A 288,358-nucleotide genomic window follows, 5' to 3' on the forward strand; every position below is an offset into this window, starting at 1 on the left:
GAGAGAGCGTTGGACTACTCTATAACAAGACAGCAAGACTATTCAACATCCAAAAAATTACTCCATTATTGTTAAACAAGATTCAGCCATCTTACTCCAGAAACATATTATGTAGAGAGAGCGTTGGACTACTCTATAACAAGACAGCAAGACTATTCAACATCCAAAACATTACTCCATTATTGTTAAACAAGATTCAGCCATCTTACTCCAGAAACATATTATGTAGAGAGAGCGTTGGACTACTCTATAACAAGACAGCAAGACTATTCAACATCCAAAACATTACTCCATTATTGTTAAACAAGATTCAGCCATCTTACTCCAGAAACATATTATGTAGAGAGAGCGTTGGACTACTCTATAACAAGACAGCAAGACTATTCAACATCCAAAACATTACTCCATTATTGTTAAACAAAATTCTGCCATCTTACTCCAGAAACATATTATGTAGAGAGAGCATTGGACTACTCTATAACAAGACAGCAAGACTATTCAACATCCAAAACATTACTCCATTATTGTTAAACAAGATTCAGCCATCTTACTCCAGAAACATATTATGTAGAGAGAGCGTTGGACTACTCTATAACAAGACAGTAAGACTATTCAACATCCAAAACATTACTCCATTATTGTTAAACAAGATTCTGCCATCTTACTCCAGAAACATATTATGTAGAGAGAGCATTGGACTACTCTATAACAAGACAGTAAGACTATTCAACATCCAAAACTTTACTCCATTATTGTTAAACAAGATTCAGCCATCTTACTCCAGAAACATATTATGTAGAGAGAGCGTTGGGCTACTCTATAACAAGACAGTAAGAATATTCAACATCTAAAACATTACTCCATTATTGTTAAATAAGATTCAGCCATCTTACTCCCACTGCCTCCACTTAAGAGCGCAAAATATGAAGATGTCATGGAACTAGCTTGCAAATGAGTTCCACGAAATGATACGCAGTTCTGCGATGGCCTGAAACGCGACGATGTAGCAAATGAGCCCGACGTTACAGAGGGAGAGTGTGATGATTAATGAGAATATAATTTTTTTTCTTTTAAAGCCAAGTTGTATGCATATTTTGTTAGTTTAATTTAAATAAAATAATATTATAGGAAACTGCATTTTTATTGTGAAATATTTTTCATGGAGTTTAGACAGACTATCTATTTCGTTGCAAGAAAGAGGTAGCTGCAACATTCCAACATGTGCTACGTTATCTGGAAAATAAATTTTTGAGGCAAGAACAATTTAGAAGATTGATCAAAAGAAAAATCTTCACACAATTTGGGATTTAGAATTTTCAAACGTTTTTTACGGCTTTCAACAAATTTGAATGATTGGAGCCACCTCATTTTTACAACAAACCCTTCAACTGAAGTCACAAAATCTCATACAAAATTGATATATTTAAGTAACTGCGTTTTTGAGTCATCGCGTTTACATGTTTCTGAAAGTACAGACCGACAGACGGTTAGCCCCTATCTGAATTTGCCTCAAAATTTGAAAGATGTCTAGACTATAGATATTATTTTTGTGTATCAAATTGTATCTGTCTAGCTCTTTTAGTTTTATAGCTATCTTGTTAAATTATACTTGAACACCCGGACAGACAAACTTCTGAGTGGATTTCGTACAAAATTTGGCAAAAAATCTACTAATTCGACATAAAGATCATATAAAAACTTTCATTCGTTTAGATCAAAGCATTTTTGAATTATCTTTGTCACACCCAGCAGACGGACATTTTCCAAAAATGTGTTTTTCGAACTCATAGAGTTTTAAACGTAGGGTTTAGTCAAAATCTCGAGTTCTAATTTTCTGATGATTGTTGTATTTTATACTATGTATGCGAGGAAGTAATAAATGTTTCTTACTCTTGTATCTTTACTTCAGCAAAAAAAGCGATTGTATTTTACTGATACTGATGTAGAGGAAATAAACGTTTCATAAAGTATTGTATTAAGCAAAAAATAATCTATCATCTAAGACAAAAAAAAAAAAATTCACCTATGTAATCTGGCTAATAAATCTATACCCGGATTTGATAAGTTAGCGAGAAGTAAATGCATAAAGAAAAAAGGAGAATTCCGAAATGGAGAGCGGATCATGAAGAGCGGAAAATCAATAGGATTTTAATTTATATGATTGGACTTCTCGAAGACAACTTTTTTCCTATTTATCTACAAACGTTGCTAGTAAACTTGGCGTTATTAAAGAAAGCAACGCATTTGGAATCGACAAACTTTGATTCACTTACGGCTTCTAACTTATTAAAATACACTGGTGTGCAAAACTTAAGAAACAGATACTTTTTCTGCCATAACTCCACGAGAAACCATTTGAGAAACATGAAATTCAGAAATAAGAGACAGCATTTTGTACTTAAACAAGGACGAAAGCATAGTTGCTTAAAAATGAATACAATACATATATTATGGAATAAAACAAAAAAAAGCTTTATTGAACTTATAGTATCGCTACACATGATTGTCTGGCCAAGAGAAAGCACAACAAACAAATGTTCCTTAATATAGGATATGCCCTCCCCTTACTGCAATAGTTGCTTCGCATCGTCTCTCCATACTCAGCATTATACTGTCCAATAGTTCTTGAGGTAAGAGTGCCCATTCCTTAATCAACATCTGTTTCAGTTGTTGGGTGTTCTCCAGAAAATGTAATCGTGCCGCAAGACATTTCTCCAAAGCATCACACATATGTTTTATGGGATTAAAATCAGGAGAGAATGCTTCCCAATTCATTTGAGTGATATCTTCACTTTCCAATAGCTGCTGAACATCAACAGTCCGGTGTGGCGTGCATTGTCATTCATAAAAAGGAAGTGTGGTCCAATAGCACCTCGGAACAGATGCACATGGGGAAGGATCACCTCCTTACAATAGCAATCTCCAGTTACAGAACATCTATCGATAACGTGGAGCTCAGTCCACCCGTTCAGCATAACGCCTCCCCGACGATAACTCCAGGACCACCGTTGCGGTCTCTTTCCGTGATGGATGAAACCGTGCCCCGACCTCTCTCTAAGTCAACTGGCGTGGAGAATCTCTTGTGGCACTGAAACAACTCTCATCTGTAAAGAGGATATGAATCCACTGAAGAGATGTCCAAGTTTTGTGCTCCTTGCACCAATCTAAACGATGTCACCGAAGTCCACCTTTCAAAGGGATGCTGCGTTCAGGACAAAGGGCGAATAGTCCACCTTTGTGAAGGCGTCTGGCCACAGTAAACTACTGAAAAAGAAAAACTCGAGTATGAATGGAGAAAGCAGCGGTGTTACACAACAATTTATCAAGGCGTCGAAAGAAAACTTCTTCCACTGATATGGCACACGACTTATGGGAAAGAAGCATGGAATATTTTGAAAGATAATTTTGAGCCTGTATCTGAAGCTCGATTAGTAGTTTTAATCGATGATTTTTTCGAACTAAGATGTAATCTAGAACAAGAACAGATCGGTATTTTTTGCAAGTATGTCAGTGAAAAGAAAAATCAAGTTAAGGAAGCGGACTTCGAACTTCTTGATCTTTTGGTTGCACTGCAGCTTATCAGAAGACTACCAGCTGAATATGATCATTTGGTTCAAATACTCTATAGAATGAAGGGTGCAGATTTTACACACTTGGAAGTTGAAAGACAACTAATAAATGAATCGGGGAGTACCCAATTAAAGCAAAAGGATTTGAACACTACGGAGAACGCATACAATGTCGGATCATCTCCTAGGAAAGGAATTAGCAAGAAACCTTTTGAACGAAGTGGAAACGTGTTGGCCCTTCAAGAAGTCCTGACCAATACAAGAAAAACGGTAACCCTAAAGGTATAGGACCGTGGTGTAAGTATTGTTCCCTGAAAGAACATACTGAGTCTGGGTGTTACAAGAAACCACAAAAAGAAAAGAATAAAGCTTTCAATGCAGAAAGTGCATTTTGTGTATATAATCAGTCAGCTGAAGTTTTTGCAATATCGACGGATTTGGAGCAGTTCCTGTTAGATTCAGCTGCTACTTCTCATTTTTGTTTTGAGCGAGATTGGTTCAAGAACTTCAGAGAACTTTCCTCCACCAAAACATTACTGGCTGATAAAAGACACACCTATGAAGTAAAAGGGGTAGGTGATATTGATTTTTTGTATTAAAAATATTAAAGATAATGTACATATAAATTTAAAAGATGTTTTGTATGCTCCCAACATGAGGAGAAATTTAATTAGTGGAGCAAAAAAATATCTTGCCGGTTTAAAAATTAATTAGTTATGCGTGTATATCATTTTAATAATGAATATTTCTTTTCAGTATTTCACCAAAAAATGTTGTATATAGTATATAGTTGTCCTTTGTTAGAAAATACAATGCATACTAGTGTAGATTTAAATGTAATACATAGAAGATTATGCCATGTTAATGTTCGTACGATTAAGGTTATGAGTAAAAATCATTCAGTTAAAGGGTAAGAGTATGTAAATGTTAAAACGGAATATTAGCTTTGCATTTCTTTAATCTAGACAAAGCAAATAGAACTTTTCTAAAGAATGTTGTTTATAAACAGGTAGCAAAATCTGTTTTGGAAAAGGTACATATGGACTTATGGGGATCAGTCCTGTAAATTCTTTGGGAAACAGTAAATGTTTTTTTTATCGATTATTAATGATTTCTCTAGGAAAGTAGGTGTATTTACTCTTAAGAATAAAAACGAAATATTTACAGTTTTTAGAGAATACTTATCTAGGGTAGAAAGAGAATTGTATTTAAAACTTAAAAATGTTAGAATAGATAACGGCATGGAGTTCTGCCATAAAGAATTTGAAAAATTCCTAAGAGAGCTTGACATTAAAAGAAAACTACCAACCATTTTTACACTGGAATTAAATGGTGTCTCGGAACGATTTAATAGATTTAGTATGGATGCAGTCAGAACTTTGCTACAGGATAGTGGATTACAACCAAGATTTTTGCACTCCTCCAAGATAGCACTCCAGAACTATATGTATACTAAGAACTGATGTATTCACAAATTAACAGATGTAAAAACTCCTATTGAAATATAGTCAGGACGTAAACTTTCCATTAAGCATTGTCGTATATTTGGTTCATTAGCATATGTGTATGTTCCAAAAATTTATAGGAATAAATTACAACCCAAAGCTTAGATTGGGATATTTATGGGTTATGCAGTAAGTAGAAGAGGATATAGGGTATGGCTACCAAAAGAAAGAAAAATTGAAGAAAGTATTCATGTTAAAATTGATGAAACAAAAAACGGAGTAAAAATTTTATTTGGTAAAATTAAAAGGTATGATTGTGATCGGTATCGATTGGATCAAACTTCGAAAGACGGAAGTTACAGGATGATAAAAATTATGTACCGGAAAATTTACCCTTGTTAGATATTTCAACTAGGGAAAGATTAGAAAAACCTAGAAAAAAAGCAAGAGACATAAAGCATATACTATTATCCACCTAGTAAAGAACGATTTAGATCATTAAGTGATGCTAAAAGATATTGTGAGAAAAATAACTTGGAATTGATGCAGATCAGTTTAATTTTAAACCAACAACAGTAAATACATGTTTTGAACAAAAATCGCATTGTGAGGGAAAAACTACTTCAGACTCTCTAGATGAAGGGAACTGTATAGATGATATTTTTCAACATGAGATATACATGTCAGAAATTCCAAAAACGTATGCAGAAACTCAAAATTCTTCATATAAAAGTAAATGGGATGAAGCTATGTCGGAGGAAATTGAAATGGTGCAAAGTAGAAAAGTCTGGGATCTAGTCGAATCAAATTCTAATTAAAAGTTTTAGGTTGTAGGTGGGTATATAATATTAAGCATAACGAGAAAAATGACATGAAGATATACAAATGGCGATTAGTCACATAAGGTTTTAAGCAAAGACCTGTGTTGATTTTACTGATGTTTTTATACCACTTGTAAATTTCGATGTAGTAAAATTTTTATTTGTTTTGTTAGTATGTATTTTAGGCTAGAACCACGCTCAAATAGATGTTAAAGCAGCCTATTTATATGGAAAACTTGATACTCCAATTTATATGCAGCAACCAGAAGGATTTGTTGTTAAAGGATGGGAAAATCATGTTTGCCGGCTGCATACGAGTATTTATGGTTTACATCAAAGTGGAAGACAGTGGAATATAGAGTTAAATAGAATTTTAATAAAACTTGGTTTTCAGCAAAATGAGCTGTGCAATGGTTTATATACTAAAATTGATTATATTCTATTAGTGTATGTAGATGATATAGTTGTTTACAGTAAATCATTAAGAGTTCTTGAAAATTTAATTTCAGATTTAAAAAGTAAATTAGAAATAACCGAATTAGGACAGTTAAATACATTCTGGGTGTAAATTTTGAGCAAATAGGGAATTGCGTGCATTTGCATCAAAATACATATATAAATAAACTTATGATTAAATTCAAAAATTTACATAAAAGGCGAGTTTCATTGCCTTTGAAAGTAGGTTGTATCTAAGGTAAAGTAGATTGTAGTAAAAGAAAATGAGATAGAGGCGACGGAACTCATGAGATAGTTTCCGTACCGAACTCTGATTGGATGCTTATACTTTATCGCGCATAGGTCCAGGCCGGACATTGAATTTGCTGCTAACACTATTTCACAATTTTTGAATTGATATATTAAATTATCGTAGCTGATGTATTAAATTATGTGTTTTAAACTAGACATTAAAAGATAAATTTGTCGGATAGTAGAAGTAATATGTTAACTATGTATTCAGATTCTAGTTGGGGATGTAAGTTAAATGAGAGACATCCAACTAGTGGCTATATAATGTATTTTTGGAAATGTACCCATTACTTGGAAATCTCAAAAACAAAAATGTATTGCTTTAAGCTGATTCGAAGCAGAATTTAGAGCTGTGACTGGGAGTGTAAAATGTATTATTTGGTATTCAAGAATTCTAAAGGAATTTAATTTAATTGATTTGGAGATTCCTGGTTTGTATTGCAACAACTAAGCTGCAATTCATTTTTCTAAAAATAATGTTGAGAATAATAAAACGAAACATATTGATATTAAATATAAATTTATTCGGAAATTATTATCAGAAAATGAATTTTACCTTAAATGTTTAAATTCTAAGAAAAATTTGGCTACTTTCTTAACAAAACCTCTTGTGAAAGAGAAACTTTATTCTGTAATAAAGCATATATATTTAAAATGGATTTTGTGACCGATAGGGCCGAATGTTGCATATTCAAATCAAGCAGAGGTCGATCACAGAGGAGTAATATTATTGGTTAAATCCTTTTGTAGCCGGAAGTACGTTGTATTTCTGAGTAAACTGTGGTTGAATGTTTGTGCTTTTAAATAAAAAGAACGGACACCTACTTGGTGTAAACCGTAACTATATACTCTGCAAGATGCAGACCTTTTTATTTGCTCATTAAAAAATTTTGTTTTTAATCTAATGCCTGGTTTTTTTTATACTCTGCTATTTTTGTTGTGAAAAACTCCAACAGCCAACACCAACCTTTCTAACAACTTTAGCTATTGTTTGGAAGGCTTTTCAAGCGCGCGAAACGACACTTTTGTTGATTCCGAACTCTTCAGCAACACTGGTCAAACTGCGCCCCACCTCCAACTTTCCGATCTTTCTTCCACGTGTGAAGTCGTCCAGGTGATTTCTTCTATCCATAATTCATGAAAGAACTTACTTGCACTTGCAGCTAATGTCTTTGAGTGCGCCTCCGTTCTTCCTTCTTTCCTTGTAGTCCTGAATGTTCGTGCCGTTTGTACGCGTTTTGCGTACACTCACGTCGCCTATGATGTTTTGTTCCTGACATTTGCATACGCATCACCTTTGTACTGAATTGCGTGCTTATTGTACTGATCGCAATAACCCCTATTATTCAATTTCATGGCTACCTGCTTAAAATTTACATTGTTGCTTAAGTTTTGCACACCAGTGTAGCTTTGGTGGAAATGCAATTCTTACGTCAAAAAATCGTCAGATCTAAATTATAAAAAGTTGTTACTGCTAATCTCTAGCATGAATATTAACATGTTGTTACTGCTAATCTCTAACATGAATATTAACATGTTGTTACTGCTAATCTCTAACATGAATATTAACATGTTGTTACTGCTAATCTCCAGCAATTAGTTTATATGATGAGAAATTAGCTCTGTTTACATATAGTCAATAGTTCAATGTACGTCAATTTACGTACATTTATTTTTATTACAAAGTTATATTTGCAAGAAGGGGGGGGGTATATGAACTTACAACAAAAATAGTAAACTTCAATATGGCAAATAGATTAATCACTTTTATTATGATTAATCATTAATTAATCGCATTAACAGTACCATATATACTCTCATTTCAAATTCAAATCAGAAATCAAAGACTTTATCAAGTGGAGAAATGAAAAAAAATATTTCTGCTTCTTTGTGATAGAATTAATCAAAAGTTTTAAATACCAAATTAAATTATTTTTAACGTTTTATTGGAAAAAATGGAAATGTAATATTTTTACTATCTGGTAATTTTATCTAATATAAAAACATTTAGATATGTAATAAAAATTTTTAAAAAAAGTAAAATATTACTTTTCTATTTAATGACGATAAATTTCCTTACCAGAAAAAAAACAATCACTTGCCAAGCTAAATCTCATACATCTGAGCAATTTTACGAATGAAGCCCGAAACGTTAACAAAAAATAGTAATATATAATTATTATTAAAATAATACGAAATTGTTTCCAAGAGGAAAATTAAAAAATGTACACGTAAACTTTATTTTTAGTCTTTGTACAGCATACGAGAATTTAAAATTTTATTTACAATTTTATATGCATATTTATTTAAACTGTTCTGAAAAATATTGCACACACTTTCAATTTCAATATTCATTTTGGTTACTTTTTTAAAACAGTTTTTTTAAAGACTGATTTAAGTTACGTCAGCTGCATTTTACAATAACAAAATATTTTCATTTTTAGACTGTCGATACACCAAGATGTATTTCCATACAAACTGATTCGATTGACACCTAGAACATTATAACTATTATCATATGGATTATGACGAACAGTTCCTTCAAATACTCCACCGCCAGGTTTTGTGATGAGTGTTATCATATAATCATCAATGGATGGAACTCCTTCTACCATCCAAAGAGTTCTATTTATAACGTCATTTTCCATTTTCCAGTACTTCAGCACCCTTTCATTAGCTTTGCCAACTCTGGCATCTGAAATTGTATCCACTTCCAAAATCTCACATTTTCCATCATAAAGTTGCAATTTAGAATTAATGTCGTCCACAATTGCCTGAGTTGCATTTATAACTTCAGCATTGTCTAAATCAACAATATCAAATTCTTGACACGGACACCAATGAGATTCTATATGAGCATCTGCACAGGTCCTGTATGGCGAAATTTCTTCAAAAAGACTTTTTCCTAGTGTGACCTTTGATCTATCTTCTTGACATTTGCCTAAATCTAACATATGTACCATTGTAGCATGTACATCGAATAGTGTCATCAGGCGATTCTGATTAATTTGCAGATTTTTGGCTATTTCTGGGTACTGATCTAAAAACCATTTAGGAGCATGAATATACATTAGTGGCAATCTTTCTTCAAATTTACCAACATACGTGCGACAAATGTTTCCGAAGCGCAATCCGTGATCACTGAATAAGACTAAAAGTGTATTGTTAAGTGCACCAGTGTTCAACAAACCCTCCAATAAACGCACCGTTGGTTCATCAGCCCAGCCAGCATAATTAAGATCGTCATGAGTTATAGCGGAAACCATAGTAAATCCGAAGTATGGCCTTGTTCCCATTGTTTTAGCAAATAACTTTAAATAGTCAAAAATAAAATCAAATTCTAATTGTGAATCCAAACAAAAATAATTCGTTTGTTTCAATGTAGATTTCCACATTTCCAAAGCTAGAGCCATTGGACGGAAATAATAATCAGTTGGAGGGTTGTAAAACCCTCGTTTAAAGAAATTAAATATGCCTATGTGAGGAGAATCTTCAGCAAAAAAAGTTCTATATCCTCTCTTTGCATATTCTTTCCAAATAAAACTAACGTTATCGAAGTACATTGTGTCCATTAATGTTTCATTCCACCAATGTTCAACAAATTGACCAGTCAATAATGGAACTATATTTGGAAATGTGTTATCTGCTACCTTAGTGTAGCCATTCATTTCAAAAGGCGTTAACTTTTCACTAAGAAATGCGTGAGTTTTTGGAAAATGCCTCAAAAAATTCAGTTTTGATACTGAATCAATTCCGATTAAAATGACATTCAGTGTGGGGTTTGGAGGAATTAAAGAATTTCTTTCTTCTTCCACGGCTTCCTTCAGCGGCACTAAAGTTATGTATTGCTCATATTTACTCCCTTTTATATTGCATGAAACATTAACAAAATCTTCTTTCATAGGAATCCCAAATTCTAACTTTACCCCGTCACCCAATATGTAAAAAACTTCTCTAAAAATTCCTTCTATGGCATGAACTCTGTTTATTGGTTGATAGTAGCAAATCAATTCTTCTGGTGTTATGTTATAATACATCTCCAAGATAGATTTGTTAATTGTTATTGTACCTCCAGGATTGGATTCCATGAATACTGGAAGGCCAGGACAGATATATGGGTCTTTAAATTCAATAAGATGTCTTACAGATGGATCCCAGGGATCTAGTTTGGGTATCTTACAGCCTGGAGTATCTATCAATAGAACATGATTCTCACTTGTACTTGCATTATTTGATTCCGTTGCTGAGTACATTTGCTTATTTAACGGGATATGCTTGTTTATACTTATATCTATTATGTCAGTTATGTTGCTTAACATCGAAAATGTCACATGTTCTGTTTTGACCCATTCGTTATCTAGATCTGGGGGTGGAAAACCTTCTTGTGGTTGCTGTATGGCAGATAATGACACTAGTTTATCATTATGTGGGATTGTGAGAGAAGTTTCTTCGAGATACACATACTTTGTATCTCCCACTGTATTGTTCTTTGATTGTGAGGATATTTCGTTTTCTAAATGTGGTTTTACTGGCTCTGTATATGCTTCCTCATCAATAATGGGGAAAAGAAATTTATCATCGATTTCTCCAATATCTTTCATTGTAAATTTCTCCATTTCTTCCATGGGAATAAAAGGTGTGAATTCATCAGCTTTGTATATATTTGACTCAACTTCATCCATTTTTGGAGAAAAAGGAGAAATTTCATCATATTTAGATAATTTTTGAAAGTTTGTGAGTTGTGTCTGTTCCTCCTCTATATTGTTAGTTATTTTTGTTGTATCAGAGAAATGCGGTTCATTTGAATCAAAATTTCGAATTTCTTCATTAAAAGTTTCCTTTATATATGGAACTGGTGTACTGTTTAATACAAAATTTTCTGTCCTCTGAAAGCGCCAACTATACATAATTAATATTACAATGCAGATGATAGCAATAATTATAAATCGTTGACGACGGATAATAGCTGCCATATATGTTGGTATTCGTCTTGGCTCCTGATACACGAATTTAGGAGAACCTAAAAATGAGATAACAATTTTTTTTTTAATATCTTCAACATTATTGGATTTTTTTTAATTTCACATAATGTAATAATGTATAGAATTTGAATCTACAATATTTTTTTCAATTTCATATAATGTGATCATGTATAGAATTTAAAACTACAATATATTTTATTAAATATACAATATAATTTATTAAATATACAATAAAATTTATTAAATCTACAATATAATTTGAGAATAAGCTAAAAATTCACAATATTAGTTTGAAACTTCTATTTTTGAAATAAAGCGATCAATACAAAATCTTACTGTCTTTCTCCTTCTTTCATTACGAAAAAAAAAAAAAAAAAAAAAGAGTAAATTAAATTTTTAATCTGTCTGAAATTCATGTTCATAACTAACACAGCTCCAGATTTGGTATTTTTTTAATCATCCATAATAATTTTATGTTAAAAATAAAGCTATTTTACAATTTTTGGAATATAAATGTGTATTTTCATGTAAATTAAAATAACACATATATTTCAACGAGAAAGACCCCATTTTTGTAACCTAAGGATATGTTGCTAAATATGAGTGGTTTAACCTAAGAATATGTTGCTTTAATGTGATTTCGCACTGCATTTTGTAACTATCCCTTCAAAAGTTTCTGAAATAGGGATGATTGGGCAATTCATAATTATGCAAAATTACTTTCCGACTACGACAATGTTTCCCAAAGTGTGGTACGCGTACCAGCAGGGGTACAATAAGAGTTTGATGGGGGTACAACTGAGGCGAAAGTCAACCCCTGGAAAATCACGTGACTCTGTCCAAAATGAAAGAAGGTCCAATCATCTGTGGTCCATTGTCCCTATTTGAACTTAGATATGAACTTCTCTGTTTTCTTAATGATAGATTTGAGTTGAGAAATTGTTTATATGACTGGAAATGGCTTTGTAAACTAGCATATTTAGCAATTATATTCTCTGTTTTAAATTGCCTCATCGTTACACGGCAAAGGAATTTCATTGTTTCACGTTCAAGATAAAATGAACGCTACCATCGCAAAACTAAATTTATGGCAAAAGAGAGTTGGTAGTGGAGAAGTAGACTCGTTTCCTTCTCTTTTTGAGTTTATAAGAAGTTCGACTACTAAAATTGATTATGATACTCTGAAATACATAACACAGCATTTGGAGAGTTTGCAAGTGGGCTTGAAAAACTATTTCCTTGATTTAAACAAAAATATGGAATGATTAAGAGATCCATTTAACACTGGCATAACATCCATGCCAGAAGATTTGACGCATGCAGAAGAAGAGCAATTGTTGGAATTGGCTTCAGACGGATTTTTGAAAATTAAACATAGGGAGAGTATCTTAATATCATTCTGGTTACAAATGCAACATGTGTATCCGGTCATAACAGAAAAAAATTCTGAAATACATCTTGCCTTTTCCACCTTCATATTTATGTGAATTTGTTTTTTCAGCATTTCTAGAGATTAAGTCGAAAAAAAGGAACAGACTATTGGACGTGGAACCGCAGCTGAGATTAAAATTAATAAACAGGGATCCTAATTATGACGACCTGTCATCTCAGCACAAACAATTTCATCCTTCTCATTGATCCAAATAAATGTTACTTACAATATAACTTTTATTTATATTTTATTATGAATAATTTTATTTCTCTTTTCTTATTATTTTGTGTATGTCACAAAAAAAAGAAATATATTTTTGATTGTTATTAAAATACATCCATTTCTTTTTGACGAGGGGTACTCAGCGTTACGAAAATTATAGAAGGGGTACACATATGTCAAACGTTTGGGAAACACTGGATTACAACGCTCTTCAAGTCATCAATTCTTGTTATCCGCTATCCGCGTAGCGTCATTCAAGTGATGCTGTTTCACCATCGTTCTAATCTAACCACATGGAGGGAAGATTCGAAACAGGGTATCAATCAAATGCCATACTCTTTTTTTTTTTTTTTTTTTTTTTTTTTAATCTAGGTATTTTGATATTTTTTCTGAAATCCGAAACACCGACACAGAATCCACCAACAAATCGGGTTTTTTTTTGTTTTTTTTTCATATCAGAATCATTTTAAATGACGGTATGTTAGAGTTCCATGCATATGGCTGCAATGTATCACAGTTTTCGTTATATATTTATTATTTTATATTATTTTCCGGCAGAGGATTCTTGCGAAAACCTTTTTCCTTTTGCATCTTTTAGACACCAAAGCATCATCTGATCATTAATTATTACCTTTACTGCTAAAATGCACATTTATCATATTAATTTTATTAACAAATTTATTAAGAACACAGTGATCTTGGTACTACCGCTCTTCTTTCAACTACTCATAACTGCCCTAACAAAATTATTAAGACTTAATTCATTCTTTTGTTTTCTTCATGAACTTTAATGTCCAACTCTGAATACTCTTATATGAATAGTTTTTTTTTCACTATCGTCATATTATATATATATATATATATATATATATATATATATATATATATATATATATATATATATATATATATATATATATATATATATATATATATATATATATATATATATGTAGTGACAGTCTCCAAACTTCTCACGAAAGGAAGGACACAGGCGGTGCCAAGGGGAAAAACTAAGAACTCTAATGAATATTCAATAGACTTGAGATCTGCTGCTGTACTGTGCGGCGTTGAACGGCGATGAGCCGTGGTACTGTGGTAGCACGAGAAGTTGCCCAAACTATTGTTTAACCTTAAAGCTGTAAATATGAATATATCTAACAATTAGACATCGTTTTGAAGTGAATTCATTCTTAGGATAGACACATTCCCTCTCATAACTTGGGGGTTCGGACAATTAGTGTCGCAGCTCGAAGAAAATCCTCTTCGAAAATTGGATTACCTCTTTAGAAGGATCGTGTTGGGGTCAAGCGAATAATACGAAGGTAGTGTGACGTCTCTTGAGAGTGTGGTGAATTGCATATAAGCCAGTAACAGCGCTTCTACCCGAACAGCTGTTTTGGCAGAATGGGATCGTTACTGGACTGCTAACCAAAAGGTCACAGATTCTATCCTCACTCGTCTCTCACTCTTCATTGGTGACCTCGGACGCTGAACCTTCAACCTTCATACAGCTGTTGTGGCGCCATCTACCCACAACTAAAGTCGCCAAACTCACTTGGCGCAGCAAAGTCGTCAGACTCACGTGACGCATCGGCGCCCACAAAACGCTCGCCATAACGCTTGGCGCTATTCAAACTGGGTACAGGCCCATTAAGACAACAGCTACTACTACTAAAATACTCAATATATATCACCACTCAACGCCATATCGTTCGTCTCACCTTCGACTCACTGGAGGGAGAGTACTGTGGTGAATTGCATATAAGACAGTAACAGCGCTTCTACCCGAACAGCTGTTTTGGCAGAATCGGATCGTTACTGGACTGCTAACCAAAAGGTCACAGGTTCTATCCTAACGCGTCACTTGCCTCTTCAAGAGCAATAATGGTCGACAACTTTTTAGTGCAATATTTTTTAATATTAAATTAATTGCACACAACACAAGTACACATATATAAAAATATAAAGTGGTTTCAGCATTTAAATGGGTCGTTTGTTAACAGGAGGCCATATTCCTCAAAACACATCACACACACCGTTTTACCATACAACACCTGTTTCACATTCCATCATGGTGTCTCTCGTTCTGGTCTTTTTCTAGAGTTCGTACATAGGGGGGCACTAGTCAGTAGAGTAGGAACTTTTCAATTCTAATCATGGTTAGTTTAAACAAAGCGATGAAAGAAGACTTTTTTAATTTAGCCCAAGAATTAAACGTTGAGGTGTCGGAATTTGTCATTATATCAACACTTAAAGAGGTAATAGAAAACTATGATATTTATAAAAAGGATTTCGAGTAAGTGAAAGATTTACTAAATATTGTAATCGAGGAGAAAAAAGAGAAAATTGACGAAGAAAGAAAGCGCAAAAGTAATCTGATTGAGTTAGAGAAGATTGAACTTAGTAGAATTCAAGTCGAATTGGAACTTCAAAACGCGCGAAATGCTTACACCAGTGATGGAAGTTGGGAGTCAGAGTCAAATGAGCTCCCAGACCTGGAAATCTTAATAAAATCAGTTAAAACTTTAGCACTAGAATTTCCTTCAATGCCAGAGAATGTTGCATTATTTTATAATAGCTCGAACGAGCATTTAAAACAAACAATGTGTCGGAAAATTTGAAATCCGAAAAATTGAATGCAATTCTTGAAGAAAAATCCAAACGCAAAACTTCACTTTATTGCTAAAATAAACAAGGTCATGTAGTTGTGGGATTTTATTTTTTTTAGAAATTTCCTTTTTCATTTTTCTTTATTGTTTTTACTTTCTCATATGAGAAAGTAAATCTTTCACTTACTCGAAATCTTTTTTATAAATGTCAGAGTTTTCTATTACCTCTTTAAGTGTTGATATAATGACAAATTCCGACACCTCAACGTTTAATTCTTGGGCTAAATTAAAAAAGTCTTCTTTCTTCGCTTTGTTTAAACTAACCATGATTAGAATTGAAAAGTTCCTACTCTACTGACTAGCGCCCCCTATGTACGAACTCTAGAAAAAGACCAGAACGAGGGACACCATGATGGAATGTGAAACTAGTGTTGTATGGTAAAACGGTGTGTGTGATGTGTTTTCAGGAATATGGCCTCCTGTTAACAAACGACCCATTTAAATGCTGAAACCACTTTATATTTTTATATATGTGTACTTGTGTTGTGTGCAATTAATTTCCTATTAAAAAATATTGCACTAAAAAGTTGTCGACCATTATCGCTCTTGAAGAGGCGAGTGACGCGTTAGGATAGAACCTGTGACCTTTTGGTTAGCAGTCCAGTAACGATCCGATTCTGCCAAAACAGCTGTTCGGGTAGAAGCGCTGTTACTGTCTTATATGCAATTCACCACAGTACTCTCTTTAAATCAAGGAAATTCGGGATGTAGTTCCGTTTGAAATTTCAGTTTCAATCTTATAGAAAAAAAATCCCAAGTACATAACCCCATGTTAGATTGAGTAAAAATATTAGTTTCGCACCAAAATTCTATAATTTATATCTATTTTTCTCCAATGAGTTTTAAGGCATTTGTGGTCTTGCGAGTTATTGAGAAAGCTCCAGGAAGAAGGGGGATAAGATATTTATTGAAGAGCATCCTAGAAAGTTTCAAGGAGACCATTGTAGAAGGTTTATAACTTAGAAGCAGAAAGATAAACTACAAGTAAAAAAAGGTTTTGAAATAATATTATGTTTTCTTACCAGTAAGCTGTATCGTTTTCATAGTTCAATCAGATTCCTTTAGACTTTCATTTAATTATGTGATAAAATCGTTCATTGTTCGAAATGTAAATATGACACTCGGAGCGCAATGGACAAAATTCAGTTTGTCATCTCATCCACTGACCAATAAAATCTATAAACACTTTAATCTTTCCTGCATCTGAAACAGAAGATTCGTATTATTAGATTTAATTGAAAGAATTAAAAAAGAACTATATTAGTTTTAAAAGCTATTTTGATGGACGAAATTTAGATAGTTTAACTTGAGATGGAATAAAATTTCGTACTCTTTAGACTTATTAACAAATACAAGAAAATGGCAGATATTGTACTGAACAAGATTAACAACAAATACTTAAAACAGATTAAAATACAAATTTTTTTGTAGATAATTATAAAAATTCCCTGTGTTTTAACAAAACACTATTACATTAAAAAAGAAGAAACAGAAGATGTATTCATAATGACAGATACAGTGGCTCCCAAAAGTGTTCGTACACCAACAAGAATCAATTAAAAACCTCATTATTTACTATTATATATTCTTATTTTTACATGGAAAATTTTTCATAGCATATTTTTACAGTTCTTAATAAAGCAGTGAAAAATAAATTTTAATTACGATGCAAATTATTTTTTTAAAAATGACAATAAATAAAATTGCACAAAAGTGATCATACACTTTAAAAAAACATCACTAAATATGAAATTTTCTAAATTTTTATAAATGTTTAGTATTTAGTAGGATATCCTTTATTCTTTATAACAGCTTTTAAACGTTTGGGCATAGATTTAACTAAACGGTCGGTTACTTCTGCACCGATCTTGTTCCATTCTTCGATCATTACTGCTTTCAGTTGAATTTTCGATTTAATGTCGTGACTTCTTATTCGCACCTCTAATTCTTTCCAAATATGTTCTATAGGGTTTAAATCCGGTGATTGAGCTGGTGTTTTAAGGGTTTGAGGGCAATGATGGAGGCAAAAAAGACGAACATTCATGACCGTGTGCTTAGATCGTTGTCTTGGTAATACACAAAGTTGTTTAACCACTTAACTGTTTTATTTTCTTTACTATCTAATAAGATAGCACCTTCTATTTTGGGAATATTTTCTTGTTTGGATTCAAATGGAAATCCATTGAATACTTGACTGATCTATGTATTCGAAGTAATTTTAATATTGAATTATAATCGTTATGAAGGGTTTATTTTTTGCCTACAACTATCAAAATTCGATAAATCGATGTACGTATGACACTCGGGCAAAACAGTTAAGCGGTTAAAATGCCCAATTTTTGTGCTGACACTTTTAAATTATTATTGAGAATATTTATATAAACTCTATGATCCATTATACCATCAATGAATACTAAATTGCCTACTCCAGCCGCTGACATACACCCCCAAACCATGACACCTCCACCCCCATGTTTTAGTGTTCTAACTAAATTCTTGGGATTAAGTTCTTCATTTTTTTTTTTTCTTCCATACAATGATTCTCCCATCCGACCCAAAGAGGTCAAACTTACTTTCATCTGCAAATAAGACACGATTCCAATAGCTCTCTGGCTGGTTTATCATAGATTTGGCAAATTTAAGCCTAGCAATTCTGTTCTTCTGACTTACAAAGAATTTTCTTTGTGCAGAGCGGCCATGTATACCAGCATTCCGAAGAATTCTACGAATAGTTTCACAGGAAATAGAAGTTCCATTTGATTCATTATATTGTGAAGTAAACTTTATTGCACTCAGACGTGGATTTTTTAGAAATTTACTCACAATATTTCTTTGACTTCTAGCTGACAGAATTCGAGGGCGACCATTACGAGGCTTGTTTGCAATCCTTTTTCCCTCTCTGTAACGTTTTATTATGCTTTGCACTGTTGAATGAGGTAGATTAGTTATAGTTGCAATGCCTCTAATTGATTTTCCAGCTTTAAAATGAAATATAATTAATTTTCGTACGTCTAAACTCGTTTCTTTACGAATGTGCGTCATATCTAAGAATAAAGTAAATAGAATAAATAATTGTGATATTAAATACTGAAATCAAACGATTTTAATGTATTTTTCAATTAGAAGAAAAATAAGCCGCAAAAGATATTTTTATGATGAATTTAAATAAATAATGTTTGGATGTACGAAGACTTTTGTGTTCTAATTTTGTAACATTTTTTATTTATTTATTTTTTAGAACAATACTACTTGATTTTTTTTATAAAAATATTTGTTCAGTTTTATTAAGAACTATTTAAGGATGCTAATTAAAAAAAAAACCAACTAATAAAATGCTTTATTAAGAAGTATAGAACACAATTTCTGCAAATTTCTTTAGTGTACGAACACTTTTGGGAGCCACTGTATATGCATTTTTCAATCAGATATAGCTCCACAGGTAGTTGGATTAAAGCATTTATCATTTTGCAGTATTCTATTCTAAAGGTTTGAATTTTTTATAAGCAGTCCCATTAATTCTATCTTGGAGATCAACAAAGTGCAATTTAAGAGTTTTAAGGTTAATTAAAGGTATTATTCCTTAGAGATTATTCTTTTCATACAGCTTATTTTTTCATACAATTTATTTTTTTCCTAGTCTTCTTTAATGTTTTGTTGTGCTACGATTCGACTCCTTTTCTGTGACAATACCTGAAACTATCGCATGCATTCTTATTTATTATCTAAAACTTGTTCTAACTTTTCATTTAAGTTATTAGGTACATTTCTGAATTAATGGAGAATAGTTTCATGTTTTTAAGTGATTAATGAATAAAAGCAATTATTTTCTTTCGTGAAAATGACAAGGAAAAAATTCATTAAAGGTATGAAATTTCATAGAGTCAATTTTTGCTCTGCTGCAGTTTGCAGTCTATATTTTCCTTTATTACTTGAAAGGTACACAAAAATATATAAACAAATCCCTTATTCTAAAAATAAATGTATTAAGCTTATTTTGCAAATGGACATTGGATAATATTTCTTAATTAGATTCAATTTAATGATTTAATGTTTTTTTAACTATTTGACTAGTTAGTTAATTTATAAATCTTACCTGTCAATACAGCAGGTTAACTCTTTAATTCAGTGATGGAAAAAACTAATTTGTTTTTCTTCAGCAATTAGCTTGACTTTTTTTGTTTAATACAACGATTAGTTTGATGAGATGACGGTATTATGATACAAAAGAAAACGCAATAGAAAATCCAGAAAGATCACAAAACCAACTTTTTGCGCAAACAACTCATAATATTCCCTTTTTTTATTCCCATGTGGCAGGTGCGTTTGGTCATCTGTTACAAAAGCAGCTGTTTGCAATTTTGGGCTATCAGCTTTTTTATTAATCGATGACATTTAATCTAGTAAATAATCAAACACCAAAAGTAAAAATAGGAAATAATGGCAATGGTTTAATCTCTTAGTTATATATCCCCTTGTGATATAATATGAAGTGCAAAGTAAATGAAGACTACATTTCGATTTTCAAATTATTAAACCAAAATAATGTATATTGCAGTTGAAAATTTTCGTTTGAAAGTCAGCATACATTAGACTTGGTATCGGAAACAAATATTTTATCTAACAGAAACAATGAAATTTAATTCAATTTATTTGGGAATAATAAAAGAATTATGCCTTGAAAAAGAAAACTATGACATTCTAAAGCTTTAAAAAAAACAATATATGTAAAAAGATTCGAATTATAAATATTATAACTGTAATTCTGAAATTAATTCAAAGCTTTTTACCCAGTAATATCCAAAAATTTAAACATATTTTCAATAGTACTGTTCGTGGGTAATCAAATAAAAGGGACCTGATCTGACTTTTTTCCATTTATTATACATAAAGCAGCTACTGACGAAGACAACTAAAGCACATTAACATAACATGACAAAAGCACGCGCACACACAGCAACAGGAAACACATCCGTTACATCTCTCATTAGGCATTACAAAATTCTGAATCATAAAGTAATAAAAAAGAAGCGTATCAAAGTTCAACAGAAACTGCGCATGCGCCGGTTTCCTGATGACTACAGCTGGAATAGGGGAAAGGCGTCTCTAAGGCGGAACATCCCGGCCCCCGTTGGACAGTTGTCCAACACCTTCTTCGAAAGGGAGTGGGCAGAGTCTGTTGATACTTCGCCGAAAAATTCCTTTAGGGGTTCTGATGTCTGCGACACGAACTAGTCCATCTGTTCCAGGATATGTCCTTTCAATTTGGGCCAAGTTCCATTCCATGGGGCTCTTGCTATTATCCTTCAGGAGTACCAGCTGTCCGGGTTTGATGTTCAGTTCAGGTAGTTTCCATTTAGCTCGAGACTGCAAGGAGTTGAGATATTCTTGACTCCATCTTTTCCAAAATTTGGATCTAAGAGACTGGATGAGAGACCATCTAGAAGATAAAGAAATGTTAGTCAAGGAATCACTGGGTTCTGGTATTGACAACAGTGGTGCTCCCACCAAAAAATGGCCAGGTGTCAAAGGTTGAATATCAGCTGGATCGGCAGAAAGAGGACACAGTGGTCTTGAATTCAAAACTGCTTCAATCTGTGTCACCAGCGTAGTAAGCTCTTCAAAAGTCAACACTGTTGATTTAGTCACCTTCAACAAGATCCGTTTCATAGCTCCAATATTTGCCTCCCATAATCCACCGAAGTGAGGAGATGCTGGAGGTATGAAGTTCCACACTATACCTTCCTTGGCACAAAATCTTTGCACGGAATCCGATTTGCATGCTTTTAGCAGAGAATCCAAAATATTTTTTGCGCCCTTAAAATTAGTGGCATTATCACTCCATATGATTGAGGGTTTTGACCGTCTAGCTATGAATCTCCTAAGACAAGCTAAAAAACTCTCAGTAGTCAAATCAGACACTACTTCAAAATGGGTAGCTCTTGTACTAAAACATATGAAAATTGCAATGTATGATTTTAAAGTCACCCTAGATCTTTTTAGATTAGGTTTAGTAATTATGGGACCAGCGAAATCGAGTCCCACCTTTTCAAATGGTCGAGATGGGATGACTCGATCTCTTGGTAAATCGCCCATCATCTGTTGAATAGTTTTATTTTTTACTCTAAAACAGGTTAAGCATCTTTTGATTACACTTTTTACTTTGGCTTGACCAGCTGGTATCCAGTATTGCTGTCTAATTAAATACAGAGTAGTTTGAACACCGGAGTGGAGTGCTTTTTTATGAAAGTATTCTATAAGTATATCTGTGAAATGGTGTTTCTTTGGTAAGAGTAGAGGAAATTTTTGTGAATCTGGAAGATCAGAAAATTTTAATCTTCCGCCTACTCTTAAAAGTTCATCATTATCTAAGAATACATTTAAGTTCAGAAGGGGATTATTCTTTGAAAGAACTTTATTCCTTTGTAGACAATTTATTTCAAATTCAAACTCTCTCATTTGTATAATTTTTATTAAAGATTTTGTAGCATTTTGTAATTCTGTTACATTTAAATGATCTTTCTTTCTGTTTTGCAGAGCTGATTTACAATTATGTAAGAATCTTAAACACCATGCAGTTACTCTTATTAATTTGCTGAAAGAAGAATATCTTTTAATCAAATCATCATTTAATGGATTTACTTTTGCTATTGTAGAACTTATTAGAACATTCTTTTTCAATTCTAAATTGTCTGCGTCTTCTTTGATATTTGTCTCATTATTTATTTTAGCTAATTTAGGCCATTTACATTCATTTTTTAACAACCAATTTGGCCCATGCCACCAGAAGTTAGAGTTTCTCAGTTCATGTACCGTTAACCCTCTTGATGTTAGATCAGCCGGATTATCAGTTCCAGGAGTGTGATTCCATTCAGTGGGATTGGTTATATTTTGGATTTCTTTAATTCTGTTTTTTACGAACACTTTAAATCTTTCAGGGTCACCCTTCATCCAATAGTAAACAATTGAAGAGTCAGTCCAGAAGAATCGTGTAACAGGAAAGTTAATGCACTTAACTATTTTACAGCTTAGTCTTGCTGCTAAAAGAGCACCCATTAGTTCTAATCTTGGGATCGAAAGTGTCTTTAGAGGGGCTACTCTACTTTTTGAAGCGACTAAATTTGATTTGATTTCCCCGTTTTTCAATAAGACTCTAATGTACACTACAGTTCCATATGCCCTCTTAGAGGCGTCGGAGAAACAATGTAGTTGAGCTTCAACTATTTCATTGGTTTTCGCTTCGGCGAAAAAATATCTAGGTATTTTAATAAGATGCAAATTTTTTATTTCTTCGCACCATTCATTTATTTTAGTGATCAGTGTTTTCGGGAGAGAGTCATCCCAGTCTAATCCCAAGCACCAAATGTCCTGTATTAGACATTTTATCTTGATGGTAAAAGGTCCTAAAAACCCTACTGGATCAAAAATGCGTCCAGCTACTTGAAGAACATATCGTTTGGAATTTATCTTTTTAGACAGGAATTTCTCTAAGCTTCGAGTGTCAAACTGGAATATATCTAAATCGGAATCCCAGGCCAATCCTAGCACTTTACAAGGAGTTAAAGCAGAGTTATCATTAATTGAATATTTTTCTTCATCTATTTCTAAACCCACCTCTCTCCATTTATCACGAAGCTCAACTGAGTTAGTTTTCCATTTCCTTAATTCCATGCTCGCTTCTTTAAAGATGTTATAACATTCTAGGCTTATTTTAAAAGCTGAATCAAAGTCTCTTTGGCTACAGATTAAATCGTCGACATACAATGATTTTCCTAGCATTTGACAGGTATTAGAAAATTGTTCTACATACCTCTTTAGATGGTATTGGATTGTAGCTGCAAGGAGGAAGGGGCTTGATTTGACACCGAAAAGAACTCGAGTCATCTTGAAAATTTCCTCTTCTTCCTTTTCCGGATCTTCCGTCCAGAAAAAACTAGTATAATTCTGATCTTCTTCGGCAATCTGTATTTGCAGAAAGGCCTTCTTTATGTCGGCAGTTATGGCAACAGCCTGTTCTCTAAAACCTATTAAAATCTCAAAAAGATCTGGAATGAGATTGATACCAGTATGTAAACAATCATTTAACGACAACTGTCCTTTCGCATGAGAACTCGCGTCAAATACCACTCTCAAACGAGTGGTAGTTTTATCTTCCCTTATTACCGCCCTGTGAGGCAAATAAAATGAAGGTTTTTCTTCTTCACATGTTATAACTTTCTTAATGATACCTTCTTTTAAATGATCTTCAATAACAGCTTTATAATCTAAATATAACGATTTATCTTTAATAAATTTTGATTTTAAATGCGAAAACCTCCTTTTAGCCACTTCAAAGTTATTAGCTAAATATTCTTTCATATTTGTTTTCCAAGGAAACTTTACAGTATATCTTTTATTTTGATAAACAATATTTTCTTCAAATTGTTTCATAATTTCTTTATCTACAGTATGTTTTTCGAAATCATCCTCTTCAACCCCTTCTACCCCTAAATTCTCAAGATCCCAAAATTGTTTAAGTTGGTCCGAAATATCCTTTTCATCTACTACAATCTTCATGGTCATTAAGTCATTTGATAAACCCACGTGACCTTGCAAGCACCATCCAAAAATTGTTTCAGTCGCTACCAGTTTGTTGTTTAATCTTTTTATTCTGCCTGAAACGATTTCATAATAATAATCTACACCAATTAATATTGAGATATTCTTGCCTCTATTATTAATATTATCAGCTAGCTGTAAATGCTTTAATTTATAGTACGTTTTAGTAATATTGTTGTTAGGTACAGGAAGAGTAGTGGCTGAAATGTTTTCTGTAACCAAAGCTTCTACTTCAATACGTAAAGAGGGATCCTCACGGTTTTTTAATTCTACTCTCACTATATTGTAAGAATGTTCCTTTGCTTGTTTAGCGCCAAAAGAGTATACCGATAAAGATTCTTTTCTTATTACTTTTAACTTTAATTTTTCTGAAACTTCACGTGTTATAAATGTTCTCATACTTCCATTATCTAACATTAGTCGTACTGTTTCAAATTCGTTTGTTTCATCATTGCGTACTAGGGCTGCACATGTTTGAAGAAATATATTACCGCGAGAAAAGTTTGTTTTGTTTTTATCGTAATGTGAAATTGCGGTAATTACGTTCTTATTATCTTTATTCAAATCGGGTGTATTAGATTCTGCTTGAGAGCAAATAGATTTATTATGCTTCTTTCCACATATTTCACATGTCAAATATCTTCTCTGGCGGCATTCATTAACTCGATGTTTTGGCTTCAAGCATAAAAAACATCTGCCATCTTGTTTTAAAACACCGAGTTTCGTTTCTAAGTCGGTTTGAGAACATAACTCCGATCGATGCTCGCCTTTAAAATATAAACAATTTTCGTTTAATGCTGACGCGGAAAAACATTGAAGATCTTTCGGTTTTGCGCTTGACCTTGGACTTCGCAATATATCATGCGAGCTAGCTGTGTTTCGACTGAAGTTGTTGAAAGGATTCTGTTTCGCTTTCGGGAGCGAATTTTCTTTGCGTTTATCGCTTTTTGCGGTATGCATAAACGCAGAGGATTCTCTACATTCAATTTCAATTCTTAAAAAATTTAGTAATTCAGTTACATTAAATTCGAACTTCACCGAATTATCAACTTTTTTTCTATTAAATTCAAGGACAAGATCTTCGGGAATCAATTTAATTAAAATGGGATAGAGTAAATGCCCATACATCTCTGAAGTAACTTTTAATGATTCTAAACTTCTTAAGTTTATCTCTACGGTATCATACAACTTCCTAAGACCATAAATATTATTTGAATCAGTTACTGGTACAAGATTTAGTAATTTTGACATGTGTGCGTTAATAACCAGTTCTTCTCTGCCAAATCTTTGTTTCAACAATTTTAAAGCCTGATCATAATTCTCGTCTGAGAGCGCAAAGCCATTAACCGCAATCGCGGCCGCACCCCCTAATAGTGACTTTAAATATGAGAATTTATCTATTTTTGACAGAGATTTGTTATTATCAATAGAATTTTGAAATTGATTCCAAAATTCTAACCAGCAACAGGGGTCTCCAAAATATTTTTCAATTGTAAGTTTAGGTAATTTTATGGTCTTAAAATTATATTCGTTTACAGGTACGATGGTTGAACTTTCCTGAGTGTTGTTTATTGCATCTAAATTAGGATTTCCTGTAGCGCCTAATAAAGAAACATTTGATGATATTGATTGGCGCTCTGATTCGTCTTGTAAACATTTTAATTGCGCTGATAACTTGGACAAACAAACTATGATTTTTTCATTGTATTCGAAAGCCGACTCAATTTCGGTTTCGAATTCCTTATCATCTTTGATTAAATTTTGTATAAATTTATCATAGTCTTTTAACTGTGTAGACGATATATTCAAATAATTTAAGGCCTCTTGCAAATCTTTGGTGGTAAGAGAATCTATTTTCTCTTCCAAATCGCTATTAATCTTGTTAATGTACTTTGTAACTGAAGATCTATGCAAACCTCTGGTTTTTCTCAATTTAGAAAGTTCATCCATCGTTCTTATATTTAATATTCAAAAACTCCAAAATTAAAATTGTATTTCTAATACATCAAATTTCAATATCAATTTTAGATTTATTCATACATTATCAATCAATATTTCAATAGTATTCTATCAGTAACCAATATCTGTAAAGCGAATATAGTATCAATATGTAACAAAAATTCAACTTCAAATAAAAATCAAATTTCACTATATTGTTACATTCATTCCTTTTAACTTCGTACATTCCAATCCATGAAATTAAATTATTTTAAATGTCCGAGTTTCTCTTAAATAAAGGAAAATATTCGCTCACCTTTCTGGTTACTGATTCCTTTCGATCTTTATAGCTGCTTTTCCATTAGATCGTGCCCCACGTTGGGCGCCAAAATGTTCGTGGGTAATCAAATAAAAGGGACCTGATCTGACTTTTTTCCATTTATTATACATAAAGCAGCTACTGACGAAGACAACTAAAGCACATTAACATAACATGACAAAAGCACGCGCACACACAGCAACAGGAAACACATCCGTTACATCTCTCATTAGGCATTACAAAATTCTGAATCATCTATATCTATCTATATCTATACTTATAATAAAGCTCAATGTGTGTGTGTGTGTGTGTGCTGGCGCTCTACAGGCCAGGTCATTTGACATACAGCTATCAAATTTGGTACATGTATACCTTAGAGGTCGGGAATGTGCACCTGGGGTCCCTTTTTTTGAAATTTTAATTAGAATTTTAATTATTAATTAAAAACTAACTTTCCCACCAAAAAAATCTTCCATTTTCCCCACCGCCAACTTTTCCGCCAAAAAAATCTTCCATTTTCGCCAATGCCAAATGAGTAAGGCTTCCGGGGTTTTTTTTCTCCCAACAGTAATGAGGCTAGGGTTAGTATTTTTCGGCGGATTATTTCAAACGATTCTGTTTATTTTCTTAATGTTTGATGCATTTAAAATTAAACATTGTTAATTAATCGATCCTTCAGATTCATTCTGAAGTACTTTTGAATTAAAATAAATCAGAATAAAGGAAATTAAAAATTTCTAATCCGCATAGCGTTACCCCAACTGGCGTAGAAAAAAAATCACGTATTTGCGTGACGTAACTGGCGTTGAAAATTCACGCATGCGCTTTGTGTTCAGAATTCCGCATTGTGTTGACGAATTATTATCAACGAATGCGGACTGGATTTAAATTTTTTTTAGGTTCGTTGCATGTTTTTGTAATTAAAATGTATTTATGTTAGTTATATATTTTTTGTATATGCTTATAGTTTTAAGTGCATCGTTTTTTAAGTAGTTTTTTTAAAACCTGTTTTAAACCGTCTATTTTAAACGATTCGTTTCATTTTCTTAGTGTTTGATGCATTTAAAAGTAAACATTGTTAATGAATCGATCTGCTCATGATGAATCTAAGAAAATTTTGTTGACAAATTCTTGAGATAATACGTAAATTAATAAAGATATTCTTTAGTGCCCATAAAGTTTAAACGCTGAGAGACTCTATTTTCATTAATCAGATTATAAAAAATTCTTTGTTTCAGTAAAAAATATTATTATATTAATTGCAGATTAATTCTTTCCACTTTAATTTAAAACATAAATTCTACAGGTGCTAACAGAAAATTAGAGAGATACATATTACGTTATGACTGAAGACCTTTATAATATTATGAGTGAATTATATGACTATCAAAATTTGAAGTTTTAAAATATTTTGATGAAGAAGCTATTAAAGTAGGAATTGCATAAAATATTTAAATATAAAAATTTTAACGAACATTAAGATTGGCGAACCGGTTGGTCGACAAATTCTTGAGATATTACATAAATTAAGAAAGATATTTTTTAGTTCCCATAAGGTTTAAATGCTCAGTGACTCTGTTTTCGTTAATCATGTTATTAAAAAAAAAATTAACATTTATTGACGAACACGAACACACTGATATTCACCGTTACTCTGATTAGATGTTATAAAATCTGAATAGATAAACATAAACGTGTAAACAGCTGTGCGCCGGTTTCTATGGCAACACAGCTGGAAAGGGAAAAGAAGTTTCCGAAGAAAATTCACGCATGCGCATTGTTCTGATTGTTGTCATGGCAACCACTTTCAACAGATGATTTAAATTATTTTTAGGTTAGTTACATGCTTTTGTAAGTAAATTGTATTTATGTTAGTTATATATTTTTTGTATATGCTTATAGTTTTAAGTACATCGTTTTTTAAGTAGTTTTTTTTAAACCTGTTTTCAATGATTTAAATTATTTTTAGGTTAGTTGCATGCTTTTGTAATTAAACTGTATTTATGTTAGTTATATATTTTTTTGTATATGCATATAGTTTTAAGTACATCGTTTTTTAAGTAGTTTTTTTAAACCTGTTTTAGACCGATTATTTTAAACGATTCATTTTATTTTCTTAGTGTTTAATGCATTTAAAATGAAACATTGTTCATTAATCGATCTGTTCATGATGAATCTGAGAAAACTTTGTTGACAAATTCTTGAGATATTACATAAATTAAGAAAGATATTCTTTAGTGCCCATAAAGTTTAAACGCTCAGTGACTCTATTATCAGTAATCATATTATTTAAAAAAATGCTTTGTTTCAGTAAAAAATATTATTATATTAATTGCAGATGAATCATTTACACTTTAATTTAAAGCATAAATTCTACGAGGGGTAACAGAAAATTAGAGAGATACATATCACGTTATGACTGAAGGCCTTTACAATATTATGAGTGAATTATATGACTATCAAAATTTGAAGTTTTAAAATATTTTGCTGAAGAATTTATAAAAGTTGGAATTGCATAAAATATTTAATTATTAAAATTTTAACGAACATTAAGATTGGCGAACCGGCTGGTCGCCAAAGGCGGCTAGTAAAGTAATAAAAAAGAAGCGTATCAAAGTTCAACAGAAACTGCGCATGCGCCGGTTTCCTGATGACTACAGCTGGAATAGGGGAAAGGCGTCTCTAAGGCGGAACAAGTACTAAGATAATTCGAAGTTATTTCAGAGGACAACAGTTCAAAAGAACACTCACTTTAATATCAATTTACTTTAGCGTCCGAGAACGTCTTTCTTTTCATCAAAACATTCTAATTTCAAATTAGTAACAGGAAACTCTACTGGTCTGAGTCATTGGCCGCTTTTCAATCAAAACTGATACATCCTTCTAACTAAAAGCAACACTGAAAGATAAGAGAAATAAAAATAAAATAAACTGTTTCCAAAGTCGTTTGCTAAATCTAAACTGTCATGGAAAAAAAAATAATAAAAGGAAAAAATGAGGAAAAATGTAAACACCACTTCTGTTGTTTGAACTCTTAATGGTTTTTTTTATAGTTGAAACTACATGTCCAATTACGGTGCAATGAATTAAAAAAACACAATGTTATTATCCACAGTTCTTGCCATTATTAATGTTAAAATTTTATGATTTCAAAACAATTATCTACTTTATCTATAGAAAACTCCAAACACGATTTTGGTTTGAACAGGTGATATATAAAAATATCACGTTTAAAGCAATAATTTATGATGCTTAAAAGAACTGTTTACTAAAGGTGATAAAAGTAAAAAAAAAAAAAAAAAACTTTAGAAAATATATTATTTTGGTGTGTAGCATTACTACATACAAAAATATTTCTACTCAATTCAATATTTTTTAAAAACCGAATCACGAAATATATTCGATAATAAGCCTTTATATGAATTAAATTTTTTAAAAAAAGTATCTCTCAGATATAAGAAAGCAAAACTATTATTCTTTCTTCAAATCGCTTAATAGAATACATTGTTTTACTTTCATGTATATAAAGTATAGAAGCAGTATTTTAATAGCACAAAAAAAATTCGAACTCAAGATTTTGACTAATTTCCACATTTCACGGTGTCCGAAAACCGCATTTTTGACATTATATCTGTCTGTCTGTGAAAATGATAACTAAAAAACTTCTTAAGTAGTCTGGTTAAGTTTGATAAATAAATTTGTAGATTTCTGTCAAATCTTAAAAGAGATCCATTTACAAGAAATCTGTCTAACTGCTCGAGTATAAACAAATTTGTCAAATAAACATAAAAGCAAAAACGCTAGGTAGATAAAATTTGATTTACAGATTTAGCATCTAAAACATAAATTCTAGTCAAATTTTAAACCAATTTGTCGAAGAACTGATCGCCTATGACTCTGCATTTCTACATGCATGCAAATACAATGATTTAAATCAATGAAATTCGGTATGTAGTCTTGTGATTACAATTGTAGTTCCATGATAAATTTTGGTTTCAATCTTGGTAAAAACATATTCAAAATACCCATTAGCACGATAGATTCAATAAAAATGCTGAGCTCATACCTAATATATATAATTCCTAGATCCCAATTTTATGCGGAGGAAAGGGAATAGACCTTTATTAGAGAGTGTGCAAGAAAGTTTCGGAGATTAAAAACAAAATCTGCAAGTTCATGAAAGCTTATCAAATATATTTACTGAAATGAAGGAAGCTTTCAATAGTTTCCTTAATTCACTGTCTTTTTACTTTCCAAATAACGAAGTAAATAGAGATGAATCGACAAAAAAATCGACCTCAAGTTGTTAATGAATTCTCACGCTCTGATTTTCTCTCAGTTCAAAAAAGTCCTATGTGATTGCTTGTCTATCTGTGCATTGTAAAAAATGGGAAATTGCTTGTGTATAATTCATGAATTGCATTTCTTCTATACAAAATAAAGAGAACTTCCATACAAAATGAATCAAATGAGTTTCCATAATTGTAAAAGAAGGATTAAAATGAAGAGCAATCAGTAAGCTTGATGACTTACAGACAAGTGAATGTTGCTCGATACTTAAAATAATCTTAAATGATAGCATCCAAGTTAAAGATCCATTTCAAAAGTAGAATTAGATCAACAGGGTACTCCTTATTATGATTCCATAATCCACCATATTTTTGCAATAAATATTTTTGTATTTTTATTTTCGATTTATAGTTATTTTTAATCACATTTTAAATTTTATAAATTCTTATTTATTTTAAATGTTTTAAAATAAAAATTGCATTTTTTTTGTCTTTAACCCTCTCGATTCCAGCGGGGTGGTTTGGGGCGGTTTGAGAATTTACCCTATAATATCCACGTGGGTCGGTTTGGGGCGGCTGCTAGCCGTTTTAGGGGAGATGGGTATTATAAGAGGCTGCTCTACTGAACACTCCAGGAGGTCCTCGTTATCTTCGACAATCGCGGCTTTTTCACAGTAGTTTCCCCTGTGCCTTAGGGCGGTAGGGGTTGAGGAGGGATTCAGTAAATAGGTTGTTGGCGTACATTTTGTATTTTGTATAGTTTCTATTTTCACGTGTTGTTAGCTCAAAATTGGAAAGATTTTATGGCCATTTATAAAAGAAATTTTCCACTGAAGCTCTCTGGTAACGATGAATAATATATAAGGATACCGGCACGTTGTTTATTTTTCGGACAAGCATCAGAAGCCCTTTTCAGTAAGTAGTAAGACTATTGTAATGATATAAAGACAAACCATTGCATTGACACAGCGGCCTATTCACATCGCAGTTTTCTCACAAAATGGGTAGCGACAGTTGTTACTATGGAAGGAAGTCGTTTTACACTCCAAGCATCTTATTCTTTCATCAAAGGACTGTCGGAAATTCTGAGGCCGTGTACAAGCTACCGCTTTTAAAATAGAATTAAATGACAAAAAAAAAAAAAAAAAAAAAATGGGAGTATTTTTTATCGCTTTCTTCAAAGAGTGAGATAAGTTATATAAATACTGAGTTCCTTTTTAGAATGCCATTCTGAAAATTTCTCTTCAGTTGTGAATTGCTACTCTTTATTTTATGTACTGTGAATCGGGTGTTTGGATTATCAGAGTAATTTTTCTATTGAAACGCTTATTATTTCTTCATTATGAGTAAAAGAAATCGTGAATACACTAATTTTATTTAATTCTGATGAAAGTGACAGTGATCTATCAGATGATGGTTGGCCAAAAAATGATATTTTAGCTGATCTCTCGTTTATTCTAAGCAAAGAAGCAGGAGATGAAACTAACGTCGGTCAGATGAACGAGAGAGAGAGAGATGAGGAGTCAAAAAATGTTGAAAAAAAATGAACTAATTGCATTGATATATATATAATGTATGTTTTACATTACTATGTAAAAAAATTTTACATGGTAATATATGACATATTATTTAATTTTGGCAACAAAAAAATGTAAAAGCCTATTGAGAATTAAATGAAACGTAAAAATGTTTTTGAAATTGCTAGTAAAGCAAGTTTTTATTTAAATAGTTTGTAAGCCTAACATAAAACTTACAAAAAAAAAAAACCCTATTTTCTAAATTATAGAATAAATTTCAAATTTTTTGTAAAAAAAAAATACCCCACAAAGATGATGAGCGAAACACTTCACACTAAAAAATATAAATACATTAGAATAAAACTCTTAAGCTGATGGAAAATGAATCTCGTTGTCGAAAACCGCAAGGCAATTATTCAAGGTAGAGCGTCGACAGTTTTATTACTTCAGAGTGCGGGGGGTAACTGTCCCTCAGCTAGGAAGAGTCCATGTCTTTCAGAGACACGCTGAAAAAGTCTGGATGTTAAAGGGAGTGCCACTTGAAAAGTGCTTGGATGTTAAAGAGTTAAAGAATTTAGTGTTTATAATATTTGATTCTGTCAGCATATGATGCCTGTAATAAATATCGAGTACCTGTAATAAATATTTTGTCTCAGTATTAAAAACCTCAAATACTGAAATTCCAGATTCATCAATGATAATCTTCAACTGCAACTTTCACTGTTTCCAACATTTTTCAATGAATGTCATGATTTCAAATGATTATTGCATTTCTAATATTCGAAGAGAAAAGAAATATTTCCATTGTTCACTTTTAGCTGCATTCGTGGAATTCCTATTTTATTCATTTATTTATTTATTTCTAAAGTTAGTACTTCCAAGGCATTTCCAATCCTACCGTGATTAATCATTCACTCTCTAGATGTAGGAGAACCTCTTTTTTCTCATTCTCCTAGGAAGAGACAGTGTCTCTTATTTCTTTACCCGGTCATAGAAGGGCTTCATTGTATGTAATGCGATCAAAAACATATGAACATTTCTTATTCATACATTTTCCCGAATTTCTTCTGAAAAGCTGGACGAATTATCTTTGAACTTCCAACATGCTAAAAGTATATTTGAACTCGCATTTTACATTGCTGATTCGGTCACGTGAGAATTTCGGGGACCAACAGAAACGGATGTAAAAGAAAAGTATTTGGTCTCATCTAGAGATGCATAATCCACAATTTTTTGAATAACAAATAATTTTGCTATTGTTATTTTTAAATATTTGTTCCAAATATCTGTTATTTCAATCATATTATTAATTAAAAATTATTACTTAATATTAAATATAAAATTTATTAATTGTATTAATACTTAATTTACTAATTTAAGTAACGTGCGATTGAATTAATTTATCTATTTCAGCTTACTTCTTAAATTTGATTTTTTTTCAAAACTATTTATTTAATTTCTTTATTGGAGTAAACCATTTTCTGAAAAATTTGAATTAAATATATATGTCATTTCTTTAAAATGTTTACTTTAGTTCTATATTCTACCAATAGATGGCACCAGCAGTAAACAGAATATATGTAAAGTCATGTCACAAGCAATTAAAAATGATTTGTATGGAATAGTGCATCATCAAATGCGAATATCGGAATGTCAAGAACACTCTCATGAAGTGGAGCGGCGACTTCACACTCTCCAGCGAAGTCACCGCTCCGATAAATTTCAGTGATATGCAATTCAATGATACGATAATTCCAAGAATAACCGGTCCGTTCACTTTTCAATCCGTTCACAGATTTCTCCTTTTCTGTTTCGTTGGAGAGCTTCCATTGGACAGATTGTATCGATTATTGCTTTCTATCGTGATCCAAAACCTGTAATCGAAATATCAGCAATAAGATCGTATCAAGAATTTCAATCACACCCCTCTTTGAAAAGTATTGATCACTAGTATTTGTGACTTTATGATACTGGTTACATAATAACCGCTCCTAAAATATTCGTCATCTCTAGTCTCATCTCGTTTTACAGAAGAGCAGATAAAAATTTCAAACTTTCGGTAACGGTTTTATTTGCTTTGGGTTATATTTAAATCCATTTTTGGAAAATTATCAACTAAATTCGGGAAACATAAAGGATTTTGAGAAAAGATCCCAATTTTATCGCCAGTTTTTTGTTTATGAAAGGAAGTCTTCTATAAAATTATACGGAATTGATACAGACATGACAAAATAATATGAAAACATTATATTATAATAAGAAACTAACTTCATTAATATTCCAGGAAATATAAGTATTTTTAGTAAAGAAAGTTTAACTGCGCATGAGCAAAATACAGTATATTTTCTTTCTATTGTTTCAAAGCCAAATACTCTGGGAAACTTATAGAAAATTCCCAAAATAAATACTGTAAAATTCAAAAGGATATTGACATTACAGTCAGCTTAGTTTCAATTGCTCTCAATGAGAAGTTAAACAACGAAGTGCTTTCCCCACATAGATACGCATTAAATTTGAATCGTGGAATAGTTATACTGAATTCTGTTAGAGATTAGAAGTATTCTAAACTTTCATATTTATAAATACATATAAAATGCATTAAAGTGCGTAGCGTTAATTTCAATAAATTTATTATCACAAATAAAAAAATATATTTATCAGTATTTACAGAACGTTAGACTTTTAATGTTATCTTATTTGATTTGCGGCCCTTTACTCTTTGTTTATCTTGCAAAAGTATCAGTTACTGCTATGAAGTAGTACCATCTTTTGCAACAGTGATCTTATTTCTGTGAAAAAGATGCCTACCAGTGTTTAAAAGGTTTCTGCGAGAATTCCACGCCATTAAAAAAAATTGAAATGCATCTTTACTTATATGGGGAATTAATTGTTGGTCTAATTCAAAATTTCAATTCATTTCTCAGGTATTAAGAAATTCATTTGACTTGCTTAGAGTCTCCAGATCTCAATCCGGATAAGAAAAAAATCCCAACATCAGTGAGTAACCTTTCTCATAATGTCATTTCATTTTACGATTGCTACATTATGAGATGTATAGCATTTTATGTTACACATTTAATTTATAAAAAGACTTAATGTACAGCAATTTAGGTTATACGTTTAATTTATGAAATTAAAAGCTATTTAGAATTATTCAAACTTTTTATAGAATTCATATACCTTTTTTATAATTCAAGTTAAATGAATATCTATGTGTAATAAACCCTTCATCTTTTAACTTCTCACTGTAATAACGATATCTTTCTGAATTTTAATAGTATTCAACTAAAATTTTTATATAAATAGTCCTACATATTTATCTTGGAAACTATAAATAGAAGAATAAATTATATTTTGTGTGCACGAAGATAAAAATTATTTATTAAAAATGTTAATATTTCTCTCAATATTTATAGAACTTTCTTCAATTTTCAATATAATATTTTAATATTGTTTTGCCCTATTTTCTGTAAATATAATAAAATTTGCTTTAAAATTTTGCATTTTATGAGGGAAAGTTTGGAAAACTTTAAATTTCTTTATAAAAAAAAAACTTTATAGTTTCTAGAATCTGTATGCTAGTTTTCTAAAAAATGCTTGTAGATTTAACATGATGCAAAAAAAAAAAAAAAAAAAACCATTCTGAAAGTTTGAAAACATTTTCGTTATTCTGTAAAATGGCGTGAAATGAAATCTTTTTTCCTTTTTATTAGTTTTTGATCGGATCCCTAAATATTCCCATGCACAATTCCTCACAATAAAATGTGAATTTAAGTATAGTTTTTTATATAGTTAAAATTCAAAGTTACTTCGTCCAGCCATTTTAAAAGTTGGAGAATAATCGATAAATAATGTTAAAACTCTTTAAAGACTTTTTTTTTTGAAAAGCGAATTAGAAACAGATGCTCCAGTTATCATTTATGGATTCCTATTATCAAAGGTACCGGATTCTTTTATTGATCGAATTTCTAGTTCAAGAATTATAATCGGAAAAATCAATTTCCATTTCATATAAATGATTGAATCAACTATTTGTCATCCCTATTTCCCAATGTCATCAAAAAATGGCTAAGACTTCGGAGGATTGATATGTTGCATTATATCCATAGCATCATAGAAGGATCATGGTTAGTGAATTCTGTTTCGTTGCTGAATGGAAAAATATTAAGAAATTGAACTATATTGAACAAGAAACTATATTGATCTTTAATAGATAATGGCTTTTATACATTAATAATAAAGTAAATAAAGTTCATTATAACTCATCTCTTATTTGAAATACGAATACTTTTTTTGGAATCCTCAGATTAATTATTAGTCTTAAGTGAATTTTTAATGCTGACCCAAGATCTGGAATAGTTGTGAAGAATTTTTGAGAAAGGTACTTTTCAACCATTTCGAACCCAGTTTAACGAAAATATTTGGTTTCTTTACTCTAATTTTCAATGATCTTTATAATAAATCTTTTATTTATTTATTTTTTAATAAAGCCATCATCAGCCGATTCAGAGAATTGTGTGACTGTCATTCGTTAAGGTCTTCATAGTCCCTTAATAATTTCCGTATTCATTACTAAAATATATTTTTTGGGATATTTTGGATAAAGATATTTCTAGTCAATTTGTTTAAAGAAATAAATCCTTTTGTTAAATGAAACTAGTATACATCATCATCGGCAACTGAAAATCATATGCTGTTTCAGGATAAGAACAGCTCACTTTTATTCATACACAGCATGACTTCGAATTTGGAGTTTGTTTTGGTTTGGACTTGGAAGATATTTTTATTGTAGAGAATGTCAGAATTAGAAATCTGTCGATTTGCTTTTGAAGGAAAATATGATAAGCTGAAAGAAAAAATTGATGATGACAAAGCTTATCTGACCAAAAAAGATGGGGTATTTCTTTTTTCCATTTTATATTGATAATTGTTTATTTCTTAAGTCCAGACCGTATATTCATTTCTTTGTTATAGTAGTTTATATATTTTATTGATGACACAATTAGTGTGTTGATCTGGAGAAAAGCATTACATTCTGCTTGAGTTTGTAGTTATCTTAAGAAAAATACTTTTTATTTATAAAAATAAATTGATTTAACTATTTTGCCGTAAAAGTTATTTTATTATTAACATTGACAATTTTCTTTTAGTCTGGGCGAATTGCATTGCATTGGGCTGCATCTGGAAGCCAAAAGAATATTGTGAACTTTTTGTTGCAACAAGGTTCACCTGTTGATGAATCTGATGATGTAAGTATATTTTGAATAAGTTTTTAATAAATGACTTAACAAAGAATGTCTGAAATCAGTGCTGTGTTATGACTTAATTGAATGTTATTTTTTAGAAATATTATATTAAATTAAGTATATCAATTTGATGTATGATGGGGAAAAAACAAGCATAGACAATTTATTTTTAAAATGTGAATGATTGAGTATTTCTTTAAATTTATGTATGTAAGAAGTTTTTGTATATTGAATAATTTAATGTAGTGATCAGCATACTCTTTTTTTCTTTTTTTTTTTTTTCACAAAGAAGCATTTTTAAGATTATATTTAACAAACTAATACTTTCAGATTTCTTAGTTTAAAGCTATAAATATACTTTTTCGAGATATAAAAGTTTTTTTTTTTTTTATTATTAAAGTAAGGTTGTGTTTACTATGTTGATATAAATTGCAATTTAACTGTTTTATGAATATGCAACAGTCGTATTAATATGTAATACAACTGTTCAAATATTGATAAAAATATAATTTAGTATAATTAGAAATATAAAAATTAAATGATTTAAAATTTTGTAAATTTTAATTTTCTTTTGTCAAACAGTGTGTTTCACTATCAAATATATAATAATCAAATTCATTTTTTTTAATAATTTTAGAATAATAAAATATTTACATCATGAAAAAATAATAACAAGTATATTTCTAATGTAATTTTTGTTAAATTACCTGAGAAAATTTCTCAAAATGAGATGCATTTAATGCTGTTTTTGTTTTTAAACATGATTGTTTTTCTGTTGATTTTAATAGAATACATTGAAAAAATTTCAAAAATATTTATTTAAAAAAAAATAAACACCTTACAAGTACAATATAACAAGTTAAACAAGTACAATATAGCAAGTATCAGAAACCATTTGATCATGCCACTTAAAATTGTCTATATTGCTTATAAAAAAAAAGATCTCCCTCTTTTTAAATATTGATAAAAGTATAATTTCGTATAATTATAAAATAAAATTATGGATATAAAATATTTTAAATTAAAAATATTCTAATTAACTTTTAAGATTTGCAAATTTTAAACTCTTCATTTCAAAAAATTTTTTTTAAAAAAATCTACTTTCCTAGTGAAATAAAACTGTTTAATAAATATTGTGTGATGAATCTAATTAAAGGTAAAATTTCCTGTGAATCTCGAGATTTAGAATGAGTATTCAGATTAAATGGTGATAGTTTTATCTCAACTACATATATGATACAATGCAAATCCATTCCTTTCTTTTCTCATTTCATACCAATTCAACATGAAAAGACTGTCTTTTTGATCATATATATATATATTTATATATATATATATATATACAAAAGTATTAAAATCAAGTTAATAGGAAAATAAAAATTAAACCAAAAAATATATAAGAAAAATCCGACCAGAAGACTTTTTCAAGGGTCACCCTCAGGCAGGGATTCAAAGAAAGGGATTTTTTCTGTGAGGGAAATGCAGACTTTAGTCTAATAATGATTCCTCATGACCCAAAAATCCCCTGAAATTAGGCCCAAGAAATATACCATTTTAACAGAAAGGAAAAAAAAAAGTCTTCAGGCCAGATTCTTTTTTATATATTTTTTTTGGTTTAATTTTTATTTGTTTTTTTTTTATTTTTTAATTTCTTATTAACATGATTTTAATACTTTTGTATCAATTCATCTGTGTTTTAGAAGTAGCTACAGTTGCACTCTCTAAATACTATGAAGTTTTTTTTTCTTTCCTTTTCCTTTTTTGGTTTTAGTTTGAATAGGTAATAATTTTAGTTGCGATTTTGAAACTGTTTTGTTTTGTTTTCATTTTAGTTTCGTTTTCAAACTATTTCTTACTTTAGATTGGTTACTTATACATATATATATTATTATTATTATAATAATATATATATATATATATATATATATATATATATATACTATTATGATCACTTATTTATCTTAATATTAGCCACCTTAGTGATTAGCTGGGTCACCAAACTTATTGTCGCTGAAATTTTAAATTAAATATTTTATGCAACTTGCTGTTAATAGATTCTTCAACAAAATATATTTTATCTTCAAATTTTGGTAGATATATAATTCATTCTGATTTAGAAGCTTTATATCATTTTGTTTAATTTATTATGCATTTCCCTAATTTTGTGTCAGTTCCCTTAAAATTCTTAAAAATTCACAACTTTGTCATTTCTAGTTTTTTTAACAATGCTATTTGATTTCTAATTGAAAACAATGTAAAATTTGGCATATTTCTTCTTAGCTATAGAATTTTAAATATATATTTAGATCTTTTACAGATATATATTACATAGCTTACTTTACTGAAATCTACTTTGAGAGTAATGATTTGCATTAAGGATAGGATAGTAATTTTGACTGTAAAACAAAAATGAAAAATATCTATACCTTTTGATGGTGATTTTTATCAATAACTTTTGTGTTCTTCCATAATTCTGTTTTTTTTTTTTTTTTTTTTGTACCATTGTGAACTGCATGTTTAATTTCACTCAGAATTCTTACATTTCTAGTTAGATAATAAGTGCATATTTTTTTTAATTTTTTAAATATAGAAAAAATATTTATATGTTAAAAAAATGGTATCATTGTGAAGATAATTTTTTGAGTTTAGAAACGATGTGAAAGTCATTTTTTTTTGTACTGTAATATTTTTTGGAAGTTATCATGAAAAAACAATGTAATTTGGCTTAATTTTTAATTAAAATTCTGTTCAAAATTTTAAATTATTAGTTCTGAAATCCACATTCTCACCTTCTAAAGCATATATGTGCCAAGTTTGGTAACTCTAAATGAAATGGTCTAGCTTGTAGAGTACAACTCACTTTCATCTTTATTTGAAGTAAAAATGATTAATTATGTATTGATTAAAGACAAACTGGACTCCTTTGATGATTGCAACTTCTGTGGGATGTACAGATATTGTTTCAACCTTGATTAGCAGAGGAGCAGATGTGAATGCCATCAATCAAACAGGACAAACTGCCTTGCATTATGCAGCATCCAAAAATAGAGATGAGGTATATGCTTGAAATAATTATTCTGTATATTTACTATAGTTATATAATTCCTTTGTGGTTTTCCAGTATAGAAATGCATGCTTTGTTTTTCAATTTAGCTATATCACTATAATTTAATTTAAAGTTATTGACTTAGACTAAAAAGCAGTTTCAGATGAAGAACTGCTTTTAATTTTTTATTTTATTTAAATCTAATTTATGTAGGATACAAAATCTGTTCTGACAAGAAATAAAGATAGTGAAGTTCATGTTTTTTTTAAAAAATAAAACATGATGAAATTAATGAAGTTAGTTGATTACTAAATGAAACAAGAACTTATATATTTTTGATAAAGTATGCTGCACTTTGTGTTGCATATTGGAGTGTACTTTTGGAACTTTTTCTAACAACAGAGGTCAGTTTTTATATAGCTCTGCTAATTTTGCAAATAATGTACGTATGTTTTTGGCAGCCGTATTCTAACAGTTTCCATATTTTATATTTTTTATGTCTAAGAAAACATTAAACATAAATGAATTATTTTTTTAATCAAGAAAGTTGTTTTGCCTTTGAAATTATTTATTACTGTTGGTTTTCTGCATTGGATGGATGACTAACAGGGAAATGCTAGGCAATCATGATATAATTTTTTTACAGATACAATCACCTGTAATTTGAAAGTTGCCAAACAAAGGATAAAATGACTCAGAAAACAAGACTAGCACAGATACAACATATCATATGCAAGATAGCAAATTAATAAAAATACAGTGGTGGCAGAGAATTCGGAATATATTCATTTTTTTCTAGTTTTACTTAATTTTTTGTTATGAAATTATTATATTATCCTAACTATTGTTATTGATTCTAATGCAGTTTTTTCATGCTGATTTTAAATATATTTGTTGAATTCATCCAAAGTAGTTCATTGGTATTTTAAAAAGGGGGAAAAAACCCCATGATAAGGCAAGCACAAGCTCACTGTAATGATGAATAATTGTTTTTGCATTTATTTTTGCAAAGCATTTCAAACCATTGAAATGCTGTGTTATTTCAATGAATTAGTGATAAAGAATTGAAAGCTTGGGTTCCGGCTATTTTAATATTTTGAAAGCAGGTGTGTGTTGAAATTTGAAGTATGTGCATAAAAAAGTATTGGTATTATGGCTAAATTTTCATTTCTGCACAATATAATACTTTTGAAGGAAGAACATCATTCCATGCACCAAATTGTTACTAAAGTACCATGTGTCCTTTCTATTGTCATGAAAATGCAGAAGGTATATTCTAAAACAAATATTATTACAGACAGTGATTGTTGTTTATTTATAATGCAGCAATTGCTAAGCTATCCTATTGTTTCAATCACAAATTTGCTATTATTAAAATATTCTGAAAGCTATTGTTTGTGTGGTAAAATCCAATGAATATAATGCAGCTGGATTTTAAAATTATATTCTAATATTTACAGATTCTTTGAGAAAATTTACAATTCATAAGTGTGTGGCTATAAAGTATACAAAAAATCATGAGACAATAAACATAAGTTGTGTGTTATATGAGTTCAACAATTAAACTCCAAAGAAGTTTAAAAACACCAAATGATATTCTCACGCTTCTTTATAGTATGAGATTAAATAATTAAAAGTAAGAAACCAAATAAAAAATTAATAGCACCATTCAAAAATCTTAATTAAATGTAAGAAGCCAAATGATTAACTAGTAGCATCATCTGAGGGTTTTATCATTTTATAGAATTAGTGAACAGAGAGGAATCGAGGGCGACCGAGAGAAATAACTTAAGATGAAAACAGGTATTGCACAGGATTTCATTTTCAGTCAGAAAGCTTAATTGATCATAATTTTTGAAACGATGGAATTTAATATCAAATGTGAATGCACATTCAAGAACAACGAGAGGAAGAACTGAAGCTTGAATTTAGATTACGAGGCTACAAAGCTTGCCCAAAACCATTATTGACCAGTTTCCAATAAAAGATGTAATTTGTGTGGGCAAGAGATCATTCAGTATGGACTTTTGAAGACTGGGAAAAGGTAGTATTTAGTAACAAAAGTCATTTTTATATTTCCAGTGAAAAGTAGTGCCTATGTAAGACAACATTCATGAGAAATTTGGCTATCCATGTTTGAACTACCTGATGATATGGGGCTGCATATCTTCTTCTGGTGTTAGAAGTCTTCATATCATGAGTAGAACAATAAAAGCCAGGAAGAACATTAAAATACTACAAAGCAAATTGCTACCATCAGGAAAATAATGCTCCCTCTCACTGTGCGAAATGGTTGGAAGACATTAATGTGAGTAGGATGAACGACAAAAGAGTCTCTGGATCTTAATCCAGTAGTGTTAAAATTGGTTACGATATTTCAAAGAAACAAAACCCCTAAAGCAAACATGAATTAATTTCAGGTTTAATTATTCCTTTAACTATATTGTCATGAAAGAATTTTCAAAGTTGGCTCATGCCAAAAAAAGACGTATAACCACAATTAAAGCAAACAATTGGTTCATAAAATATGGATGTTCGAAATAATTTTCAAAATGCATGTTAAATTTGCTATTTTTATGTTAATTTACTTGTACATTTGATTACTTTGTACTTTTCTTGTGTCCAACCATTATTATCAGACATTTAGAAAGTATTTCTGTACTCAAAAAATACTTCAGTACATAAATGGAATGGATTTTATAAAAAACAAACTAAATTTTAATGATTTAATTTTAAATCTTAGTATCACTTAAGTAATTGTTACAGAGATGTTTTCTGATCTTGCTTAGGATTATTTAATTTTTATTATTAAAATATTGAAGTTTAAATTCAAATGTACATTGAACTGCAATTTGGAATTAATCCAACATATTTTATCCCTATGACTTTTCATGAAAAATAATGGTGCTGTAAATATCTTAGTATGTATTTTCGATTAATTTCAGTTACTGTTTGGGTAATATTTGCTTTGATCGGGATATTTACATGGATATATATAAATTTATGGGATTAAACGTTCTTAAGGTAACCCATTGGTGCATTGCTTCCTGCATATATCATCAGGTGAAGCATCTGGCAGATATTATTTGGATTTGATTTGACATGGTTAAAGTTCAAACAATATACTGATCTGCATTAATTATGTTGGTTACATAAATAATAATTTTTAAAAAATTGCTATAAAATTTCTACAAATTATTTAAAATTATTTGTGGTAGAAAAAAAAATTCTATTTGAAAAAGGAATATATATAAGATTTCTTGTGAAAATCTGTCAATCATGCACCAACTTTGTTTAGATTTCTGTAATAAAGTACAGATAGCATTAATATTTGTCATCACTGCATATCTTAATATGCATTGCGTTTCACAGAGCAATAATTTTTATTAAATGTTTGTGTATATATATATATAATTTAAAATAATATTTGTTTATTTTACTTGTTATATAATCATTCTATACTCTATTTGAATTATCCACTTAATCAGTTTTGTTTTTGTTTCAGATTGTTCGTATTTTATTAGCAAATCATGCTAATATTAATGCAGCTGATAATATGGGAAGTACACCTTTACATAGAGCAGCTTCAAAAGGTAACATCAAAATTATGAAGATCTTTCTAGAAGAATATAGCAACCAATTGGATCTTAATCCTAGAGATTGTGTTGGTAATACTCCCCTGTAAGTGTTCATCATTTTTTGAAAATTCTTACTCTCATAATATGCTTGAAATGTTTGTATACATATATATAAAATTTTTTATTGTAAACTAGTTTGCTTTTGACAACAAGTTAGTGTACCAGATATATTGATTGCATTTCATTTCAACTTAATAACTTATACATAAACTAGAAATTTATAATTTTCTCAGTATGAATACTTTTAAATATTAAATTGTTAGAGAGATAAAGCTATGTTGTTTTTGCAGCATATGACCTTTTTTTTTTTTTTTTGTACCATTTGCTTTATGCAATTGAGTTGCCATCATCTAATCATATTGCCATCAAATCATACGGTCAAATGTGGCAACTTGATTAACTTATTTCTCATATAAATTGCACATTTGATTCCGAAATTAAAATAGCCATGCTTTTTTCTCAAATTATATAAATATACATGTAATATGTATTTATATAATATATTACATGATATATTTATATAATAGTTATAAAATGTTAATTATGTATATAATCACTATTATGTAACATAATATAGATTGTATTTTCTATAAAAAATTATCTTTAAATGTATTATGTTTATTAAATATTTTTAGTGATTTATTATAATACCACACAAAACATTTTGATGAAATAATATATAGTGAAAATTCAGTATGACATTGCCTAAGAGTTTTAAATAATGAACATAATTTTTTTTCTCCCTTAGTTTCTACAGTAAAAGAAAAACAAGTGATTAGATATTTGTAGAAACAATGTAAATGAATTAAATTTCATTGCAGTAATTAAAGATATTGTTGCTATCAATGCATAAGAATAGTATTTAAAAAAATCATTTAAGTCATTAAAAAGATATTTTTTTTTAAATTTTAAAGTATTGCAAAGTTAATTTTTGTCTGATTATATTTTTTGAGGTTATAGATGTAAAATTTAAAAAAAAAAAATGTGCTTAGTTTTTAATTAAATAAAATTGTAATTAAGATGTCAAAAAATTTATTCTGATATTCACATTTCCAAATTATATTAATGTTAAATTTAATACCTCTTAAGTCTATTAACTGCTCTGTAGAATGCCAACATATACAGACATATATTTGCTCTTATTTTTTCACAGATATGATAATAAGTATTTGGCAATTGAAAGTTGTCTGCAGTAATATATTTAAAAAATTCAGTAATTAATTAAAACCTTCAACCTGTATTTTATTGTAAGTTGAGTGTTTTCTTATCTGTAATTATGTAGTTATTTCTCATTTAAATGAAGTAAAAGTACTAAAAGATTTAAATCCTTTATTTGCAGTAATAATCATCTTAGGGATATATCCTAGAAAAGGAATGTATGTTATTACTTTCCAGTAAATTATATTTCTCTTGTAAGAATACAAGTATGGTTATTAATTTAACAATTGTTGAACTCTTAGCAAGTGCAATGAATTTGAATTTATTATTCCAATCTGCATATCTTCAGGTATCTTTCAAAATTAATCATTTGTAGAATCACTCTAGATTATTTATGAATTTTTAATTATACATGCATATTACACATTCAAGTCAGAATGCACAATTGGTCTTCTCAATATCTAATTCTGTTTCAACATAAATAAAGCTATGTTCTATAAATGCTTCAATAGGAGAACTTTAGTGTTCATATATATTTCTATTATTATTTTTTTTAAGCAATGCATGCACAGAGTTTTTATATATATATAAACATTTCTTTGCACAGACTTATTTTTTAATTTATGAATTTTGTTATTTTTATAAATAATATATGACTATTACTATCATTTTTTTTAGCAAAGCTGCCACGATGTTTTGCCTTGTATAAAAATTTATTTGCACATATTTATTTTTATGAATTTTATATAATTTTTATAAATAATGTATAAAAATTGCAGAGAAGACTTTATGATATTAACAGCAACAGTATTAATCCTTTTAGAAAATGTTTTGGATAGTGGAAATAATATATCTTTTGTTTTGTTAGAATTAATTTCAGCTTTGGTTTACAAACATTTTAGTGCCAAATTCAGATTAATTCTTATAAATAATTTTAATGGTGCAAGATGCAGCATGCACTAAATAAAATGCTGTTCCACATGAAAATAATTATATATATATATTAAAAATGTTTTTGTTCTGCTTATTTATTATTTCCTATGGAAATATTCTTGGTTTTGTGCAAGTTTTGTAACTTGCATTCTCACCCATGCTGCTTTAGGTCAGTAATATTCAAATTTTCCTTAGTTTTAAATCAAATATTCACATTCCAATATTTGAATTTTGAGACTTGATGTTATGACAGTGATGGTTAACAGAAAAAGTAAAAATGCCTTAAAGCAGGGACTGCAAAGTTAAATAGGGGGGGGGGGGAATTGTTGTTTGCTGAAGCAAGTAAAAAGTGTCTGTTTTCTTATTTAAAATAATAATAATAATACTGTGACTTTGAATTCAATGTTGTAAAATTTATAATAATTCAATAAATATAAGAAATTTGTGGAATGACATAAAATCTTACTTATTAAACTCAAGCTAAAATAAATGAATAAAATGCCAGATGAGACACTAAGATTTTCAAAGTAAGATTAAAATATATGATAAAATTAAGACAAAAAGAAAATGCATCTGGTTTAAGCAACATTCTTTCAAGATAAATTACTGCATTCATTTATTAAAGAATACTAAGAAATAAAAGTAGCATCTTACCTTTAACACTGCTAATAATGTGCACGTAAGATGTGTATTAAACAGTAAATTAGGTTAATATCTCAATGGAGGGGAATGTATTGCTATAAGTTCTGTTTAAATTAATTTTGGAAAAATAATTAAAATTAGAGAAGTTGTTGTACAGAAATAAGATTTGTTACTAATTTTGTAAATTTTAAAATAGCATATAAAAAATAATTTTGGAGCAGTAAGATATTTCAGAGTCATTATGCAAAGTTTAAATAATTTTACTCTTTGTTCCACCACCTATTTTTTCTTCCTCAATAACTCAATCCTTCATTTATCTTTATGATATGAAATAATCTGTACTGCATCTGTTGTTTCAGTATGAGAGAACACTATTATTGCCTGTTGATCAATGTGACTCATCATTGATTTAACTTACTGCTAATTTACTTACAGACATTTAGCATGTGAAGAAGAAAGACTGGAAGCTGCAAAATTACTGATTGAAGCTGGTGCTAATACTGATACATTAAATAAAGTAAGATATTTTAATGTTATTCTAAATTTAGTACTTTTAATATAATAAAGTATGCAATTTCTCTACTTGATACCAGAATGGAAATTAGTATTTTTTAACTGAACACTTTTATGACTAATATAAATATAAGTTCAGTTCATATGATATTTAATATTACCATCATTAAAATAATACATATTTAATGGTAAGTCTTTTAAACATTTATGGATTTAGAAATCTTTAGAAATCCATTACATTTTATGGATTTAGAAATCTTGAAATAGTAAGCACTTGATTGTTAAATAATCAAAATGTATGCAATATAATAAATAATTGTAATTTTTTATCTGTTTAGTGATAAGCTTAAATACAGTTATTACAATTTTAATTTAAGATGCTTAAAATAATTTTTCTTTGTCAAAATTGTACATAATGTTGAAATAAGATCTAATAAAGTTTTTCTTTATGAAATATATAAATCAAAATTATTTTGTAGAAGTTGAAATGAATAACTTCATAATGAAATCATAATTTATTAGATTACGTTGAATTTTACTTCTCTTAATTGTTCAGATTTTATTTATCTTGATAATTTTCCTGTACAAAAATATGTAAAATTACACTCATTTTGACTCAAGTTCTTTATTTTCAAATTGAAATAATGAATCTGGCCCTTGCTTTAAAATTTTGCTTAAAATTGTATCTTTAATATGCGAGGCGACATCTAAAACATAGATATGTCTAGATGGTCCATATTTTTGTTTCAGTCAATGTGTAATAAAAATAAACACTCTGCAAGAATCAAGAAGATCTTATGATGCTCATATGTTATCCTTAAGGTCATTATGTCTTAATCAGAATTTTCCTTGGGTTTTCTCAAAAATAATTAAATTTTTACTTTTATTAACTGGCAATTGCAAATGTTTTAATATGAAATATAATAAAATTCTACCATTTGGGAAAATTATGACATGTTCAGTCTTCTGCTTTCAATTTTTTTCAATAAACCATTTTAAAAATGGTTAGTGTAAAGACTTAATTTAAAATTTTATCTATTGATTATGCACACTAAAAACTTTATTTGAAAAGGGTGAGAATATTTGTTCCAGCTTTCAGAAATACTAAAACTTATTAACTTCTTATTTTTCTTTCATATCTTCCAAAAATGTTCTAAGAATTATTATTTAAGTCATGAGGCAAAAATGCTTGATTCAAGTTTAAATCTTGATAATAATAATAAAAAAAGAACTTTGTTGCAAAATATAAGTTAATGTAATTTGAAGTGCAATTCATAATATGTTTAAGTGTAAATTAATATTAATGTTCTAATATAGGAGAAAACTTAATTTGCAAAATTGTCTTCAAACATTTTATGAGGTTGTTTTGAAATTCTATCCAACTATATGTAATCTTGAATTTATATATTCATATTCTTCTCTATTTACAAATAATAAAGATGAATGTGTATGTGTCTGTATTAGCACTCTGTAAATCAGATCATTAGGCCTCCAACTACCAAATTTGATTAATATATATATCTTGAAGGGTTAGAATGTGTACCTTCGAGAAATGTTTTTAGAAATTTTAATTATGCTTTAAATAATTAAAAATTGATCTAAATGTAGCATTTTTTTTTTTTTTGCACAAAGTACCAAAAATATTATACAATTGTGTATGTCACAACATTGAAAAATTACTATAATTATACCAATTTTATATTTGTCAAATATTTCCTGAATATTAGCAACTTTTAAAAGTGAATATTTTGCCTAATTTCCAGCAGTATATTACACTGTTGCTGTGAAATTTCAACTGTTGTCATTGTTTGAACAAAAATTTGATTGCATAATTTTCTTCCATTGTTGAAAGTGAAAGGAGGATTCTGTTTGATATCTGTGTGGTTTACAAGATAAATAAATTAGCAAAGTTACAATTGAGCAAAATTCGAATGACAAATAGGCCACAGTGTCATAGGACTAGTCTTCATAAAAAGAAAGAATTAAAATTAGATGGCTTTAATGTCTGACAGTTTGGTAGAATATTGGACATAAAAGTTATGTCTAAGCAATTTAATTCAATTGAAATATAATCAATATCCCTCAGCTAAGCAACGACTAGCTCAGGGATACGATATGGCTTTTTATTTATTTAAAATAAAAAGCCATATCAAATATAATTTAAAAAAATAACATTGTGAATATTATATGCCAAAACAGCCGTAAAATCAACCATAAATTATATTTTTGTTTTAAAATTAATATCTGTACACTTAGGATTTTGAGGTTAATTTACAAAATAATATAAAAAAGGCATATGAGATTTTACTGACCTTTAAATTAATTTGCAACCTACATAAAAAGCCATGTTTCATTTTTTTCCCTTATAAGTTTTATGAGTATCCTATTTATAACCATTGGTTCCAAAATTTAGTTCAGACATGTTTCTTATTTAGGAAAAGAAAAGTCCATTTGAGATGGCACCACCCCAGATTCGTTCTACATTAAGAAGAATGGCTGATGCTGTTTTGTATCCATGAACAGTACCTCATCTCATATTTGTAAGATACATGCTTTTTTTAAAACTCTTTAACTGAAATGTAATTTAATTTATTCCCTCAAAATTCTTTTTCATTTACTTAAATCAGTTAAAGAGTTAATTTTTTTTTTTTTTTAACTATTTCAAGATGTATATTTAAAAGTTATATCCAAAACTTCTCATTGTAATGGAAATAAATATATTTTTGTGATAAAATAAGTATTACCAAAATTATTCTACATTCATTTTTCTATTATAGCAAAACAAATTATTCTAGCTAAATTATAAAATTTAGAGTTTCATTATTAAAACTGATCTTATAAATACTATACTGACCATTAATTTTTCAATAACAAATGAAAAGTTCAAAAATCTTAATATGTATTGCATCTTTTGAGGGAGGCAACACAAAAACTTAATGTTTGAAAAACATTTGCTTTTTAAGTTTGATTCGATGTATGTGTAGGTATTAAGAAAAACTTTTTAAAATAATATAATCTGGAGTAATTTAGATACATTTTAATTATCTCGATTTCTATATATGAAAATGAAAAAGGGTATTTTCTTAACATTAAGGAGAATTATTACATAATTTTGCAGAAGTAACTAAATGCATGGAGTGAATACTATGTCAAAATTTTATGTGTAAAATAATCAATAGATTAATCATCATTTCCTTGTAGAATTGACAATTAACAACATGGGAGCATAGTGTATCAGATTCATTTTATAATTACTAACCCCTAACTTGGTTATAGAGAAACTTAGATTTGTTTCACCGAGTAGGTTAGAAGTGCACTTTTTTAATGATATCGATTAAAATTAACAGGCACAACCGATGAAATCTGCTCTAAAGTAGGATATTCACCAACGGTATACTATGTATTTTGAATTCTTAATATTTACTTATGGATGAATTTGGTTGACTGTAAAGATGTTTGTGGACTAGCTTTATGATAATTAATCATTACTTGTTAAAAATCTGCCAGCATAAATGGACTGTGTGTCATTCTTTGAATTGTCTAATGATAAGGAATTATATTTCAGGGCACAACTATTCATTGCTTATAGTATAAAGACCACTTTCAGAAAAGAGGATTATTTAAATGGAAGAAGACAAAGTTGTGTTAGCTAATCTACCAGATATTTTACTGTAAGGTAAATCGGATTAAATTACAACTGATATTGATAAAAAATACTTCATTTATTCCTGTTTATTATATTTAAAATGAATATTGCTCTGCCCTTAAAATTCTTAAGTATTTTATCACAATAGTGATAATTTTTTCAAATTACCTGGACTATTTCACAGGTTTCATTTTGTTAATACACCACTTTGTATACCAATTATCAAACTTTCTTAATGTATTTTATTTATATATAAATGTAGTTAAGTTTTCTTGATAAATAAGCAAAATCTAGTTGTTATGAGCTCTTATACTGGGTAAAATATTTTATTTAGTAGTTCTAATTCATTAACTTTGTCAAGATTTTTTCCATAAAAAAAATGCGATTCTCTAAGCAGTTGAGAGTGATTGAGAAAAGGACATCATTGATGCAGTAATTATGATTGTAAGAGAGGGTGTTGCAGATTTTTATTTTATAAATGATGCACAAATAGCTGGTCATTCTTTAGATTTTAATATGAAATAATACAAAACTCTAGATTTCATAAGATGAGCTTTATTATTATAACTTTGTACTGATTATTATGTACATATTCTAAAATTATAATTTATAAAATATACACAACCAACAGTTTACTCTTTTAACAAATATAAAGGTCTCTTGATTGGACAGAACTTGTATTTGCTGAAATATATTTTATTGCTTTCAAAAAACTTTCTCACTGTACATTATACTACAATTTGTTAAGTTGGTAACAAGCATGATTGTAAGTATATTTTTGTAAATTATATTCAGAAAAAATTGCATTTATGCAGCAATGTGGAGAAAATAATATCAGTCTTGATTAAATGTAAGCTCTACTGCTAAAATAAATTTAGATATATTTTCCACTATTCTTATATTCAAATTTTTACTTTAAAATTCTAAATATTAGACATCTTGAGATATTTAGCTACAATTTTCAATGAATTCAAATAAGGCAATACATCTGTTATTGTCCCTAAATATTATAGCTGATGCCAGTCCATATATTTCAGTTTGCTTTTAATACAAAAATATAAAAACAGCAATTTAGAATACATCTAAAACTGTATGAAATATCTAAAAAATAAATGATATATCTGTGTGGACAAACACTTAACACTAACCCTGAGAATCTTCCAGCTATTAGCAGAAGTGTGAAACTATGCATAAAATATTTCTATTATTATCTATGTCTAGTTGTTTTAAAATACATTATTATAATCACAACATTTCACATAAACTTCTACAAACTTAAATTTGTACACAATGACTATTATTTACAAATGACAACAAGTCAAAAATATAAACTATGGTTTTGATTTTTAAAAAATCTGTTTCTTGAGGTGTAAGAATAGATGATTTAATACAATGCTTCTTTCACAGGCTAAAAAAAATTTACAAATCTGTTTTCTTTCTACTGTAGATATAACATACTAAACTAACTGCTTGGTAAGTCATCTACAGAAAAGCTTGACAGGATTTCTGAAATGAAATGCAAATTTTTAAAAATTTCTATTAGTACATTCATGTTGGAATTACAAAAATATCTCAATTTACAGCAAATTAATAATAATTATCTAATATCATATTAAAAATTACTTATCAAGTCTCCTCGAAACCAAATAGTAAAATGACATTTTCCCTAGGTGTGTCACTAATATAGCTACATTATGGAAAACAAAACCCATCTATCCTTTCTTTCAAATATGTTAAACTATCTAACATCATTTAATATTAAGATTTACATAACATTATGTATAAACTATTGCCCCTCCCCCTTTTTTTGCTTCCATTTATAATATCAAATGTATAGTACTTTTAAAAATTATGGGATGAATAGATCTTTAAAAATTAAATTTTTCATTCTAAATAATGAATGCCATTTTATTAAGAGCTATTTAATAAATAATGATACCACAGATTTTAGGTAGGGACGGGAATTACCTAATCCCCCTCCTCATTTGATAAAATATTTTCATTCCTATTTAAATCATCGAGATAAAAATATAAATTCACTCCTAACATGTAGAAACTTATTTTATGCATTATTTTTATCCACTTCATAATCAGTTGTGATTTATTATTATTATCATTCAATTTTCTTCTCTTTTTGTTATACCTATAGTTATAACACAAACATTTATTTTCATTTTAACTTAAAAAATACTGAAGAATGATCTTAAATGATTGTTTTTACCAACATGAAACACAATCACTTTTTTTTTTTTCCAAATGTACAAAATAGATATTTTAATAGAATATTGTTAGTAACATCTAATATAAGTAAAATTAAAACTGCTTTCATACCCACATAGGTTTTCTTTTGAAAACTTCATTCAAATTATGGACTCTTCTTGTTTCTGTATTTGCTCAGAAGACAAGCGAGCTTGTAACTGTTGATTTTTTGCCAGTAATTCCACTACCTGAAATTAAATAAACACATTACAGTTGAAATATGCTTTGATTTCCATTTAAATAGCAAGTAATGCAATGAAGAAAAAAGTGAAGTCCCACTGTAATTAATTTAATTTGTTCCCGAGTCTTACTTGTGAAATACTTAAGAAAAACAACTTTCTCCATAGGAACCATGTAAAATAGGACAACGCAATCCATTTCAAAATTGGGTGAAAATGGACACAACATTATCGTTAAATGAATTTGTACCATGCAATCTACTGTCTTGTTAGGATGATGTTTCTCAACATATATTTTTTCTATGCTTTCCAATTTTACTGGAAGATTTTAACTGGGGCTTATATTTTCCCTGTTCTGGCATGGTCTTCCATCAACTCATCAATTAAGATTCCATGAACACTATCAGGCCAAAGCTATTTCAATGCAGAAGTAAAGATTTTCTTCAATCAAACGTTCAACATAGACCTATATCTGAGTACAAACCAGTCCAGTATGCAGTATCACAATATCTTTTTGTCACTTGTTCAGCAAGTTTTTTTTCTTCTTTTTCTTAGTATGAAACTTACTAGCTAAAATTTGACTGTATAGGAAGAATTACATAAGAGGGTGGAAAATAAAGTAATTAAAACTTAGTTTTTTTTAAGTTTGTTCATAAATGAAATTAAAACAAGATATTTTGATGTAAAATTCCAAAAAAGAAGATAGTTTTAATTGTTCACATTCATATTTGCTACATTAGAAAATATATTAATTGAAATGTAAACTTGTAAATCATAAATTCTAGTGCTTAACTTTGTAATTAAACAAACCTGAGTTGTAGTTGATTTAAGTTGCTGATTCATGATTTCTAGCTTTTCTTGTAATGTAGCATTTTCTAAACATTTAGCTGAATATTTTTCTGTCATAGAAAGTATTTCATATTTTACAGCTGACAAATCTGACCTATAACAAAAGAGAAAAAAGATTAAAATGTTGTAGATTATTGCTTAAAAAAAAAGAAATTAAGATTAATTAATTAAACTTACTCATAACACTTCTTAAACGCTTGAGTTTCAAAGCGCTTGTTCATTTTAAGTACAAATTCATCTTTGAATTTCTGTATTTGTTTTTGTAATTCTTCTGAATGGGCTTTTCTTACAGCTTCCAGGGCTACAATTAAAAAGCATAAGTTACTTTTTAAAATGAGTACAAAATTTATTCATTTATAATTAAGAAAGCAATCTAAATGAATGTTGAATTAGAAAATGAAATAGACACATACATGCACAATAAATTACTTTAAAAATTTGATTTTTAATTCTAAATTCTCTAATGTACGAGAAAAAGCACATTGTGCATAATTTCATTTAAAATAAAGATAGTTATGAAAAAATTACATGAGAGAAAATATAGGATAGGATAAAATAAAATGTCATTTAAAAACACTTATTAAAGTGGTTAATATTTAGTATCCAAATGGCACAAATTTCTAAATGTTTCTTGTTCGTTCTTATTAAGTATTAAAAGGAAGAAAAATACAATTAAGGAAATGTGCAATTTGTTCATTTCAATTTTTAAATATGTCATACTTACTCATTATTGCTGGAAGAAAAAAAATTAAACAGTAAGAAATTTATACCATCAGAATCATGGTTAAAAAAGTGCAACTTAAAGCCTTCTTAACAGAATTGTGATATATATAATAGTAACACACTATACAAAACTTACGATTGTTATCTTGGATTAATAAAAAAAATATATAATCACCTATTGCGGTTGCATGAGCTTCTTCAGCCAGAGCTCTCTCTCTATCTGCCATAAGTTCTTCAAGTTCTTTCTGATGCCTCTGTTCAAGCTCAGATACAATTTTTTTATGAGAAGCATCCATAGCAGCCAAGCCTTTCTCACACAGGGACTACATTAAATAATATTATTTAAAACAAAACAAAGGAACAAATAGTATTTTTAAGGATAGATAAAATTACAGCCTATTCCAAAATGGGAGATATCAAACTATTGAACATCTATAGTCAGTTTTTAGAAAATAAAACACTATTAACTCAGAAAAATTGCAAATGAGTAATATAATTTTCAAAATAAATTGCTAATAATGAATAGTTAATTCCATATACTTATTTCATCTCAGAAATCAAATTTAATCTCTTATCAAATTTTGAGATAAATATTTAATAACATTAAGTATTATACTTCTAAAAACTGTCCCTGGGATTATTTTAAAGGCTTTTTTTTCGTAATTAAAAAAACAAGGCTATTTATCATGCATTGCAATTTTAATAGGCAACAAAATGGAGAATAATAATAAAAAAAAAGGTAGAAAACATAGATGGCCCTGTGGACCGATGCAAAACTTGCCTTTGTTCATTTCATTTTTTAAAAAAATAAATTATTATTTTTGGTTTTGCTTTTATTTTACTTTGAAGAAAACTTTATGCTTTTGTTAAAAGTCATTCATTAAAAAATAAAAAGATACAGTGATAATTTTTCTAAAAAAATGCAACTCAGATAATTACAATTAAAATTTTTGACTATTTGGGAGTATTTTTTATAAAAAAATCAATTGTTTGTTGCAAAATAAATTTATTATCATACAAAAAAAATAATTAATTTAGATCTAAATTTCTAATCTAACAGGTTGCCATTGAATATACTGCAAACATCATACTGTGTTTATCCATTGTTTTCAAAATTGGTAACATTTGCCTCTAGCAGCAAACACATCATTAAAAAAAAATGCAAGAATTTATGATTAAAAAGCTGAAACAAAAATAAATTTTGATCACAAAATGCTTTTACATGCTATACAAATGTATAATACTAATACTCACTTTTAGTTGCTCAATTTCTTCAGAATATCTTAGTTTGATATCTTCTCTTAGGTGTTCATTCTTTTGTTGAAGCTTTTGCTCATATAAGAGTTGAAGATTACGAATTTCTTCATCATAATGAAGCTGCAAGATAAAGGAATCCAGTAAGATATAAGTAAACAGTAATTAATAAATTAACAGACTTAATATACTGTAAACTTTAGCAAATACAAGTGCACATTTAATATTTATAATGATGACATTACCTCCATCTTCTTTAAATTGTTTTGAGCAGTATGTAGTTGCATTTCTAATTTTTGCTTCTCATCCAAAAATTGCTTTTCCTATTATAAAAATAAACACAATTAAAAGAAATAAATCCTTGCTGTCTTTAAAATATTAAACAAACATAGACTATGAAAAAAACAAAAAACAATCAAACATAAGGTTATAGGTTTTCACTATCACTAGATTTTCAATCACTATTTATATTTTTTAAAACAAATATTGTAATAAACATTTAATTATATCATATGAAATAACATTTATTTAAAAATAATAAATGGGTCACATTTGAAAAGGAAATTATCATGATCAATTTGAAATTTTATAAAATATACTAAAAAATATCAAAATAAGTTTCTACGTTCTCATTTTGAACCATTTATAATAAAATGGGGAAAGTGATCTGAAATAATTTGTCATCATTTTTTAAACTAATTTATTAAAATTTTTTTAAAAGAAAGTACTGTACCTTTTCTTGTACAACCTCTTCCAAATGCTCCTTCCATGCCAATTCTTGTTCTTCTAGTTTTTCAATGGATGCCAAATCATTTTCATGTTGTTCCATCAATCGTTGTATTTCTAGTCGCAAGTTGCGGCATTTTTCACATAAACTGCCACTACGAGCCAGAGATCTGCTTTCTTCCAACTCTGCTTGTAAATAACTAACTTCTTGTCGCAATTCTATACATGACTTGCAGCCTTCCTCTTCTCTCCTTCTCTGTTCTTCTTGCAGCTCAGCAATCCTTGCTGAAAGCTTTTCTAATTGCAATCGATGATCTTTGCGCTCATTCTCCATAGCTGCTTTCCATTTTTGTTTGAAACAAAGAAGACTAGATACACTGCGATGGGCTACATTAAGCTCATTGGGGTTGCACAGGTTGAAAAAAGCATTTGGAAATCTGTATGGAGGGAGATTAGCCATGATACTCATAGTCCTCCGCTGCAAGTTCTCATGGAATGTATTTAAGGCATCTTTGTCCATATTACAGAATATACCATTCTGTGGGGAGTTTTTTGACCTGTCATTGTCACTATAAATAGCATCTTTAATTAGTATGACAGTCCCATCCACAACAGTGATTATGGAAACAATCTGAGCAAGTTCCGATATTGAGCAGTGCATATACTCGATGAGAACACCACACTTGCTACTGGAAAAGAAATTGTTCTCTAAATGCTTGATGCAAATGCTTTTGATTTCAGATGACAAGAGGCTGAGTTCTTGTTGTAGTAATTTACAGATGTACTCAGTCCATTTTTCACTGTATTGAAAACTGGAACATAAGAAATAAACCTCATTTAATGACTTGGATATATGAGCAATGAATGACTGTGATACTTGTGATATGATATGACTAATATGTGACAAAAACTGTTTCTGGCCTAATGGTTTTAAGTCATTTTTCTGGTCAGGTGGTTTCTGTGGATGGATTTTCTCACACATAGAATCTTCAGAAAGTTCCAAAATTGTGGTACAAAATCTTTCAATAAATTTCTCTTTGAATTCTGACAAAATGGATGATATCTTTTTTCGCTCACAATCTACTTCTTCAAATAAGGCTTTGACATCCGATATTTCTGCAATTTCCTCTGTTGGACTTCGATAAAACAAAAGACAAGCAACAATATTGCACAAACTGGTTTTCTGCACATTGGTATAGGCAGGGTTTGATTTTTGCTGGATATATTGCTCAATACCTTTAATAGCTTGTTTGACTCGATTTAAATGCTGTACTAGCATTGCTGTTTTGTACTGTTCAAAATCACTCATTTTAAAAATTATATTAGTGATCTCTTGCAATAAAATAATATTATACAGCAACCTTCCGACTACATAAGTGATTCCTTGAGGCACCAGAGGTGATTCATCAACTTTATTAGTAACATGATCTAAAGTTCTGACTAATTTGCTTAATTCTTCACTAGCTTCACTGCTGATAAAATTGATTTTTGATGACTGGAAAGGGTTCATATGTCCTTGAGCATAAAGAAGTTGGAGGGATGTTTTCAACCAAGATATTAAAGAGGAGACTTTATGACTCAAGGTTTCTAAACAACCACTAAAAGATAATGACAAGGGATCTTCATCACATTCATCATCTTTGCTTGTTGCAGTGAGATCTGTCATACTTGCAGAGAGGGACAAGGAGTTCCAATCTTCCCCAGTGTCTTGTGAAGGTGTGTTTTCATTCATGTTCACTTGCAGGCGGATTTTTGGTTTTGGAATATTCTCTTGCAAGACTACTGTTTCATCAGAAGAAGCTGTGACCGTTTCTGTGACATCTTTCACCTTCTTATCAAGATTATGCAATCTCATTAGCAAACTTTGAGATTCTTTAGAGACTTCTTCTTTGCCATTGGCATCTGTTTGAGGGTTGTCAGGACTTTTCAGTACTCCTTCCACTGCACCAATCTTTTGCTCCAGTTCAGTAAGTTTAGCCTCATACTCTTTGGACAAACTCAGAGCTTCTTTGCCCTTCAGGGAACTTCTCCTTCTTTCTTGTCTCTGCTCCAGTTTCATTACACGCTGTCTTAGCTGCCTAACAGTCTTCTCTGAATTCAGTAATTTGTTAGTTAAATCATCTACTCTTGCAACCATGAGTTCCATATGAGATTTGTGAAGTTTTTCAGCTTGTTCACTGGCTTGTTTAAGTGACATGCAGTGAAGTTCAAACTCATCAGAAGAGGCCTGAGCAACTTTCACTTCTGCTTTTAACCTACGGTTTTCTTCTCGTGCTTTGTTCAGCTGTTGTGCAAGTAAAGCATTCTGTGATGATATACCACTTAACCGAGAGACTTCCTGTTTCAGAGAATGACAACCAAAAGCTTTGCCAATACTCAGATTTAAATCACTGTCTTTACTATTTAACAGCAATGTCACTTTGGCTTTTTCAAGTTCACTCTGAACTTTATGTAAGCGTTCCTCAACACGGCCCAAACTGGAGACGAGAGTACCCATCTCCTTTTTCTGTTCACTTGACAACTGATGCCCATTTTTAGGGTTCTTTTCTTCAATATCGTCCAATTTTGACTCCACTTCTTTGCAAAATTTTGATATATCTAGCCATATTGTCCAAGAAGAATCTTCAAGTTTATCTTTGATTTCAGTGACTTTCTTTCTGCCATCTTGGAATGTTACTGAGTCTATCTTAAAGCTTCTGCGCCTTTCTGGTCTGCTTTTTTCCTCTGGTACATATTTGGGAGAATTTTCCTACAACAGAAAACATGATGTTATTAGTGCTCACATAAGGTAAGCAAAAATAAATTTAACAAGCTCATTGATAGGGTGAAATTCTAGAACACATGCCATATAATAAGATAAAATAATGTTTTACAAACAATTGTTCTTATTTATAAATTCAGAAATTGAATAAAACCTTCATTTTACGGATAATTAGTTACGGATTGTTAATTACAAAATTATTAACCTCTAAACAGAATTATTTTGAGAGTGATGTTTTTCATTTTTAAGATATAAAGACCCTAATATGATACACAAGGAAAGAAAAAGTCATACTAATGGCTAATTTGAACATACCTCAGAAATTTGCATACAAATGCTACTGATTTAGAACAAATATTACAAGAAATTAAATTCTTTCTAGTAAATCAATACCTTTTAAATATATCCCCCGATTTAAATCTAGAGCACTTATTTTATGTATAACAACTTTAAAGGAATTTTAATAAACAGCAGGATATATAGCATGAAAAGTAATCTCTTCATATATCTGAATAAATATATCTGAAGTCAATCATAAGATTCTAGTATAGTGAGAACATAAATAAAATTCTGCTTTCAGGATTAAATCTTTTCCTCCACAGAGCAATAAGGTTTTGTATAAATAAGTAAAGTTAATTCAATATTGCAAATAATTAAAATTTAAATGGAAACAAATCAATGACTCATTTTCATTTGAAACATTCATTGCATTAAGCATTTATATACAGTATATATAATATTAAATTAACTGAATAGTTAAAATTACAAAAATGAAAAAATATGCATAGAAAATTTTTAGAAGTAGTAATGTTTAAAAAATATTTTTAAATATGATTCCATTATAAATTTCCCTGTTAAAATAATTATTTATAAGTAGAAAAGTGCAAATTTCGTTATATATATCAAAAACTTACTTTCACAGGTTTCTTCTCTTTTGGTGTTGAAGTATTTAGCAAACTTGAACTAGAGTGATCAGTTGTACCATCATCACTATCTCCTAAGTAACTAGGATCTGACTCGTGGATTTCTGTTGAGGAAAATCTGGAACCCCTTGTCCTTGAATTTGACCTAGTTTTTGCCCTTTCTTTAACCCTTGAAATAGCAGTTCGAGCAAGAGGAGGAGATGGTGGAAGAGCCACAGAATTATGTTTATCTTGCTCATCTTCTTCAACAATAGTCTTCGAGCTGGAGCTTGTAGCACTCTTCTCTGAATCCAAACTGGAAATTGAGCCTTCAGAATAATTTGTACTAGATGTTTTTTCCCGATTAGAATCTATTGATTTCTCAAGATCTGGTTTCTTCTTAGGAAAGCAATCATCTGTAGTAATAGTTTTTAGATTTGCTGCTTGAAGTACTGCTCGTATCCAGTTATTTCGGATCTTAGCAGTGACTGCTGATAGATATAGTTTGGAAAAATCTTTCATCTATGGGGGAGAAAAAATCATGACATTTTGTAAAATAAAAATTTTTTTAGCAAAAAAAAAAAAAAAAAAAAAAAAAGGAAGAGGGGGAAGTGGAACAGAGAGCATATTATTAAATTCTTGTTCAAGTAAAATTACTTCTTATGAACAATAAGAAGAAATATGAATATATATATTATTTACAAATATTCTATAAATATGTACCAATCCTTTAAATTAATAAAATTAATTTTTCAAATTATATATTTAACAGCTATTGTAAAAAATTATGCTTCACTTAAATTTAGACAAAGTCCTTTCTGAATTAAAATGTACAGTAGAATTTTAAAATAAATCTTGCCAATCTTATAGTGTATGTACATGCACATGAAAAATATATAATTTTGTTATTCAGAGAAAAATGCTTTTTATAGAACAAAAATTCAGAATTTTTAATAAAAATTCAGAAACAATTTGTTTTTATCCTCTAAATATTTTTCAAATTTAAGCTACTGAATATATAAAAGACTTCATTGATTTTTATACGGGTTGTATAAAAAAAAATATAAATTTTGTAGCTAAACAAAAACTTAATTTAAATCTGCAATGAATGTTGTAATAAAAGACTATAGTTAAAAATGATTAAAGATATATCTTTATAATTATGCTATCAATTTTTTTTTGATATCATATTTAAAATCTGGGTCAAAAAAGAAAACATCTTATGGGCAAAATAAAATTTTATAAATTTTATACAGTTACCTTATAAATTTTCTTTAATAACATTCAGTTTCATTTGCATTTGACATTTTAATGTTGTTAACATATATTACTTATTGATATAGTTTTTACCATGAAAGATTTGTAAAAGTTTAATACCATCTGATTATAGAAACCATCTAAAAGTTTATATTCATGTAACACTACATATATCTTACATGCTACTTAGAGGAATGAATTCAAATATAAAACATAAGAATGGAAATATTAGAAAAGTAACATGGTGGATATTACTATATTTGAGTATTAACTTCTACACCAAGTAAGATTTTAAATAGCCATAATTCATTTAAAATTATGGAATTTGCAAATTGATTATAAATAAATGCTCACCACAATACAGAAAGTGTATCCACTGCTACTTTCCACTTCAGATACACTTTTTACTTTCCTAAGATCAACAAACCCATCTAAAATTCCAGCATCCTCAGCAATGGGATCACTGAAGTATGTTAAAGCCGAATTGCGCAAGACAAACCAGTATTTATTCCATTTGCAATCATCTTGCTTCACAAGCCAGCCTTTCTTAAGGAAGACACTCTGTATTAAAAAAAAAAGGGTTAATAACATGGAGATCAATTATTTTGAATACAGTTACAAAAGAATAATTTATGGTATTCCAATTTCTCATATATACAAATGGAAAATCCTTTTTAATGTCATTTATACGAAGTATCAAAAGAGAAAAAAGCATTGTAATTGTCAAAAAATCTGAATATGAGATTTTAACAAATTTCTATGTTCTGGATAAACGTTTTTGAAATTAAAACTATCTCTCATTTTATCAGTCTGAGAACATGACAACTCAAAAATGCTTAGAGCTATATGGATGAAATTTGGTATGTGGTCTTAATTTGTAGATTTCTGCCAAATTTTGAAGGAAATCTATACTAAGTCTGACAAGAAATTGACCATCTGCCTGTCTACACTTTCATATGCATGTGAGCACAATAATGATGAAATGAATAATAATTTCATTTAGATAAATGAAATTTGATACACATATTTATCATGCAGTGTAGATTTTTATCAGATTTTAAATTAAATCTATGAAAGTACTGGACATCTATACATTCTTATGCCTGTAAATGTAATAATTCAAAAATGCAATAAATTAGATAAATGAAGTTTGGTACATGATCTTGCCACTAGAATCCTAGTTTCCTTCACTACATTATGCAGTATAAAGTAATGGTATGTGGAATTCAAAAAATAAAAATCCGAGCAGACATGGAAAGAAGAGAAATAACATTTTTATTAGATACTATGTGAGAAAGTTTTGATGAGACCACTTCTGCTGGTTTAAATAAATTTTAGTTTCATGAAAATAAAACAATTCTTAGAGTATTGTTGAAAGGCAGGAATATTTAAAATTCTTAAGACAATGCTTATTTCATTAGACTGAATAAAAATAATCAAAAATTAAGAAGTGATGCAATTGTAAGACAAATACTACATGATTACAACAGAAGATAATAAACAATTGAAGGATGATATAAGAAATTAAATCCTCATTCTATACAAATAGAAACATATACAATTTAATATTTATTTAAAACAGTAATTAGAGACAGAAAATTAAATTTAATAATAAAAAAAATTATATAATGATATATTTTTCTTTTCTCTTGTAGTACAACAATTGTATTTTTATTGTCAGATTTTATTTACCATATAAAATATTAAACAAATTTCTATTGAATTATGAACATACAATACATGTATTATGATTTTTAAAAATAATAAAATATATATATAATGGCATGGCAGATGTTAAAAATATAACAAAGAATATATAACCTCATTGCTCTGGTCATTTGAAAATTCTGCAGTGGATGCACAGTAAGATGAAGGCAAAGAATCTAAGTTGCAACCATCAGGATCTCCTCGGATCTTAAATAAATGAGCAAATAATTAACCTAATAATCATACATCAATATATATACACCTTATACGTCAATATATTTTAATTAAGTCATTAACCGATTGATATACTTTATTTCAGTTATGTGAACAAAAAGCATACAAATCAATTTTCAAATTCTTTTAACAAATTTTTGACATTATATGCCTGTTTTTCTTGAGGTTATTTCTGTGTTTTTATAAATATTAATTATTTACCATTTAATTTATAATTTTTAAACTATTGTGCTTTTACTATTACTTTCATACAATTAAATGTTTTAGATTTAGAAAACATTAAGAACAATTAATGCACGATGGCATTTAATTATCTGAAACTTATTGTTACATTAATGTCAATAAATGAGTTGCAACACAACTGATAAATATGAGATTTTTTTTTTAATATATATATTTTTAAATATTTGCATTTTTAATAAATGGGGAAAGCGAGAAAAATTTTACAATTCCAAAATGCAAAATAAAATATTACTATATAAAAAGTGCACCTACCGATATATTATATATGTAAAACAATCTTTGATTTAAAAAGAAACATATGTGGAGTTTAACAATTTTTAACATTAAGGAAATAGTCCATTTTTATCTATCATCGATTTCTTTGTAAAAGTTATGATTATACTAGAACAGTATACCAAATAGGAAGGCAGATAGCAAGAAATGTAAAAAGTATTTTGCACCTAAACAATTTTAGAAAGGAATTTTGTTCACTGTCAAAAAATAAAAGTCCACCCAATTCAAAACTTAAAGTAAAGTTAGAGCTCGAGTATTAGAAATAATTATTTTTAGAATGAAGATATTGAAAGTAAATATATTATACACTACTGCGAATATCATTTAAATATCTGCAAGTCATGCTAAGACTAAAGAGGAAATGTAATGCATTGATTACTTTTTATACATTCATTAGACATACAAACATAAATCCTAATGTTTAATCTTTTTTTTTTCTAAATTAATCAATAAATCTTGTTAAATGGCATTAATAAATCAAGACACTAGAAGCAATAAAATACTGAACTCTAACAAGACATTGTATATATATATATAAATGTATCTATGTTCTTAGATAGGAAGATGGCTATTGCAGAAATTCAACTCCATATGAAAGACTTTTAATGAAGTAACTTACTTGACTCAAATTAGACTTTATGTGAATTTTGTCTAGAGAATCTGTGGAATATTTGTCTTGAGATTTATTTAATCCATTCATGAGAATCTTATTGTCTTCCCTAAGAACTGCATTTGGTACTGAAGCAGATTTGTGGATGGTTCGACCCTTCACAACTCCATCATGATCTTCAGTCCAAGCAAGTATTTGTTTCTGTAAGTCACCTGTAAGAATTCAAGTTATTAGCGCTCTTAATTAAATCCACATTTTTGAATCATAACAAATTCAAGAATTATGATCAACAATTTCAATCATAGCATGTGTCTTGAAATTTGAATAAACAATGGTATTATAAGATGCTTAAGATTATGTTTTACTTAGAAAGTTAAAACAAATAATTATTTTAATTCTGAGTTTGGAAGAGGTTTTAATTTGCACAATATTACAGATAAAATTACACTCCCCCTAGTTTTTTTTTCTTTTTTTGAACAAAGGGATTTTGAAAGAAAATCAAGATTTTTTTTATCAGTTATTCCTTACATTGAAAAGAAAAAAGAAAAAAAAAAGACGGGAGATACCTGAAACTTTCTTATATCTAATAAATATATTTGTGTATCACTAGCCACATGCTATTGGCAATCAATAGTTATGAGTCTTATCAGCATGTGATCTCTGATGAATTGTTGGGATGCGGATTATACAAAATTACCAGAACATTAAATATGTATTTTAGACTCCTTTTTACCAATTGATTAAAACCTAAACTTGACATAAAATTATAATTGCAGTTACAAAATCATATAATAAATTTCATATATTTAAATTACTACATTTTTTTAATTATCACATTTACATGCCTGTAAAGTATAGACCAAAAAATGGCCAACCTATTAAGGCATTTAGCTCAAAATTTTATAGATATATACACTTTAGATGTTAAATTAATGTACTAAATTTTATTTGGCTTTTTGTTTTAACTAATATCTGGTCACTTGACATACAGATTTCCTCTGAATGGATATGGTATATACATAGGCCATGTACCACATTTTATCCTTCTAGATTAAAGCTTATTGATTTTCTTGTTCACAAATAAATATAATTCCAAAAATGTGTTTTCCGAAGGTTTTAAACTTGCATATTCGTGAAAATCTCGATTACAATGTTTTGTCAATTAAAATATTTTCCATTTGTGTTAAAAGAAAACAAAAGCTAAAAAGAGGCACATAAAACAAATATTTACTTTTCTTTCCAAAACTAGACTGACGCCTCAAGCATCTTGGTTTTTCTCGGCTGAAGAAATTTTCATAGGAATCAAGCTTCTTTCCAGGTGGAACATCAGACATCAAAAGATACACAGGGTTATGGATACTTTTCACAATGCATTCAGGAGATGTATTAAGCTCAAGTGGCATCTTTTTCCAGTCAGGTTTGATGCCGAATTTCTCCTCACAAACTGAAGGAATCATTTTGGACACATCTGAACGGCTGTGAAGTTTTCGTACATCACGATTATCTTGTTTTATGTAATTTTTGATTTCTTCATTTTTTATGTTTGTTTTATCCAAGGCATTATTTCTAAAAAATGAAATAAATTTATAAAAACTTTATAAATTTAATTAAAGTAAATAAATTAATAAATTATTACTATTAATTAAAGTAAATAAAGAAATTAATTAATTATTACTATTAATTAATTTAATAATTAAAGTAAAATATTACTGTTCTCATAATGCCATAAATGTGAAATGATAAATAATATAGGATCAGACTGTTTTTCTATGGTACTTTTTTTTCTATTTAAAATACTACTTTTCAAGAAAATATTATATCATTAAGAATAGAAAATCGAGTTTCCGCCAAATGTAAATGATGAACATTCAAGAAATGCAGAATTAGTCAAGGTTTAAAAAATTTGTAATAAAAAGAAAATTGTAATAAATTGCAAAATAGTATCAGGATAGAAAATATTTAGAATCTTGAAATAAAAATTTCAAAAAGGGACCAATAACAAAGAGTAAGTAATATTAATTGTTAGTGTAGAAATATATATTCTTGTTTATTAGTACTAAATTATCTCATGCCTTTAATTATATCAAAATTTTATAATTAAAACATCCTATTCTAAAAGCATTATAACTGACCATGAATAAATTATACCTTAAAATAAATGAAACAATGTTTTTCTGAAATGGTATTTTCAGTTCATTCAGAACAATGATTTTAAAAATAGACTACTTTATAAATCATATCTCTATATTGTATTTATCTTATTAAAACGAGGATCACTTAACAATATTTTCTAGAAAAAATAATAATTTTATTTCTTTTGCATTTAAATTTTTTAAATGAAAAATTAATGTCATGTATATTGCCAAGCTCACATTATGAATGATTTGATGCTAAATGTGTTCTTCTTTAAATTAACGTAAATATCAAAAGAATGTTTTTAAATAAAAAACAAAAAAAAACAAATTTATAAAATATAAAGTTACATAAATACAGATAAAAAAAATATTTTACATATTTTTTATTCATAATATCTAAAAACCTACCTAAGGCAATTATTCTCATTTTGTACAGGAAACGAATTCTCTAATTTTTTCTTTTCTGAAAAACATAACAAAAAAATATTAAAACCAAACTCTAAAAGTTTTTTAAAATTAATATTAGGTTTTAATTTTTATTGAAAAAATATTTGAAATTTTTATTTCAATGAAAATTTTATTCAAATTTGAAACACACAAAAATGCTTTTGTTAATATCAAAATCATTCTTACAGTATCTTTTTGCATAACATGAAGAACTCAAATTTTAATTGTATCCAACTAACTTATTCACAGTCTTGGTATCAAATTTTTGGACGATATAAAAAAAGTAATAAAACATGTTTATCAATACTAGTCATGTCAATACCTAATCTTAAGAAACTTCACCTATTAAAAATTGAATTTTGCATGTAGAAAATATCAATCAATATTAACTTCCACTTTTTTTTTTCAGTAGTACCTGAATGCTGGAATTGTTTTACAAAGTAAAATTAATATTTGTGCTCTTATAAATAATTTAATGTTGTTATTTCTATCATAAAATAAATCTCATTCAGATTGCACCAACGAAATTTTTTTATTGGTGCAGCTTCAACATTACAAAAATAAATGCATTGAAATTTTTTTCCCCTTAAAAGATATGCTCATGAAATAATATAAATGACATTAACTCTTTTAGATTTATTAAAAATTATTAAGAACAAGTCATTTCAGGTGATCAGTTAGTGCGCCAGGAGTATTAGTTACAGTTAAATTCAGATAAATTGATCGTTTGTAAATTTTATGCTCATGATTCCATCAAATTGTTTGGCATTAATTATCTGGCATGTTATTTTAAATGTCTAAATTAAACTTTCTTCATGTTTATTGTACACTAATAGTCTCTTTTTTTAGATATTCTTTCTAGAATAAATAGATATTCTCTAATAGAAACCAGCCTAATGATATCACACTGCTATTATAAATATAAATGTCTCATTCATCTACCTTCTTTCACAGTACCATAATTTTGTATTTTTATTCATCTTGTAAATTATACAGATATTAAACAGTATCCTTCTTTTTTAGTTTTCAATAATAGAAGAAGTATTTCATGAAACAATAAAAACAGCTAGAAAGTTAAGACAAAAATAAAATACATTGTTAAAAATTATGCATAAATAAATAAAAAAGCGCCAAACTTCAGCAAAAAATCTCAACTTGCATCATTAAAAAGATAGTTCTTGAATTGAAAATTTTGCAATGATGTAATTTTTTTGGTAATATTTTCGTAAAGTATCGCAGAAAAATGCCAAAATTCAGCTTAATTTTTAATTAACGTTTTAAAAAAATCACTCCAAGGTTCGCATTCCCGCATTTCAAGGTATAATGTTCTGCCAAATTTGGTTTCTGAAAACCAAATGATCTGGCCTGTAGAGCGCCAACATACACAATCATCCTTGTTCACAATAGATAGATTTTCTTCAAAATATATCAATTCTAATAACGGACTTAAATAAATACGGAAATTTTAACAACATTTAATCAGTACATCAGATCTTTTAGAAATGTATTTTCTGATGGTGCATAAAATATCATTTGAATAATGAGGTCAATTTAAAAAAAATTTAAAAAAACAAAAAACAAATTCATGTCTATAAAAGATTTTGTTACCTTCACAAACTAGAGATTTCTGTACAGTTTTTACAGCAGGTGAAGAGTTAGTGTCTTTTGTAGGATAAACATCATCATCTGGATCAAAAGCTACACCAGCACTTTTCTTATTTCTATTTAAACTATTTACATAACCATTTTGTTTAGTATAATTTGATATATCTACAGTATCTCTCCTGCTAGACAAATTTGAAACAGGCTGAAAAAAACAAAACAAAAAGATTGATATCAACAATATTATAATTTTAAATATGACTTTTCAAAATAAGAATTATATAAACAGCTATTTTACTCACAGAATCGATTTTGACCAAAGGCGCTGACTTTATGCATGGAAATGTTGCATTTCTTTTGTACTTTCCACAAACTGTGTTTCGAGGGAATTTTGACAGTACTTCAAACCATCTAAAAACACACAACAGAAACAATAAGTAAAAAATAAACAGAATAGAGATTAACCAAATTAATACAAAAGTTTAGATGAAATTCAAGGGGGAAAAAATAGCAACATGCATATTGTATTTTTACATGCTATATATACATCAAAATTTACTCCGATCCCGCGAAGCATATAGATATTAATACAAATAATATTCAACAGAAATAAAAAAAAATCATAAATTGAATATAAATAATAAAAATCAAGTAATATATACAAGCAAGTAATACAATATACTTAAGCAAATAAAGTGTCCATAGTTTCATAAACATTTATACATGAAAAAGATCCATTCGAAATTCAATTAAATATTCGTTATAAACTCTTATATTAACAATAAGTTATAACATAATCAAATGCATTAATATAATTCAGTACAGTTAAATACCTATTATAATTTTATATGCTAACAATAAATAATTACTTAATCAACTTGATATAAGATGTACAATAAAATAATATTTAGAATCTATTTACATAATATCAGAATAACATTTTCAAGACATTAACCTTCCACTGAAAATTCCAGCAATTTCTTAACCATAATAATTTGTCCTTGTCTGGCAATAATATACCCACTAGATTCATAATCCCAAACACATTACCATAATTAACTGGAAAATATTTAATAATCTCTGAACATGTAGATCCATAAACAAAGTGGGCAGTTCTATCATTATCAAAACCACATTAAAAGTCGACCTTTTCGGAGGGGGGGGGGGACTTTTTCGATAGATTGGGAAGATTCTACGGCAAGTGAGGTGTTCGTTCAAGAAAAATAATTCCATAATGTTTCTTTAAGTCCACTTTGGGTGGTAGTCCAAAATTAAAGTGGATTATATAAAACTCTTTGTAGAAGTATTTGTTTCGTATTTTTTATTTTTGCATGTGCATACATGGAGTTTTGTATCAACAAATGTCTGTTAATTATCGCAAAATATAACTGTAGCTTTGCATATTGATACTTAACATTTATTTTTAAACTGCTACCAATAAGAAACTCACAAAACAATTAATTGTTTGAGTTTATTAGAATATGAAGAGTAGAAAGAAATATTTCTCTACATAATATTTCCTTACTTTTTAGACTCCTCTTTACTCATTCCCTTGATAAAATGGACTTTATCCGGACATGTGACAGCCAAAGCATACGGATTTCCAGTTAGGTTTTCTGCATCTGCGACTTCTAGCACACAGTTCATGTCAATGACTGCCTGGGGAACCGTCTCGGGCTAGCAAGAGAAAAACACAAAGAAATTGATGATTCAATACTATTAAGTCGCTAACATACTACATTGATATAAAAAGTAGAATTTATGGCCAAGTTTAAATATACTAAAAAGCGTTAGAATAGAAACTTAATTCTCACTTTTTTTAAATATACTGAAACATTTTGAAAGATTTAATAATAATAAGAATATATATATATATATATAATTATTTCAGCAATTCACTGTTTAATTTGGTACTTTTCTAAATCTACTAATAAATGTCCAAGATAATATAAAGATAGAAGTTTCTAACAGTAAAGCTGAAGTTGAAAGTAAAGTATTTTTGAAGTCAAATTAGCCATAAACTGGAAAGGAATTAACAGCTTTTCATAATTGTTTTCTTTAAGCATTTGATGGATTGTTGTTTCAAACCAATAACACAAATGTTAGTATTCGTGATTAGAGAATTAATTACCAATCTATAAAACTTGTTCACTAGTTTGATTATTGGACTAAGAATAGGTTATTACGACCGGGCTAGTGACAGTGGGAAGGGAAAAATTATATAGTAAAGAAAGAGAGAAATAAACTGAATGATCTCAGTTACGGAGATATTCATAGAATATATTGTACTAAAATCGCACTAAGATTTATTATTTAAGTAAAGATAATCTCAGCTTGAAATGTGTTCATATCAGTGCCAAAAGTAAAAGGTAAAAGAATGCATCATTTCACTAAAACCAAAGATTTATTATTTAAGTAAAGATAATCTCAGCTTGAAATGTGTTCATATCAGTGCCAAAAGTAAAAGGTAAAAGAATGCATCATTTCACTAAAACCAGTCAAATTTAAGCAACAATTTTATGTTATCTATAGAAGAAAAGCGCAATCGTTTCAAAGTTTTAAATGCATTACTTGTAATCTGATAAATTTTTGGGGAAAAATGACATCAGGTAAATACAAATACATTTTAAAATATTTTCTGCAATGCTTTTAGAAAAACATTGCGGCTTATGCTTTTACACGACGAGTGTAAATTAATTTTCTGTATACTGTCCGGTTCACCAAATTATTGCAGAGTTAATTGGCGTCGGAATAGAAATGTACATAGCAATGCCGGATATTCAGACGCTCAGCTAGTGGGAGACATTTTATTGGCATTGAACATGGTAATGTATTTAGATATAAAATATTTCATTTACATTAATGGTAGGATTAAAAACTTAACTATCAACATTTTACATATATGTAGCCAATTTTTCCGAAAAAAGTGTAATTTACCTTTTAATATAATTTTTTAAAAATACCATAATTCTTGAAAGTTATCTGAATTCTGCATACATATTTCCAAAAAAGACTTTATTTCAAATGCAAGGAATATCATTTGGACGAAAATTGCAAAGGCACGTTGTCTTCGAGCATGTATGAGGCAATACAAATTTCAGTACAAGGATAAATTTTAACAATAGTCTCTGAAAAAAGTTGAACTTCATACGTTAACTACAAATTAATCATTTCCGATTTGATATCAAAATTTAGAAGTAATAAATAAGAGAGAGTTGACAATAGACATACAAGTACTGCATTTTCAAAAAAAAAAAAAAAAGTTAGATGAATTGATAGTATGTGAATAAGGTTATATAGTAATAAAATTTATACGGATGAATTCATATACCATTTTGGTACATAGCGGTAGAAGATCTAAAAATTTCACAATAAGTAACTGAATCTAAAGGGCTATTATTCTATACAAATAAAAATTACAATAAATTTCAATAAAACTCCTTTTTGGCCAGCTTGTTCTAGTTTTAAATAAACTTTAATTTATTTAGAAAACAGTTCAAACGATGAAATTTCTTAAAAGAAAGGAGAAAGAATCTTACGTGTTCATCCACGGAATAAGCGAGTTCTCCATCATCATACAGGACGAACCACCTCCTCTGCCATCGCTGAAAGAAAAAATAGAATTTAAGAATTTTTCTTCAATAAGCATCATTTAAAAAACAATCAATTTTTTAAAAATGCAATTTTTGCATAGAAAATCTAATGAAAAAATGATTTAATTACTACAAGCATAGATTAGGATCACATGCAATAAACAACATTATTGCTGAACATCTTAACATTTTACAAACGATACTTCAAAAAAAGCCTTCGCTTATTGCAATGCTGTTTTAATTGCAAACTACTTCATATTCTGTTAGATTATTTGTTTATTGCTATATTATTTTACTTGTTTATTGTTTATTTGCTCAGAAAATGAAATAAAGCAAGTAAATGGAAATATGAATATCAAAAAAGTGGTATAAAGAGTGAATTCACAGTTAATTAATTAATTATGAATTTATTCATTAATGCGTTGAATAAGCTCATTCCATTTTTATTTTAGAAAGGAGAAATAATTGTCATCACCTCTATAGCCTTTGTAATAATTGTAGCTAAAAATTGCGATAGATTTTTTTGTTTAAAAAATACCGTCAGGGTTATTATTTAAAATGTAAGTGCACAGAGAACATTATGAGCCCCCCCCCCTCTTTTTTATCAGTTTAGCTGTACAGTTAAACACATCTGTCAATTTAATTCACATACTTATAATTTATTTTAGGTTTTATTTATTTATTTCAGCAACTACGTAAAAATGCATGTGTTTTTATTTATTATTTCCCATACAAGTGGCCTCCAGGTTAATATACATTCTGTTTAACTATATGTTACTGTATATTAAATACTGCACACAGTTAAATAATAAGTGAAAGAAAAGAAACAAACAAGTATTTGACATTATACTGGAGAAAGTGTTCATATTGTCCGTAATTTTAGAGTTTGGTATTTACATTTTTTTTTTTTTACATTTCTAATTTTCAACGAGATTAATAACAATTTTGCAAATCGATCTGCCGGCGATTCTCCATTAACCAAGCGGTTTTAGGCAGTATGCTAATTACGAGGCACAGGAATTGTTTTCATTACTTATTGTCGAATAGAAAAATAAAATGAAATGAAACATATTTTCATACGAATGTTTCTGACTGCTTCAATGAATGATTTTACAACTTCGCTTAGCTCATTAATAGATTGAAAAATGTTGTTAAAAATGTTGGAGTGTTTGCCAAGCCGCCGAAATATCCATTCAGTCTTATAAAAAAGAAATCACGATAGAAATAATTGTCAAATAGCAGATTTAATCGAGCGAGAAAATAGAAGGTTTAACCGTCACTAGATAGATAAGCTCCATGATTTGCTTATGGGATTAATGTTCATATCTTTCTACACTTTTATTTTATAAAAAGAAATTTTGCACTCTTTTAAAACTTAAAAATTACCCTTTTAATGATGTCATTTCCATTTATTTTATTATTTTTAATAATTTTTAAAATTTAATTCGATAACACAATCTGTATAACTGTTTCTGATGCTATGATGAAACTCAAAATCATTCAACAAACTATTCAACCGCGCGCTTTACCAATGTTATACTTAAGATTTTTAAAAATTGCTTCCCTTGAACATTTAACATTTTAGGATTTTCCCTTTTTTTTCGTAATGTACACAAAACTTTTTAATTTGCACTCACAATAATTTGTAGTAGATTGATGCAATTAAATTCAAGGTTTTTTTTTTGGTCATAAAATGGCAAAATAATATTTAAATAACATTTCATATTAATAATTTAAATCTAAAAAAAAAAAATCAATGATATGAACAAATAAGTTGATGCCAAAGGCGACAAGTACATGGGAAAAAAATTCCGCGAACTGCACAAAAATCGAAATAAGCCGAGCAGCGATTTTTTTTGATTGCCTATTCAAATTTTCAAAGGATAAATATAATACAATTTTCAAGGAACCCGGCAAAATGCTTAAATCCATTTCAAGTGACAGCTATCGACATCAGCATCTCGACAAACAACCAGCACATCATTTCCATCAACAGAGAAGCCACAAAAACAAAGCATCTATCTAAAATCCAGTCGGATGCCAAACAAGATTATTGGTCCGATTCCATTTGTGGATAGAGCCTCTCAGAGTTTTCTGATAATCCGTTCAGCCTATCTCGTTCATTTAAAGTAGGCTTTGAAATCAATTTGGGCACCACCCAAGAAGACAGAGAGAGAAACCACGTGAGATAAAACTGTTGATATCCAGCAAACAAGCTTAAAAGTGATTACACAAAACTGTTATCTAACATCTACTTGCATATCGTATTTGCAAAACAACAACGAACTTGCAGAAACATTGGAATTGATTTTTGAAACCTTTCTTCGAATTTGCTTTCTGGTAAAAATTAATGAGAAGCTTTATAATATCTGATTTTAAAAATACGAAGCGAAAAACAATGGTAACGATGTTGTAATATTTAAATAACCTTCAGACCCTCCAGCTGTTTTAAAGTAAACAATCAGCTTATTATAAAACATGGAAATTCTTACTGCTGCAACCAATACTGCCATTGAACTTTTGATCGAAATCTAGCGAGACTTTCCGTTTTTTTAAATATCATTAAACGATAAGAAAAAGGCAAAATGCACAGTAAGCATACGACTTAGAAACGAGTAGTAAAATAAATAATTCTTGGAATCAAAGTAAAATCTGACTAAGACAAGATATAAGCAATTCCAAAACTACATTCAAGTTCACAAAGCATGAATACTTCAGTATGCAACAACCAATTAACGAAGGTAAAAACTTTATATTCCGAATACGAGATTTAAAACTATTCTATAGAAGAAACTAAAACATAAGAATGAAAAATATTTAATTAACAAATGGGCATGTTCTTGCGAAGAACAATCGTAAAACGCGAATGGTATTTTGCAATCTTATGCGTGCGCATTAAATGATGTTTGCAAACAGAAGTATTTTCATAAATGCTTGTGTCATGTAATCATTATTACGCAACAAAAATACATTTTCATTGCACGAGTTGGAAGATAAAGCACAGTTAAAAAAATTAACAAAGGACTTATTGAAAAACCAACTGAGGGGGAAAGAAAGGATTAAATTTGCTTTTATATTTTTTGAAGTTATAAATTTGCTAACTATCATACCAGTTTCTAATTAACAATAATAATAATATATCCAAACAAGGTTATTCTAGTATATCTTCTACTATGCATTGTCTTAAAAAAGTTTACGTGACGCTACATATTAATTCGTAAGTTAAAAAAAATTAGGATTTCGCACCATTATAAATATTATTTATATCAGCAACAATAGAATTGATCCTATTACGAGCTTCATTGTAAGATGAGAGGTACATCTGCAGAAAAGTAAATTCTTTTCAATAATATTCGGGTCTTCAACAGTGCAGATGTTCTTTTGTATCTGTTTCTCGTAACTGAAGAGTAATGTGTAATTAAGTAATTTTCTTAAATTAAAAAAAAAAGCTTAAATACAGTTTGTTTTTAATTTCTTCGTACATGACCAAACGCATCACTACAGCTCTAATTAGAAAGAATCGTGTTCGGAATGAAATACTGAAATAATTCAGCCATGTTTTGTATTAGGAGAAAAAGCCTACAAATTTCCTTTTTTATTACAGAAGTTAAAATAATTTAAATAATGAAGAAAACGGATTTTGAAAACATATGTTAATTAGTGTAGTAAAAAATGAATTCTTTTTAAATTTAATCTGTTAGGAAAACTATTACAAGACACTGGCAGAAATACTGTAATTGGAATTTCAATATATCTTTTAAATGACTGCCAGGGAATTTATTAAATGATATTCAATCAAGCTTAAAGTAGGAGATTTAGATTAAAAATCTATTTTTGGCTTTCATAATTTCGAATATTTTCTTTATAAAATAGTTTGAATTTTGTTTCTACATTCATTCTTTAGGAAATTAATTCATTTTTGTATTTGCATAAAGTAAGCTTTAATGCTATTTCGTAACTTAAAATGCCATTTCCTCAAATTCTAAATTTTGAAAAATTTATTACGAGAAATCTTATAAATTAAAACCTAATGCATATTTTTTATTCAAATTTGAGGTAATTATTTTTCAATATGTTATGTTATTTCTGAACAACAGAATAAACATCTATTCTTTTAAAAAGATTTCATAATTTTTTTAATACTTCATAATGGAAAAAATAAGAAGAAAAAAATTAATTTTATTTTTTAGTTGAATTTCAATATTTAAAGATAGGATAAAAATACAGCTTATTTCTTAGTTCAGGAACTTGGCAAGTTCCTAATCTATATGCAAGAACTATAGTTCCTAAGTTATATGCAAGATTTCGAATGAATGATTAGATGAATATGTAAACAAGAAGATTTTTGCTTTCTATTTTCTTTAGCTCCCTCCAACTAAAAAAAAATTCAATACATTTCTTACAATGTTCCAAATATTTTTCGCCTTTAAACTCGTATAATTTTGTTTTACAGGTGTTTTTCCAAACTATTTTCTACAAAAATTCAAAAATATAAGCATTTTTTAACATTTTTCTTTAAAAAAATTCATCTTCAATATAGTCAAAACCTTAATTTTTTTATAGTATTAATATATCTCCTTCTAGTGACTCACAATTTCAATTTTGATCTCTGGAATATTTATTTTTAAAACCATTTCCTATTTCTTCGCATGCCAATAAAAGAGTGTTTTTAAAAAAACTTTTGTTATTTTCTACCTTTTAATCTTTAAGAACATTACTATATAACATTGTGAAATTTTACAATCAATTTTCCTTCGAATTCACTATCAGATGGTGCCTCTCACTTGCTCATAAAGTTATCAATAAGTTGATAGTTAAATTCTGAAAGCATTAAAAAATATTGTATTGCTGCTGACAACACATGGCTATAGAAATTTTCAGAGCTGTAATATAATAAAGAATGGATATAAAACAATTAATCTTCATTAAAACTAAATTATTAGCATGGTAAAAATTAAATAAAAGTATGGAGAAATAATATGAGCAGATTTCGCTACAAATTCAACCATCATCAAAGAACATCGTTACAAAGTCAACCATCATCAAGAACATCGTACAAAGTCAACCATCATGGAAAAAAAAAAATCGTTACAAAGTCCACCATCAAACCTATTTTGGTTTCGTCCAGGTCTAATTTACGAACTTGACTGACCTCACGAATTTGCATTCGAATTCTGACTAACAAAACTTTTAGCTACCATTCCGTTTAACAAAACCAAATACAATCCTTACAAGAATGCCTTCACTTTCATTGTGAAGGCAAGCTATGTTCCAAAGAGGGATGCTACAGAAGAACCACCCTCAGGTCGGGAAGATCCAGTTGGACAATAGCACGCGGGTGGCGGCTCACCTCCATGTATCACACGCACAATCGGAGAAAAGTAAACATCGTTGAGAACTCCATTTACCTGTGCGACGCACCCTACAAGGTCAAAAAACGGAGAAAGAACACCTGTAATTAGCAATCATTATTTTGTCGTTAGGGGAAGGCCCTGTTTTTTACTTCTCTTAAGCGAAGGGCGGGCCATACTGCTCTAACCTCCAGCACCCAATGCTCCCTATTATTCTTACAGTGAATCGGATTCGAGAGACATTCATTCAAGATTCTCCACACTGTAATCATCCGTCAGAAGGATCTAACAGCTGATTGCGCAACTGAATCGTTTATTCCAATATCGAAAGTTCAGTCATCTGAATAATCCAAACTAGAAAGTGAAAATAGTGTAAATTGGTTAATAATATTCAGTAATAATACAAGCTGACAGCACAGGAAAAGCTACGCGATATATCATTATGCCCAACCAAAAAAGTTGTGAATGTGAGAATAATATATTTGGAATATTCTTGCTTTAAATAGCAGTAATCGATAGTTCGATAATGATTCGATGCACTGAAAAACGTAAGTTCTTTCTAATAGTCTTAGAAGAGTGATAACAGGTATGATGTCATCGATTGGTAATAAGATCGGTCGCAGCATTCGACATCCTGTCAATTCGAAATGTCATTGAGCTTAATAGCCAAAAATTAGATGAACTAAATTCGGTGATAATGCAGCTGATAAACTATACCAAACAGATTATTAATTGCTAGCAATAAAATTTGCAGAATAAAAAGGTTATTGGTTGATAAAAACGGATTAATAAATTTGATGTAAGATAAGAAATGACCCGTATGATGTAAAATGAGAGAAAAAATCAAATGCCAAAGTTAAAATATTTTAAAATTAAATGTTAGCTATTTCATACCGTGAAAGTGATGCGGTTGTCATCAAACGGAGTTAAAAGAAACACGGCGAAACAAAAAACAGAACTATTATTTTCAATAATGTCATACATGCATCGTGCGTAAGAACTATTCATAATAGCGGTTGTTTCCTGCGTTAGCAATCTACCTGTAGTTCTAACCAATGAAATTAATTCACCTACAGTTCGTAATTTCAAAAAACAAATATTGTAGGAAGGATGAAACGAACGGGAAATTATGTCGTTTATTTTGTGTTTATAATATCGGTTCATTTTCTTTACTTTCCACAAATTTTGGTAGATTGTACATTTTAATTTTACATATATGTCAAATGAAAATATAATGATGATTTTAGAAAATACTGCAACATATAATCAAAAGATAAAATATACTATTGAAGATTAGGCCTCGACGATATATATGGACACTGTTAATGTTAATAATGTGTGTACCAAAGTGAACAATTAAGCACAAGACGAGCCAGCAGACCCTCGACTCCCTTTTTTATTTACTAATAAGGTGTAATTTGTGTTTCATAATCGTATAAAAAAATACAGGTGTATGAATTTTTGCATTTTTTTCTGTTTGCCCAACTGAAGCCGAAATTTCATACAAGTCCATAATTTTCGGGACAAAATAACATACCAAAGTTCATTTAGCTCAGCCATTCAGCTTCTAAATTGCAGCATTTGTATAGAAAAGAAAATACAGACAGACAACACGTTTAAGAATTCGTTTCAAATTTTGATACAAATGAACATACACATTTAAATTTTATTTTTTAGTTTTAACTTAAATTTTTACATTTTAACCAATTTAATTTTAAACATTTTAATTTAGTTCTTATTAAATAAAACCAGCTTAATTCTTAATTTCTTATTATGTATCCTGGCATCCTTTTTGGTGATTCTGTAATTGTATATTTTTAAGTTTTTAAAATAATTTATTCATTCATAATTTTTTCATGATTTTGTGATGTAAACTTTTATATTCTTATATATACCATGTGTTCAATGTCTTTATAACGACTGTATAGCGCTTTTAATTTGCTAAAGAGTCTTTTAAAATCTTTAAGATTCAATAATTACAGTTTTTGTTCTTTGAGTGTTTGATGTTCATTTATTTCTGCACATAGTAATCGGCATTCTTTTCAGTAGTGTGCTTTCCTTTAAACAAATAGAGAAACATGCTGAATTTTATCAATTTATTTAACATTATCAATTTTATCCCCATTCCCAAGCATAAAATTGTAGACTTTGGATATATCCGCGAATGCCTTCCATGGCACTGGCGAACTATAGTTAAGATACATAAAACTTCACGAGTAAAACTAAATTTTTTACTCAATCTATCATGGGAAATGCATTTTGAAGGCTTTTTTTTTTTACTGATCGATTGAAACCAAAATTAGAAACGAAACTACTATTAAAGTCACAAGTGACATAATGAATTTTATATGTTTAAGTATTTGTGTTTGTGAGCATGTTAAGTATGTGCATTTGCATTCATGCGAAAGTACGGCCCGACAGATTTGATTCAAAATTCGATAAGAATCTACATTTTAGATGTCAAACTTTTCCACCAAATTTTATTAAATATGCTCTTTACGTCTTGTAGTTATAAAGTTCACTTGTACTCGAACAGCCAGATAGACTTCTTCGGAGTGGATTTCGTTCAAAATTTGACAGAAATCTGCAAGTTTGATTTTAAGTTCGAATATGAAATTTCATCCGTTTAGCTCAAAACTTTTTTTTGTGTCCACAGACAGACGGACAGATATAACTCTTCAATTTCAAAGCCACATGAATAGGTAATGAAAATTACGAATTATGAGTGTTAAATGAAGTTGAAATTCTCTAAAAAAATGATTCATCAAATAAAATGATGCAATTCATTTTACAGCATTTCACACTAACATCGGAAATGATAAAGACTAATTTTTCATACTTGACATCCACTTTATCTATCAATAAATGCTTCAACGTGGAGTGCAAGAGAAAAAAAAAGCAATTCTCCCATAGAAGTCACTGAATTTCAGTAGCGTAAAGCAAGTTTTTATTAATATTTCATTTCGATTCATCGGCAACCTACATTTGAGCAGTCGGTTATAATTTTAATGCGAGATAATGACTTCCAATGACACTAATAGGACAGCATCATTATAAATCATTCACTTGACGGATGGCTTTTTCTGGGAATTCTTCAGCTCTAAGTCCCAACAATGCGCAGTAACACCTTAGAAATTTCGCAAAGCATTCATTAATAATAAGGGCGCTACAAATACGGTTATTTCCCCCTTCTAGTCAAGGTGATTTAGTATACACCTAACAGTAATTATGGTCATTAGTGGCAATAAAGGGGCATTCGCAACACCCAAAAAATTCGGTAAGCCATTTGACAATCTGTTTACCTCGAATCTTTCAGAGATACGGGGAGAGAGGCATATCGAACAAAAATGATTCGAAATAAATTGTCACACATAATCGAATAATTTTATTTCCATAATTTAGCAGAAGCAAATAGCCAGGTTTTAGTTCTGATCCTTACTTACGATAAATTTCTAAGAATGGTTTATGATATGTCTTAATGAAAATATTCAATGAGAATTCGATATTTATAGCTAAACTTCATTAATGTATCGCTAACTTGGATGAATAAAAAAGTATTGTAGAATTGATCTAGAAACATGTAAACTCGTTAACTCAGAAACACAGACTTAAATATATCAAATTTGATATGTGATTTCGTGACTACAATTGCCGCTCTATGGCAAAATTTTGGTGTCACTCTTTTGAGAAAAACGAGTCTAAATCACAAATTTAACTTTGGGATACTATTAACCATATACCAAGGATTAATCGCCAAAAAATACGCCAAGGATGATACAACTGAATCAGTAAAAATGCTAAATTCATGCAAAAGGCTAATATTTCGTAACTATTGCATGCCAATGCCATACAACGTGTTCTTTAGAACAACACCTTTATTAGAGAGTGTCTGAGAAAGCTTCGAAGTGACCACTCCTGCTGTTTTTGTTTTAAATTATTGTTAAACGATGCTACATGTTGGGTTTCGAAACATCAATGGATTGGATTTACTCCAGTGCCCAACGAAGGATTTCTTTGATCTTTCTTACAAAAAGTTCACGACTTTTGAAAGATTCAAAAAGAAGAGCCTGAGGAATTTTCATCAGAGTTAGACGCAGAATTGCATTGATTAATTTTAAATAAACTTTTATACTGGTTAAGAATTTCAACTTTGTCTTTAACTCTCAAAGTGCTTTTTAATTCATTTTTGATATCGTAATTCAATAGCAGGCTTCCGAGTTGCGGCTTTTCAAGAGATTTCAAGCCAGATTTGACAGCTTGACTGTCTGTTTCAATCAATCTATATCGCTCTACTCCAGATAAAAAAAATTATGAACCGCATGAAAAAGATACCTCTAAAATGTTTCCTTACAAGGTGAGCAAATAATTCCACAAACATCAATCGTCAACCTGATTGAAAATGAAGAATGTTTAAGTCTTAAAGGATCTTTAATTAATAATTAAATTCAAGTAATAATTTCAAAATTTACAACCTCAAACGATCTAGTGAGCATACTAAACAAATATTTTTGTGTAAATTTGAATATTTTAATTAATTATTAAATTTGAATATTTAATCAATTTGAATTAGTGCAGAACCAGACGATTTTGATAATATAAAGCAATGAATAACAATTAGCAGTGATCACAATTAAGCAGTTCCCATTATATCTTATTCCCCTTGAATCGCTTGTTCAGTTTTTCTATTATTAATGTTTTAAGCTAAAGCTGCTACAAATTTTTGTAGTTTATTATTGTTTTCGAGTTTTAAATCATTTCCCTTCCGCTTTTTTATTTAACAATTTTCACAGAAAAAACGAATTATTCGTCTTTTTTTATAAGTTATTATAGATATAAGAGCTAACCCTAACAAGAGTATAACCTTTTTATAATGTACTTCCGATTTTGATTAAGTCTGATATGTTTGTAGTGCTGAATCATATAGTTGAAATGCTCGTAGATTGCAAAAACACAATGAAAAGGAAATTTCCGATTCAATATATGAAACAAAGGAATAGTACTACCAAGTCCCAATTCATTTGAACAAAAATGACTAGTGATCACGCGATGGGCTTTCGAATGAAAAGATGATCCCAGAACACAAAGCGAAAGTGCACAGCAAATGATCGAGTAAATCATACAAGTGATCGACACCCCTCGTCTCCTTTCAAGCTGATTGTACCAACTTTCTTTCACACATAGTACAATCTATTTATGAAACAGGAAGACAGACAGTCGATATAATTTCACTTGTAACTTTTATGATCAGTCAACACGCGAACTCGTGGGAATTTTTCTGCACTTCATAAAGGATTGAGCTCCACTGGTAATAGAAAAAAGTTAAGCTTTTTTTATTTACATATAATGGCTGAAGTATTTCTTGTAGTTACTTCTAATAATCACGAACATCCATTAGCATTGGGTGATAATTGCAAAAGCTACGGCTTGATGCTATTTCAAACTGCTTCGTTTTTTCTCAACAAAATTTCAATACAGATAATTACGTGTTTAGGAAAGCCGGCATTTATGTTTTCAACGTGGAAATGAATATAGGAACAGGAAGCGTGGATCTTTCTTTCCTTTAAATAGTAAAAAAAAAAAAAAAAAAAAAAAAAAAACAAGTTTAAGAATACTTTTCCTCTCGATCATTAAGTTTAGAGAGTGTTGATGAAAAGTGACTTTAAATCAGACCCCTACAAGTGCCGTTTCCGGTTCGAACAATAAAAATCATTCACCCGTATCCGGTCAGGTTTTAGGTTACGAGCTTTATAAATTTCAGAATTCACACCCGATTATCTATATTCTAAAGCGCCGAAAGATAACTGAAAAAAGAAAATTTGAAGAAGATTCTAATCCCCAAGCCGAAACGAAACACAATACTGATTTAGGTTTAATTCGTCAATATTTATTTTCGTTAAATTTGCTCTTAATTATAATAAAGCGTATACTTAAAATGTGTTTTAATATCGTCAGAGCTCGTGTGAAAAAATCTTGCAACCAAAGTAATAAAAAGTATAGCTGTAATATATTATATAATTGGAGAAAAATATTGGGCAGAAATAAAATTGATATCACTGAATCTCCCCCCAACCCTCAAATTTTAAAGGGATGTTAAAACAACATTTGAGCAATAATACACTCCAAAGTTATTGAGGAAAAAATGTTAAAAATTTGATCAGTTTTTAATTAAAAATATAATTAAAACTTTGAAAAATCCTTTCTTAGACAGCACCCATCATCCGAACGGTAAACATTTGGGTAACTGTAAGTAGCAACAGTATGTAGAAGGTTTTGAACGATTTTTCATCATATCGCGAAATACAATTTGCATATATCATGCCAGTCAATAAATTATACTGAAAAACTTTCTGCCCTTAAAACTTGAAATAGCTTTTGGATTGCGCTACAACGCGAGAACGCAGAAATGTTTGTCTAATTTCTTATTAAATTTTTCATTACTCTCCTATTTCAGAATTTGGAAGTATTTAAGAACTACTTTCAAAAGCCATTTCATTTAATACAATTTTTAAGGTCAAGAAACCACTTTTACGAATTGGTTACGAGTCAGGACTCAATGAAACTTTTGACTAATAAAACTTTTGAAGTTACTTTGTAGTGTTTAGTTTTTATTTTTTATCTTATTTGATTTTTAATTCAGAGCTTACTTTGATATTTATTCTTTATTACAATGAAGTCTTTTCCTACAAATTTTTTTTATGCAAATACATTGAGATACCGCATGTTTATAATCAGCAGAGTTCCCAAATAGGACGTATCTCCTGCGGTAAGTGATGAGTCGTATCGACATGTTATAAGATTATGAAATCTAGATAAGATTATTTGCTGTATTCTCAAGTTTACAAAATATACTCAGAGAAAAAAAATAATAAAATAGCTGCTTCTAGCATTAAGTTTTTACTCAGATATGGGGGAGGAGAATCGATATAGAGGGTAAAAAGATTCCGATACAGGCGGGGGGGGGGATCGTTGTGCACATCCAGTTTTTAATCACTTAGAACAAACATTTCCATACTTTTAAACAATGTAATCTATTTCATCTTCGTGGCATTTAACTTTTCCAGAGACGAATAGGAAACGTTCTTTTCAAAAAAGTTGCAAAAAAAAAAAAAAAAAAAAAGTAGAAAAAAAGCATTATTTTGCAGAAAATATTTCTAAAGAGTGACTTGATAAAGATTTCCGATTGCGAGCAACAATGAAGCTATTTAACTTTTTTTTTAAACTGGAGCTTTTGTTTTTTAAATGTAAGTATAAAAGATAATTTTCTCCGAGGTTTAATATTAACATATCGATATCCTTTGTTTTCCTTGAAAAATAACATTAAAAATGATTAAAAGAATCTTTATTTATAGGGGTCTGAAATCTTTATCTTTAAAGAATGATTTACTTTTACGGGAAAAAAATGTTAATACGACACTTAAATTTTATAATTATCATTCCCTTTGGTGATATAATGAATAAACTACTTTTTTTAGGCTTTCTTCCAAATTTGTTCTCAAACAAAATCTTTATTCATTTTTACTTATTTCCGAGTTGGGTGGAAAAGATTACTTTGACGAAATGTTCAGCAAGGGCTGGGATTTTTTTAATTTAATTTAATTTTTATTTATTTATTTATTTTTGCTTCAGGTAAAACTTATTATGCACTTCATTAATTTCGAATAATGAAAAAAAAAAAAAAAAACTGACGAACCAGCATAAACTGACCAACTTTGTGTAAATAAAATAAAATGATAAACTTCGGCATAATTGAATACCTATTTAAACCTTTCTGAAATTGAAAAAAAGGGTTCATACACAAGTATGCCAACTTATTATGCACTTCAGTAAACTTGCTTCAAATAAACTAACTATACATTTGATTCATTTTGAATACTGAGAGAAAACAAACTGAAAAAGCAACATAGACTGACAAAGTCTGTGTAGATAAAATGACAAACTTTAGCAAGTCTGAATAACCACTTAAACCTTTCTGAGGTTGCAAAATAGAATTCATACAAAAGTGAGACAACGCAATTTGCGACAATCATCGACTTTTCGTCCTAATTCCGTAAAATGAGTCGATCAAATCCCTTAAATAAACCAGATACAAATTACTCAGATACATTGTGTTAATTTTCGTACATTATTCCACTTACACCAGACTCTTCTTCCACCTCAATACATTTGTGCTACATAACCGAAGCTAGGAGAAAAGATTAATCTAGGGAAGGGGATGCACCACTTGCTGCAAAAATCGGGGTCAGTCCCGATGCATTTGCATACTGGCGGCTCATCAAAAAGAAGAAGAGGCAAGATGGACGATACATAATTACTTTGAATTTCTGCAACATCTTTGTGCACTTCCTGATCGGCGGAAAGCAGCGAGGCGGGCCGATTACCCAGCGAAACGGTTCTAAGAAGTCATTGGACTCACTCACTGAAGATGGAAGTTCGATTATTATTCAGATGACATAACGGTCCCCTTTTTCCTGGAGATGTCACGACTTAATAAGTGGCTATCTTTTCTCATCTGATTTATTTATAACACCATATGCTATTAATTAATAGGATTTTGGCTCCTGTCAGCTGCGTTCATTAATATGAATCCGGAACGTATTCGAGCCCGTGGTTCAAGTAGCACGCAGATTCGAAAAGTTAATGAACTCAATCAATTATTTTATTTTCGCCAAATTACTTTTCTAAAATCATCATATCAGATTGCCGAGATAAATATTTTGGAAATAGAGTAGCACCAAATTTATAATAATCGAAACTGAAGTAATATGATAACATAAAAATCGCGTTTACTTGAATAGTTCATTATTTACAGCATCTTAACTATATAATAATAATTATGTCATAATATCGTAAAATTTATTATCAATAGCAAAACGTTTCTGATAAATTACTGAAAAGTTGTTTACACTATTGTCGGAATAAAATATGCAAAAATTTTTAATCTCCAATTCAAAGGTTTCACATCTTCGTATGTAAAAGATACGGCATGGGTTTTCATGAAAATGGTTAAAATTCAGTTTAGTACTTCAAAACGAACAGGAGTGACTTTCTCGCATACTTCCTGATAAAGTGTTATTTGATGAATGTACACGTTTCAAATATCTGGAAAACACATTTTTTGGAATTATGCCTGTGTCTTTGAACAAGAAAACTGAAAAATGCTTTAAGCTATCATGATAAAATTTGGTATATGATCTATCATTAAATTTGTAGATTTCTATCCAATTATTGAAGAACAATCTATTTAGAGGAAAGCTGTCTGTCGGGCTGTCCGTATATATGTTAACACGATAACCACAAAACGAAAAGAGACAGACAGTTAAAATTCGGTACACAGATTTAACATCTATAGTATAGACACCTAACAAAGCTTGAGCTAAATTCAAAAAGCAATTGGCCGTCGATCGGTCTGTTCTTATAAAAGCATATAAACGCGATAACTCAAAAACACAATGACTTAAATTTGCGGAAATCGATATAAGGTTTAACTAACAACTGTTTTTTGCCTGTTTTTTTTTTGGGGGGGGGAATTTTGATCTAATTGGTTGGGAATCAGTTTCGATTTTCGGATGCTATTAATCGCATGCCAGGGATAAATCGCCAAAAAATTCGTCAAGAATCATGCGATAGATTCAGTAAATTCACGCCAAAGGTTAATATTTTCGACAGTTAAGAATTTGATTGCACATTTTAGGGAAGATTATACATAACCTGCATATACCCTGATTTTGATGCAACATCAGTAAAAAGTAAGAAGAGATTAGATTTTTAGATGATATTACAAAATATTTTGTGCAATTTGTGACTATCATCATATCTTTTAAAACTTTAAAACATCATATAACACAATTTAGTAAAAGACCAAGAAAACACAACTCTGAAACGGCTACTCCACTATTCTAATCTTTATTATCACATTCGATAATGCAGACAAATAACACAATAAATTTAAAACGATAAAATGCTGGATAATGGGTTAGTTTCAATTTCAAGATTTTAAGCCATATAAAAGCCATAAGATATATAAAAAAATTATCTGAATTCAAACTGTGCTGCCATCCAAATATAGGCCACAGCCTCAGATCTACAATGATTATGAAATCCTCTAAATGACAAACAATAATACTTTAATCTCAGAAATAATCTTTTAATGTTATTATTTAATCCTGTTTTGGTCTATTTCACCGATTCCCAAAATACTTAATTTCTTTTAAACGCATATCTATTAAATATTATTTTCAAATGAGTTATTTGAAAATATTTATTCCTTTTAAGGACATTCTGCAATGCCGTTTTGAATTCTTCGAAATTTAAAATATAAGAAAGCATTATTTATAAGTTTCTCATTCAATCGATATTTCATCAAACATGATTCATTCGTAACCAATAATATAACGATAAAATACTTTGTTTATAAGATTAAAAAAAAAAAGGGAATATATCGTTTTTGATTTTGAAGATGATTAAAATCTCTTGATAGGGAGAAATTACTTTCGAGTAATATGCGAACAAGAATAATGATATTTTGACTTATTAAACCATCGGGAATGATCTGCTCAGGGGCAACTGTTGTCTTAATTACCGAATCGAAAAGCAGATACAGTATTAACTCGTTTACGCACTAGGCATACTACATTCACCCACATTCACTTGTCGCTAGGTGAACAACCGCTACTGTATTCTCAATATTGTCAAAAGTCCGTTGAAAATATACCATCTGAATGCTCAAATCTCAATGCTCAAACGTTTGCAGGTTTTTTTTTTTTTTTTTTTTTTTCAAAAGTCTAACATTTCTTTACCTTTTTTTACTTGATAAGACACCATATGCACAGATTTTTGCATTTTTAAAGTCTATAAAATTTTATCCACTCATTTAAATCTTGTTTGTATTTTTAAGTATTCTTGTATACTATCCAGTCAGTTATGACTATTTTACATTGATATGATTTTAACCCTGTTTAGGCGCAGCATAGTCACAACCATGGCTCTTGAACTAGAAAAATCCAAATAAAAATCTAAAAATGTGTTTTTCGGACTAAAGATGGCCTGGAACATAGAAATTCGACAAAATCTTCAGTTCGAATTTTTTGACAATTTCAATATTTTCTCTTCGTATATTTAAGTAAAAACTGACTAAAGAATGAGAAGAAATTATTCCAACCTTCCTTTAAAGACTCAATGCTTCCACAGAAAAAGTTAATTTGATTGTCAAAATATTAGTGAAAGAACATTGCTCAAATATACATGAATCATGAGAAATAAAATTAAAAAAAATGTATAATGTGTACTCAAAAGAGGGTATAAAGGTTTAATTTTTTTTGAATTTTTATATAAACGCTTAGTTTTAAAATTTAGCTATTATGTTTAGTACAAGTAACATACTAGCATTAGCTTAGAAAATCTTACATTAATTTTATATGAATTTGCATCAATAAAATAAACTTGTAATAATTACTGTTGTTTATTAAAATTTCGATTTTGCGCTTTTATTTATTTATTTATACTTCATTTTACACCAATATCTTCAAAAACGAATAAATGGAACTTTACTGCGTATTCTTATATGACGTACTCATGAAAAGATTTTTTTTTTTTTTTTAAAGTCTCTCATGCCCATATTGGAGGGGAAGAAAAAAAAAAAAATCAAAGAATTGAATTGTTCAGCTTCATTTATTATTTTTTCTTGACCCATGCATGCTTTTCATCTTTTTCAAATACCAATTATCTATGCTAAAACTTAAGTCGCCATTTATCATCTAAACATAGCTTTGTTTTAGTTTAGGTTACAAATTATGATGATAAATATTTCCAGCATTTAAATAATAGAAGAATTTTCAGAACTGTTTTGAATTTTAATCCTTTTTCGCTCCAAATACGCTCTATTAACATAGCAAATCATGGAAGAAATATTGCAATTTAAACGGTACAGTAAACAATATATTTTTATTTTATTAAATACATATAAATGGTCACATAACTAGCATCGTTACCTTAATAATTTCGACCAATAGATTTTTATAGAATATAATTGCATAAGATTCGGGATACGTAGATGGCATCATTATAAAATGGTGAGACATAAAATAAGAAATATGATATTTAGTAGCTTTCCCTACAAAGCAAAATGCTTTTATACATTCAGATTTCGATGACTGAAATATCTCCCAAACTCGCATATTATACAAAATCTCTTTCCTTTTTAAATATACATAAACATCTATCTGCAGTTTTTTTGCAGATTGTATAAAAAAAGACAATATCAAGTTTATACGCAGATGTTTTTAAATATTTTCGTCTGTTTGACGTCATTCACTTCCATTAAGATAAATAACAGAAATTCAGCGAACTGAAAAGTTTTAAATAGCAACGCTGAATAAATATTAGTTTTCAAAGATTTTATCAGAGTTTAGAACGTATTTTAAGTTTGCTTTGATAAAAATATTAAAAATAATTTTTGAAAAAGTATGTTTATATTACTAAAAAGTAAATTTTTATATAAAAAAAATCCGGTGAAAATAGCGCTAATAGGAAATAGAAACACACCAAGCAAATACGTTGCTTGGTGTGTTTTTACGTAATATTTTTAGACGTTGTCTTGCGATATCCAATGTGATTTTTATTTGCTTATATCTTTCAGTGCCTATATCGTACAAGTCTATCTACTACAAATATCTTCTATTTTTTCAATCAATAATAAAACGATTTTAGTTTTCCACTTTTACTTTCATTATTTTCTATGTTTTAATCTTTAATATATTTCACAATTCAATATTACAAATATTATGAAATTTTTTAGAGGTTTCTTTTCAAATTCACGGCCAGATGGCGCCTCTCAAAACGAATCAAATTTTAACTAAAATTTATCTATTAATCGATAGTCAAATTCTGAAAACATTATTATTTTTTTATCACCGTAAACAAATGGTTGCACAGATCTCTCAGAATGCGTGAAAAAATGATGTTGAAACTATATATTTACAAGCATGAAACTTGGTAATTTAAATAAACGCATGCAGAAACGTTAAAATTTGAAGCCTTATTCATGATAGCTGAAACACAAATGTGAACGATGCTTTGTTGCCAATCCAGTTTTTTTTTTAATCCATTAAATAAACCAGAAAAATATTTTAGGTCCCGCTTTCGAATATGGATATTATGAGAAAAACGATATATGAAAGAAAGGACGATATAGAAGAGAAAGAAATTCCATAGCAGTAATAATAATCTGCATAACGTGATTCCAAAAGGAAAAAATCGCACACAAAATAAAATGAACGTAGTCAAGAAAAATAGTCAGGCAGAAAACAGCCTGCATACTTTAAAGCAAAATTTTTTATGAAAGAAATAAACAGCAAATGAAGGATCTTTGAAAAGGCGTAATTTTCTCAAAACATTCAAGGTGTTTTGTCAAAAAAGCGTGTGAATTCAGTAAGACTTGTTTTTAAAGAGGAAAATGAAGTTTATTGAACTTAACTAGCACTTGAACTTGGTTGTCGGACATCAAACTGTTGTTTGACACTAAATTCATATTGTGAAATACTAAGGCCAACTTTAAAAGTTTGAAGTTTTATGAATTCTGATTTTATAGGAATGAAATTTTATAATTGCAAATTGCATACTATCATATTTTAATTATTACCTTTAACACTAACTAGTGGGAAAATGCATTTTGCCCATCATATCCATGCTTCAAATAATACTTAATTTAATAAAGTAATAGAAATAAGAACCACAGTACAGTAAAATAGAGTAATTCCAGAAAGATTAAATAGTTCTAAAAATTGGAAGTTTGTTTTTTTGCTTTCTAAAACTTTTTTAGAGAAAAATAAAAATTAAAAAATAATAATAAATGCTTAAATTAGTATTAAAAAAGCATTATTTTAATACGTTTTGATTTGATTCGTCACGATTCCAAGTCACGATAGTTCTATTTTAGCAAAGTGCACCACAGTAAAAATGTGGAGACCAAAATAAAAGCGTAAAAGCTTGTGGAATTAACCAAATTCATGTTTTAATCACATAATATTTTTAATTTTTAATGAATATTTACAAATTTATGCTATCTACTGAAAAATTTATTTAAAAAAAACTAAAAGAAAATTTCACATAATGTAAGGTTTTCAGAAATTATTTCTATGATTTTGATTTTAATCATATTCTTCTAAACTATTTACTACATTTTAAAATAATAAAGTGATGAATAAATTAATTGAAAATAAATAAAAAAATTTTTAAAGGATTTTAGAAAGATTTAGATTTAAAAGAATTTTAAGTCTTTATCATAATTATTATGGATTCAAATAATATTTACATCAATGAATTATGAAATTTATAAGATACTTGGAATAAATTTTTCTCATATTGAGAAAAAAAAAATCGAGTCACTTTCAAAGAATTTAATTAAAATTGTTCGCTTAGTCGATTGATATAATTTCAAATCACGAAAATTTAAAAATACTATATGATCATAGAGACAAAAAAAAAGTACAAATTATCTCCTGTATTAAATGAAAATTAAATTTGTAGCAATAAAAACCTAAGGGTAAGTCATAAAAGGAAAATTATAACACTAAAAGTACAAAAAAAAGTCTTAATTTAAATTTTAAAAATAAATAATTAATTAACTTAAAAAATATTCGTAACATAGATGCAATATGACTTTAAAAGCATGCAATAAGCAAAATAAATTATAAATAAATAATATTTTTATTAGATGTTAAGAGTAGATGTCATATTTGCATTGTTTAAATAATCTATAATAAAAGCAATAAAAACCACTAACAAAGAACTAGATCGTCTGCGAGTCTCGTTAAGTTCTTTCGACTCGGTAGGTTTCTTAAAATCTCGTTGAATGTAAAGAAAAAAGATTTCACTTGAAATTTAACAGTAGCTTCATAATGAGTATTTCAGTATGTTCTATAAAACAACTATCATTACATTTTTATCCCTAATTTTTTTTATTATTATTATTTTCCGACTATTTTTAAACGTGCGTTTTTAACTAAGAAAGAATTTCTAGTATGATTAAATTTTATCAAGTAATCGCTATCAACTACTTGAACACTTATTTAGTACTGATTCGGTATATATTTACTTTTTGCTTCACCTTGGAATAATAAAATGTTTTCTTTTTTAAATCGAAGCACAAATCTTTCCTTTTTCCTAATTAATTCCGATTGTCGTCTTCCATTATTAAATTTTCACATGATTGAAATGATTTACTAATGATAGTAATGATTTATTATTACTATAATTATTATCATCGAATGTTGTCCCCTTGCCTATAATAAGTGTAAATTGCATTCTGATTAGGTTTACACCGACCAGAGCGAAACATTTAAATTAAAAATCGCAATAAATACAATAAATTATTTCAAAACTTTGCGGCAATAAATTTATTCACTCCTCGTGTATAAAGAATTCAAAGCGAAAGCATTAGAATCGTCAAAAAAAAAAAAAAAAAAAAAAAAATCGAACTCCAAGTTTTGACTAATTCCACTTTTCAGATCTCCCCAAGTTCAAAAAACAAAACACATTTCTACTCTCTCGTATACAAATTATAGAAAAAGTATTGTAATCATTAAAAAAAAAAAAAAAAAAAAAAAAAAAAAATCGATTTTGAAATTTTCAAACTTTTCCGAAAGTACATTTTTGACATTGAATCGTGTCTGCGAAAATAACTCAGAAACGCTCTCAGCTAGACGGCTGAAATTTGGTACATGGAATAATGACCCAATTTGCAGATTTCTTTAAAGCAAAATCCATACACAGGAAATCCGTCAGTAAGGCTATTCGAGTACAAGTTGAACTTAATAACTACAAAACTCAAAGAGCTAGGTAGATAAAATTTGGTACACAAGCTTCGTATTTAAAATATAGATAGTTTTCAAATTTTGAACCAAATTCGTCAAATGGTTGACCGCCTATCAATCTGCATTTCCGCATGAATGCAAACTCAATAATGCAATGATTGCTCATAAATGCGATGATTTAAATCCATAAAATTCGATACTGTCTTGAGACTACAACTATACCGTTGTATCTAATTTTGGTGTCAATCAACCTGTAGAAAGCTGTCGAAAATGCATACTCTCACGATAGATTCAGTTAAAAGGACAGCTTCACGACAAATATCTATATTGTTCAGCATGTGATATAAAGCATTTGCGGCCATACTCCAGGTCTACACTTTTATGATGGAGAATGAAGACATTTATAGGAGAAAATGCGAGAAAGTTTCAGCGAGATCACTCCCACTAGTTGGAATTATTTTTGTCTGTATGGGAACAAAATTTTGAGACCTAACACTAACACAACACCTAACACAAAGAGCATATAGATAAAATACGGTGCATAGTTTTAATACCTAAAACAAAAATTTGTATCAAATTCTGAACCAAAACCGTCAACATGTCGACCATCCGTTGGTAATGAAAACGAACCGTTGGTCCGAATGTAAACTCTAAAATAGACTCTAATTCGGTACGTAACCTTGTAGTGTTGTACTTAATGTAATGTACTTATGTAAAAAATTTTAGTCTCAATCAATAAATAACAACTGAAGCATAAAACGCATAAGTGCGAGACAACAAATAAAAGTCTTTCTCAAGGCATTTACGGCTTTGTCCAACTTTTATGCAGGAGGAACAGAAGATCTTGCATTAATTACGAAGTTTTGGTTTAAATTAGTTGACAGCAGATAACAGAAATTTGTTTATTTGGGAATGTGCGAGAAACTGAGGCTTACCTTGTTGCGATTTGCCGGTAAAGAGAAATCCCAATCCGGAGCGACAAATAAGTATCCACAACATGACACCTTCCTGGTCGCCTACAAATAAAAAAAAAAGCATAAATTAAAAATAGAGTAGATTTAACATTTCTAAATTTTAAAAAGATTAACACATCAAACATTGTTTGTTTAAAAAGTACTTTCATCTTTAATTTAAGAGAGTTTAATATTAGAATATGTATGTATTTGATATTACATTATCAAATACATACATACGAAGGAATAATTGCAAAATAGGATTACTACTGAACATATTAAATGATTTAAGATAACTTTGATTTATTCTCTCCAACTAGTATAAAATGTCTTTAAAACTGAATTTTCATTGAATATACAAAATCGCCAGCACATTTTCTAATCGCAATTTGGAAATACTTTTTGTTTGCATTATTACGTGTGTTATTTCAATTTAGTTGTAAAATTTAACAAATACATAAATGATGTATATAAAATACACAATATATTATAATCATAAAAGGAGAAAAATCAATTATAAGGTAACTTCAAGTCTGTAATCAGCACTGTACATAATATTTAAGAACTTTATTACTCATGCAAATGTTATTTGTACGAGAAAACATAATATGAAAGAGAAAATCTAAAGAAATTTAAGTTTCAAAGTAAATTTTTTTAAAAGATATAGTATAAGGAATTATCTATATTTAAGAATTCGAAGGTAATGCAAAGAATACATACCGTCTCATGATGCCACTTTGGCTTATAGTTATTAAAATTATATAGAGATGGATGCATATGAGATGAGAACAAAGTATATAAACGTAATTTCGAATCTTCACTATGTTCAGCAGAAATGGTAGGCACTTTTGATGACCAGACTAATGGGGGCAGTTGCCTTTTCTTTTGACCATTTTTTTTTTTTTTTTTCTTAATATGAATGTTCAGTTGGTATGAATTAAATATGCAATCTCCAATATATGTAATTTTTATTGAAAAAATAATCAGTTCTTTTACGTCAAAATAACATTTACATTTTCGCTTGGAGCAATTTAAAAACAATATATAAGTGGAATTAAATTATTTCCCCTATGATTAAAACTGCTGAAAAAAGCAACTCGGAACAAGCTTTAGCGAAACATTGTAATTTCCATATGATAACAAAAGAGTTGAATACTCACGTCTATCACAAAAGATTTACGTTTCACACTAAAAAAAACGAGGTTATTACACACACCTGCTAGTTCCTCAGAATAGAAAATATCAAAGAAACACAAAGGGCAATCTTCACGTGGATATATATATTTTATTATATATATAATTTTCAACGTTTCATAAAATTCAGAATCAATGAGCATCAAGCATAACGCAACAACCATCACATCTCAATTATACAACAGCGCTAAAAGAATTCAGGTAATTTAAGACCTATTTTACTCATATGGGCAACGAAAGATACCGATAATGATCTCAAGAATAAAAGAAAAGGATGACATTACGTTCTGATGCTTTCATACGGTGCCTAACGCACAGGATTGCGAATGCCAGCGTGAAGACGCACCCAAAATTTCGCTACATAATCGCGTAAGTGGAGTCAAAAAGGTCAACAACCCTCCCTGAGTGAAAACAAGGAAGGAAACAACGCAGGAAAAATTTCAAAAACAACGACACAACAAACAAAAATGCGAAGAATTCCAGAACCCTAGTAACTTGATAGCAAGCTCCATAAGGAGAAGAATGCATAAACACCCAAGATGTTCCTCTTATATAAAAACAAGCGGCCATCCTGGACTCCGTTCGTGGTTTACGGTACCGTACCATCAGATAGGGTTGCAGTGAGAGATGGGATTGCTGAAGAGAGGAAAAAAATAAAATAATAATAATGATAAGCCATATGCCACTTAATATATTCATCTTAGGATAGACCGACCCTTTCTTGCATCAAGATGGTACATGCATACACCTTAGTCCCATTTCAGAGATGGTAAGTATGCAAATGAGAAAACGTGACTGTAAAGGCATACTTGCTGAAAGCCGACAAGGAGAAAAAGAATAAAATCGAATATAAAGGGGAGGAGCAGAGGAAAAAAAGAACGACTGGGGCGGTTTTTAATAGAATGATCACGTCTTCACCTCAGTTTATTTTTATAAACGAATTTATTTACTTCGATGCTGAGTGCTGCTCTCCAGAAAGAAGAGGGTCAGATCAAGCGGCCACAGAGGTCACGTTATCACTATCTTCAATGATAATCGAGTTTTTTTTTTTTTTTTTTTAAATGGGTAGCTCATCGCGGAGTGAACAGAACGTGCTAGGCAAAGAAAAAGCACATTGCTGTGTGTTTTGAGTTACACTAAGAATTGTAATTATAAAATACGGAAGTCCTCGAGTTATTCACAGATATCATGACTCTCTGTGTGGTGATTAACTGCTATCCGTATATAAAAAGCAAAGGGAGAGATTTTATTTATTTCTAACAGGAAACTGAATTATTTTTGTAATCACATATGGACTGCAAATGCATTAAAAATTATGAAATCTCCTTCCATTTAAAAAAAAATTCTTAAAAATAATATCAATATTTAATTTTAAATTGAAATTACGTAAAAAACCACTTTGATAAAATATTATACTAAGACACTTTTATTTATAAAAAGACGACGTGAAATCCAGTAATTATAATAAATAAGTGAATTTGTAATGCGTAAAATAATTTCATTATTTTTTCCCGTTTTTTATAAAGTTGCAAAAGGCTTCAAGATAATTAAAATGAAGCATAATTTCGTATTCTCAATAAATAACAATTTGGATATAGAAAGTCCTTTTCAAGCCATTATAAAAAATATATTGATCAAATCCGACAAAAGATTCGTTTTATAAATAATGAATTGCCTCATTAAGAATAGAAGCGGACATTAAGTCGTTTCTAACAGAATTTTCCACAGATGCTTTTTAAATGGAATGATTTTGGTAATTGTTAATTTTTACGCACGTCAAGATAAGCCGGCAAAAATATTCACATCTTAACAACTTCGCCTTGGCGATCTTAGCGCAGTCTGAAAACCACTAGGTAAATCCGGGAATGCAATCATATTATTATCATATGTATAAAAGAATTAGGCAATCTTGGCGTAGTCTGAAAATCGCCAAGAATTTACGCGGCCGTAGAAATATGCAAGTGCCACTATTTTTTAATTTGATATAGTGAGCTCTCAAAGAAAATAAAATTACGGGAAACTTTTTACATTCGATAAAGAATATAAAATATTCATTCAAATATTTTTCTGAGATTTAATTTTTAATAAGAAAGTTAATTCTGTTTTTATTTTATTAACATAAAAAGTACAAAAAATTTCATATGCATTATGAGAAAAAACCCTAAAATCTTTTAAGATACAAAAACAGACAAAACATTCTCCACTTCAAAATTTTAACAATAGGGGATTATTCCATTTACTGTATAGAATAGAATACTCCGTCTCTTATCTCAAAAAATTTAAAAGTTGATGTACCAATATGTACTATATAAATATACTATCAATATTACTAGTAATAAAGAGCGAGCAAGCGTGCGTGCGTGCGTACCTGCGAGCGTAAGCATTCTTCAGGATAAGACCTAGAGCTACCAAATTTGGCACATGTATAATTTGGAAGTTAGAATGTGCACCTAGCAGTGCTTAATTAAACATAAATCGAAATTTTGCTTTTCCGTGAAAATTTTTGAAAATATTATGGCAGAAAAATGAGTTGCATCGTCTAAAAACTATACTATATTATAATCTTTTTGAAGCTAACAATTTCACTGCAGTACAGTTTTCCGCTTATTTTAAATTAATATTTAAAAATATTTTAAAGCTTATTTTACAACAAATATATTTCACGGCTGATCTCAATCATTTCCATTTTTGCTACTATTATTTCATACTGAATTCTCCCCCCACCCCTCCCCTCCCATTGCTGATGATGAAGGAACGAAGTTACAACTTATTTTCCCATAATGAGTAAATTACTGTTTGAAGCTTGATTTTAACATCCTTTTTATGTTTTCTGTACTTACAATTTAGGTTTAATTTCACAAAGAGTCAATGACGATAATTTTTTAAAGAGAGTCTATTTTAACTTAATATAATTGAATATATAAAAACCTATTACTGTTTCTTTTCTAATAAAAATTACATTCGTAATTCCAATGCACTAAATTTGTTGAATAAGAGAAATTTTTATTGAATGGCCATCTGAGTAATTGTATAAATTATTAAAATATTTTGTAATACACATAAAATTACGCTGCTGAACGATTCTACTTTCTGTTTCTCATATTTTAAATAAAAATATTTAATTACATTAAGAAAGTCTTCACATTAATTAAAGTTTAAGCCACTTCCATTTCAAATTAGAGTTCAAATTTTAGATAAGATAATAGAAAATTCTTGTGATGCATAGCACAATGAATAGCACTAATATAAGACTTTTTGCAGTAGAGCGTGTTACAGATCTATAAAAATTTAAAGTTTAAAAATACCTAATTGTGGTAACTATTAAGACCCAACTTCATAAAATATTTAATATACAATTTTAGTAATCAAAAATTTTGACGAGCAAACTGGTCGCCAAAAGCAGATGATATAAAGTAATAACAAGCTTAAGTAATATGATAGATAATTCAATAAAGACGAAAATGACACATAATAAATAACACCGTCTAAAAATTTAACAGCGATGAGGCAGACAAGTGTTAAAATAATACTGAAATAATTAAACATAAAAGTTCCGCTATATCTCCATGGGGAATGTTTAGATAAATTCGGAACATGGTTCTGCTTCGGCAACTTTAATCATTTCAATTATTATTGTTAATAACAGATCCCACGCTGTGCAAAGGAAGGCTCGTTAATACTTTAAGAAAACTGTTAACATCTTCAGAAGATAGGCATCTAGTGAAATTTGTTTTCGATCGCTACAAGGCATCATCCATTAAACAAGTAACGGTGATCCATGTCCAGACGGAATAATACTCATCTTCACGCTCAAGTGGTCACCTGCAACCAACAATTAAGAGGTGCAATGGAATGGATCTGCACCCCAGGAAGCAGTTCTCGGTGATGAGTGTGACAACTAAGGATGTCCCGAAACAATAACGGTGACAGATCTTGCAAATGACCTTGGGCACAACGACAGTTAAGTACGGCAAAAATGCATCTTCAACAGGGCATAGCTGAAAAGTTTAGAAGAGAGGAAGTGCTTACTCCCGAGACAGCTGTCAAGACGCATTCTGTTGAAAATAAATAAGCGCGGCCAAAAGGAAATAACGGAGACTACCAGGGAAATCCGGTCAGTTGGGTCTTTGGCGCAAGACATTCTTTTCAAAGCAATCAAAGCACAACTTCTCGGGTCTTTAAATATGGATTATACTTATGAAAAGTTCCGTATCGGTGACTGCATAATAGAATGTGATTTTACATAGAAAAAGGCAGATTATCTTTTTCACTTGATACCCAGTTTAAAAGAACCTTAGCAGGAAATAAAAAGCATTTGAGTATTTCAGAGTAAACTAATCTACGATTTGTCTGGAAAAAGTATTTCCACATGGAAACTATTTTTTATCTTAAAATCCTTTTGTAGTTTTTGAGAATTTCTCAAAGTGGCATTTACAACTTTTGTTAAAATTATGAATTAGAAAAAGGTTTAGAGTAAGTAGAATAATTAATTTTTACTCAAAGAAAAACACGTTCGTTTTCATAATAATAATAATAATAATAAAAAGATTTCATTTCAAATACACGTCTATCAAAATAACACCTCCTCTATCTCTACTTCAAAACAACAAAAAAAAGCAATATTAATGATAAAAAAAATAAAAAAAGTACAGAACAGATACAAAAAAGTTATTACTTTTTTTTTCCAACTGAAGCTTCCGAATTGCTTTGCAAAATTTCAATTTACTTCCAGAATATCAAGAACATATAGCATGCACATATATAATAGTGGTTGCAATAGTTCAGTTTCTTTTCTTACAGTTTACTAATTAAATCATAATTGCGTTCATAAATGTTTCTTCCATCATATTGAAGAAAAATAATTGGCTATCATAATTCTACATTCAGCAATTGGCACCTATGTAAATGTTATCCTAACATATATTTATTTTTTATGAAAATGTAGTAAACTTAATACAAATTCTTGATTCATTATGTTTGGAAAATTACAGATTCATGTTTCTTTGAAAGGCGGAAAATCCTATTTGCCATATTACTGGTGTTTTAAATTACTTTATAATCAACATACAAAATTAAAAACGCACGTACAATTATTATTTTTGGATATTATAAAGCAATAATTAAATTTAAAACACGTCCCAAAAATTAATGAACATATGTTATTTAATAAATCAAAATTAATTAGAAATCATTCCTTATTATTAGCGAAAATAATGGGAGAGCTCAATCTATTTTTGAAATTCTTAAACACGATAAAAAAAAATCGCTGCGAAAGTTTAATCGTTTCTATTCTCTTCATAATTCCTAAGTTAAAAAAAAAAAAAAATATGTGTAATTATATTCAGTTAAATCAAGTATGTTATTCGTACTTTTTCATATTTCGGCAATTCAGATGCCATTATTTTATAGTAATGTTGTAGCCAAGCCTGAGTAGATGTCTCGACAACTATTTTCGTAATATAAAGACCAATTCTAGAAGATTATCGAAATAAGCAAAATCAAAAAATATTTCCTAATACGAATCATTGAAGCTTTCCAAAATAATACGGAATAATAATAAAAATACACCTCCAGAAAACAGGCAAATATTGAAAGGGTTAAAGAAAAGCAAATGTCTAGCAGAAGAATCAGGGAAGGAGACATCTTAATCGTAGATAGACAGTACATTTGATAGACTTTTTTAGTTCTATTTTTCACGGATGACCGAGCAGGGATTCTGTCGCATAATCGAAAAGAAAATAAAGTACATCCGCTGCACCTCAATTCTATCAAGAACTCAATCACTCACCTTATTTAAATTTCGACAAGCTTATTAAGTCTTAGAATACATTTCGTCAGCCAGGAGTTAGTAAAATCAATGTGTTCCTTATATATCACTCAGTATTTAATTTTTGTTGATTAATGATACCTTACTGACCTTATATGTGACATTTCTGTTACAGAAGCGTTGTTATATCTTCGGGGATTTCATCACCGGTTTGACTAGCATCATTAATCACCCATTGTCTACTGTGCAATTCTGAAGTGACTTAACTACTAAGCAAACCATTTTCTAAAGGAGCCTGTAGAGCTTTGCAATCTGCGGAACCAAATAACGCTAAGCGAGCTTTTATTACGAATTTTAGTGAATATTTTTTGAACCTTCAAGCTTTCTTTTGAGTCTTCGATGCAGATCAGAATTTTTGATTCAAAATGAAGCCAGCAAACAAGAATTTGAAAGAGTTTTAACATTCATTTCCATAGTAGGGTTGGATTAATAAAACTTTAATATGTAATCGTCAATGATTAAGCAGAATCTTCGATTAAAAAAACCACAAATAGTTCATCATTAACTTCCTTACAATTAATTTAAATGGGTAAAAAAAAAAAAAAAAAAAAGAATTTATACCCGGTTAAACCAAATTCGCATCTAGATATTTAACTAACTGATAGATATTTAGATATTAGATTAGATTAGAATAGATATTAGATTAGAATATATTTATATTATATGATATTTATATTAATTTTTTTACATATGTATGTGGTGGAATGAAGATCGTTATGATATGTGTAGTAGAAGCAAGAAGACGTATGTTTTCAAAAACATTTCTTTAACGATCACATTTCACACAAAAAAACGAAAAGACAAGACATGACATTAACGCTCACACCTCTCTCAAAGAACAGCATCTCATCTCATTATTTACAATCGCAATGCACTATGGGATGGGTACCTAATCAGGCATCGCCATCTATTATCCATAAAAGAAGATAAGAGTAATGCAACTGCTTCATGCGGCATATTTCACTATGAGAATACATTTCATTTTTTACTTCAACAATAATTTTTTTAATTCTTTTGGCTACATTGAATTCTATATTTAATTGGTTTTATTCTTAAAAAGCCATTATTATTTATTATTCATTCTAACATTCTAAAGAAATACAAAAGGAAGAAATGCATTTGGGATAGCGCTAAATATCCATTTAACCTTCACCACAAAAGATTTAAACACTTTGTGGAGCATTTCCTTGTCAGCGAGAAATGATGGCACTTCAAAATTGATCTGCATCTAAATCATTTGAGTTTCGGATTCCGATTCCAAAAGGGGCAGCTTCAATGTCCATTGTCCACGGTACGATTCCTCTCCAGAAACACGCGATCCAAGAGAGAGAGAGGAAAAAAAAAGTTAAATGTCACGAAAACGACAAAAAAGCATGATCAGTTGCCGCAGGAAATGGGCGACAAACCTCCTTCCTTCTCACGCCATTTTCAAAACATCTCACAATAGAAGAGGAACATATCTCTGCCTTAATTTGCTGATGATATTCTTTAAAAGTGGGGCAACTTGAAATTTATATAGAGCATGAGGATATGACAATTACTGCTTTTTCTTCATCGCATCCAATTCTTCAGAGGTAAAAGAGTCAACAATTGCCATTTCTGAATCCAGAATTTGGTCGAAATATGAGAAAAAAGCCAGTCGTTCCATTTTAAAAGGTTTATTAAAGTCGGCTTTAGCAGTTTTCCACTTCAGTGACACCGACTAACGATAATTTATTTTCTTTCGAATCCAAGTTCAAGGCTTAAGAAGCATTTTCCTCGACAGAAAAAGAAAAGAAATTTATCATTGCCAATGACATTTACTTCCCTACACCTCTTCAAGTAAGTCGTATCCATTTATTATGTGCCGAAGAAACTCAAAAAACTGCCACTAATCAAAGTGTAAAAATTTATTGTCCAGTACGAATAACCACTAAATTTCAGAAAACATATTTTTAAAAAAAGAATTATTTATCTTAACTTTTAATCAAAGTTCAAAAAATTATGAAGATGTAATATAAGAACTTTTATATTAGAAGTTAAAATTCATTATTACTTATTCACTAATAATCGACTATATATTTTAATTTGAAATGTGAAAAGAAATGATAAGTACACTTTTAGAAATAAATGTCAAAACGTGAACTAAAAAGATACAAACAGGTAACCCATTAAAGAAATCTTTTGACAGCAGAATTGGTTTCAAAAACCATATTTAATTAAAGACATATTATTTGGGGAACATCCCATGTTTTGTGCTTAATTTACTTAATTTTCATTTATTAATGGTAGAAATTATTAAAAAACCTAGACTATTTTAAAAAATGCAAGGGAAAAAAGTTAAACCAAAATTTAAAATATATTTGTCAAATTTAGTTTTTACAGGTAAAATTTAAAATTATATGAGACAAGATCGATTCTATCAAACGCATTTTGAAAGTCAAGTTGTTTATAAGATTACAAAATCTTCGATAAAAGTAGTTCTGTAAAAATATCAAATAAATTTAATAGTCTAATTTAAAATATAAGTAGAAAATGTTTACGATCTCTTAATAGATTCTTCTAGCTTTGGCAGAATATATTTCATTTCAATTTGAAGAAGAAAAAGAGAAATAAAGGAGACTGAACTGTTATCAGATCATGAATTCAGATAAATTATCAGATGAAATTATGAAAAATATTATCAGATAAATTCATCAAACAAAAAATGAATATTATTTTCAATATCAACTTCATGCATATACAGTTTTCAAACAAAGATCTTATGATACTAACTTTATATAATAAACTATGAGAATTTTGTAAAGCTGCTTTTTTAAAACTGAATATTTATTAAAAAATTATAGTTTTCATAGACAAATTTCGTCAAAAGTGTTTAAACATGTTATGATAGCACTTCATTCCCTTTTTACGATTTTTTACTATAGTATTCTTTTAGCATGTCAAAAAGTACAAAAATTTTTACAATTTATATCCTTTGATTTTAGAAAAGATTATTAAACTAAAACACCAGTTAAACTTTATCATACATTCTAACTTAACTAAATTCTTGTGTGAATGCAATCATATTATTTCCTTCTAATAAGGTCAGAAAAAGCAAGGGTATAAAATAAGATTTCATATGCGATTTTGTACAAAAAATTCCATATAGAATATAAGTTGAGAAGATTGAAAGATACATGCCGATTTATTATGGTATCAAACAGGAATACACCACTTTTGCTAGGAATCTACTTTCCCACACAAACTAAAAATCATTATGATCAATCAAACCAAAGCAACTCGAAATCTATTGAAATCTGTTTGAAAACCACCGAGGGACATTTAGGAATAAGATATGCATACAAATATCATCCACCAGGAAGAATCTGAGGTTATTACTAATTTCATGTTGGTTTCTTATCGCATCTCCTAATACAAGAGAAACCAAACTCGATCACTGCACGCTAATAAAAGGTTAAGGCGAGATCCTATAGGCTTTGAATACCAACAAAAATTGATTGAACATTCTTCGACAAGAAGAAGAAGAATAAAAAAGAAAGGAGATTCGGGAGCCTTTCTGCACGGGTATTCATTCATTCACTGCAAAGCCGTAATCGTCTCGAAGACAAGATAATCTTTGGATGTTATACATGAGCAAACGCTACGTTTTGGGCGTGAAGGTTCTGTTTTTATTGAGGCGTGAACGTCGAGACGTTAACGGAGATAAATGGAGTAAATGCATAGGGCATGGTAATGGTGAAAGGAAAGGCCAATGGCACCAAGAGTCCAACGGAAGAAGACAACCAACTTCATTCAAAGAAACTAAATTATAAAGATTTTTTTTTGTGCCATTAAGCAGAATTCTACACTCAATCTGATAATCAATGACTAAAAGAAGAATTTTAAAAAAATGAATTAAATGAAATAGATAGGTGGCATCCTATTTATGCTCCAAAATATTATCACGACTGTAGAAGGAAATTAAATACTGCGCTAGTTTGAAAAAAATTAAAACCTATAATATCAGCTTCATCTAACCTAAAATTACCTCTCCTTATAATAAAGAGAAGTGTGTATGTGTTGGCGTTCTACAAGTCACATCATTTGATTTTGAGTTACCACATTTGGCTCAGATGTATTTTGGAGGTCGAGAATGTACATCCTAGAGTGATTGTTTTTGAAATTTTAAATAATTAAAAAAAGCAGGATTTTGACATTTTTCGCGTTAACTTTCGAAATTATTCTCACATAAAAATAAATTTTACACAGTTTTAAAGTCCAAAAAATTATCTTTCCAATGATGTCTAGATTTAACAAACTTTTAAATATATTTTTAGGTATATTTCGCAACAACATTTTTATTACTGCGAATGAAACCGAAATCATTGTTACATCAAATATTTTATTGCATGGTTTTCTTCCATTGTTGAAAGCTAAAAAATGGATTCTGTTTGATATTTATGTAGTTTACAGAACGAATTAAAAAAAAAATTTAAATGCTGCTAAACTTAGAAAACATATGAATAGATCATGATAGCGCTATGATGTCATGGAAATGGTCTCAATTAGAAAAGTTCGTAAAAATACAATAAACAAAACATATGCAAGACTATTAAAATAGCACGGCTTTAATGCCTGACAATTTGATGGAATCATGAACATGAAGCTTTATCTAAAAACGATTTAACTTACATGAAATATAACTAATATTTCCATTAACTCCAGCTAGTGATTAAAGGAGATTAATAAAAAAAACATAAGATAATGTTAACTCAGCATTAAAGCAGAACGTTAATTGAATTTAATATAAAAATATACGACGATGTGAATGGTGATGGAATCATTTCACTAATTTCATTATTGTTACATAAAAAGGCATTTTTTTTTCTTTTTGTAAATTTTTATGTATCAAATTTTAATATTCACTTTTGGACGATGAAACGTCATGAAAAATAAGATATTTAAGTGTCTATGTTATTGAGGACCCATTTAGCCCACACACGTTCAACTAAATAGCTTTTAATTCTTCAGCTCAAGACAATAAATCATTCCCACAATAGTGTACAAAATTTATTGTTTCTAACAGAAGCACCAATGAAACATTTATGGAACAATTAAGTCTGATTAATTGAAAATAAAGACAATAAGATCGTATTAATAAAATAAAATCTACTCATGTTTTTTGGGAAAGGTTAATGAATTATTTAAAAGAAGAACTATTAATATACTGCTTGTTTATACCAACCGCAGGCTGACAGATAGTTAGCTGAATATGAATTGAAATCCATCGATAAAGGACCTGATCAAATGGAGCCCATCCAATTAATATGGTTAGCAGAGCGCGAAACACAGCCTGCCTTCCGGCGAAGAGACTCATTAGACAGGATTTGTTCCAATTAAGACAAGTTATTACAAACCACCTTGGTCCCAGTAAGTAGATTAATTATTAAAATGAATTTATAAATAGGCTTCTTTTAGAACAATTTGAAAAAGAGGAAAATAATTTCGATCTAATTAAATCGAAAATACACAAGTATCGGTCAAGTAGTGTCAAGTAGTAATGTCTATGGAGTTTAATAAAAAAAATTCGTAACAAAATAAAATATTTTCAATGTTACCAAAATCTTATTTGACCTGATTTTATTAATTTTTTTTAAAGGAGGGGGAAAACATATCATTAGTTCAAAGATTACGAATTTATATAAGGTTAAAATCAAACAAAACAGTTAAAATATCAGATTGGAAATGATAATGCGTGCTAACAATAAAGAACGGAAACCAATTATAGGAGGTACAGCCAATTTGTTATATAAGCCAAATTAAGGAATTTTAAATAATTGGACAACAGGTTTTAGTTATGCAAATCAAAATTATTACGGAAACGATTTCAGTACTTGGTTCTATTATAATATGAAGACAAGTATTAATCAATTTCCATGTTTTATGACTTAGATCAATAAAAGAATTCATAAAGATGTTCCAATTCAATCTTTTTGACAATCACTTACAAAATTGTTTCATTTTTCATAACTTCATGACTGTAATATATCTCTAATTGTTGCTAACTCTGCCGGGGCAGAATCAAATCGTAGAGATGTGAATAAAACAAAATATTATTTCACTCGACAATTATTTTTTCCAAAACTTGGAATCTAAGCACAAATATTTTTCATTTCTTTCTTAAAGAATTTTTAGCTACTTTTACATCATATTTACCATTTTATTTTATTTGATGATTATAAGAAAGTTGGGAAAGTGGCTTCAGGATATTTCTTGGAAAAACTGATTGAAAATCTGTAGTTTCACTCAATACTTAAACAATATATTATTTTTTAAAGAAATACATAAAGACAGTGGTATGTTTTGCTAATATTTTATGCTTTGTTGAAAATTTAAAAATCATTAATGTTGCAGGCACAACAGTTCTATGGGAATGAACAAGAGAAGTGATTCCCTTTCAAGACATTGACCTTTCGGAAATATATTTTATAACATCAAACACACAAAAGTTCTTTTTTTGTATAAAAAGGATCACTTTTCTTGCCAAACAAACTAATATTAAAGAACAATTTATTTTATAGTTTACATATAAACAATTAGTTTTGTCCTTTAAATATTTTATTTATATTTTGAATGCTACTCTTAATACGAATTTTTGACATAAATAACGATATTTATTTACTATAATAAAAGCTATGATTACTGCTTATTCCGCTTTTCCTGTGAGTTGGAAGTCGGTTTCTTTTTTGAAACATCCTGCGATTTCTGCGGCTAATGTGTTTATCTTTTACTAATACAGATCTGAATTATGTTATTATAGGGTAGTATAAAATAACAGTTCACTTCATTTAAAAACATTTGAACTTTTTTGAAAAAAGTAATTTAAAAAAAAACTGCAGACAGAGGAAAAACGAAATCTTGTAAAGCTAAAATATAGATTCGGATTCCAAATACTTGAGATTTCTCTCCCCCCCCCCCTTTTTTTTTTTCTGAAGGCAAACAATGAGAAACGAGATAATATACTGCATTGCTAATCAAACAAATCAAAAGGCACTCTCAAAATACAGAAAAAGATTCAAATAAAAAAGTAAAGTTCACAGAAAATAAAGCAAAACAGAAACAATTTGAAGTCGATAAAATTCCTTGTGACTACACCAAATCTGACTTTAAAAAAAAGTGTGTGAGAGAGAATAAACAATGTTAAGATGTAGATTTAAGAAAAAAAAAGAAAGAAAGAAAGAAAGAAAAACAAAAAGAAGAAGAAAGCACATTCGACAGATCTTTTCCTTCAATCATTTGACGGTGAGTACACGGAAGTCTTCTGTCACTTGCATTTCCTGTTACCATCGACGCCGGGTGCGAAAATCACTTGGGTATCGGATAGCAGGCGACATGCCGCTCTACTTGATGATACGGCATCGGCACCATCAGCCCAATCATTATAAAGGCATTATGTGAGCAAAGTGCTTTTTTTCTCTCAACTTGGTAATTTAAGGCAACTACTTATTGTCATGATGACAGATGGAATGAGTAAAAACATGCACACAGATTCTTTTTCAGGTGTTGATGACAGATTAATTTGATCTTTCTGCTGGAGCAATTATACTGGAGGGACGAAAAATTTCTTTTCATTCCAGGGTACAGTACAAAATAACAACCAAAATACTGATAGAAGGTGTTAAGCGGCAATCTCTGTATAAATAAACTATCTAACCTGCCATTACAAGTGAAATAATTATTCTTTTAACTATTTTCATTAGTTATTCATTTTTTCAATTACTTTACTCTTTCATCCGATAAAATTTATTAATGTTATATACCGGAGATACATCAACAGGTTTAACAGAAAATATGAATATTTAAATGAGCTGAGAGATTTTATCCGTAGTTACGAACATCCTCCGAAGAAGATATTATAAACATAATACAGCATAGACAATTAATGAGCATAAAAATTTATTCAAGGATCAAAATATTAAATATGAAAGCAACGCAAACATTAATAAGAAAGTAATTTAAAGCAGCAATGAGGTTGAATTATCTTTATCAGAATAACCATCAAAATCAAAGTGGTAGTTCACTTCCAATAATGCTTTATACTGCAAGGAAAGGAATTAGTGGTTTAGAAAAAATATTTCCCTCTCCATCAAATAAAAAATAATTTATTAAAGCAATTAAACAGTTTATGATTTATAATAACAAAAACATATAAGCATAACTAAAAGAAATATTTCGCATAGAAATTTGAATTAAGAGTTGACGGTTCAGTGTCTAAATCAAGATCTAAGCCTATAATACCTCAAAAAAGGTAAACTATTGGTAATAAATTAGTTTAAATTTAACACCAAATACCAAAACAAGTTGAAGTATACAAGAACATGCTACTTTACAGTTATTCAATATTCACAATAGGTGCCTCTTATCAAAGTAAATCTACACATCTAAGAAATCCTATAGATAAGTTTTTAAATTCCTGTCACAAGAATACTAAATTAAGGTAATTTATTAGCCTGGGTAAGGAGTAACAGACCCGAATATATTTCTCACGGAGTGGAAAAAATATACCAGATTCGAATTAAATGTCCCAGATTGGTGCAGATTTTATTTATAAGCAAATATCTCATATTAAAAAAATATTTACTAAATTTAATTGCAAAAGGATCATTAATAATTTTTTTCAAATAAATAAAAAAAAAGGGGAGGAGGGAGAGCAAAATAGAATTCTTTTTCCCTATATACAAATTATTATTAGCCATATGAAGTTACTATTTTCTTGAAATGATCAGATGTTACTGATAAACAGGGGTAACTTCCATTCTTAATACCAGAATTCAGAAGTGTCGAATTGTAGTGAGTGTCTCAAATTGTACTGAGTGTTTCAGTAAATTTCATAGTAAATAGTTCACATTAAAAAATGATTAACTAGATACATTTAAATGTAAAATTAAATTTATGAAAAATTTGACCTTTTTAGCCAAAAACAAAGATATTTCCCTATTATGACAAATATCGATAAATAATGAAGTAAATATAATAAAATTTAGAGCAAAAAAATTATTCATGCTCCTTTATATTTTCCAATCACCTATAAAAACAAATCAAACTATACAAATAAAAGTAAAACGTTTAAATTTTGAAAAAAATGCTGAAAAGAGTTTCTTCAACTTTCGTTCACAAATACTATAAAATAAAAAAGGATTTCAGTAAAGGTTTCACGACAAATAAATAAATAGTTTTTTTTAATTAATTAAAAGCTGTAATTTAGTTGCGCAAGCAAACATAACATGGTAGCACCTAAGATTTGCTTAATAAATTGAATTTAAAATAATCAAATATTGGAAAAAGATATTTAAAAAAAGATTTCCCTAAAATATGCTCTTCTCTTAATTATAATAAAAAAGAAATGTCCTTTTAAACTTGAATATGTCCTTGAAAATGTTTGGAATCAGATTAGGAAAATTCTCCAAACTTTGCTTTTTTCCTTCAATATTGATGAAGATTTAAATTCACAACTCAAAATATACGTATTCATATTCATTGTCGCAAACACATGTTTAAGTTGTTACTCACGATATTTAACTGAATTTTGTATCATTCTTCAAAATTATAGATAACTGATAAGAAAATTTAGCTATCTGAGGTTTTTAAAAATAATTTGCGACTGTCGGTATTTTTTTTCAAGAAGTTTTAATTCATTCAATGTAAGTCATTTTCCCATTTTAATTAAAAATATGATAGAAAATTTTGATCTATTATAATAATTTATATAGAGGAATCTTACGTTTTTTTACAAATATTTTTTTAACATTATATATACTTAAAATTTTGTTCACTAATGAAGACATAAATATTTTAATGTATTTTTGTGACAATTATTAAATTTTTAATTTTTTAGTAGTAAAATGTGAACACTGAAATCATCATCGACGGTATTGGAAATTGAATAATTTTACAAACCAAGACGCGCTATCCTCTGCGTTAGGCGCACAGTCACTCTCAGTACCTTATTAAGTCTATTTCCTGAAATGTCTAATATTTCGAGGTCATAGCGGTTGATTATAGCTAAGATCAGAAGCGTCCAGTTTATTTCAAAGCTAATTCGAAGCAAAAGCTGGGTGAGGGTGCGTAGTGAGAAATATAATAGTTATTCAAAACGAAATACAATAGCACAAAATGAAAAGCTTTCTTTGCTGTTCAAGAAAAAATTAAGCACTTTTCATGATGTTAGCACCGAGTGGGTATACCACCTCGTCTTTAATAAGGCAAGTTATTTTTCATGACTTTTTATTTTCTTTAACTATTCATTTCAGCTCAATATTCAATTTTCTGAAGAAGGATCTTGAATTAAGCGCCAAAGTTCCAGAATATCCAAAACTAAAATTTAAGAAAAAAAAATCTAGTCATTTTATTCACTTTTAAGCAAGGGATATTTCTATTTCGAGCCAAAATACATAAAATGACAACATTTCAAGCCAAGTGCCAGGTTTTATAAGTTGAGATTAAATCCAAAACTTCAAAAGTGCAGGTCCCTAATATCAACACTTTTTTTTTTTTTAAACATGAACACGGAACAAACGGATGTGATAAAACAGCAAAAATGCCCATAAACAAACGCTGACTTCGAAGAGCAAAAGTTCAAACGGTACGCGAATGAAAAAGCAGGCTGAGGTAAAAAGAAAAAGAAAATCAAAAAACACACACACATGTCTCAAGTTTGATTTTGCTCCACAAGAAGCTCGAACTTGGCACGTAAACAGAATGAGAAAAAAAGTCCGGAGTCACGTTTCGAGGAGTGTTAATTTATGACGCTATTGAAATACGACGGGAAAAGATCAAGGTGATGAAAAAAGGATGGAAAATATCGCAGCTGGTTGCAGCGATTTAACAGCAATAATTAAGATGCAATTGTTTCATCGTCGCGGAAGTTAAGAACTTCTCAAACACTAATAGCATCTTCGCACATGTTGGTCTTCGAGAGGATAGAACAATGGAAATAGTTGATGGGTAATAACGCATTGATTGAACTGAATGAATCACTAGAGCCAAAGGCGGAAATAATAAATCTATTGGTTGGTGAGAGCAATAACAGGAATGGTTCACTTGTAACAGTTACGTCAAATTGAAATGTAAATATATTTTTATGTTTCTAATCTTGTCCGAGTAATAAGAAGAGATATTTCTTCATCCGATTTATTAGCTTTGATATTAAATCCGCGCACTTAAGCTTTTGTTTTAGTGCATTAAATCTGTGATTATATTCACAAAAACATAGGGTTATTCGAAAAGAATCAACATATTTAAAATATTTATTTTTAATGAATGATAACGGATAGAGAACATACGATGTATCGTTGGATAAAAGAAAGTTTTATTTTATGCATTCAACGTTATGCCATTTGTTATCCGACAAATATTGATTTGGAAGTCCATATATTACCATACATGAAGTAACTGATCTCTGGTTATTGAATTCACTGTTATTATAATTCGATCTCACAGATCTTGAAAAATAGCAGGCATATGTAGCAGTATCTTTCATGTATACCCACAGATAGCGGTTCGGAAAGATTTCGACTGTGTTCAACATTTTCATCTGATGTGCGAAGATGACCGTTACTTTTTTTTTTCTTTTAATATGCAAACATCTATGAATTTCTTGCATCTGCTATAAATTTACTTATGATGAGGCGGTTCTTTGATGAATTCAAAATGAAATGTTGAATTATAACATATTTTTAAAAACAAAACTTTTCTTGAAGCTCCCGATTTTAAAGGGACTATCCGCAAACGTAAAATCAAACTTTGAACTTTCCTTAATTCAGTGATGCACACTACGTCTCTATATCTATCGTAGTTCATTAGAAATAAATATTTTAAACATTCAGCTTCTTTTTAAATAATTCTATATTCATATCATGCATTCCGATTTTTATGTTACAGCAATTCCGCAAACAAACAAGTACGGCAAGGATTATGTAATGAAACCTATTTCTCTAAAATAAAGCTCATGAAAAAAAAAAAAAATTATCTTGATCCATTCATGTAGTAACAGCCACGCAGATAAAGAGATGCAATGATACACACATTCAAAATCAAGAGTAATCTTTCCCTTAACAATTTCATTACAGAATGAAAGTTCAATTTCTTGGAACAATGTTTATCAAAAACCATGCAATGTACTTCTAAAAGAAGCTGCGGTTATCACTAAACTAAGATAATTGGTACGCTTAAAAGATAGCTTATCTAGATATTGTTTTTAATTTTAAGAATGGAACTGAAATATTCTTACAAACATGATATGCAGTTTTTAGACCCCCCCCCTCCAAAAAAAATTATTATTAAACATAACGTTACATTCAGAGAGAGAAAATCTCATGCAATCCAATACTTGACAAAAATCTATGAAAAAACAATAAAAATTAAATATTGAACTTCATAACAATTAATATAAAAATATCGATTCATGGACATTGCATGGATTAAATAAAGAGATTGATGCTAGAGACAACATTATGACACTAATTCCCAAATCACAATTCAGATTATACAGCTATATAATTCTTATAAAAATTCGTTCCTTAAAATGTAAAAGAAACATTTCAAAAGCAAAGAAACATATGGCATGGGGTTTTAGAAATGCAAAATAAATGTTAGTGAAAAGAAAAGAAAGAAAAGATAGCATGCGGAAATAAATTAAGGGATGATTTTAATTTTTTTGCGGCACTTACAATGACGTTCGATACTGAAAACGAATTGAGGATAAAACATTTTATAAGCCTTATCACACTTATTTCGTCTTTGAAAAATCAAGAAATATTTGAAAAGCAAAGAAAATTATACAGCATCGGGGGGGGGGGGGGTAAACAGGGAAAGACTTGAAGATACAGGCATGGAAAGCAGGAAATCCAAAAGGAAACATTTTTCTGCTCGCACGTGCCGGTTCCAGACCGTCAATAAAAGGCTGATGACCCACTATCTTACAATCATATCTTTAAATTCCCTTTGCAAAACTCACAAAAATAAAATTAGAAAAATTACAACATATATTTTGGCAAGGCAGATTAAATAAATGATATTTAAATGCTATCCACAACCCCCCCCCTCTAAAAAAATTGTGTTTAGATACAAAAGTTTAACTTTAAAGAACTATGAAGTGCTAGTGGTCCACTCTGATTCGAACTCAGATCCCTAGCATTTGTTTAGATAATATTCAAAAATATTTTTGGCATATTGCGATGCTTCAAAAAAAAAATTACATCATTTTTATAAATCGTATATTTAAACAAGAGCAAAATGAAAAATCAGATGCTGGAATATTTCAGCACCTAAAAATGCATTTTTCATACGTCTTTACGGAAGCAACAACAACTCTCATAGTGCCGTACCTAAAAGAACACAAGGAAGAGACTCACCATATAAAGACGCTCGATAGTATTCCCTCAAAATGACCCAGCTAATCCAAAGACTCAAATGGCGGTTGTCGGAAAAATGGAATGCATCTACAATCACACCTACCACAGTGAACGCAATGGTCGGGCATGCGTGTAAAAAGAGTTCGATGCGTTTCAAAGATAGAGTACGTTAAGGATTCTTCTCTGTATTGATATGATAATTCCAACGAGCGATTTCATCGGTCGTAAAAACTAGCTATCTAGACCGAGAACAGATATAAAATTGGAAGAGAAGATAACCGGATTCATTTATCTGCATTACTTACAACAAGCAGCAATTTAAGTTTAAAAAAGAAAAATCGGCAAATGATACCAGATTTCTTTTTTTAAATATCAAGCATGCACTCGACATGAATTGGAATTTTATTCATATAAAATCTCCTCGATAGTGACAAATGCTTCCATCATATCTGGACCATGGATTCTAATCACAGAACAACGGCCCGTTAATCAAACATAATGTATAACCATAAGTGAAGGGTAAAAATTAATCTTACATTAGGCGCCTTCGGTGACCAAATGTTCAGAAACCCTATTAATAATATTAATTTAATCATGTCAACCAATTTCTATGAATTACATCTTATCGCAAATAAGAAAACACTATTTTAATCTATACTTGCACAATAAATAGAGCATCCCAATTGATTAGCTGTGATTGACAGTGGATAACTAATTGGCAACTAAAGTTGGCAAAATCGGTACAGTTGTTGATGCTATAGGCTCTGTGAAAGTTTCATTTTGAAATATCTCATGGAAACGGTGGTCGGTGGAAAATAGGCAACATATGATAATGCATATAAAAATAACATTTCAAATGAAATAAAAATTCACGAAATAGGTATAAAGACTTATGACTAGAAAACTCAAGGTTTTTTTTTCCTTTTTTTTTTTTTTTTCCCCCTTCCCAGCCACAGAGAATGCATAATGAAATAATGTTTTTGAGTTTTGTCTCGAAAATGGGAGCGAGTGGAGGATAGTTAATCCCTGATAACATATCTAAGGATATGAGGCTTTATTTGAACAAAAATTATTGAAATGATCCTAGTATAGTGGGTCGAGGGATCGGTAATTAAGTTTTCTTTATTATTTTAAATGCATAAATAAATTCAATAATTAAAGTAAGTACGACCCCGGAAGAAACATCATACCAGCAGTAGGGTCTTTGACGTCAGCTTTAGCAGGGCCTAGGTTTGTACAACGAAGGTTTCCAATTTGAAACCTCTGTTCTTGAAGCCGAGGCTACCAAGTACAGCAGTCTTCAAAACAAAATTTAAAGAATTATTAGTTATTTTAAAACTTTGTCTTTTCTTCTTCAAATTTAACTTAGATAGCAACAGTAATAAGTCGGTGTTTTATATTGTCTAATTCAATAATAATATATTAAATCCGAAAATTTGTAACGCATTACAGAAGCGTTTTTAGTTAATTTTAATAGCGTACTATTAAAAAAATTAGTCCGTAAATATATTAACATTAATAACATGAAGACAGAAAACGTTTTGAAAAGAATGCTACGAGACAATATTTTATTGCTTAATGTGAAAATTCGTTTTGCCTAATCATATGCACGATTTCGAGTTTTCTTACTCAAGACTTTTGACTAATTAATAACACATTTTAAAAGTCTACTTTATAACTGTAAGCAATTATTTGCTTTGAGTTGGAAATCTTGGTTAACAAAACTAAGATTAGAATTTTCCATTAAATAAAACAACAAGGTTAAGAAATATCTACATACACCCCAACAGCAGTATATGAAGAAAAGGTTTCAAAATACTTACTTCAAATGAAGTATATTTCTCATTTGATGATAATTATATATTGCAATGTCATTATCAAATTCACGAAATAAAGATGAATAAAGGAAAGAAAAAAATTCATCTCGACAAAATGGAAGGTAAAGGTAGATTCCTTCACATCCGAGTTAATATCAGGTTGATGTTAGAAACTGTCAAAATTAGGGCTTGAAAATCCCGTTTCAGCCCATTACTTCTAAGATATTGCAGTTATCGAAAAACTTTTTAATACAGAAGTCATTCGTCTTAACGAGGCGCTAATTCGGCTAATTGAATTTATTTTTTTATCTTCAATATTAAGAAAGTTATAGCGAAATAAAAAAAAAAATTCTACCCCCCACAATTTCCACCCCCGTTTGAACTAGATGGGCCATTTTCGAACTCGTCTGAGATTTTTACATTTCTAACAACATATTCCAAGCCAGTTAAAATCCAAACAAAATTAATCTAATTATCCTATTTACAAGATTATATATTATATTATATACTTCTGTACGAAGGGTGATTTTGGGTTGTATAGACATGAACGAAGAACTGAAGAAATTTCCCCGAAGTCTTGCCATGAAAACCATTGTAATAGGTAGTCGCCCTTTAGGAATCTAAATAAAAATGTCAGAATGAGCGCTTAAAACGAGAGAGAACATGCTAGTTTCCGAATAAACAACAAAACCATAACATTAAAAAGGATAAATCCGCTAATTTGATTTGATAAAAAAAACACGAATCTATAATTCCTTATCATTCCTGCAATTTAAATATCTAAATAGATCTAAAAGTGAAAAATCATTTACTTTTTTTCCAAAGATACCTATTATATAACCAGAAGGATATAATTTTCATAACTTCGTTACAATGCATTTCTAGAACAAATGCATTCATAGAGACTGATATATGTAGAAGATATCTTTAAGACCATTTAAGGCTTCGCTGCTTCAAAGTTGATGGGTAAGCGTCGAAGCGTAACGTAAAGGTGACGATCCAAAATAATGCACGAAAGTAAACACGGAAACACAGCTTATTATTCAAAAGTCTTAAAAAAAAAAAAAAAAAAAAAAAAAAAAGCCAAGACATTAGACAAAGAAAAGGGCGATTCGATTGACGAGAAGATTTTCTCACGCCGTCAGAGGAACTACATCCCATCTTTTCCTTCTTTAATTTGTGCTACCGTCCGAACATGATTGGGAAGGGGTTGAGGGAGGAGAGTTGAGAAAATCCAGTTCTGCTCCACGTGCTCCAATAATTCGCTAATAATCTCCACAACATTACTCGCTGTTTCCTGGGGGCAAATGTATACTATGCTTAGTTCCGCAAAAACAAAGAAATAAGATAAGGAAGAGTAGAAATATAAAAAATATATATATAAAGAAAGGAGAAACAAAATAAATGAATGAAAAAAAAAATGATGTAAAAGTGAAGAGCTTGAATGATGATTGAAGATTTTTGAAATGTTAAGAAGTAATTGCTTCAAGTCAAAGTCATTTGAAACTATGTAGCGATGCATATTTACGTAATGCATGCTTCCATATTTTTGAAAAATTGAAGTGTCAAAAGAAATTATCGCTTTTAAAAATCTTCCCTTTGGCTAGAATTTAAACTTTGGCGGCAAATGCCACATAATTTAAATTTAAACTTTTTGGAATGATTAGTATAATTTGCATAATTTTTGGTACTGGTAAAAGATTTGATCAAATTACCCTACTGATATTATCTCTCAAACGAACCACCATGCTTTCATATTTTTGAAAAATTGAAGTGTCAAAAGAAATGATCATTTTTAAAAATCTTCCCTTTGGCTAGAATTTAATCTTTGGCGGCAAATGCTATATAATTTTAATTTAAACTTTTTGGAATGATTGTTAGAATTTGTATAATTTTTGGTACCGGTAAAAGATCAGATCAAATTACTATACTGATATTATCTCCAAAACGAATACCATTTTCTAAGTACTAAGTACGATATAAGTAAATTTTTACTATCGATAGGAAATGTGCGATAGGAATAATTCAGAATAAAATTAAAGGCATGCAAGGAAAACATGTATCTTGTATGTCCAGTTTTTAAAACGAGATAAAGTATGTTAAATGCATAGTTTTTCGAAAGAAGGAGGCAAACACTATATTTACTTCGAGTTCTTTTCAATTTTTATTCGCTCCCGGAATTTTAGAGAAAAGAAGATACTGTCTTTTGGTCAATACTAATATGGACCGCTAAACCATACAAACTATTAATTGCGCCAAGCCAAGTAGATGTTCTAAAAATTTATTATATATTAGCTTAGAAAATATATCACATTTGTATCAAACAAACAGCATTGTGCTAAAAGTGCTTTAGGAGATTTAAAAATAATGATTTGAATACGCATGACAATGAGTATAGTAAAAGATTTAAGAATCGGAAATTTTAAGAAGATATGTTCAAAATATGGCGAAATATATGATAAATTGTTTTTTAATACGACAAAGATTTTCTAAATGCTGCCAGGCTAGTGAAAGAAATTTTTGATACACTTCACAGGCGTGTGTTGCCTCACCTGACGTATTCACCAGATGTTATACAAGACTTATTTGTTTCGCTCCATGTTGAAAGCCCTTTTTGAAGATAGATTCAATTCCCAAGCAGATATCAAAAGCTTGATAACTGGTATTCTTGTAAACAAATAGGAAGTTTTAGTCCGTGGAATTCGTTTATTACTTAGAACATGGACAAATGTTGTTCCTAAAAGGAAGTACCTTGAATAAGTCAATCTTCAATTTAATCGATTATACAATTTTTATAAGGCGATCTTTAATTTTATTATTTTTAACATGCGTTTTTTAACTTAAAAATTAAGAATCATATTTATATACCCAAAATTATTTTTTTATTTAGCCTTCTTGCACTTACTGGCATAAGAACAGTTCTGTATATTTCACGTCAGTGATAGTCCCAATTAAACTAGAACAGAAATATTACTCGGCCCATTATTCAAAACGAATAATATGATGCGAAGGACACTGCATAAAGGAACATTTACATAGATAATATATACAAAGTTAAGGTCTAATTGTGAGAGCTTTATTTATCTGTTATTCCTTGAGACGAAATTGACTTCAAGGTGAGACAGAAAAAGCCAAATACATTATGATTCTTAGCTCTGGCCTGTTGGAAAGATAGTCGGCTGATACTGATAACTGAAAATACTGTTATCGACACAAAGCAATTTTTCAATTCATCGACATTCTATTTACCTGTGAGTATAGAAAACAGATTCAACTAAAACAAGACATGAATAATTTGATAAGAGAAATTTAAGTTTACATTTCGGCCTTTCCTCTTTTTAGCCTGGGAGTCAACACCATCCAATTAGCAATAAAAACACTAATAAATGAAAAAAATTGTTAATTTGCAATAATTTTATAACATTTTAATCACAAAGCTACAGCGCAATTGAGTCGATACGCGGACCATGCTATGATTGGAAAATTGGAAATTTAAGTTCATCCACCAAATGCAGAGAAGGTTTTTATTTATTTACAGATTTACTACAGGATGGAAATTTGTAAAACTTTTGCAAGAACTGATTCTATGTTTTGGAAAGGTATAAAAAAAAATAAGCATACATAAACTTCAAAGAGTAGTTTTTCTTCCCCCAAAATAAAAATGAAAAAAACATACAAATCCGAGAAATAAGATTAAAAAAAATATTCATTAAAATATTGGACATTTAAAAACTGTATGGGAGTTTATTTTCCTTATTCCCATATTAAGGGTGATAAGGTTTTCGTATAAAGTATAATTTTTGAAACTTGAAAACATAACCATTTCAAACATTTTATTGATCTTTTGGCTAACTTTAAATACAATGTATGCTTGGAATACGGAATAATTTCTCTAGTTTGAAAATCCGAGAAGTCACTCCATCGAAAAATCTATAAATGCTGGGAGAAAAGAGAATTCGCAACACATTCTTTTATAAGTTAATAAATTAAGTCATCATTTTAACCTTTTCAAAGAAAATTAGATGAACTGAAACAGATAATGAACGGTAATTTAAAGAAAAAGTTACGTTGTGTATGCAAAAGATTAGGAAAAGGAAGTAAATAGCAACAAACACTCGAGTCAAACAAGTTCGGACTCCTTAACACTTGATCGAGAGAACCGGAACCAAACCAAAACACAATCGTACAACCACACATTATGCAATTACCTGAGCAACTCGTCATTGACAATTACGTAAGGAAAAACAGTGCTCACGTCAATAATAACAATATAAAGAAAGAACCACGTAAATGTTTGTTAAAGGGCGGGAAAAACGACAGCCTAGAACTGTGACATCAGGAGCCTAGGGTGATGAGAAAAAGGTCAGGTCAGGGCAGAATGACTTGAAAGGCCCGAGTCTCGCCAATCCGTTCCCTGAGTCATCGGGAGTTTTTGAAGAAGAATAACTTTCACATCCACACCCGTGTTTGCAGAAGGAAAAACTCAAGAAAGTTATTGTTTTGAGAATAAACCGAGACGGTGACACCTTGTGGTACGAGGTCAACAATGCGAGTTCAATGACTAAGCAAGCAAATTATGCATCGCTCTTTTATTATTTCACAAATGGTAATAGATAAATCGCAAGCAGATAATCTTTTTAAAAGAATCATTGAAAAGTAGAATAAGATAAACAGACCCTACGAGTGGAAAGATTAAATATTATCATTTCATCGAACTGAATATGCATAAATAAAAAAAAGTGTTTTTAAGTATTGCTACAAGAACGTTGTAGATCGCGAATCATGCTTATATCACATTCTTCATTGTTTTCATATAAGGTGAATGAGGAAGCGTTCGGAAGCATTAGAATTCTTTTCAAAATATTGATATTTACAAAGCACATTCAATAGAATTTAATCGATTTAAATTGTAAATAAGTTATGTGTACACATAGAGCTCGTGATATTACTGTAGTTATTCATTTGGTTTGAATGGAACACATATATGATGCCTTTTAATTTAATAAAATGAGATGTAATATCCAGAGAAAATATTTTATCGAATATGTGGTAAGCATAGTTTAACTTAGTTATATTTAAATATCAATTTGAAACGCACTCGAGTTACTTTGGAAGAAAAAATTCTGAACCATGATCAAATGATGAGGACGACATCTGAGCCAACCTTGGAATGTTACTTTCCATGGTGCAAGCACCTGTATTTTAAAAAAAATTATTAAAAATTTCAATAAATTATTCATTTCAAATTAATACATGATTTAGGGACATTAAATTTATTTACATCTTTTGAAAATAAGGAAACATTATCGTAAAAGAAACAAAGCTAAGAAATTTACGAAAGATAATTTTGCCATCTCTATGAGAGAAATGGAAAATTATTATGAAAAATGTTTCTTCAAATAGTATGCAAGACTATGCTTGGTCCAAATGAAAGACTGCTCTTGGTTCAATGGAATAATTTCTAATAACGAAATAAAAATAATAATTTACAAATACTGATGTGAAATCAAAATTATTTTAGTATTAACTTTACAAAGAAAACTATTTACATTTCATTATTTCTACTCAGAGATTTCTAAATTCAATTATAGAATGATAGTTACAAACCATGAATTTTGTTTACTTGTTAAATGTTTTAAATATTTAGTTAGCAGAATGACTATTTTTTAATAAAAGAATATTTCATTAAAGAAATAAACATCAGATTAAATTAGTATTTAGTAATAGTGCGACAATTATTTGCTATCCATCATGATAGGGAGGGGGAAAAATAAAAAGAATTATTAATGACTTTCGGATTTTTAAGGATCTTGGAAGGTAACATTAAAGATCATCCGACTTCTTCAATAATAAAGTAATACTATATTTTAAAAGCTGATCAAAGACTCATTAATAACTCTTTTAAAATGTGTTCATTCAACGTCTTTCCTCTTTGTAAATTTCTAATTTAGAAATCGAATTTTCATTCAGCTTTTTTCATACTTCAGTTTTAATATTTTGCACACTGTGCATTTTGATGAAAATACAATGCTTTAATATTTTTTCGAATTTAAATAACAATTAATTAATTAATTCTGATAAAATGCCGACTCCATGAAAAGAATCATCTGGCATTTAATTTCAAGAAAAAAAAAATCCTTAGGAGATTTTATAATTACAATATTGATCTACAAAATATATTAAGGACTAAAAAGAAAATAAAAAAAAAATTTAAAATTTTTTAGGCACTTAATTAGTGCACTAAAAAGTAAAATTTTTAATAAACTATTAGAGATCAAAATAAATCGCAAGAACATGTTAAATTGAAATTCATATTAAAAGCAAACTAACCCACGAGAAATGTCTGAGAAATTATCTAAACATTCATTAAAAATGAAATATATGCTATAAAAATAATTTAAATTTTAAATTATTAAGTAGATTTTTACTAGCAATTCAAATTCTCATAATTTTGTTTTAATCTCCAAATTGTCGGTAAATTATTTTTAACTTATTAGTATACTAATGTTTTTTGAAACTTCCCATTTATTTTCATATTACAGAGATCATTCTTTTAAAAAGACGAGATGTAAAAAAGAATTGGAGATCAGATGTGTTCCCGAGTCTAATACAAATAAATACGAGGACTCAAACTAAAATTTTGCTTGACAATTATATTTAAAACGTACAAGTGACAACGAATATAAAAATATGATGTAATGGGTAAAATATATAAAGATGATGTTAATTTTTATAAATAGCTATAAATGTGGATTAGAGTGCCAAAATCAATCAAACGTCATAATTTTCACGCACAAGAACACAAGCACCAGAAAACCAATTGTGTATTTTGCGATGGCTTTTTTTTTTTTTTTTGACCAAACGAAACCAAAATTTATAGGCAAGATACAGAACAACAATCTTAGTCATAAAATTACTTATTATATTTCATATTTAAATCATTGCATTTCTGAGCTATCGGGTTTGTATGTTTGAAAAAGTACAGATCACAAGGGATCAACCCCGTTCGGATCTGGTTCCATATATATATCTACACTTAAGATGATAATTATGTGCGCCAATTTTTATTCATCTAGCTCTCTTCGTTTGCCGTATTAATGACATCCAGGCAGATGGACTTCCTCATATAGATTTCGTTCAAAATTCAATAGAAAGTCAGAAATTTGATTTAAAGACTATTACCAAATTTCAACCGCCTCGTTCAAAGTGTTTTTATGTTATCCAGTTCACAGGCAGATAGACGGACAGACACATATATTCCAAAAATTCATTTTGCTGACTCGGGGAGATCCGAAATGTAGAAATTCGTGCGATACTGGAGTTCAAATTTTTTTTAACAATTATAATACTCTCGCTCTTCGTATTCGAGACAGTAAAAATATACTAAGAGAAAAGCATTTATTAAACAATTCACACCTTTACAGAGTGAGCTGTACTAAATTTATATTATCCTTTATAAGTAAATATGACAGTTATTTTTATGTAAGGATACAAATCGTTACAATTTATTTTTTAAAAAATGGGAAATAATGCACATTTTCTACAGTATTCCGAATGACAGCAACATCTTTACTACCAATAAAATTACTTTGCAGATAAAACTGGAGGCCTCCACAATATTGAAAAGAATTACCTGGAACATATGCAAGAAAAGAGTAGGCTGAGATCTATTCGAGCAGTCGGTGTCTGGTAGAATCTGCTTTCCGCGCAATAAAAAACGAAGGGTCATACGCCCACGAAGAGCAGGTGTTTGAATTAAGGTAACGGGTTTTAAATTCGTTCCGAAAGCTACCAATATAACATCGATGTGTCACCCCGAAGAGAAAAGAAACATATTAAAATTCATTACTTCGATTTTTTTTTAAATTATAAGATTCGGATTTTTTAGAAATTAAAAGTTGGAACTAAATTTTGACTTTAGAATATTTTGAATGTTTCATTCTGAATTTCAAAAAATTCTATTAGGGAAGAAGACGGCAGGGGAAGGGGAGGGGGAATCATTATTAGAAAGAGAATATTTGATTTTATAATAGTTCAGATTTATTTATATGAAACGAAACAATATAAGCAGAATTTAATACAAGAATTTAAAGAAAAACGAATTTTAAAAGAATTTCAAGCAACCTTTGTAATCATGCAAGAGAAAAAAAAGCTGTTCGATGTTATCCGTTAATGGTTATTGATAAGTAATTTTTAAAGGTCCATTTAATTATATCAATGACTTACTTTTAAGCAAAATGAGCGCTATTTGGAGAGCGAAATTCTTAATGCATATGATCAGAGATTGAGGACGATGCAACGACATTTCTTCATCACATCCTTGGGAGGATATTTGATTTTCGATGTTAGATTTATCGTGTACAAGGTCCGCATATAAGTCGGATCTTTGTTGGAACCGAACCTGGACGTTCCAATCAAAATTTTACCATCAAACCATCGCGACCCATTTAAAGGGACGCGAAGCCTAATAATGAGTTATTAAAATAATCATAACAATGTTCTATTCTCAGATAAAGTTAGACAAGTTGGCCTTTTCTCAAATTATCAGATTACCATTACCTCAAAGTGGGGACATTTATACACAAAAACTGATTAAGGACCCATGTCCGATTTGTGTTGGACATTTCATTAGAGGTAAAATGTGGAAGAAGCGATTAGTGATGTCAAGTGCATAGATAACAATTGAGTAGCTTATAAACACTTCGCGCGGAGCTGACGAGACGAACATTTAATTAGTGACATTTCTGTGCAGTATTTTCCACAGACATAAGGAAGAAATCGAGATTTACGCCGCTAGTCCAACATTTTGTCACTCATGATTGGCCCAATGTACAAGAGTGATTTGTACAGGAGAAGTGTTTGGAGGCTAATTTACATCGACAGCAGCTAAATATTCCATATATACTTCCAGTTCTGCTCCGACTTTCCTCCGATTTCAAAGAAAATTGCTAGTAAAAGTATCGCTAATAACTTTTCCGGTAATTCTGCAACATGGGAAGCATGTAAGCAGCTACTAACTACTACCAATGACATTTGCAATGATCCAGATAATCACAATGATAACATTCTTAGATGTTAACATGATTCAGTTAAATACTGCACATACACCTCCGGTTCAGATCGGATTTTTATCGATCTCAGAGGAAACAGCTATCAAAAGTATCGCTAATAACTTTTCCGATAATTTTGCAACGCGGGAGGCAGGCATACTGTTCCTAACTGCAACCAATGACATTTGCAATGATCCAGAAAAGCACAATGATAAATAACATTCTTAGATTTTAACCTGATTTTTAAGTTGATAAGTGCGTTCGATATATACACAAGTCAATTCAAATCTTCATTTTGGCGCCATCTTCGTACAGTTTTTTATCAAATAAAAATGAAATCTTATTCTTTATTATAATTTTTTTTTGCATAATTTTCTATGCTACCTTTTGTATTGCATTCGACATGCAATACACTTGACTTTAAAAAGGGGACATGAGGAACTTTAAAAATAAATTCCGCAATTAAATGATTAAATCAGACGATTCTAAAATAAACGATGCTTTGATGCTGATCACTTTTTTTATCTGTCGTCGTCATCCATCTTCAATGCAACCCAAACAATTATTAATTGTAAATTGCAAGACGCATCTAGATTAAAACCTAAAGGAATGTAGGAAGTTTATACGAATTTCAAAGCATAAGTGCTATTTTCATTTAAAATTGATTAAGAAAAAAATATATAGAGACGAGTTAAGTATAAGAGTTAGATTAAACCTAAGTAATTCTTGTTATATGCTTTTCAAAGCTATCCAAACCCGGAAGCACACATAAAACGAAATTCTTATCAATAACAGAAGATTTAAAACAACGATCAAAAAGTTTTAAAATTAAATTTGGCTCATTTAAATAACACTTGTTCGAACTACTAAAATACAAGACATCGAAAAAAATAATGTGCTGCTTTTTAAGTGTACCTTGTGTTTATTTTTTCGAATTCAATCTGAATAGTTTAATGAAAACCACATAGAATGATAATAAAGCAAAATTGAAAAAAAAAAAAAAAACTGTTTTAAATTCCTTTTTGTAATTATCGATGGTGCGTGATATAAGATTATCAAGTTCATCAGCCAAAACTTTATCCTCTATTGTATTGCAAAATTATATATATGCATCCCTATTATTGGGTCAAACTAATCCAGTGTTCCTTTAAAATTGCATTTTTTAAAATGATTTCAATAAAAACTAATAACCAAATAAACAATAATACATAGTAAATAAAACGTCCGATAAACATAATGATAGATTTATATTTGTAGAAGAATTTGCTACAAATTTACAAGCATGTCGGAAACTGGAAAAAAAGAAATATTTCACTGTTTCTTTAGAAATTATATTTTGCACAAATATTATTCTAATTTGTGAAAAGATAATTAGATTTTGTTAACAACAAAATGATAGTACGTTTTTGAAAGATTTATAATTTCTACTTAACATAAAAGATCTAAACACGAAGAGATTTTTTTAAAAAAATGTTAACTCATTAAATTATTTCTTGATTAATGGATGCAACTACTCCAAAAATTAATAAAAGCATTCAATAATTTTTAGATTCTTATTTTTATAAAAGAGAATTAAAAGAGTTATTACTAATTTATTAGCAAATTTTATAAGTTAAAATGTATAAAAATCTTTAGTTTTCAGAAGACAATACAGTGACAATGAAATCAGTATAATCCTGTTAGCTTAGTTTGGTTAGCTTAGCGTCACAATTCAAAGCTAAACAAAGGCTTTTTTACTTTCTCATATACAAAGTATTAAAAGAAAAGTTCATCTAAAGATTCGGCATCGAAATTTTGAAGAATCTGCACACTTTCAGCCCTTTCCAAATCCGAAAAACAGCTTTCTATCTCAGTAAACACAACAATTCACGGTTTGGGCTAGAAAGATGAAATTTGATACATGATCTTCACATCACATTTGTAGATTTTTTAAAATCATATTTGGAACGAAATTCATTCATAGGAATATTTCTCATCTGTCTATCTAAGTATAAGAAAACACGATATCTACAAAGAATAAGGAGCTAAAGGGATAAGATTCAGTATACAACTTTAGTATCAAAAATATAGATTAGTAACAATCAATCAGTTTAAAAAGGATGTCAAAAATAAATATTCAATCTTCTCTATATTACAAAACTCTCATGTATGGACTCTGAAAATAAAATTCTGAGCAATAGCGTTCAAGGCTTTGCCCAAAGCTCAAGCTTTTTATGATTGATAGGGTCGCGGGGAAGGGATTACACTTTTATTAAGAAGTATGCGTGCTTTTGGTTTGGTTTGGTTTGATTATATTAGCGTCCCGTTTGAAGCAACACTAGGGCTATTTTGGGACGGACCTCGTAATTTTGAACCGCGGTCAGATGACGAGGACGACACCTGAGCTGGCACCCCCCTCTCCACACCACACCACACCAGCGGGAGGACGTTTGGTCATGACGGATTTAACGTGCAACAGACCCCCTTACACGACGGTTCTTCGGTGGAATCGGGTCACGAACCTGAAACCCTCCGGTTCCGAAGCCGAGACCTTACCACCAGGCCACCGCGGCCCCAGAAGTATGCGTGCATGGTTTCACTAGACTATGACTGATATTGAGATGAACCTCGTAATTTAATATCTATGTCTAATGACAACACCCGAGCTCTTCTATCCAAACTTGTGCGCCACACTAGCGGGAAGATATGCGATTCTCAACGGATTTACAATAAAACTGGATACCGAATCTATAAATTTCCGGTCCCGAACGCAAGACTGCTATGAGCTTGGACAGGCCATAATATCCTTTATCCAATAAAGGGGTGTTTATCCCCCTCTCTCAGGAATCATACATTAAAATAATTTGAGAGTGACTTAAGAAAAATTGAATACTTATTATATTGAACGAAATTAATTTGATTTTAAACACATTATTTTAGTAAGGCGATATTCTTGCTTAGTAACAATTTGTTTGTTTTTATAAAGAAAGGTTTTTAATAAAATGACAGTATATTTCGTTTGTTATACACATTTCTTGCATTTTCATGCATTGCATTTGCAAAAAATCACAAATTTTCCATCCAAATTTATGTTTTCAATCTAGTCGGATACTTTAAAATTTTTATATCATTCAGAGACGAAAATTCCTGAAGAACAAACAATTCCTATATATAAGATGCGCTTTCCCATCTTAAATTTTATCAGCACACATAAAACATTGATTATGAGCCTTACATCATTTTGTAATGCTCATAACCAAAAATATAACCTACTTCAATGAAACAGACAAAAAGAACGTGATAATCAAAAATAAATGTACTTTTGAATTTAAAAAAAAATGAATGCAATGTTTCAACTTTTAATCATTGTCAACACACTTTTCCAGATGAATAAAAGATACGAAATCAAATGATAAATTGTTTCTTTAGGAAAGGCGAAATGATAGAGCAGATTGCAACAGCTTCAAGGTGTTTACCAGACAACAGACTTGTCTCATGAACGCAAATAAATGTAATGGGATTGGTGGATACATCCTAATAACTAAATCGTGACGCTCAAATAGTATAAAACCGTATGTATTACAATAAAGTTACATATTTTTCAATAAAATAAATGCCCTGTTGCAGGCAATCCGCTGAGTTCATCAATCAAAAGAAAGAAACACCAAGAAAGATAATTTCCATTCCAAGGGTTACCTTTCAATAAATCCCTTTACAACCACTGCATAATAATAATCTATCGTCTTCGGCTGCGAGGCGGTTAGCCACAAAAACTAAAGTGGCCTTCACAAAAACAATTCAAAAAAAGGTTTCTCTTATAATTACAGTCAACAAATAAACGATGGTAGAATTCCACAAATAAGATCTTCAACGTCATTTTTATATACAAACTTCCACAGCAGTGATAAACACGTAGAGCCGGGCAACCACACCCTAAAAGAAAGATCTCGCATAATAATATCCGAGAGATGGGAGGGAAAAAAAAAGTTCGTGTTGAACCCATGTGGAGTTGTGAGTGAACACACAAATGAGTTGCTGAATGGAATCCAGTCAACGACCTCGCCTAGAAAGGGTTAACGGGGGAATCCTTCCTTGCATCTTTATCTCGGGGGCAAGTGAAAAAACAATAACAATTATCGAAATGCGTGCATTTTCTCGCAAGAGCGCTCACACGGATCTCCCTATACAGAGGAGGGGGAGTCTTAACCACAAAGACGGCGGGATATCCATTTGCAAAGCGCGCATTTATTTAAGAATCGCTAACAAAGCCGGTGAATTTGCTTCAAAAATAATATGACAATAAACCTCATTACCTTCGCAAAAAGACTGATGGAATTATACAATTTCCCGGAAACATATTTGAATTTATTGTAAAGTTTAATGTTCAGCTCAAATAAAGGATATAAACTCGAAATTCAAATTAGTCTCGGGCTTTTCTAAGATGACGAACCACTGGCGCGGATACTTCAAATAAAGGAGAGGGTTCTATCTCTAATAAGGTTCCGGAAAAATCAAATAGCATTCAAAGTAAAAATCTGAATAGGCGGCACCTACTCTTTAGTTCTGTTTTAGTTTCATAAAGCAAAACTGAATTTCAATTTTTATAAAATTATATTAGATGTGCAACTTTACTTCTGCCGCTTTTCGATAGATGGCTGCTGCGTTAAGTCTTGGTCGATATAGATAGATAAAAAATGTCACACAGTATTGGACATAAGTAGTAAGCTAAGTCAAAATAATGACAGCCACATTAGTGAATTTATGTTTGCATTATAAATTTATTCGCAATCGAAGATATCAGTTTTCGATCCAAATTCTCTTCATTTATGGGAAGTTTAGATTTTCTGCTTCCACTTGAAGAAAACTGCAGCCGGGGCGTAGCAAATGCTCTAAATACTCAATTGTGAGTTTGCTCTTAGTCAAAGAACATGACGTGAGTGTTTTCAAAGCTTCAGATCGAATGTTCACGATGCTAAGATTATGCTATACATTTGGTGGGACCAGTTCGATATGATATATTATGAGCTGTTGAAACTGAGTGAAACCATCTCAGGTTATCAGTATCGAACGCAACTTAAGCGTTTGTACCGAGAATTCTAGGAAATGGCAACAATACCAAGAGCGTCACAATAACGTTATCCTCCAACAAGATAATGTTGGGGCAACATGTCATAAGACAAGTCAAGACATACTTGGGGACGCTAAAAAGGGAAGTCTACCCCACCCGCCGTACTCCCCAGACTTTGCTCCTTCTGACTCGATTTACTTCGATCGATGATCCACGGCCAGGCAGCATTTTCGTTCTTATGAAGATGAAAAATGGATCATTTCGTTGATCGGAACTCGAAAGACTCTTCGTTTTTTGTTTTTGTTTTCCCTTCCAAGATAGTATGTGATAATTGTAGAAAAAAAAAAAAAAAAAAAAAAAAAAAGAGGGGAGTAGTAGTTAGCGAGGGATATTACTTTCAATTATGAATAAGCAATTCTTTTTTTAAAATAAAACCTGATTTTTTTTGGGGGGGGATGACGGAAGCAAAGTTGTACACCTAACATTTATATTAATGTTCCTAATTCAAAATCTAATTTTAAAACAGATAAATTTGAATTAAATTTATGTATTGAATGTTTCGAATTTACAGGGTTCAGGATGAGTATATAAGTTCAAATGAATAAGCTTAATAGAACCATTCCGGCATAAGACTTACAACTGGGAATCTTAAATTCATTGTTACATTTTTTTTTTTTTTTTTTACACTTTCTTTTCAAATAAAACAATTGAATAAAATAGATGGCTTAAGCATTATATATTTAAAGGTAGCAAACATTCGCGTATTTCTTTCAGTAATCAGAAAAAAGTCTCCATTTTCCTGGAGACATTTCTTTTAGAAGTAAAATACAGTTGATGCAAATCAAGCAACAATTTCATGAACTTAATGAAAAAAAAGTCTGATTTTTAGTTTTATTCAATAAAATTATTTCGATAACAAATATAATCAACCCTTTAAAGCAATGTTGGGTTTTTAACAAATCTGTATTCTAAGAAGATAATGTTAAAAATAAAATTTAAAAACAGAGTTTACCATAAGGTAAAAAAAAGGTACCGCATTAGATAATCATAATAGAAAGGGGGCGGGGGATTTATTGAAGCAATGTGCACCAATAGTGTGTATGTGGGCACGCTCGCTCTTTTTTCGTCATAGTTATTAAATATTCTAAATACTCTTTATTCGTATTTGAAAAAATATTGCTCATTGATTACGAACAATTCCGTTTTCTTTTACTTCCTTCTAAAACTTGGAAAACTGAGATAGAAGATGTTACTTACGATTTAACTATCAAAAAAGGCAAGAAAATCAAAAAAAGTATACATATTATATATATATATATATATATATATATACAATTCGAAACAATTTTCAAAAAAAAAAAAAAAAAAAAAAACAGATACAAAGAAAGGGATTATTTTACAAGGAAATTGCACAAATTAAACTTCAAACCTAAATAAGAGAAAAATAATTTATAAAAGATTTCAAAATAGCATTAGATCTGCTTAGATAGCTTTAGATAGCATTAGATAGCTTTAAATCTGAAGTATAATACCAATGCGCTTTTTTTTTTTAATGCATCAATATTTTCGGAGTTAAAACTGATTAGTTGATAAAATGAGATAGGTTAAATTTGTATAATCTAACAAAAAAAAAAGCGAGGGAATATCACATATACATATTATATAATACACTCTATTCATAGAAAAAAAATCAGAAGCGAGTCCATGGATTTCAAAAAAGTACAATTAAAAGTTCCTTAATTATTTCCAATTTTATTCATATTATTTCTTTATTTTGTCTGAAAAAAACTTGTCAAGATTTCTAAATAACATCCTGCTTTCTTTCATGCTAAAGACGCATTTTTATGCAAAGACAGGTCCAGGTAACAAACAGACAAGGTTTGGGAGAACGTCCTTGTCAAAGGAATTTACCGTCTGATGTCTTTCCGGGAACTTTCATTCACACACGAAAATTGAGACATCAAAAAACATTAATTATACTTGCGTTCATCAAAGAGATATTTACAACGATATATTTTCGCATATAATAACGTTGAAAATTATCGGACACAGCACAAAATTAAAATGTTCCTAACCTTATGCAGCCCGAATACTAATTAGAAGATTAGCCATTTATGTGCGAGTACAAAAGGTCATGTAGAACCCTTTAGGCTGTAGAAAAAGCTCAACGATCATGTCCATTTTTCTAAAGTATTCAAAACTTATTGAACTTTAAAATAATTAATTAACTGAGAAATTTCAAGACATTTTATTTTCTGAATGTTTAATTTATCATAACTTTGAATTCTAAAATTTCAACACAAAAATACTATAATTTCAAGAAAACCTCGAAATGAAAAGAAACATATTGAGTACCCATGTTTTTTTTTTCTTTAGATTTAGATTGAAATCATTACAGAGATGTTGAGATTTTGAATACAGTACACACACGAATATCCGGCTCCCGTACAATCTAGGCCTAATTTTCTTTTACCGTAATTAAATGAGGAATGCAAGACGCCGCAGAAGCAGTCATCTAATAAGGAATTTTTCAAAATCTAAAAACTGTAAGTTTTGACTCTTACCTTAGGTTTACTTTTTCATATCTATTTAATCATTTATCAGTGAAAAATAAATAAATTTTTGTCAATTTCCTTAAGAATTAGGCCTACGATTTAACATTTTGATTACGTTTCCAGCATTTAAGTTAGGCATTACATAATTAGTGTTAAAATGTGAACAGTTTATATCTTTTAAATTAATTTTTCTCCAATAAATTCTTGAAACGTGTAGCACAATATATAAACTACCAGTACAGAGTCTTCTAGTATTTTAATTCGACCCGTTACCGGCAACTGCTTCTATGATTAACCGGACCGGGCTCGCTTTAACATTCTACATGGCTTGTGATAAATGGAGGGTTTAGTACTCAATAAGAAGTGAGAAAATCTGTATTACATAATACGTTTGGAATAAAAACGTTGTTTTCTGGTATGGGTGGGCAAAGAAATGAATACATAGAGCAAAAGAGCCTATCCGGCTTTTTTGTTATTCGGTCTGCCCTTCCGCCAAATTAGGTTGGATACTCGGGAGAGTACTGTACTTATTTCTGTATCTAGAAATTCGATGACAAAACAGTGCTTTGAGATCTTAGACTTATTTCCATACATATCAAAATGTAAAGAACATCTCAAACATTTAAATGATCCAACGCATTTTTATGCATTAAAAGAAATAACTTTAATTAGATGCATATGTAAGGATCTGCATTTATCGTAAAATGATCGGAAGTTCAATTTTTATTGGATTTTCAAAGACATTTGCAGAGCGTCACGCTTCGATCAGGAAACAAGTTACTTAACTAGATGGAGAAGAAATTGAAAGAAAAAGAGAAAGAAAAAAAATACTGCGGCATTTAAAGTAATTAAAAAAATCTAAGAGAATCGTTCAAGCGCGAAAACTCTCATCATATTAGCCTAAATCATTTTGCATTTTCAACCGTACAAAAATATGGAGGGGGGAAAAATAAAAAACAGTCTTTAAAGAGCATTTTCCAGCAGTTCGTCACACTAAATGACCGCAAGAGAAAAGAAAAGAAACTCCCCCATTTTCTCTTTACAAAAGCTTAAGCTTTGCGAGTTCAACGCTCCGAAAATCCATTTTCGACATAGGCAGCTTCAAACTCTTCCGTTCTTACCGAGGACAAAAAGCTAGACAATTAGCATCCCCATAAATAAAACTATTTGATGAAAACCTCGGCGGGAATTGCAAAAATTAAAAAGACTGAGACCTGTAATCGACCCCTGCGGTGTCCCTTTCACATGCGCACATATTTCTGAAATCAACAAACATCTCGAAAAGAATAAAAGGCCACTTTTCATTCATCCTTTGGGTTCCTGACACAATGAATAAAAGCATAAATCGACAGCTGTCAAGATGCTGGAAGGAAGAAAGAGTAATAATAAAAAACTACGAAAAAGCTAACCCACTTTTCAGTTTGTTCAAGGAGATGAAGGTAACACACACGAAACACAGAGCTAACAAGCACGATCAAAGAAAATATGCCAAATACAATGTAGCGTTCGGATTTAAAACAAATAAAGCGAAACATTTAATACTTCGTGTTCCACAAACAAAGAGTGAAAAGGCCTTTTTCAGATAATGGGTGTCATGAAATAATTCGTTCGAAAAGAGAAATGCTAAATGCGGTTTACACGTTTTGGGTATTCCTAATACAGGTTTAAATTGGTTTTCACAATAGGCTCAGTTTAGTGACAACTTGATGGATGTTTCGCAAAGGCTTGGAAGGTTTAAACATTTTTCAAACATCTTAATGAATTTTTAAAGACATTACTTATAACAATCATGAGAGAGTAATTAAAAGATAGACGAATGAATGCATGGCACAAGACTGACTATTGAGGGGGAAATAAGAATTTTGTATGAATAATTGATAAAGAAAGCATTAATTATAAAGATAATAAAGAATGAATCAATCTTGCTGTAATCAAAAATTTAATTTTCCTTCAGGAAATAATGAAATGAATAGACGCCGAAAAATTAATGAAGGTATTGAAATAAAATTGTTTAATTTTATATTACAATCAGGATTTTTTATATACAGCTTCTTCCATATTCCTCCCTTCAACCAATTAAATGTTTTTGATGAGTATATTTGTCATGGAAAAAGTACAACAATTTGCGTTATAATGATTTCAATCAATGAAAATTACTATACTTCTATAATATATGACAATTTAGAAACGCATTTTCCGAAGAGGTCGGAATAGTTAACTTTTTCCGATTATAACTATATCTTCAATATGCATAAGTCAAGTCTTAAAGAAAGCTATGCAAATCACCTTAATGTTTTTCATATAGCACTTTAAAAAATTTTCATTTTTAATTAAATTAATTAACATTAGGTGATGTACCCAACGATTCTTTGAATTTTCCATGTGTTTTCCAACGAAAAATTAACGACTCAACTAATTGTCTCAAATATTTTTTAAAAACCTCGTTTATACTTTAGTATTTATAAACTAAAATTTTAAGAAAGTGTAAAAATCTATTTATTACTCTTTTATGTTTTGGTGACTAGTTGATTCACCGGAATTAATGAACGCTAATATTTCCAATTAAGTATTTAATATAATTTGGTCTTAATAAGCCTTTTCAGCAAAATATTTTTAAGCTTCAAACGTTGATAATTATGTAAAATAAATTTCAACTAACATAAAAAGTTTTTGGTGAAACCAAGACTTTTCTTTACTTAATATAAATACAGAAAATAAAATCGTCCAACACTGAAGTCTTAAGTGTACTATAAAATGTTTTATAATTTATGCAACAGTTCCGAAAGTTTTTTTTTTTTTTTAAATAACTTTTGGATTCTATATAAAATTCAGTCTATTACAAATATCATGAATTCATTAAATAAAGATCATAGTACCATGGGTTTATATGAAAATATAAAATTTCAATTCTAAAATTTAAGTGGATACCTTGTATATATAAACGTTTTCAGATAATTATTAAACAATAATTCAGATATGCATTTATGGAGGTTAATTTTTTATTTTTATTTTTAATGTGAAATATGTGAAATTTTAAATAAATGTGAATATTTTAGTTGTGGGGAAATATTCTTAAAATAGTTTATGAATTAATTAAGAATTTCAAAAAAATTATACACTAAAATAATAAGAATAAAAAAAAGGATAATTAAAAAAAAATTTTAACTGATGTAAAAATTGTCTTTGTACTCTAATATTTTCGGAAGTTACGGTGGGAAAACAACTAAATTTTGCTTAATTTTTTAAATTAATTACAATTATAAATCGTTCCGAGGTACATATTTTCACCCACCAAAATTCCTAGTCTGGTATCTCCGCGTCAAACAATCTAGACTGTAGGGTCTCAACGCAAACACACACATTCATTTTTATTATAAATAGAATTGGCGATTAGCACTCGATGGAATCCCAAAGCGTCTGTATACAAATACCTTTTGAATCATCTAATGCAAAAAATTATTTTATATAAATTATTATAATATGCGGCGGAAGTCTGTAGGACAAAAAAGCTTTAATACAACACAAATGTTTCTTTCTTTTTCTTTTTTTTTAATTACGCATTAACCATAAAGATTTTTAAAAACTGCAGAAAGCGAATTTCTTCATGTGTTATTAATAATTTCAAAAGAATAATACAAAATTTAGTAAAGCATTGTAAATAGAATTTATATATGCTTTTGCAATATGAAATACGCCAGTTCAACAGCGAATTTCAAACTCCGACGACCGTTATAAACGAGTAATCTAGTTTTAAATCAATTGTTAAGGAACAAGAAATTTCAGAATATTTTTTAAGTTAGAGATTTTTAGTATACATCAGATAAAATATATCTTATTAAATATCCCTCTTCATTAGGCTCTGTTTATTTAAAAAACCCTTTAAGAAACAAATATGCATGTCATCATATTGCTTGGTAATGCAATATTGCAAATTTAACAATTTTTAATAGATAAAAAAAATTAGATATTCAATTAATTACCACGGAACTTTTGTTAAAATCTTCTTTATATTTCAAATCTTAAGAAGTGTTATACCAAATTTATATAAAACATTTTCTTATTTTTTAGAAATTTAGAAATTTTTCAAAAACAATTCATACATGAATTATTATTATTATTCATTTCCTTTCCTTTCTATCACGAATCAAGAAAACCTTATATGGTTTGCAATATAAATTCGAAAAACGATCTTAAGTTTCGATATAAAAATGAAAAATAACACACAGCCCAGTTTGTTTCAATTTCCGTGATCTCTACCTAAATAGTATCTCACTGGAATTAATTCAGAGCACCTAACGAAGATCGCTATCTTAATCGTTCCACTTTCTCTAGATTCTTGTTAAAAATCGGAAGCCATCCATCAAGAAAAGGCGTTATCTCTCAAGCGGCGAACAATACAAGCAAAAGCCACTCTCATATTCATAGACATAAAGCTTGTTAATAAGGCGCCCATGTTCAACGTGGCGTGAAATTGCGAGTGACTAATTGCGGGCGAAAAAAAATTTATCTTTTCCAGACTGATTTTCTGTAAGAGAAAGTTAAGTAGGTTCGACACGAAGTAAAATCGGGTCGAAGGCCAGTTTCCGAGAAAACTAACGTCACAGCATTGACTTCGACGATCGGTATATTTGCTTAGACAAGGTGCCGTGCTGAGAGATTGGGCAATTTTGATTAGAGATATCGGGAATGGAATACATTTTTCCCAGTTGCAGGAAGCGCATAAAAATGTTCGAGTTACAACCGAGCAGTGAGAAAATGAAAAGACGAACACTAGTAGAAAACCTAACTTTTAATAATTTTTTTTTTTTATTTCCATAGAGATTCTACAACCAAATTGTGTGAAAATAAAAAGACGAACATTAGCAGGAAACCAAAATTTTAATTCCACAGAGATCCTACAATCAAATTGTGTGAAAATAAAAAGATGAACATTAGCAGGAAACCAAATTTTTAATTCCACAGAGATTCTACAACCAAATTTGTGTGAAAATGAAAAAGCGGCGAACCTTAGTAGGGAACCCAATTTTCAATAAAATTTTTAATTTCACCAAGAATCTACAAGAACTGTTCACAAAGGTTTTTGACTTCGATATAACCAATGGCGGAATGAAGAACATAAGAGACATCGTTATTTTACGATCATATTATTTCAATATTAAAAGTACAGGATAAACTTTTGCCTTCGCAACGCCATCTTCTGTAAATATATTTGGTTCTGGATGTATAAACTCCTTGTGTGTCAACAAGTATACCACAAGGCTTACAAACGTACACAATTGATAGCAGACGAGATTTCAAATGTAAAAGACGCAGGCACCAATGCAAAGAAAAATGGGGGAAACAAGAAAATTCACAAATACAAGCAAAAAATAAAACAAAATTGTTCACATACTAAAGGAAACATACAGTAAATGATATAATACAATTGCAAAAGTATGATCAAATAAAAATAAAATATTCAAAAAACAAATACAAAAGCATAAAAGTATACATACAAATATATATAGGCAAACACACAGAAATAAAGTCTAAATAATGCGATGGAAAATACTATTAATATATGTACAAATGAAAGATGATTTACTTTGTACAAAGGCAGATAAATGAGGATGACAAGCTATATTCTTCTTTAGAAAGAAGTTCCTGAGTTTACGTTTTTCGGGAATAAATTTGATGCATTCAAATATCGAATGCTTGGCATGAGACTCATTTTCTTTAAGCTGTGGGTACAGGTGAATTTGTAAGATCCAAGAAAAACATTTATTTTGTAAGTTTAAATTGAATCTCGTCTTAACAGTTTTCAGATAAGATCCGACAATAGGTAACTTTAGATTACAATTTGGGAGAAGTTTAAATTTAAGGCAACTCAAAATTTCACAAAGGAAATTTGTTACAGGAATATCCTCACATATTGAAATAATCTGGATTGATGCTTATATAGTTGAAATCATGCAGTTTTTTAAGATAGTAAACTCATTTATTATTTGCACGCAATAAATAAGACAATTTAAATTGTATATTATCTTGACAGTTTTTCCCATTTAACTATTCCACTTTTTTCCAGCTATGGAGTACTAGACCAATGCTCGAAAAAAAAAAAAGTCAACAGATAAAACGAAATTTCAGATTTTACAAGTAACGAAATGCCACTACTAATAAGCAAATGATATTAAATATTTCTACGATTATTTACAAGTATAAAATAGAAATCAGCAATAAAAACAAAATTAAAATACAAACTAATCATTCAGGAAATACAATAAATTAAATGCACCGTCATACAAATCTATTGTTTAAATACAGGCATTGAATACATTATTCAATGACTGTATGTTCCTATCCATAAAATCAGTTTAAAACAAGCTTTTAAAAGGCAAATACTAAATTATTTGTAACAGGAAGCAGATGTGGAACTAAAATATAATTTGTTTTTTGTTGTGGAACAGACAGCGTTTATTTTTTCATTTAAAGCAACTCAGAAAAGAAGGTAAATTAACATTGTAATGTATATAAAAACAATATAGTAGTAAAAAACTGCTTATATATGAGAAGCATGTCCAAAATGCAATACGTTTCGAAATCCAATGAGAAAATAACGCAATCCAGACGAGGAAAAATAGATGGCCGACGTTTAAGTCATGACGATAGGGTAAAACATTACACTTTTATCCATTCGTTTATAACCATAAGCGATTGGGAATATCAGCAAGCATGGAATCTCTTGGGAAAAGGCAATCCCCCCTCCCCCTTTCAAACAATTACGTTTTCTTAACATTCGCTTGCCATTCCAAGTCGAATGTTCCAGTTCGATTAAAGCACATTATTAGTGTGTCCAGCCAACAGTGTCCTCGAGCGATTTTCTCACGTGATGCAACGACAGTCAGAATCGAAACCTGCGAAATAAAATGCCACAAATTGACGGTTGTGCCTTCTTCAATATTCATTATACGTGAGTACATTGCGCTTATTTTATGATAAATTGTATATTTAGTCAGACAAGGAATTAACAGTTTTGTCGGGTACAACTTGGTGAAAAAAATTAATGTGATGCAATTAATGACATCCTCTTATTTAAACAAAACATAAAATGAGATAAAATCAGACACAATGCATACGAATAAGGCAAAATACATATAGTAGTTGTTTCACACTAGAGGTAATTTCGATATAATGTAAAAGATATTCACTGTTGTAAACTAACAAGCACAATTCTTCATAAGTATCAGGTCCAAAATAAGATGAGCAGATAAAAAAATGATGAATATCATCACTTGCTTTTGTAGAATTTAAGATCTATGTTTCGTATAGATTTCACAAAAGGCACATTAGAATTCTTACACTATAAAAATTAGAATTCTCTTAGTTCTTGCATTTGTTCTAATTTTATGATTACATCCTCTCTTATTGCACAATCAGTGTTGACGACGATTAATAATTGTTACGTACATAATATACGTAAGTATAATATTGATATTAGTAACTATAAATGAAGTGCAATAAAGAACTGTGTAAAATGTGTACTTAAGAAATGATTTTACTCTACAACTCAAAACTGATGACTATCTAAAACATATTTAATTACAATCCTTATAAGTATTCATACCCTCTCTTTCTCTCTGTTTCCCTCCAATTCCCAACAGTAAAAAATATTCTTTGATTCGACCTATTTAAAAAAAATCAATTTTATTATTTAAAATATCATTGCTATAAAATATCAATTTTATTGATATATGTATCTGGATCTAAACCTCAGTTCGACGTAAGAAATAGGCGTTCGTCTATTAATAATTCACCTTCGAAATTAATGTCAACATAGGCATCAGATTACGAAATTTAAAATACATGGGCTGTTCGCATTTTTCTGCTCTGGGCGTATGTACATTCTTGTAAATGAAATGCACAAGCATTCTTTATGCTCATTTTTTGATGCTATTCTAATGAAGGCGGAAAAGCCTTGGTCTTTGTTTTAAATTTATTTATACAATGGCAATGACGACGTTTATACTTCCATACCTAGGATATTTGCAGGTCTTTTATTCGTTTGATTGAGAGGGCGTAGTATTCTAGCTAAAAAAGATCGCGCAAATATTTTTTTTTAGATTAAATGAAATGTTTCACTTATCAATTCAAATATCCTGCCAACAACTTACTTTGTATTCTGCAGTTACTTAAGCATAAATTAACCTCAATAAGGCTTTCTTCTCTCAACTTTCCTTGCCAAAATAATTTTAATCCCATTTCATCTCTTGTTTAAGTAGGTAGTTAAAAGGGGCTTTAATCCCATAAATGATTAATCAACTCTGTCAAACTGCCACATATTACTATACTTTCATAAAGAAAAACTAAATACACATTAAATAAAATAAAAACACCAATGACAGAATGTTTCTACAACAAATTTCGCAAACCTACCCCATCTGAAAAAATCGGTCATAATTGACGAAGGGTTAAATATTTAAAAGCATAAGTGTTAAGACGGATAATAGGAAAAACTCATTTCATTTCCTAAGTACGGAGAACAAGGGGCCATAAACCTCGGCCTACATACAGAAGCTGGCTTCAGTGCAGGGTGGGGTTCAGATTTCGGTCAACTTGACGCGCGGTCAGATGTCCGCGTCGGTTCCGCAACTCCACTTACGCAAAAAAAGTCCAAAATCATTTGGCTAAACGAATATCAAATGCAAAATTAATCAAATCATGACGGTAGCTGAGTAAATAAAATAAATTTTATAGGATGTGGAATATGCATCATAGAAGAACCCGAATTTTTTAGAATGAGTATAATTTAATAGAGTAACATGGAATAACATTGGAATGATTTTGGGAATAATATCTTGTACTATATTAATTATAAAATACCTCGATATTTTCCTCCATATTAAACTTTTGTCATGATTAATGTTCTATATTCAACTTCTAAAGAAACAAATTTAGCAGAGTAAATTAATAAACATTTTATTTTCTGAGCTATGATAAAGACTTTTTAATAAACATGTTTACGTTTTCTCCAAAACCAACTAATTTTACAGACTATTTACTGGGAAACTTTCTGCATATTATATTCTGCAAAAAATTATTTCAATTTGTTTATGAAATCATCCATTCAATATACTTCCGGGAATTACACACAGAAAATGAGAAACCCTCATTTACAATAACTGGTGATTACCGATTTCATATAGAGAAAAAAAGGACTCAATAAACAGGCCCAACAAATGGAAGTTGGAAAAATCGATTATTGTAGACCGACGGAGTTCTACTACGCAAAATAAATAGCATCTTATTTTCGAATAGCAATGTCATTTTTATTAAAACAAGAAAAGAATCAAATCATAATACAGGCAATAAAAAGAAAGTTGTCAGAGCACACAAAAATATTTAAATAACGAAATCGGAAACAAATCCTTGATTGAACTGAAATCAAAAACATAGCATTTATTAAAGAATTCTTAAAAACATATATTACAAAAAACTTCCATTCAAAAATTTCAAAATATGTCATAAAGACAAAAAGATCCACTTCCCACACAAATTTAGATTTCTTCCTTCTCTTCGATAATGGATTTAAAGAAGAATGATATAATTATATCTTTTTAAAAAAAAATGCTATTAACTTATTTAAATGCTTTTTAAAATATATGAATGTATACCTTATTTTCCGCCTGCATGACTATATTTACAAAAACATGATAAATAATTTTTCAAATATATACCAATAAAGTGAATTCTTCCTTTAAAACAAGAAAAAAATTCTTTATATATTCATTCTCATTATATATTTTTAAGTATATAATGCCAAAAATGCAAAGGATGCTTCCAATTTCTAATCCTCTTTACATCATTTATCAAAGTAATTTCCGGATATTTTTTGTTATATTTAATAACCTTTTATAAACGAATCACTCAAAAAAAGAAAATAACGCAGTTAACAAACAATGAATCCTTCAGCGTACGTAGCAGAAATTCCACAAGAAATACACTCAATTCAGCTATACAAATTCGATGACCTTACCCAACAAGTAACTGGTATTATGAATGGAAACCGAGCAAAAAACATAAAAATCCTCCTGAGGGAAATCGTGCTAATCGATTTTGCTAAAGTTCTAACTGGAGATTAAAAACATAAAACATCAAGGCAAAGATAATATGATGGCAAAATGTGAGAAGAATTATTTAATCAGAGGTGGCAAAGAACAAGTTAAAATTATTTTCGCATTTGTAATTGAAAAGAAAAAAAAAATGAAATATTCCGCCCCACCCATTTCTAATAGACTTTCGTAAGCCAAATTAAGAATGTTCCGCATCACTTTTCACGTCCAACTTCTGTCAGTCAAGTGTTCGCTTGAGAGTGTAATTAATGATCGACGTTCCAGTCATTTAATCAGTAAAAAAACATTTGACTAAAAGCTTTATTTTTGGTTTATTAACTAAAGGTGTTGAATGAATAAGAGAATATTGAGAATTCCTTTTACGATAGAAGTGTATTCTGTCAACGTTTTTCTATTCGACAAATCGCTGTCAGATCGGAGTTCGAGGTCGTTGTGTGGTTAGCATTCTTGTAATTTCCTGATAAATGAAAATATTATGCAAATTAAGTGGATATTCTTAGTGAAAGCAATTTAAAATGCTTTACTTCAAAAACATCATATCGCATTAATTAAAGTTTGTCGTATTTCTAACATTTAAAATTTAATAAAAACATCCTTTCGTTAATGAAGGTCAAACGGCGCTAATTTTTTTCATTTGTGTTTCAAAAATTACTTCAGTATCCTTTAAAAATAAATTATTTTTTTTTAGTTTATATTTTGCAACCAATTTTTTTATTATATTAAATTGATGCAAATTATTAATCTGTTTTGCTATATTTTAAAGCTCAGATCATGTCGATGTTGTTTTTCTTCAATGAAATACATGTTCTCTCCAAACTATGCTGTCCGGTGATACCATGTTGGTATCATGCGATTTTTTTTACGATTTTTTAAAATTTAATTTTAATTATTTACTATTAATTATTATATTTATTATGAAAATGAAAATTACGATCTTCCGAAAATCTAAAAAAACGCCAGCAACAGAAGTCCTGCCAGTCCCAAACAAAAGCATTCTGATCAGACACGAAGACGGTATAATACTAATATTAACTTATAAATTGAAAGATACTTGTAATATGGCGATACAATTAAAAAAAATGTCTAGCAAAATGCCGCAAAACTTATATTACATTAAATGTAAGCTAACTAAAAATAAATTTAATTATTTCTATCGCCCCAGAGCTAAAAGTAATAGTTAATAATTATAACCAGCTAATAGTTTTCAAATAATTAAATCTTCGCATTAACTCCTTAACCAGTTTGTTTGCACGACATGAGAGATTCGATTTATCGCATTTTTTTAACACTTATAACAACAATTAAGCTGTTCGTAATTGTTTTAATTCAATTACATGGATTATGCAATAGATACTCGAATATTCTATGGTCTATCATTTTAATCAATTGACAAAACACTCGAAAAAAGGTGTCATCTAATTAAACAGTAGTGAATTGTTATTGGATCAATTTTAAACATTCACATAACCCAAAATATATAACAAACATAAACATTAAGAATATTAATTTATCATTAATACAATGTCAGTTTTAATGGTAGGGCAATACGTTTACGAATTTATCCCTCAACTTATATTGATTCGTCCCACAATGGAATTTTTTTAATGGAAGATACGCATATAAGCCTCTTTGATAGTAGAGCATATACGTCAACCATAATATAAGAATTAGAATAGGAAAATTTTTCATTTATAAATTTGAATTATTGAATTAAAGGGACTTAAATTTCTTTTCTAAAATTAGTTTATAAAATTTAACTTAGCTGATACTAGCTGCAAATGAAATAACTAAATATTAAAATACAAACATCATGCTTTTAATCACAAGGAAACAGCTAGATCAAATTAATTATGTTTCAATTTTTACAAAGATTACTATAAGGTAGTTTCGACAGAATTTTCAGTTTCGTTGTTTAGATAATTTTATTTGGTACCTCATACTAAACTATCATACGCAAGCATTGTCAATTCGGTCACGAGAAAAAGTTCAAGAAAACTATTATCAAAGAAGGAAAATAAATTCTTAATAGCTGTTTTAAATTTAACTAAAACGTTGTTGAACACTAAATAAATAATTATTGAGTAAGCAGACGTTGAAAAACGCAGTTTAAAAACAGCCACGAGCGATCTGCTTTCTTCTTAACCCATTAAACAGCTAACTGTGAGTACATAAAAGTTTTTTTTAAATAGTAATACAAACATTTTAGGGGTAGACGAATTACAATTCAGTGCAAAGTACTTTAAAAATAGAGTAGAAGTTTCCAGAATCGACCACCCAAGCGATGCCATCAACCGCCCCATTGACATATTTCATTTCTGGAAACAAGCACACGAGACTCTCTCGTACTAAACATATGCACGCAACTCGTCAAAGAAAAAAAAAGCATTCAAAACTATATCCGAAAAATTCATCACAACCTGCAAAAGCATCATCCATCAAACCGGACTCTTAAAGTGTTTCTCTAACTGGCCTTGCACATGACATCTCAAAGAGTACCCGAGCCGAAATCACCTTAAGATATAGGCCACATCTCGCTTGGAAATGCGAAATGTATAAAAGTGGAGTACGAGTCGAAATAAAATTAAGAAAATAAAAAAGGTTGCAGTGTGCACGATCGCAAACTGTCAGTAAGAATAAGCAATAAGCAAATCATAACTGAAAAGTTAATAAGTCACTAATGACAAGTCAGATAAATCTTGATATTCCAAATGGCCGGAGGGTCAGACTGAAGAAGTGGACGCAAAACAGATTGGGGAAAAGCAAACAATAGTTTCATTTTACGTATCTCATGGCAATTATCTTATTAAATCCTATTACAATATGTCCCATGTTCGTAGTATTTTGAAGTCATCACTCATGTGAGTTTCCCCTTTCCAAACTTAACAAAAGCACATGGTAATACATTACATACCTATCAATGTATCCTAATTATAGTGATGTTATATCACGTTCAACAGGGTCATTTAACAATTTTTGGGGAAATAAATGGGTTATTTTCAAACAATTGCGATAGTACTGGTAAACAAAGTATCTGTTCTGCATTTAACAAGTGGCAATTTTTATATTTTAGGGGCTGCTTAAAAAGAACATGACAAAAATATTTTATCACCCGCAATTTTTTAAAAAATTCAAAATATTGTAAGATCTCAATTTCATATTTGTTCAAAACATTTACCTTACAAATTTTTGGTATTTGGCGTTTTATTGAATAAAAAGTTAAATAAATACTTATAAAAGCTTAATCTTAATACACTGTTTATAAAGTCTTTTTAAAAAATGAAATAACTGTTATGAAAAAGAAGATATTCGTAAGATATTTCTAAAACACCATGCTTTAAGTAATAAATAACTTAATTGTGGATGCTCTACTATACACAGAATCAACAGCTTCACTTATGAGGCTCCAAGAATATAAAGGAACAAATCTGCCTCGATATCGGTCTTCCATTACAGAAATAACATGCTGAAAGCACTCCCACGCTTGTCGTTTACAACTCCCCTATTTTCAGAGAAAGAATTAAAACGAGACGGCGAAATGCTACTTTTTAATGATATTGAACATCCAAAATTTTTCTTTGTTATATGTCTTCAATTGATTTTTCATATTTAGGATTTCATCTATTTCTTAAGAAATATATTTATAAATAAATCCAAGCTGTTTTTTTCCCCCTCCCCTAAATCAATCCTCAAAATTTGTGTTATTTATATGTTTCCTCAAAATTTTTGACCTTGATAAGATGCCTAATTTAAGAGCTATTTAAAATATTCTTCTTAATTTTCTAAATTGATTAGAGAGGGAAACTGTTCTCGAAGTATTGAAATCCACGCCCTTCTTTATAGGGTTTATACAAAAAAAAAAAAAAAAAAAAAAAAAACCGACTTTTTGAGAAACTGATTTTCTAATTCAATATTTCAGAAAAACCGTTTTTAGCCGGTTTTCGAATTTTTGTCAAAAAATATAATTGGAAAAATATTTTAATTTATATAAAATAACAAAAAAAAGAAATCAATATCAAAGTCAATATACACACACATAATATTATATTATATATATATATATATATATATATATATATATATATATATATATATATATATATATATATATATGGATTACATACACATTACTTACACAAAATAACGAAACCTCAAACAAAAATTTCAAATAATATTTATATTATTTTCACTAATTTTAATTTCTCCTAAGAAAATAGGATTTTAAAAAACATAAAATATCCACTGAACGGTGGCTAAGTCTTGTTCTTATTCTGGACACAATATTGCCTGAAATTGAAAATACTCGTTCACTAGCTACTGAGCTTGGTTTTATAGTTTTCATGGCATCAAATAACAAATCTGTTTTTTTTTTTTTTTTTTTTTTTTTTGTTCTTTTATTCGTTGCCTCAAATAATGAAAATTCAGCTTTCAGTGTCTTTGGATTTGTAAGTTTTTCTTCAGGGTCTTCAAGAAACTTATGAATTGATTTTTCCATGGCTTCTTTTTAAAAACGAGCCTGACGAGTAGTTTCTTCGATTTTCTCCTCATCAGAATCGGTTTCCACATAAGAATTAGGAAATATTCTAGATAATATCTTTCCAGATAACTTAATAATTTCGGTTTTTGAAGCTAAAGAAAGTACACTAGATTTCTGCGCTGAACTGGAAATGTCTTGTGGATTTTGAAAATACAGCAAAAGAGTTGCTAATTCAACTTGTCTTCTTTCTTGAATTCGTTCTTCTAAAGCATATAATAATTTCAAACTTATTTCAGCGTTTATATTATTTAGTTCATTTAACAGAAATTCAAGTATACCTTTTGTTAATAAATTGGCGCTCGTCGTCCTAAGCCTTCAGCTGCTACACAAATCGGTCCCAAACGTTTTTTTTTTTTTTTTTTTTTTTTTTTTTGAAGAGAAATATCTAGGCGTTCCGGAAAACTGGTTTTCTTAATTTAAAAAACGGTTTTCAAATGTGTCAAATTTACTTTAAAAAATCGGGTTTGGAAAACCGTCCACCCCCCCCCCTTCTTTATCATTAATTTCATAAAATTTTTCATCAAGTCTAACTTTATGAGTAAAGGTGGGATAATATTTTTGCTTTTTATTAATTAGAGGAACATTTTGGATATTTTTTTAACCTAAAATATATTAGTTGTGCTCTGTTAATTTATTTTTGATGCTAATGTTTTATCCTATCACGCATGCTCAGGAAACAGTAGTATTTTGTACAAACTTACAGAATATCAATGGAAAAGTAATTAATTTTAAAATCTAGACATATGTTCCAATTAAGATATGAACAGTCAATTTCAGGAAGCAATATATTCTTATTTTCATAAGATTCTTTCATTGTGCAAGTATATGGCAATGAAACCGATGGGAGGAAATTATTATTACGGAACAGTACAGCCTTGTTTCTTTGCCATCTAAGAACAATTTCATTTTTTTCCTATTTTTACTGACAAGTTATAGCTGACATTAAGGCCTTTCATCCTAACCTTTGAAAAAAGCCTAAATTGCTCTTTGTGAGGCAAAAATACCGAATATATCATAAGCTGATTTTAGTAAATAAGTATACCAGTTTTTTTTTCGGGGGGGGGGGAGGGGTATTTTAATTTTGTAATCTTAATTCAAGAAATTTTGAATGATTCTTTTTCTGATAAATTTAAATTTTTCAAAAGGTTATTTAATTCTTCTGAACTAAATTATGTATGTCATATATCACAGATGAAGCCAAAGAAGTCTCAAATTCATCAGTTTACTGTGCCATTATTGCAAAGTTACATTTAAAATTTTCCGGAGATTTTAGTACCAATAATTTATCAATATAAAATCTTTTCTCTTCTTGTATGTTTTATTTATTTTAATAATTAAAACAATGTATATGTGCATCAAATGCATGTAAAAAATTATTATATAATTATAACTTATATACGATAGCCTCTATAATTTAGAACTGATAAATGACATTCCTTAAAATCAGAGGTGGAGAGAAATTTTTTACTAACATTCTTTTTGAGCACCTTGAAATCTATAAAAAACGTCCAAGGCCATCAAGATTTTATTTCGAGGTAATCATAGAAATACTGAACAATATCCAACTGTTTTTCCGAATTTAGAGATATGTTTCGGCAATATCTATAAATTCGTCAAGCAAGTAAAACGCGAGATACGACAAACTAATAAAAGATTTTTAATTCATTGCGATTTTTTAATAATTTTATCAGTAAAAGCTATTATAAGAAAAGGAATCGATTCAGTGGACGAAAATCATCATTATCAGAAACAATAATTACAAGGGCTGATTTTTAAAGCGTCGACAGATCATAAAACAAAAACATTCGACATCTCTGGCTATCAAGAGAAGATGAAAATGAATTTTACTATCAAAAGTTATGTATAATCTTGGATACTTTTCGACAAAATTGGCATAAAGTTGCGAGTATTTGTCATATCGGTAGATCAGTTTCCCCTCTTCAAAAAACGTTGCCGCCAGTGATGTGACAAGGGCTTTAACGTTTTTCTGCAGTTCCTCATTGGTCTGGAATTATTAGTTTGGCATTCTAGACAGTTCTTTAATTCAGGGAAGAGATGATAATCATTCGGCTCTAAGCCGCATTCTCCGTAATGGAAGATAAGACTGCCGAAACAGATCTTTTTCAATGAGTTGATTAAGTCGTTCGAAAGAAACAGAAGATACTGGAATCCCAGTCAATGAATTGGCAGAACAGCATTTCAAATCAGAATTCCAGTTATACATCATTTTCTTTAAAAGAAAATTCAAGAAACTTTCTGAGTAATGAGGAGTATCAAAGGAACGTTAGAACTCCTCTAAGGTGGCAACGTTCGTTCTTCAATGAAAGGAACGGAAACGTAGTCCCGATATCACACATGTCTAAATCTTCACGGCGATTATGTCTAAAAGTGAAATGCAACTGTAAATAACTTCTGACAATCAATTCCTTTTGTTCCCTATACTTGTCATTTATAATGGCCGTCGTATAAAGTTATAATCTCAAAACCTCTTAAGTTTTAAAGCAGATAACAAATAGCAAAGTGAAAGGTAGGTAGGTATGTTTAGAATTTGACTGGGTGATGGAGGAATAGCAATATGTCAAGAAACAGATACAAAATAACGCAAGATCTATTTGGTAACGATTTATCTACTTTTTTTTCCCCAACAACTTTCAAATTCGCAAGAATAAAAGAAAACAAATGCGACATTGACATTCCAAATTTTTGATGCAGATGTTATCCAGAGACAATACTTCCAAGCACAGGCTGGTACACAGAAACTGCACGTCACCCGAACTTGTCAAGGAAACGTCTTTGACAATTCGACAGCAAGCTACAATATTGGAAGAGGATCACTTTTAATCCTCTTATCATCCTGCCATTGTGATAAAGGAAATGCAGAAATGATTGCTGTCAAATCATATGATACGATTAGGAAAGTCAAATGCAATATGCTCCTTCGTTAGAACTCGAATGCCCCGAAACAATGCATGCAGAGCTGGGGAATTGTATTTTAACCGAAGGACGTCTATGTCTGAAACATTTTTTTACAACGAACTGCAATTTTAAAACAATCACAAGAATTTTCTGAAAGCACCTGTATTATAATATGGTATAAATAACTTTGTTTATAAGAAACATTTGACAATGCTGAAAAGTTATTGTATTTTACCAAGCGGAAAGGTCAAGTCCGCTCTGTCATGCCAAATAGTCCGTAATACACTAAGCTTAGCACAGTAAGTTGAATATCATTAAACATACCATTTTTGATTGAAAGAAGTGGCGGTGCTAGAAACGTGTAGTAGCCATCATTCCTCAAATGTATCTTATTTTTTTTTTAATACTTTTATTTAGAAGAAGAAATATTTAATCTGCAACAGCTGCGAAGTTCATTACGAAAACAAGAATTCGCAAACGATTTTTCTTTAAATCAAGCACTGCAACCGAATTAAATATTATATATATATATATATATATATATATATATATATATATATATATATATATATATATATATATATATATAATCTATCGATAGAATAGAAAAGAAAAGAAAATAGAAAGATACAAGCGGATAATTATATCTTAATCACAAAATTTCTGATTTATTTTATCTTTTATTAGATAAAAAAATATTACTAGATAATGCTAAGATTTGAAGCGCACCTGAATAATAGAGAACTGCCTACTAAATACTTTAGGAGGGCAGAAAACTAATAAAAAATTTTCTTATCAAAAATGCTTTAATAAACTGATATGACTAATGAAAATATAGATAAATTTTTCGAAATTCATTTTGAATATTGTAATTGGAATTTTTTCTGTCTAACTACAAGAATCAATCTCAGTCAGTAATTAATTTTTTTTTTTTAAATAGAACATAAAATCTGATTTACTTTCAACTATCGATGCTAAAGGATTTTACTCTCACAATTGTATTAAATCCCTTTCTGTCAACTCAGGGGTTAAGAGGCAAATAATTTTGTTTGTTTGCTGCAGCAGACTCTTAATTATTCCACGAATTTCGCAAGCTATGGTGGTACTTAATGATTTAAATGAATTGTATTAAATTAAATTTGAGTTGCATATCAACAAAAATTCGTTTTGTTTAAAATGTATATAGTCCTTTTTTGCATCTGCTGCATTTAAATAACGATTAAAAATAATTATGGTGGTTGGTTGGTTGGTTGGTTAATTCAGGTTTAATGGCGCAAGAGCCAAAGGTAGGCTATACTGCGCCAATCATATGATTTGAGATGATATCACGTGACAAGTTTAAAAATACATTAAAGATCAGGTCAGTAAAGCAGCAACAATCAAAACATGGCAGATTAATTAGGTAAAACAAGTTTATAATCGAAGAACATCTATATAAAATGATAAAATCCAATAGCTTTTAAAAAGTTAAATATACTGATGAGGAGGTTCTTCCACTAATTCTTGTATGTTAAGTGAAGTTGAGTTAAAATATTTCATGCGATGAGAATTAAAATTGAGGCACTCAGCTAAGATATGCGCAACAGTGATAGGCATCTGGGCGCTCTCTCATTGAATAATAGATATTTGTGGGTGAAAAGAGTATGACCGATACGAAGTCGAATCAGGAAAAATAATTATGATTTGATGGATCAAGGTTCCGAATCGGCTTAAAATATGATTCAAGTGAACAATTTATAGAAGTATGCAGCTAATGTTAAAATTCTTCCTGAACTCATGATAAAACTTCATACGCATAAACAAAAGATTTTTCTAATGGTGAATTAACACTTACAATCTTTTAATAATATGACTGAATAAAACGAATTTCAGGGATAAAGAGAGTACCATATATGGTCTTCAGTTCCGAAACAGAATATGAATTATCATTTTAACATAATCAAAAATTATGATCTCTAACTCAATCAGCAAAGCCACGGTATGCTGACATTTTTAAAATATATAATTATGATACTCGTATAATTTTATTAAACTAAAATAAACAAAAAGCAAACAATTTTTATAAGATGTAGAAGCAGTTGCATTGCTCTATCTTTTCTTTTGGATAATAGATGACGATGCCTGATTAGGTGCGCATCCCATAGTGCATTGCGATTGTAATTAAAATGAGATGAGATGCTGTTCTGTTGAAAGGTGCGTACGTTAATGGTCTTATCTTTGCGTTTTGGGTTTGTTTTATGTGAAATGTGATCAATAAAGATAGTATAAAATCCAGATGATGCACATTCAGCTGATGCAGACAGAAACCAACAAAATAAAGTGTGCCAATAAGTTAATACTACATCAACTAAAATACAGCAAAAGTCTAGTTTACATATTTTGTCTACGAAGTCTGGTATCTGCAAAATATTCATGATTAAATGTATGACAAATAAGAAGTTCATAGTCATGTATCGTCTGATATTGCCAGTCAAAAATTTCTTAAATGACGCTTTCTAATGTATCGTTTTAAAATTACGTGAGAGATATTTTGGACAGAAAGAAATTCATATTTTATAATTGTACTGAACAGATGACAAAGATGAGATCTACGAACCCAAATTACTTTCTAAACTTTTTACATAAGACAAGAATATAGACTTTTGCCCTTCAATTACAGATTCAATGTGTGTATCGTCCAAATACACACCAGATTTTCAGTGAAATCTGATCTCGACGCCGAAATTTTACCACCAAGTCATCAAAGTCCACAAATGTCTAAATAAGGTCCTTTAGGAAAGAATTATATTTATTTTCTTGCCGGCAATGAATATATTCATTGAAATTTAGTGATATATGAAAGGAGAAGTATAAATAATATATATATATATATTTCTTTTTTTTATTATTCAAGTGCTTTAGGGTAGACAATATCTTTTTGTTTTTCCATCTTCAGCAAAAACAAAAAAATTTTCTTGGCTCGTGAATTGAAAAATTGTTGCTTGTACTGAAAAATTTTCATTATATATAACTTACTTTGATCGGCATCGATAATAATTTTTTGTGTGAGATAAACTCTGAATAATATGTGCGGTTCGACACAGCCAAAATATTGTGCAAGCTGAATAACAATATCTTGTGTAGATGCCTATTCATTAACGAAAAGGAAGGGGGGGGGGGATGCGCTTAGACTAAATATTTTCGTTTTTATTTCACTCACATTGACAGACATCGATGATAATAATTTTCTTTAATTTGATATATGGTGCGATTAACTCCGCATGACATGTGTCTTTCCCTATTAACTAATTTTCTATTGTCGATTGTTAATTTAAAAATAGAATAATAGAAACATATGAAACAATTTGTTAGAAAATTTTATTGTGTTCAAAATAAATGCTAATAATTGTACTATATATTATAACCTTCGCTCAAGTGTAAGCAATAAGTTGGAAAAATTTTATCGCAATCGGATGAGCGGTACGGCAGCGTATAAAATACGAACCAAAATTCATTTCTATATTAGATAAAATATAATAAAATTAAAAAGATATCTAAATAAGGTATAGAAACAAATACCGAAGCAATAATATATAAAGGAGATATTACAGATAAACAAGTTCCAAAAGGTAAAAACCTTTCCCCCCCCTATCCTTATTTAGGTTCAAAACTAAAGCGAAATTATCCACAAAAGAGATAAAACTTCTGTTATGCACTCATAATCAACATTTTTTTTTTTTAATACGTGTACTGTAGATTGAACTAAATAATAAAAATCAAACGTTTTCACACGCAATAAAATAAACAAGAACAGTTGGTGAGGGGTGATGGAAGAAAGGAAATACCCCGCAGGGTATGACCTTGAGTAAAAGCTAGTACAGGTAAGTTGAACAAAATAAAAATGAAGTGAAAGAAAGAAAGAAAAAAAAAAAGAGAGACGAATGCTAATGAAGGCAGCGAGAAAAAAAGTGGGCCATCAAAGGTTTAAGTACGGGGTACGAGAGTCCGTTCACATTTTACGTTCATCAATCTGGTTCTGCGATGGTTCCATGAAATATGCATGGCCACAACGGCAGCGGTCGCTTGCGATCTGGGTTAAAAGGGTTCGTGGTTCCGGTGAAAGCAGAGGAAGTTGTCAACAGAAACCACAAATGGTAGATTCAGAAACGAAAATCAATTGAAGTTCAGAATCTTTCTCATATATTATAGCTTTATCTCAGATGCCATTCTACAAAAATTTTATATTGTGTGTTAGGCTTTGGTAAAAGTCAGCTCAGCGAATTCAATCCGGGAGAGAAAGAAAAAGGCTAATCAATTATACTGATTCCATCGAAAAAACAATAGAAGCCCGAAATAAAAAAAATAAAAAATAAAACTTACATAATTGTAATATTCAATTTTGACTTAAACTGTTGATGATTTAATCTGAAATCAATTCAGAATTTAAACTAGTTCAACCAGATTCAAACTCTTTACAATAAGATCAAATGCACCCACGCCTGTCTTTTTTCAGCCTACACCAACACACATATAAAGCTTATGTTAGCGTTACAATGAATTGCAATACAAAGGGATAAAATTTAATGCATTATTAGATAATTGATAATATCAGTTTACAATATTAGTACCAGAGGCTGCGAGAGTCGTACAAAGGAACTGGATCTATCATTCAAATATCAGAAAGAAATTTTAAATAAATGAGTGGTAAATTTAACAATTAAAAAAAGTCTTACAGCATAACCTTACTGTTGAACAAGCGAACTTCATCGATCTAAGCGAGTAGAATATTTGGTCAACAGTATGACATTAATAACCATAAATTTGGCGTTTAAAATCGAGTATTAGAAAATTATTTTATAATAAAAATAATAAAGCCTTAATGATATACCATTCATTAAAGGAAAATAGAAGTTATAAAAAGAACGTTGTATTTCATTAATTAGATTGATGAGCGTTTCAAAGTCAATTTATAAATCTATGTAGTTTGCACAATAGAAAATGTTGATCAAAAGATTCTAGTTCAGATCCAATTTCAACTTAACTAAACTTTTAAATTCGAAAAAATTAGAAACAAAACTATAATATCTATTTAAATAGTAAAATTAATATTCCAAATATTTTCAGTTGAGAAATGAACATACGCGAACCGATCTCAATAAAGTCTGCAAATCTTAATCCTCCAAAGTCTCACTATTTTAACCCTTTAAAGGGCCATTTTTTTTTCTAGTCGTATTATGTTAAAATATTTTTAGGCTTGAAATTAGAATAAGAAAAGGAATTCAATTAGCTTATTAGATAAATTTAATTTGATTAATGAATTAATTTGGCTAATTAATAATTAAATAACAAACCAAGACACATCATTATGTGTGAGATAAAGAACTGAAGCATCTAAGTTTCTATCTTTCAAAAAAAATTTGTCAGAACTTATGACAACCTACATAATTTCATACAAAGATTGATAAATTTGGTGGGAATCATACTTCCCACGGCCCTACAAAGGGTTAAATCATTGTTTAAAAATACGATTGCGAATAGATCTAAATACTTTTGCAACGGAACAAATTGATACTTGTATCCAAACTAACTTAATATGATATATTTCATTTAAATCAATCTACGGAAATGCAGAACATGATATTGCATGGAGTAGTTGAGATGCGATTTCTACATTAATTAACGCAAAAGCAATAAATAGGCAAGCTTTAAAAGAAAATCTGAATTGAAGATAATATTCTAACTATTTATAAACCAAATCTTCATTTTATTGCAAATAAAAAAAAACTCTTAAATACTCACAATATATTTTTTTTCTATAACTCCAAAACAGAAGAGAAACCAAAATGAACTTACCTAGAAAAGAAAGAAAAAAGAATAAAATTATTAAAGGATATAAAATTGATAACTGATTCACACACAAAAAGTTATAAGAAAATAAAGGAAACGGCAGTAAAATGTGACAATTATTGAGTTTAGTAATATAGTTTAATAAATTTATCTCAAAAAAGAACAAACTGCGCCCTACTGCCTTAAGCATTGAGATTCTTTCTAAAATATCGGAAATAACTTTTTAACAGCAAAAGATATTACGATAAAAAATAATTATAGTTGAAATCCGATAACAGCTGCCAGTTAAAAAATGAAATTTTAAAACGCTAATAAATCAATTTTTTTTTTTTTTTTTTTTTTTTTTAAGTGGGGTTTTTTCCTCCTTTTTTCTTTTTTCCATTTTCTAGAGAAATCGATATATAAATATGTGCTGTTAAAAGGTTTCAAGAAAAATAATCATTCAGATATATTTTTAAATGATACGAATTTATAAAAATAAATGGCTAAAAAGAAGAAAAAAAAATAAATTGTAATTCTAGAAGCAAGGAATTTAGTTGAATACGAGCACAAAATATTAGAGTAAATGTTTCCAAAAAGATAGAAAATTATTTAATAATTAAAAATATAGTTATATAAAAAGTAACTAACTACCATAAATTTCATTTAACATTTCACAAAAAAGTCATACAGATAGAAAATCACACAGATCGTAGTCGAAGAGTTTTTAAAATATATCTGACGCTTTAAATTTAACGTATTTTCATTTTTAGCAAAATATCATTCTATAAAGTCTTCACACATCTAGACGTTATTGGTTATAATTTATCATTTAGCACCTCCCCTCACCCTTCCCAATGGCTAGTTTCATTTGATTCATCAAGATAGCATTACTGTAACCATAATATAGATCTCAACATACTATTTAATTTCATACTTTCTTTTTGCTGTGGAATATAAATTATGATATGCCATACAAAAGAAAACAAATTTTTTCTCAGAATATTGAATTACAGTTCTTAAAAAATCTCTAAAATTTCAAGTGGTTTCGTCATGATTTAACGACTTAACTACAAAAATTCAACTACCTGAAGTGTGATAAAATAAACTTTAGAAATACAAGGTAATGTAATTGTGGAAACAAAAAAATATACCAAAGTGCATATACCAGAATAATGCGATCTGAAAGACTTGCATTATTTTCAGTACTTTTATTGAATTTAGAATAAACTTGACTTAGTATAAAAATATCAGTTTCTCAAATATCCATTTAATAATTTTCTACCTCGTTAGTTCAAAATGCAATTTAGTTCTTTAACCATAGAAAGGTTTGAATTTCAAATCACAGCATAATGAACAAAAACCACCAAATACAAGAAATAACTTTTGCCAACAACAGTTTATGCATTCAATAACGAAGAAACAACAAAACTCCCCTTTCTTTTATTATGAAATTAGACTATGTATCCTTTTTAAGAAATCATTTATTATAGCTTCATCCTGGTCATCTTCCTCAGATGCAGTTGTTACGGATAAATCACAGATTTTATTACAACAGTCTAAAATGCATTAAACTATACGATTTTTTTTAACTTACCAATCGTTTGTAATTACAGTTTTTTAACTGATTAAACAAGTCATTCTCGAAAAATCAAAATATGGTGAAAGTTTAAAGGGGAACCGGTCCACTGTTTGGATACCCTCCGAAAACAAGTAATTCTAGCCGATATGTGTTCTTGAAACTCTCGACCGCATTGACCGAGTGGCCTCTACAAGAGGCCTTTCCAACAATTTGAACTCCAGGACCTTCCGCTGTTAAAGACGATACTCGGCATATGAAATGATCAATAACACATGAGGCAGCAAGTAACTCGTCGTTAGTTAACTTCTAGAAGTTTCCAATATGCAAGTTGGCAAAGACATTTTTATGGTATACCTATACATTCGTTCTTCGTGAAAGAAATGAATGCACTGAGATTAACTGGCATGCATGGCACATTTATTAATAATACACATATACTTTCAGAATAAAGTATTTCACATTTTAACGAAAATATATATTTAATGATTTCCGAAGTATTTAATAAAATAAAATTTATAATTATAAACATTTTCCTGGAAAAAATTTTAAAGAAGTGAATTCAAGATATAACATAACAATTGAATCTTTAAATACAGAAACAACCAGAAAAAAAAAATGGAATTGCTCAAAAATCATTACAAAATAAAAATAAAATACGCTTAATGCAATTCCTAGGCTAGTTCGTCTGGAATATTGGTTTAATATAATTTCTAATAAATCGTTTAGATATAACTTCATGTTTGCAATTCCGACATATTATCAGACATTTACATTATGAAATTTTAGCTGTCTTATGTTTATTGTATACATGAACCTTTCTAATAGAGTACAGTTCATATCATAGCAGTACTATTAAAAACGTAAATGTTAAATTCATTCATCTTCTAAATTTCGCTGCAAAATTCGTAAACTTCATTTTCTAATTCATTTTGAAAACTACAAAAAAATAAATAAACATAATTCGTTTACTTTAACTTTCGTCAATGGAAGAAAAATCGTGCGATTAAATATTTGAAGAAACAAAAAAGGCTTGAATTCAAAATAATAATTTAATATATAGTTAGAAATATTTTTTTTAAGTTGTGAGAATTTAGGAATTATCTGCACGACTACTACATTGGTAAAAAAAAATTTTAACGTTAATTTTGAAACTATGTACAATTAATTTTTGTACAGTAATATTTTTGGGAGTTACCACAGATAAATGGCAAAATTCACTCTACCTTTTTACAAATTAAAACTTTAAAAAACCTCTTGGTAACTGTAAGTCAAAATATCTGGCATGTAAAGAACCAACATACACGGACATTCATCCTTATTATTAGTAAAGTTTTTTTTTTTTTTTTAAGGGCTAATATGCGCATTGTTAAAAGATTTCAAAACGCTAATACATGTGTAATTTGATTAATTATCTAGTTTCAAAAAACTTATATACTAAGAATTAATGACCAAATTCTTACCATTTGGCAAGAATTCCGACATAATCAAACCATCACATAAAAAAAAGAAATATTATTCAACACAATTTTATGATAATTTTCGAACAATTCTGAAACTGCTAAATTTTTCATCTAATCATTATTTTAAAGTTATTCCTAATTGAACAACTCAAACATTACAATGTATCAAAGTTAATTTCTGTCATTTTCTCAAAGAACTATAAATGACTATTTAATTCTTGGTGAGTCCATTATGTCCAAAAAAGGAGATAATTACCTCCATTAAACTTTGCCAATTATTAAACAAAGTAACAAAAAACACGACCTACTCTATTACTTTTGTTTCATTATAAATTCACGACATGATGAAGACACGGCAAAAATAAAATAATAACAATAATAATGACAGTTGGAATGAAATATTTCAACACTGTAAAGAAGCCTTCACAACAATCAACGAAAAAGAAAATTATCTGCCCTTGAGATCCTACATTTACAACCGATGCAGTGAAAGAAATAAATATCCCTGAAAAAAAATCATTAGAACCATTAATGTGCAAAATTATCTGATATAACTGTAGCAAATTAAAGGTACTCTGAAAAAGAATGTTTCAGTCCATTACAACTTATTTAGCTATAGAAAAATAAAATTATACATGCGTTGCACAACATGCCGATAAGGGTTTTTTTTATTTTTTTTTCGCATATCAATCAGTTGATAAATATTTGATTCACGATCTACAAGCACAATGCGAATGTCAAAGTATTCAAGGTGACAAAAATAAATCCAACATTTCGCGATCTTTTTTAAAGTTTTAAAAATACAAAACCAGGAGGAATAAAGCCCTATTAATAAAATAACCCAAATTTTTACATTATAAATATTGAGAATCTAGTGAACTTTTTAAAATTTAATTATAACTCCTAAGAGTTTCATTGAAAGAAACATAGCATTGTTGATTTTTCTCTTTTAGATCGCCAATTCTCAATATGATCAGTTCAGAATTTCTTCTTGATAATCAGCGATGATCAGCAGGAGTATATTCCAATAGGTTACTGATATACCAGCATGAGTATTTCACCAATTGGTTACAAATAGGTTTTTATCTATTGATCTGAATACCTTCAATATGTACAGTCCATAGAAATGGACAAAACATGTATATATATGATAAATGATATAAAATTTTAGCAAACAACAATCAGTTGTTTCGGCGAAGTATCGCATTATCTGAGTTTTGAGCCTCGAAATCCTATTATTTAATTTGAATATCCATGGGAGAAACCAGGTGAAAATATAATTGAAAAAATACTGAAAGTGCAAGAAAACTTTAAACTTTTAGACGGCATATAAGAAGTATAACTATATATTGATAAATTACATTTAAAACACATTCGTATTTTCAAATTATATAATACAGAATATTTAATTTTTCCAGTTTTATAAGATATAATCAATAATTCAAGTAGCAATCAAACACATATTTTTTTTAATTGAGTCAATAGAAAATTTTGGTTTTTAAAGTTTGAAAAGAAATATCAGCACCAGAAAGAATATTTGAATGAAAAATAAATGTGAAATAGTTCTGAAAATAACGGCAGGTTTATAGAAACAAGATATCAGTTTAAAATTTTGTGCCTTTACAAATAAGTTTTTAGAATAAATTTCACTAACAGATTACACCGAGGTCTAATTTCACGTTAACTCCAGCTTGGGTGACGATCCAGTTTAATCCCTACAGATGAAAACCATCTCTATTTTTTTCCGTAACATTTTGATTTTTAGAATATCCCTTCGTATACAATGACCGCCTGCATCAGCCAGTGCTATATTCCCGAGTTTTCCTCGGTTGTCCCAGTTCTCATACCCAGCAGACAGTCTTTTATCTTAATGCCATCTAATCTACCGCTTTGAATTTCGAAAATTATACGTTTTCTCCGCTTGCATCTGTCTATCCTGATTTAAACGAAATGATGCCGGCGTAAATAAGGACAGCAGCCTCGATGCACATCGCACAGAAATTCACACACTTTTTTTTCTACTTTTTATCTTCCCCGCCCCTCTTTTATTTTCAACCATGGCGATGAAAAGTAACTAGTGACTAATGATCCTTCAAACAGGCTAGTGGATCATCTAGGAATAATTCGCATTAGTTCATAAAGTTTAAGGTGAAACGGGTTTTAGAAATCCCTTCAGAGAAGATCGGCTTGTATGAACATAGATAATACAGTGTGTCTGTTAATACGAACTAAAATGTAATTATGTTCCAGAAAGAATGATTATAAATGAACAGAGCCATCTGGAAAATTCATGATATCGCATTGATAACCATTTAAAAAATAAACCTGCTCTTTTAAATGTATTGTTACCAGTTACACAGCAGAAATATAACAACTTTACAAAAACATCATAGTGATAAGTGTGTCGGTATAAAATAGAATCTATCGGTTACAGTAAAATGATAGTTGTAAAATTGTTATAGTATCTAATTGCGATAATTGTTCATTAAAACTTCCATTCTCACAATTTCTAAGATATTTCTGGGCAATGTATAAATTCACATCTTCTTTATTTCTCAAAGGTCGATTCTCAGAGGCATTGATATTACTTAAAACAATTGTATCAAAAATACTTTAAACAATATCTATAAATACTCAGAAAAATTATGCATTTTGAAAAAATTAAATAATTATGAAGGCACTTTAGCGGGAATAATAAAGATACATTTATATATTGGCGTCAATAGAAGTCATTACTTCGAAATAATTGGATAATTCAGATTAATTAAATTAATTATGTTCCTATTATGCCGATAACTACTCAAATTTGTATTTACAATCTAGACACGTATATTGAAATTATGCATCTGTTTAGTTATCTGTTTAAAAAAAAATATATAAGTACTGTCCTCAAAACGCCGATATCATATCAAAGACTGGTATTTCGGACCAAACAAGATTCGATATGATATAATTGACTATACATTGCTGATTTTTTCCAAAAATTGCAACTATTCAGATGTAAATATATCAGGCTCACAAAATATACAAAAAATTTTAAAAATAATTTAATTGAAAACCTAATCCGAAGTAAATATAGAATTATTAAAAGAAGCCAAAATAAATATTTACAGAGTTGTGACGCATGAGTAATATTATAAAAACGTAACAGTATGTTAAATACAAAAAGGAAAAAAAAGGATCAAAGTTTTTGTTCACCACTAGAAGAATGACAGAAAAATCAAATTTTTTTTTTCGCTCATTACCAGACTACATTATGTGTAATCACAATTCCAATAGAATTAAATAGTATATAAACATACTATATAAGAACGAAGTAAACCGTTATGCTTTTCAAAGAAACCTCGCTCGTTTTTGTTCTCAAGAACAAATAGAGAATTTTCCGCACGCCAGCTCGAGCACAGCGCACTAGTGTGGCCATTGTCCAGCACTGGGTTACCGTGTAAACACTGGTGCCGGTTCATGAACACACCTTTTGAGTACCGGATGGAACGACAAGAAAAATTAAAGAAGAAGAAAATAAAGTTATGGACCGATGCAAAGTAAAAGAAAATGCCACAAGAAAGAATACAGAGAAGAAGGGAGAAAAAAAAGAAAATCAGACAGTCTAATACATGAACAGCACTGCTTTGTGGACTACCTTTTAATAAAACACTAAAGCACACTTTTGAAAAACGTTGACCCGTTTCCTCAAGCACAGAGCCCGAGTTACAGAAAACCCGAGGGAAGGTGGGGGGGGGGCAGTCAAAAGACAATAAAAAGAGAGTGCAATAAATAATAAGGGAAAGAAAAAAATTACACAAAAAGAATCGTAACAAAAGAAAGCAATGTATCAGTGGAATATATTTTCCAAGAAGTCAAATGAATTATCATTTTGAACATCAAGTAGATATGTAGCAATATCTCCCGTAATCATAATATAATTAACTAGCAACATCAAAATAAGATATACATTTAGAGTTGAAATTAAGGTCTACGAGATATAAATAAGCAATGGACTGGCAGAGTATAAAGGCAAATCGTCTGGACTTTTTTTCCCATTGCCACAAGACTACATACGGAGAAGATCACGCAAAATAATGAATGTCAAGCGTTCTACAAGTCTTCAATTTACTGGAGATTAAGCCCTCTGACCGGGGCTAGGCGCTCCGTGAACCAAATCATTACGCGGCCTAGCAATCCGGAAATACTGCTGCATTCAAACTCTTGCCTCATGTTTCCACGATTCCAGAGACAATCTTTTAAAGTGGTTATTTATGCGAGAGAGTATCAACTAATAAAAAAAATGCAACGAAAGGCAATATGAAGGGGAAATATTCACAATTAACTACTTTCCGACATAACTGCCATTCAAGCTGAAATATTTGCCCCAGCGCTGGGTCTGTATGAAAATCCAAGTCTCATAGAACGCCATTGGCTGTGGGTAGGCCGCTGTTGTACGATCCATTTAAGGTCGTCGTAAGAGTCAAGCTTTTGACCGAAGTGGGACCTTTTCATGGGCTCTAACAGATTACAAACCTGAGGGTTCCATGCCCGAATTGCTTTTAGGCAAGTTCCGGGAATAGTTTATTCCGCTCGTGTAAAACAGCAAAGATTCGATTAAGAAATTTCGAAACATTCAACAAAAAGACATATATTTATTGATTATTCATTGCGCAATTTATTATTGTGCTCAACATTATTTACATTATTTATTGATATATCCTCTTATATTACCACTTTAAGAAATACTTAACTTTTATGTGATAATACGTAAGAAAGGTAATTATGAATTTTTTCTTTTTCTGAAATAGAAAGTAATGTGTATGCACTTTTGCAAGTTTTAAATAATCTGCAAAACTTTTGACATTATTTTAATGTAATGAATAATGTTAACAACGCATCCAAAAAATAGGACATATGTGTGTGGTCATAATTTCTACAAATTGAATAATAAAATCCTAACAAGTAAGACCTATCAAACAGACTCGGTGATCAGTATATATATTCAGTATTGGCGAACTATTTTTATTATTGGTTAAGTGAGATTCTACTGCAGTTTATAATTTTATAAAATTTTATAAAACCTTCCTATTTGTTGGGAAATAGCCAAATTCATCAATTTTAAAGTTTCAGCTCCTGAATTCAGTAAATTTTCATCATTCATTTTAAGCAATAAATTAATACGAACAAGTATCGTCGAAATTATTTCACTTTCAAAACTTCATTCAAAAATGAAATAATTACAAAAACAATCGCCAAATTATTTAATGACAAAAACAAACAAATCTATTATATCACAAAATTTAAGCACTTAGAACGTATTTGGATTCATGTAAAGTTTATTTCAGTCCAATTAAGAATTTCTAAAACATAAACAGAATGAACTAAGAAAATATGTTTTACGAAAGAAAGGGAAAAAAAAAAAAAAAGGTTTTCTTTTTTGCTCAAACTAAACTTACTCGAAGAAAACAAGATAATATGGAGAAGAAAGAAAAAAAAAAAAAAAAAAAAAACATGAGAAGACATTTACATGTTAATAACGTGGGAAAGATTTTATCAAATCTGCGCTCGAGGAGCAATTTTTCTGAAGTCATATAACCCGATCCAAGGTAATTGACTGTGAGAATGAGTGATTTTCTATCCGAAACATCATCATTTCCAAACTGGGTTTTTAGAGCTCAGAGACACCCGGAGAATTTACTCGTAAGCAAAGGTAATAATCAACAGAAAGCAAAAAAAAAAAATGAGATATTATCTATTCGTCATTTCGGAGGGAGAATATGGTGTAAAATTCAAAACTCTCCATTTATTTATTTTTGGTTTTATTCTTTCTAAGCGAATTCTAATGTAAGAAAAATGAGTTAACAATAATTCTAAGAATACTGTTTTATAAATGTAAAGATCTTTCCGTATTATTTAATATTACAGTAGACTCTGCTTGATGTGTACCGATCAATCGGTTGTACTAATCAAAATAGCGAGGAAAGTATTTCTAATATCTATACGCATAGAAAATCCGGCAGTTCCAGTAATCAACAGTTCGCTTAATGATCAATTTCGATGTCCAAGTGGTTCGGAGTAGAGATTTTATCAAGACAAATCAAGAGGATGGCCTTGACTTAAAAAAAAAAAAAAATGCGGCTTGATTTAATGTTGATGTAAGAAAATTAGAAATCAACAGAAGGAAGAAACTGTCATGTATGGATGAATCAAAGGAATGAATGGCATACAGCATGAGGACAATGACGATGAAGAATAGCCAAAAAAGAAACCACCCAGAGCCGACGAGACTCTGCAAGACTTCGTAACAAGATGACTCCAATACCATGCTGAAACTTTTGTGGATTATTATTATTATTAAGAATAATGTTTATCCAATGAACACTTAATTTAAAATTTAATTACTCAACAGTTCCAATAACGTCTTAAGACAGTATAAAAAAATTAAAAATACATACAGTGTATCAATATTTGCTCCTTACTAATATGTGTTTTTTCCCCACAGTTCTCCTTATATATTGGATGCGTGCATTCATTCTATACTACAATACTGAATTGTATTTTAGTTGTACAGATAATTCAGATGTGGTAATAATTTTAGCTTGGAACGGAAATAATTACTACAAGCTGTATACACAGCATTCACTAACGCACTCCAGGTTTTAATAAGAATATAAATTAATTTATTAGCATCAATTGAGTTGAAATAGCCGTTGTGAATGCAAACTTTATTATTCGTTAACAGTTTTATCAGTTATATGAATTTAAACACTAAACTCTATTTCTTTTTTACGTGAACTGTTAATTTAAATATTTCTGTTTCACATATACAGACTGCTCTAAAACAATCATCACTGCAAATGCACTTTTATTTTCGAGCATTGCTGCCAGGTTACCAATAATGATATAGAAATGTAGTTTAATTCATTAACTATCAACGATATACAAAATAACTTAGATAAATAAATAAAAAAAATGTGACGAATAAAAGAAATCTGAAACTAATATGGAAGTTTATGCATCTAAATTTTACAGTTCGTTATTGCTGTCAAGCAGCAATCAATTCCTCTAACCGACTGTCGACCCACAAACAAAAGTGTTAAAGATCGTGTTTACTAAAAAAAAAAAAAAAAAAAAAAAGAGAGAGAGAGAGAGAGATGCGTTTCGTTTGATATAACTTGAATTCCTAGTTGAAATTCCATTTATAATTACCAACTTCATATAATTTCGACACATTTAAAAGATGCCAAAATTTATACATGTTCAACAATTCGTTGGAATTGCTTTTTTTCCTCACTTTTTTTACACCAAAAATACTTCTGCCTTTGTTTTGATTCATATAACGCACACTCATTAATAATCATGAAATTAAGACAGAACATTAGTCATCATCACAAGCTGTATCTAAATAAATACCTAAGGAATAAAACTTAATAATTTCTGAAAAAATGCAAATGACTTTCTTGTTTATGAGACTGCATTTCTTAATAAATAACTGCATTATTGTTTCAATATTTCATCTTTAGATTCATCAGTTAACTCAAAAACATCGACGCAGAAAAGCCCACACAGAAATAAACAGGGATTTCTCAGGAACACCTGTTCGATTCAGACGAAGTAAGGCGCCGACATCCTATGCAAGACATCATCGCACCTGCACGCAAAGTCAACAAAAAACAGCTTGGTCAAACCAAACGCGCCGATGGCAGAAACTGGGCAATTCATCTCATCGCCGGCTATTGTCGGACGTCGCCATCCACACAAACCGATCAGTGTGGCAATTTTATTTTCGAGAGTATCATTTCATCGAAAAATAAGATGGAGTCACGAACAAGCAGAAATTAACCCCTAGAGCTATGGAGATTCGGACACACGAGACGAGGTTGACCTACTAGACAAGGCGGAATAGGTAAGGCGAATGAAGGAAGAAACAATCGGCCTGTTTCGTCAAAAGCTCAAACGGCTCAAATTGGTAGTACTACAAGAGGGTTTTTGAAAATCGTGAAAATATCTAATAGTAGTTGCTAGAGATATTAGCATTCTAATATTTATTTCTTCCATTTTTAGGGTTATGAAAGGTATACGTATTTGCAAATTACCACAGCAAAGCAAAATGTAATAACAGCTGCTAGAACACTAGAAAAGAAAAAAAGATGGTCCTTGAAAACGTTCAGGTGATAGATTGGTGCATTATCAACCAACTGCCACGTTTTAAAACTTTCTTTTCGATGAAATTATTGGCGATATTCTATAGACGTAATATGACATAGACGTTTCTTTATTGAAATTTCATTCGTTTATTTCCTAAATAAAATTCAAGGCAGCAAAAAAAAATTTAAATGGAATAAAAAAAAATGACAAATAAGGATTACACTGCAATACTTCTAAACGTGTGAAAATGTTATTTTCTAAGAAAAATTGTAGAAAATTCTTTTTAAATGAAAAATTCCGACATTCATTAATATAAAAGAAACATTACGCTAAAAAATGTTTTAGACCATTTCAGTTTGATCTCAAATAAAATGAAAAGGTTTCCGCCATGAGAGTAATAGGTTTATAAAATTTCCGAGCAGTGTGTAAGAGAATAAGTTTATGTGTTTACTTAAACAGAAATAATTCATTCGCAAAATGTTATTAATTGAGATGCCATAAAAAAGCAGTGTGAAAACGATATTAATTGAAAATCATTTTTCTTTTATAGATATAAATATATCAAGAAAACTAATATTAAATAATTTTGGTAGATGATCTCAAAAATTTTCAAAAATTAAAATACGCAATAGATACACATGGATTCGTTTTTTAAATTTATCTATAACGTGTCTTTTCTAAGAAAACGCATTTTTACCTCCTCCCCCCAATTTTTGTTTATTTTTATAACTAAATATTAGAGCCTTTTTCTATCTGATCTCATGCTGACAATGTCATATAGCGCCTTCTCGTAAATTTTTGTGGTATTTGCATTGTTGCCATAGGATAATAACCTACGGCTACCTTAAAATCTTGTGATCTAATATTATCTAATTATCTATTTTGTGATCTAATTATCTAAATATTTTCTCCGAAAAAAACATGATTTTAAAAAAAATGCCGAGTGAAATTCGGTCTTCCATATATTTATTATTTTTATTTTGAACAGATCCAAAATTCAAAAGAAATTTAGAAGCCCACACAACATTCAATTATTCAACGAGATTCAACAGAAGCCAACAGAAGCGCGATTGCATATCCTCATCTTATTTATTGGGTCGTTCAAATTGTTTATGATCGCTTCATCTTCCTTCTCGAAGCTGCCAAGATAACAATCGAGTTCCGTGGCTTTCTACTATTCGCGCCATTTGCTCATACTCTTGACACTATTCACCTCAGCATTTAAACAAACACGGCATTATCACAGATCCGCAAAGCATGATGGATGGCCCAAAGACAATGACATAATCTTGTCCATGGTGACAATCTAATGCGTAAAACAAATATAGGATTATCACTGACTTTTTTTTTTAAATCATTGCGATTGTTTTTAGCGCAATTTCAGTTAAAAATTGCGGATTTCGAAAGGGGAAAAAAAAAAAACTAAAGAAAAAAAAAGTTATCTTTTATTATAAATTGAGAAATATTTAGAAAATTTTTAAATTCCAAATATTTGTCACTGAAGAGAAAAAAAAGTTTTCCTTTATTATAAATTGAGAAATATTCCGAATTATTTCGAGTAATTAATTATAACAAATATAAATAAACAACATCGTTTGGCATTAAACTATTTTTGTTTTGCCCCCCCCCAAAAAAACCTGATTAATATACAAAGGCAAAAATTAAATTGGGCTTACGCTATTAACTAAATAGAAGAGGTTTGCATCACAGCCATTTCACATACTCGATAGCAATTAATAAAATTCCATTGTTAAAAATTATGTAGTTGATATGTAACAATGATCATAATATATATTAATTCAGCACAATTTCTCTGTTAGTATTTATAGAATATTTTCAATAATCAAGAAAAATTATAACTCAGACGTATCTCTCTTATGCCCCCATTCCTTTATAGTTTTATTTCATACATTAGATTTTTTATTAAAAAGCAAATATGATCATCAATTTGAAAAAAAAAAAGTCATAAAAATCTATTAGCGACCGCCTGGTTCAAGAATTGCTAAGGGATAATACAAGAACATATATGAAATAGAAATAATAGATAAGAAATAATAAAAAGAAGAAGAAATAGAAGAATCGAAGAAGGAAGAAATCGTAGAATTCGTTCTGGGAATAATCACTTATCAAGAATGACGTTCGTTGTCATTTTTTTATTTTTTTAAATTAAAAAATGATAGCAAATTTATTACTCGATTATCAAAGGCAAATCATAAACATACCCATATCGAAATCCAGTCCACGAGCAATTTCAAAATAAAATAAAACTTTAAGCTAATTAAATTATGAACGAAAATTTACAAGCAGCACTTAAAGAAGAAAAAAAAAAAAAAAAAAAATTACAGCACTGAAAGAAACTGCGTTTAAAGACTTCGCTTAGTTAGACTATTTGAAAAATAAAAAGTGTAAATATAAGTTTTTAATCAAAACAGTTGTCATCTATTTTGTCAAAGTCCAAAATCATCATTTTTAATTATTGAAAATATTAAAGAAATAAATGTAACATATTAAAATAATATATTAATTAAAAAATTCCTTTTTTTTTTTTCATTAAAAAGTGGGAAAATAGTCAGCGATTTTAACTTTAATAACGCAGCTAAAAAAAAATTTATCTTATGTTCAAATTCAGTAGGCAAGAATTAAAAGACTTTGTTTCATGTTTCAAAACATATACATGTATCACAAAAACTTCAAAACTGAAACGCACAATAAAAGCGACAAAAGGCGCTTTAAAAAGTTTACAAACAGATCACATTCACTTTCCAGACAGAAACGCCCGCATAAAACTACAGGTACTAGGTAAACGAAAGGAATAAAAAAACCATGAAGGGAAAGATGTGAGATGAAAATGCGTAGACGTAAAATACTTTTTGTCCTATTGTTAAAATCTCATAAAAGTAGCGTTTTAGAAGGAGAGGAACTTCTTTTTGAGCTATTTAGATGACTTATGAAGGACATTTCTTACTCCTTGAAAATAAATTAACGCGTTGATTATGGAGCCAACCTCCACAACAATCAAAATTAAATAGGCTTTTAGAGTTTGTTTTGTTGTTAGTTGTATTTCACGTCAACCATCTTGCAAGTCAGATATAAAAACGCTTTTATTTACATAGTATAATATGCTACATATATATAATAAGAATTTAAACAGATAAAATATTTAAATACTTTATCTTTTAATGGCAGCATATAATTTTCTATCACTGTAGTATAAGCACTGTGAAAAAAAAAAAAAAAAAAAAAAAAAAAAAAAACTTTTCAAAAAGTTAAACAAAAATGAATTTTAAAATATGTAAACAAAATTAAAAATTAATATTGGCAATATTTTTGGTTCATCGATACGTAACATTTATCATGCGATTCAAACGTTAAAATAACCAGTAAAACGTTTTTAGTAAAAACACAATTTCTACATTTGATTGTCTAAAACTGTGTGTTTTCACATAATATAACAAAACTATAAAATAATGGAAATAATTTTATCACGAATATAATACATCCCATATGAGGCACATCCCGTCATCGTAAGAAATAGCCAACCTCCACAATTGCTATACTCAACTCAATGGCGAGAACCAACTACCATACCGGAAGCTTATCATCCTCATATCTGAGATCCCCCCTCTCGTGGAAGAACTGCATATGATAAGTAATTGCATAACTGATTCATTTCTCCAATGCGAATGCGGTCACAGAAGCATAAAATTTTTGACAGAAGTTTTTTTTTTTTTTTTTTTTTTAATACGTTTGAAATTAATTTAAAAGAATTTTTTCAAATTTGAATATGTATGAAAATAATATATCTGCATTAGAACTACAATTGATATCGAATTCAAAATGGTAAATTAAGCAGAATTACATTAATCCCATGGAGATAGACATGACAACTTCAAAATTTCATTATGTCAAAGAAACTTCAAAGTAAATTGGAAATTACAATAATTACGATTAAAAATTTTTTTATTTAATATAAACATTAAAAAATAAATCATCATGGTTCTAATAAATACACCGGAATTATTTGCAACATTCATCTTTTCATTAAAACGAGAAAAAATGGCCACCATTGACAAAATATAAATACGTAACTACAGCTATTTTGAAAACGCTCGGGATGGATGAAAAATGATAGCATAACAATGAAATTGGATACAAAACGAGCATCGGAATAAGAAAGAAAAAGAAATCCTTTAAAAAAATGAAACCCAATAACTGAATGAATCACTGAACAATCGAAAGCAAGAAAAAATAATGGCACCTTTAACCTTCTAACTGACCTATGGTCATATTGAGAAACAATGTTCATGAAGAGAGCGTATAATACAAATTCACGCATGATAAATAATTTTAAATAAGCGCTTTTTTTCGATTTTTTTTCTTTCTTTATTTTCCTTATCCGATAACAGACAAAAATAAGCAAACATTATACCAACGCGGAAGGGAAGCGTTTGAAAACAGCAGCCGAGAACCAATTAGAAAGAAATCCACTTTCGATAATTAAAGAAACCTTGGAAGTTACGCAATGCAAAACAATCGGATGAAAGGCTGGCGAAGACAAAAAACAAATTCACGACCAACCGCATATGTAAAAAAGATCTGCAACAAAAGAACAACTCAGCGTATTTAGTTTTAATGGAAAACCAGCGCTAGGTGTTGGCGGTTAAAAACGGATGGTCGTAGGTAGCGAATATTCAACAAGGATACTTGTAGCAGGCCAGACGTCGATAAGTTCTTTTTTTAACCCATAAAAGGGCCGTCTGCAAACCGAGAACGGGTATAAAACCGTTAACATCTCAGAAAGTTTCTATTTGTTATTGTCTGGATGCGGCTTCGAGGTGTGCCAAACTCAATCAGGACATCAGCGAAGAAAAAAGTTTAGTCACCAGCTCATAATGCAGTAGACAGGATTCAATTTCATAGAATTGACAAGAATGGTATTATGGTTTTGTTTCCTGTGTAGACGAAATAATCATTAATATTGATCTTTTTGGGTGAAAAGAAGATGAAGAAAGCAAATAATGTTTGTCTATTTTCTTTAGAAAGCATGAAAAGAGCAACTGATGTTGATTTCGACTTAATTATAAGAATACTGCAATTCCTTATCTTAGTTCAGATGAATTTAAATATAATTATTAAAAAAATACCCGACTTTAAAAGGAAATATATATATAACTTTTGTAAGGCAATATCTGGTGCTTAAAAGTAGCGGCGATTTAAGGATTCTGTAAACAGCCAGAAATTTACAAAGACGGAAAATTTTTATAAAAAATTTTTTTGTTAACAATGTAATTGCAAAAAGGTAAGTGTAGAGATGTCAAAAATCTTTCAGGCAGTTATTTAAATTAAGATTTCGAAAATAAATTAATTCCAGAACAATAATAGCTAAGCAAAAGGAGCGTACTCCCAACTTTCTTGTGTCTTAATACAATAAGGAACTATTTCTGTTCTTATTATAAACTTATTACTTGCCTTCCTTTCAAATGATTAAACCCAAAAATGTGATACTGATCATCAATTTTAGTAAGGACATAAACTACACGTCAAATTTCATTTATCTAAATTGCTGCAGGTTTGAGCTCTAATTCACATACCTCCAATACAACAGATGGTCAAACCGATAATGATTTGATCCAAAATTTGATACCAATTTACAATTATAATTATAAAGACTTTTTTCGTTAAAATTTCAATTTTCTAGTTTTTAAAGTTTTAATATCCACATGGGACAGACCCTGGATGGACCTGTGTCCCTATACACAAATATCATCTAAAATTTGTAGAAATAAATGATATTGGTGTATATATTCAATTTCTTTAGTCCAGCTGTTCGCACTGAATTATCCTGTATTACAAAATTGCTTCTTCCAGACTGATGGAGATTAAGCAAATATAGATTCATAATCTCAAGGTCAAATCATTTTACCATCACACTGCTTACTCTTTATATAAGAAATAATAAAAATATATTGGTTTAAAAAATAATACTTTGTGCAAAAAACATCCAAAAGGCAAAAATATAGTTCAATGGATACATTAGTTTTCCTCCATTAAAAATTAGTTCATCATAATAAAAATTTCTTATAACAGTAGATATCGTATCTCAGAAGACTTAAAAAACGTTGTGATCCAGAGGTCTTGCATTTCTGACAGTGGAAATCAAAAATAGACTAAAATAATGTTTCTTTCACTGAATGTAATTCAAAAATAACAGGATCGGTCTGTTATAGACAATTTGCTTCTAAACTACAAAGGAAAAATGAACCTTGTATGCATTTACATCATTCTATTAGTATAATCAAAATTCCATATTTTCTATTGATTAGAATGCTTCGATATTAAAAGATTTCGCTGTCACAATGTTATTTTTATGTATGCTCGACAAAAGAGAGAGAGAGAGAAAAAAAAGGCAACTATTTACAGTGAAGCAATAATTAAAGAAATCAAATTTCTTTTCTTTTTTATATTTTTTTCTCATGTCAAATCAACTGAAAATGATGTCAAATTAACAGCAAGCAATCAAATCATACTCATTCATAAGAAAAAGGTCTAAAAGAAAGTAACCAACAGGCATATTTTTGTATACTTTTATTACACCTTTCAATAATAATAGACAAAAAATATATATATTCAGCAAATTTTTTTCCGAAAAAAAAAATGAAAATATTGGTCAGTTTTCATTTCTAGTTTTCAAGGGGGAGGGGAATACAAGATTTGTAGAAGAAAATGTAAATAATTTTTTTGAATGGTATTGTAGAAAATTTTCCATATATAAAAAAAACTTCTCATCGCTAAATAAACAATCTGTAGGCGACAATCGGTGTTCATCATTAATCAGTCCTATGAGCCGGCCATGACACAGAGCGCAGAGGCGGGGCGCGAAATGTCACCTTTCGAATCTGAAGTGCGGAAGGAAGTAGTGCCGCTCCATGTTTTTAAATACTCCAATGAGCTCGTACACAAGAGCGGGTTTATCAATTCGGAAATCCGAGAGTTAGAATAAAAAGCGCGCGAGAACAGAGGAAAGAAAAAATTACACGGGACGGGTTTCGGTCAGTGCACAACAAAAGGCGGGAAACGCCGTGTTGCGATATATCGCCGTTGGATGCCAGACCGTGAAAATTGGTACAAATAAAAGAAAATGATCACCGACAACAATGCATCACTCTTCAATTCAAAGCTTTATAAGGTATCTATTTGGATTTCGACTCAAACCTTCATTCATGGTTTATTTACTTGCTATTTAAACCTTCACGGACTACGAAGGAAATGGCAAACTATGACACAAGTAGGGTTTGACGTTTGGAACTTTTGAAAAATATAATTTGCCTTATATGGGCATATTAATCAGTAATGTTTATTCTTTATTTACTTATTCGTAAAAACTACACAGTTACATCAAGAATCGGAACCTTCAATACTGTTTTACCAAAATAAAAATAATTAAAATTAAAATCTTTCATAGTTTTACCTTAGTAGGAACAGTAATGTACGATATTTTTAGTTGACTTGCATGCTTGTAAATGTTTTTTTTTTAAATTAATATAAATTATATATTATCTTGACAGAAAAAAAAATGTTGTAGAAAAAATAAAATCTGCAGCTGTCGTAAAACAACTGTTTGTATTTCCTAATTCGAATTTTCCCGTCACATTTTAGAACTCCAAATCTAAAAATAGCTCCAAATTTAACTTAACTTCGAATTCAAATTGGCAATTTTTTCAAAACCGAAAAATTGCCAATAATTTTATTTTAATTCAATATTTATTTTAAAGTTGATTTTAGATGAAACTCGGTCATCTCATGATATGGAACATTATATGTCTTAGTGGAATTTAATCAAAAGTTTAGATCATTTCTCAAACAAAATTCTTATTGAGCATCTCATTTTTAAAATTTTATAATCAAAATATTCAATAAAAACATGAGAATTTTATATTTAAAAGCTAACACGAATGAAAAAGAGCTGCTATTTAAAAACAAAATTAGTCTTGAAGTCTATTTCACAGAATAGAGAAAAAGTAATGACAGAATAACTCTTCGCATGCAGAAAACATTTAAAACATTTTTTTTTCTTTTTGAAAAACTTATTTGTTTTAAAAACTGAAAAGTGATATTCTATAACGCATTTCTTCCTTAATTGAAATTCTTTTTCCAAGGATAGTATCGAAATCTCCTGAAGGTGAAAAAGTTAAGGCCATACATCAATTTATCTGCTTAGCATATTGGCTCTAAAGTCAAGGATATTTTTATTATTTAAAGCATAAAAATTTTTTATGGATACTGCATACTTAATGTTTACATGCATATGTTGAATGCTTTATTATTTCAGATTGATGTCACAAAAAAACAAAATTAATAGAGAACTTAATTGATAGCTCGTGGAACATTTGAAGACTGGCAAGATTCCTCTGACAGACATTTCCGTTTTTGAAAACTTACTTCAGCTTAAGCATTTGGAAAGAATATGCATTAAAAATGATGTTTTCTGATGACCATTTGTAATTACAATATTTAACAATTAGTTTTACAAATTGGCAAAAAGTATCGAATATTGCGGTCGGCGTTTTTCAGCTATAATTTCTAAAAAATATTATTGTACAAAAATTTTACTCCGTTTCAATGATACCAATTAATACTCGTTGCCCTTTTAATGATACCAATTTAATACGTGTGCGAATTTTTGCTAACATTTGGCAGTTTTTTTTTTTTTTTTTTGCTTGATTTTTAACCATTTACATTGTTGTTCTGAAATTCAAAACATTTTCATTGTTTCGTCACATATTTAGTCACATGATTCCTCCCCCCCCCATCGCTGAAACTAAGAAATAAGGATCTGTACAGTTTGCAAAACATATGAAAAACGAAATTATAATATCACGAATGCTAGAAGAGAGATAATCGCACATCAATACTTTTAATAGCGTTATGATATCATGGCACTGATCTCTATTAGAACGCTCATGTACACAATGAACAGAACATAAGTAAGATAATTAAAATAACAGTTTTAATGTTGACAATTTGACGTAATCATGGCCATGAAGTTATATCTAATTATTTAACTGAAATTAAATATAATGAATATTCAAGTGAAATGTTGGTCTCCAAAGATAATTAGTATAAAGTAAGTTACAAGAAAAAAATATAAGCCAACAAAATAACTGTATTTAGATGAAATTAATTCATTTAACGTCATTATTAGGAGATAAAAGCTCACGCCATATATACAATATCTACACTGTTCACTTCTTTTTCCTCGATAAGGTACGTAGCAGATTGTAAAATCAAATTGTTGTGTCACACTTGATGTATATCAAATGAACATGAAATGAGTGCATTTAATTTATTATAATTAAATATTTTATTTAGATATTACACTATTTTTAGTACTGGAATAAAAATTAAAACTGCGGTTTTTAAAAATGTACTTTTGCCACATTAGTTTTTATAAATAGTTAGCATTTTATGGTTTACTGCTTTCAGAAATTTACGTTCGAAAATTTATCATAAAATTTTCATTCCCGATGTATAATTATTTTCTTAAGAAAACATCCAAAAAAATATCATCATTAAAAAAAATGAAAACTAAGCGAGAACTAGAATCCAACTAGAAAGTCTGCCATGTATTTGCTGTAAAATCAAATATCTTACCATCATACATCACCTTCTAGCAGTATCTCAGAGATAAATGAAATAAATTACCCAATAATAAACATCTAAATAAAGACATAATTCTATATTAAAAGACAAAGAGAACTAAAATCAGAGACAGAAAAATCCGACATCTTTTATAGCATCTCCATTTTAAACACTTCCTTTACTGATACTTTGATACAAGTTGTTCCCTAAATTGGAGGAACACACAAATTCTATTGCAGCACAAGCATCTAATTAATGTTGGAAGCAATAGAGGAACTAACCTTTTGGCTATACAAAATAAAGGAGGAAAAATGCCGCATAAGAATGAGGAAAAGTAAAGTAACAAAGCAACTCTACACTTCCCTACACGTTCTGGTGTAATGAAACCAGATTACAAGATATGAAAATGATACTTTTTCCTTGGTGAAGGTTGAAGAACTGAGCTACTTAGCATGAAAAAAGGATCATTTGCTCTGATCCTTTTTATTATTGAGATGTAACATTATACTCTTTTATCTGTAACGGAAAGTTAATTGCATGCATAAAAAAGAATTACAGTTATCTAGTTTGGCAGAATGGACCTAGACCATAAAAATAAATTCATTGTATATCGTTCTTTTCAGTCACACAAAAATTGATGTAGGTAAAATTATTTTTAACAAGAGCAAAAAGCGATATTACCAATGTTTTTATTATGTAAAATCTATGAAGGAAATGTAATTAAGATATTAAATTGATTTTGCTACATTTCAATTGGTTATAAAGAAACGATAGCTGAAAAAATGAACGCGATCTTATTTTAAAAATATGTACAAACATAAATAAATAGAACAAATTAATACTGAAAAATATATAAATCATTAAGACTCTCAATTAAATTAAATAGGTCAAAAATTTTGCGAACCAAATGAATATGGATCATTACAATTGATGGGCAAAACATAATTCTTTTTAAATATTTTGCTTCATGTTTCTGAAATTAGCAGATCACATCATAATTTAATGTTTAAAAAAACAATACATTATATCAATAATTACTATCCTTTAATTCGTAATAATATAGAAACTAATTTATAAAACAAGTTGCCATTTATCCAATATACTTGCATTGGAGCGACTGCATCTTTTATAAAAAATGTTGATTTCTTAATCAAAAAATTATTACACTAGAAGCTTTTCCCATGTGAAATCGCGTTTCAATCAAAATAAGATATTGTACAGTTTAATAAATTCTACAGTATCATAAATGCGTCAGAAAATAATTATCTTTAATAAACTATTTAGTTTTGCAAATTAATTACTAGAAAAATAATAATGAATTAACAGCCAATAACTTACCATCAACGGTACGCCTCAGAATTGTTAAAAATCCAAATAACTGAGTTAGAAGACAATGCCTTTTCGACAAACTGTAGGCTTCTCCGCATTCAATTGACACAGCACTTAGGGAAGGCACTTAACTAAACAAACTTTAATAGTTGCATCACTTAAGATTTATCATCGGCCTAAATCTACTAAACAAATGACACGAAATAAAAGGATTTAAAGCGTTACGGCTTCATTCTTAGCCAAGTGGACAAGTCAAAGCTTCACAACAATGCTATAGAATTGGAGGAGGATGGACTGATCTGATATCAGATAAAGAAATGGGGTAGTCCGTTTGCATTCTAAAAAGTGGTCTAGGGGGTAAGACCCGATGCACGCGAGACACCGAAAGGGTTGTCCAAAGATATATTGACCGCTAAATCGATGGCATCAAGGTGACATTCGTGTTCCCGGTGGCTGAAACGTGAGCCGTTAATAGACAGCAGTAACCTTACCTGCAAGCAGTAACAGGCATACGATAATCATCTTCCGCAGAGCATACAAGACAGACATTTATTGGCATTGCAACACATGACTGGTTCGGACGTCTGTTTAAATTTGTGGTTTAAAATAAAACAGAAAGTCACCTAACAATTGCTACTTAATGAAGTCTATGTTTGCGGACCATGGGAGATGACATTGACTACTTTAAGACATATTAGATCATAATCGTTACTGAATAGCAATCACATCAGAATTCAAATTGCAAATTCAGATAATATCACACAATGAGGTTAATCTGCATACAGATAACTATATATATATATATACTTGGTTAAAGTAATAAAACTGGTTTTTTTCTCATAAAGATTTATACATTGATATCTAAACGTGATTCGAAATTAAACGCAAAACAACTAAGCGGTAACTACAAACACAACGGAACAACAAGAATCATAAGTCCTAGGTTTAGAAATACTGAGACAGAATATAATGCACATATATTAAAAGCATTATAAAAATATTACAGATTTTCAGAAATATTTAATTGTTATATAAATAAATTTCACGTAAGTATCTGATAACTGCTCAATTTCTTTTAAATACATGGCATATTTCAACATAACTTTAAAAAAAATATTACACTGAAAAGAAAATAAAAATTTAATTAATCAGAAGTTCACCAATATGTCCCATAAGGAGGTAATTTACATAGAAATGGAATTTTAATCTCGTTCGGCATCACACCATTATAGTTTTAAAAGGGGAAAAAAAAAATCATACTGCAGGATTCGTCAAATACTGAATGTAAATCCATTTAAAACCCCATTTATTTCCAGGATATCATTAGGTTTCTTTTAAATTCCAGGATTCTCTTCTCTGCCAAAGAGGCCGCATTAACCGAAGTAAACAGGACATAGGGTTCTGTACCGGAGTGAGATGGATGAGTGGGCTCGGCAAGGGCGCGTCGTGACATCAGGTGAGGTCACAAGAGCTGCTGCTGCTGCTACAGTAATTATACGCAATAACCCCTGGGGGGTACATGGCAAGCGGCGTGTCGCAGCAGGATGAGCAGTTTCTTAATTGGGTGGAGCTCCCTAGAAGAATGTGGAAAAAGGGGTGCTAAGACAGGCTGGGATACTCATTAATGAAAATCAGGAAAGAATTTCACCTCCTTCCCTAGCGAACTGCAAATAAAAGTTGGGTTGAAAGTCCTCAAAAGATCTGACGAATCGTGAATTCAGTGGATATTATGATTCGTGTATTTCATCGATTTTTCAGAGAATTTAATCCGATTTTTATAAATTTCTATTGGAGTCTAACTAATATCATGAAGATATCACAGTACCGATATTTAAAATATTAAATTTTACAACGGACAAAATTATGTTTGATTGCATGTTAAGCGGTCTCTATAAATTAGTAAAAATATCAGATTATAAATTCATCGGAAGATTTCTAAAAAACTTATCCCGATATAATTTATGAGCAGTAATCGATGCTTAAAGATTTAAAAAGATTCTGCGCTCGGCATATTTTGTACGAGATACCTTTACCAAAATATATAATCATCATTTTTCTTGAACGTATTTGAAAGACTCAAGATTATTTCTGTATTACTGAAAACATAGAGCAGAAATTCCCATCTTAAAATACGCAATGATGAATTGCCAATAATAGTTTTACATTTGCGACTTCAAACTTCTTTTTTTAAAAAAAGCTCCTGATGATTTTCAATATTCTGTTCTATATTTTCTTTTTTCTGGGGTGAAAAGAATGGAACTGATAAAATATGTATATATATAAGTGTCTTAACTTTATATAAAATACATTATTATTAATTACGTACAAAATATATATTAACATTTAAATGTTAAGAGTATTGCCGATATTTATTAATTCCACTAAAAAAATTAACCTTCTAAGTCCGATTTTCAATGAAATGACATATAATTTGATGAATAGATAATTTAATAACTAAGGGGTTCTTTTCCTTCGTAAATCCTTTGAATTTCTAAAGAATTACCGTAATAGAAAAATTTTAATTTAGATATTTATTTCTAATCTATCTATTAACCTTCCTTCATTCACACATCAACGCATGTTCCCATGTTTATAATTTCAGATTTCCCTCAATCTGTTTATTTCACTAGAATACCGTCCATAGGAAACTAAATAATCCAAGTTAAAATATATTAACATATTATAGAATTAAAACCAAAACGTGTTAACGTGTCAATTTCGCACTTGACACAGCTGCTAGAAACATGAAGGACACGACTCAAACAACGTCAGTCACAACATGCCGACACTTCTATCCTCTCACTACTCGAAAATTTCAAGGTTCAGTTTAAAGAAGCCTTGAAAAATTGTTACCCTGTTCCCTGTCGCACTTTCTTCACCTATTTTTCCTGCAAACTTCTCTCCGCTGCTCTATTTTAATTCTATCCGCAAACATAAACAAGCAAAAGAACACGGAGCTAGCAGCTGTGTCCACATAAGAGGATGAGACCGCCCCGATGACACACGACGAAGACCGCAACACACCATTTCGTAAGATGGCAAGGTTACTCTCTGAACAGGTGTGGACGCCGTCCCAGCAGATCTTAGTCACGTTAGTACAGGAATATACACCAATATTCAACAGGTAAGTCACACCCACAGCAGAACACGTGGGTTGAGGGGGATTAGACTGACCGACCGCAAGCGCATGCGCGGCCACGCTTTAGGCGAATTGGAGGACGCAATATTTAATAAGAAAAACCATCGAGTTTTTACTTCATATTCGTTCAGCCTCTGTTGGCAAGTTACGTTGTTACTATATAAATCAAAGAATGTGTAAGTAAGGTGATTACTTGCAAAGAGTTTAAAATAGCTACATAAAAACGAATTAAAAAAGAATCAATAAAGAAATCTTGCTTATAAAAAACATATGGAAAAATTGTGAATAATTCTGATTGCAATGTCAATATTATAATTGACAGGAAAATTTGTATCCGAATCTTCGTGAACGTAATATCGAAAATATAACTAAAATTCAATGACAAAAAAAAGAGAAGGGAGTTAGTTGCTTCAAAAAAAAAAAAAAAATGAAGGAAGAAATAAATTACGAAGCATACGCATAACCATTTATGAAGAGATGTCGATAAAAAAAATGTGTTATCTACAGCTTAACAGTGAAATCCGCTAAACTTCAACACTTAATTTATAGTCAGAAGTCTCCGAAGAAAGATATATATTATTGAACTTCAACACCTACTGCTGAAAAATGAATAAATACAATTTGTTTGTTTTGTAGACAAAATCCAATTTCTTATCGCTGATAAAGACAGTATTCATTTCTGTATCACAACAACGCTGACCTATCTGGATGATCCCTTCACTTCACTTCAAGTGATAACATATCACCCGCGATTCCAGAAGTATCTGCTGAAAGAAACGTAAGTCAGTGAAGAAAAGAAAGTGTGGTTTATTATGATCCATTTGAACCAATAATGTGCCTACTCAACTCAAATTAAGGTTATAATTGAATCTCAAAATGAAAATTAATTTAACTAGACTGAATCAATTCATATTTTTCCTCCCCATCCCTTCAATTCCCTTTAAAAAAAATAATATTTTTATACAAACTAATTTTAAAATATGAAAGAGCATAATAAAAAGCAAAATGTTTTCAAACTTTCTTTTTTTATGCACGAAATATTTCATCCTCATTGCACGATAACACGTATCATCTCGTCCTCCACATTACATACTTCCACTGAACAACAAGTAAATTTGTTTCGGGGGGGGACAACAACAACAACAAAAAAAAAACAGGTGACATACCGTCCCTCGATAAATTCTCATAATTATTTTTCTTATCGAAACCAAAATTAAAAATGCAGCATATCGAAGTCCTCGGTAAGTCATTTTATATAAGACAGTTTGTATAAAAATATGCCATCGCAATACTCAAATAGGTCTGTGCCTTAAAAGAATGAAACATTTAAAATATTGAACTTCGAATTGAAGCAGAAACTGTTTTCTTTAACTCAGCTGAGCATGGATTAATAGTCAATCATTAATGAAAAATTAGTTGAAATGCCCATTTATAAAGGCTTTAACCTCATTAGCCCCCATCTGAAATTGCAACATTTCGAGGGCCACCCAGTGACAATCCCGAAACAATTATCAGAAGAAAGGAACTTTCTATTCTTGCGTGTCTTAGATCTATTAACGAATAAACACACAAACCAATAGGAAAAAAAGAAGCTGACATAAAGGCACTTTTCAGGGCAGGCAAGGGTTCTGGTCAATCTCCTCAAATTACCCAAGTCGTGGACATTTTCTTCTGTACATGTACACAAGGCGTAAAACAAACACGAGTCCGGAGTGTCGTAACGCCTAATTAATGGCCTATGTGGATGCTTGAATTGCAATTAGGTTGCAAGGCATACACAATGGAGCTGGAGAAAGCGCACAGATCTTTCTTTTCTTTTCTTTTCTGTGCTTCAGAGTTTTGTTTTTAATTGAGCCCGTCTAATGAGAAACGAATGGATGACTCAAACAATAATGTTAGAAAACCGTGAAATTATGATCAGCTGCCAATTATCAGTGCTTTTTGCCCTCTCTACTACCATCACCCGATTCTCTTCTGAAAATCGATCAGAGTAACCATTCAATTGGTATTCATTCAGTAAAAGATGAAATTCCAGAATAAAAAACTAGAAGAGATTCTTGACAGGAAAATATAGTGTAAATGGAAAAAAGGAAAAGAAAAAAAGCATGGAAATAGAACCAAATATTTCAAATAGTTCATCGTAGTTATTACTTAGTATTCAGTACATAGAATCGTTTTCTTAGTTGTGTTCTATAAATGAAATAATATATATTTGAAATGTTCTATTCCAAAAGAAATTTTATACCAAAATTAAATCAAAACTAACAAGTTCTACTTGGTTCTTTTTGTTCACTCTCTGTAGATTTAGCTAATTACCTAAACAATTCATAAAAGATTAAACTGTGTTTCGACTCCGTGGCGCTATATCCATTCGCCAGAAAATTTATAAACAATATTTGTCTGATAAAAACCTCCTAGAGAAAACAAAATAAAAAGAAATTTGGGATTATTTTTTTTTTCAACAATATTACATTTTAAAAACCAGCATGAAAAAGAAAACATATATAAATTCATGTTTTCCAGAGGCATTATTATCCCAGAGCACGCAGTTAAATTTACAAGAGGGGTAGAAAATAAAATCAATTTGAAATTTTCATTTAATTTCTAAAGCACAGAATTTCTACAAACAGCTACTATTATACCTACAACATTCTTTTAAAAATACTTTATAGACGAGGGAATAAAATGCCATAAATGGTTGGTAAGACTTTGGAAACAAATTCCTTCGAATCAATAAAAGAATTCAAACTTTTTCTTTTCTCTTCTCATTAGCGTGCCTTCAGAAATATTCAGCAAAAATAATCTGAATTAGAACCTGCCCGCTGATGAAGCCAGAGGTATACAACAAACGCAGCACCGAGATCAAATCAGTCTATCAAGAGAGAAGCCAAATAAACCACTGAAATTGACCTGACATGTGATTAGCGACCTCAAACTTGACATCGGGGGCGGATTTTTAGAATGAGAGCAAATCATTCACTCAGGGGCTTCCATAATCGGTCATCTTCTAAATCGAAATCTGTAGAATTCATCCAATTATCATCGCAAAAGAGTGCCTCGACCCGCGCACAAATTAAAGGGTTGGAACGTCAAGTAGCCAACAATGATGAGTAGGTAGCGCTGAAGAGTGTAATTTAATGTAAAGAATGAGCAGGGATGGCATATAATGAGCACGCATGATCAGAATAATCTGACTTAAACTGACTAGAAATTGATTAAATACTGACGAGGATTAACCATGCCATCTTAAAAGAAAATAAATTTTAAGTTTTTGTTTATTTGGATGAAAATTCTAGCAAACTAAAATGTTAAACAATATTTATTCCATTTTAAATAAACTCACAAAAAGAAAAATCATTATTTTCCAAAGATAAGGTTATAATTAAAATCTATGAAGGTTTAAAATCTTATAAAGAAGCATTGCAACCAAATTTCGGGTTTCTGAGCAAATTTCATAGTGTGAAAATCACAAAAACTTTTAGCAACATTTATCATACTATAAATTGGAAATCGATTTTCATTCGTTTCCAGTTAAATGGTATTCGCAACAGAACTGATGTCTGATAATCATTTTTTAAATAAATTTATTTATGAAAAATTCTTTATAACTTCATAATAACAATCAGACTACCAAATAATTAGACTGTTGACTTCGGATGCACATTCAGAAGTTTCATGCTTACTTTTAAACAATATTTCCTGAAGAAAGACAGGGAGAAACATTTTTAGAAATGCACGAAAAAACCTATCAACACAAAGTTTAAAACGGCACAAGTTTTCTTCATTTATCACAATCGTCTTGATTCAATTTTAGTGGAACAGCTATTAAAAATTTATTCAGATGGGTATTTCGTATTTCTAACAGCGCATATTGTCTTGCATAAGTATAAAATATAATAAAAATTCATAATAGCATTTAATGCATAGTCACTTAATTTAAAGATAGTATATTTTAAAAACCAAATTAACAATATTTTATTTATTATAACTTTTCGAGGGAATGGCAATAAAGCACTAGAACGGTCTGTGGAGTGAACAGTTGCTAACCAACTATGTGGTAATAAAAAGTGATTTTTAGGAAAGTCTCAGGCCCCCTTTTGAGAAATAAACTCTAAATTCATTTTTCAAAATCTGAATTCTTACTGCCAGCATGTGCATAGCATGTTTTACACTGATGACTTATCTCAGAAAAGCTTTTAAAAAATTCTACGATATAGATAGAAGGGAACGATGTTATTAGCAATATATATATTTGGCATCCAACTTTTGTGATCTAGAGTTAAAATCAGAGCAATTAAAATTGTTATGAAAGAAAAAAAAACGAGATAGCTATTAAAAGAGCGTGATTCCGGAATAGCTGGAAACGCAGAATCATTTATCAATTACACAAATAACTAATAATATTCAGCCATATCAATATCATCCGTAGGCAACCTCCAATCAAACACGAAACCCACATTAAGCTCATTTCCCTTTTATGTAAAGGAACATTTCAATTAACTAACCATCAGCCATCGCCGTCTCTAATCCATTATATAGGGGGCCACAAAATTGATCGTTGGATCTGCTGCCAGTTCGGCGGCTGAATCAGGTTAAAATCTGTGCATACCAAATTAAGTAAACGTGCACAAATTTTCGGCCGTGCGGTCATAGTATATTAGATGATCGGTCGACAACTTTTCCCCCTCGATAAGTAATTTGTTTTCTCGACAGTATAATGAGAAAATAACATAATCGACAGGTTTCGTACTTCTGCCCTTTCAGGATTCTGTCACACCCCTCTCCCCTCATCTCTTGAAGCAACGACACCGAATTGGTTGAGCCTAATACGTTCAACACAGAGATTCCAACAGGACATTAATCAACCAAAGGCGAGCAAAGGAAGAGGGAGATGCGAGGGTAAAAGAAATAATTATATGTAAAAATAATTACTCTGTTTATTACTTTGTAACTTAAAAAGAACTGAAGTGGTCTGAGGTTGCGGATTTGCTTAGAATCTTAAAAAGAAGTAAATACTTAACTCTGTAATTAAGCAAAATTAGAATAAAGTAAAATTTTATGTCCGGAAATGCTCAGTTAAGCTTAAGACTCAATAAACAAAAACTCATATGAAGAGGACTCTTTAAGTTGTAAACAAGCTACAGAAAAAGCAAAAAAGTGGTTTTACGATCTCAGTTGAATAATTTCATATTATATATATATATATATATATATATATATTAACATACAATTGCCATGTAATGGATTAAATTTTGTTCTAGTCTGAATTTAAGAAATGGAATTTTCACAAATGAACTGCGTTTGGAAAGCGCAGACCTGATCTAATAATTGATCAACTAGTATCTTGTTAAACAGGACTAAAATGAGCTCCAGGAAACGAGCAGAAGGCTAGAAAAGAATGTGAATGTTTTGAATCTAGTCTTGCTCGAGAACACTTTCATTAAGAAAATTAATAGATTAAATGCGAAATTTACTGCACTGCTGCCATGAAGTTTGAAAAAGGAGATTTTTTCAACTCCTTTAGACCCAAATTTATTTAGTTCCTTCTTTAGTGTATGCATATTATTTGAAACATTTATTATATTTCAAAAAAATACCAGAGATAAGAGTGTCCAATATAATTTTTTTTTCTTTGAAATTAATGGTTCCTTTGAATTACAGATTTAAATATCAAAAATTCTGAAAGCCGTAGCACAAGTCTGATGCATCATTATATTTAACCAGCAATTACGATGATCAACCTAATATACACTTATCTCTAGAAGCGAACATGCTGCTTTTGTAAGATTGAAAACTGCGACATAATAGCATCAATATTAGAAGAAGACAATCAAAAAATTATTTAAAGTTAACAAATAAACCTTTATTGTAAATATGTTACCAAAAGTAATTAATATCCTGCATCATAAAAAATAAAAAATATTTAGATGGTTACTTTTACTTTCTTTGTAACAGCAATTTCCAGAAACGCGTGATTCTATGACAGACTTTTCATACATTCAAATGTCTGGAGTTCTCAAGCTATACGACAAATTCAAATTCTGAGAATTTTTGTCAACTTCGAAACAAAACCGAAAAGTATCGAAAACTTAAAAAAAGGAAGAGACTGTCATTTTATTCTATATCTATATTACGACAAAAGTCGGATAAATTAGAAACAATCAATATCAAACTGCTGTCAAAATATTTTTACTGATACAGTGAGAATAAGAATGTAAAAGTATATCCCCTTACGGGAATTCGCCCTTAATGGCGGGGGAGAATACAGATCCTGGCGACAGCACAGCAAAAATATGTGAAAGGACGGGAGATAAAAACATAACAGGTCCAGACTGACACTTGGGAAGATTTGTAGAGTGATGAAAACTCTCTTTGCACTTATGCGGCATCAGATAACAGCAGTTACCCCAGACTTAAAGCATTTTTGAAAGATAAGAGGTCCCCCTACAACAGTTTACCTTCTAAATATGATAAAAAGAGATAGGTGGAGGTAGACCTGGAGAAATGTCGAAATAACAAATGAATCGCACTCCACAGAAATGGCAGACACTAGACTTTCTAAGAAGGTAACCTTAAAACACTGTGATAAAGAGCATGAAACCAAAAAAAATCCAGCCTTCCAAAAAGAGAAAGTATTGAGCTTTCCACGACTAAAATGTTTAAAATACTGTGATAAAATGCATCAACAAAAATTTGAAAATTGTCAAACGAAGATCCATTTTCTTGAAGTAAAGAATTAGCTTTCATTTTAAGCTTAGCAAAATTTTCTTAATTTCAATGAAAATTTAAGTATGAATATCTAACGAAAAATTAACAATCAATGTTCTGTTAGCAGCCACCAATAGAACTATTAGTTAGTATTTGAAATAAATATCCCTTCGTCTACATATTTTTTTGTTACTGCGCAACTGTAATTGTATCTCTTGATCACATACTATTTAATTCATTTTGTAATTAACAGTTAATATTATATGTAAAGCATAAATTGAAGGATCATTTGTATTTTGAGTCTTAACCCTACATCGTGCAGCTATTTGGCAACACGTTTTTATTCGCATTTATAAGCTTCACATGAAACTGCTTCAAAGGGCAACAATGAGTGTTTTGAAGTCTTTTATTAAATGAGTTTTCATAAACATTTGCAAAAAAGACTGATTTAAGGCGAGAGCGATACTAGAATTAGATTTAAATTAGAATCTTAGAAAAATATCAAGATGGCTGTTGTATGAATAATTCTAACCATTAAAGATGCTATCATTTTTTTTTTTTTTGCATTGTAAAAAAATATATATATTCGTAAAAAGGGACTTTTATTTTATTGCAGAATTTATAAAAAATGATTTGTGTCACTAGGACATTGTTAATTCATAATGAAGCCAATTAGCACATTTTAATTATTTTGTTAAAATATCACCAGAAAAAAATAAATATTTCTTTTAATAATTTTCCTAAATTATACTCAGCTATTCAAAACAATGCCTGTTTGTTTGTAAAAATAATAATAATAATAAAAAGTTATTCATTCTAGGGTGAAGGCTATTTTGTTGCGATTAAATGTATATAGTGTATTTAATTTTGTTAAGAATATAAGCTTCTGCTGAAATTGAATCTCAAATAATAGAACAATACAAATTACTAAATTTGCTTATTTGAGCCAATTTCTCATTTTTCTATGATCTTCAGTCTAACTTATTAATCGTTTAAACAGGAAAACTTTATGGATCAAATAATTTAAGAACGGCATTTTGTTTACAAACTCAGTCTTAAAAAATAGAGAATTACTAATAATTAACAACTGACAGAATAGCATTTATAAGACTATCACATATGCAGCCATAATGAAAATAACAGAGGAGAACGACATTATGACTTATGAGAGCCGCGGGCAGACCAAGTTTGAGTTGATGAAAACACTTGAAATCGGTGTTAAGTATAGACAAGTTTCAGTCGACACAGTTCTACGAAAGGAATAGAAACAGCTGTTATTTTCAGCAGACACATTCAGTTTGCGAGTCTCGAAAATAAACCTCTGAGAAACTCAGCTGGAACGTAATCAGGCAGCATCTAAAAAAATTACACGAACCTTTCCTCAAGTTGAGCATGATACTAATTAAAGAAAGTCATTGAAATTCCTCAAGTGAGAGCAAGAGCAAACACCGTGACTGTGCTTATTTCACACAGTATATGAAACTGAAAACAATTGCACAATTCCTAAACATACCAACTGCAGTGGATATTTATCAAGTATGTTTCCTGCTTTTCCTAAAAGTATGAAAAAATATATTGAACAGCATACAAATTTTAGTTTAAATTATTTAAATACAAATTAAACTCCACTTTTAACGAAAATTATTAAACAAATTTTTAAGGATTTACTCATTGACTTTCCTCTTGGAAAAAAAATGTTGCAATGAAGGAAGATCTTCAGTGTGCTATCGCTAATAGCATATCGCTAGACTAATTATGCATAGCATAGACATTTAGAACCGATTTAATTTATTTAAAATTAAAGCTTAAAGGGAATGCGACTAAATACAGAATCTATGTAGAAAAAGTATTTCAATTCTATTTCGCATTCATTAAAACTTTTATTGTCAACGCTGTTTATTTCTATTAATCACCCATCAAAACCAAAAAGGCATTAAGTAATATTTGAAATGTGTAAGAGTATAAATGGACATCGTATAAAGGGGGCACTGGCGTTACTTTATTTAAATATCATTCATTCAAAAAAAGGATCTGGAAGAAAGACCTCGATCCCTATTACCCAGTTCAAGCAATCCATATTAAAAAGGGCAATGCAGAGTTGCGTGGTTGGCACATTAAAAAAGAGGCATTGTTTAAAATTAGCCAAGTCAGAAGTCGGTGGACTTCGTGACGGCAGAGAATTACTTTCAATTTTGATTTTTCACTTCTTCCCCCCGACCGTTCTGTTACGACTTGGTGCACACGAACTTAGAGCCAAGTCCGAAAAAGGGGGTATTGATGTCACTGGGTACGGCCTCGCCTTCGGCCACCCACGAGATGCTCCATAAGAGATCATTAGGAGATTATTCGGTGAGTGGATGTAGATAAAGTTCCCGACGATTTATTGCACTAGAAATGATAAGACTTGCAATTTGTGCAGCAATGTGTGTTTTTTCTTTCTCTCACCTTGCATTTTTTTTAAGTCGTCAACTTAGAAATCAAATTAAGACTTAAAAGCAATTGTCAAAAAAAAAAAAAAAAAAAAAAAATCAAATCAAATGTTACGATCTAAAAGTAAAAATGTAAAGTATGAGATCAAGTTATTTAAGAAATTTGCTTTCAAACAGATGACAGAACATAAGCAAATTCCTTAACCCAACAATCCATCGTGTAGCCATTTGGCTATGCGTTTTTATTTCCATTTATAAGCTGAAGAAAAAAAATTTAATAGTACTTCTAATTTCTAAATCTAGAAATATTTTGCATTTTAATCCCTTGTTAGTGGTTTTCTCTAATTAACCACACATACGGGAAAAAAAAGAAGAAGAAAGGAGACATTTTATTCTGGAAATGTGTTGGCAATTTGGTTTAACTAAGTGTCGCAGAACACTTGAGACATTTATGGAATATATATTATTTTTGCACCCATTCAGTGAAAAACAAATATAGATTATAAATTAAAAGTTTAGATATAAAATTTTAATATTTCATATAATTATTACTAACAGCTTCCGGAGATCAAATGTTCGCTCACTATTATTCATAGTATTAATTTTGTCATGTTAACTAATTTCGACGAACTGCATCATGTAACAAGAAAAGAAAGATACCAATTTAAACTATTTTTGCATAATAATAATAATAAAGCGTTCCGATTGGTTAACTATCATTCTAAAATTATGAAATTGAGAATAAAACTGACAGAAACGACTCAATAGTGGACTCGAAAGTCATTTTGCGATATGACTCGAAATAGGGGGATGATGGACGAACGGTTACCATGATGACTGTCACAAGTTTTCATATCAAATAAAAATGGCGAAATCTATAGAGGGGTTGGTGATTTCTCAATCAAAATATGCCTTGATGACGCAATCAGAATATACCGTGAAGTAAGGTTTATGAGATATCGACTGGAAATTGGGTGATAAGCGACGACTGATGACATATCTACAAATCATAAATTTTCATACGAAGTAAAAGCTGGTGAAATCACACCAGCAATTAGGACTGGGGAACTGGTTCGTAAATTGTCCTTATTGTTTTAAGTATATAAAATTTATATACCTTATAGAAAATTCAACACACCAAAAATATTTAAAAGAATGAAACATTTTAAAGCATTATTCACATTTTAAAAATAAACCTTAAATTCTACCAAAAAATGAAATACACTTGTGTTGCTATATTTACTCTAACAAGCATTTGTCAAACCACGAAATGAAAATGGTTGCATAAATAAAAAGCGAAATTACTATCAAAAAGATTTTTGCTGTCGTTCTAAAAATTCATGGAAATCAAGAAGTGTTAAAATAACACACAAATAAAACTGATACTGAAAAAGAAAGCCCCCCCCCAAAATCCCTAATTTGATAATGAGTAGGTGAACGAACTGAAACAAATTCCTCTATATTCCATATTAGATTCTGCTAAATATAAATAAAATAACTTCATTAACTAGTTTCTGTAAAGCAACATACGTGACTATTAAAAAAATATATAAACCAACATAATGTGGATCATTGCCATTGAAAGTTTTTATATACTTCCATTGACAATTAAGCATTTAAAACAGTCCAGTACTTTAATATAACACTATATAACCACTTCACGACAAACATTCTACCCGTGTCATTTTTCTTTGAATCCTACACTAAAACCTCTGCAACTCACCAAAATCAAAAAACATTTCACACACAAAGAAACTCGCTACCACAACCATGTAAAACATCACACTAATAGCTTGGACTCGAACCCAATGACATTATCACATCCCACGATCGAGTAATGAAAGTCCAAAAGTAAGGCGCGGTGGTTAAAAATAATTTGCATCGGCACAAAGCAGCAAGAGGGGCGTGCTCGCCAACACTCTTCTATTAATGCGCGTGTTAAATTTAACTTCAACCACTCCTCTCCACCTTTAACTAGTTAAAGATAACTATCAGAGATCATGAGGAGGCGAGGATGGTGATAAAGCACGCATGTTAAAAGGTAACAAAAGTTGCAACCTAAGCATCTCCTCCCTAGGTGAAAATCAAGCAAACCAGAAGCTCGTTTAGAGGCCATTTGCGGCCTTTTAACAACTGAACCCGCACCCACTGATGTGTAGTCAAATATGGATAAGAGTGGGTTATGTCGTTTCCTTTGATTTGACAACAACACATGGGTTTGGCTCTCTCTTTCTGTGTGGTATAGACAGTGAAAAACAAGGAAGCGTACGTCCAATGTCACGCTAGTTGACGTAACACACTCTTCAAACGTGCGTTTACACAATAGACCAATAAAAATGACAGTGATGTTCAGGTTAAAGGGATAGGATTGACTTTTCGCATTTTGACCGATGTCGCATTAAATGATGAAATCACTATTCTAGTTTCTATGGATGGGTGCCAGCAGAATTTTACAGGAAAGGGTGGAGATATGTATATAAAAAAATAAGGTTCTCTGAACACTAACCTTTTTACTGGAATTCAATGCTAGTATAATTGAATAGAACATTGGGAAATTTTTAATAATATCCAGCAAATTTTGACTATAATTTATAAGTTCAAAATTTCGACTGTGAAACATTTATCTAAAATTTGTTCTCAACATGTTCAAGGGCAATAAAAAGAGAACAATTCTCAGTGACTCAATACGCGAATACCTTAATTTTTTTTAATTTAAAACAATAAAAAATTTAATGCAAGACAATGAGGTTTTTAAATTTAATGTTTCAAAATTCACGTCATTTAACATATCAAAGAAAATTAACGTAATAAAATACACGACCACGAATCTCTTAAAATGCTAGTTATGGCATTTTAATATTTAGGTTAATATATAGATTTTTCTGTCTTGTTTTTTTACAGCTAATACCAATTTTATCTATAGCCTGTTTTCGGGTTCGAATTATTTACTTTCTGTTTGATGCTATTTCTTGATTTATTTTATATCTTCTATCCTCCTTTATAAAAAAGAAATAAAGAAAACATCGTACAGAAATGAAATTGGTGTCATTAAAAGGTAATTTTTTATTTATTTTTTTATTTTAAGATATTGCAAAAAAATATATTTGTAAGACAATGGCTTTGGTAAATATGGTCATCAATTTCCATAAGTAAATGACAGTGAGTTTGGCAATCGATTATATTTTATCTGACACTTTCTTTTTTTTATTTCCTCCGAGTGCACTATTTTTAGTTAACTCTATCTAAAGCATTACTAATAACACTTTAATTAAAGGAGTATTGGATTAAATACAGTTATAAAAACGTTCAATGAAAAAATCTGACGCGTTTATATAGCGATTCGCTTGCGTTTGGCCGTTGCAGTCGACAGTAAATAATAGAGCGATTTTTGTGCTACATATGTTGACGTTTCATGTGTTATTTCTTTCCGATAGCTATTTGTTTAGTTACATAACATTGAAAAGTTCACTATGCGATCTTCTGCCTTTATACCATTGTAGACTAATCTTCAGTTACAATGCTTCTCTCTTCTATCCAAAATAAAATAATGTCTAAGCATTTAAAATTGCAGGTATTCATCCCACTCATTAATAATAAGGTACATAAATATGGTTCTCGTATGGCCCTGTACCCATACATAGAAAGTCATTCTTAACTTTAAATATATGCCCATAGACATATCTCCCTTCTCTAATTTCAACTATTCCATCAAATGCCAGTAAAAATGCAATTTCAATTCCATTTGTAACAACTTCGTATTAATAAGGTTATTAATTATGAAAATTTAATGATCAGCATATTCTAATCCGGTTAGACGACGACATTTGTAGTACAACTAAACTTAATTAACTTGGGTGGATTTTAAGAATTTTCGATAAAACAAACTAATGTTTTCAAAAGCAGCTGCATTTAAATCAACTTCCTTCAACAATTCGTCAAACAGCAAGTGTTCAAAATCGCAGCTGCAGTTCAAGTTTCAACACCTTTTCATGGTTACGTGTCATGAGCAAGCTATTATTACATTACCTTCCCCCACAGCTTCTTTAACGGGAGAAGAAAAAAAAGAAAGAAAAAGGGAAAGAAAAAAAGAAAGAAACAGATAAAAGTGAAAGCCGGAGTTGGGTGACATTTGTCAAAAGACTGGGTGTTGTCGAACGTGCTTTCGTTCCCCTCCCCACGTGAATTGTTCAAAAGAACTGGCAGTGTCCTTGGGAGACGGACGACGTAGGAGAACAGCATTTTAGGCCATAGATGCAAGTAATCGAAAGTGATTGATGTTATTGGTTTATATGGACGACAGAATGATATGATTTACTTCACACAATAGATCAACAATGGGTTAGTTTGAAAGAAGTACATTTTTTTTAATACTTATTTAAGGAATCCCAACAATGCGTTTTCCTTTTCCAAAATCATAATTCACTCACTTTTAATAGAAGTTTGATACAAAGGTGATGCACAATAGATTTTAAAAGGAAAAAGAAAAAAGAAAATTATTTAAACCAGTACTAAATTGAATGGCTCAAATGAACATAATAAATGTAGCTGACATCATAATTAGGCACGTACTAAAAACTAGATATAATGGTGTCGAGAACTATCATTTAATAAATTTCGGATTTATTATTCTAAACGGTATATCTAAATACATGTGGTTTGCAAAGCATAATGGAATCAAAATCTTACGGAATCAATACTTGTAACGCAATAATACGTTTTGGAAATTATATTTGGAGTTATTCATCCTTTTTTATCAGTTGTAAAAACAGTTATATTTAAAATTGCCTTATGAGACTCGTTCTCTATTGCATAATTGCGCCAAACAGTGTCGAGACAGGCCTTACAATCGAACTGACAATAATGACTAAAATAGAACCGAACAGAATAGAACTGTAAAATCAAAATTTCGCAATAAATTAGTGGGAAGAAATCATGACACTTTACATTATGACATACTTGCCCTTTCTCGCACTTTTGACAGTCAGGTCTTTGTAGATTATTTGTTACAAATAATTTATTTGTCTAAGTAAAAATTGTTTATATCTTTTCATTCCTTTCATAAAATGCTAATGAGTATTTGATCTTTTTAGATGCGCAAATAAAAATTATAATCGTTTTTTGGTAGAATAAGTTTTTCATTGGAATCTAATGTCCCTGAAATAACTTTCTTTATCCTTTTTAAAACAAAACATCCTGTCAGGTTTGCAATTATCATTTGCTTTTCTGGTGAATTTGGATAGACTTCTACAGTAGGATTTGTTCACTAACTCACCCGACCCCTCGATACGTTCATTGACTGTCAGTTATCTTCCCCAAAAAGTTCAGTGATGTATATTACTATCGACTTCCAATATTAACGCCCTAGCAGAATGAGCATGTTCCTTCCATTATAAAAGCGACAAGATCATGTAGTAGGAGAAGCGTAGTCGTAATTTCTGGCGTTGTTTCCGGCTAGTATTTAACAAAAGAATGATTTTTATTTTTGGGTGAATATTGAAATTTTATTTCAAGAATACTCAATGTATCATATATTCTAAGTTGGGAAATATTCAAAGCAAAAAGATAGCATACTTAACAATGTAGCTTTTAGTTCGTCAAATCCCCCAATTATTATCTTCCCACAAAAAGATGACAAAACATTACGAAAAGAAATTCTAAAACATCATAAAATTTTAAAAGGTACTTGATAAAAAAAAAAGCTTTAATCATTCAGTTAAGATCATGCAAGGAAACGACAATTTAAAAGATTCTACCACCTGAAGGACAGTAATATCCAGATTTCATCTAATTCCTTTGCTGATGTAAAAAAGAAAAAATACATCTACTTCCTCGCTTGCAGCTGCAGAGCATCGTTTTTGAAGCTTCAGATTTGTCAATACGCTCTCTTTCTACCCCTGACTGAATACTTCTGCCACACCTCGAAATTAATCAATTCCACTATCAGCCGAGCCCGATAAAATAAACGCTTCGCGTCTTTCTTCAACTGGAATACTGTTTTCTTGTAATCTTTGACCCAAGGCGGATTTAGGGGATAATTAATGAGTTCCAAAAAAATTGTTGGGTAAGAGGTAGAGGTATCGAAGGTTCAGTAATTATGCAATAAAAAACGTTGATGTTGATGGCAAAATATACTTCGGGTCAAAAGAGAGGAGGGAAAAAATTGAATATAAGAACTGGATTCTATCATGATACTAGAGAATGAATAAAGCATTGCTATCAATATGTAATCAAGTCTTCAAAATATATAGATAGGTTCACATTTATTCAACACCAATACAAGATTGCAACGCATTTGTTGGGCAAAGACAATTTTGCCTTACCTCATGCACAGAAAGATGTGATTAAAAAGTAGCGCAAAAATGGCATTTCGAATTATAACTGATGAATCACAAAACTTCGTTTTCGCTGATCATTATCAATGTTCAGTGGAAATATCAAAGCAATACAGAATTCAAATCTTTTTACAATGAAGCCGTTTAATAATTATTCCTGGTATAAGTACAAAATTCATTTATTAAAAATAGCTGATAAGAATTTCTAAATTACTAACACTAAACACTAAAATAAAGATGATGAGAATCTTCATAATAAGACCTTTTGGTAAACATATTATATATCAACCACTTAATTCAATAAAGATATATAAAAAAATAATATTTGATTGCACCACTCATAGATATAAAAGACTGGGAAAATCCACAATCACTAATGGATAAATAAAAGACGGAAATTGCAGCCATGATTTTAAGCAAAGAAAGGTAGAAAAGCTAATATTAGTCTTTATTTAGCGATGACTGTTGATTTCCCACAATCAAATATCTTTCAATGCAAAAGGAGCTAGCGGAGGCGTTCCACACATTTATCAGCTATATTTTGTTTTAAAATTAGAATGAATCATATCTCTACTTAAATTTGAATGCTCACTTTCGCTAGATTATACAAAAATCCTCCCAAACCAGTTTCCTATTACCGAGCAAAAAAACGCAAGCGCACTTGATAGTATTCGCATCAAAACAATCGATTTAAGTGTCAAGGTTAGGTACAAATTCTTTGAAAAATAATTAACTGGAAAACTTCCGCCGCGTTTTTCATTTGAAACAAGTAAGCTCATCACTCAGGTAATCGAAAACAAAACAAACATTGCGTACCAGGACCAGTTTTGCGTTTTTTGGCACCCCTTGCGGAACCCGTGGGAAAAGCAATTAATTTTACTTTTTTCTCTTTCTCTCTCTTCTTTTGAGTTTTCAGAGGTCCTGGCGCATCCGTGGCCTTTGAAAAGTTTATTGAATTTTTACTTATTTTTTTCCCTAATCTTCATCTCACCTGTCCTCCCTTGATGAGGCTCGTGATTGCGAAAAGATGTGCTGTTACCTAACACTTAATGAGCAGCGAAGTGGGTAAGTGTGTCATTGCCGAACAGGAGGATGAGTTACAAGAAGAAAAAAAAATCTTCGAGAAAACACGATGGCGGAAAGAAAGCGGGGGAGAACGAATATGTAATTTGAGTAATCATCTTTCAGCCAGCATTGAGAACACTGGAAATGTATAACCGAGAATAGATCAATTAATCGTCCCTGAAAGCTCTTGGGATTCTCCAGTGGGATTTATTATTGTTTGGAAAATCTTCAGCAACTCCAACTCCTTAGTTGGCATCTCCTGATTTAAGTATTTGGAAACGAGGTTGCGGATCAGTTAGCAAGACGAGCCACTCGTAATAGTAATGTGGATATCAAAATCGATCTCTAAATCTCAAAAATTCTTAAGAAAAATTTCTAGAAATTTAGCAGGATAAATGGCTTTTAGGAAGAAAACGTCAAACTTCTCCATTCATATCCTATGTTTATTTTAACTAAACTTTGTTCAACTCAAAATTCAATGAAAGGACAAAGGTTATTTGTGGCCTACCACCAGAAGTGAACTTTAAGCTTTCATTATATATATATATATATATATATAAAATCCTTTATTTCATAAAGCTCAGGATGTGATAGTTTTAGCGCCAAAATATTGTTTAAAATAAAATGAAAAATCGTGGCATGTATAATGAAGATTTGAATTGTTTAGAAAGAATGAAGCATGTCACCATTGAAAAGTAATTATTTTATGTCTTCATTAGTTACCAAAACACTCGTTTTGGACTTTTTCAGTACACGTTATAGATGAACCTCCCTCCCTTTTTATTTATTATTTTATTTTATTTATATATTTTTACACACTTATGTCCCGGATTCTTTTTCTTTTTTTTCTTTTTTTTTTTTACGCTGAGTTTAACAGTAAATCTTATCAAATCAGTTCACTTTCGGCGATTTAATAAGAAACAGAATCGAAGGATATAACATTTACACCAAAAGAATTCGTTTCTTCATAAAAAATAATTTACAGTAATAAAAAATGCTCAGAAAAAAAAAAAACCAAATTCATTATACAGTTTACACATTTCTTTCTGTGCTAACAACCTCTGAAAATTAATTTATAATTACTTTAAAAATAGTTAATTGTAATAACTGTGGAGAAAAATCTAAATTAGGGAACTTAAAAATCACCATTCAGAAAGTTTTCATATCCTTTATTTTAATGCTTCCTACATCAAAGTAAAAGCACATCCATATCAAACATTAAAAAAAAAATCCCAATTAAATATCCATCTATCTATCTATACTTATAATAAAGCTCAATGTGTGTGTGTGTGTGTGTGTGTGTGTGTGTGTGTGTGTGTGTGTGTGTTGGCGCTCTACAGGCCAGGTCATTTGACATACAGCTATTAAATTTGGTACATGTATACCTTAGAGGTCGGGAATGTGCACCTGGGGTCCCTTTTTTTGAAATTTTAATTAGAATTTTAATTATTAATTAAAAACTAACTTTCCCGCCAAAAAAATCTTCCATTTTCCCCAACGCCAACTTTTCCGCCAAAAAAATCTTCCATTTTCCCCAACGCCAACTTTTCCGCCAAAAAAATCTTCCATTTTCGCCACCGCCAAATGAATAAGGCTTCCGGGTTTTTTTTCTCAAAACAGTAATGAGGCTAGGGTTAGTATTTTTCGGCGGATTATTTCAAACGATTCTGTTTATTTTCTTAATGTTTGATGCATTTAAAATTAAACATTGTTAATTAATCGATCCTTCAGATTCATTCTGAAGTACTTTTGAATTAAAATAAAACAGAATAAAGGAAATTAAAAATTTCTAATCCGCATAGCGTTACCCCAACTGGCGTAGAAAAAAAATCACGTATTTGCGTTACGTAACTGGCGTTGAAAATTCACGCATGCGCTTTGTGTTCTGAATTCCGCATTGTGTTGACGAATTATTATCAACGAATGCGGACTGGATTTAAATTTTTTTTAGGTTCGTTGCATGTTTTTGTAATTAAAATGTATTTATGTTAGTTATATATTTTTTGTATATGCTTATAGTTTTAAGTGCATCGTTTTTTAAGTAGTTTTTTTAAAACCTGTTTTAAACCGTCTATTTTAAACGATTCGTTTCATTTTCTTAGTGTTTGATGCATTTAAAAGTAAACATTGTTAATGAATCGATCTGCTCATGATGAATCTAAGAAAATTTTGTTGACAAATTCTTGAGATAATATGTAAATTGAAAAAGATATTCTTTAGTGCCCATAAAGTTTAAACGCTGAGTGACTCTATTTTCATTAATCAGATTATAAAAAAATTCTTTGTTTCGGTAAAAAATATTATTATATTAATTGCAGATTAATTCTTTCCACTTTAATTTAAAACATAAATTCTACGGGTGCTAACAGAAAATTAGAGAGATACATATTACGTTATGACTGAAGGCTTTTATAATATTATGAGTGAATTATATGACTATCAAAATTTGAAGTTTTAAAATATTTTGATGAAGAAGCTATTAAAGTAGGAATTGCATAAAATATTTAAATATAAAAATTTTAACGAGCATTAAGATTGGCGAACCGGCTGGTCGACAAATTCTTGAGATATTACATAAATTAAGAAACATATTTTTTAGTTCCCATAAGGTTTAAATGCTCAGTGACTCTGTTTTCGTTAATCATGTTATTAAAAAAATTAACATTTATTGACGAACACGAACACACTGATATTCACCGTTACTCTGATTAGATGTTATAAAATCTGAATAGATAAACATAAACGTGTAAACAGCTGTGCGCCGGTTTCTATGGCAACACAGCTGGAAAGGGAAAAGAAGTTTCCGAAGAAAATTCACGCATGCGCATTGTTCTGATTGTTGTCATGACAACCACTTTCAACAGATGACTTAAATTATTTTTAGGTTAGTTACATGCTTTTGTAAGTAAATTGTATTTATGTTAGTTATATATTTTTTGTATATGCTTATAGTTTTAAGTACATCGTTTTTTAAGTAGTTTTTTTTAAACCTGTTTTCAATGATTTAAATTATTTTTAGGTTAGTTGCATGCTTTTGTAATTAAATTGTATTTATGTTAGTTATATATTTTTTTGTATATGCTTATAGTTTTAAGTACATCGTTTTTTAAGTAGTTTTTTTAAACCTGTTTTAAACCGATTATTTTAAACGATTCATTTTATTTTCTTAGTGTTTAATGCATTTAAAATGAAACATTGTTAATGAATCGATCTGCTCATGATGAATCTAAGAAAATTTTGTTGACAAATTCTTGAGATAATACGTAAATTGAAAAAGATAATCTTTATTGCCCATAAAGTTTAAACGCTCAGTGACTCTATTATCAGTAATCATATTATTAAAAAAAAATGCTTTGTTTCAGTAAAAAATATTATTATATTAATTGCAAATGAATCATTTACACTTTAATTTAAAGCATAAATTCTACGAGGGGTAACAGAAAATGAGAGAGATACATATCACGTTATGACTGAAGGTCTTTATAATATTATGAGTGAATTATATGACTATCAAAATTTGAAGTTTTAAAATATTTTGATGAAGAAGCTATTAAAGTAGGAATTGCATAAAATATTTAAATATAAAAATTTTAACGAGCATTAAGATTGGCGAACCGGCTGGTCGACAAATTCTTGAGATATTACATAAATTAAGAAACATATTTTTTAGTTCCCATAAGGTTTAAATGCTCAGTGACTCTGTTTTCGTTAATCATGTTATTAAAAAAATTAACATTTATTGACGAACACGAACACACTGATATTCACCGTTACTCTGATTAGATGTTATAAAATCTGAATAGATAAACATAAACGTGTAAACAGCTGTGCGCCGGTTTCTATGGCAACACAGCTGGAAAGGGAAAAGAAGTTTCCGAAGAAAATTCACGCATGCGCATTGTTCTGATTGTTGTCATGACAACCACTTTCAACAGATGACTTAAATTATTTTTAGGTTAGTTACATGCTTTTGTAAGTAAATTGTATTTATGTTAGTTATATATTTTTTGTATATGCTTATAGTTTTAAGTACATCGTTTTTTAAGTAGTTTTTTTTAAACCTGTTTTCAATGATTTAAATTATTTTTAGGTTAGTTGCATGCTTTTGTAATTAAATTGTATTTATGTTAGTTATATATTTTTTTGTATATGCTTATAGTTTTAAGTACATCGTTTTTTAAGTAGTTTTTTTAAACCTGTTTTAAACCGATTATTTTAAACGATTCATTTTATTTTCTTAGTGTTTAATGCATTTAAAATGAAACATTGTTAATGAATCGATCTGCTCATGATGAATCTAAGAAAATTTTGTTGACAAATTCTTGAGATAATACGTAAATTGAAAAAGATAATCTTTATTGCCCATAAAGTTTAAACGCTCAGTGACTCTATTATCAGTAATCATATTATTAAAAAAAAATGCTTTGTTTCAGTAAAAAATATTATTATATTAATTGCAAATGAATCATTTACACTTTAATTTAAAGCATAAATTCTACGAGGGGTAACAGAAAATGAGAGAGATACATATCACGTTATGACTGAAGGTCTTTATAATATTATGAGTGAATTATATGACTATCAAAATTTGAAGTTTTAAAATATTTTGCTGAAGAATCTATTAAAGTTGGAATTGCATAAAATATTTATTTATTAAAATTTAACGAACATTAAGATTGGCGAACCGGCTGGTCGCCAAAGGCGGCTAGTACTTATAATAAAGCTCAATGTGTGTGTGTGTGTGTGTGTGTGTTGGCGCTCTACAGGCCAGACCGTTTGAAATACAGCTTCCAAATTTGGTACATGTATACCTTGGAGGTTGGGAATGTGCACCTGGGGTTTCTTTTTTCGAATTTTTAATTAGAATTTTAATTATTAATTAAAAACTAACTTTCCCGCCAAAAAAATCTTCCATTTTCCCCAACGCCAACTTTTCCGCCAAAAAAATCTTCCATTATCCCCAGCGCCAAATGAGAAACGCTTCAGTTTTTTTTTCTCCCAACAGTAATGAGGCTAGGGTTAAAATTTTTCGGCGGATTATTTCAATCGGTTCTGTTTATTTTCTTAATGTTTGATGCATTTAAAATTAAACATTGTTAATGAATCAATCTTTCAGATTCATTCTGAAGTACTTTTGAATTAAAATAAAACAGAATAAAGGAAATTAAAAATTTCTAATCCGCATAGCGTTACCCCAACTGGCGTAGAAAAAATCACGTATTTGCGTTACGTAACCGGCGAAGAAAATTCACGCATGCGCATTCTGTTCTGATTGTTGCCATGACAACGTTATCAATGGATGATTTAAATTATTTTTGGGTTAGTTGCATGCTTTTGTAAGTAAATTGTATTTATGTTAGTTATATATTTTTTGTATATGCTTATAGTTTTAAGTACATCGTTTTTTAAGTAGTTTTTTTAAAACCTGTTTTCAACCGTTTATTTTAAACGATTCGTTTTATTTTCTTAGTGTTTGATGCATTTAAATTTAAACATTGTTAATGAATCGATCTGCTCATAATGAATCTAAGAAAATTTTGTTGACCAACTCTTGAGATATTACATAAATTAAAAAAGATATTCTTTAGTGCCCATAAAGTTTAAACGCTGAGTGACTCTATTTTTAGTAATCAGATTATAAAAAAATGCTTTGTTTCAGTAAAAAATATTATTATATTAATTGAGGATAAATTCTTTCCACTTTAATTTAAAGCATAAATTCTACCGTTTTCAACCGTTTATTTTAAACGATTCGTTTTATTTTCTTAGTGTTTGATGCATTTAAATTTAAACATTGTTAATGAATCGATCTGCTCATAATGAATCTAAGAAAATTTTGTTGACCAACTCTTGAGATATTACATAAATTAAAAAAGATATTCTTTAGTGCCCATAAAGTTTAAACGCTGAGTGACTCTATTTTCAGTAATCAGATTATAAAAAAATGCTTTGTTTCAGTAAAAAATATTATTATATTAATTAAAGATAAATTCTTTCCACTTAAATTTAAAGCAAAAATTCTACGGGTGCTAACAGAAAATGAGAGAGATACATATTACGTTATGACTGAAGGCCTTTATAATATTATGAATGAATTATATGATAATCAAAATTTGAAGTTTTAAAATATTTTGATGAAGAAGCTATTAAAGTAGAAATTGCATAAAATATTTAATTATTAAAATTTTAACGAACATTAAGATTGGCGAACCGGCTGGTCGCCAAAGGCGGCTAGTGTTAAATAAAACAAGCATTCAACAAACCAAAAAAAAAAAAATGATACAAATTTCAGTAAAATATGCCAACAAGGGAAGACATAATTCATTTCAAAACTAGTTTTAAATTTTTAAAAAAATCAAACTATTCCTCTGCATTTTTGCCTTGAGTTTTATAACTCTTAACAGCCAAACTTTTGTTTCACGGCGCATATTTATAGATATCGCACTTTATCATTCTTAAAGGATTTTAACGGAAATAAGTAACAGTTAATCTAATTTCTGACGGATACGAGGTTCCTGTACGGGATTTGATTTTGAAAAAATTTCCCCAAGTACAAAAAATACTTTTTAAAAACAATCGTATTTCTTACCATAGGGAAAAAAAAAAAAAAAAAAAGGAATTCTTCCAGTAAAGCATGCCTAGAGTTTGCGACATACTGAAAAGATTAGGTTCATTCGCATTAATTAAAAAGTTATAATGGTTTGTGAAAAGGACTCAGAATTAAAGAGTAAAATGAAATCAATTAGATTTAAAATTAAGCAGTTTAGAATGATAAGGTCAGTCACACATTAAGACCATATTTTTTTTAAAAAGAATCTAGCGGAACTCAACGGATTAAAGAAAAGAAATTCTGAATTCCACAGAGAGCAGAATAAAATTTCTTATAACTTAAATTTCTGAGAGAAAAACAGTACATTCAACTTTTAAAAATATAATCAATAAAGCTTTTTAAAATATGAATCAAAAATATGTTTTCCTTTTTTTTATTACCCGATTTTAAAACGTATATTTTATTAAAATACTTAATTTCGAAAAAAAAAAAAAATGTTTTCTTCGACAGATTTTATCTACTTGATATTTCAAAATAAATAAATAGTTTTTTAAAAAAAAGCAAATAACACGTTTTAAAAGTAGGAAAAAAAAATTGGAAAATTTGTAAATTAGTTTAAAAAAATGTTTTTCACAGTTTTTTTCCTAAAATATTACTTAAAGTCATAAAATTTAACTCTAAATTATAACCAGCATTCGAATGTAAGTAAATATATTGAGAATGAAATCACTAATACTGCTTTCAAATCATATTATAATCATGATTCCGTAAACTATTTTTAAAATATATTGATTCTTTTGATTAACACACATTACATGTCTTTTCCCTTTTAAATGTCTTGCACAGGAATAGAAAACTCCAGCATATAGTAGCTATGTACATTCAACATATCTGAAATTCTTTAACCGGTGGATTAAATCATGAACAAATGAAACTATCATTAGTGTAATCGAAAAGAAAGAAAAAAATCTTCAAAGTTTGTTACCCCTACTTCTGTCAACGGCTCAAAGAAATCACAGATGTTTTTCATTCAATACGGAAGACAGCAATTCATTCACTTTTAATTGACATCTCATGCATTATCTTTCATCGAGCAAAAGAGCTTCCCGCTGAGTAGCCGACACTGATTAAATTACCGAAATGTCATATCGAGCATACTTATCCAACAGCTGATACACTACAACCAGGAAGTATTCCGTTCGACCACAGGAAGCAATGATAGTTACCCCTTCCGAACATACATATGGATCCCGTTCCGCTCTTACTAATTATATAGAAACCACTTTTTTTACTCGGCAACCCGAAACCCAAATATTGACAATGGAACACACATTCCAGGCTTCCGACATCGATCGTTCGTTCTGTCCACTTCCGAAAACGGAATGGACAACCACTGTTCAAACGGTTCCATAGTTTCCGATAAAAAAAAACCGAAAGGTTCAACGGCCTACATCCACCACGTGGAGAAGGTAGGCATTCACCAAGAGAAAGGGATGGAACAATAAAGGTTTAATAATTGAGATGCTATATGGGTCGACGGACTCCCGAATGCCTGTCATCGAGGAAGTAATTTGACAGAGAAATGGGGGAAGGGAGAGGGGATGAGACACCTGTTGTTCAGAATGGGGAAACAAAGCATAGAGTAATGGGTGGCTTTAACGGTAAAAAAGATGACATTAAGGCATTCCATGTCCCATTCACTGGCAGAGATTACGGTTCATTACAAGAAGAGGATGCGATAAAGATTGAAACAATTAGAAACGGTACAGGCAACATGCCAAAGCAATGGATCGTGAAGAGATATTCGCTCGCCAAATGCACATTAGCGCCCGCTCAGGACTTTTTTCTTGTCGTCATTTTCACACCTAAGGATTAAGGATAAGAAAGATGCATTGTTAGGTGCAGTTAAGAATCTCTACAGAAAGATATTAACCCGTTCGAACTGAGGACTCATCTTTTTTATTTGTCTCGATATATCTATCTAAACGGAAATATGCACGCGATGCTATAAAGGTATTAGGTTGGGTTTGAATGCAAAAAGAGAAGTCAATAGCATGTCCTGAATTAAACAAAGTACGGAGAATTTAAGAGAATGAAAATAGATGGAAACTAGAGTAGAGGAGGCGGGGGGGGGGGGTAATTTCCCAAAAGAAGTTTCAATTATTACAGGCAAAAATCAAGATTAGATCCAGTTTGTAACAATATAAAGTATATTTTTATAAGATTTTACATAAGTGCTTAGATTTTGCTTTAAAAAAAAATTCCGTAAATAATTAACACAAGCATGATATTGTACAGCAATTCGAAGAACAGAATGTATTCCCGAAATATTGACTGGCGAACATATATATATATATATATATATATATATATATATATATATATATTCAAATTTAGTTTTCAAAACGTATTTTTTCCCCAACATCACATATTTGCGAGCAAATAAGGAAAAATGTTTGGATATTGCCAAGTTCTAAATTATTATTTTGGTAACGAAAAGGGAAACCGGAAATATCATTAATGCATTCAAATTAAAACAATGACGTTCTTTACATCGATATTACTATGGAACAGCTTAATATAGAAATATTTCGTTTAAAATTAAATTAATTGTTTGCCAGTTAGGCATTCGACACAAAATGTTTCATTTTGTGTCGAACGCCATTTCAAACTATTTAATTTAATAGCTGGAAATTGGAATGGCTATCAACGCTTTTGTGCATACAGATAAATATTTAATTAGCTGGAAAATAGGAATAGCTGCCAACACTTTAGTAAATACAAAAAAGTATTCAGTTAAATAGCTGGAAAATAAGAATAGCTGTCAACACTTTTGTGCATACAGATAAGTATTTAATTTAATAGCTGGAAAATTGGAATAGTTGCCAACGTTTTTATGCATGTAGATGACAATGCTAGTAAATTAACTTTCGGCCAGAGCAAAGAAAATTTAAATACAAAGTTTCTGATATCACAGTAAGAAAATCACACATTGAGTAAGTTTGGATTCAAATATCCTGACGGGGTAAGTATATCATGTTTCAGAATTATTGTATTATTTTCAAGAATTACTATGTTATTATACCAGAATTATATTATTTTCAATGCAGTAAAATTTTGTAAATAAGTTTATTTAATCACACTCGGTCTTCACATACACGTTATCTTCCAATCCCCCACAAAACGAAAACACAAGCAATACGATTTGGGCATCAAAGAAATGCTGGTTTGGCCATCTCATATTTATAAATTACTCGTTCCCATCCTTCCAAGCGGTTATGAGTTATTGGGGAAATGCAATCAAGTCCAATGATCATCACAGATTTGAAAGCTATATATTACCTCGATGCCTGTAACCAACGATAGAGACTTGCTACAAAAAATTGATAAGAGCTCCTTTTAGAGAATAAATGTATGATCCTTTTAGCAAAAGAAACACGAAAAGAATATTTTCCACTGTTATATTTTAAACTTGATTATATACACTGACGAATATTCACAAATGTTTATCTCGACAAGCCAAAGCATTCGGGAATTCAACTACGAAACTAATTGGTAACAATCTATTACAAAGCAATATTTTGAAATAGATTTGAATTCATTTAAATTCCAAGTCGTGCAGATTTCTCGGAAAAAATTATTCAAAGGAATAAAGAGAAGTATAGAAATTATATACAGGTGTTATGAGACCCTAAATAATAAATTAATTATTTAATTTAGAATACAATGCATTTTAATATATTAATGATTTAATTTAGACCATTTTTATTCTACTTTTTTGAAAATGCATACGTTATTATTTAATTATTAAAACACACGAATGTGCGACATCCACATTTGCACACATCTCTTATACAAAACGTTTATAATAATTCAATAACAAAATGTATGAAAATAGATAGGGATCTGAACAATTATATTTGACAAAGTATTGATATTAACTAATAACAAACAGAATCTGCATACTTGAAAATTTTACTTATCTGGAAATTTGTCTAAATAGTACTTTTTAGACAAATGTCCAGGACGCCTCAGTCCAGCGGCCCTAAGCAGCTACCTTCTCTGTCTAAGTGCGAATTCCCCTTCAACACTTAAATATAATTGTCATTGATTTTAAGATGTTTTAAGCCAATTCCTGGCAAATTTAAATTCAGGCACACGAGATATAAATTTCATGCTCACGTTCTTTTTTGAATCATTCCTAATTCGCAAGGTCTTATTTCAAAACATATATATTTCAGCCTTAAATATAATTATGATAAATGCTCGAAAGTACTGACATATCAATAAAAAATGACTCAATTCAAGGGAAGGGTAACGAAAAACAAAACAACAAGGAAAGAACATTTGAATTCAAAAAATGAAGAACAACAATGTGAAAGAGATCGTCTTAATCATATTCTGCAGCAAAATTATGATGGAATTCGCTTCAAATCTACAAGTCCAACCAGTTTTCCGGATCTCACTTTTCTCTAGGAAAAATTCCAAAGGGGAAAAAAGAAAATAACTCGTTTTCGACTAAGGAACAGAGATAGCTGTAATCTCTCCTACAAGAAACCCTGCCGACATTACTATCCGACCATCTCTTTAAGAGTAAAAAATAAAAAAAGGGGTAAATAAAATAGGAGTAAATTTATTATCAACTACCCTTCTATGATTTCGTCTTTGCCCTTTTGTTTTAACATCAAAAAGAAAAAAATCCAGTATGTTTTTAATCACTTTACGAGATGTTTTGAAATCAGATATTCAAGGCCAAGGCAACTCTTCCGTGCAATTTCTTCAGGAAAATGCAGGTTTACACGATACGATTATAATTTTTTTTTTATTAGTTTCATACAAAAGAGGAATTTGTCTGTCTAATGAATGTATACACGCTGGGTATATTTATCATATTCCATTTATGAAATTTCAGAAATTTCCGCATTAAGTACTTTAATTAAATTTTCGCAAAATGTTCTTTAATATTCAGAACAAAACCACTAATCTTTTGAAACTTCGCAACCATTTTAACTCAGAATATAGAATAAATTTAAGGTCCCCGTCATATGACTATTTAATAAAAGTAGTTCTGCACACTGAATAAGAATTTGCAAGAATCTTTAAACGTGGCTTAAAGTCGATAGACATTATACAAGAGCAGGTTAAAAACTTTTACTTTTTTACTTGATGACTTTTTACTTTCTCGTATACGAAGTACAGAGAAAGTACTGTAATCATCAAGAAAATCGAATTTCAGATTTTGACAAATCTCCACATTTTAACATATCCCAGAGTTCAAAAAAAACACATTTTTGGAAAATGTCTGCCTGCGAAAAAAATAACTCAAAAACGCTCAGAGCTAGATGAGCGAAATTCGATATAAGGTCATTTCGTAGATTTCTTTCACATTTTGAGCAAAATCTATTCAGAGAAAGTCTGTCGGTCCATCTGATGGAATATAAGGTAATTCGATAACTACAAAACTAAGAGAGCCAGATATGTAAAATTCGGTACACAAAATTAGCATCTATAGTAAAACATCAATTAAATTTTGAGTCAAATCCAATACATGATTGACGACCTGTACTTTTAGAAACATGTAAATGCGACAACTCGAAAACGCAAAGATTTAAATATATCAAATTTTTAATGACATTTTGTGACTACAAGTATAGTTTTGTATCAAATTTTGTTTCAATCAGTTGAAAAAAATGGGTCTGAAATACAAATTCGATTTTTGTATGCTATTAGCCGCATGTCAGGGATTAATCGTCAAAAAATTCGTTAACGATCGCTTGCGTTCGATTCAATAGAAATACTAAGGTAAATATTTCTTAATTATTTTATGTTAATGCCATGAAAGGATATTCTGAGATATCACCTCTACTGGAGAGTATGCGAGAAAGTTTTTTAGGAGACTACTTCCGCCGTTTTGTTTTAGAGTAATAGGATGTTTGTAACATAAGATTCATCTCAAGTCACAACTTTTGATGTTCTAAAATTAAAATATACTAAGATTTTAACATCACAGGATTATCATATGGAACCAATTTCTGAAAAATTCCTACATGATAACACTGTATTAAGTTAACATAAAAACTTTAGTTGAGAAGACTCGATTTAAATTTTCTGCGTGAGAAAATTGCACTTTGGACGATAGAATCATGCCCAAAACTAACTAAGAGAGCAAATGTTAGAAAATAAGAATATATTCTTTAAAATATGCAGATATCTTTCAGTATTATTTTGCATTCTTGAATAATTTGAAGAGATGGAAATTAAACATGAATAGCGGTAAAAAGGTCTCTGTGTGTATGTGTTAATAGATGGAAAATAAGGAAGATGGTGTGATAATATTGTTCCTATATAATCACACCATATGTTTTTCTTATTAACATTGTTTTTATTATAATTATTTATAAATGCCTAGTCTAAAAAATAATATGCATAGTATTGGTTTGGAAATTAAAACGTGAGCAGATTAGACGGATTTCAATGTTATGCTAAACAACGCAATAGTTTTCCAACAAAGAGAGGAAAAAGTTTTCCAATAAACTAAAAATTTCCAAGATATTTTGTGGTTAGGGATTGTCGCTCATTGCAGCTATGTTGCTCATTGTAGCTATGTTGCTCATTGTGGGTGCAAAAAGACGAAACTTACCCTATTGCTTTCGAGTGCTTCGGACGAATGTGCATCTTTTCCACGAAAACAGTTCTGACACTTGCTCTTATTGAAGATATTCGGCGAAAATTTTCGGCACTCTGTTTTCAAGGATGTCATACTTATGCCTGCATCCTAACAAGATGAGCTGGAAAAAACAAGAAACACACTATTGTTAAACATACTGGAGACACAGAAATAAATCTGCAAGTAAAAAAAGCCATCAAAATCGATGGAAATATAATTATGCATAAGAAAGAAAAGAAAACCTTATTTTAAAGAAAAAAACTTGTGGTTATAAAATGCGTTCTATCATTTCAAAGAACACATTCTTATCAGCACAAAATATACAACAATGCTGCTACGATTTTAATAGACATTCAAAATATCTAACAGCATCAGAAAGATATCAGGCGATGCATGAATATGATAATTAGGCTGATAAGTAAATACTTAAATATCAAAATAGCACAGATTAAGTATATGATGGAATTCAGTTTCTCGAGGGAAATTTTCAATCATAAATTTTAGACTCTTTACAAAACATTCTTTCTTTAGAAGCAAGCAAATAATTCCACTGAAACCATTTAAAAATAATAGAACAAAAATCTTTGTTTTTACAGACAAGTATTTTTTAAATATCCCAACAATTAATATGATGAATTCTCCGTTCATGTGGAGTCCGATGTAATTCTAGCCTCCACATGAATCAAAACACCGTGGTTTAAAAAACATTTTATTTGTGTTTGCCACAACTATTATCCGCAAAATAGTAGTGAGTACATTTTAAGTTTAACCATATAATACTTTTTAAACCTCTGTAACGTTTAAGGCGCATCTTCATAAGTTAACACTTCAGTCGGTATTAAAAATATTTTTAAGTATCGTTTCAGATATGAGTTTTTGGAAAGTGAACAAAATTATTTAACTTTTGCATTATTAAGTTTTCATTTTATATCGCCAATAATTTAGTACTTAGAATAATTTTAATTTAATCGCTTAACTTTTTTTGCCCGAATGCCATACGTGCATCGATTTATCGAATTTTGATAGTTGTAAGCAAAAAATAAACCATTCATAACGATTATAATTCACTATTAAAATTACTTCAAATACATAGACAAGTCAAGTATTCAATGGATTTCCATTCAAATCAAAATAAGAAAATATTCTCAAAATAGAAGATGTCATCTTATTAGATAGTAAAGAAAATAAAACAGTTAGGTGGTTAAAGAAAAATTGAATGTACGCAATCAATAATGCATTGGGAGAGTTAATTCTCAAAAAAGGATCACATATCTAGACAATTTTCGTTATTTTCAATACAAATTTAAAAGATAATTTCTTTAAGTATGAAATTATCTTACGACATTATTTTTCCTCTACGTATTAATAAATAGCAAAACATTTCTCACATTATCTAAATTTCTACCTTCTTTAATCTTTAAAAAAAAAAATTAAATTCTGCTCAGGAAATTTTTCTTAGAAACGTCCTGATCAAGGAATTAGTAGAAGAAAAAATTTTTGATCGACTTCTCTACAACACAATTCTATTCAAACAAGGCAAGTCTTCCCTTATAATTTTTTTTCCGACTTTGGTAAGTGAACAAAGTGTAAGTGCTGCGTTACAAAAGACATAATTACTACTTCATAAATAAGAGTAATGCCTAATAAAATGTAATCAAAATTTTAAACAACGCTTAAATCGAATAAAGATATCTAAATCATTAAGATATAATCAAAGCATTATATTTTAAGACATAAGCCGATATCTGCATGAGTATTGTAAAACACGATCTCTTATCCAATGAAGAACCGTCTTGCGACCTACACTATTTTGATGAGTCTGGTGCTTTATTTTCATACACATCCCTCAACAATAAGGGTGGAATATGTTCCATGGGTGATAACTAAAGAGGGTTGAAAGCCTCTAATATAAATATATCGCCACATCTGGGTCATGTCAAATCCAAAGAACCCGGAGGCGGGTTTAAAGACGATACGTTAAAACAGCCACCACTATGACTTCCAAAATTGGTAGGCTTGTTGGAGAAAGTTCACACAACTCAATAACCTCTTATGATTTAAAAAATATAATTACCAACCATTCTTGCTTTAATTTGGTACAAGATCCAGATCAATCACGTTCATCCTCGAAGGCAAACAAAAATTCATAAGTAGAATCAAACCATCCTTAAACCCGATTATATGCATGGCGATTGTGTAGCAAGCAGAGATTTTATCCTGTTTAATGACTTATTTTTACTTATTCGCAAGTAGTCATAACCATTCATTACCAAGTATACAAATTAAAAGAATGTAAAAATATATGATCTAATCCTTAATATACATATCCGTAACATACTTTGGAGCTAACAGAAAAATCAATACAAAAAAGACTGAGTTAGCATAAACAATTATGTAGTTGTAGAAACTGCATTCGTGACTGCCATTCTAGATATGAAACCAGCCAAATTCTTAATCTAAAATGCAACAAAGAATTGAATGCGTGAGGTGGAATATTTAAGCGGATAAAATTACTTTAATATCTAGCACAATGTATCAGACAACGAACAAACAGGAAAGCGACCAAAAAAAATGAGACTTCTAATAAATGCAAATTCAAAACGACTCCAAAAATTATATAAATAAATGATAAAAATTAATTCGCTTATTAGTAAACGAATTTTAGATTTGATTGGCATTTAAAACTTCGATGCGAGGTGCTTCCGGAAATCTGCCAGCTAGTTATATCGTTTATATGTGAGAAAAATTCTCTTTTTTGGGGTTCAATTCAGTATTCAAAAAAAAAAAAAATTATTCGAATTTAGTATCACATTTTTTTGTTGCGTCTTATCCAACAGTAAATAGAATATATTAAAAAGAAGATTAACAATTTTTCATTTTTGAAAAAGTTAGCTTCATAGGATTTATTTTTCCATCTCAAACAAACATAATAATCTTAAAGTAACTAAGATGGATGAATCCTTCTGAAGAAAAGATAGCAAAATTATAAGAATAATATATTATTCAAGAAAAGTTGAAGACTGAAATTGAGAAATTTGGTAATTTAAAGTAGTCAGAGAAGTTCGATCCATTATTGCAATTATCTCTATTGAAATTTAAAAGAGAATTAAATACTGAAATTTACAAAATTTACGATAATGAATATTGAAACTTACTAAACTTCCTTTTTTTTCTTTTTCATAAAAATGGCTGGAAGTAAGGAAAACTTAATTTACATATAAACAGAAATTCACAACGGAGGATAGAAAATTAGTCCATAATTCATTATTAAATTGTTCAAATTCATCATTCATTTTTTTGTCGATACATATTTAACACATAAAATTTTGATACATTTCTTGGTTCCATGATAATGTTGTAGGAATTTCAAACCTAGCTCTATGTCAAGAACATTTTCCTACAATACAAGACACATAAAAAATTATCAAAATTATCTGTAGGGCTTCAAAAGTTGTAAACAATAATTATAATAAAGTATGAGAAATTAATTAAATAAGGCTGCCATATCAAAATTACTTTTTTATTTCTTTTGACCTTCACAAAGAAGTTTCAAACTGTTTCATCCACGAACAACAAACATATTTAGGATTATAAGATATCGGAATGAATAAAGGATAGCATATTTAGGATAATTAATATGATGAATAGCATATTTATGATCAAACAATAGAGAGAGTATACATCCTCAGTTTATTATACATCCTCAGACTAAATGATTCCAGCCAATATACACCCTCGAAAAACACAAATAACGCCACTCTTAGAATATCTACATAATTCTCAAAGAAATATTTTTATTAAATATCTTTACATCCAAATTTTATTATTTGAAAACTATTTCACAAGTACAGATAAAGCGATTTATTATTTTTAATCGAAAGTTAGCTAACATATAAAGACTACTGGCACTTGAAGAAAGTGGCACCTTAAGCAGCCAACTAGTGCAATACTTGACTTCCTCTCAGAGTGGATAAGTGGTCTTTTGTCACGCAATCAAAACTTATTAGTTTGTCGTGACACTTGTCACTTCTTTTGTCAGATGAAATAAATGATAGCTTTCCTCTGCACGATAAAGGATCTCTAAAAAAAATTACTTCAATGAGTTCGCCTTATGGCTGAAAAAGCATGTCGAACAGTGATTCCCAAAGTGAGCGCTGCGGCTCCAGTTTGAGAACCGCCAATAAATAATGCTTAAGGGAGTCTTTATTTCCTCTCTATATATAATTTTCATTTGTGCTAAAACCTAGAATTTTTCGATTGTTACTACATGCATACGCAACACTAAGTTTTCAGCAGTTACTATCACAAAATCAAAGTACCATGGAAAAAAAAATACAAGAAAGAAAATGAGGATAGCTATGTCCAGTTCAATTTCATGAGTAATCAATAAGTAGTATAAAGTAATCAACAGACTCATTCATTCCACTTCACAGATCTACTCAATTTTGAGAACATTATGAAATAGAAATTCAGAGAAAGTCAATACTTCCAGATCATTTCAAAACTTATGTTGGTATATGTGATATACCGGTGGTTATCAAAATAAGAGAAACACCTGTGAATAAAAGTGACATTTAAGAATGCGTGTCGTAAGTATTAAAATATAACCTTCACAATCGGTTTTTTTAATATAAAAATTATATATATGATAGTATGAGGTAACTTTAGTGAGGTTGTATATAATCTTGGATTTTTGTCAAAAGCATAAAATTCAGACCTCAAAAGAGACCACAATGTAGAAGTCCGAGTATGTGGAAAATCCTGTGCCCCACATCCCAGCTTTTAGGCGTTTCTGGAAGTACGGTGTCTAGAATCGTGACAGCGTACACATAGCACGACAAGACAATCCTGGCAAAGCAAATTAGTGGACGGAAGGAGATGCTCAGTAACAAAGACAAACGGGTATTGAAACAGATTGCAATTTCTAAAAAGAAAAACAACTACAACCAAAGTGACCGTAAATTAAATCAGCATCTAGATTCTCCAGTGTCAATAATCCGTTAGGAGATATCTTCATAGACAGAACATTTATGACAGAGTAGCAATTTCCAAGCCATTTGTCACAGATGTTAATGTAGAACGTCGTCTACAATAGTACCATAACCACAAAACCTATTCAATTGATACATGAAAGGCAGTTATATGGCCAGACGAAACATCTTTCACACTTTTCAGTATAACAGGACAGTTGCACGTTTGGAGGACACCTGCACAAACGTATGATCGTGATTGTCTCCTTGCAACTTTCAGGCATGGAGGCGGATCTATTATGGTATGGATAGCCATGTAGTAGTTTTCTGCTGTCCAATCATAACTTTGAAATGTAAGATGACTGGGGAGAAGTACAGACAAATTTTAGCTAACCAGATTCATCCTATGAGGCAAATTTTGTTTCTTGCAGAAGATGGAATTTTCTAATAATGCTCCTATTCATGCAGAGGGACTTGGGCAATCGTGGTTTAATGAACACGAGGATGAAACGAAACATCTCCTTTGACCAGCACAGTCCCTCGACCTCAATATAATCGAATCGTTATAGTATATTTTAGAGGATGCAATTCAAAATCGATATTCTCCATAGGTATCTCTTCTGGAACTTTCATAATATTCTCACGAAAAATGATACAATATTCTTCTAAACGCTTTTAAACATTTATCACACTCGATTACCAGATGAATCCAAAGCTGAATTGCATGCCAAAAATGGCCCTATTGCCTTATTAATAAAGATTCTTGTACTTGTTTTTGGCATTCCCATTATTTTGATAACTGCCTTTTTCTCTATTACCACTATTTAAATTAAAAAGCAAGCCAAGGTGCATTCTTCCTACCACCCTATGGCAATCGCAAATCAATCGACAAGTTGAGTTTGCTTCGTTGAGTTAGTACGTTTAACATGCCGAATCTGTATTTTTAGACTCAATTTCATCGAGGTATGACTCTGCTAATAACCTGTTGTGTAATTTGCAATATCTTTTGACAATGGCCATGGATGGATCTTGAATATTTCAAATATAATACGTTATAAAAATTGACACATAAAATAAAACGCTAAATAGATACAAAGTGAATATAATTTTCACCTAAGGAATTGTCGTTTTCAACGACAAAAAATAATAATAACTATCTTTACAAAATTTATTTTAAAGTTACAAAATTCCTTACATTACAGTTACATTCCTTACATTCAACTGACACTGCTCAACCATTATTATTAAATTGAAAAGTATTTTCAGAAGAATTATTTTAATCACTCATTCAGCAAATATGCTGCTTACCATTTTTCAATTACCGAAACATAACGGATTTTAAGAATAATATCCCGTACATGTATCATCCAAAAAATTTTCGACATATAAATTCGACAAAAGAAAATGTTCAGAAAGAAGTCTTATGCCAGAAGTTATTAATAATTCAAGAAAAATATTTTAGATATTGATAAAATAGCACCTTTTACTACTGTCAATTTCAAAAAAACATGTCTATCATTTTTGGATTATTTTACTCCTCAGGGATATGAAAATGCATGCAGATGTTTATACTTAGAAAAATAATTTGTTATATTTTAAAACGACCCAAATATACATTAAATTAACAAATGAAAATAAAATTTTCATTATATTACTTAGTAAAAAGTAAATAACTTCATTTTATATCTAAACCTTATATTGATGAAATAATTACTGGACTGGCGCATGCGCAGAACCGTGGACAGTTCCCGTTCTGAAAGTGGATGACAAATATTCATGATTTCTTTTCAATAAATGGAAATTAGTGCAGAAAAAGGAAATACAAGAAAGTATACTAAAAACATACTCAGAAAAACAATTGGAAAGATAATATTCATAACCCTTACTTCCCACTTTGTCTCATGCAAAATTACTAATGATTAAATTGATTATTATTTTCAAGCATTAAAGAACATTACACGAATGTCATTTAAAAGTTCAGGTATGCGAAGCATTTTGGAAACTGAATTTGTTTAAAATGGCTTCTATGACAAATTAAAAAACAAAAAAAATTGAAGTCTGTTTTAAGTATTACTGGTGATATATAGCAACCTGAAATAACAGAATAAGTTGCAGCAAAATAGTAAATGCAAATGGAACCTCTAAAATCGGGAATTACCAATGATGAAAGCATTTTCTCTCAGTCAAAATACTTTTTTCTAATTTTTGAATGCCTCCTCGCCCTAGAGTAATTAAAAAAAAAAATGCATTAAAATTACCTATTTCCTATTCATTTCGACATTTATATTTTAACAATTATATAAGTCTTGAAATATTTGAAAAACAATATTATTTTTGCGTGTTTTTTACGATTTTAGGCTGAGTATTGAAATGATATTCAAATAAGCTTCCATTCGTTTAGAATAGACAGCCTGTACAATTACTTTTTCAAAAGCCTTAATTAACATTTACTATTACAAAAAAAAAAGAATGTGCTGTAATAGTTACTAATAAGATATGAATCAGAATTTATAATCAATAGAAATAGATATAAACAAAGCACAATAGTGAATTAAAAAAAGATAAAACATACATATTATTAATAATATTGTAGAAAGGAAAATGGTTAATACTAATTAGTATTCACTAAATGTTAATTATGTCCTTCATTTTATAAATGCAATATTTTAAATTTTAAGACACTCTTGTCACGATATTTGTTAGTAAAATAAAATTTTATGTTTATTATTCATTGCAACCAGTATCGGTTAGTGCCTATGACAAGTTGCCTTTTTCGAAACAGGTATAGTCATATAGTCACGTATTCATACAAAAAATTTTCTACAGTTCGAGTATTTCTAGTTAAAAAGGGGCAATCAAATTTAAATAAGAAACCACAGAATAAAAAAGAATGTCAATAAATGTATTTCAGCACGAATCTGTAGAGATAAAAATTAATACAAAAAATATTAAAACACACTCCGCTTTAAAACGGTAGCTTCTAAAACAATTTATGCAAATGTTTATGCAAATTTGAGTAATGCAACTCTAAAAAACCTTTAAGAAATAGCTAGTAACAGATCATTATACGTCATTTGAAAAGTAGTCAATAAATTTCAGACTCTTAAGATATTTTCAACCAATCAAAAGCGAGGCTACTTCGATGCTTTAAACACAGTTAAAGAATTTTAGATAATTTGAATTAATGATGTTCTCTTGAAATATCATTGATTTGTAGCTCAACTAAACGTTTTTAATAAACAGGAGGAAATATAAAAATGATTACACTACAATTTGGGCCAATGTATAAACACAAATCACTATTATTTTGATTCCATTAACTTATTGTGAAAGTATTAGCGAGAATGCCGTATTAGTCTTTGATTCCCATACCATGCCAACATGAGAATACTTGATGAGCGATATTACGTACACGCCACATCTCCGACTACGTCAAGATTGTTAAGCCAGTGATTTTCAGATCATTTTCCGATTCTTGGTATTCTATATAAAAAAGTATTGATGCCAAACAGTCAACTTTTGTGTACGTTAAAGAAAAATAAATAAAACTCGTTTTAAATCATATAGAAACTAAATGATATTTTTAACAAATACATTAATACGCGGGACGATACAACCTGTTGGTCACTATACATTATTATCCTGTCCGTATACTATATATCATTAGATACCTTAAATTGTAGAATTAAACTGGACACAGCTTACCTTAGTACCTTTTTTTCAAAATTGATTTGAGCGTGGCCCTTTCATTTTGCACAGTAATTGCCGAAAATAACTTCATAAAAAAAAAGCAAACGAAATTGTAATCTTACGACATTTATTATTTAAGAATGAATAATCCTCTTTTACTAGTAATCTAAATTCAATAGACAATCAAAGCATGATCACCCGATAGTTCTTAATAGATCTCCTTGAGGTCACATCCTATGAACAGAATCAAAATTTAAAGCTATTCGCTATCAATATTAATGACATTCCTTTAGTAATTGCAACCAAATTTGGTAAATTATATCTTATCAACACCAAATGAAAAAAAAAAAAACTATTTTAAATAATACTTGGCTTGTTAATAAATGGCTGGCTTGTTATGCATGCAAAGTGGTGAAATTAACTAATGAATAAAATTGACAAAATCGGTTCAATTGCTGAGGCTGGGCCTTTGCAAATGTTTTATTTTGAGAAATTTCTACAAAATTTCAGGGCGAGGGTGTTAGACAATCATTAGTGACATGTAGAGGGATCAAGCGCTTTCATCTGAAGTAAAAGTTTTCGAAATCGGTACAGTGATTACGATTGGAGAACTCTGTCGTTCCTTCTTTTACCCTAGAGAGACTTGTACAATGAAGTAATGCTTTTGACATTTTCCCGAAAATAGAAGGTGGTGGAGGAGAGTGGTCTCTTGACGGTATATCTAGATATCGTATTCTTCTATATGGAACAAAAACTGATAAAATTACACAAGTGGATGGGACTGGTGAATTAGTTCATTGGTCTACCATATTATGTTAAAATATAGAGACATCGGCTCTCCCCATAAAAAAAAAAAAAAATCGAATCTCTCCCCTTCTGTATCTGGAGTTTAACAATAGCCTCAGTTTATTAGTGAACAGAATATGAACATCAAAATTCGTTAATGGTCGATTCGTTCATTTGAATTTAACCTTCAGGAAGGGTGGATAAAAGCTTAAAAAAATCTAACGAAGAGATTACCTTTATGGCTAATACGATTAAAATTGTTTCTATGAAATTAGAATCAGACATTACAAATTAAACTTAATCAAAATATTAGAAAATAAAATAAAACTTCCTTGTTACTACTATACAGTTATTTATTATTCACAGATTAAAATGGCTTCGAGTAGCTGCAATGGCTCCCGCTCTTACCACCTTCATTTGGAGAATAATTGAGAATTGCAATTAATTATTCGGCCAATAAGGAAAACATCTACAACACAGTTCGGTGGACAAGTAATATATAAATTAAAGTAATATATAAATAGAATTCGTATCATTTCAAAAGTATTCATACTTATTTTATATAAACAGAGATGAACTTTAAATAAGTTACATATCCAATTCTGAAACAAGGTGAGCTGTGTTGGAAGGATCTCTTAACTTTAAACCATGATCAAATTACGTGTACAATAACTGAGGCAGCATATCTTCTCCAAATTTCCGTGCCACACCAGTCAGAAGACGTCCGACCCCGACAGATTTAATTTGCATCAGACCCGTTTACACGATGGTTTGTCGACAGAGTCGGATTCCGAAGTTGGAAATATGTGTACTTGATGCAGCGATTTTACCACGGGACAATATAATCAAGTATAGATTAAAAATACTTCGTGATTTCATTTTAAAAAGAAAAATTATAATAAACTAAAGCTGGAAGACTATTTTAAATAAATATGTAGGATTAAAAAAAATTCTTATAATTTTCTTCAGCAATTTTTTTCGAAGTTGGCAAAAAAATTTTAGATTTCAAAAAGTTCAATATTCTGAGCCAAAAATTTAAAACTTAGTCATTTACTAAAATAGAAATTCCATGAACACCATGAATAATAAATAGTAAACATGACATCATTCTTTAAATTAACTCTTTCGCATTCAATGATGGTAACGGTGGTCTAGTGGTAAGGGCCCGATTATTACAACAAAATCGTCGTATAAGTGGGCCTGATGCTCGTTAAAAGTGTAGAGCAATGATCTTTCCATTTGTGTGACTCGAAAATCGGGAGACGCTATTGTCGGCCTAGTTGTCGTCCTCGTTATCTAATCACAACTACTCGTGCTGCTTGAAAATGTGATGTAAATAAAGCTAAAACTACAAATATCGCTTGAAAATGAGTATCTAAATCGTTCATTAAATGGCAATTTTTTTTCTTTGATATTTGTAATTATATTTAAGTAGGAAATAAGTTAAAAGGCAAATATTTTTCGAAAACGCTTAAATACTTAGAATGTTTTTATTATCATTATTTCAATCCATAAAAGAACATAATGCCTCATATAAAAGCGTGCCATTTAATTAGGAGTTGAAATAAGTTCCCTAAGAAGTTAAACAACAGTCATTATTTTACAACTAATATTGCTGCTGGTTTGAAGAGTCAAAAGACTATTTAATATGAAGTTTGGCAATTCTGCTTTTTTTTTTATATAATATTATATATATTATTTAAGATCATCCCATGAAAAGAAATGGATAAGATGGCCCGCATTACATATTTTAAAGCAACTGAACTTGAAATATATCAGGCAGTTTTTCAACTGAAACACAACATTAAAAAAAAAATCCGCAGCATTTAATGTTCAATATAAAAATAATCAAAGCCACAACTGATAAACACTGCCACTTTAAATAAAAAATAAAAGGAAAACTTTACATCCTTCCTGCTGCTTTAATCTAGCTTAAAAGTAATAAAAAGTTACGCTGTCTTACTTTCTTAACTTCAACTAATAAAACTACTAAAACTTTTTTTCGTATATTTTTTTCCCTCTGACAATCGTCGACGTAACCTTGACTTTGAGGCTTTTACAATACACGTGGGTGTGGTTTAATATAAAGAAAGTAGCAAAATCGAACTGTTTTATTGTTACGGATCCAGTTATTGATCCATATGGGTGCGGTTATTGTGATCATCAACATGGCCAAATTTTTCATTTATTTTATGTTTGCTTAAAAAAGTTACATACTTAAAATATCTTCATTTTCAACCTATAAACGGAAATTTCAGAATTTTGTTTTGTCACATAGTATAAAAATTTGGTAATAAGAAGTCCAATTTTTATTTTTCGTCACTTGTTTATTTATTACTTAAATTAATTTTTTAAAATTATTTTCTAGCAAAATTAACTATACTAAAATTAATTTATGGCATTAAATGAATAAAGATAGACATGATCTATTTTTAAATATGATGATACTGCTAGATTTTTTATTTACGTTAAATGGTTACACTGTCCTGCTTTAAGGGTGTATACCAAGGACTTTTTTTTTTTTTTTTTTGAGATAGATCTTATAAGCTTGAGTCAAGATCAGATGATGAAGTTAATACTAGAGATGGCACCCTTTTCCCAAATTTTCAAGTTTTTTTTTAATAGTACGACTTTGTCGCATCATAATTTAATTGTCTACCTTTTCATATTTTATAGTAAGATATTTTTAAAATCACTAGTACCTCCTATCCTAGTGATCTAGAGGAACTAGTCATCTGTTACACTCAATTTCCTATTTGTGATAATAAAAGAAGAATTAAAGAGGATTGTTATTAGTACCGGTGATGTAGTAAAGATAAGTGGCGCAAAAAGGTAATCTCATTTTTTACGCTTCAAGCCGCCATTAATAGCTTAGAAGCATAAGGAACTTCAGAGTATTATATTTTTTTGCGCTTCTCCCGTCATATGTATTAAAAAAAATGAGGTAAATTCATTAATGATTTTTATCTCCGTCGTGCTCTTAAGATGAACATCCGAGCTCTACAACTCCGTTACATCCCCCCCCCCACCAATCTGAATAACAAATATAAAAAGTTCAGCGAGTTCCAAATTTGAAAAATAAAGGGGGAAAAAAAAAGATTTGGAATGCATTTATAAACTGTCTCCAATGTCATAAATGCATACATTTAGAACTTTATTTAAAAAAAATATCGGATCGGATATTTCCCACCTTGTACAGTACTATACATTTTAAAACAATGTCGGCAATTATACTATAAACTGTATAATGTCTCAAAAAAAATTCTCACTTACGTAACTATACATAACAACAATGTTGAGTAACACCTAGTTCTGTAAATGATTTTAAGAATGTTAAATGACGTCTCGATATCGTAGACTGTGCACTCGTCTACGATATCGGGACGATCGTTATCACTTATCAGAATAATGGATTCGGCTTCTGCTGTTACGAATTCCTTTTTATCATTATTTGTAAACAGGTGAATGCTGACCGGCTACTAGTTTTACTTATTTACATAACAAACACAAACTTGCTATCAAACTTGATGTTGGAGATTATACATACAATTTATTACTGAATGAAAAATCTAACGATGACCAAATGTGGAGACGAGAATTATATGGGAAAATAACACTCATCCATTGGACAGAAAGTTGAAATTATGCACTCGAGTAGTCAATTATCAGCAAATAAAATGCAAACGGAGTTTCTAATTTTGCTAATAAGTATATATACAAATTTCAGTAAGTATTAATTGCTAACTGTAAAGTGATTTGTTTCATGATTTTATAATCAGATTTCCCACCTTGTACAGTAGATTAATGAGAAAAGACTTGCATTTTGGCAAAAGGGCAATTGAATTTAAAGATAAGAAAAATAAAGTAGTGAATTAAAATAGGAACTGGCAGATTTCCTGTCACAAATTACATAGAACAATCGTATTGAAATAAAAAAATATGCTACGAGTTTTATCTTAAATTCCGCCAATGAATACTGAACAATGGCAATTCTTACAAGGAACACATTTTTTAAGAATTGTTCGAGGCCACAACGTTCTTTTCATAATAAATATTTATTTAAGTTAGTTATTGTGTCAAATAATTTTTAAAGTAGCAGCTGCATATCTTAATATACACCACTTTTAATAACGTTTAAAGAATTTCACATATGTTGAATTAATACTATAAGAAAGTGACAGTCATGGATTTTTGCTTGTTCTTAAAGTACACTATTTTCCCATTTAAAAATAATGCATCTTTTCGTGGTATGGTCCCCGTAATTAAATTTATTTCGAATTTTTTACCTCCTTTTTCGTCAAATTCGTTCTTTCATATTTAATTATTTCAGGCTTTAAAGGCAGCACATCCCATATGCTTAAAACAATTAGTATTATTCGAAAATTCTGCACATCGTCTTAAACGAACTTTCCTTTTTCTTATATAGCCGATCCAAATCTGAAGTTTTAAAGGTTCTAAATGGAACTTAGGTAATTGAGCTCCAATTATATTCGCCTTAAATTAAAAGCATTCCGTAAGGTCTAGAATATGTTAGTTTTTAGTATGATAATATCACAGCAAAACTGACTCAGTCTTTGAAGCCTTATTCATTAATTTATTAAACAAAGACATCATTAATCAACTTTTAAAACCAAAGACTGGTAGAACTTTATTTGAGGCCACAATCAAAACGAATCGTGCTTTCAAAATAGAATAGAACTCATATCAATTTTTTGAAAAATATTACTTATATGATCGAAATAAATCATTTGAAAAATTCAAGTTCTTTGAATTATGATTTATCAACTCAGTCACGATTGACATGAAGAAAATAGCACTAAAAATGATTGGTATATGACTAGAAAACGAACAGCCTCAATACTTTTTTAAATTACACTTGCAAATCCAGCTCATAAACGAAAAGAAAACTTCTAATCATCCATCCCAAAATGTAACGGAGTAATCATCAAATAAACTTGTTTATGGATTGTATTGAAACAAAAATCTAACAAGAACGTAACTATTCTTTTTTTTATGTCAAGTGAATATTTTGTTTAATGCTTACGCGAACTTTAACGAGTGAGTGAATTCAACACTCTTTCAACAGAAAATAATTTTTTTTTTAATGGAATGATGTTTAAAAATTATGCGAATTAGTTTAAATCGAATACAGTTGATAAAAACTATTTGAAGCAAAAACATTTTTTTGTGATAATTATGTGCTTTAAAAATTTTTAAAAAATTAAAATTTGATTTATTCATTCAGATAAAATAAAAACTGATGCATTTTGTCTATAAATGTACAGTGGGGAATTCATATTCTTTTTTTGGTCACCTTAACTGAGCAATAAAAAGAGACAATTATAATTCAGATAATTAGTATATGAAAAATCAATAGCAAAATAGACAGAAATAATGAGAAAATGCATCACAAATTCATTTAGTGGACTGACTATTTAGTGAAAAGATTTATCAAAGAAGGTATGTACTCAAAGGCACATTCTCCCTGGTCTGGAGAGATCCCTCAAAATACAACTTTTTCTTGAAATGAACTAAACACTAGTTGGAAACGCCAGTTGATGAAACATTAGTTGGTATATTATATAATTTTTTAACATAAGAAACACAGCAAATATTTTACTACAAGTCTTGAAAAAATTTTATCAAAAATAATTCTAAAAAATTAAAAGAAAATATGAAACAACTTCAGTTCTGAAATTTAAATTAATTTATATCCATCTCTTCTTTATAACATTTAAAACAAATATATTCTAAGAAATATTGCAATTAATCCTTACAATGTCACTTAGAAAACAAATATTCAAATAAATTTATACAAAATAGTTTATATAAAAATTTTACAAAACAAAGATGAATATATTTCGCTAAATAACTATGCACAGAGCATATGAATAAGTAAGAAGAATTGAAGATATTTTAATTAATGCTATATTCTAACATTTAATACTGTAAACTGAGGTGAAAGGATTTTTAGAGATGCTTCACAAATAATATGTAAGCAGATAAATAAAAAAAAATCTTATGAAGACAATATGATACAAAATGATATTTAAAATAGAACAGTAAACAAGCTATTTTTTTTAAAAAATGATTATTTTACATATTTATTTTAAGAGTTTATTTCCTTATTGGAAGCTAAATATTCTTAATATAAAATCAAAATATTATTTACTTAATCATTCAAATTGAAATGGGCAATTACGTCAAGATAAAACCGAGACATTGTTAAATCTTGAATGCAAATTTAAGGTAACAATTCTTGAGGAAACAAATTCACATTATTAATCATTTTTAAATTGCATGATTTGATTAATGCTTTAATAAGAAGTCAATACAACTTTCTTATGTTTTAATTAATATCCAACAATCTTTAAGTTTGTATTTATTTATTTTAAAAATAAAAACAAATTAAATACTCAAATTCATTAATTTTCACATTGCGACACAGACAGAAAAATGCCAAATACATTACATTTAAAGCAACTTACTCTATAATTTTATTTTAACTTAAAACAAACATATACTACTACATATTTATAAAAAGCAAAATTTAAATATTTAGAGAAAGAAAGAAAATAATAAATCATAACCTGTAAAATTGACATTCTTATTTAAATATGAATTTCAAATGGCACAATTTAATGTTAATGTACTCTTTTTGAAACTGCTAATATGTAAAAGTGCAAGCAATGCTGCAGAAAATAAAATCTGAAATTTTTGGAATAAACTAAAAATCTTGAGCTATGAATGAAGTTAAAATTATTTTGGTACATGATTTTAAACTAACTGCAATTGAGTTATGAATGTATTTTTTTATCTTCTATTAGTTACACCAAATATTTTTTTTTGTGGTCGATGGAATGAAAATTTTTAAAGTTTTACAACAGCTAAGAATTTTTTTAAAAAATTTCCTTTTTTTTTTCTTGTAAAAGCAGACAATACAAAATGAAAATAATACAAAAGAAAAATAAAAACATTCATTAATTCACTGTTAATCCAGCCAAATTCTTTCCCAATTTTATTCTGTTTTCAAAACGTGTTCCAGCAAAAACTTCAAAATATAAATAGATAATATGCAGAAAGTTTAAATTCATATAATGAGTTTTTTTTTTTTTTTTTTTTTTTTTTTTTTTTACTACATATACCTTGAATGTTTGCTTACAGATATAATTTAAAACTTATCAACAACTAAATTATTTTATGTCACAATGGAATTCTTTTAACAATATATTAATCTGCATCCAATTTCAATGACTATCTTCAATTTTTAATAACTACTTATTTCATAACACTGAATCATTACATTAGGAAATGCACTATTCTTCATATTTAACATTGTGAATTGTATTGAATAGCAATTTATATTTATTCCTGAATGAGATCATCACTTAACTAAAATTAACTAATTTAAAAAACAAATGTTTGAATAAATATCATGAAATCTCAAGGCAGAATATATTATTTAGTGTCATTTATATAGGAACCTTGAAAACAAATTAAGATTAACATTGAAATCTTATTATCTGTTCTATATTACTGATATTGCATCAGAATTCTGCATTAAGACAGTGCATCAGATCTTTTTTATTGGCATGTCATTATTATTCAAATATTTTATTTTACATTTTGACACAAAAATGCAGAATTGTTCGTTTCTAAAATATTACATTCCCAAAAGGAATACAATCATATTATTATTATATTACTGATTCATTTTATATAAACGAAGTGAGGAAACATAGGTTTGATTTTTTTTAGTAATTATTAGACAAGAAAACAAATTTAAATACATTGGACTGAACTGGAATTTAAGACAATTATCTTAAATATTAAAATTCAGACTTTTAATTGTATTAATTTCATAACTAAAACACTGTTATTATTAGCAATGAGTCCTTAACATTTTAAGGTACAAGCGGAATTGAAATTCCCCTCGTGTTTACAGTCTGAAGTTTAGAACATGTAAACAAAAATCTATTAATACTAACGAAGCTCCCAAACCATACTGCATCTTTAACGCGAAACCACAAGTATCCTCCAATATAAGTAAATACACTTGACCTTTATTATCAAGGAGAACCGACGGAAATTGATATCTAAGATGAAATTGTGCAAGCTATTAACTTACCTGATATTTTGGGTATCCACCACCAAAACATAAAAACATGTGAGAATCACACACTAAAGAAATCACTTAATATAATCGTAATATCCCACAGTGATCTAGTTATTTCTTTACTGAACTTTCTCTAACAAATAAACATCCAATCACACCGATAGCAAAATAAATCCACGAGCCACAACAATCACAAGACACCGTTGCGAAGCCATATTTAAATGCACATACGAAACTACCACGACTCAAAATATTAATGCAGAGATGGAACAGGTACGAGAGAAGTTGAAGCGAAAAATGTAGCCTCGACACCCCGGCGTAGAACACTGCGCGCTTTTTTAAAAGTTTCGAATTATTAACCTATTAATTTAAACACTCATTATTGATATAATTTTCTGTTTCATTCTATAAATTTTATTAAAATAATCCGCAAAAAATAAATTAATGTATAAAAGTATTTATCATCTTAGAAAAAGTATGCTAACTTTTAGCGCCATCTAGTGAGCTATGCGTGCAATGTCCACCTGTCGGGCAAATCGACGGATTGATAAGTGACAGGCGCGTGCTGTCAAAAATTTTAATCTGATACGGTTCGCTTTTTACCACATTCTGCTCTATTTATGGTTCTTTCGTTAAAACTGTTTGAGCTTGGATAGAATTATTCCTTATAGCCTGGTAAAATCCAAATACTAAATGATAAATTAGATTTATATATCAGAAAATAAATTTAAAACAAGTCATAAGAGAAAATCTAAAAGATTAGAAAAAGAATGAACAAAAAGCTTAATTTCTCTCAAAGCCCAGAAAATTCCAATTCGTTACTACTATAAGGGCGTTTAGTGAAAAAATTGAAATTGTTCCGATTGTGTATTTGAGATCTATTAAAAAGTTAATTAAAAATATTGATAAGAAATTAATTTCTTAATCGAAATTTAGGTTTTTTTTCCAGTTATATTATTTCATTTAGGGCTTAATTTCATTCTATAAAATGCTCTTTATACTTATACCTTGGCCTTTTTTTTTTTTTTTTTTTTTTTTGTATATCATGTAAAGTTTGCCATTTTTGAGACTAGCTACTTCACTCTAAATTAGTTCTCCCGGCAATTAAATTAGTAAAGTAATTGACTACGTTAAGAAGTCAATTTTCGTGAAAATACGATTTTTGTTTTTAATTTTATTTACATTTTTTAAATGTTTAAACAATTTTTTTTTATAAAGACCTTTGAAATGTTTTTTTTTTTTTTGTCTATTTTTGGGGGAAAGTTATACTGACTTTTATATTTTCATTTATATAACTTTTATTACTATTTCATATCTTTAATTACCATTTTCACAAATTCTAATCTTTGGTAAAATTTTCTTGGGGAAATTTCATAAAATTGAAATCTATTGTATATCATTTATTCAAATTTAGTATAGTAATTTCTCAACGTCATCTGCAGTTCTTGAACTAGAGAATAAGTAATTCATTTAGAATTATGCTATAGTTATTTTAATGCTTCAAAATGTGAAAAAAAATTGAACATATATTATTTATTAATCGAACTCCAATATTTAAAGAATGGATTGGAATATAATTTATTTTTTCGTTCAAAAATTAAGTAATGAATTTCTTAAACTATCTTCAAAATTTTAAACAAATCATTAGATAAACCTCTAAATTATTTGCTTCATACTTCTGTTTAACCAAAAAAGCTCTTTTTTCCAATTTTTAATATATTTTTATCTTTTAATCATTATATTTCGGTTGCATACATATTTTTTCAATCTTTATTATGCAAAAATTCAACAATATAACTACTTTAAAGCATTTTTCAAAACTTTTATCCTGAACTTACAGACAGGAATATACATTATGGAATGCATTAACTTAAATTCAATGTGAAATAACATTTATTTTTTTAAAAAAATTTCATTTTAATAAATTTAATAATCGAAAAAAGAAAAAACTTGGTACAATCAGATTATTTTAAATTAATGCGTTCAAAACATATACTACGAAATAAAAGCAGAATTGAAAACATTACTTTAGAGTTAATACCAAATGAAAGTCTTTAAAAAAAAATCATAATTTTAACACTGGCAAAAACCCTCAATTGAGTGATTTGATTAAAGAATGAAATTAGTTTGAATGTCATCTTAATAATAAAAACATTATTACAAATTGAATATCAAACCAAATTTATACCATTTATTAAAATTATAAAAAAATATTGCTAGATAATGAAATTGATATCATTAAATAGTATTTTTTTGAATTTTAAGATAATATAAAAATTCTTTTTGTGAGATATTCTTTTTGAAAAGTCAAGCTAAAAAAAAACATCAAATACTTGCTTATTTTTTAATTAAAATATTTTAATTAACTTTTGAACTTTAAACACTTGGTAGTAACCTTTCTAATATCTTGAAGTGCGCATGCACAAATTTCATCAAATTCGAATTTGATTTATAGATTTGTTTTAAAATGCATACAAACAAACAAATATATAGATATATATGTAGATAGAAAGATCTTGAGTATCTTGTTGAGTATCTTGAGTATCTGTAGTATCTTGAAAGGCGCATGCCCCAAATTTCATCAAAATCAGACAAAACTTATTGATTTGTTTAAAAATGCATACAAACAAACAAATATATAGATATATATGTAGATAGAAAGATCTTGAGTATCTTGTTGAGTATCTTGAGTATCTGTAGTATCTTGAAAGGCGCATGCCCCAAATTTCATCAAAATCAGACAAAACTTAAGGATTTGTTTAAAAATGCATACAAACAAACAAATATATAGATATATATGTAGATAGAAAGATCTTGAGTATCTTGTTGAGTATCTTGAGTATCTGTAGTATCTTGAAGGGCACATGCCCCAAATTTCATCAAAATCAGACAAAACTTAAGGATTTGTTTAAAAATGCATACAAAAAACCGATAGAAGATAGATAAAATCTTTGGGGAATTTTATCTGTGATCAAATATATCGAAAATAAACAAGAATTCTGTATCTGTAGGTAGTTTGAAGAGGAAGTTCTCGAACTGTATGATGTACTGAATATAAAAACGGCCTTTTTTCCGAAATAATAAAAAAAAAAATGTTTCTTGGTAAACGTTTTATGATCGAAATTATATCTTGCTGATCATTTAAAGGAAAGTAGTAGCCTGATTTCTACATTTTTTTTTTTTTTTTCCATTCACTAATTTTTTTTAAGGCTTAAAAAATAAAAAAATAAGAAAAAAAAAACCTGAGGCCCGATGTAGTATTTTCGCAGATTAGAAGGTAAATTAATGAAAAAAATAACATTTAACGGTTACTAAAGAGAATAAGAATTAAATTTATTTATTGTTTCCAAAAATATTCGGCCAATACTAGTTTTATTTGAATATGAAGAAAGAGCATGAATGAAATAATTTACCCTGAGTTCAGCCCTGTTCTTCATTCCATTGAAACACACGCCCCTAAAGGAGCTCCATACCAAAATACTATCGCGTTTCTATTATTTTTAATGGCGTAGCTAGATTAGAGGTGGGAAAATCACATGAGCGATAAACAACTACAAATGAATGTAAAGCTTAATTTCAGAATTATAAAAGACTGTATGTATATATATATATATATATATATATATATATATATATATATATATATATATATATATATATATATATATATATATATATATATAAACTTTCATAAGTAAGAAATATAAAAAGCAGAAGTTATCGATTTTGAGATTTGATTATTGTTCACATTTCAAACTTCTCTTTAATCTAATTCTCATTAAAAAAAAATAGAATTATAACAGGATAAGAAAAATAAGAAAAGAAAAAAGAAAAACTAACCTGATGAAATATGGTATGTAGTCTTTGTAATTTTATTAAAAGAAGGTCCTCCTAATGCTCAGTGCGTGGAGACACAAAATATCTAATTCCGCCACTGAAAATCAGTCACTGAGCAGAGCTCTCAGAAAAGCGCGGGGTCTAGCGCGTTCGCCTAATTCGCAACTTTCTAAGTTCGGTACTGATTCTAAAATTCAGTTTTACAAAAGACTCCTCTCAGGGAGCCCTAGTTGGTTGAATGAGATTCTTTGGGTGTAACGAGGGTTTCCTTCCATTAAATTAACAGTTTCCCCAAATTTCGATAGCAAGCTCTAGATTTTTTTTCAATACTCTAGAATTTTTCTATTTTTTCTTCATACTTTTTTAAAAGTCGTAATCATTTCTAGCTAATTTTTTGAAAATAATTAAGAATGAATAGCAAAATTTTAGTATTACCATCTTCTCCTTGCAAGTCATATTTTCTTCAGGTCTCAGGAGTGAAAAAGATTGATATTTAGGAAATAAAATTGCTTCTGAATTAGTAACTGAATTATAAAATGAAATTTTTAATGAGGTGCTAGTTTTGATTTATCGTAACTTACTGGTGTCTATAATTGTTTTACAAAAATGCAAGTTTGTAAAATAGAGAAAAACTCAATATGCAACAATTTAAATCTGAAAGAAAAATAACCCACAGGCAGTGTTTCTGTGTTTAACTTCGTTGGATAGTGAATATATTGAGAATCGGGTTAGCTTCTTTTATCTTTTTCCTTTTATGAATCCAAAACTTGATAAGTGTCTGAATTGTGATATTAAGGCAATATACCAGATTTCACTTATAATAATTGCTATTTAATGTGATCATTTCCGCATTTAAGAATTTTGATAGCATTAACCTATTGATAGCAGTAACCGAACTGAGTAAAATCAATTATATTTTTATCTTAGCAAAAGAAATAAAAAGAACTTACTTCTAGATTATCTATGATTTATTTCAAAATTAATAAGTAAATCATTCATTAATCGTTACTGGTCGACAATTGTTCCTTATCAGTTCACTAATATATTGATCGTACTGTATTGTTGTTTTAAAAAAATTATTGCATGTTGCTGCACGCAGGGTTTCATAATATTAAGAGCATCATGCATTTTAGTATTCATTGAAAAGATAACTTCACCACATTCGCTTTTTTTTTTTTTTTTTCAAAATTATCAACATTTGTTGCTTGGTCGTACTCACAAATAGTTACCAAATTTTCAAAATTTTACGAAGAAGAAACTGTGAAAGTTCCAATTGCTCCACAGAGATTTGTTGACTCATTTTATGTAAACTTTAATACCTGTTTAAAAATTCAATTTTGTCTTTAACACTCAAATCACGTTTTAAAAAAATCCCTTTAATTCCATAATTGAATCGCAGGTAGTAAAGGTTTATGATTTTTCAGGATTTTAACTCAAACCTGGCTACATAACTACCCACCTCAATAGTGAACAAGAATGAAATTTAGGAATTAAATTTGCTTCTGAACTATAAATATGAAATTTCTTATGAAGTGCTAAATTTAATTTATCATTACTTTCTCATGCCTTTCATCGTTTTACAAAGCTGTAAGTTTGTGAAAGAAAGAAAAATTGATTATGCAGCATTTTAAATTTGAAACAAAAATAATCCAGAGGCAATGCTCCATTCTCGATAGTACATTTCATGTTTAGCTTCGTTGGAAATTGAGTATACAGAGAATTGAGTATGAATTTTCCCCTTTTTCCTTTCCATAAATTCAAAATTTGATAAGATATGGCAATGTGATGTGAAGACCATATACCAGATTTCATCCGTATATATTTTGATAACTTTGAAACTTAAGAATTTTGATAATATTAACCAATTATTAATAATCGGATTTCAACTAAATAATGGTGACGAAGCTGCCTTTTTAAATCAATCTAGGCCTCTTCAAGTGGAATGAGAAATTTCACAAATATCAGGGGTTAATTCCGGTTGAAATGAAGCATCGTTCAGTAATCTAATGTCAAACTGATAACTATTTAGGAATCACATTAAACGAATATTTTTATTTATAATTGAATACATCATTTCGAAGCCAGAGGATTTTGACAACATAACATCAGCCATGATCACATCAGACGACGTCCATAGTATTTACTTTCTTGTGTTTTTACGATATTGTGTCCATTTTCACATGAATGGTATCTGTCCATCTAAGATCCTTGAGACACTAATTCACTCATGTCCGTTTTTGCCCCTAAATATTCGCTTCGTAAAAAATAAATAAACCCACACTCCTTCCTAATTCACTTAAGTTGCCACAAAATAATGAAATACAACACGCACTCTTCCCATTTGAGACATATGGCTCATTTCTTCTATTCGTGTTGACTGAAAAATTATGGGAATTCACAATGTTTTATTGATTTCGACTGTGCTTTTTAACTTAATACTACACATCAACTTCTAGCAAATAGCACAGTAGAAAAATTCTTGGGTGGTAGTTTTTTTAATAGATTTTTGAGGCTTTCTTTTTCTTTTACATTTAAGAAGGAACTAGAAATGCATAACGAAAAATAGCTTTGAAAATTGTTGTTTACGATAACCATACTATTATGTGACTCATTGAAAATCAAGTCATGGCCTCTCAGTGAATCATTTCCTGCATTTTAAATTTTCCATAAGCCAACAAATGTCTAAAATAAATGGAAAGTTAACCCAGACAAGAAAATATATGCAGTCGGTATAAAAAAATTTTGATACCGAAATTCTAAATCCTAAATGTCTTAATATAATCAGAAAAAATAGTATCAGAGCAATAACTTCATGAGATGTAATGTTAAAAAAATAATAAAAGGACATTTGGTTATACGAATTAAAAAAAAAAAAAAAATCTTTGTCTAAATTGTTATATATTTGATTTCTTTTTTATTTTCCCGTTCATGAAGTCTATAAAGAGAAAACATTATAAAAGTAAAAGATTTTGAACTTGGGATGTTGATGATTCTCCATATTATAGACTTCCCTGATCCTATCTTACAATACGATAATTTAATAACTAATCGCTAAACCAGAGATTCTAAACCTTTTCTAAACCAAATAACCCTTTAAGAAAAAAAATGTTCCAAACTTTCCCATTCTTTCAAAATAAACAATCATATTAAACGTTACAACATTGTTACCTATAGCTATTTTATTTATAGAAGGCCACTTTCAAAAACCAAGGATTCCAGATTCGAGACCGATTCACCAAAGAATCATCGGATAAGCGGATCTAGGGTACGTTTCATTCATAACGGTCAAATGCCCTCCCGTTAATGTAGTGCGGAAGTTTGAACAGGGTATTCCAGCTTAGGTGTCATACTCATCATTTAACCTCGGCTCAAAATTACGAAATCACTCTTAGTATTGCTTTAAAACGTTTCGTTATAAATAATTTATACTATTTCATCTATCTACCAGAATTGTTCAAAAATTCAGATAACAAGGATTCTGATTAAAAAGTCTTCATTGCAAAATCAAAGCTATAGACAAGATAGCATGTTAGTGTAACATATTAATAATCGTCATAGTCGTTGAAACATTTGTGTTATCTATAAATCAATATATCGAAATCGACATAAAATAAGCCTGGCGTCAAGATAGCGATGGCTCCCCGAATATCGCCATCGATTCTGACATAGCGATTTTTGAACCACTTAAGTATTAAGAACAATAAAGCAGAAATAAAAAATGGGCATCAAATGAAGTAAAAAATGTTTATAATAAATTTTAAAATAACAAAAATTAATGAGATAGCTGAAGTTTGTGAAGTGTAAAAAAAAGAAAGAAAGAAAGAAAAAAATATATAGGTAGAGGTATATATAAATAAATACGCCTTTGTCACCCGACTTGACAGTCTGGGCACCTCTGTCCCCCCATTTACTTCTGGACGCACTATCAATACATAGATGGCTGTATATAGGTTAGTAATGTCCTCACTTGGAAACGTCCATGTGCCTGTTAATACGCTAATTCAAAAGCACCTCGAACTAGATAGCTGAGAAAAAAAAATGATATCAATACAGGTCTATATAGGGGGATACATCCTGCTCACTCCATTTGATTGTCTCAACACCTCCATCCCTCATTTACCTCAGGGCCCGATATCGCCCCTATAGATGGCTGCAGCGCCCACCAAAGTTGGAAACGTATGTGCTAGATAAAGAAATTTAGTAATCTTTTTTTTTTCATCAAAATTATAGGTAATTTTGAAGGAAATCCGTCTTGAAGATGTCTATCTGTCTGTGTCCCTGTGAATACGCTAATTAAAATGCGCAAAAGATTAGATAGATGAGAAAAAATGATTCGGCATACAGTTTAATCACATGAATAGTAAATCTGAATCAAATTTTAGACCTAAATCTGTCAGCAAGTTGACTGTACGTTGATATGTCTATTTTGTACGTATAGTACATAATTGGTAACTCGAAAATTGATAAAGTAAGATCAATAAAATCTAAGGTATGCCCTTGTCATAAAGGATGTATATCTGTATTAAATTTTGGATTCACTTGCTTTAAGGGAAGAGTTTTAAATATTGTATTAGGTTCACTATCTCATGAAAAAAGTGTGTAAATATACTAGAAAAACGGAAAAGAAGAATATCCCCACAGGTTTTATAAAGTTCACTTAATTAGAAAAAAATAGAACAATAAATTCGTTAACAAATTACTTTATATTTAGCTATATGACTAAGCAAGTACGTATTGGTAATTCTTTGTCTAGAGGCGCCAGGTATTCTGGCACCGGCTCTGACAATTAATATTCTCATTAAAAAAAGAAAAGGCAGCTGAGACAATATTATTTGCCTTTTTGGCAACAAACTTAGTTTGTAAGCTCATTTGCGTGCTCGAGGTAACTAGTTATTCATGATGTTTAATACGATGAAAAAAAAAAAATACTTCTGAATATCTTTAATGAAACGGCTGAATTTGGATATTCACGCATTAACCCAGTTAAGTTTCATTGAAAAGAAGTTTCAATAAGTGAATGAAATATTTCATTCCTATTTCGCTTTGAATTGTTATGGTAATTCTAATAGTAACACGAGGATTAAAGAAATTTGAAATTAAATATTTTTGATTCGTCTATCTACTTTAGTTTAAATAAGTACTCATGGAAAAGTTATCAATAATTACATTCACTAAATTAGAAATTGCTATACAATTTCAGGTTACTGAAACGATTTTCATTTCAATAAAAAACAGAAAATCAAATTCGTAAATGATTCTCCGGATGGTGCGATTTGATGGTTCCTGTAATTTCTGGAGTTTTCAGCTTAAATTTTCCCCCTCGATAGTTCAGAAATTTTAAATAAAATGACTGGATTTTCAACAGCGCATTGACCGGGGGCCAAGAAGAAGGTGATATAGGTGCCTTAGGCACCAGTCAATGAGCTATAAGTAGTCAGAATATTGAAATCTTAGAGTCACTATTATAAATCAAATATGATGAAATGACAAAAATATTATGTAATGTCGCAGATGCCCTTTAGCAGTGATGGATTATTGGGAAGATTAGAGTGAAAATAACCATAATTTGTTCCCAATACCATTTATTCTTGTTACGCCACTGCAGATTATTTAGCTTTAATTCGGCCCCCTTTAGAAAAAAAAAAGAGCAATTTCGGATACCGACAAGAGGTAAAGTCAATAACATTGGTAAAATCTAAATTAAATAAAAAGTATATACATATAACAGAAAAATTCGGAAACGATGAAATAATTAAGTGTTTAAAAACTTGCAAGAGGAAAAAAAAGTGTCATTAATATATTTTGCAGCTACTTTCGGCATTTTACTTCGTCCAGACTGATATTATTACTTTAATATCGGTCATGTTAAGATGACAATATATTTTGTATAGAAATGTTGGGAAATAGAATTCTTCAGTAATTCAGGATGTTTCATTTAATCTGTACAGCTAAAGTTGGAAGCTTAAAATTAGAATTTTTATTTAAGTAATTAATTATTTTAATATGAGTAATTAGAGCTCATTTAATGAAAATTCTGAAAAAAAATCAAGAATTTTCCAATTTGGGATAAACAGAATTTGAGAGTGTCCCAAAACTTCCGGTCACCTTACTTCAAAGCGAAAAAAAAAAAAAAAAAAAAAAGGAAGACATTTTACTTAGACAGACCAAATGTAAAATTCGTTGAGAAGTTAATGTATTCAGTAATGATTCAAAAAGAATTTTACTGACATGTTCCAGATTACTGGTCTGTTCCATTTGCTTAACTTCATTTTTATGGTCCAAATAGTTTACTGGCGTTTGTCTGTCAGTCTTGTCAGCGGTATAGGAAGCTGTTTAAGCATTCTGCAAAATATTATGCATGGAATTGTTGTAATTGGTTATATAATGGAATTTTAGTTTCCTCATTCATGATTTTTTATCATGAATATTTATTTATTACATCTTTAATATATAAAAAATAAATTATTTCATTGAAGCATAAAAAATGCATCATTAAGATTTGGTTTCCAATGAACAAAAAAGATTATGAGTTATCAATCACTTTCAAATGCTTACGTGCCTTTATGAATTTATTATAATACATTAGTTTCATAGTTTCTTAAAACTTTCCCAATAAGTTAATTGAAATGCAGTCATTGAATGGTCATTAAAGCATTTCACACAATATTAAATCATTAAATAATTAAACAAGAGTTCAATATAGATCAAAACAATAATTCAAAAAGCTTGCCCGTACTGCAAAATAAGATATTGTAGCATTATCCATTTTTAAATCTTTTTTTTTCTATATGATGATGATATCTGTATTCATCTGCTCAGTTTTAGGGAATTCAAAAACAAAATTGTGTTTCCATCAATTATTTGAATATTAATTTAAAAATATAGAAAATATAACATTTTCCAAAAACTATAAATTATAAGAAAAAGCAATATTTTTATTATACGAAGATAAAGAATTTCGACAAATAAAAATTATGTTCTCAACTACTATTTGGACATTCATTAAAAAAAAAAAATAACAAATACAACAACTTTTCTAAATGAAGTAATAAATGGAATTTTCTGTTTTTTCTGTTGATATGTATAGTTAGTTATTTATGCATAAAACTAATGATATTCGTGTCATTTATTACTTGGGTTCAAAATTAAGATAGGACCCTGCCAGTAATAGGTTTTTATGTTCACTTTTTATCAATAATAATAATAAGAATAGAACTAAAAAACTGAATTGTCCTTTTCTCTCACAATAATAAAGAAATAGAAACTTGATGAGTCCATAGGGTTTAAATATAATACACATTGATTACAAAAACAAGATTCAGTTATGTTGTGTTATTATGTTGCACTATATTTTCAACATTTTCCTTGATATAAAAACACGGATACCTTCAGAAAGAAGATAATTACCACTTCTGCTTGCTCTTGGCAAAAATTTTGCGACATGTTGGCGATACTACACTAAATCATCGGTTTCTCGAGAAAAGATTTATATCTAGGCTGATCAGTTTCGAAAATTCCAGATGAGGAAATCTTCCCGGATACTCCTTAAACGATTGAAGTGCTTATTAAAACGTATCTTTACGTTACAACTTGTTTTGAAAGTTCCAGCAAATTGGTCCTGTTGACGTAGATTTTAGGGCATAAATAATAAAAAGGAGCCATTGGCAGTACATAATTTTAGGAGATTCATTAAGCCATCTTAATAATCCTGATAGTTCACTGTCCCAAGTCTTAAATATAATTCAAATGTATTTGAAAGCAGGTAAAATATTTATATAGAATTAAGTTTACATTGTAGCTTATGAAATTTCAGCAGATAAATTGTGCGAATGAAATCCATGTAAGTATACAAAATGGCAAAAAAAAAAAACTATTGACAAATGAACTTTTGCAATGAGTCTTAAAAACTTTAATTAAAATTTCCCTTTTAATTAAAGATTCATGTGCTGTATATTATACATACCTTTTCCTTAAGAACATAGCCAACAAATTTTTTCCAATGGGAACTTAAGTTTGAGAAATGTGATTTTGTAGAGCTGGTAATGTATTGACAGCATAATCTTAATTGATTATCAAATGTTTACAGTTTATGTATGGTAGTTCTTGACTTTATTTTGAAATAATTTCCTTTGGCAGTTAGCTGGTTCGCCAGTGATATTGGTTATATTTTATTTCCGTTAAATCGTTTAGATAAAACTTCATGTCCCTGATTCAGTCAAACTGCCAGATAATAAAACTATGTTATTTTAATTGCCTTAATATGTTCCGGTCATTGTATACACGAACCTTTCTGATGGAGAAAATCTCATAGGATCAGAGTATTATTGAAAACGCAAATATCTTGATTATCTAATGATTTTCGAGGTATTTTAATTCTATTATTTTATTCATTTTATAAATTATTCAGATACTAAACAGAATCCTACAAGTCACTCGATGAAATGTTGATTAAACAATGAAATATTTGAATATCAGGGCAACAATGCAATCCATTTTGAAAAATTAAACAAAAAATACTTTTAAAAAATTTTAAAAAAATTAGGAAAAATTTATATGACTGTTAAAGTGACAGCATTAAAAAGACAGCTTTTAAAATTTTAAAACGGTATAACATTTAAAAAAATTTTTAAAAGTTAGATATAACATACGCATTTCCACGCTCCATGTCATATGTGATCCAATTTTGTAGTTATATTTCAAATGTTTTATCCTGTAGAACATCAACACGCACGCACGCACGCACGCACACACACACACACACACACATACACACACACATCTTTTTTACTAGGAAAGATGATGATTAAGAATCATAGTGGCATAAAAATTTGAAATCGGAGAATCTAGCTTTCAAAATTAGATTACTAAGATCGATTCTGTACATAAATTTGAAACGAATGGCATCTTAAATGGACAGTTTCGGAAAAGTGCAAGATATATCATTAAACGAGGTTTAATGGTCTTAAATACGATTATACAATATTTGATATTAATTAATTTTGATTACCAATAATCGATATCATCCATAATACCGTTCTGCGTTTTGTTAGAAAATTACTTTTATTTACAGATCTCTAATAACATCAAGAGGATTAGAATTGCTCAGTAATATATGATGCGGTCGCACGCAATAATTTGTATACTGTTAAATTGAATGTCACCGATCGGGGTCAAATTAAGTCTTCTAGGGATCCGTAGTCAATGCAAGTCTCAGGATCCCCGTTCTTTAACTATCAAAACAACATATTTTTATTAATTTAATACTATACAAGTAGTATTAAATAATAGTTTTTCACAAATTGCAAAGACAAAGTATTTCGCTGCAGAACGCTTTCAAAAGAATTAATTTTAGTATAAAAAGTATAAATAAAAACACATGATTAAATTTTAAAAACAATTTTATACAAAATAAAAAAAGCCAATGAAAATGCTTTTTAACGCAATTTTAATAATATTTAACTATATAATAAAAAACTTTTAAAATTATAAAGCATAATATTATATTTTAGAATTGTAATAAAACTTATTAAGTTAAAGATATTAATTTGGAATGTTTCTAGAATAATGTTCTAAAACTAAAATATTATTTGATTTTAATTTTAAAAAGTTTGAAAGCTTGACTTTTATCAAATGAAGGCACATAATAAAATTATCTTGAATACATGTTTGCATGTCTGTTTATATTTTATTGTTTTATTCATGCTTTGCCTGTTTAATTATTTGGCCCTATCTCTGATTATGAAGTATTTTATATCTGTGAAACTCATACTACAATATTCAATGGCCAGCTAGAAAGTAGTGTTGCTTTATGTTTATCAAAACTAACTTTTATTTTTCTTTGCCTAAAACAGGGGTGGGCATTAAGTCGATCGCGATCGACCGGTGGACTGCCAAGACATTTTAATGTTGTTCGTTGTTGTTGTTTCGTTTGGCACTTGCCATGGGCAAGCCCGCTGTTACGAAGACAGCGATTTAACAAGGCGGGTGAGTGTGTCTTGTTTTTAATAGCTCCAACTAGAGCCAAGAGTACGACTTAGCTACTCACACATCGCATTCGCTTACACAACCCCTTTTTACAGGGGGGAACATTCACACATCTCACAGATAGAACAAATGAAGAACAATCATGCCCGAACCGGGACTCGAACCCAGCACACCCAGATCAAGGGGAAGACGCGCTACCCCTATACCAGAACGCCGGCATATTTTAATGTGACCGCCTTTACTAAAACCTACAACGCGCAAACTAAAAGAAACTAATTGTTACATTCATGTGCTATACATTTTGCAATGTTGATGCAGAGAGAATAACTGAATATATAAATTATATATTCTCTTTATCTCTTGAAAAAAACGAAGTTTTTTCCTTAAAAAATGACAGAATTTTAAAAGCACCTAGTTAAAAACCTAAGAATAACTTTTGGAATCTAATGAACGAAGTAAAGTATCTTAATTTAAAAACAGTTCCATGTCATTTAACATAGTTCTTTGGCTTTATCTACCTGTGTCATTCTGCATTTTCAAGGATGAATATAATTAAGATAACATATTTTTCCCCTCTTACAAACGACCACTTAGAATCCAGAGCAAGATTGGCAGTGAGTAATTAATTACAAGCATATTCAAGATTGGCGGATAGTATGCAGACTAAGTTTTTTACTAACTATAACTACAAGAACTAATTTTAAATGAAAATGATTTATTTTTTTAAAAGGTATTTTGAATTGTTTGATAATAAATGCGTCATTTGATATTATTATATTTGTGGCTATTATTATTATGTTTGTATCTTGCTATTATTACTATGTTTGTAGTTATATAGGTAAGTACATATTTATTATTAAATTGTAATAAATATTGCAGATCCTTTTTTTCTAGCACACCACACATACGCCTTTGGATGGATCGCAAGCTTTGAAAAAATTTGAAGTAGCCCGCACCCTTGAAAAATCTGCCCACCTCTGGTCTAAAATATAACCAATTTCTTAATCTAAAAAATGTATAATAATTTTGTAATGTATTCAAAATGTTGAATACATTACATTTTATATAAAATATGTCAAATTGTTCCACAATTTTCATTGCAATCCACAATATTTTACACACACCAGATCACCAATCGAAAAACTCTTACCTATCAAGAGAATAGAAAATAAATTTAGTGATACGGATGACAATATGATGAATATAATACACAATGGATCCCATACAAAACATCTCATCCACTGTGTCCTCATGAGGAGGCAGTTTTTGCCACTGGCAGTTGAATAATTAATTAGATTCAATATATTAATTGAGCCATTTAAGGGATCAAGAACCTGCATGTTTATAGCTAAATCTAAACTCATTAATCAAACCAAACTTACCCACCCACTAATAAGCATATTAACTAATAAATCTAATCTGAATTTTAATGAATTTAATAAAGTTTCAGGATACAGTGAATCGGATCAACAACCTATTCTTACAAATTGTGTCTTCTAAAATAATTTTTACCAAAATTAAGTACAACATTTCGAAAGACCACAATGAAAATTATCTTTCAAGTCGAAATTTGAATAGAAATTAAAAAGAACATCCGGCTTGTAACCATGGATACAAATCAAAAGAATTTTCTAAAAAGTAAAGATATTTTTGGAAAGTCATAAAATGCAACCAGCGAGAAAAGAAGTTCTAGTTTATAGCATTAAGTCTCTTTTCTTCTGATTACTTATCGTGACTTTGGAAAATTATTTTGCTGGAAGCGTTGTTTTGAATATCGTACACGATTTTTCACAAAGAATTGGGAGTATTTATTTTGCAACAGGAAACTAATCGTCCTATTAAACTCTGAGAACAATTTTATTACAATAAATTCAATTGTTTCCTTTATGCAGCAGTTTTAAATATGTCTTTTATCTCAACCTGTTCCGGGTTAAGTTTTTATTTGTTTGTACAAAAAAGTTTAAAGTAAATCACTACTTTGAAAACTCATTTTTAAGAAAAAATATTGAATACTTTTCATTTCGTATTCTTCTTTTTTAAAAAAAATTTTTGTATTCAATATGTATGAAAAGTTTTCTTTATAAAAATATTTGTACTTTCACTCTAATTTCATTCGTGTGGAGATATTTATATTAAGTGGATTCGTATGTTTAATATTTGCATAATTCGCAATTAAAGGTTTTAAAATTTCAAACATTTTTTTAATTCTAAATTTTGGTAAATTTTCTTACAAAAAACCTTAATAAATTAAAATATAATAAATATCATTTTGTTGAAATTTAGTATAAAAATTTCTCAGTATGGTCTACAATTTTTGAAGAACATGGAAGAAAATTTAAACAGTCCAAGAATGAACTTAGAAAGAAGATGCAATATGTTCATTTAGAAAGATTCTACAGTTGTTTTAATGCTCTACAGTTTATCGCTTCATGTTATTTATCGTTTGAAGTCCTAATATTTGAAGATTGGATAGAAATACAGCTAATTTTTTTAGGAATAAAGTAATATATAGTTTAAATAATCTGTTAGAGTTTGAAGAAATGACTTAATAAAATTTTAAATTAGAAAGCTTTTGCTTATTACTCTTTTTTAATAAAAGGAAAGATATTTCTTCTAAATTTCAAAAACGTTTACACCTAATATATCTTTGTTTGATGGATATTTTAATTTATTTTATGTAAAAAATCAAAAATATAAGTAATTTATAACATTTTTCTAAAAAATTCCTTTCGAACGTAGTTACACACCTAAAATTAAAAGAAAAACAAATTTCGAAATGCTTCACATTTTAAATTGCTCATTTATATCACACTAATTAACCAATTAATTGCATACATATTAGTTAATTAATCGCATCCAGATTAATTACTTAGAATAATGAGATTTCGTATTAATAAATGGTTCGCTACTAAAGTTACAACGAGTTTTTCTATCTCTTATACCAGTTTCAATTAATATTTCCACAGAGTTGAAATAAGAAATGAATCATTATTAGATAAAAAATAAATAAATATGAATAAATGAAAAATCTCGAAACAAGTTATGAAATAGCATTTGTTTTTTCATCAGCAATTTAATAAATCATTAAAATTCAATTTAGAATTCAAACATAGAATAACAATTAGAATTTCTAAATAAAGGAAAATTGTAAATATATGTAATTAAATTTATTTTTAGCTATCAGCCGACATATAACAGTTCTATTGAAGTGATGAAATTCATCTTACATATTTGTAATTAGCTGTTACTAAGACTACTAGATAATAATATAAAATAATATAATTGTATATTTATAATTAGTTGTTACTAGATAATAATATAAAATAGTATTTTTTTAAAATAAGCAAAAACAAGCAGACCTATTGGACCGATAAAAATCTTCTTAGAATAAATATTTGTATAGTTTTAAAGATGACATCGTCTGCATATTAAACTCTTCCATTTTTTAATGTATGAAATATTATTGTAATATTTAAAAACATTACACAATGTTTCGAAATATTTCGAAGCTATATTTATACTTTTTTTAATCGTTCAACTGTGAAATGTAATTTAAACAGCAAAGAGAAAGAGAGGATCAGACGGCTGCATTGAATATGAATAATAGTAATCTGATTCAAGTAGTAGTTAGGATTATGAGATCTATATTGGTCAGGAGTATTGAAATTTGAATTAAAATAAACTATGTAGATTTTAAGTTGATTAGAATTTAAAATTAAAAAAGGCAGCTGCTAAAAACTCTTTGTTATAAATCCTCTAAAAAAATAGATTTTTTTTACTGCACTTATTTTCTACTTTTTAGTCTTTAATTTAAAATTAATTATCTATCTATATCTAGAATATCAAAATCTCTACTAATAATAAAGATGAATGTGTGTGTTTATAATCTACAAATCAGATGGTTTGCTCTAAAATAATCAAATTTCGCACATATATATCTTAAAGAGTGAAAATATGCACCTCATCACGATTGTTTTAGAAATTTTAATAAAAATTTTGCTTAATTAAAAATTAGGCTAAATTTTGATGTTTCTTCATTCTTACTTCCGAACATATTATTGCACTAATATAAATTTTAAACCATTTCAAAATTTAAAAAAATTGTCTTTTTTACAGTATTAATTTAATATGCGTACAAACTTTTTCTGAATTTTGGATATTTTTAACATTTTTCTCTGATTTCCATCAATATATTACGTTATACCTCTGAAATTAAAACCATTTTTATTGCTTCATCAAATATTTAATAACGTGAATTATTTCCATTGTTGAGAGCGGAAGAAGAGCGATTCTGTTTAATAATGTTAAGGATTATTCTGCCGTCGAGGGTTCTTTTACCGATTTGATGGACGATGAAATAAAACAATCCTTCAGTACAGAACAACGACGACGTTTATTGAATACAAAGACGACAAATACACAAGGACAACAAATATACAGCCAACACGAACATGGGCAACACACAGCAGCACACTTCAACAAACAGTAGACCACAAGTAGTAATAACAACCACATCACACAAAGCGGCCAGACAGAATTCAGCAGAAGGAGGAAATCTGCGTAGCTTCACACTGCGATCTCTCCAACTGCCGACACACTACTACACGACTGACTACTCCTCACACGACTAGAAGCTGCTTCCACAATAAACACCAGGACTCAGCACACAGCTCAGTTCAGCAATCACTTGAGTTCTAACAACGCTTGTTCTTTGCTGGACTATTCCGCCGTTGCTTCGTTATCCTCTCGAAGACTCGTTTCACGACTACAACTGACTGTAACTTGAGACTACAGGCCTTTTATAGTTCCCGGGAGCCGGGTAGAGAAGGTTCTGGACCAATCATGTGTATCTAGGTTCCTATTGGATGAATCACAAAAATTAAAGAAGTTACCAATAATACCTATTTTTTCGCCAAATTCGTCGTCAAATGGTCGCCAATCTCTGAGATTACTGACGCAGCACCCGATCATCACCCAACAGAGCTGATCGTAAAACAGTCTATCCAGTGATTGAACTAACCATGCTGGGAAGAAACAGTACAGGTTTGTAACAATACATATATGCATATGAGTGAAGATTTACAATATATATATATATATATATATATATATATATATATATATGCGTAAAGTTACAGTACTACAAAATTTAGAAGAGACATGGAAAACAGAATCATGTTTTTTATAGCACTGTGATGGCGTGGGACAAATTTCCCTCACAAAGGTTCATATACAAAATAACAGGTAAAATAACATCTGGCAATTTGACAGATTCACTTTGACAGTATCTGTGGCGGAATCATAGACGTAAAATCATATTTTCACAATTGAAATTCAATACAACCAAAGGAGCCAGCAAATCAGCTAGTCGCCAAATGCAATTATTTAAAAATATCATATAATCTCTAAATAAGTCACTCATTGGTGAAATCATTAGTGTATTATCAATTTATATAAATTAACTGATTTTATAAATTGATAATTATACGCAGAAAATATTGAAAAAAATGCGTTGCCTTTGAGAATTCACAAAATTCAAAACACTGCGGTTTATCAGAGTTTGAGCGAAATTTAATTTCATAATTCCATTATTACAAGAATCAAGTCAGATAAAAATTTGCAAAATTGAGAGCACTGAAAAATAAATCATAACTTAAATAATTGAAATTAATACAAAAGTTTACCAGTTAGTAGACTGTCCTAGGCTTCATTCGTATTTTCAATTATCATATTTTTTAAAATTTATAAATTAAAACTGTTATCGGTTTTCAATACAGACATGTCATCTTTATTATAAGCAGAAATGATAGAACTATGTGTATGTTAAGAATGAGTTTTCACTGCATTTGGGTTCCTCTATGTGAAACATAAATTAATTACCTTATTCCCCCCGAAAATAAAATTCCCTCGAATAAGTCTGTCTATTCTTATTTATGGCAGCTAAACTCAGAAATTTTTCCTCCGATACATTCCATGAGAGAGTACCTCAGATATTGAGGTTAGAACTTGCTATATAAGTAAGTAGGTCCTCATTTCCCCGTGGATATAACAATAATGTGAAGTGGAGTTCCTCCATGCTGATGTCAGATTAAATTCTTTTGCGACTGGAGGACGTTTAGGTTGTACAGTAATATCAGCCATTTTGCGATCATTTCGGTGACTGACTATGATGTCGTGGCGGTCTGCTAATTCACTTTTCCTTGAATATCAAGGCAGGGAAAGGATGCTGCGTGGTTTTATCTCAGATGCCACTTCGGTAATCAATTCACATTTTGAGCCATAGAAGAGGCCATAATATCCTTTTATCATAAATCTTTGACTCATGATGTAGATTAATTTATATACAGAAACAAGATAGCTATATCATTTGATATCGAAAAAAGAAATATTTGCTCGAACCATCTGATGTTCACTCAGGTATTACAGTACCAATTTATTCGATATCTTATAACACTGGTGAATCTTATCTTATCTTATTATCGCAAAATCTCCAACAATATTGTTATATTATTTTCATAATATTTTTCGACATTCAGAATATCGAACAATATCAAGGAGATATCTGTAATATCTTACGCTAACAGAATATCCTCCTTTTCCTAACTTATTTACCCAAATTCATGATTTGCAGCACATGATAAAAGAGAATCGTGACAGCTTTTTGTTGGTAGAAACATCTTTATATTACCTATATAATAATTGATTAAAAATTTGATTTGCTGTCAACATATGAGGTAAAAATATCGTCCCTAACGATTTTTTAACAGATACTTGCATAAGTTTGTGTTTCGCTTGGTGGGAAATATGAAAAGATATAGCAGATACAAGCACATGAGCCATAAAGAGCAATTCGTTGTTAGATCACCCGTCTATCTACCCGTTTTAATATTTTTCGAGTTATTATCATACTAACATTTATTCGATATCGCAACTAGAAGACATATTTCATATCTTTATGATCTGAATTTTATTCCTCAATCGCAATTTATTTCTTAGTTTCATTGTTAACATTTTTTTTAAGATTTTAAAATGCATAACGTTATATGTTTCTTTCCGAATTCTTTTTTAAATACGATTGATTATAACGGATACAAGTTGTTGTCTACAAAGGACACGAAAACGTACAAAAATTATTGAATAAGGAAAAAAAAAACTATTTATTCATAAGATTTTATATCCTTTTAAAGATAAGAATTTTCTTCTGTATATATATTTCTTGTTTATTTGGAGAAGTATACTTTATAAAAGAAATATTTTCCACCGTTTTTGTGTGGTTATAAAATTTAAAAAAAATGAATACACTGCATAATTTGCTCCAAAGATATGAAGCTAGAGGTGAATGTACAAACACATGGCTGTATAAGAAGAATCGAATCCTCTATTTATTTTTACATAAAAATTTCGAAGTTCTAAAAAATATTTCCTATTATTTACCTCGATCTTTATTCTTTTTTAAGTACACTATTCAAATTTGCAAAAAAATAGTCGCTCATTAAAGTAAGGAAATAGTAATTTGAGCCCTGTAATTTGCACCGGCCATTGAAATTTTTTAAAAAGAAAGAAATAAGATGTTATTTCAACAACAAATTAAATCCGATTAAGTCACACAGATTTTTTCATTGATATGATAGATGAATTTAATATATATAATTCAATATCAAGCCCCCTATTTAGTAAATACGACATTTATATGGAAATTAAAATAACCATACAAAAGTTGTTCAATCCACCTGAAAGATATCTGACTTAAGTTTCTATAGCTCAACCTCTATTCATATTACACATAATAAGCATATTATATAATCTAGAAAAATGATCTTCCCGAAATTTTCTACCATAATATCTAATGAAAGTACTTGTATATTATTAACTGCATGCCAATGGCAAACAATAGTTATGAAAAAACCCATTAGAGTGCTATCTTTTTCAATATTTTTTGGCGATTAATCACTACTCCAAGTACCAGAAAACCAAATGTTTATTTTGGATGCCTAACTTTTTCCAATTAAAATGGAAATTTGTCATATAACTACAATTATAATCACAAAATCATATACTAAATTTCCTATATTTATTTCAATCCGTTTTTGAGTTATCGCGTTTATTTGCTTGTGAAAGTACAAACCAAAAGAGGTCAACTCCTTGAAGGATTCTTGGAAATTTGATAAATATTCAACACTTTAGATGTTAAATATGTCAAATTTTATTCAGTTTATTCTCTTCGTTTTATAATTATCGTGTTAACTTACGATAATTATAAAACGAAGTATATAATTATCGTAATTATACGATAATTATATACTTCATATAATTATGATAATTACGTATAATTACTATAATTAGATAATTAATACGATAATTATAAAATAATTATATAACTTACTTGAGTTATCTTGTTCATAGACAGGCATGATTCCAAAAATGTATTTTTCAGATTCAGAGAGGTTTGAAATGTGGATATTTGATAATACTTCGAGCTTCACTTTTTTGACGATTATACTATTTCCTCTTTGTATACTTCATATACGAGAAAAAAAAATCATTAAAAAATTTGGTAACTTAAAAAAAGGTTTTATTTTCATGTTAATCATAGGAATTAAATTGTTGAATGTCTTAATGACTGCAATATCGTTTATAAATCATTGTGGACTTGTCTATTATATAAAATATTATTTAAATTAATGATTATACATCAAATAAAGTCTATTTCTTTATGAAATAATCTATCATTGATATTGCTACATATTTAAGCCAGATTTTATTAAAATTTGATAAAAGCAAATGGAGTAACAACTCAATTTTCCAATAATCAATAAATCTTCAACCAGTCAGTTTCCGAAAATAAATATTTAGGAATAATAGGTATAATTTCGGATACAGTATCAAACCATTCTGTATCAATCAGTATGGAATAAACCGTATGATTCTAATGGGCATCTTTTATGGGGATTTAATCTGTTAACATATTTTCTAATTATATCGGCATTTTCCAGGACGTAATTTTACAATTTAATATTTGTTACGGTTTTACTTATATTCTGTCTTAGAATTTCCTAAAACTGCAAGTCAAACATCTGCGATTAAAATCCTGTTATTTAATAATACGTATTACTTTTTCAGCAGATAGAAATATTAACAGAAATGATTTCCGTTAACAAAATTAAGAGATTTGTTTTATTAATATTGTAGCAATTGCATTTCTCTATCTTCTCTTTTGGATAATAAATGGTGATCCCTGATTAGGGACGCATCCCGTAGTGCATTGCGATTGTAAATAAAAAAGAGTTGAGATTGCTGTTCTGTGATGTATGTACGTGTTAATGTCTTGTTTTGTCTTCGTGTTTTGTGTGAAATGTTATCATTAAAGAAATGTTCCAAAAAACATGGGTCCTCTTGCTTCCACTGCATGGATCACAATGATCTTCATTCCACCACATTGGTCCCCAACGTGTGGTGCTACTGTGGTGGAATAAAGATCATTATGATCCGTGCAGTAGAAGCAAGAGGACCCATGTTTTTTGGAACATTTCTTTAATGATCACATTTCACACAAAATACGAAGACAAAACAAGACATTAACACGTACTTACATCAAAGAGCAGCAACCTCAATTCTTTTTATTTACAATCGCAATGCACTATGGGATGCGTACCTACTCAGGCATCACCATCTATTATCCAAAAGAGAAGGTAGAGAAATGCAACTGTTACAATATTAAGTTACTGTTAAGTTAATATTAAGTTAATAACTGTTACAATAAACGTGATGAATGATAACACAGTTCTTTATATTGCTTAAACGTAATGTTTATGTTCAGGTTTTCGTCAAATTGTCAGACATTGTTTAACACCTTCTTGTTTTAACAATCATTCATATTTTCTTCTTATTCTATATGTGAGTTTTCTTAATGAAGATCAGTTCCATGACATCATAAAGCTATTAAAAATGTAAATGTACCGTTCTTCAATCTTCCAAATTTCGTGGGATTTTAATTAAATTTTTTTATTTGTCTTTTAAGCTACGCAGACCTTAAATCTTTCCAGAATCCCTCATTTTTAGCTTTCAACAATGAAAAAAGAAAAATACTCGATTCAGTCTTTGATGAAGCAATGAAAACGATTTGAATTTCAGGACAAAAATGTAGTATGAAAATTGGAAATAAGAAAAAAAAAAATTTTTTTTAAAAAATTGCTAAAATGCAGGAAAAATTTGAATGATTAATATTACTGGTATCGTTAAAAAGGCAATTTTTTAAATTTTGAAAAAGTGTAAAATTTAGTTTTGTATCATAATATATCACATATTATCTCACATGTCATTATTGTGGAAAACACTAAAATTCAACTTATATTTTAATTAATTAAAATTTCATAAAACTCACTTCGAGCTGCACATTTCCGCTTTTCAAGATACCACATATACACATTACTTTTGTAATTACTGGTCGATATTATTGATTTACATAAGTCTGCATGAGTTTAAAAGGATTCTTTTGCTCCAAAATTCCTTAAAATCTTCAATATCAGAATATCAGGTAATTGAAAGCTTAAAAAGTACGATTATTGCTTTGAAAATAGATCTTATATAGTTTTTTTTCAAATTAATACATCTATGAAGTGTAGTTAAAACCTTTTACCCAATTCTTTATAATTTGTTTTTCCATTTGAGTATACATTCATTCGTTTTAAATGCAAATAATTAAATTATATTTCCTTCCGTAAAAAAAAAAAAAAAAAAAAAAAAAAAAAAAATCCGTGAGAAAATAAGCAAAATTATCGTTTATGGGAATTCAACTCACAAGAAAGCAACATTATTAATGATATATTAAAATTTAAATTATATATATATAATTTAGAAAATATGATTTGAAAACTAGATAGCATAATATTGTAAAAAAGAGCTATGCATTTTATTATATCCTAACAGGTGGGACATCAATACAATGTTCTAAAAATTCCTTAGAAATATTTAATCTTTTAAACAGAACTGCTTTAATATAATTTTAAAAGAAATTAATTGAACACTTAATAAAAACAAAAAGATGCTATATATCTTCTTTTCCAAAAAGATTTAAAACCAAATCGATTCTTATTAACTTGAAAGTAAATAGACCTTCATAAAGTTTCACCATTAATATAAAACACTCGCTATAAAGAATTACGCTCTATAAAGTATTTAATTACTTCCGTATGTGAGGAATTCGTCTATAACAGCCTAAAACTTGTCGACGTCACTTGTTTCATTATGGAAGAAAACGAGAAAAATAGATGAACTCACAAATTAAAATTTCTTGGAAGCAAATACTTCAAGCTGTTCCTGCATCTATTTTCATTATAAAAACCAGCAATTACGCCTTTTTTTAATTAAAACAGCGTTTTTTACCCATTAGACGTCTCGTAATTCATTAACCGACAAAGATTAGAGTTAGCAGGGGACAGAGGCTTTGACCTGTTAAAGATACTTTAATTAGTCCCGTGACTCTGCATACAACATCTTTAATTTGTCTCTGGTAGTTCATTAAAAGCAAAGCGTGTCGAATTTTATTTACTGCATTGGTAGAGGATAAGTTATCTAAGCTATTTGTAAATAATACAGAATTTGAACTTTGAAGTTAAATAAAAGCAGATATATATAGATATAGATATATATGCTTTTTATCACGTGAGAACGTGATGTTGTTTTGGTTTGTGGTTTTTGAAACTCAAAATACACGGGCAGAAAATTGGCGATTTATCACTTTTGAAACATCAATTTTTCGCTTTTAGGGTTATTAGAAAATGATAAGGAATGTTGTCACATTTGACGACTTATCGCCAACAAAAAGTTACATGTCTCGAATGTTCACCATGTATTGTTTGCCAACGGTTTCTAAAACTCTCCGCGCATTTGCGCATGCGTTAGGATGGGTTTAATGCGGCAATATAGGGGTGAGAAGAAGATGGAAAGGAGAGGATGTTTACATTTGACAATAAAGTAAATTCTGGAAATGGTGCACATCCTTTCGTGTGTCACCTCTTAGTGAGATAGAACCGCAGAAATGTGGCCATCTCAGAATACTAAAACGAATAGCACCCGAATCTCCTGTCAGGACAACACGTCAAAGTTGTGCCAATCTCCAAAAACTCACTTAAAGATTATCATCTTGGATGAATACCAGAAATGATAATAAAAAACTTTTAGAGTTTTCAATAAAAAATTGTTACGATTACATTTGGTGAGAAATGGCTCCAAATATTTCAACTTTGGTGACTGTGCATTAATCTTAAGCCTAGTTGTAATCGTTATGACTTGGGAGATATGAAATTGATATTCATATCTCCCAAAACAATTATCTTTCCAGAAATAATCTTTGTACAATCTTAAAACAGAAAAAATATTACCTTTTTAATGATAACAGGTTCATATTTGTATAGTTTTCATTTAATAATATTTTTAATTCACTTTGAAAAAATATCTGAAATAACCTTTTTAAAATGCTATGGAGTCATCCACAAAAATATTCAATTGCGCGTTTCTGTCAATCATTAACTCAGTTGTAGGATTTTCACACCAGCTTTTATTTCATTATCTATACACTTTTTAATCCGCAGTAAACTAATTCAATAAATTCGTGTGTTTCAATCAGATTTCTGTCTTATTGTTATCCTGTGACTTAAAAAAAAATAATGTTCTCACATAATGACTTGAAATTTCCGATAGCAGATTTCAATTTTTTTTTAATTTGTCTTAATTTCTTTTTTGTTTATAAAGATGGAATTTGATCATTGATTTTCACTCATTCCGTATACAATAGAAATATGAATTTTTTGCACGCTTATGTGCAAAAGATGGAATTAAAATTTTTTTTGTAACAATAAAGAAGAATGGGGTGTATGTGCATGTGTGTGTTGTTTTGGCGCACAATAGGGTGAATAAATATAGTTAAATCCAGAGCGATTTTACTCATATAAACTTTGGAGGATGGAAATGTTCTCCTTGGAAATATTTTTTTAATAGTAATTAATTAGAAATTAAGTGAAATATTGGTACTTTTGCCAAAACTTATTACAGCATTAAATATTACAGCATAAAAAGGATTTCAAAAATGCATTTTTTAATAATATTATTTTTTTTTGCCGTATAATATATTTTTTAATTTTAATCAATTCTTTTTAAAAAGGTATTTTGCGACAACAGTGTATTTCATAACAATATAGAATATTTCATTGTTGAAATGAAACTTAAGTTGCTTTCTTACTGCTACTAATATTTCAGATTAGCTTTTTTCCCATGTTACTGATCAAAATAAAAATCGGCTAATTTTTCTTTGTTAGGTATCTCCACTAAAAAATAGGTTTTTAATAAAATTTTTGAAAATTTGTTCTACTTACAAGTAATATTCAACTTTACAAACGATGGTGAAATTTTTTTCAGTACACTTATTTTTAAATAATGTTGTTCTTTTCTATGATATAATTAAATGTAAAAAGATATAAATAGGGCTTACATTCGTTTTACATATTTACATTTCTTAAAGATAATACTTTTATTTCCTTTTTTTTAAATATATTTATTTTTATACTTTATATTAGTTTGTTATATTGTTTTTATTTCTTATTTTAATTTCGTTAATATGCTGTTTTTAACTTGGCAGCAAATTTTATACTCTTTTTTTGTTTTACGTATATTAATGAATTATGACAACAGTTTTGTTTATTCCAAAGAAGATTATTTACCCCACAAAGCTGTATATTTGTTTTAAAACATCTTACCGAAATTAAATTTATATTTTTGTTAAAAAAGAATTGTTCTTTTAGTCCAAGTCAGACAAGACAGAAAATTTGGGGAATGCATAATACAATGTGCAGAACGGTATAAAAGTAGATATTTCTATCTCAATTCAAAATTTAAATTTTAAAATATTTATCTTCGAAATCTATTAAGATCAAGTTGCATATAATACTTAATTGAAATTTTTGGCTTCTATAAATTATGACAAACCAATTGGTCACCTAAACCGGCTTGTATTTTAATATTTATCGAAATTAAGTATCAGCAAATTGATTAATTGAATTGAATTTTTATTTCGCTCTAGAGACTTTTGCATAGAGGTGGTTAAATTAAAATAAATAATAATTTCAAGATAACCTTACTATAAATATTATGAAATCAAGACGAATAAAATATTTAAGTTACAGTATTGCATAATTTAGAAGTGAGATGAAAAAGACAGTAATGTTTCAATTATATCTCTTAAGTGTAAGTGAATGGGTAATCTATTTTAAATTGCACATTGTCTTTCGCGATAATGTAATTTCACTTACTGATTCATAATATAAATTGCTCAGAATACTAACAGGACCTTTCTTTTTAACTTTCCACAATGGAAGAACATCATGCAAATTTTCAAACAACGAAAACAAATGAATTTCAATCCAACATGAAATTTATTACTAAAAATCATGCGTAAGAATTTTCTTAGAAAAATGTCAATACTCGAGAAAAAATTTCATCAATAATAAATTTGTATCCTTCAAAAGGCATTTAAAAAAAATTCTACCGCATTAGAGGCACAGCCTGACTGCTGTATATTATCCTATTTCTGCTCTAATATTTTAATTGAAATTTCGCTCAGTTTCTAATTAATTAAAATTTTACTTTAAAATTAAAAAAAATCGCTTTCAGTTTTTCTTTTTTTTTTTACCTTTTAATGTATATATGTATTGAATTTAATTATGTGAGTGTAATGTTAATATTTGTGCTATAATATTTTCGGAAATTACGGCAAAAAACATCCAATTTCGCTTAATTTTTAATTAATTAAAGCTATATTTAAAATTTTAAAAATCGCTTTCAGTTGTTTGTTTTCATCTTCTAAAATATATATATGCCGAATTTAGTTGCTAAGAGTCAAATGTTGTGTCTTGTAAAGAGCCAACATATATACGCACGCTCGCACAAACATTTTCTTTTATAAGTATGGATAATGATTTACAAATTAATAATTAAATAATAGAAAACAATCAAAACAAATCAGCGGGTGTGTTCTTCCCGAAATTTTATTGCATACTGGCTATCAAAATTGTAGTCATTTCTTATCACGCATAAAATTCTGTATCTTAGGCAAAACCGCAAATACCACAAAATGTTTTTTCAGAGTCCTGCGTACGAAGATTGTGTGTTTTTGGAAGTATGGTAAAAAAATATCGAATTCCATTTTGAAAGCTTTTTTTTTTTTCATAGATTGACTGAAATCAAAATTTGACGAAGAACTGTAATTTCAGAAAAAAAATATTAAACATCAAGTTTCTTTTATTTAAAAGCTGCATTTTTGAGCTATCGCATTTACACACATACGAAATAAATAGTTTATTTATTAAATACGCTATATTGCGGCCAAGTCTTTAAGTAAATAAGGGCCTAAAAAATTATTCACCTCCAATCAGTGAGGGACGAATTGGTAGGAACGTATTTATTAATAAAAAGAAATAAAAAATAAATACATTTATATATAATTAGTTAGTTAGTTAGTTTTGCTTTCAGTGTAATTAAAATGAATTTGGAATAACCGAAAATTTTAATTTACTTAAATCCATGGCAAGTTTTTTTGTTCATGATTTTTTATTGACCAAAATTGGTTATTTACGCTAATATAAATAATAAGTTATATTAATCTGTAAAAAACCGGAAAAAACATCATTTATTTTGCATATTTTTTGTCTTTTATTCTTTGAAACGATTGCCGTAGATAATTTTAAATTCTTGAATAAACAAATTTTTCTTCGAATTCATGCAATACAATTAATTTATTGAACTAACAAAATAAAATAATCAGAAATTAACGCAATATTAATTTAATAAAAAGATAAGATCCCTACAATGTGATAACATACATATATGATTCCAAAATCAGTCAACAAAACTCTTAAAATGCTTTATGCAAATTAGTCAATTCGAACAAAATTTGTCTTCAGAGCGGTTTTACGTGCTTTTATCAAAGATACAAATGTCAAAAATCGTAAATATATAAATAAAGATAAAATTTAAAAAAATGTAGAATCTCTGAAACCAATCACACTATCATCCTAATTTTAGAACATGGCTAAATAAATCATTAGACATTTCCTCAGATAAGTCTGAAAAAGCAGCTAAATTTTCAAACCAAATAACTCAAAATTCCTAAACACAGTAAATGAATCATTGTTGTTAGATAAATGAATAAATTGTTAGTCTAATAGTTAGTTTCCCGTAATAACGAGGTACCGTGGTTACACTTCATTTCACAATAAATGCATTCTACGCTAATTTACCGATGCCTAAAGAATAATATAAATAACAGTATAAGAAATTTATTTTTATTGTTTCGTTAGAGTGATAAAAAGCCTTTTAGCATATAATTGCTTATTTTGAATACAAAAACGATCATTACACCAAAGTGTAATTTAATTGCCTGGACAATGTAACAATAAAATGTTGTTAAAATTTTCATACTTATTCCTTTAAAATCATCCTTGATTAGAATTTTAAATCCAGTTCAATGACATAAAATAGGTTTGTAATTGCTTGCAAATCCTTAATAATTTCAAAACAATTCAAAGAATCTAGGTTGTTTTTGGTGAAGCATTAAAGAGAACTCAAAAATACTCAAAACTTTAAAAGAAATAAAGAACCATCATCCCATCAGGCCATCCGTATTTTATTCCATTAATGTTTAGAGAAATGTCTATTTGATAGCTAAAAGGAATTTTAGAAACAAACAACTATGTAGCACGGCAGCTTCATAGGGGAAAACAATTTTCTACAGCAGTTAACTACTTTTTTTTTTTTGTGTGCCATCAGCCAATTATTAGACTTTAAATACATTGAAAAATCTTAAATAAAAGCAATGTTTTTTCTTCGTTAGATGTCAAAGACATTTTTCTTTCTATTTAATTAAAGATAATTCACAGTAAGTTTACTTGATAAAAATTCGATTCAAAACTTATTCCATATTAAATTGGAATATATTGCCTAGTGAAAATAAAATTCCGATTGAAAGAATCATTAACTTCAAAACATTGTTTTATTTGAATTACTTAAGTTTGATTTCTCAATTTAAAGAGTTTGTTTTCGTGAACTGAGTGCAATAAAGATGTGAATATATCATTCATAATTCCCCCTGCTAAAAATCCCGTTATGAATTATCAAATAAAAAAAATTAGAATATGTAATTAGAAATTCCAATTGAATGCTATAATATTAATTTAAATGAATATTTTTAATTATAAATAAATGTTTTCCATTTTAAAGTACTTAATTATACATTTCTTCTTGACTGTTTCTATCATGGTTTAACAGAAATTTAATTAACCACTTCGTCGTCCGTAACGCGTCTAGTAAGTTCAAGTGAAACTTCTATCGGGCGGCCGTAACACGCTTCAAGCGTTTTTTTTTACATTTTAAAACTTTAGATGATGGTGATGATGCCGTGTCCGCGTTACCACGGAAAGCGGGTGCAGTAGCTTCTGAAGGTAAAGACCCTTGAGCACCCGACGGCAGAAGTCTGACTTCTAGCTCATATGAAGATAAAACTCACACATTCGCTTTCACAACCCCCTTTTTTACAGGGGGGCACATTCACACACCTCACAGATAGAACACAGATGAAGAACAACCATGCCCGCACTGGGATTCGAACCCGGGACGCCCACATCACGGGGAAGATGCGCTACCCCTATGCAAGGACGCCGGTTTTAAAACTTTTAAACGTTTATAACGGTTTGTAAATGTTTATTTGTTTGATTTTTTATTTTTGTTTGTTCTAATGCGGCGTAAAACAGAGAAAAAAACAGAATTTTCGCTGACAGGAGAGGACGGTGAAAGGGTTATTAACCGGATTATAAAAATTGTTAAATATTATAATACAAAGCATAAAAGTACAAGTTGTTCCAACTTCAATAAATTGATCCAATCAATGAAATAATTTATAAAATTTTCAAAATATCATTTTCTCATACTAAGTGAAATGTATGAAAAAAATACTGGTTGTGACTTATTATCGTCAAAAGAATTCCACTATTCTGAATATATTTTGCTTTTATTGATTGTAACTAAAATAATAGTCATTATAATATACATCTGAATCAAAAAAAATTATTAACTTTAAATATTTCCAAAATTATGTGTCATAGTAATATATAACTCATTGAAAATTGAAAAAAAATAATAATATTTAAAAGCTTTTGAATAAAACACACACTCAAAAAAATTCCGTTTTTTGGTGGCTTTTGAAATAGTGTCCCATTAATTTACTTTTACTGGATAATGAATTTAATAATTCATTGTTTTATTAATCTGTGTGAATTAATCACTTCCGAATACGAACGAATGCTTAAAAAAAACAATTCTTAATGCAAAAAAAAAAAAAAAAAAAAATTGAATGTTTTACAAAAAGCAGGTTTCTATCTCAAAAAAATTTAAAATATTTTACACTTGAAGAATTTTATTGTATTAACTAATATTTTTGTATCAAAAACACACATTAAAACAAACCTAAACTAAAAAAGAATTTAAAAAATAGATAAAATTCATACTAATCGAATAGGGAAGAAAATTATAAAGATAATGACATTTGGTACCAGGTTATTTTTATCATTTTCCCCAGTAATTTAAATCTTTGAAAATGTAAAATTATTGCATGAGAAAACGATCTGATACAAAGAAGCAATGCTACCTGAAGCACAAGAAAGAAAATCAAAACGATCGTTATCCTAAAAAACGTGCCGAATTGGAATGATACAAATTAAACCAGGACAACAAAAACCATAAAGGCACATCAAACCACATGCTCTTTTATCTGATAATGGACTTACACACCATTTCGTTTTAAGACAAACCCAAAGTCCATAATTTTAATTCCTATACATCGAAAAATAATTGACTTTCATAGCAACGTTTCACTTTATGATTCCTGTTGAGAGTTTAATACAGGATTTTATTTAATTTTATTTATTTATTTTATTAAAGAAGATTCCCCCTACCAACAGAGATAAACGGTTTAACCAGCTGTCACTGAACCGAAACCAGCAGAAGCCGCTTCGGAACTTTGTCTAACCGAATTTTCACACACGGCAGAACCCAGTGTTTGGGGCGTTTTGTGCCTCGACTTCAACGCTTTTTTGTTCCTGAAAAGCAGGCCATTAAAATCGACGGGAAACTTGACTGCTCTAATTGTTATCGAGTTCCACATGTATGAGCAAAAAGACAAATATCATTTACCGCTATGATCATCCTGTTTAGAGTTACGAATATTTAAAACAATGCTGACAGCTGTTCATATGCAAGCGTGGGGGTCATGTTTGCAGGGAAGAATACATTCTCATTATATTGAGGTCATAACGTCGCTTTGAAAGCAATCTGGTTTATAAACAACTCCATTTTAACTAAATACATTTTTAATTAGTTATCATAACATTTGTAGATGCTTTTCTTTTTTTGTACTACTTGAATTACAATGATCTCAATAGATGAGTTTAATATTCTCAGTTTAAAAGCCTACTGCTGTAGGCAAAGAGTAGCAGAAGGTAATTTCGTACTAATTTATTTAATAAATAATTTCAAGCTGAAATAATATTAAGAATTTATGAAACCAATTTGGGTTCTTTAAATCCATTTTGTCATGTCTAGTTTATTTTTCGAATATACTATACATAATATACACTTATATATCTAATGTATACATATGCGCTTTTGGAAATGTTTAATAGGATCAATATACCAGCATACCAGATCTCATTTAATCATTAAAAAGTAAAGAGATTAAGACATAATTTTAATACAAATAAAAAATATTGATTTTATTTATGTTTAACATCTCCTCCTAAATTCAAAGTGAGATTTCGAACAAACTTGGAAATGAGAAAAAATTGAAATTTTAAAATCCGATTTCTAATATACAGTACTGCCCTGTATTTGCAGTTTTCAAGAAGCCAGGAGAATAGTGAATTAAATAGTGGGAAAGTACAGATTGCAGAAATGATTTATATAGATCAAAATACTCAAGAGAAAAAAAGCGAGTGGCAAAGCATTTCATAAATGCGTTTTATAAATATTGAATATTTTGTTTTTGTTCACAGCGCTTATCTCCAGTATATATTCAAAGTAAATTTATTACTTATAGAGCATTTTTATCTTATTCACGGTACTTATCTCTAATCAATATCCAAAACAAATTAACTGCTGATGCAACTTTGATTTTCAAATACTGTTTATCCAATAGTTGGTATAATTGTGATAAAACTGCTTAACAATGTATTCTTTTGATTTTATTTCTCTTTATAATATTAGTATCCCTCACCGGGGGTATCGCAATATGGGGATAAACAGATTCTGGTATTATGTCTTATTCTTGCTCCACTGGTGATTATAACAATGGTGGGGAGTTGAGTTATTTCCACTCGAATGAAACGGACGTAAGAGGGCTTGTATCAAAGCCGATGATGCTATTCGCACTCAACCTTAGTACATGCCTCTATATTGTTGCGGTGACAGTCTCTTATCTCCCCCCCCCCTGATTTCTTCGGGCGGGGCATGTGTAATTCAGATGCTGTTAAATAGTAAATCAGAAATCTGTAATCTGTTTTGACATTAAGTCAACTCTGTTTTGACGAAACGATTCAGATAGGTTGGTTTTTTTATGCTTGCATATAATGAATACTAGCTTGAATAATAATTAGTTTTATTATGCAAGTTTTAATTTTATTTCCAAAGTATTTATAAAATGGGATTTTTTCTTTTTTTTTTCTATTTAATAATTTTTTGAAATTTTGTATTTAACAATAAATTTTCTTTTATATTAGTAAACTATCATTCGTTTCAATCTGATTTTCATGATTAGTTTTTAATTTGATTGCCCGTGAACAATATACAATTATGATATCACAAAGTTGAGATTTATTTACAATTATTTTTATGCTAGATTGTAGTAAAGGTTAATTAGCTGAAGTCTGTTGATTCAAAATATTCTCACTTCATTTGGAAGTTACTGCTAATATTTTCTTTCAGAATTACTTGTATTTTGTAATTTTAATTTCAGTGCAACCTTGGATTTCAGCATTTTCGGCTTCTAATTATTTTAATCCTTAAAATAGGTTAATTTTTTGTATAATGATTGTACAATATTTTTAATACTGCAAGCACTTTTTTTTAAAAACTTTATTCATTTTATTGTTCATTTAACCCTACTTATTTTACTTTTAAATGTTTATGTCTGGCAAAAATTCTCTTTTATTCTTTAAGCATTTTGACAACGTGTAGATTTGACCATGAGATTTTCTACAACAGATTTCATTAGTTAATCCACGGCAATCATATTCAAGATACTGTTAAAAAGACAACAATTATCCAGATCGGTACATCTTTCAATGGATGAGTAATTACCTAAGGTAAAATAAACATTCTTTATCTACATGGAACATTGAAATGTGAATAACCAATAACACATTGACAATACAATAACAATTGACAATTTATACCCGATGTAAAGAGCAATTAAAACATGAGCCCGATATGAATAGAATTCCATCTCCGCTTAGATTTCTTATTTTTTTGTCCTTTATCACTATAGCGACGGTTAAGTCGGTACTGGACGATCTAATCCTTATCATTTAAAGAAAGCCGTTTCGATATTAAATAGTTATTTATATTATAAACTCATAAAGATTATCTCAATTAATTCCATCTTTCTTGAAAAATTTAGGATTAATTGCGATGCCGTTTTTCTTCTATCCCTCTCCTCTTCAAACTGGAAAGCAGGAAGCATAAAATTTCCTGAACTTAAACTCGGGTATTGTAATATATTGTAAACATCTAAAATTTGGGGAGAGCTACAAAATGTGTTGTAAATTAACGGAAAACAGGACGTAAAGACTGGAATGTAAAAGATGGAGGTAATACTGTATTTTAATTCTGATGAATTTTTAGGAATTTTCTTTCTAATGATGTCCCATGTACCTTGATGTGTTTTTGTTTTAACTATCACCCAATTTAATAATTTTTGATTTGTTCCCCAAATTTTTCATATAATATTTTGTACTTTTTATTATATTAATAATGTACTTTTTATAAACTTGTTTTTATTTTTCCTGCTTTTTCAATTTTTATTACTTCCAAAATACTTTCCTTCCGTACTTCCTTATGGAAAGGTTGTACCGTGGTCGGTGATGACCCTTAGGACTCAACCACAGTTCCTGCCAGTGTTGCCGTATTTATCAGTGTGCCATCGGACGGGTCAGAGAGTCAGTGATATGACTTATAAAATCTCATCAGCTATCTTTTAACTGAAATTACTGACTTTTTTCAGCACTCTTGCAAGCATATTTCTGAATCAATTTGACATTTGGCATCATTCTTTCAGCCACTCTGCCAAGAAGCCAAACGCAGATGGAGCATCAACAGCTTCATTTAAAGAAACAACAAGAAATTGTGAAAATAGGATTATTTTATCACAAATCTTTATACAACGTATTCCAAATTATACCAATTTAGCACATAAATATATCTTCTAATATAAACAGACCAAGATAATGACTAAATTACTTTGAAAATTGGGTGTAATAACCTAAAAAAAGTTACTTTCTTTCAAAAAGTTTTCTTTATATATATATATATATATATATATATATATATATATATATATATATATATATATATATATATATATACTCTTTTCTGCTTCGTTTCTTCATTCCTGTTGTGTTAAATAACGACCTTTCTCTTGTTCTGGATGAATGTTTGTTACTCCTCATAAAAAATAATAATCCCTTTTTTATAGGTTTGTAAAAACAAGCGATTCTGCAGCAGATTCGTGACTTGAAGCAAAAATGCCCGATTCTCTTTTATGACAGTCAAAGCTGTGAACAGATTGCTGATATCAAAATTGCCGATGATTTTAGTGATAAGAGAAGAGTTGGAACACACCAATACCCTACATCTAAAATCTTTATCCCTTTTTTAAGAGTTTTCACAGCTTTTTATGAACTTGTTGTTCTTGATGTTTATCACTTATAAGAATCTAATGTAATTCTTCAAATGCAGTAGGTGTTTACAGATTTTAAAAACGCTTTCGGAACCGTTTAATTAATGTTAAAATGTGAAGACTCATTTTTAAATGTTCGGTCTCATAATCTTTTTTTTGGTCTATGAGTGATTTCCATGATAGAAGGGCTTTTCGTAAAATGTCCAAAGGCACTGATTTCCATTCTCTTCTACTACTTAGAATCTATAAATCATGACGTTTTCAGGCTTAGAATGGGCTCTTTTTAAAAGAAAAGACATAGTATTTCATATTTGGAACTATAGATGGTTTAAAAAAAATTTTTTTTTTGTTTAAGATGTTATAGTGCCAAGAATATTTTATTAAATATGATCGATACGATTAGAAAACTATATGAAAAGTAATGTAAAATATAATTTCCTCCGTAATTTAAAGCGTTTTTCCAATTGGAACAATTTATCGATCTTTAATGGTTTAGAAATTAACTATAGGAGTGAGCACCGTTGACGAAAATCCCATGTAAATGCGTTTTTAGTTAAATCAGATAAAGGAGTTTACTGACTGTTTAGTTGTCTGTCCGCGTATGAATGAGCATAAAAATTCAAAAAAAAAAAAAAAAATGCAACAAGTTAGATAGTGGAAAGTTGTTATCTGACCTTGGCACCATATTTGCAGATCAGAATTGAATTTTGGAGTAAATCTAGTAAAGGGATGAAATTCAATCACCATACCACGAAATTACATACATGTCACGTTTAATATGAAAGTGACATTTATGTGAGTTGTATATGAGAAAATAGAGGGGGAACATTCCCATGAGGTAATTTCCTCATTCATTTAAATGCATGCGGTCACCACGGCCAGTAAAAATATCCACATTTGTGTATATTTTATGAAAACTAAAAATTCAAAAAATTCTTTTTTTAAATTAGAAATAAAACAGCACGATAATCAAGTTAACATAGTTTATCAGTAATTCCTTTAAATGCCAATATGAATGAAAATATGAATTTTTTCCTGGTGACTGCTACCGAAAATATTTCAGAGAAATGTAAAAAGAAAAAAAAAAGTCCTCCATTCCCCAAAAAGTTCCTTTTTTTTTTTTTTTTTTTGTAACACTTTTCTACGTCATACCTAAAGAGTACATAGATTCCAATTGTTGCTCACAATTGGCTTGATATACTTATAAACAGAAGGTTAATGCCCAGTTCCCTCCACATAGCTGACTTCTTGTAACACACACATATTTCTTTGCCATACCCAACGTAAATTGAATACATTTGTGAACATCATACATCGAATACATACAGTGTACATCAAATTTATTTGTTGCTTATGTTTGGCTTGATATACCAGTAAATAGAAGATCGACCAACTTGAATGCCTAATTCCCCAAATAATTAACATATGTGCAGATCAGAAATTGTTGAAAGATTATGAATTGATCTCAGTATAAAAAATAAAATTATTTCCTAATATTTTCTGCGACCAATCTCCATAAGGATGGATGGATATTGGATTTTTATGGCACAAGAGCCAAAACTGGCTATGCTGCGCCAAAACAAGTGGTATGTGTATATTACCATATGATTGTTAAACAAAACATTTCCTCAAGGTTAAAATACAAACAACGTTTTACACTTTTAAAAAGAAAGCGTAATAATTTTAAAGGACAAAGATCTTAAAATTCAGACTCCAATTATGTAAAAAATTCCAAGAAAATGTTTAAAATCCCAATAGTTTTCATATAAAATGGAAAAAATTTATGGCCCTTAAAAATTCAAAGATAACGTCTCCATAAGAATACCCTAAAATATTCTCTAAGCATAAATATATTTCCCGTTTGAAGCATAATCTTAAAAATTTTAACGACAGTTCCGACAGCCACCACTGATTATGAATAAACATTTTGGGAAACTTGTTGTTGTTACTTACAGCACTTTACAAGCCCGCTGACATTATCTTTCAGCGATTTAAGCTGAGTGAGCGTCTCTTGTTTTTTCAGTAAAGCCAACTAGGGCCAAGAATACGACTTAGTCACATTCACTTGCACAACCCCTTTTTACAATGGGGGGGGGACATTCACACACCTCACAGATAGAAGAGCAACCGGGACTGGAACCCGGGACGCCCAGATCATGGAGAAGGTTATCTATCAAATATCTTTTCTAAGAAAATGAATGTGAAGAATTAAATTTTAATAAGAAAACAGATAAATCTTTTGAAATTAAAGCTGTGAATATATATATATATATATATATATATATATATATATATATATATATATATATATATATATATATATATATTGGGTCAATATGAATATAATACAAGTATAACTTTTAGATAAGAATAAAAGCTATTTATATTCTCTTTTGTATCAAAAATTTTATTTATTCAACTATTTTTCCTTTTAAAAATCTTTTTCGGTAACAAATATGCGAAGGATAAGCATATTTGTTACTGGGTTATCGAAATTCAAAGGGTGCTGGTGGCGAATTTCAAAATAAATCATATCACTGACTCTCAGACTCGCCTCGAAGGCACACGGCTAAAAACTGAATGATTGGACCGCCGCTACAGCAACACGGGCGGGAACTGTGGTTGAGTCCTAGGGGCTTTCACCGGCCACGGTACAACACTTCCCTAAGGAAGTACGTTCCGTTATCAATGGGAGGAGCCAAACCCTCAGCTTTTCGTGTACCCTCCAGGGTGGCGAGAACCAACCACTATGCCGGAAGCTTCTCATCCTCAAGTACGAGGTGCAACGCGGGGGGGGGGGTTGAATCTTAAAATAAGACAGGGATTGATACTTTTAAAACCAAATATTTTTTTTCACTTTTTAGCAGGAAAATGCACAGTCGAGTGTCAGAAATGACTACCAACAATCATTTTTAATTGTCATCCTAAAATCAGTATCTATAGATCCAAGTTCATCACTTGTAGTATACACAACTGATGAACATATACAAGGCCTTAATCTCACCAAGGACATCAAAATCCAAAGAACATGAAACAGTCCAAAACAAGGAAAGGATAAATGTGCACTTAAACAAAGAATCAGATATTTTTTTTTCATTAAGAAGAGGGGAGGGAGATACAAAGTCACATGTCAGTTGTGGTATACATAAGATTTTTACAATTGGAACATCAAAATCTTTACCCGGGGCATAAAATTCCAAAGACATTGCCGGCGAACCCCAACATAAAGGAAGAATTAAAGTATACTTAAACCAAGAATCAGACTTTTTAAATTTAATTAATTTTTATTTTTTATTTTTGTAATTTAAGAAGTAGGGAAAAAATTGCCCAGTGTCGTGTCTGAAAGTAGAATGCCTTCCGATCAGTTTGAATTGTAATTTTAAAATCAGTATTTATAGTGCAAAAGTTCTTCAATTGTGATATACGCAAGATCTTTACGGCAAATGGGACATCAGAATCTTCACCTGGGACATCAAAATATAAAGACACTGCCGGCGAACTCTAAAATAAGGGAAAGTTTAATGAGTGCTTAAACGAAGAATCCGATCTTTTATTTTTTCATTTGAAAGTGAAAATGAATAGTCGTGCGTCAGATAATACGATGCTTTCCTATCGTTTTTATTTTTTATACTAAAATCAATAAACAGGAGAATGCAAAAGTTCATCTGATGTGGTATACAAAAGACCTTTATCTCAGTCTGTACATCAAAATCCAATGAATGCTATGGGTTTTCAAAATAAGTGAAGGGCTAATGTTTGCTTAACCAAAGAATCATTTTTTTTTTTTTTCGTTTTAGAGGGAAAAAGCACAGTCATGTGCCAGAAAGTAGAATGTCTTTCTATGATTGTTAATTGTCATCTTAAAATTAGTATTTATAGAGCAAAAGTTCATCAACAGTGGTATACAGAAGACATTTATGTCACCGAGACATCAAAATCCAACGAATGCTATCGGCTAGCTTCAAAATAAGTTAAGGGTTAATGTTTGCTTAACCAAAGAATCATTTTTTTTTCGTTTTAGAGGAAAAAGGCGCAGTCGCGTGCCAGAAAGTACGATGTCTTCCGATGATTTTTAATTGTCATCTTAAAATTAGTATTTATAGAGCAAAAGTTCATCAATTGTGGTATATACAAGACCTTTACCTCACCCGACGACGGAGCCGATGCGTTACCAACCGAGCCCAAAAGTTGTTGAGACCTCCTTCCTTCTGAATTTCCATCAAGTGTGAAATCCCGACCTCAAGAAAAATCGTTCCGTAAGCCATAACGGGTCAGCGGAGTGTGTTCCGGTGATTAAAAATTAAAAACGTTTCCTCACGGATGACAAGCCATCTTTATTTAATCAGCAGAAACTTTACGTCTCTTGATTTTTTTTTCTTTTTTGGAAAATGATTTCCTAATGGGAAATAGATTTGTTCATTACGCGTTCTCACAGTTTCAACAGGGATTCTGTACTGTGGAAAAGGTAACGCTTCCCTAATGGCTCAGATTCCTCTGGTTTTCTGAGAAACCAGCGATTTCTTAAGTGATTTCGAATTGGATAATGTATTTGGTCATGGGAGGAGGTTAGTTTGGTGTTTGTCTGTTGCACGGAAGATGGGATCATCGGGAACTAGAGTAAAAGTTTACTTGTTACTCAAATTAAATGAGTATGGTTCATGGAGTCATGTTACAAATTCAGGCGGAAATCATTTTCTTACTTACTTAATTGCTTATTTATTTAACTTACTTGTTCAAACTGACTAATAGCAAGCTACTCGGTTAGTAAATAACTCCTTCAACGAATTATAGAATTTAAGAAATTTCATTATGTAAGAAATTACATTCATAGGTAAAATTACAATGGTAATTAACTAAAAAATATATCTTGGTCATACATAAGTAATTCAGATTTTCTACCCTACTTTTAAAGTTTGAAATTTAAATAAATATCTCAAACAGGATTTTTCTAATGGCACCGCACTCTTAAATATCAGAAATAGTATTTTTGTTTATGCTTGTAACTTCCAGGTTTTTAAGTTCGTAAAAGCATTTCCAAAGAAATTATCAACATGAGCTAAGGCAAAACCTAAAGATTATCACTAAGAATTTGATAGATAATTTCTATCAAAAGTTTAAAATGGACTTACTGTATTAATTGATGATTTCACTCTGGGATTGAGGAATAAGTATTATTATTTGTATAAATATAAATAACAAAATTTACTCCGACTCGCAAGGCATATTGAGATCAATACAAATATAAATATAAAATACAGTTAATAATCAATACAAATCAAAGTATTAATACAGTGAATATAAAGTGAAAGCAAGCATGTAATATAAATAATGCAATTTACCCAAGGAAATAAAATATCCATAGTTTAACAATAAATCCAGTTCGAATTCAGTTTGATAGTTATTACACATTTACATACTAACAATAATTTATAACATAATCAAATGCATTGATATATGCAGTAATTCATAACGGCTAAATACCTATTATAATTTTATCTGCAAAGGATAAATAATTACTTAATTAATTAGATATGTGCAACAAAACAAAACTTAGAAGCTATTTAGATAACATCAGAATAACATTATCCCCAAAGATCGTAACTTTCTAGCAAAACTAATTAGTTCTTGTTTATTAATCATTGCATAAATACAATCAAGAGTCATTTTTTGTATTATAAAATGTAAACACGACTTTGTAATGTTTTAACACATAGCACAATCGATATGTGCATTATAATATGTACATCAAACTCAGAATAATTTCAGATTTTTTAATTGCTAAAAATAAATTTTAACAGTGAGTAATGACAATTTTCTAGTTTTTACTTTTTTGGTTGGTTGGTTTGAGATTTTATGGCACAAAAACCAATATGAAGGTTATACTGCGCCAAACAAGTTTATTTCTAATTCAAAGTTTAATAAAAACAGTTTTTATAAAAGTGATACAAAAATAAACATTGGTAAAACAATGATAAATTAAAAAGTCATAACGAAGCCATAATGATGAGTTCAAATTAAGGAGTAAAAGCCTATAGATTTTAAAAAGACCAAAAGGTTCTCATGTGGATCTCTGCCAATCAACAATGGCAAAGTCACTGCTGTTGTTTTGAAGTAAAACAAACGTTGAGCATTAAAATATGGGAATCCAGTAAGGATATGATAAACTATTATTCCACAGTCACAATGTAGACATATCGGCAATTGATCATTTAATAACAGATGTCTATGTGTGAATCTAGTGTGACCGATTCTCAGACGAGTTAAAACTGTGTCATGTTTTCGATGATTCAAAGAAGGCCAATTTTCTATGGTAGGCTTGCAACTATGAAGTTTGCTTAGAGTTTCTGAATCCCATTCAGTTTGTCAGTTTATGCAAAGACAGATTTTTACCTGTTTCTTCAAATCGCATGCAGGCATGGGTGTTTCTAAAAAACGAGTTGCGGATTTGGCATTCTTATCAGCCTGCTCATTACCACATATTCCCACATGGGATGGTATCCAGCAGAATAAAACGCTTTTACTTCTTTAGTATCCTTCATTTTACGAAATAGAGCAAACAAAAAATTATGCTTATATCGTTTGTTCCTCAACTAAGATGTAACTTGTATCATACTTATACAGAAGGCATAATTTTTATGAAATCTGGTCTCTAACCTATGATCATCCGATTCTAAATCTGAGGATTCATGACCGGTACATATCAGCCAAAAGCTGCGCCATAATGAAATTCTGTAAATTATTGAGATATTAGAATCAATGTAAAAGCCAACGTCTATTGTTTACATCTTCTTTTCAAAATTATTTTTAAACGCCATTTCATTACTGAAAATATTATAAAACCATACATTTGCAATTTTAAATAAAGTATTTTGGTTAGGAATATATTTTAGAGATAATTATTAGGTTAGCAAATTGGTAAAATGATGACTCCAAAGCCAAGACTCGGCAAAAACATGGATTAGAAATATATAACCTTACTGTTTTTATCTCAAATCTAGCCTCTGTTGATTTGAGTTTATTTTATAAATTTGAGACTTCCTTATCTGTTAAGAGGTTATAGGATTGACTGCAATGAAACTAACTGTTGCTACATTGTTACTATTTATTACACGTAACATTTTATCGTTTATTTTTCCATGTGGGAATACAAAATATAGAGCCTCTACATGGATGGTATTTATGTTCAATTATATTCCAAAATGTCTAACTTAGTTAATAGTAAAGTGTTTAATCCATCGCCTTTTGTATAAGAGGCTAAAGGAATTTACCTTCTAGATGCATTGATTTTTTCAGTTTTTTTTTAATTTATTGAATCCTGTCGATTGCATAGCTTTGGTTTGAATAATAACTCTTCAAATTATTAAAAATTTATTTAAAAATATAACAAATAAAAAAATGAATGACAAAGTAGCTAATGTCATAAATTTTATATTAACCCTAAAATGTATCGTGTTTGGCTACATGTTTTTATTTCCATTTATAAGCTTCATATCATTGTTCCAAAGGACAAAAATGAATTTTGAAAATCCATATTTAAATGCTTTTTGATAAACATTTATAGAAAATACCAATAAATGGTAATAGCGGTGTTAGATTTAACCTGGGAAATGGAAAAATATCACTATTGCTGTTCTATAAATAGACATACCATTAAAAATACTATCAAAATATTTTTTTTTGCATTGTAAAATATATATATTGACCAAAAGGAACTTTTATCTTTATTGCAGAATTGTTATAATGCGATTTGTGCCACTGGGATAAAGTGTAAATCATAATATAGCCATTTGACGCATTTTAATTTTTAAAAAAATCACGAAAAAAAAAATAACATTTTTTTGATAATTTTCCTAAATTATACACAACTGCTCAAAACACATTCATTTTTTTGTAAAATAAATAAATAGAAAGTCATACATTCTAGGGTAAATGAAAAAGATCGCATCATAAACATCAACACTTACATCATAAAAAACAAATTCACCCTTTATCGATTATTTATAAATGAAATAACCCGAAATTAACATATTTATTTACATTTTCATGGACATGAGAAGGCTTAGTAAAAAAACATCTTTTCCTAACAATATAAATATAATTTACGTTGCTTTTCAGTCAGAACATAACTATAAATTAGATTTTACCATTTGTGTTGGGCAATGACAAAATGGATTCTTTTGAAATGCTTACTATCATTCGTAAGAAAGCTCGTGTACTATCATTCTTTTTTTAAAACACAAAAGATTTTTATCATCAGCAAAAGGTGAATAAACCCTCTAATAATCACCAGATAATTCGTTTTTATTTGTTTTAAAGAGGCTTTATTATGTTACTATTTTTCCTCAATATTTTTCAGAAATTTTCGAAATGATATAAATGATAAACACTATTTTATTAAATATAATGACGAGCATTTCAGAATTGTATTGAAACAAAAAATTTCGTTGAATAAATAATAAACAATTGTACTAAAACATTTAGAAAACAAGTCGGAAACTTTTTCTAAAAATGCCGTGATTGTTATTGCAATAAAAAAAGCAGCTGCATTACGGAAAAACACTGTCAAATGAGATATTTCTTTAAAAATTTTCCTCAGGGTAACTTTGGGAAATATGAGACTTATATTAAGTGAATAGAAAAAAGTTGTTTATGAGTTAAAAATGTTTTATGAATTCTAACCCATAAAAATTTAGAAAAGTTGTTTTATTCAGATGAAATAATTAATTTTTTTTTGTCCCAATTGAAATGAACACAATTTAACTTCCTTTAAAGATAGAATAGAGTTTATAGGACATATTTCATAATTTTAAATCTAAAGTAGATGACGAAATGGATTTAAGGAGGGACAAAACATTTTCTCTGAGTTAATGTAGCTGTTGAATTCAATGGAAATTATGTTCTCTAATTCATATATCGTAGAATAATTATCGTAATAATTCATTTTTTATGATGGTTTTGGGTTGAATTTCTGAATCGTGATTTTTATATCAAGAAATTTATAACTCTAAATATGAACATGTTAATGAAAGAAAAATGAAAATTCTACTTTAAAGTTAATGTGCACGCAAAGTAATTTTTTTTTTATCTTTGGCAAAATCATGCGAGTGTAAGATATGAAGAAACAATAAAATTTATTTCAATTTCATTGCAATAATAAATTGCATTACTGCAAATTGCTTTTAAAATTAATTTTGACTTTTCGTGAATTTGACTTTCGTGTGTTTTGAATTTTAATTTTTTGAAGTTACTTTTAGCGTACAAATATGTTTCTAAATCATTGCACAAAACTCTTACCTTATCACCATAAAATTTTAATTAATTTTTAATTAATCAAATCTTTAAATTTAATGTACTTGGAAATAATTTTTTTATTATTATTGGCAAAAATCATGCGAATGAAAAATATGATGAAATAATAAAATTTATTTCAACCACATTGCAACAATAAAATGCATTGTTGTCATTTTTTAAAAAATAATTTTGGATTCTCATTAAAATGCCAATGTTTTGAATTTTAATTTTTTCAAATTATTTTTTGCATTCTCACATGTTTCGAAAATATTACAGCAAAATCCTTGAAATTTTTATTAATTTTTAATTTATTAAAACTCTAATTAAAATATGTAACACTCTTTCTCAAAGAGCATTTACATTTCTAATTTGGTAGCTTTAAGTTCAAAATGTCCTGTGGAGCTCCTAGAAAAAATTGTGGAACAAGCAATTCACAAAAAGTATGACAAACTAAGATCTTTATCGCATTAAAAATTATCATTCTGAAGAAATGCCTTATTTCTCATAATTTGGAAATAGATCAATGTGGACTTTTTTGCAACTTTATTTACTTGCAACTTTTATGAACATTATATTAAAGCATTATGGTGAATTCTGTAATTTCGGAATACAATATATTCATTATATTCTCCTTACCTCACATTTTAACAAACGAATAAAACAAATAAAACGAATGTGAGAATTCTTTATAGACGACTTAACAAAAATAAATATTAGAATTATTGCTTGATTATTATCTTATTTGTCTGTTTTTTGACGGCAATGATTTGATTAATCTTTCATTTTGTGAGATCCTCGTTCATCATTTCTTGATGTTTGGACGTTATTATATCGTTTTACTTTTTCTTTCGAATGAGTATTAACAAAAGAAAACAGATATTGCCCTTATGACATAAACTGGGTTTTCCGGAGCAAAGGATATTTATAGGATAGGATCATAATTTTTGATGCACCTGTAGTATCATAATTAAAAATATCAACCATTTATTGCTTTTAAAACTGTGGACCCCAATGGGAGAGAGCCTGCTTATAGGCATGTTTCTACTTTTTTTTCTGTTGACCTTCAAAAGTTTTCCTCACATCCACTATGGGAATAGTTGCATTGTCATTACCAAATTTATGAAGGATGTGTTTTAGAATATTGTTAGTTATCACCAAAATAAAACACCGGAATCAGCAAGACTGGCCACTTGTAAAGGCCGCCGGGGTTTTTATGGCTTTGTAGTACCCATTACCAATGACATTATCTTATGCCCTGTACTCCATTTATAACACTGGAATTTATATACGTTCAATAGAAAACTATTTGCTTATACGCACAAAATGCAAACTTTACGATCTTAATGATCATGGGCCAGCAGAGAAATGTGAGATATTACAAACACAAAAAGGGACTAATTGTAATCAAAGAAACAGATGCATCATATAAAGTTGCCCATATGAATATTTTCACCCATCCTTTAAAATAAATGATCATAAGTATTTCCATCATATAAAGTAAAAGACTAAATCATTGTACAAATTTAGAAGTGTGATATAGCTTACTATAAAAACATTTTTTTTAAATGCAAAAATGTATGAGAAGAAAGAAATGTTGCTTGAAATGAATAGTGCGTCAAATATTTCTTAGGGCGATTCTGTTTTTTTACATCTTATTTCTATAGATATTTGTATCTTGTTTATATAAGCATTTCTATATGCCAGCTTTGTCCTTAAAATTTGTCTAATGATTTTAAAATCAACTTGTTGAATAACTTCATAGTAATAAAAACCAGAAAAGAAAAATACAATATGTTTTCAGATACAGAAACCTTTTGTGCTTTGTGCGTATGCGCCAATTGATTTTGGTTTCAGAAAATAGCGGCGAGTTGATAGATAAATTAAGAAATGTGTGTGTGCGTGTGAGTATGTGTGTGTGTGTGTGTGTGTGTGTGTGTGTGTGTGTGTGTGTGTGTGTGTGTGTGTGTGTGTGTGTGTGTGTGTGTGTGTGTGTGTGTGTGTGTGTGTGTGTGTGTGTGTGTGTGTGTGTGTATGTATGTGCGTATTTTAAATGAGCAATGCATAGAAGCATTTTCATTATTTCAAATTAAAACAAAATACTATAATATTATAAAGATACAAAATATAATAATATTCAAATGCTAAATGAATGTCAGAATGAATGTCAGATACGTACTTAACAGAGTTTCGAAAATTTTTTTTCCTTACTTAAAGCTCTTTTCAACTCATCATTTTTGTGAAAAAAATCTTCATAAGTGATAGGCACGGATTCTGAAATAAAAAGTGAATTAATCCGTGAAAAAAAAATAATAGCGACGAACGAAGTAGCGAATAAATATGTATAAAAGCTTATGTATTTTACAGAGACAAAATATGCACTTGTAGAGCATTATCTGTTCCATTTTTTCTAGTTTACTACATCAACTTTTAACTATTCAAGGTTATGTCTCATTCTCTATCAGGTTTAAAATAAGGGATAACCACATATGGTATTGTGATAATTTTCATATCCGCAGACTTAAAAACAGTGAAATTTATATAAAATTATAGACAAACTTATTAACTTGGCAATAAAATTATTTTCTTAAATTTTTCTAAATGTTTCTATTTTACATTCCTGTAATTATATATATAAATAATGACAGGAATACTAAGCCTTGAATAGTTGGAAGTTGCTGTAACTGTTATAATTGTTTTAATAAATATTAAAATAGTTATTATTTAAAAAAATATAGATGTCTTAAAGAATACCAAGTTCATTTGTAATAATGAATATAAGAAAATTACAAAATCACTACTTCATTCGCATCAATTTACACTCTTCGATTTTTGATAAGGAAAAAGACTTTAAATCACAATTTTTATTTGTTTCCAGGATATAAGGTATTATTTTATTTAAATCTAGATTCCTTAAAATTTTATTTATCAAATTAAGTGATTTATTAATTAATTAATCTTCTCAAAATTGTTTATCAGGAGCATTCATAAATTTAGCTCAGAATTTTGAGCATTGTATTCAAGTACAACAGACAAAATTAATATTATAAAAAGACATTGACGTTTCAGTTTATTAAATCAATAAATTAATTTTGATTCAATTATATAAATATTTCTGAAAATTCAACATTACATTTGCCTTCGATCGAAATCCATCCAGAGGGAGTTTGCTTGTCTATATGTCCGAGTGCAAGTACAAAATGTAAGGAACTAAACTGATAAAATTTAGTTTATAGTCTTAGAATTTCAAAGATAAATATGTGGCAAATTTTGAAGCAAATTTGTCTAATGATCGACTGTCGGTCTGTACATTTGCATGTGTATAAACGTAGATAAACTAAATAAAACTGATACGTGATCATATTTCTAAAATTATATTTCTGCACACACTTTTAACATTTATCAGTGGACAAAAATGTCCACTTTTAAATGTTTTATCAGTTTTTTTCAAAAGCGTAAAATTTCGGACCTCTCAGATTTTTTAAAAAGGCCAAATTGTAGGAGCCCGTCTAACTGGAGCAACTGTGACTGAAACATCCCAACTTCTAGACGTTTCTGGAGGTACTAAAATCATAACAGCACACACATACAGCACGGCAAGACAAGCTCGTCAAGGCAAAATAGTGGGCGGAAAGAGGAGCTCTGTGAAAGAGACCGACGGGTGTTGAAGCGGATTGTAATGTCTAAAAAGCGAACAACTGCTGCAAAAGTAACCGCAGAGCTCAATTCCCATCTGGATTCTCCATTGTAAGTGATTACAATTAGAAGGCATCTTCGTAAACATAACATTTATGGCATAGTAGCAATTCCCAAGACACTTCTCACAGATGTTAATGGTAAACGTCTTCTACAGTGATGTCGCACTCACAAAAACTGATCGATTGATAAGTGGAAGAAAGTAATATGGTCTGACGAATCCTGTTTCACACTTTTCCCTACAACAGGACGGGTGCACGTTTGGAAGACACCTACACAAGCGTATGATCGTGATTGTTTCCTTCCAACTGTCAAGCATGGAGGTGGATCTGTCATGACTTGGGTAGTCATGTCGTGGTTTTTTGATGGACCAATCCTAAGCCTGAAAGGAAGGATCTCTAGGGAGAAATATAGAGAAATTTTAGCTACCAGCACCATCCTATGATGCAAATTTTGTTTCCTGCAAGAGATGGAATTTCCCAGGATGATATTGCACCTGTCCATGCAGCGAGACTTGTCCAATCATGGTTTAATGAACACGAGGATGAAGTTAAAGATCTGCCTTGAACCGCACAGTCACCCGACCTCAATATAATTGAACCATTATAGTCTATTTTAGAACGCTCAATACGGAATCAATATCCTCCACCGGCATCTGTCCCAAACTTTCGCAATATCTCCAGGAAGAAAGGTACAATATTCCTTTAAACACTATTCAACATTTGTATGAATAGATTCCTAGGGGAATCCAAGTTGTATTACATGCCAAAGGCGATCCACACTATACTAATAAATGATTCTTTATAAATCTAAGGTGTTTCCATTATTTTGATAATCACCTGTATCAATAAATAAAATCTTACAGGAAAAAAGTTGAAACTTGGCTCGATTTCTTATTAAGGGATACAGCAATTAAGTTTGATAGATGATCTGCAGATACTCTGTTATTCAATGATTTTGTTGTACAATATGATATATGTGATCTGATTTATGCAATAACATATGTTATTTATTAAAACATATTACAGATCTATTGTTGATCTAAATTTGATCCAATATTTTCTATCAAAGAATAGAAAAGCTAAAATTAAATCTTAATCAAAGCCAAACTATAAATGCTCTTTAACTGACAGTTAAAACGATTGACAAAATTCTCTAAAACTTAATATGAATTAAAAATAATTTGTCAAAAGGCTTAAAAATACTATAAAAGGGCTTTCAGTAAAGAATTAGAACAAAAAACATTTAAAAATATTTTTGAAATTATACTAATCTTATTTGTACTGCGGTTTTTTAAAAGATTTTTTTTTCATTTGAAAGTTTTTTTTATGATCCTTCCGATTTTTTCGATCGATATGGTATCAGTTATTAAAAAATTAACTTTTTTTTATTTATTTACAATAAATAACAGAAAATAATTAAGCTTTTAAAATAATTTTAAATTTTAAAATTCCCTTTTAATGCCTTCGATAAAAATGGCGTCAAGAGTTTTAAAGATGTGCGCATTTGTCTTTAACGTGACTGGAAGACTGAAATTAATTATCTGTAAAATTCCATATTCGCATAATATTGCATAAATTCATAATTTAATATGCCAACAAGAAAGTTTTATTAACTTACTATACATAATTGTAAAAATTGTTACTTGTATCTTCATAATTGAGCACATAGTATATAAGAAATTATTCAAAAATTAATTTTTTAATTAATTTAATGAACTTAGAATCCAAATGTTAAATAAAACATTTTTACTAAAGAAACATTTGCTATTTATGCTAAGAATGATATAAATGAAAATTTTTGAAAAAAATTAAATTATTCAAAAATATTTGGGAAAACGCAAAAATAGCCGTAACTCAAATATTTATCACGGCATAATGAATAGCGAAATTTTTTTATTAACATGATTTCTAATGATTTTAGAAATATTTAAAATTTTTTTTCCCTTTAGTGGAAAATTTTAATTATCAAAAATAGCAAAATAAATATTCCTAACTCTGAACGCAACATTTTTTATTTGTTCCTATTCAAATGTTTATTGGCTTATATTTATTTATTGAAAATGTTATATTATTGAATTATTATATTTATATATATTATATTATTGAATTATTATATTTATATATATTATTATATTTATATATATTATATTATTGAATTATTATATTTTATATTATTATATTAATTCAACAAAAAATATTTCTTGAATTAACTTTTTATAATTGTAATAAATAATCTTTTAAAGTAAAACATATGTAAAAAGGAAAATATTCGATATTTTTGTTAAGCATTTTTACTTCGCATTTGCATGTCTATAAGGATTTCTTGTCTATAACTAATCGATTGTTCAATCTGTTCCTCATGTATTAGAGTTCTAAATATTTGCAACATTTTTTGTACCTATTAAAATATCATACTTTAATAATATTAGAACTCTTAATAACTAAAATTCAACTAAAAATTTATTTCATTGAGGAGGGTGAAATTATCTGGATTTCAATAATGAGGTGGAACTGGATTTCAATTTGAAAAGTATTAATTTTCAGCTTCCATAACATTTATAAGCCATGAATTATAAAATATATTAAAGATTAAAAAAATAAATAATGAAAGCAAAGAAGCTTTAAATGTTGTTAAAAATTAATATTGTTGTATATTGCAAAACAAGAAATACTATTTTTTATCGAAAGTCAAGCAATGTTATCGCGAAATTAAGAGACAATGCAATCACAACACAATATAATATGGGAAATCCTTGGATATTTCCATTAAAAGATAAAATATACTCTAAATGTGATTAAAATTCCATTTTTCAAAGATTATTTCTATGGAAATTTGCTGTTTTTACAATTTTGATATTTGTATTTTTGATTATAAAATTGATTAAATAAAAAATTATTGCAAAAAGATAAGAATTTTAAAAAATATATTCTTAAAATAGAAATATTACAAATGCCGAAATATTTACAATTCTAGTATAACATTTAATATATAAATTATTTACAAATTAGAATAAGAACATTTTCTTAAAAATCTAGAATATTCGTATAAAGGAATTTTCTTCGTAATGAGAATTTCTAATTCTTTAGAATATGGATTTGGAATTTCTTTTTTCATATATTGAAAAAAAGTTTGTTTTATATTTATTATTTACTTATATTTTTTTTCAAAATTTTAATGACTTAAAATATTATAGAAATGAAATATGAAGGGAAAGGAACTAAATGATATTTTATCGATTTCTACTTGCTGAAATAATTTTTCATTATTATAATAAAGAGAACATTATAGAAATTAAACGTAGGGAATTAAAAGAACTCTTATTCCGAAAATTTAGCTAACGCATTTTCCTAAAAGCAAGTGTTATCAATCCTAAGAATTTCACATTTGAAAAAAAAAAAAAAAAAAAAAAAATTAGAAAGTCTGGAATCTGTCCAACTGCTGATTCGTTAGAATTTCAAGCGGCCAGAAATCAAAAGCGGAGTCATGTTTTCAGAGATAATTCGTTCTTAGAATAACACGCATGATGGAGCTGAAAATCTGAAGATCCCGCACATTTTTAAGACTTCTTCGCAGAAGACAAGGACGCTATAATAGAAACAATACGATGTGATGACTAAGAATAGTAAATATGAAAGCTTCTACGGTATAAATTTTTTTTTGAAAAAGTGATAACATACTGTTTTTTCTGAGTATAATCTGTTCTGAGTATAGATTTTGATTCTGTATTGAAAAACAAACAGGAATGTAAGAGAATTGTTTGCTATAATGCACTGATATTTTACAGTTTTTCAGCTTTATCATGCAGGAAATGCAATGGTGAAATGTTTGCAATTGTCAAGAAATACGGCTATGATGAAATTATTATCACAGTTCTTCCTCAGTCTGAAAAATATAGAAAAAAATACGTTTTTCGTAATACCGCCAGTCTGTCGATGAGTCTTTGAATCTAATAATTCAAAAACTCTAACTCATTCAAACTGATTGGATGGTTTTTACATCAAAAGTACTAGCCTCCTTTGGCGACCAGTTTGCTCGTCTAGATTATTGGGTTTTTAAGTTGTTAATTATTAATATGGAATGCATTTATTAAAAAAAAACATTTCCCTTGTAGTAGTAGTCACTTAAAGTAGTTTACTGCAAATTAAAAAGTTTATATATTAAGAAATAAAAACTGAAGTGAATATACTGCTACTGATTTAATGATTGTCAAAAGCAAGTGCTTGAATGTTTTGATGGAGAGTTGAATTCCCTCGTAGCATTTGAAAATTGCAACAATTAAAATTGTTTCAGATAGTGTTTCGAATTGAATTAAAAATATTTTTTAAATTAAAGGAAAAATTGCATGAAAATGAAATTCTTATAATTAAAAAGGTAACTTTTTTAGTCTTAAGATAACACAAAAGCATTTTTATAAAATAATTGTTTTAAAAGACATGGGAGTATCGATTTTTGTAGGCAAGTCATAACGATTGTATTTCTCCTTTAACATATTTACAACACTCGAAAAGCAAAAACATTGGCATTATTCTGCCTGTGAGCTATATCTATAACAAAATTATTAGAATTTCGCTTTTTGAATCAAATTCTAACTAAACATTGCCTGATCTTAATGACAATTTGCTAGAGGGTGGGGGTGATTCTTTTGAAGAATAAGTACCGAAATTATAAATCTTAATCGAATTTTTACTAAATCCGTCAGTGGAAAATATATCTGTCGATGTCCATGTGAATAAAATGAAAGGGCAACAAGCTAGCTGAATAAAATTTAATATATGATTCTAGTGAATCATATTTTGGTGTAAATCTGTTAATGAGTTGAATGTATATTTTCTGTGTGGCTTTAAGAACGTAAAGTAAATACTCTAGAACATAAAGAAATATATATATATATATTTCTTGAATTATATGTGTGTACATCTATAATATTGTCCATAGATTTAAGAACATATTAAGTAAAGAATGCCATGAGCTAAATGAAGGAAATTTAACATGTGCGTCTTTATCTTTGTATATATTTGTATTTAAATAAAAAAAAATCTTCCAAATTGTTTTTTAATATCTGAACTATAATATGAAAATACATAAAAAATTATATTTAATAAGTTTTTTCGGGTCCGCGTTGGTGTTTTTGGTGAATAAAAGTATTCTTTCATTTATTTTGCTGCGCTGAGACATTTATTCATATATTAAATATTAATTCATTTCTTTTCTTTTCTAGTTAGTATTTGTTCTAGTATCCCGACACTAGCGCTTTTCGACGATTATACTTCGCTAAGGGATCGTACGCTGAAAGACGAGCGATTATTAAGCCTTCTACTTCCTCGAATTATTTATATTTACCCTACTGCTAAATGTAAACATTTCTCCTTCCATCTTTCCCCTTTACTTGACGAAATGAACGTTCCCTGGCGCATGCGCAAAAGCGTTGAGGATTTCCGAATCAGAAAATAAACAGTAACATGACTGTAATTAAAAATAAATAGGTAAATAAATTTTGGAAATCCAAAAAAGAAAAAAGGAAACTAACTCTAAAATTGAATTAGCATCATTAAATTTTCATCATCAATGATGAAAAATTATCGAAAAAAAGAAGATCTGAACATTCATTAAAAATCTTCATTCACCTCCTCTTAGTATCTATTTCTCTGTTTCACCATAAATCAATAATTATTTGAATTAAAATGCTTAACTGATTTGAAAATGAAATTTTTTAAAAAGAAGGTCCCTTGGCAATTTTATAAACGTGCCGTTTCTTCTATGAATTTGCTGTCAAATATCCTTGAACAAACAATTCTTTACGATTCCAACAATGAACAAAAATTGCTTAGCAATCTCAAGTGCGAGAAAAAAACACACAGGAAAATAATGTATTCATTAAATTAAAATAAAAAGCATTTATTACTTTATTTATAAATGCTTTATATTAAAATAAAGCATTTATAAATAATGCTTTATTTTAAAATTGCACTTATTATACTTTAAAATATTATCTGGAAAATATTATATTCCAGATAATATTTTAAAATATTATCTGGAATGATATTTTCTTTTTAATATTTATGAACAATAGAGACTCCCCTAATTCAAAGAACCAAAGCTAGATATTATCCTTTCATGCATACTCTTCTAGCCCCCTTTTCCTTTCTGCAATTTTTTTATGGTTTTAATTTTATCTCTATATAAGTAGTTTTAATTAGCAAATCTCGACAAACTTATGTACTAAAACATTCATTATTATCAAAGAATTGGTTTCTCTATCTTGTATATCAGAAAACTCAAAATTTTAGCTAAAAATAATTTTATACCTAATAGTAAAATTACAAATCTTTTTAATGGAATTTAAATAATACTTAATTTTTGAATCTATATTTTTATTAATTATATAGCAAAATAATATAAGGCTTTAAAAAAAAAGAAATTAATTAGCTATGTTGTTAGAATAATATTCCAAAATTTTGAAGATTATTTTATTTTAATCTGAATAAATTAGAATATATGATCTCTTATAATTTAAACGACAACTAAGATTAATTTATTCAAAAAATCTCCAAATCCAAAGGTTTCTCAAAGTTGAGGTGGTCTCTAGGCATATTGAGTATTTAATAACCCATCTCTGGAAATGACCCGTAGGTTTCATAAACCTTGCGTTTTATCATAACTTAAGTCATGATTAATTCTACCTTCTAAGCATTCCCATCCTACTACTCACAGAAAAAAAAATGAAAAACGTCGCCACTCAATTTGGAACAATCAAATTTCTAATTCGGCATTGACTGGGCACACGAAATTCAAAGATCCGGCACACAATTTCCCTGTCGTTTTTGCATGAAACATCACCCTACGACAACAACCCTGGCCTAAAAAGAAGATGGCAAATGCTTCTCGAAATAGCTTCTGTCATGCGGAACCAGCTCACATGCCGACTGACGATCCAGAACTGAGAAGGCTTCAAAAATCCTCTGTCTGGGTGAGGTTGAGAGATTAACTACCCTCTCCCCCTCTTCCAGAAGGGTTAAATCTCTTTTTCTTAGAAAATCCTCTTACAGCTCGACGTGGGCTTGATGGATCTTCCTATAATAAAGAGGGGATGGAGGGGTGGTGACAAGTTCTTTGTGAAAGCTTCTTAACCCACTGCGTTAGTGTCTCCTTTCAATCCAGCTTCAGTCTGGCAATGCTTTACAAATGAGATTTAATGTTCGTTCACTTTGGCAAATTAACTGAGTTTTGAATTAGTTTTTGATCGTATTATAATAGTTAGTAAATAGGGATTTATAGAAGGCATTTAGGACAATGTGGAATTTTATGGTGCATTAATGGATTTATCGCGGCTATAGAAGACTTGTTGACTACTTTACCCATGCTATTAAATAACTATTTTTATAATATCGTATATTATGCGCTGTATCATGTGAGGGCGTTTAAAATTGTGCACCATGACTTCCGGTGAATTGCAGAGAATAATATTGGTATTGATAACACATTGATAGAGCCTTCCTTATTTTTATTTCTTTTATTTTTCAGCAGTGGAAACAGTGGCTGATTTTCGACTAGGCAGAAAAAGCAGCTGCCTTGGACTGCCGCTGAATTGAAACAGCTCCCAGGCGGGTTATTCCAATAACGTTAATATCCCCACCCTCCAAAAAAGGAATTTATTAAAAATAGTAGTTTTATGAAGTATAAAATATTAGAATATTATTAATACTTTGTCAGTTCTATAATTAATTGACGGGTTTCATATCTCTTTAATTATATTTACTTAAATATTACAGTATTTATGAACAACGAGCCTTTGTTTACTTAATATTGCGTACAATCGTGGATACCAATACGTGGATTGTATATAATCGTGGATACCAATACGTGGATTGTATTTAATCGTGGATACCAATACGTGGATTGTATATAATCGTGGATACCAATACGTGGATTGTATATAATCGTGGACACTCGTGGTTATAAGACATAATGAATAAATAAAAATATTTTTTTATAAAGTGTTTAGTAAAAAATTAACCTAGAATAAATAATTTAAACATTTAGCAAGTTAAAAATGTGTTAAAATGTGAAATTAAATTATCCAATTAACCAAGAAAAGGCACATTATAATGAGCATTGCCTAGGACTGTAAATGTCGGAATTCATCATTGAATGGAAGGCAAAAATTCTAAAAGAATTATTCGAATTTAAAGTATTTCATTTGAATAAAGCAAATACATATGTTAAATTAAAATTATTTTTCATGAATAAATAATCTTCGGAAATTGTTACTCATTTTACAGTTTTAGTATCTCGAAATAATGTTTCTATTAAAGTGTAAATTATTTCACCTATGAAATTCGGAAAGAATAATCTGAAATAGAGGGGATTAAAATAAAATTTCAAATTCAAAAAAATTGGGTTCCGTTAACGCTCTGCTGAATATCAAATTTCAGGGATAAGTTATTGAAGTCGAAATAAAAAGTTCAAAATAGCCTTTACTGCAACGCTCCGGTAGTATT

At 29.5% G+C, this 288,358-nt stretch overlaps 4 protein-coding genes across 6 annotated transcripts; 1 reads left to right on the top strand and 3 right to left on the bottom strand.

The window, feature by feature from the left end:
- Window positions 1-8,981: 8,981 nt before the first annotated feature.
- On the bottom strand, window positions 8,982-11,264 carry LOC129984966 (uncharacterized). Its single transcript, XM_056094904.1, has one exon. It carries the CDS (start codon window positions 11,262-11,264, stop codon window positions 8,982-8,984), a length of 2,283 nt encoding a protein of 760 aa, XP_055950879.1.
- Window positions 11,265-20,839: 9,575 nt separating this feature from the next.
- Window positions 20,840-24,593, bottom strand: LOC129984723 (uncharacterized). The gene is made up of 2 exons (XM_056094666.1): window positions 23,698-24,593; window positions 20,840-21,327 (listed from the first exon to the last, which is right to left on the bottom strand). Exons 1-2 carry the CDS (start codon window positions 24,447-24,449, stop codon window positions 20,994-20,996), a joined length of 1,086 nt encoding a protein of 361 aa, XP_055950641.1. The 5' UTR covers window positions 24,450-24,593; the 3' UTR covers window positions 20,840-20,993.
- A 12,670-nt stretch (window positions 24,594-37,263) lies between these two features.
- LOC129983643 (26S proteasome non-ATPase regulatory subunit 10-like) lies at window positions 37,264-51,663 on the top strand. The gene is made up of 7 exons (XM_056093191.1): window positions 37,264-37,445; window positions 37,699-37,797; window positions 40,703-40,849; window positions 44,346-44,521; window positions 47,647-47,728; window positions 50,160-50,264; window positions 51,290-51,663. The coding sequence occupies exons 1-6, from the start codon at window positions 37,344-37,346 to the stop codon at window positions 50,241-50,243; spliced, it is 690 nt and encodes a 229-aa protein (XP_055949166.1). The 5' UTR covers window positions 37,264-37,343; the 3' UTR covers window positions 50,244-50,264; window positions 51,290-51,663.
- Window positions 51,664-51,905: 242 nt separating this feature from the next.
- Window positions 51,906-230,328, bottom strand: LOC129983642 (protein outspread-like). 3 transcript variants are annotated; one of them, XM_056093189.1, is made up of 21 exons: window positions 230,072-230,328; window positions 212,471-212,618; window positions 95,220-95,300; window positions 73,071-73,136; window positions 71,057-71,208; window positions 69,834-69,942; window positions 69,538-69,736; window positions 67,891-67,945; window positions 66,579-66,913; window positions 65,357-65,559; window positions 64,102-64,194; window positions 62,635-62,841; window positions 61,036-61,545; window positions 57,368-60,109; window positions 56,880-56,957; window positions 56,635-56,757; window positions 55,556-55,703; window positions 54,835-54,958; window positions 54,619-54,751; window positions 53,706-53,817; window positions 51,906-52,876 (listed from the first exon to the last, which is right to left on the bottom strand). In XM_056093189.1, exons 2-20 carry the CDS (start codon window positions 212,588-212,590, stop codon window positions 53,731-53,733), a joined length of 5,565 nt encoding a protein of 1,854 aa, XP_055949164.1. In that variant the 5' UTR covers window positions 212,591-212,618; window positions 230,072-230,328; the 3' UTR covers window positions 51,906-52,876; window positions 53,706-53,730. The 3 variants fall into 3 exon arrangements, with proteins under 3 accessions (XP_055949164.1, XP_055949163.1, XP_055949165.1); XM_056093188.1 differs by having other exon boundaries at window positions 53,702-53,817; XM_056093190.1 differs by lacking the exons at window positions 212,471-212,618; window positions 230,072-230,328 and adding an exon at window positions 115,632-115,739 and having other exon boundaries at window positions 53,702-53,817.
- Between the last annotated feature and the right edge of the window lie 58,030 nt (window positions 230,329-288,358).

Source organism: Argiope bruennichi, chromosome 9 (assembly GCF_947563725.1).
Source record: "Argiope bruennichi chromosome 9, qqArgBrue1.1, whole genome shotgun sequence".
Classification (NCBI taxonomy): Eukaryota; Metazoa; Arthropoda; class Arachnida; order Araneae; family Araneidae; genus Argiope; species Argiope bruennichi.

Excerpts from the sequence above, each read along its gene's own strand:
- LOC129984966 (XM_056094904.1), bottom strand. The coding sequence starts at position 11,264 with ATGGATGAAGTTGAGTCAAATATATACAAAGCTGATGAATTCACACCT.
- LOC129983642 (XM_056093189.1), bottom strand. The coding sequence starts at position 212,590 with ATGACATCCTTGAAAACAGAGTGCCGAAAATTTTCGCCGAATATCTTC. Across the intron at positions 69,737-69,833 it reads CTTTGGTCAAAATCGATTCT|CCTGTTTCAAATTTGTCTAG; the intron begins GTGAGTAAAATA and ends TGTTTTTTTCAG. Across the intron at positions 54,959-55,555 it reads AGCTCATGCAACCGCAATAG|CCCTGGAAGCTGTAAGAAAA; the intron begins GTGATTATATAT and ends TTTTAATTGTAG.
- LOC129983643 (XM_056093191.1), top strand. The coding sequence starts at position 37,344 with ATGTCAGAATTAGAAATCTGTCGATTTGCTTTTGAAGGAAAATATGAT. Across the intron at positions 37,446-37,698 it reads ATCTGACCAAAAAAGATGGG|TCTGGGCGAATTGCATTGCA; the intron begins GTATTTCTTTTT and ends ATTTTCTTTTAG. Across the intron at positions 37,798-40,702 it reads CTGTTGATGAATCTGATGAT|ACAAACTGGACTCCTTTGAT; the intron begins GTAAGTATATTT and ends TATTGATTAAAG.
- LOC129984723 (XM_056094666.1), bottom strand. The coding sequence starts at position 24,449 with ATGACCATGAAGATTGTAGTAGATGAAAAGGATATTTCGGACCAACTT. Across the intron at positions 21,328-23,697 it reads ATCCAATACCATCTAAAGAG|ATGGTCTCTCATCCAGTCTC; the intron begins GTATGTAGAACA and ends TTTATCTTCTAG.